The 288,358-nt window shown below is 33.3% G+C and overlaps 1 protein-coding gene and 1 non-coding gene across 2 annotated transcripts; both read right to left on the bottom strand.

The window, feature by feature from the left end:
* Positions 1-142,388: 142,388 nt before the first annotated feature.
* Positions 142,389-142,510, bottom strand: LOC149549854 (small nucleolar RNA snoR83). Its single transcript, XR_016354555.1, has one exon. It is a non-coding gene; the product is annotated as a small nucleolar RNA snoR83 (small nucleolar RNA).
* A 16,099-nt stretch (positions 142,511-158,609) lies between these two features.
* On the bottom strand, positions 158,610-160,109 carry LOC149549855 (uncharacterized). Its single transcript, XM_089794388.1, has 2 exons — positions 160,071-160,109; positions 158,610-159,662 (listed from the first exon to the last, which is right to left on the bottom strand). Exons 1-2 carry the CDS (start codon positions 160,107-160,109, stop codon positions 158,610-158,612), a joined length of 1,092 nt encoding a protein of 363 aa, XP_089650514.1.
* Between the last annotated feature and the right edge of the window lie 128,249 nt (positions 160,110-288,358).

Below are 288,358 nucleotides of genomic sequence, written 5' to 3' on the forward strand. Positions count from 1 at the left end.
TGTTCAATTTTTAGAAGCTCCAAATGAAGTGTTTGATATTGCAATGGTTAATTGATCCTTGGCATTCAAGATTGGATTTGTTGTTTTAATCATGCATTCAAGGAAAATTTGATTTTAATCCATGGCATTCAAGAGTGTGTTTAGCAACATGCATTCAAAGACAAGTGATTAAACATTCAAGTTTTTTCCTTTGAGCATTCAAGATTGAGATTTTGTGTGTTGTTTTAAGAACTTTGAAGTGCTTTGTTTTAACCTTAGATCATTCAAGATTGTTTTGGACTCAAAAGTGAAAATGACTCTTTGGACTTTTGTTTTCATTCAAGATTTTGTGTTCTAGTTTGCATATTTTAAGCTCAAAAATGATATTCCTAGATTGTTTTGATGCATGAAAAACCTAAGAAACATTCAAGATTTTGCAACAAGACATTTGTTTGGAACAAATAACAAAGCTTTTAGGACAATTTTTGGCAACCATTTAGGACTCTTAGTTTTCATGAGATTTTTAAAAGAACTTTAAAATATTTGCAAATGAGGTTCATTTTATTCTTGATTGATGATTTGAGTTTGATTTAGATTTTAGTGTGCACTTAGTGTTGATTTTGAACCTTCTGAAATGGAAACTTGAAGTTCTTTTTAAATTCCAAAAAATGAAGTGTTCCTAACTTTACATGAATGCATCTAAAACCTTGATGTTGCAAGGATGCAAATGATTGGATTGGTTTAGTTTCACTTGTTAAAAGATTTTTTCTTTTTTTGGAAAATTTTTAGTTTTTAATGGATTTAAGTATGATTTGGGGGTTCATTTTAAGAACTAAAAAGAAGTGTGTATGATTTTTCTTCCTTAAAAAAAATGGCCAAGATCTCCCACAAGAAGAAGAAGAAGAAGTAGATGGAATAAGAAGAATATAGACAAGAAGAGGAAGAAGAATTCCAAGTTCTTTGTCCACCTATAAGCTTGAAAAATCTGCAAACACTATGAGATATACTATGAGTTCCTTTCTCTTCTTCATGCTCATGTGGACCTACAAACCCAATTTATACAATCTTACCAATCACAAAAACAAGCAAAATTAGCCAAAATTAGCAAATGACATACAAAACTTGACTAAAAAAGCTAATAAAGATGACCCATGCGGGGTCCCACCGGGCGTGCCAAAATGTATATGAGCAATGTTAGTATGCTAATAGAAACCAAATTTAAATAAAGCTTCTAAAAACTAAACAAAATTCATAAACTTCAAGATAGACTAAGATGAGCTCTCAATTGAGAATATGAGCCATTAATGGGCTCTCTCAATGAGAAGCTCTCTTGTTGAGTAGCTTTGTCTAAATAGATAGGATGTATGCTCAAGCTTATGCTTCAAAAAGGGCTTCAAATGGAGTTGGAATTTGGGTGTGAGTGTATGGTTTTGATGTAAAATGGCTTCTTAAAATGGCATTATGACTTTACTTCATGGATTGTGTTATTTTGCAAAGGGGAAGGATCCAATTTATAGGCAAGAGGCTTGAGGAATTGAGGGCTAAGATGCAAGGATGGGAAAAACCTCATGGAGGGCTTAGATTGCATGAGAGGAGAGCACATGGATTGTGCTTCCTTACAACCAATCAGGGAGTGACACATGTCATAGGGTGAGAGGATGGAGGAAAGGGCAATGATGAGTCAACAAAGGAGGCTCAAGAGATAAAATCTTCATAAAGACCCTTCATAAGTTCTTTGTAAGAACATTTATGACTTTTTGGGTTTTATAAAGTTTTGTGGTTGAAGATATTTGTGAGAGATACCATGAAATTCAAATTTGAGGGTTTAGGGGGGTTTTAAGCTTGCTTAGGGTTGAAAAAATGATTAGAGGAAGGGTTAGAGATGGCTTAGGACTAGGCAAGTGGATGGCAAGTGGATTGCAATTAATGAGGGTGGGTGAAGGAGGAGATATTTGTTAACTTTGGCTTGATTTAGCAAGTCTTAACCCATGTTTAGGGAATGTGACAAGGTTAGGAGGGGATTAGGATTAGGGTTAAAGACATCTTCTAGAAGAGTCTAGGCTTTGGATGAGGATGAAAACTTTCTAGAAGAGTCTAGAACTTCCTAGGATAAGATTTTATGAAATAAATAAAGTTTTATTTATTTCAAGGGTTTGGGTTGAGGAGATATTTATTAAAATATTTTTAATAAACATGAGGATTAATATTTAATCTTGATTAAATATTTTGAGTTGGGATTAGGGGTAGGAAATGATGGGATTAGCCTTTAATTAAAATTAAAGAAGGATTAGAAGATTTTGGAAGAGGTTAGTGGTCTTAAGGAAATTGGCCAAATTTTGGGCAAAAAACAAATTTTTTATTTATTTTGGGTTTTTTGGTCAATTTATTAATTAAATAATTAATAAATAAGGAAATAATGTTTAAATAAGATTTAAACATTTCTGGGAGGGATTCCTTAATTAAATATTTTTAATTAAGATAAAGGGATTTAATGGCATAAAAATTAATTAATTAATTAATTAATAAATGATGATGTCATCAGAGATTTTTTTCAAAAAATAAAAATAATTTATTTTCTAAAGGATTTTTAGGTGTCTACATTAAGCTCTTTGTTCAAAGATCATAAAACATTGACAATTCACTGAGACTAGAGATGAGAATCAGAATGAAACTAATAAAATTCTTTTTCTCTTTGTATTAATTTCCTTTAAACAATACAATCAAATGCATGAAAAAAAAACATGAAATCACCTAATAGATCTAAACTATTTGTATATTCTTTCCTTCTATTGTTCACATGAGAGAATTATACTAAAAAATATGGTGTCACAGTCATGGGAAGACATCAAAAACTAGAACCAAGACCTTGTATCATAGTAGTGAGTGGTTTTTCTCCAAAGACTAGAACCCCTCTAATGAGAAAGAATGAGAAAGATATAGGTTGAAGGAATTCCCAGATTGAATCCACAATCTACATGTGTCCCTTTAGAATTCTCCCTCAAGAAGATGAAAAAACCTTTTTCTACCCTCTCTCTTCAACTGAATATCAAAATCCCATCTCTTGGCCTTAGAGGTATAAAATATCTCAAAACATAATGATGAAAGGATGCAACTAATTTATGATGTTAAAATGAATTCACAAGGTAAAAGTAACAAATCAGTTTGAAATGTGATTTCTAGAATGCAAGAAAACTACTTAAAGATGATTTTCTTCACATTCAGATCCCAACAATCATTTAAAATTGTCCTCTAACCCATTTTGATGTTCCATGATCAAATCTGCCTATTCTGTTGTCAATGCCCCAAATTTCACAAAATGACCTATACCATGAACTGGTGAGTACCTATGCAAAAGCAAGCTCCAAAAATGGATAGCTCATCTTTTTATGATTCCAATAGTATATTGGAGTTTATGTTTTGAGTACCGAAAACCCCCAGAATCAGAGTTTGAAAAATAGTCGCCCCCTTCTATAAAACCTTAAGCCTACACTTTTAAGATTTTAAAAATTCAAAATTTTAATTTAATCTAAAGTATGACCTTTAGATAAAACTCCTTTTTCAAATTTAAAATTCTTGCACGTACATCCTTATTCTAACAAAACATTTTTAAAAAAGACATTTTAAAAATATTTTATTTTACCCTCACCCTTCAATTTTGGGGTCAACTATCCTTTGACTAGGTGGTACGTGGTGGCCTCTGATTGGTCAACCTCTAACACCACATCATCATAGGCTTGACCCACTACCACGTGGCACTTCCCCGCTTGCTCGCATTATTTAACTAGTGAGAACCTTGGAAATGCAGGCATGCGCTATTTGTTGGATCATGACACATGTCATGATCCTATTCTTTCACCTCTAATATTCTCTTACCTACCATCTCATCACACATGGGATGCTCTTACCATGTGTCAAATTTCAGAAATCCCACATTATTTAACCTTCAGGCACTTTGGTTTTGTGGGCATGTGCCCACCGTCGGATCATGACACTTGGTGCAATCTCAATGCACCTGGGTCTAAACTTGCCAAATCAGCATGCTCATTGGTTTGTCTAAAATTTGTTTGGGCAACCTGCCAAGTGGCCTACCATGGCCCCACCTTGCACTTTCTTTCCTTTCAAAATATTGTGCCTTTGAAGACATCTTATTGTAGGAGTGTTGTTCTATTTAAACAACTAAAAACCTCCTTACCCACCTAATGTGGGATAAAGGCTATCTCATTTTTTAGCCCCTTTGCACAAGAGATCTAAAACAACACCAATGAGCTCTATGCCCTTAGTATTGTGGCCCTTGGCCTAGTTGTTTCTAGCACTAGACTGGCCATAGAAAAAGATATCAAGGTTGATTCTCTCTAGCTAAAGATCATATGAAACATTGTAATGGCCACTTGGCTCGATCTCATGCTCCTCACACACCATTTCCCAGAACTTGGAACCAATCAGGTTGCCACATTGGCCTCCCTAGATGTGAAGACTCTCCCTCATCCCTGGCATGGTTTCTCAAAGGCATTGGCCTTTATTTATATGCTATGAATTCTCCAAACTATGGCTTCATCCTATGTGAGTCGAGCTCCTTCTCTTACCTAGTGTAGACATCTGGTGCTTTGTTTTCTATGGCAGCTTCTTTCACATGCTAAACACCTCTACATTAGGTGTAAATGCCATGCACTCCTCTTCTAAAAAAGGCTCTGGTGTTTGAAGATTTTCATTCCCTTTCTTGGTGACTGTAGGTTCTCCTTGTTATCATTTATGCAAACTACCAGTTTAGTGGTCACAAAGACACAAGTATCTAGAGAGACATCCCAAGCTGGTGAAGTTTGTTGATCCTGTTGCTTTATTTCATGCTTAGCCATGGACTTTGTTCTCTTCATTGGCGGCTTCATGTACATACGTGGTTGACCTGGATGTGGGGATCTTTTTTCTAATGCAATGGCTTGGTTCATCCTCAAGCCATGGAGTGTCTGCCTATGACTGCATGTTGTATCTTCTATCTCCATCTGTAGGTTCCTCAACACACATCTTCTCATCCCCATGTGGTGTGAGCTCTATTTTATTTTTTACTATGATTTTTGGTGATTTGCGTGGGATTTTTGATGGCGTCGACCTCTTATAGTTGCCTATCACATGCTTCAATGTGTTCTTTATTCCCTTTTTTGCAGTGTGGAGTCTTATGGAAACTAAGCAGAGATAATAAACAAATTGTAATTTAGTCCAATTATACAATGAATAGTTATGGTTATAACTATTGCATGCATGGTGGGTCTTTTTATAGTTGCATGTTCCTTATAATGGCCATCATTGGCAAGGCACAATTTTGGTTGAATTAGAAGTATTTGTTTTAGGCAAAAGACCTAACAATTGTACCAAACCCTTAGGCATTCCCTTAGGAATTCCTAAAATATCCCTTAGGCATTCCTATGCATGATTGGTTATGTCCAGCCTCAAATAATGGTCTTCACAACCATAACCAATAATTTCAAGCTTCGAACTGACTCTGAGCGTTGCTCCTTCAGATTTGGCTTTTAGAATAGATTTCTTAATATGCTATAAATTAGATTCAAAATCCATTCCCATTGATATAAATTACATGTGGCCACCTTCAAAATCCTCATTTCAAAAAACTCTTAACTATATCTTTTCCAAACGAAGAGCTATCATTCCAATAATACAAAACTTCAAATAGGTCCCAAAATCTTTATGAAGCCTTTTGCAAGTCAATTCAATTCTCGAAAACTATCGACGTTCATTTTTTCTTTTTCATCAGAAGGCAATATCACTTCACTTTCTATTTCAACTTTAATGTTATAACTAGACAATTTAACTCCCATGTCACTTTATCAACTTAATGGAAATAGTCAGACCCCAAAGTGGGTTCAGCTAAAAAAATTTCATTTTCGGACACATGAACTTCTGAAGTGATCTATTGAACTTTTGAAAATAACTGGAATCAAAATCAAGCACTGAATCATCCTTAAAAACTCACTTTATCACTTGACTGCAAATTGTGAATTTAAGGTTAGGAGGTCCGTTGACTGGCCTTAAAAATTGACCCAGATATCTGACCAGGCTTTGAAATCTGGCACACCAAATTTTTGTTCTACATTCTAGCACCTCATTGAATCTTGTGTCATGAAAAATTTGAGGTCAAAATATATTTTTTGTTGAAGTTGACCTCTCAAAACTACCTACAAGAAAACATGTCAGAAAACACTAAATTGCATTTGGAATTGGCTTCAAAAATTGGCTAAACTGACACTTGGGGAAACAAGAACTTGGGTGTTGATTCTTTGTCATGAGGAAATTATGAATCTATTATTGGGGCTCATGATGAATGATAGGGCGCAAATGGTCATCAGTCAAAGTGGGCTACTCAGAATTGCTAACTGGAAAGAATGACAAAAATATATATTTTTCAAATGGAATGGACTTGGAAAAGTGTGCAATTGATTCATCAAGGCTTGCAAATTGGCACACTTAAATTATTTTTAGAGTAAAAAATAGTGGTACAATCCATTCAACCTCAACTTTCATGGATCTGGAATTATGACATGCCAAAAAGGGGTACGAATCAGTCTAGATACCTTAGCCGTAACAAAACAATGCAAAATGGATTTTTAATCATGTTAGCAAATTAATCAAAAGGATTCATCATGACCTCAAAACTTGAACATATGAAGTATCTAACCCCTAGAACATAATGCAAAAGGAATTTCTTCATTTGAGTCAACTAGTCAAAAGTTATAGCATGTCAAACAAGGCTTCCCAGAATTATGAACTAATTGAACAAAAGCATAAAATAGTAACTGACCAACTTTGAGGGATTCAAAGCCTAGTCAAACAGACTCAAAATGACTCAAAATATGAAACATAGGTTCTTGAATACAGACACTAGACACTCCCAAAGTGGTGAATCACAAAACATTTCTAGGTGCAACATATTCAATGACAAACACTGCCTCCTATCACTATTTGACATAGGGTAAAATTGCAGATTTGATAATTTCTTAAAACGAGACTTCACGAAATGGCTTGGAATCTCAATTTAACTTCATGGAACAAGTGAACGCACTAAATGGAAGGTGCTAGAAGCATTAAAAATCTTTTGGGGCTCAAAGGTACAGCTGGGTACATGTGCACAAAAAAGCGTTTATAGGGCTCAATTTCTCAAAATTGCTCAAAATTCGGGCTACAATTTTGAGTGCCAATAGAGACAATAGAGGAAACAAAGATAGAAGAGAATACAAGGACAAATGTAAGAAATATTTCTATATTGATGAAGAAGATGGTTCTAAAAGTGATTTATATGATCATGACAAAGAAGTTGTTTATGTCGCAATGAAAGATGATTCTAATGAAGATGAGAAAATTGTATTGATTTCACATGTGAGTAAAAATGATAGATGGATAATTGATAGTGGTTAATCACATCATATGACTAGTGATACAAGTAAGTTTGAGAAGCTAGATAATTATAATGGAAGTAGTATTAAGTTTGGTAATGATGTACCATTTTATGTAAAAGGTAAAAGATCAATTAAACTAAATGGTAGGATTAAACATGACAATGCATGTTAAGTTGAAGTTTTGGAATTTAATTTATTGATTTTTGCAGAGTTGATAAGTTCAAGCTACAAAGTTGATTTTTAGAGAAACAAAGAAAAGATCTATGATTCTATTGGTGAACTAGTTGGAAGTGGATAGGAAATAAGAGGTAACTTGTTCTATCTAGACCTATATGAAGATACTTATCTATTTGCACAGTGCAAAGATGTTTGGTTATGGAATAAGTGTTGGCAATATGGATGGGTAGGATAAATTAGGGTTTTCATTTATGGAAACATATATTTTACAATATAATGTCAAAATATAATGTTGTATATTTCATAGTAAGAGATAGAAAATTATCTAAGTTTTAGACAATTTCACTAGCATTGCACATATTGTTTTTGGTATAGCGAAGGTTACAAAGTTATTTGGCATGTGTGAAGTTAAGGGTGGATATATTAGAGTGTCATGATGAGGAACCTAAGTGTGCAAGAAAGTATAGATAATATAGACAAAGTAATAGGCTAAATACTAGTAAAGGCAATGTGGACAACAAAATAGAGTACAACATGAAAATAGACTTGTATAAAGGTTTAAGGAATTATTTCAGTCACAAAATAATTACTTAAGATTATAGGGGTGATATCCTATATGTTTAACCTAAGTTAGTGTAATGTGTCTTTGCATCAACTTGACAACACAAAGTTTTTTGAAGAAGATAACTAAAAGATCATTTTATGGGAAGTAATGTAGAAGTGTGAAATATGTTGGAATTAACAAGTGGGAAGATTTACTTCTGAGAGGGGGGCAGGGGGGGTGGGGGTGGGTGGGGGCGGGTTGGGTTGGGGGGGGGGGGGGGTGGGTGGTGGGTTGAATCATAAGTAACTAACTCAAACCTTTTCAAATCATTTTAACTGAAACCATTCACATGTATCTAATTTATCTAATAAACTTGAAAGTAAAGACATGCATGAAAATAGACAACACACAAATTTCGTAACCTAGAAACCCTCCAAAATGAGAAGGTAAAACTGGGGTGGAGATGACCCTAAAAATATCACTGCAACAATGTGTAACTATTCAAGTTTACAATGTTTGACCACTTCCAATGGTCTTCCCTATGAAAGGCCTATCCAGTTAAGGACTTTACACTTTGTTAGAAATAACCTGGTTAAAGGACTTTTTTACATTCACTTGTAATGCTACCTTGTTAAAGGATTTTATAAATGGCTGCTAGGGTAACCTAAGTCCATAGGATTTTCGTACCTAATACAATCTCTAGATAGTATTAGAAAGTCTTTGATCTAATAGCTTTGCAATCTTCAATTGTTGATTCTAGATCCTTGTTCTACTCTTACTAATTTGATCTTTGCTTGATCTGATATGTTGGTCTTGCAAGATTCTGATACTCTATTCTTCAACAACTAGATTTTGCTATTCTTCATTGTTCTCCACTAAGTCTTCTTCCTTTCTACACTTTGTTATATTTCACCCATATATATCCTCTCTTGCACACATAATGGGGTTTCATTCTCCTTTTAAAGATTTCAAAGACTTAGGGTCAGGTATGAATCTATGATCAATATTAAATCTTCATTTCCTTTTCATTTCTTGCACTTTTCCTATGGTTGCATGCCTTGTACATTTTTCTTATTGGCTACATGTTGATTACATAGGTGATGTAAGAGATTCATCTTATCTTCGAGATCCTTCAAGACTCATCTCATGTCAACTCCAAAAATGGTTTACATCTGAGTTTGTGAAGGCACAAACTCATATATTGATTCTGTGTTACTTGGTACATACTAGTTACTAATGCTTAGCACATATAGGAAAATTGGCTCACTTGGCTCCTATAGCAATTTTGTTTCACTCGGCATCTATAGTGACTCAGCATCTATACTTTTCTTGGCACTTGAACTTTGCTTGGCACCTAAAGATTGCTCAGCACTTGTTGAATTCTGTCACTCGGCATACACTGTGGCTTGGCTTCTATATTATACTTGGCATTAACTTGAGAATTGGTTAAGTGTGTTGACACTCAAATGTCAAAACCAATCTGAGACTAACAATCTCCCCATTTGACATGAGTGGCAAAAAAACTTAACTAAACATTATAAATCTGATCTCTATGAGTATACTACACATTCTTTTTGTCATATGTACAAGACTTCAAAAACATATTCAAAATTTTGTATACCTCAAAATCTTGTAACTCCCCCAAAGCTGATGTGTCATTACCATTGTTGTAACCAAAATTCTTGTGTTGAATATGTCTCATGTTGATATATTTGATACTCTTTGCCTTATTTTCCTTTATTTGTATCTGTGTACCCTATTTCTACTTCTTGTACTCTGTATCTATTCCCTGTCACATCTTCTTGCAGTTTTGCATCCTTTTTTGGCTTTATTATTTCCTTAAAATATGAATTGTAAATATCTCCCCCTTTGGATATTCTTTATTACTTTTGTCAAAGAATGTATTATGTAACCATTCTTATTTACAGTTCTCACAAAACATGATATCTCCCATGAATATATTCCTCCTTTTATTTATACACTACTATATCCAAAACATTATGTCTCCCCCTTTTTAAAACTTATGTCAGAGAATCTTGTGGATAAATAAAATACTTTTTCAAAAATGTTTTTTTTCCCTCCATAATCATCTTGAGAGAAGCATCCCAACTATCTAAAGCTATCTCTAATGACTTGTGTTAGATGGTTGTCTCTACTACAAGATGAACAAGGCCTTCTAAACTAGAAATTTTAGGATCTTTCTCTAGAATATTTTCTGCATAGGCCTACTCCTTATGGAGTACTTCCAAATTTGGGGTTAGGGAAGATTGAATCTACATCAATTTGGCCTTAATATTGGCCTCTTCAGCTGTCAACACAACTAATTCTTTCTATGTGTGAAGCGTAGTTGAAAAATGCTTCTCACTCTAAGATGGATCTTTGGGTAGTTGAATGATGAAAATATTTAGATTTTGCTCCAAGATCAGTATCCTTTGGCTTGTTTCCTATTTTAAATATGATGAATCACACAACTTATTGTACAATGAGGATAAATTCTCAAGTACTTTCTTCACTTTTTCAATCTTCTTTGCCAATTCAACTTGTGAAAGTGCTATTTCACTTGATATTTTCTCATTTAATTTCATTTGAAACTTCTTTTCTGACCATTCTAATAATTTGACATTAGTTTCTAGGTCCTCATTCTATACTTGATACACAATGTTGGATAGTTGCTCCAATATGGGCTAGGTTTCATCAAGTACTTTCAAGTTAAATGCATCGAGAAATATGTCCTTGATTTCCACCAATGCTTGCTTTTGCATAAACTCATTTCTGAGTATTTTTTGTTTCTTCCTCCTCTCTAGTGCCTCTTGCTCTTCATTTATCTATTTTAGGTTCATGTTTCTTGAGTCATAACTAGATATGACTATTTATTCATCAAGTACGGGGTCTCCATAGTGAAGTACCCTTGCAACCTTTGTAGTGCTTAAGCCTGGTGCTAAAATCTACAATGGTACTACATCAGTGCTCAGTTTCTTATTAGTTTTCCCCAAGGTATTCAAGTTCACCAATGTTTGTATTGCCTCCTACTCCTTAGGGGTTTTCTCTTCTCCTTTCTCCTCTTCTCTACTACCTTGATCAACAATGATAATTTTTGGAGGTATACCTTGACTTTGTGTAGTAGAAACATGTTGCCCTATTTGATCCTTTGCTTGCTCCTTGGCAGTTGTCACTTTTATTTTAGAATCAACCTTAGCAATTTTGTCTTATTCTTCTTGCTCTTTGGGTTGATTTACTATAGTTGTGGGAGGTTGTAAAATTTTTTCTAGTGTCCTTTCTTTCTCCCTTGTTATTTCTACTACATCTTTCTATAAATCATCAACACACACCAAAATTGGATTTGTACAAAGTTGTGCTTGCAATGTAGATTGGTGAGGGATCTTTTTGAGATCTTCTATAGTTAAAGGATTGATGTTCTGACCTAAGGTGTTAGGAACATCCTTAACAATTACCTTATTTGTAGGTGTTTAATGTGGAGGACTTAGTAGTGGTAGTTGGGTGTCTTGGACACTTTATTCAATATGCTACTCTTCAGCTATTGCCTCTTCACTATGTGTTTTCTCCACTCTCTCCTTTTCTCCTTCATCTTTTTCTTTCTCTCTTTCTTCCTCGTTCTCATTCTCTTCTTCTTCTTCTTCATTCCTACCCTCAAATGGGTCTCCCTACCCTTGTTTCACAATTTTCAAACCATTTATTAGTTTCCACATTTGTGTGGAATTTTGGACAACATCCTCTATTTGGTTCTGCAAAATTTTGAAGGCTCTATATTTTGGTGCAAATTTTCTCCCATGCTTCTTACTAGCCTTTTTTATCTGACCTTTAGTAAGGTTTGTCATTACATGAGCCAATGTAGATTCTCTTATTTCCTTCTCAATTTTGAGATAGTAATGCCACTTATTCTTAACTAATGAGCTTCGTGGCTTAGGAATTGAATATCTAGTTCAAGTGGGGTAGTCTTGAACTTAGCCATCATAGTGTAGATGGATTTTCCACTATGTTTTGTTGTTCCTTTGATAAATTATTGAAATCTCTATTATCTCTAATATTATTGCAAATATTTTCCAATTTAGATGTGGCAAAATGGCTTACTAATCTAAATTGATCTTCGTTAGACTCTGTCCTTTCCTCATTTGATTCTGGAGTCGCAACATACTTTCTTCTCTTTTTCTACTTTATAAGTCCTTCTTGTTCTATTGCATTCTATTTGTAGACTTCTTCTTTCCCTTGGGCTATGTAGCTAGCTTCTTCTGAGCTTTTCTTTTCTTTTTCTTAGCATTGGGTGCTTCTTGCTCAAAACCTTCCTCTTCATCTATATCTTCTCCCATAAATTGGGTTAAGGCATGTGACCCTTGATCTTGTTTTTCTTCTGTAGTGCCTTCCCCAAATTTAGCTTTTAGCTTCTTAACTAGATTATCTTTCTTTCCCAAAGTGCAGGTAGTCCTCAACTCCATGTCCACTTTTGATCTCACCACATCATAAGTTCCAAAATGTGGTGCATCCTTGTCAATTTCCTCTGCCAATAATGCAGTTATTATTGTTGATACTTCATCTATGTTTATTTAATACCCAAGAGGTCTTAACCATCCCACTCTTGGTATGGTAACTTGTATATATGTATAGTCTATTTGTACAAGAAAATATACATCATTTACATGTTTTTCTACTAAGGGAACTGGAATTTTGAGCATTTGCTTCATTGTTTTCTTAAAATCCTCAAAATAGCTAGTCATCAAGGTCTTAAAATCAGCTCCCATCTATTCTATGTATTCATTGACTTGAGCTATGATGGACCTATCATTTTTCCATGAAACTTTACCAAAAGAAGGAAATTCATTATGAACATTAAAAAAAAACATATCAAAGTAGCACCAAATTTGCACTAGGCTCCGTTTATTCTTCTAATTGCTGCTAGATTTTCATTGATCTATTGTAGTTGTAGCTCTGCAAGATCATATGTATGATCCTTCTTTACTAGTTTGTATCCTACATCTACTACAATACAAGGCACATTGTTGAGTCTATTAGACTAGTAGAATTTGTGTGCAATGACCCTAGCAACAAAGTTAACTAGAGGGTCTTGGATAGTATCAATTGTCATCCCTCTCTTATTCCATTTTGTACCTATGTTCTTCTTAATTGCCTCCTTAGAATCACTCGTAAGGGTCTTCAGCCAATCTAGGGTTGGGTACCATGTCACTCTATGTAAAATTCTCTTTGTGATTTTTATAGGGCCATCCTCCAAACATAAGCCACCATCATGGATTCTTCTCAACACTAGTCTAGTCCATTTAGTCTTGAACACTATAGGGAAATCTAGGACATGCATTAAACCCTTCCTTTCAATAATTTTGTATTCTTCCTTCAACACTCCATTTTCATACAATTTCTCATATGCCTCCCTCATTTCCATGTCACCTGTAGCTCCAATTTTGTAGTTATAGCATTTCCTTACATCTTGAACCATTACAACCTTAGGGAGTATGATGGATAGGGCTCCACCTGGGTCATTTTTGTATGCAACCTCTAGGATTGGATGAAATTTGGGTTATTTGACCTCTTTGGACACTAATTGGACTTCAAATGATTCCTTCTCTTGAGTTTTTCTAGAACTAGAAGGCATTTTACATAATCTAGGGTTTTAATATGAATAAAACATGAAACTGCATAGCTCGGCATAGTCATGGATACCTTGAAATTGATGGAATTGTGCTTGGAATGTTATTGAAATCTTCTTATATGTTCGACTCTCTACTTGGGATTTTCTCTGTGTTCTTTCTCATCTTTTCTCTTTGTTGTTGATAAAGAAAAATAATTGAAAATATGATAATATACCCTATTTTCAATGCATTTGAAGCTTAGTACATTTACAATTGTCCACTCAGTTGCTAAAGGATTCTACATTACTTGGCTTCCACTAGAGCATTACTCACTCAACCTCAATTGAGATTTCTTCTTCACTTAGCTTGCTCTATCAACTTAGCTCCTACTAATCATTCAACTCCTATAGTCTTTGATAATCAAATTGTCTTGTACTAGATTTTTACTTGGCATTTGAAAACAACTCGACAATACTTGTGAAATCTTGAATTTTCAACTTTGCATCTTTGTTCATGCTGATCTATTTTTTAGTACTTTCTTTTCTAGGAACTAATGTATGATAAAACTCTATAAATTAGTCCTTTATGGCTTCTCTTGCTTAGTTTTATGAAGTGTGACTGCTTGACCTATTAGGTGAAGTGATCCCTTCATCTGATGTGCTACTCCCATATTTCTTCTTCCATGTCTTGTTCATTTCTCCTTTGACATGTTCAACATCTATCTTCTCCTTTCCTTTGTCATTCTTTGAGTTGGATGCCTTTGACCTAGTTGGGAAATTCCTACTGATATGACCATTCCTCAAGCAACTAAAACATGTGATTTGGCTCAACCATCTACTGTAGTTCGCTCTTAAATGTGTCCTTATGCATTTTTTAGGAATGTATCCATATTCATAATAGTAATCATAGCTATACTTGGTGTTATAGTCCCAATTGTAGTGATGACCATGGTTACCTTTCCTTGCTAGTTGATTTGATGTCCACATAGGCTTTGATCTACACTCAAAAGCTCCATGTCCATACTTCTTGCAATTGTAGTAGTGACCTTCAATTTTTCATGTTCTGATAGCCCTAGTTCTGCACTTATGTGCTTGATGTCCTTTCTTTTTGCACTTATGAAAATAACTTGCATTCTTAGGCTTGTCATGCTAATGGGCATTCTTGCTCTTGCATACATTAGATTTATGCCCATTTTCACCATAGAAATGACAAGTAGGTTTAGTGTTCTTACCTTTGTTACTCCTTTCTTCTACAGTCTTGAAAGAATCTCCTTGTTTAGTGATGGTGTAACCAAGTTCTAAAGTATCATTGCTAGCCCTAGGTGATTTTAGGAGTTGCTCAAATTACTTGATGGCCTCATTAGGTTTGTTGAATCTTTCTACAACCTCCTTCTCTCTTTTCAAGTCATTTTGCAATTGTTCATTTTGCATCTTCAATGTAGAGATCTCAATGTCTTTGACATTCAATCTATGGTGTGCATTCATCATCTGACTTGGGGTGTCTATCTACATGATTGAGATTCTTGCAAGTTCAATTGACTTTTTGTCCAATCTATTCACAAGGTTTCTCTTGTCTTCTTCTAGCATAGCCTTGTCTTCAATGGCTCTTTTCTTCTATTCAATTACTTCACAAAGCATCATACCTTGTGATTCTTGTTCAAGCTTAAGTGTTTTGATTTCTTCTATTTGAACTTTATTCTTCTCCATTAGGTCTACTATTTCTACATCAAATTCTTTGGAATCTCTATTTGAAAACATATTTGAGGTGTCAATCTCCTTGTACTGTGTGTCATTCTCAGCTATGGCAATCTCTCTTCTTCTTTTTAAGGATTTCTTCAGATCTCCTCTAGCTTCTTCCAAAGCATGTAAAGAAAGTTGTATGTCAATTTTCTGATTCTCTATTATCTTCCCATGTTTGTAGACTTCCATTTTCAAATCTTTTCTCCAAGCTGTAAGGCTTCTCCTTGTGAGAGCTAGGCTTTGATAGCAATTGTTGGAATTAATAAGTGGGAATATTTACTTCTAAGGATGGGGGTGAATCAAAAGTAACTAACTCTAACCTTTTCAAATCCTTTTAACTAAAACCATTCACATACATCTAATTTTTCTAATAAACTTGAAAGTAAAGAAATACATGAAAATAGACAACACACAAATTTGGTAACACAAAAACCCTCCAAAATGAGAAGGTAAAACTGGGGTGGGGATGACACCCACAAAATATCACTATAGCAATGTGTAACTATTCAAGGTTACAATGTTTGACCACTTCTAATGGTCTACCTTATGAAAGGCCTATCTTGTTAAAGACTTTACACTTTATTAGAAGTGACCTAGTTAAAGGATTTCACTACCCTTCTAAAAGTAGTCCTGGTCAAAGGAATTTTGTACATTCACTTGGAATTCCATCCTATTAAAGGATTTACAAATGGATACTAGGCCAACCTAAGTACATAGGATTTCCATATCTAATACAATTGCTAGAGAGTATTAGAAAGTATTTGACCTGATAGCTTTGTAATCTTCAATCTTTGATTCTAAATTCGTGTTCTACTCTTACTAATTTGACCCTTCCTTGATCTGATATGTCACTCTTGCAAAATTTTGATACTCTGTTCTTCAACAACTGGATTCTGTTATTCTACTCTATTCTCCACTAAGTCTTTTTCCTTTCTACACTTCGCTATATTTCACCCATAAATATCCTCTCCTATGCACATAATGGGGTTTTGTTCTCCTTTTAAATATTTCAAAGACTTAGGGTTAGGTATGAATCTACAATCAATATTAAATCTTCATTTCCTACTCATTTCTTGCACTTTTTCTATTGGTTGTATGCCTTCTGCATTTTTCTTATTGGCTACATATTGATTACATAGGTAATGCAAGAGTTTTGATCTTATCTTCAATATCTTTCAAGATTCATACCATGTCAACTAAAAAAATGGTTTACATCTGAGTTTGTGAAGGCACAAACTCATATGTTGATTCTATGTAACTTGACACATACTAGTTACTAATGCTTGATACATATAGGAAAATTGGCTCACTTGGCTCCTATAGAAATTCTATTTCACTCGACATCTATACTTTTCTTGGCACATGAAGTTCACTCGACACCTATTGAATTATTTGGCTTGGCTTACACTATGGCTTGGCTTTTGTATTATGCTTGGTATTAACTTGAGAATTGGTTAAGTGTGTTGACACTCAAATGTCAAAACCAATTTGAGACTAACAATATATGCATTCATGAAAAGTATATGATGAAGATGCAAACTATGTGCATGAAATATGAACTTATATAAGAGATTTTATATTCTAATTCTGATGTTAGGTTAGGCTATGCAATGTACAATAGTTAGTAGGAAAAAGGTTTTTGTATATATCTTTTTTGTATAAAGTTATTGTATTGTATAATTACATGTTAGGTAAGTTGGCTCTTCTTGCATATAGTTTTAATTCGAATACCAACTCCTCACAAGGTTGAAGAAACTCCTAATAGGGTCAATATCCTTAACATGATTCTTTTGTTTAGTGGATCATTTTGTGGTCACCATCCCCACTAGGGTTTTTCCTTAGCTAGGGTTTTTCTAATTAAAAAATAATGGTGTTACGAGTTCTCTTTGTGTCTAGTTTTATTTACTATTTAGTATTATTGGTTTACTTTATTATACATGTTGTAAAGTAATTAATAATATCCTATTGTGGGCAAAAGTTTATAGAATACTAATTTACCCCCCTCTCAGTATTATCTATTTCTAACAATTGGTATCAAAGCTTAGTTACTTATAAGAGGCTTAATAGCTTGAGTAAGATCCCTATGGATATGGAATAATTAAAGGAGAATCTTGAAGAAGCACTTGAGAAAATTGATCTTCTTACAAAAGAGAGAGACAACCTAAAAGAAAGGTATAAGATGCAAAATATTTCACTGGTAAATTGAAAGAGAAGATTCATTGTATAAAATATAGAAAAGAATCGAAGAAGTAGACTAATGACAATGATGAAATAGCAACTCTTAAGAAAAAAATGAGATCTTGAAAAATAAGTTGAAAATTATTGAACTTAAGTTGAGTCTTAAGAAGGATGATATTAAGATTCAAGTAGATCTAAAATTTGAAAATAAAAACCTAAGATCCCATATGACTCAAGTAACATCTGAATTAGATTCTATTAGAACAAATTTTGTAGAACTGGAAAACTACAATTCCATTGTGAAAGGATAATTAGCTTAGGCTAAGAAACAATTAGAAAAAAATTATTACAGTAGTGAGAAAATTGATGAACATCTATTTGTCCAGAGATCTTCTTATGATAAGACAGGTCTTGGATATCTTATTGGAGAGAAATCAACCAAGAAAAATGAAGTTGGGAATGAACCAAGCATATCATCAGAAGTATCTAAATTAGTTGAACAATATAATCAATCTAAGAAATGTGATGAACGAAATAAAAAAGAGAAAGTTTAATCACCTAAGTAGGCTAGGCATGAATTCAAAGGTAGATGTTTTATATATAATGAAGTTGGTCATATGAAGAGAGATTTCATAGGTAAGTCTTTTAAACCTATCACTAATTTCTATTATTGTAATTGTCATGGTTTTGGACATAAAGCAATAGATTGTAAGAAACTTACATTTGATAGTAATAGTGGAAAAAATAGAATTTTTAGGGATACTAACCTTGTAGGTAATGAAAGAAGGAGATCACAAAGTATATCTAATGATGGAGAAAGATCTAATGAAGGAGGGAACTAGATTATATGTTACAAATGTAACAACCTTGGACAAATTACAAGGAATTGAATAACAATAGATAATTGGAATGTAACCAATTAAAGAAGGAATGCATCTATGTGTCAATTATGTAATAAATTTAGAGACACAATGAGATTTTGTAGAATGGATAGAAGAAATTTCAACAGGAATCCTAACTACATAAGGAAAAATAAAAGAAATGATAATGATAGCACTAAAAACAAAAAAAAAGTACTCAAAGAGCACATTGAAGAACTCAAGGAAGTATTTTTGAGAGAAAACAATCCACAAAGTTTACACATTGTTCTATAACAACAATTTCTCAATGCACTTGAAGGAAGGATGAAATCAACCAGTGTGTGATTCATATTATTTGAATTAAAAACATTTTCTCAAAGATTGAGCATTAGGAAGATGGATTAGAAGTAAGAAGTCGAGTTTACAGTTGCAAAGTTAAGAGAAAGTAGGAAAGGTACTAAGGAAGCTCTAGTTAAGAGCACAAGTCATTTTCTGATCAAATGAATGAGAACAATGTCAAACAAGTTAATGGTTAAAAGAACAAAAATTTCATGAATTTTGGTAGATGTGCAATAAATGTGAATTTTAATTTGAAATATTTAAGAGATATGAACAATATTTTTGAGTATCATTCAATCGTACAAATAGTTAAGGAGAAATTCAGAGCAAGTTGAAAATGATTAAAGGCAAATTTGAAAGCTTTCATTGTGCAAAGTTGAAAGTGCCCTAGTTTCACAAAATTTGGGTATTTTATGAAGTTTCCTAAGAATTTAAATCATTTAAAATGATTAATCCTACTATTTTTTATGTAAGTGTGAGAATAAGATATGTATTCAAGAAGCATCCATTCATTTCCCAAGTGGATGATTGCTTAGGATCATTTTCACAAGTTCTAGAAAATGTTCTTCATCTAGAGGATATTATGTCATATATCCATTGTAAATTTGAGAGCACTGGAGACACTGATATACATAAGGACCTTGACCTAGTTTGCGAGGGTGATTTATCATTGAAACAAGAGTTCACACACTTAAAAGAACTCAATATTGTTAACCATGCATTTTTTTATAGAATTGGACAACCATGAATGGAACAAAATTATTCTAAGTCACATTAATTAAGGAATATTTTTGGGTTGGATAGGTACCTATCATGATAGAAGATGATTTGATTCATAGGTTAACTAGTTTATGCAATTAGGGTGGAAACCCAATTAATGAAAAGAATGTAAAGAAATTGGTAGAAATAAATTTGAAGACAAAATCAAATGGCACAAAGATGAGGATCAACCTTATGAAATAGGCATATGTGAGAGTGATAAAAAATATCATAGGCTACAAGATGAATAACAGTTTGAGATTGAACTTTCTACCTAATGGGTTCATACATGGAACCTATATGATGACAGATGAGAATGAGAAGTTGAATATGTGTAATATTTTGAGGCACCAATTGATGGATAACTTTGAGAAACACAAGAAGACTAGAAGTGCAGTATTTAGGATTGAGTCATTATTGATTCACCTATTCTTCCTAATAATGAGACAATTTCTTGGTATGCTTGATAGGGAATGTGATAACATGAATTAGAGCACTATAAGCATGGTGACACACCATTATAGAAGATAATCAAAGGAAAATATTATGGAAGATATTATAAAAATAATGAAAGAATTTTAATCTATGATTATGTAGAGCTATAAAATACCACCCTCATTGGTAGAAAAGTATAAGGAGGTCATATGTCTCATGGATGAAATAGATGTCACTTGCATGGAGGTAGTTGTGCCAAGATTTAATTTCATAGACCCCATGGGTTATGAATTGAATGAGGAAATCATTGAAGGTTATGTGAAGAACATACTTGAGTCTGAGGAAGATAAGGATACTCTTGGATAAGGTATTTGTGCTAATAAAATGAAAGATGTCGAGAGAAATCTCTATAGCAAAGAGATCAAGAAGAATGTTGAGAAGAAGATAGAATATATTCTCAAAGAATCAACAATGAAAAAGTAAGAATTCAATGAGATTAAGGGTATAACCTTAGAGATGAAGGCTAGCAGAAAACCTAAGGTATTGATGGCTACTCATGTTTCTATAGGAACACCTTTAGAGGGAGTGACATTCAACTCAGGTAGTGACATTTGCATGATTCAAGAGAATCACTTCTCCAACCCTAGTTGTCTAATGTAGGAGCATCCTAGGTTTCCTCATAATCCTACACTTTGGTTCATTCAAGTAGTTGTTGTCAAGTTTTAGTTGTTTCTAAGTGTCAATTTGTAGTTATTGTTGAGTGCAAGTTTCTAGTTGTTGTCAAGTTCTAGTTACTACTAAGTGCTAGTTGTTGTTGAGTTCTAGATATTGCTAAGTGCTAATTTCCAATTTCTATTGAGTTATCTAGTGTGTACCAAGTGAGCTTGTTATTGTGGATGCTTGGTTCCTTCTCTAGCTGAGTTGTTTGTATTTTGGTTCTTAGTGGGAGCTGAGTTGCATATTTAATTTTGATCATGAATTTAATGAAAAGATCTTGTTCATGGATGAGTGTTGACCATTTTGAGGTCAGCCTTTCTATTATGTAATATTCTAGAATCTTTTGTAAGCACTTTTGGAAAGTATAAATAGAGTTCTTAGGCTTAGGTTAAGTGACATAACATAGATGGTTTTATTAGGAGAATGCATGTGTTCTTGGAAATGCAAATTTAAAGTTGGATTGAGGATTTGGAAGTTGTATTTTTTATCTGGTCATAACTAAGAAGGCCTTACAACTATGCATATATACTGATTACTTCATCAATCAATATAATATTTTTCTCTATCTCTTTTTGGTGTTATTCTCTATGGATTGCTTCTATGGTGTTTTCTCTACAAGGTGATTGGGATAGTTGGGTGTGCCCTTGGCCCTAGTTATTTCTTTTTCCTCCTTGCATCAAATAAGTATAACTACAAGGGGAGTAAACAAGGAGTGTCTAGTAAAATTTATACCTCAGGAAATTTGAGAAGTATTTTCATTGGTTCCTACCTCACAATATCATGAGGTCATTAATTTTAAGGGTTTAGAGAAGGAGTATATGTCCCAGAAAGATCAAATTATTAAGGAAGAATTAAGAGGACATCTAACTACTATTGAAAAATTGACATTAGTCACAACCTCTAGCTAGGGCCCTTTTAAGAAGAAATTCTTGTGTGTGTGTGTAGTATTTTTGGTGAGGGAGAATAGGATTATATGCTAATAAAATTCATGTATGTGATGATACAAATTTTTATCTTTTTGTGTTAGTATTATTTTTGATTTTGTACCATTCTTGGCCAAAGAAATCCATATGGGATTAATTGGGATTGCCAAGCAAAAGATTTAGAAAATATTTGTTCTCTATTCTATGTTAATGCACATGTTTCTTTTTAAAGGAGTTTAGTAAATTTTGAGAAAGGGATAGAATTAATGAGGGAACACGAGGGAGAGGCTCTACTAGTCCAATTGTGGTGTGCATAAATGACTTGGGATGTAGGAGAAGAAAGTTTGGTAAGCTTGACAAGTATTTTGCATCTAGGTTGAGAATTTTTGTATGAAATGATAATCTAAGGAGTCCTATGTTTCTTTTGGATTTTATTAGGCCTTTAGACTCACCCAATAGTTTGAAAGTCTCCCATTATTGGGTAGATATCATTCTATATCCAATGTCCATTTTTTTTTGGGTATATGGATTTCAAGAGACCCCACATGTGTTGCCTTACCAAATACCTTTTAAGGTAGGTTTAGAAAATATTTTATGGTAGATAGGTGGGTTAGAAGAAATAGAATTCGTTGGTAGGTCAAGGGGTTCCATTTTCTTAACTTGTACTATTGCACATTAATTTGTGATTATGAAGGGTGGTTGAATTTTTCTATATAAAATTTTGAACCCTTACAAAATGGCCATTTTTCATGCTAGGTTCAATAATATCAAAGGATTATTTTAATTTTTTAGACAAAGCTCCAAGATCAAAGCTCACAAACATGACTTATATTAGCTAGAAGACATTATAATAAATGAATTTTCCTTGCAAGAGTAATAGATAAAAAAGAAGTGGAGAGTTTATTCTAGGGTGGTAGAATTTACTAACTTTTTTGAAAAGGAATATAGTACACTAAAAGATGCCAAGAGATTAGCTGAAAAAGTAGACAAGCTAATGATTGTTTTTGTAGAAATTATGGACACTGTGAATGAGAGGAAAGATCTCCTCATTAGTACTTATCCTAACAAAACAAGGGAGGTTATAATTAGTTATATTTTACTCCTACTATAAGTTCAGGTCAATTTCTCATTGAGAACAAGAATGGCTATAATATAGTCATGACTGAGGAACAAGATGGTGTTAAGAGGAAAGAAAATGTTGGATCAAGCACTAGTGTTCTAATAGGAAGACCTCATCTTGGAGAAAGGTCATTATAGCCAATGCTCAAGAGGCAAAAAAATAGAAGGAAAATAGGTGTCTCATGAAGAGATTTATAAAATATCTTTGTCTTCCCTACATGTGGGAGAAGAAAAAATTGCTAGGGATCAAATTCAACAACTTGGATCCCATGGAGTATTCATCACCACAGTAGAGCTAGAATAAGGAACTCTTAAAGAACTTGCTATGCCTAGCATGGAATTGACTGTGGCTAATTTTAAAGGGAAAGTGATAGAGCCTGTAATTTAATAGGATAGAAATGAATAATTGGGAAACTTTATAAAATAAAGAGCTTTCATCTATTGGGACTCAAAATTGAAGCCTCAATTTTGAGTACCATTGAGAAAATTAAACCCCATAAGCACTTTTAATGCATGTGTACCTAGCTATCCATTTGAGGCCCAAGAGATGTTTAATATTTCTAACACCTTGTATTCAGTGTGTCTACATGTTCTATGAAGATAAATTTCCATTCCTAGCTATTCCATGAAGTCTTGTTTTGAGCAATATATAATTCTACATTTTCACCTAAGTGTCAAATAGTGACAGGAGGTTATGTTTGCCATTTAATATCTTGTACCCAGTAATGTGTCATGACTCTCTGCTTTGGGAGTTCTTAGTATCCATATTGAAGAACCTATTTTTTAGATTTTGAGTCATTTGGAATCAATTTGACTAGATTTTGAATCCCTCAAATTTGGTCATTTATTGTTGTCATGTTGATGTGAAATATTTAGAATTCTACGAAGCCCTATTTGACTTCCTATAACTTTGACCCAATTGACTAAAATTATAAATTTCCTTTTGCATTGTATTTTTCAAGATCAGAGGCTTTCTATGCTTCAATTTTGAGCTTATGAAAAATTTGTTTGATCAATTTTCAAACATGATTCCTAACGCAATTTCTAAATTTTTAATAGTGTCAAGGAAGGCAGATTAATCAATACCCCTATTCATGATGTCATATCTCAAAATCTATGATAGGTGAAATCAAATGGATTATACCACTATGTTCTCCTCTTAAAATACTTTAAGTGTGCCAATTTTTGAATCTTGACAAATCTGTTTGCACACTTTTCCAGGTCTATTCCATTTGCAAAAACCTCTTTTTTGTCAGTGTTTCAAGTATGCAAATTTCAGTAACTCACTTTGACCACTTGCCAAATGCTCCTAGTTATTCATAATGAGCCCAAATTGTAGATTTATAGTCTCTTCATGATATTGACCAAATGCCCTAGTTCTTATTTTCCCAAGTGTCAGTTTGTCTAATTTTCAAAGCCAAATTCAAACGAAATCTATGGTTTTATGAAATGTTTTCTTGTAGGCAATTTTAAAAGGGTAACTTCGAAAGTCACTATCTTTTGACTAAAATTTTTTCATGAGATGAGATTTGATGGGGTAAAAGTGTGCAGAATAGAGAATCAATGTGATTGATTTCAAAGCTCAGCCAGTTGTTTGTGTTAATTTTTGCTAGTCAGAGGACCTCTTGGCATTAAGTTAGCAGTTGGTAGTAAAGGGTAAAAATGAGTTTTGAGAGTTGATTCAATGTCTCAAGATGTTTTCAATTTGCAACAAGAATCTAGTGGATCAATGTGACATTTCAATTGTTTGAGAACAATTTTTTTTTTTAGCTAGATGCACTTGGGGTTGACTAATTTAAGCATTTTGTTATGGTATCCGGATTATTTCAAATATGGATTAGTTTTAAATGGCATTTTTAGGGTTATATGAAGTGTTTTATTGTTGTCTTATAGATATGTATAATTTGTATAGCCCAAGAATAATACTTGTATTGATCCATCTTCTCGTGATAATCACAAATTTGTAAAATAGGGACATAATTCTTTGCTAGAAATGATCCTCTTTTTAAATGCAAATTCTCAAGATAAATCTATGCCACCTACATGGAGATGTGCTTTGTCAATGTGATCGGGTCTTTGGATGCTTTTCAGTTCTAGAGGAATAAGGAATTCCATTAAGAAGTTGAGAAGAACATTGAACAACTTTGTAGGAGGACTATGACATATGCATTTGCATTTTTGAAAAGAGCTACTAGCTTTATAGATTTTCCATTGGTAGAGAATATTCTTCATATGATTGATTGAACCAATGCTAAACTAAAAGAGAATGGTGGATGAAATAACATTTGTACTAAAGCTTTTCTCCAATAGATCTAGTGGCCACATAGCTTGTCAGGGTTTTAATTTTGAATGCAACTTTGAGCAAAATTGTATGAGAGCCATACTTTTTAGCTCATTTCTTTTAAAAATTGTCGAGTGGTAACTCTTAGGTGTCAACTAGAAAACTTTGAAGGTAATTCCTTGGTTGCAAGAGGTTGGGGGACTTGTTTTCTATGCCAAGGAGAAGCTAGTCCACAGTTTGGAGGTTGCTAGAGTCAATAAGTCTTGTTAACAAGTCCACAAAAACTGATCATTATGAAAGGTGAGATGCAATTAGAGAAAAGGATATTTTGAAAAGCAATGACTCAAATAGGATGTAATGTGATTTTTCATTTTAAGTACTCTACACTCTAAACTCTCATGTGTCCAATACAATCTTAAACTCTCATTGACCTCCAGGGTGAGTTTATTTAGGTGACCATAGTATTGTTAGGAATAACATGTCTCAACCTTGTATAATTCCTATTCTTATTATTTTTTTTGTAAAATGTATTTCTTGCAAATAATGTTGATGTGTCGACATCTTGAATTGTGTGTAAGGAGATCATGACTAAAATGGTTATGATAGATTCCTATGACATGTAAGAGCTATGTTAGGAAGATTCAATGACAGGTGAAGACATGTGGCAACTAAGATATTTGAGTACTATACACTCTACCCCAATAGTGAGGTTCTTTGGGGTTCCTATTTTCTCAAAGAATGGTAAAACCCTAATACGGTTTACCTTTGGGAGTAGCCCTAAAGTGAAGCACATGTTATAAACATTTTTAGGGTTACAAAGAGATGTGATGCAAAAATGGTGTATTGTTGGTACTGCGAGTAGCTACTAGAGTCTTTTGTTGTTGATGTTAAACTTGTATTGCAAGTGTATTGTAACCTTGTGTTTAAGATAATACATTGTGTAGGTTCTGAAGGGGTGGGGTTGTTTTACTGAAAGCTTTTTCCCCACCGGAAAATCCTTGTGTTATGTGTTCCTTTCTCTGTCTATTTTTCGGTATGCATGTTTGGCTGCAATATTGTTGTTTACATGATATTAAATCTGTAAGTGTAGAAGATTTTAATAGGATTTTCATCATACTTTCCTTATGAGATTAGTGTAGGAAGTTGTTTCCACACTTGAGTTTCCTTACAAGTATGAGGTATTAAAAAAAGATGCACTGGAGGTAGTATCAAATTTAGAGGAAATATCAAGAAAATTGCACAAGGGGCATGACAAAAATCAAATAGGGGCTGAAGCTAAATGGCTACTCATGCCAAGTAGAGGAAGCTACATAGGGGAGCCCACGGTTTATGCATGAGAAGGAGGAACCATATTTTAGAAAAGATAGCACCCAGAGGAAAATTACATCTCAAAAATAGAAGCTGCAGTGTTAAAGTGAAGACACCCAAAGTTAGAGAGTAAAATGGGAGAAACAACAGCATTAAAAAGTTTTGTTCCACTGATGATCCTTTGATTAGAAACCTTTTGAATGAGGACAAGGCTACTATTTGCACCTTGATTAGTGTATCCATGGGATATTGTAGTCCAAAGAGTGGGGATTAAGATTTTCTTTTTGAAAAGAGAGATGGGTCTCAATTGGATTTGTTGTCTATAAATGAAACCTCAGAGGAGCCTCTACCGAAAGCTAAAGATGATATAAATTCTACTCATTCTCTAAGTGTGGAGGCAAAAATTTGAAGTAAGAAAAAGATTGGGGAAGTTGGTTCTCTTCATTTGATCCTTGACTTGTAATCATGCTCCTTTGCAATGAGAAGAACAAATGTTTCAAGGTAGCCATTAGTGGCATGGTTGGCATGAGAAGAGTTCTTATATTTTCTTAGTCCCACATTGGGGAGGAACAAGATTTTTCATGCATTTAAATAGTATTCAACTCAACATGCTTAGTGTCTATAAGGTAGGCCCTTTTTTAAAGTCGTAGCCTTGCAGGGGGGTCCCACCTGACGTGGATAGCCAGTTGGTGTAAATAATTTTTTTTTGAAAAGCTACATTGATAGAAAAATTCACCAAAAAATTTGAAAAATCTAGTGGTTTCTATGTCGCCACTGCAAAATAGGAGGACCTCATCAAGTAGTGACATGGCGACCTCCTAAAAAAGTGTAAAATCTAGTGAAGTGTAAAATTTGATGAGAAATTGTAAAGTTGTGGGTCCTTGATGGTGATGTGGTAGAGTCAATGAACCAAAATTCAACAAGTGGTAGCATGTGGTGAGTAGACTATGAATAAAGTGCTAACATGGTGGATTGAGATCAGAAGTCACAAGATTGTGACACGTGGTGGATCCAATGGTGGTCATTGTGTCGCCAAAGCAAAGTTACTTAACATTTAACATAGTGACATGGTAACTTAATCAAAAATTGACATGTGACAATGAGCTAGCAGTGAGGTGGAAAAGTAAGAAACTAACATGTGGTAGATGCTTTAGACATAGCACACTTCTTGAGGTGATGGCATGGCAGAAAAATGACATGTATCACAAAGTCATTACATCATTGATGATGTGGCAGAATGCTAACTAGGATAGTGACATAGGGACCAATGACATGGCATGGCTATGTGATGTGATGATGTGGCAAAGTAGGCAACCAATAGAATGATGCCATGTGACATCTAGGTGGTAAGGGTTAGATGACAAAATAGTAGTCAGCCAATCACATGTCGACATTTGGCAAGGGTTGGTCAATAGGTTTGGCTTGGAGGAGAATGATGGGAAATTTTGAAAAGTAAAAATTTTAATATTTTATTATATCTTCCCTGAATCATATGTATGTTCCTTTTAAATAATGTTTGATTTACCCTATAGTTTAAACTTTATAAAGAGGTCATTTTTTTGCAATATTGCTCTGCAAGACTATAGAAGGAGCCTAGATTTTAAAAATGGCTACCACAAGAGTGATTCTTGTGTGAAATAGGTACTCCAATATACCATTCTAACTAGGAGGAATGAACTTTCTGAATATGAAGTTAGATTTTGCACAAATATTCAACAATTCACTCTATAAGAAAATTTGTAATTTATGGGGCATTCTCAGTAGAATTAGAAAATTTTTCCATTGAGCATCAATATTGGTTAGGAGGTACATATAAAGGTTTATTGAAGTCTGAGTGTGGATAAAATTGATCCTAAAAGGTTTTTTTGACTTCTTAAGGTCATTTAACTGATTTTCAAATGCTTTTGCCTTTAGTTTCAAATCTGAATCACATTATGCTTTTTGGGAGGCAAAATGGCTAAGGATTTGAAATGCAATTGTAGAGAGATATTAGAGAGATTGCCTTCACTTTTAAGATTTTTTCCCAAGTGGCCACATGTCAGATGCACAATAGATCCTAGAATTCACTCTCCTCTATATCATTCTTTGCAAAGGGAGGGAATTTTGGCAGTTCCAGTTTTGGAGAAAAAAAGTGACTCATTGTTGTGATACCATGTGTGTTCCAATCTATAGTATACTCAGATCTATGAAACCATGGTTCCAATATTGATGTGTTTGCATCATTGTGACACCAATTTCCTTCAGCATATTTCTCTTGTATGATAGTAGTAGTGAAACTAATATAGATAGTTTGGATTTGTTAGGTATTTTTATGGCTTAATTTCATGCATCTAAAAGTATAGTTTCAAATAAATAAATAAAAATATGCAAAATATCTTTAGTTTCATTCTAATTATCATATCCTATCTCAGTAATATATAGTCTTATGTGGTCTAGGAACAAAGAACTAGGACTCATTTGCATCCCTTTAACTTTTTACGTCAGATATGTTTTGTTGTTGGAACAAAGGGCCAAGTAAATGCTTGATGTGTTTGATAGGATTGTTGATTATCTTGAGAAGGATACTTCAAAAGAATGAGATCTTTATAAATACTGATGTCTGATTCATGAAGTGATAGGATAGATCTAATGTCTAGATGTATGAAATATGTCCTAGATATGAAAAATGCATATATTGAATTCATGAAATTTCCCAATAGATAAGACAATGATCAATTACAAGATCACTTGTTTATACTGCTACATTTTTGGGGTTATGTTGATATTCAACATCATTAATCAATTGTACTTCCCTTTTATGTTGAAGAATTGAAAAGTATGCCCTCACTCAACTTGTGAATTCCATAGAGTTACAACTTGCTACTACATATCTTTAATATTACATAAGTATAGGAGAATAAGGGTTAAATTTTCTATTAATAGATTCAAGAATATTTTTTAGCATTGGTACCATATTAATTAAATCTAAGGTCCACCCACCTAGGTTTTGCAGAGCCTGAAGTAGAAGAAGGGTCAGCCCTTATAGTTGGCCTAGTGTCTGGAAGGATATGTTAATGATGGGAGTTAGCTGCCCCTAGATGTATTTTTTCTGATTGGAGTAATTTAAAACTTGTATTGTTTCAAAACACCAAAAAAATGGTGACTTTTCTAGGGAGATCAGATGGAAATACACCTTGTTAAAAGGACAAGAATCTCTAATGTTAACTGAATATTTCAATCCTATTTTTAGTGTGGTTTTGCCAATTTGAGTCACCAACAAAATGGTGAATCTGTTGGGAAGTTGCATATAGAAGGAGCTTAAATCTCTAGCATGAAACAAATTGGATATAGCATATTTATATCAAGATGTGTTTCTTATTTCCTTACTGAAGTTTAATGTTCCCCAGTATCCTTATTCATTAATAGTAGTAGTTTGACTGAATTGAATAAATTGTAATATCAAAGTCACTTGGCATTTTGATAAGTTTTTGTTAGAATTCAAATTTAATGTCAAGTTATTTCACTTTGTTAAGAGTGTGAAATTTCTAAGTGTTGTATAAAGTTCTCAAATACCTATTTTGCTTGTTATGTTTTGCAAGTTTGGTAAATCTTTTCACACTAAGTTAGTGGCAACTCAAAGTCATATCCCTATACTAGTACATTGTGAATGTGAGCATATTTTGATGGAAACAATAGTTCAAATGAAAATTTGAAGAATTTATCTCAAGTTCTTGACAATGGGTGAAAGAGTTAGGTGAGATGTGATGCAAAAGTTACTAAATCTAGACAAGATTTGAATCTATTGTTATTTGCAGCATTGAAGTGGTTGAAGGCATCAGTATTGAAAGGTATTTTCCACTTTCAAGTGACTTCATTTACATGAAAGTAAGTTTTACAAAAGTTTCTTTGTCAAGTGGTAATTTTAGCACTAAATAGGAGGTTAGTTTGAATTATCTCAACATACTTTGTGGAAAGTAGATTCAGCAAAAGTGTTTATACATTTTGAAGCATTTTTAAAGATTTGAATTAGTAGAAAGAATTCCAGATCCACTTCAATTAATGAATTCTAAAAGTATTTATGATGAATGAGTTTTAAGCTTGAAGAATATCAAGTTTCTTTTCATGAAGTATGCAGCTGGTTATTGAGAATTATAGATCTATTTCCACCAAGACATATATGCCATTAGTTTTCAATGGCATTCATGGCTTTCCAAACTCTATTCCATATAATCTTAGAAAATATTTGCCTTAGTTTATTGGGAACCATGAAAATTCAGCCATTCATCATGTTCAGTTGTTTAGTGATTTGATTGATGATTTTGAAATTCCTCATAAAGACATGCATATGAAGTTGTTCATTTAGACTATAGAAGGTGATACTAGGGATTCATTTTCCTTTCTATGAGCATGTTCAATTTCATCTTGGGATAAATTATTTTCAGCCTTCATGAAGAAGTTTGGGGAAAGAGTAAGCATCTCTGATTATTTTGATAAGTTCTTGAAGATCCAAATTAGGAATGATGAGTTAGTTCCTAAATTTAATATTAGATTTCCAAAGGTTGTAAATGATATTCCTGAGAGTTATAAACAAAATGATCAAGTTTGTTTAGTAGTATACCTAGATGCATTTGACAAGAAGATGAGTTATCTATTGATAGATAAAGAACCCAAGACTTTGCATCAAGCATTCATGATGGTGATAGAGATTGAAAATAACATAAAATATGAATTGACTAGGAGTCACTTCTCTAGGAATGTTTGTTGGTAGGATGAGGTGCAAAGGAAAAATCAATGTCCAAAGGAGTGCTTAATTTCATATTAGCAAATAGGTACCCATATTGTTGTAAATAATCTAGTTGAAAATTCAGCAATAAAAACATATGAACATGAAGTCTCTTTATTGCAAAAAGGAGCTAAATCCATTCTTGTTGAATTGGATGCACATTTTTGTGATATCATAATAATAGATGATAGAGTTAGTTCACTTGATCAATTAGATATGCATGATATAAATTCATTGGTTTCTTTTCCTATTGATGATTTGCATTATGTTGAAAATATAACGAATCATGAATTTGAAAGTTATTAATCTTAGTATGAGGGTAAAGAAGCTAAAAGTTATGCATCAAGTGATGAAGGTGATGTTGCTGATTTAATGTATTATGAAGAAGCCTCATGTGAATACAATGAGGAGATTTATTTCTCGAGTCAAGAAGAGGAAAATAATAGTACATGTTCATCCTCATGTGAATCTAATGCAAATTGGGAAGAAGAAAGAAATGATGGAAGTGAATACTCTTTCAAAAGTAAAGGTATGAGTTATTTTTCTAAATCTAAAAGTGAAGTTCCATTTTAGAGTTATACAAGTCAACTTGAGGTTGATAGTTGTGAAGAAGAATATTCTACACAATATGAAGAAAAAGAGATTATCTATAAGGACAGATTACTTAGTTGTGTGGATGAATGTCTTGAAGATATATGTATAGTAGTAACCAGAAATATACAAGTGATTCTGAGGTTAATGCATCAACACCTAAAGATAATTGGTTTGCAAGACATTTGAATCACCTTCATGAAGACAATGCGACTAATATTGATCTATTTCCTACATGCTTCATTGATGGAGTAGAAAGTGAGTCTTTATATAGTTCTATTTTTTCTTTACATGTTGAAAGTCTCCATGAAGATGAAATGGGTGGTGAGTTTAAAGTATATACTAATGCTTTATATAATGAAGATCCTAATGATGATCAACCTATATTTTGTCAAGATGTTCAAAAATGATCATTACATATAGTTATCAATCCATTGTTTGAAGAAGACATGGAATATCAAGATTTAGTTGAGGATGAATTTAATGATGATGCATTATCCTACTATGATAAGAGGTCATATTTTTCTTCTTCTAGATGTAATAGTGATTGTGATGATGATGTTGCATCTCATGATGTGGATAACAAGGTGTTTGATGAAGTTATTAATGAAAATCAGCATGCACCTTGTAATGAGTTTTATGATGGATATTCTAATATGATGGATAATCCATTTTTTGATTTTAAAAAACCATTGGAGGATCTTGGATTAGTTTTAGATTATGACATTGATGATATTTGTGAGTAAAAATCTGATTTCTCATTTGAATACCATCTAGTTGTGCATAATGATACACAATTTCAAGGTATGTGTGATCCCTTTGCCCAAGTTGAGTATGAAGCTTTCATATTCAAGAATAAAAGCATGCATGATTCATTTGATGAGCAAGAATTTAAGTTTGAGTTTGATATTTGTGAGCATGTTGATCAGAACTTTCATAATGAGCCAGTGGTTGAAAGTGAATCTAGTTCTTTTATGCATTATGGAAGTGAAGATGTAGATTCAGTTTGGACAAATGAGTTGATTCATAATGCTAACCTAATTGGTGAGACTGATAGAAGAAATATTTCCATCTCACCTCATGAGAATGTAGATGAAAATCAGATTTATGATATAGGTAAGAAGTTTTGTTGAAGTTCGGTGGCTGAGGGTCATTGATTGTACATAGTAGGATTAGTTGTTTTCTTGCTTTCAATAAAGCTGTGCAAGAGAAGTTTTTTTTGTCAAGTGTGTGGTATGCTTCTCCTAGAGATTTGAATGCTTTCAATCCCTACAAGGGACATGCATTCCCAGATAGAACCACTATTGGGACTCAAAATTGAAGCCCCAATTTTGAGTACCATTGAGAAAATTAAGCTCCATAAGTGCTTTTAATGCATGTGTACCTGACTATCCATTTGAGGCCCAAGAGATGTTTAATGATTCTAACACCTTGAATTTAGTGTGTCTATGTGTTCCATGAAAATAAATTTCCATTCTGAGCTATTCCATGAAGTCTTGTTTTGAGCAATTTACAATTCTACATTTTTACCTAAATGTCAAATAATGACATGAGCATGTGTTTTCCATTGAATATCTTGCACCAAGTAATGTTTCATGACTCACCACTTTGGGAGTGTTTAGTGTCCATACTAGAGAACCTATGTTTCATATTTTGAGTTGTTTCAAATCCGTTTGACTAGGTTTTGAATCCCTCAAGGTTGGTCATTTATTGTTGTCATACTGATGTGAAATGTTCAAAATTATTTGAAGCCCTATTTGACTTGCTATAACGTTGACACAATTGACTAAAATGATAAATTTCCTTTTACATTACATTTTAGATTTGAGACAAGTTTGAGCTTATGACGAATCCATTTGATCGGTTTTCAAACACGATTCTAAATGCAATTTCTAATTTTTTGCTAGCATTAAGGAAGAATGATCAGTACCCTTATTCATGATGTCATATCTTGAAATCTATGATAGGTGAAATCAAATGGATTATACCACTATGTTCTCCTCTTAAAATACTTTAACTGTGCCAATTTTCAAATATCAAGGAATCCATCTACATACTTTTCCAAGTCCATTCCATTTGCAAAACCCTTTTTTTTGTCAGTGTTTCTAGCCTACAAATTCGAGTACCTCACTTTGGTTGCTCACCAAATGCAGCTAGTTATTCATCATCAACCCAAATTGAAAATTTTTACTACTTCATGACAGTGAAAAAGAATCCCAGTTTTTGTTTTCCTAAGTGTTAGTTTGCCCAATTTTCAAAGCCAAATCTGAACTCAATTTATGGTTTTCTGACATGTTTTCTTGTAGGTAATTTTAAAATGGTAACTTCGACAATCACTATCTTTTGACTAAGAATTCATCATGAGATGAGATTCAACAAGGTAACAGTATGTGGAATATAGAATCAGTGTGATTGATTTTAGGGCTTGGTCAGGTGTTTGTGTCAATTTTTAAAGCTAGTCAAAGGACCTCCTGGCATTCAGTTAATAGTTGGCAGTAGAGGGTAAAAATGAGTTTTGAGAGTTGATTAAATGTCTCAAGCTTTTTTCAATTTGAAATGAGAATCCAATGGATCAATGTGACATTTCAATTGTTTAAGAACAATTTTTTTTTTAAGCCAAACCAAATTGGGGTCGACTAATTTCACCATTTTGTTATGGCATCCAAATTATTTCAAATATGGATTAGTTTTAAGTGGCATTTGTAGGTTTATATGAAGTGTTTCATTGTTGTCTTATGGAGACATATAATTTCTACATTACAAGAATAATACTATGTATTGATCCATCTTCTCATGACAATCATGAATTTGTAAAATAGGTAAATAGTTCTTTGCTAGAAATGATCCTATTTTTAAATGTAGATCCTTGGGATAAATCTTTGCCATCAGCATGGGAGATGTGCTTTGTCAATTTGAGGGGGTCTTCAAATGATTTTAAATTCTAGAGGAATTAGGAATTCTATTAAGAAGCTAAGAAGAACATTGAATGACTTTGTAGGAGGATTAGGAAATATGCATTTGCATTTTTGAAAAGAGCTACTAGCTTTATGGATTTTCCATTGGCAGAGAATATTCTTCATAGGATTGACTAAACCAATGCTAAACTAAAAGAGAATTGTGGATGAAATAAAATTTGTACTAAAAGATTTTCTCCAATAGATCTAGTGCCATGTAGCTTGTTAGCATTTTAATTTTGGATGTAACTTTGAGAAATATTGTATGAGAGCCACAATTTTCAGCTCATTGCTTTTAAAACTTGCTAAATGGTAATTCTCAGGTGTCAACCAAAAAATATTGAAGGTAATATCTTGGTTGCAAGAGGTCGGGTGTCTCATTTTCTATGCAAAGGAGAAGCTAGTTCATGGTTTGGGGGCTGCTAGAGTCAATAAGTTTTGTTAACAAGTCTACAACAACTAATCATTATGAAAGGCAAGATGCAATTAGAGCAAAGGATATTTTGAGAAGTAACGACACAAACAAGATGCAATGTGATTTTTCATTTCAAGAACTCCACACTCTAAATTCTCATGTGTCCTATATAATCTTAAAATCCCTTTGACCTTCAAGGTGAGTTTATTTGGGATGTCATAGTATGAGGTGTTAAAAAAAGATGCATTGGAGGTAGCATTAAATTTAGAGGTGGTATCAAGAAAATCACACATGAGAGGCTAGAGCTAAATGGCCACTCATGCCAAGTGGAGGAAGTCACACAAGGGAGCCCATGGTTTATGCATGAAAGGAAGGAACTATAGTTTAGAAAAGGTAACACCCATAGTGAAATTGTATCTCAAAAATGGAAGTCGTAGTGTTAAAGTGAAGACATCGAAAGTTAGAGAGTAAAATGGGGGAAGCAGCACTGTTAAAAAGTTTTGTTCCACTAATAATCCTATGATCAAATACCTTTTAAGTGAGGAAAATTCTATTTTTTGCACCTTGATTAGTGTATCCATGGGATATTGTAGTCTAGAGAGTGGGGATTAAGCTTATCTTTTTGAAAAGAGAGATAGGTTTCAATTGGATTTGTTGTCTATAAATGAAACCTCATAGGAGCCTTTACAAGAAGCTAAAGATGATATAAATTCTACCCATTCTCTAAGTTTAGAGGTAGTAGTTTTAAGTAAGAGAAAGATTGGGAAGTTGGTTCTCTTCATCTGATCCTTAACTGGTAATTATACTCCTTTGCAATGAGAAGAATGAATGTTTCAAGGTAGCCATCAGTGGTGCAGTTGGCATGATAAGATGAGTTCTTATATTTTATTAGTCCCACATTGGAGAGGAATGATATTTTTCATGCATCTAAATAGTATTCAATTCAACATGCTTAGTTTCTATAAGACAACCCTTTTTGAAAGTCGCAACCTTGCAGGGAGGGCCCCACCTGACGTGGACAACCAGTTGGTGTGAATAACAATTTTTGAAAAGTTACATTGATGAAAAAATCCACTAAAAAATTTGAAGAATTGGATGGTTGCTATATCACCATCAAAAAATGGGAGGACCTCACTAGTAGCAACATGGCGACCTCACAGAAAAAGTGTAAAGTTCGATGAGAGATTGAAAAGTTGTGGGTACTTAATGGTGACGTGGTAGAGTCAATAAAATAGAAATTGACAAGTGGTAGCATGTGGTGAGTAGCCCATGAATAAAGTGCTAATGTGGTAGATTAATATTAGAGGTCACCATATTGTGACATGTGGTAGATCCAACGGTGGTCACTATGTCACTAAAGTGAAGTTTCTTGACCCTTAACATAGTGACATGGTGACTCAATCAAAAACTGACATGTGGCAATGAGTTGGTGGTAAGGTGGATGAGTCAGAAATTGACACATGGCGGAGGCTTTAGACATAGTATGCTTCCCAAGGTGCTAATGTGGTGAAAAATGACACATGTTTCAAGGTCATTATGTCATTGATGATGTGGCAAAATGTTGACTAGGATAGCAACATAGTGACCAATGACATGGCATGGTTGTGCAATGTGATGATGTGGAAAAGTAGGCAACCAATAGAATGATGCCATGTGCATCCAGGTGTCGAGGGTTAGATGACAAAGCAGCAATCAACCAATCACATGTCGATAAGTGGTGAGGGCTTGTCAACAAGTTTGACTCATAGGAGAATGGTAAAAAATTTTGAAAAGTAAATATTTTAATATTTTATTATATTTTCCCTAAATCACATCCAGGTTCTTTTTAAATAAAGTTTGATTTACCCTATAGTTTAAATTTTATAAAGAGATCATTTTTTTGCAATAGTGCTTTGCAAGACTATAGAAGGAGCCTGGATTTTCAAATGGTCAACATAGGGGAAATTCTTGTCTAAAATAGGCACTCCAATATATTGTTGGAACTAGGAGGAAATGAGTTTTCCAAATATGAAGTTAGACTTTGCACAGATATTCATTGATTCACTTTATAAGTAGATTTGTAATTTCTGGGGCATTCTCAACAGAATGGGCAAATTTCACCATTGAGCATCAAAATTGGTTATGAGGCAGATATAAAAGCTTGTTAAAGTCTGAGTGTGGAGAAAATCAATTCTAAAATGTTTTCTTGACTTCTTAAGGTCATTTAACTAATTTTTGTTTTTACCTTTAGTTTCAATTCTGAATCACTTTATGCTTTTAGGAGGGAAAATGGTTAAGGATTTGAAGTGCAGGTGTAGAGAGAGATTAGAGAAACTCTTTTCAATTTTAGGATTTTTTTCTAAGTGGACACATGTCATATGCATAATAGATCTAGGAATTCACTCACTTTTATATCATTCTCATTCTCATTCATTGCAGAGGGAGGGAGTTTTTGGGGGGTTCCAATTTTGGAGAAAAAAATGACTCATTGTTGTGATACCATGTATGTTCCATCTATAGTTTATTTAGATATTTGAAACCATGGTTCTAGTCTTGATGTGTTCTCATCACTATGACACCAATTTCCTTCAACATATTTTCTCTTGTATGATAGTAGTAGTGAAGATAATATAGATAGTTTAGATCTATTAGGCATTTTTATGGCTTAATCTCATGCATCTGAATGTATATTTCCAAAGAAATAAATACAAATGAGTAGAATCTCTTTAGCTTCATTCTAATTCTCATATCCTATCTCAATAATCTATAGTCTTATGTGGTCTAGGAACAAAGAACTAAGACTCATTTGCATCCCTTTAATGTTTTATGTCAGATATGTTTTGATGTGGGAACAAAGGGCCAAGTAAATGCTTGATGTGTTTGACAGGATTACTAATTATTTTGAGAAGGATACTTCATAAGAATGAGGTCTTTATGAACACTAATGTATAATTCATAAAGTGATAGGATAGATTTGATGTCTGGATGTATGAAATATGTCTTGGATATGATAGATGTATGTATTGAATTCATGAAATTTCCCAATAGATTAGGCACTGATCGGTTACACAATCACTTGTTTATATTGTTGCATATTTGGGGTTGTGCTGATATTCAACATTATTAATCAATTGTATTTCCCTTTTCTATTGAAGATCTAAAAAGGATGCCCTCGCTCAACTTGTGAATTCCATAGAGTTGCAACTTGCTACTGCATATCTTTTTTATTTCATAAGTATAGGAGAATAAGGGATAAATTTTCTATTAATAGATTCGAGAATATGTTTTAGCACTAGTACCATATTAATTGAATCTGAGGTCTACCTACCTAGGTTTTGCAAAGCCAAAAGTAGAAGAAGGGTCTAGCCTTATAGTTGGTCCAATGTCCGAAAGGATATATTAATGATGGTAGTTAGCTACCCCTAGATGTATCTTGTTCTCATTAGGGTAATTTGAAACCTGTAGCATTTCAAAACACCAAAACTGTCAATTTGCATGGAGAATGAATATTAAAATTTTTGATGAAAGATGTAATAAAATGAAGAGAAAATAATTATATGGATAGGAATGTCCACAATGATTTATTAGAATTACTCCCAGAATCTACTGTATAGCCTGCACAAGTTAAAAAGTTATTTTCCTTAAACCCGAGGCTTAAAATTGGTGATGGCCTATATGACAAGGGAAACTGGGTTAGGGATGCAACAACTACTCAAACTAGCCTTATCTTATTTAAAAAGTGGTTTTCAAAAAGAAAGTTGTTTGCCCCGCATGCTAATGTCTGGAATTTTGATTTGGGAAAGTTAGTAGTCCCAAGTGTTTTCATGGATTACAATTTTCTTGAAGCCATTGCTAAGAATTATGACCAAGCCAAGGAAGGACACTTTTATTTATGTGATCTCCATTCCTATTTGATTCAATGAAAACTTTTAGTGCATGATTAGATTCAAGAATGTCAGTACAAATTTTAGCAATTTGTTCTCTATCACGCCTTCCATCCAACATTTTCCATAGTGTCTTTGTTACATTATTTCCAATATGCATAGCATCAAACAAATGCACGATTGGCAGATCCTTGTAGTATGGTAACCTACTAAATTGAGTAGGATAACTTTTCATTCCTCTAGGAGGTTGGTCATTGATGCCTTGACAACCTTCACAAGCATCAGTTACAGCATTAGTAAATATAAGACAATATTGAAATACAAATTGTAAACTTTGGACGACAAATTGGACATTACCTCGACAATTTAGTCGATCGTATTCCAACTTCCATAAATGAGGTGTTATTCTTCGTGGCCTTGATGATGTCTCTTCTTTCCCATTGAAAAGATGTTTTTCGACAATTTGACATCTATGATTATTGTGGAGAAAGTGTCTAAACTCATCAAACACCTGCTTTCCTAAACTTCTTGAATGACGACATTTCATCTTCGGACCACAAACTGGACATGCAAAATTTTCCTTTGTCTGAAGACCTAAAAGATCATGTATAATTGGATCATGTACAATTATCATGTGCAACTTAAGCATTTGATAGTAATGTGTAAGCACTATAATAGACCAAAAATATGTGATCTTAACACTATAACATACCGCAAAAATGAGTTAGCCCAGGGGCATCATGTATTATCCATACAAGCATTGCATGGAATTGAAATTGTTGATTTCCTATCGGTCTAGAGATGTCATACATAGTGATGCCATTCCATAACTTCAACAACTCGTCAATTAGGGGCTCAATATACACGTTCATATCTTTAACTTGGTATTTACCTAGCAATTGAATGAACATAAACATTACGTAATTATTATAACCATTTTCATGCACTATTTATAAATTAATTTAGATAACTATAAAAAAAAAATACCTGGCACAATCATTGACAACATTATGTGCTCCCTCTTTATGGACATCCAAGGAGGAATGTTATTGTTAATAACAAAAATAGGCCATACTAAGTAAACAGATCTCATATCTCCATATGGATTGACACCATCTGCCACTAATGAAAGTTTTAGATTATGAGGTTCTTCTTTAAAGTGTGACCATGTTTCTTCTATCTCTTTAAATGCAGAACCATCAGCAAGCATTTGCATAATGTCATCCTGACTTCTATTGCGTGCATGGTAATCCATAAATTGTGCCAAGATAGCACACTTGAATAACTGTTCCAGACATGGAATAATGAGAATGCACTGAAGAACCTTGTGAGACACTTTTTTTGTTATTTGATCTGACCGATATCTACTAACATGACAATCAGGACATTCTGTTGCAAATTCATGTTGTTTATGATATAGAATGTGATCATTGGGAGATGCATGTATTGTTTGATACTTCATTCCAATCTAATCCATAATGTTAGATAATTCTTGGTATGAACGAGGCAAAATTTTTGATGGTGGTAAAAAAACTCACTAATCAACCTACAACAACAAATATGCATTGTTAATATAATGAATAGTAATTGTATGCTAACCTTGAAGATGACAAAAATGAGATACCTTAGCATACGTGACATTGCTACATTGGATATTTTATTCATAACCTTTAAGTTCACCAACAACACTATAGCTGATAGTAGAGTTGTTTGGGAGCTTGGGTATAATGGCTCATGTGCCTTCTCAAGTAAAGGTATATCAAGACCATCTTCATCATTATTATCAAATTTTCTAGTACCATCATTGTGAGCCTCTTCATCACTTGCCTCAATACCATCTTCTTCAATCATGTCCTTTGGCACATTATTATCTTCTTCCATGGGAGCATTATCCTCAACTTGGATATTCACACCTCCATGTTCCTCTAGTAGGAAATCCACATTCAGCAATGGACGAAAATTGTGGCCCCCTTCAACATGACCATATTGCCTACAATGACTCTAGGCTTTTGTGATTAGAATTCTTCAATTCTTTAAACCCTTACACTTTTTGCAAGGACAATAACATTTATCAGGTTTTCTTCATAGTTGAGCCCACAATGCAGCCATTATCTCATTATTTTCTTCTAGATTCGTATTGTTAGGCATGGTATTTCTTCACAGGAAAATATACCTACAAATAAATTGGACATGTGATTAATTTTTATATCTACACATATGGTTTTTGTTAATTAATGTTTTCAAATGTAACTAAAATGATTACAAACATATCAAAAAGGACCTTCACATGGTCTTATTACATCAACTATTCTAACATGGTCATGTTGGTTATCTTGAGACCTTAATGCCTTCTCATGCCTTCAACCTTGACCTTGATGCTCCTACATCATTCTCCCAAGGATCAAGGAAAGTTGGATCATCATGGAATTGAGTAGGCAGACCTTCTAGGAAGTTGCAATACTTCAACCTTGTAAGTGTCACATCAATGCAATGGGTACTAAATAAACAATTTAAGTTGATGAGAAATGGTTGTTATGAATTCAAATTGTAAGCGTCACCTCAATGCATTGGGTATTAAACAAACAATTCAAGCTGATGATTATGGGCTTTTATGAACCACAACTCATGAAATATGCATTAAGTCCATACCTGCTATTTACAATGAGTATGGGTTTTTTTCTAAGAACATACATGTTGTTTATAGCCAGTAAGTTTCTATATCCTCTAAAAAATTTGAAGCAATGAGCCAAAGTTACACGGTTGAAGATGATCATTGTCCCCTCAAAGCGCCATCATTTGATAAATTGCTGCATTGAAATATGATCTAGAAAGGGCCTTTCCACATAGTATGTTGGCACTATTTGGCAATCATTGATCATGTGGTCATTGCAAAGAGGCTAAGGACCAAACATGGAATCATGGAGATAGTGCACGGATGTACAAGGAAAATTTGTTGCTCTTTAGCTACTAATCTTTCTTTGTGCTTGTCAATTAAAACATTATTTTAAAACTTGATCTTAATACTTTTTATAATCAATGGCTTTCTTTTCAATGTCTATCTCTCAACTCAACACATTTTTTCATTTTTCTTTCCTTCTTGCTTCATCATAAATACTTGGTTCACAAGCACTTATGGTGTTCTTCTTGCTAAGATTATGAAGTGGACAATGACTTTCAATCTAGATAATCAAATGTTTGGGTCAACTTTTTTGGGTAAGTGTGATGATATGTAGTGCACTACAAATTTTATCTTCAATGAAAGGATTAGCACCTCTAATTTTCAAATGGTGATCAACCAGAACTAGCTGACAATCTAACCTAAAAAATAAATTTTATGCCAAATTCCAATCACAGTTAAAGACATTTAGCTATTGGAAAATTCCAAGATTATGTCTTATTTTAGATATGCAGTAAAATGGGCTAGAAATGTGGAAGAACGTTAAGTTTTTATCCACCAAAACATGAGTAAAATTTTATAAACTGAATGTATTTTTAAAAATAATGTCAATTCCCTTCAAAAGAAATATTTTGCATGCAACTTACTTGCTGAAGATATTTCAAGTTTAGCAACTCTTTAATCACAAGATCCACAATAGTTGGAAGCTTTGACCTGTCTGTCAGCTATGGCTTGGCCTGCAGCAACAAAAAATTCTTAGTATATGCATCTCAACATTTAAAAAATACATCAAGCAATTCAGGTCAGTTACAGTCTATAAATTAACTGGCATTTGTTTCTTCTTTAACATATTCGACAATCAAGTACAATTAATAGGAATACAAGAGAAAAACTTGGAATTCTACTAATGTCATCAATGTTAATCTTGGGTACTAGTACAAAGCCAGTAAGAAATCTGTAGTTTTACCAACCAAGATATTTACAAGACTTGATCACAAAAGGTTCATTTAGCACAAAACAACTTCAAAAATATTGTATATATACACTCTTTGACACTATCAAAGGGAACAATTATTTTAATAATGTTTTACATAAGAATTGCTAGAGAAAATGGTAAGCATGAAATATATTCAAGTTTTGACACTAAGGAATTGAAACATCCACACTCGGGAATTGCTTGGAGTATTTAAAGAGTGTGTATCCCACAAATGAAATTGGTATAAATGTTACAACCACAAAATTTGGAGGGCATGGAAATTCAGTCGTCACTATCCTATGTAGTACACTTAATTTCATATGTTGGAATCATTTTGTGACTTGTACACATTATAGTCCAATAGTTTTTAATTTCATCTTCATCACAATTTTCTATGATAGTCTACTAGTTGCAGGTGGCATCTTTATCACAATTTTTCTATGATACTTTTGTTGGTTTGAATTTTTGCATAATAGAATTCCTTTGTCCAAGGTATAGAAGAATTCAGATTGGGATCCACCTATGGTGAATAGGGTTTCTAGCTAAGTCATATTTTGTAGGTCTTTGAAGAAATTTTTTGTCAAAACCCTAGGTCTTGTTTTCTTTTAAATTTTTTGAGCGTGAAACTAAAAATATGTGAAGATTCCTATCCTTTTCAAACTTTTCACGCCTTGAGTCACATATTTTCTTTTGTGTTTCTGACCGCCCGATCCCTAAAAGATCTATGGCAATCACTATCTCGCTATGAAAAGATACAAGTATTTTACCCTTAGTGACATAGCAACCACTGCTAAGTTGAAAAGCGGTACTGTCAAGTGGAAATACAGTGACCAAAGATTGTATTGTTTCAAAGATATTTCATCACGTTTACAACAGACATGTCAAAACTTGAAAAGGAATTACAACATTGAGGTACAAAAGGCATCAACAAAAATCTTAGCTTTTTCGATTAGTCGCTTTGTCACTATCGAAGAAATTGGGCACTTTTCCGTTAGTGACATGATGCCTTCACCAAAAATAATGGCTGGCAGTTACTTTAAAATTTTTTGATGATCGTAAGTTTTTTCAAGCTACGTGGTGCACGTGCTATTTTATTATGTGTCAGATGCATTAACAAGGGTAGTTATGACTTCACTCACCTTTATCTTTCCGACCCTGAATTTTGATGAGTCACCAGAAATTGCTATGTCACTATCAGAGAATTGGCGTCTCTCGCCATTAGCGACATAGCACCTAGATGGAAAGTAGTATTGCGGCAACTTTTTAGAGTAAGTGGGTCCCAAAAAGTACTCCATCAGATATCAATTATAAAGCTTTGGAACACGTTAGCGTATAATGGGCTACACGTATACACTAGGAAAAGCAAAGACACTGGGATTTGCTATGTCACTATCGAGAACTTTTTCTTCTCATTGTTAGTGACATAGCACTCGGCTGAGAAATAAACAAATATGGGCCCCAAGCAGCAGGTAATATAGCCAAGATTTCATCATGTCATTAATGATTTGACCCACACCCTATTCACAAAATATATGAAAGACTGATCATGAGATCTATCTCAGATCCATGATCGTCGCTATCTCGCTATGGCGAGTTGCATGAAGGTTATGAATAGCGACATGGTGATAAGGGGCCCACCATATTTCTTTTGAGAAATGCATCAAATGTCATCCACATGATCAAATCAAGATCAATGATGGGCATTATCTCGCAATTGAAAGGTGCTCACTCTTTATGTATAGCAAGATAGCGCCTAAGTGATACGTGTCCTCAGATTTTTGTGGGTCTAGTTTAGAGGTGCCAACAATGAAAGAAAGGTACACATGGAAAATTTTCATTGGGTTGACTACCAGTTTGTTAAGAGGAACATGAGTCATCTTTGCTTGCATCCCTGGATCATAGGATTTTTTGTAAATCCACAGTGTAAATTTGAATATAGAAGGTGATGTCACCCTGTGCATTTATGAGAGATGAAAGCTTCACCTGTGAAGAAAAATAGAGTATAAAATAGAAGAATTGAACTTAATTCCACCATACTCAAACAAAGATTTAGAGCATTTCTAAGCAGAAATAGTTGTTGAGAAGACCATGCTAGATCCGGTAAGATTGTGAAGCAGTTTGTTTGCAAAAAGATTGCAATAACACTGAGAAGAACTAGAGAAAAATTCAAAGTAAGTACTTGCATTATAATCCTACTATTGTTTCAATTCCTTTGAGAGTTAATTAAAATGGCTCCAAAATAGAAAGCATTTTTTGGTCAAGAGAACTATTTGGATAGGAATGTCCACGATGATTTTCTTGAATTTTTCCCTTCTTCCACTATTGAAACTATAGAAGTTAAGAGGCTAACTTCATTAAAACCTAGGCTAAAAATAGAAAATGGGTTGTATGATAAAGGAAACTAAGTTTGGGATGCAACAACTTCATAGACTAGTCTTGTTTTATTCAAAAAATGGTTTTTAGAGAGGAACCTTTTTGCCCCACATGCCAACATCTGGAATTTTGTCTAGGGAAAATGGTGTTTCCTAGTATTTTCATGGATTATGATCTTTTGAAAGCTATAGCTAAGAATTATGACCAAGCCCTTAGGGTAGTGAAGAGAACTGATGGTGAAATCTTGATTACAATCAGTGCAGAGGAGAATAGGGAAGTTTTTAGTTTAGGGCCTGTCACTAATTATCATGTGCCCATTAATTTCAAAGGGTTAGAAAATGAGTATATGTTTGAGAGAGATGCAATTAGGCAAGGAGCGTTGAGCACACACATAGGTAGAATTGGAACACTACCAGCAATAACAACATCCTCCAAGGAGCCTTTCAAAAGGGCATACTTCAATTCTAGGGCTATAGAAATATATAGATCCTTGTGTAAAGTTTTTGGGAGAGATGAAGAAGAGTTCATGCATGTGGATTTTATGTATATGATTACTCAGATTTCCTCTTTTGGTGTGGATATAATTTTTGATTTTGCTTCTTACTTAGTTGCGGAGATTCACATTGGACTGATTGGAATTGCTAAGGGTAAGGTGTAAAAAACTTTTGGCCATTATTCTCTGTTAATGCACATTTTCTTGTTCAAGGGAGTAACATATTTTAGTAAAGAAATGGAATTAGATAGAGAAGAGAGTGGGGAAGCATTACCAATTCAATTTTGGAGTGCAGATATGACTTGGGATGCAGAGAATGCCAGTTTTGTCAGGTTTGATAGGTATTTCACTTCAAAGCTGAGATGCTTCCTATTAAGGGACAATCCTAGAATCCCCAAAGCATTAATGAATCTCATTAGGCCTATGGACAACCCAAGTGATTTGAAAGTTTCACATAATTGGGGAGATGTCATTCCATATTCTATTTCTATTGTATTTAGAATATATGGTTTTAAAGGAAGCCCTCACGTACTACCCTACCAAGTGCCTTTGAAGGTAGGAGTTGCTGAGATATTGTGGTAGCTTGGAGGAGTGGAGGAAGCCCTTCTATTGAAAAGACAAAAGGGGTCAATTTTTCCTACTTGCACAGTGGCTCATCATTTTGTAATCACAAAAGGAGGTTGGCTTTCTCTACGCAAGATTTTGAATCCTTATAAGATGGCCACTTCCCATCCTTCTTTTTGTGATTCTGAAGGATTTTATCATTTGGCTTTGAGGTAGAGAATTAAGCTTGGTAAAATTGAGCATGAATTTTACTTTCCTGAAGACTTAATAAGGAATGAGTACTCCTTGCAGGAGCAAGAGATTAGGAAAGAAAAGTGGAAAGTCTTTTCTAAAATTTTGGATTTCGTTCATTGTTTTGATCCAAATTACAGTCCTTTGGATGATGTAGTTACAAATGTAGATAAGATGAGAAAACTTATGAATAATATTCCTAAAATAATAGAGGCAATGAATGAAAAGAAGAAATTCTTTATTAGGTTCTCCCCGGATAAGGCCAGGGAAGTAATGGGAAGATTGGGTTTTACTCCCAATATAAGGGCAGGTCAATTAACTATCCAAAAAAGGCTTGGATATACTATTGTTCAAAATAAAAAGAATATAGTGGAAAAAGGCAAATAAATAATTGAGTCACCTAGTAGGGTTTTGGAAGAGAGGCCTACTGAGCCCTCCCCTTAGAGGAGGAAAATAATAAGAGAGGAGGATTCTCATGTTGAGGAGTATTCACCTTCACAAACCCCTTTGAGAACCGGGGAGGAGCAGCTCACTATTGAGAAAATTGAACAAATTGGATCACAAGGGGGAGTTTTTGTCACTCAAGAAGAGATTGATGAAGGGAACCCCCAGGAATCTCCTGTGCCAAGCCTCGAGCTGACTGTAGCTGATTTTAAGGGAAGGGAATTGGACCTTGTTTTGGAACAAGCTAGCCAACAATTTTTGTTAGATGACAATTTTGTAAGGTCTAGGGCTTTCCATCAATTTTCTTGGAGGGCAAACATCCACAATTTTGAGGAAAGATGTAAGAACATGAAAACAAAGCATCCAAAAATGGATGAAGCCTCCATCCAAAACCAAATAAAGGAGCAAATGATGCAAGAATTCCAAAACATTACCCCTAAGGAGGGAAGACAAATGGTAAGAAATTTTAACATACTATTGTTGCCTAATTGGTATATTGCAGATGCATTAATTTTCAACTCTGTTTCTAATAGACTAGAGTTACAAGACCCAAATAAAAAGGAATTTGCAAGGACTGCATTTAGTGATGATCAAGCTACTCTTGTTATGTGGTCACTAAGAAGAGGATCCAAGATTGTATCAGCACAACCTGATGGTTCAAGACTGATAGGGAATATTATTGTGAGGAGAGTTTTTGATACCTCACACATACAGGTAGCCCACATGAATGTGGATTATTCTTAGTTTGCCTTGGCTACTGCTAAAAGGGAGGAAAAGGAAATGTTTCAATTACAAAGTAAATATGAGGCAGTTATGGATGCCTACAATAAAGAGGTAAAAAGGAGAGTTGAGCTTGAGAACAAGCTACTAGGAAAATCCACCAGGCCTAAAATAACATACCCTCACCCCCCTGTTGAACCTTTCAAATCTACCCCCCTCATTGAAATACCAGACACACCCCAAGGGCCACAGTATTACACTACTGAGGATTTTGAAGAAGAAAAGAGTAAACTATGGGCCTTACATGTAGAGCTGGAATCTAAATATGAAGATAAACTAAGAACAACTCTTACATATCTAGGAGACAAGGTTGAATGGCCACTAATCCATGATCAATTGGCCAGGGTGATTAACATTTGGGAGGAGTTAAAAGAAGATGATGAGGCTATAAAGCCTATTGTGAACAAATGGGTGAGAAGGGAGAAAGCAATAACCTTATTGTGTCTTTCTGTTATAAATAATTCTCGTGATCAGATTGATAAAACCTTTGACATTGTTTTTGATCTTGCTGATTTTGATAGCAAAAGGATACATTTACAGAAGATAATAATAGGTTACTTAGATAAATATAAGAGCCAAAAATTTAATTTATTTCCTCATGCCCTAGATAAGAAAATTAGTTTGAAAAGAAAAGAGGAATGGGCAAAGGAACTTGATGATTTATTCTTTTTAAGAATGAATCAAGTCATAAATGAAACAGGGCATGCACGGTGGCCCACCACAACAGAAGAAATGGTGAAAGCCAAAATATTCTTTGATTCTTTAAAATAGGAATTTGTTGATATTGATAATGAGGCTAATTATATAATAAAGAAACAGAAGGATATTTTGCAATTCAATTGGCCAGATGACACATTATTTGACAGGTGGATGGCAGAAATGCCTTCTAGTGAATAGTTTGATGTAGATGAAACTAACAGTGATGAGGTGCAGGGTGAGGAAGTCTAAACCATTGATACCATCACTACTTAAACCCAATCAGAAGAAGAAGACAAGAAAAACCTATCACTTTCAGTTGCAGAACCGAGACCACAAGATGCCAATACAATTAAAGAAAAGGAAAAGGTAGAAGTTGTCCTTACCATGCAGAATGAAGGTGGTGGAAGCCTGCAGGTGGAGGTTAATGTGCCCTCGTCAGCACAAGCTTAATCATTGGCTAATTTAGCAGTTACATATGAAGATGAATTAGATCAATAGCCAACTTAGCAACATCAGAACATGTAACAGAAGCTAACCGACCGAAAAGAATGATTTGATTTCGATATCTTCTGCTACCCATAGTTTTGTCATTTTGTGATAGGTGTATGTAGATATTCCTTGTAAAAGACACCTGTCAATTTCTCTTAGCCTAAAGCTTGTTGCATTTCACACTATATAAGTGAAATTCCAGGGCAAGAGAAAAGGTCAAAATTCTATTTGCTAAGTGATACACTTAGTCTATTTTTGGTCCACCATTTTTGAGCAAAAATTTGTGGTGTATTTTCTTTGTCAGATCTTGAGAATACATGAATATAGAATGATCTGTGTTTCTTTCTAAAGGTCATTTTGAGTCTATTGTAAGTTGTATACAATTTTTAAGGAAAATGAATACAAATTATGAACTATCCCCATATTAGTTCTTTCTAAACTTTGTCTCCTTTTGATTACTTGGTTATCTTGATGTTGTATAAGTAAAGGCTTGTGCAATTGAATTCAGTTCAATTAGGTTGTATATCTATTTATCATGGTTGTTAATTCAATGGATTAAGTAAAAGCTTTGATGAATTTGATAAGGTTGCTGCAGTAGTGGAAAGGATTTTGAATGACGATTTCCGATAAGAATTGTTGATAAAATTTGTTCTAAGGCAACAAATTAGATCTAGAGATTTGTAGTAGACTCTAAACCCCAATGGATTAGGCACTAATCAAATTTAATCTAGCTGAAAGAGAAATGTGTGACACATGATTGTCAAAATGCAGAATTATAATCAACTTTACTTTTATTTCCTGTAGATCTTCAAAATTGGCCTCTACTTGTTTGCATGGAATGTTTTAGCTTTAGTTAGCCATTATTGCTAAGAACATCTACAAACCTATAGAAGATTTTTGGCCATGTCTGTTATATGGGATGTGTTTATTAAAGTATCAAGAATTGTACATGTATTGGAGAATTGAGATGAGAATCAGAATGAAACTAAGATAATTCTCATATAGTTTTCCCAGTCTTGTATCATCCTTGGGTATACCCACCCTGGTTTTGCAGAGCCAAAAGAGTAGAAAACCACCCTTGGTTTTGTAGATGTTTGGCCCAAATGGTGTGCACATACAATTGATAATAAGAATTAGCTAGTCTTTAGACTATGTGAGTATTGTCATCTTGGTATTAAGCATTTTGTTGCCTAGTAGTTTTAAAACACCAACAAGTTTTTTATTCATCCAAATGGAAAACCTTGTAGGAAGACCTAATTGCAATGCAACAATTAAATGTAATGTTGAAATATAGGAGAGAGATTCTTTTGGTTAAACTAGAAGATAAATCATCTTCTAAGAAAATGATTGAGACTTTCGGTGAAGGATCCAAAGTACATCAATTCAATTATAGTCTAGTAAATTTAGGTGCGATCTTCATCATAAGGTTTTGAAGATAGTCTAGTATTTGTAGGTGTCATCTTCATCAAAAAATTTCCATGATAGTCTATTAGTTTGAGAAGTCATCTCCATCACAAGTTTTCCATGGCATACTTGTAGTTAGAGGTGCATTGAAGACCTTTTATCACTACATGAGCTAGTAGTAGATGGTGATTATTCATTATCATCATCATCATCTAACATAGAATCACATAAATATCATGTTTTATAGCCCACATGGGCTAGGTATTGAGGGTACAACTCCAAGCACTAAACACACCAGATTTCAAATTATTATCTTTATGTGTTGATGTTTAAGTTGAATGTTCTAGAGTTGAAGAGAGAAACACACTCAATTTTTTTTTCCTTTTGTTCTTTTTTTGAATATGAAACTGTTGTCTAAATGATACAATATAATTATGTATTATTAAAACAAAAATGAAAGAAAAATATGATACCAACACAACTATATTGATAAAACAAAAAAAAATTCATTATTATTTCTTCTAAGCTTTTACAACTACAGCTTCTGCATATACATTTCCTTTCTTTTCTTTCATTACTATAACAAAAAGTATAATAGTTGTTACAATAGACCAACATTCCAAATGATAAATCTGCATCTACACACTTTCAATAAAATGAAACAACAAGCATATTACATTCTTTCTGCAACTAGACTCTTTTTAACACTTATCATCAAAACATCACTGAGAAAAAACACTTGAGCGGAGATTCTCCCATTTATATTACACAACAATGGTTTAACTTTGGCATAAAAAATAATAATGATAGTAATAGTATTCACTTCCATCTTCAATATTATCATAAAAACCTACAAAAAAAATACACATGTAGCTATGGAAATATGCTCGAAGAGAAATCCCTCTCCTCCACCACTGGAGATGTAGGTGTGAGTGGAGGTCATAAATGGAACAACTTTTGAAGTCAAGCACATCAGGAAGAATGAAAGAAAGACAATATCGAGAGTTTCAAACTACTATTCTGCCCCCCCTATATTGATGCAAATGTAGGTCCCCCTTTCATATTATTCCCAGGGCTAGCACGTGTCATTAATCAAGTGGGCAGAGAAAACTTGAAATGAAACTGGGCTCAGAGAAAACCATGCAAAAATGTAGAGATAACCATGTGAAAATGCTCCAAACACATCAAATGAAACCGGGCACAAAAAACATAATTGGAAAAAAAAATTTGAACTTTGCTGATGTATAAGCCCTGTGTTGGTTGAAATTTTGACCAACATGGGTCTTATATGTAAAAAAATGAAAATTTTTTCCTTTACATTTCGACCACCCTAAATTTATTTAGTTGATGGTCAAAAATTTTGGTCAAAAAATGATGTTAAATGTAGTAGTGACCCAAAAATCTTTTATCTTTTTGAGGGGAGGTAGACCTTGACCCTATTGGAGGGCTAAAATATTACCTTGGGGCATAATTCTACCTTGAAAAGTCAACCTTGAGCTCCATTACTCTAATGAAATTTTTGTTTACAAATCTCACAAGTTTGACAAAAAGGACATCTAAATTTTCTCTCTAATTTGCTATTTCACACCTATATTTGTAAGAAAAATGGTTTTGTTTGTTGGATTGTAGGTTTTCCTCAGTCAAACCCTAGTTTGGAATTAACCTTGAAATATAATTGAAGAAATATATAAATAAACAAATTAAATGGAACTATTCACCTTGCATATGTAGAAATCCTTGTGAAGGATTTGAATCCTTTAATCCATAAGTATGGGTGCTCCAAATGTATGCAAAATGTATGTACAATGTCTACAATAAATGTCATTAGATCTTCAAAACCAATCTTGAATATATCTTTACATAGAAGAAGGCTTGGATGAATGTGGATATAGAAATATTCAACAAGAGGGCTCCATAGATATTGAATCCTTCAATGGATAACAATGGTCCACCTTGATGAATTGGATGCATGAACACTTGAATGCTTTATAGAACTTCACTTCATGTAGGTGGTGTTGGTCTTGTTTTTTCCTCATGTTTTTATAAGCATGTCATTCTCTAAATATTTTCTAGTTTTTAATAGCAAATTAGGGTTTGATTCCTTTTAAAATTCTTAACACTAAGAAAAACCCTAACTGGTATCTTGCCTGTTGTGCCTTAAGTAAGCCCTTTTAGGTTGTATGCCTTGATTTTGGAGATTGAATAGGAATTTTTTTTTTGAAATATTATATATTTCCCAGGTGCTTTTTAAAATATTTTTCATTTTGTTTCACTTTTCCCCAAAAAATTCCTCATCATCATATCTTTTTGAGATCTATGATCCAATGGTCACTATGGAAACCCACAATCACTTTATCTCATGCAACATAGAAACCTCTTGCAAAAGGAAAAGATAGCAAGCCAAAAGCGAATACAGAGCCACAATTTCTACTTGTCATTAATGAACCATGTTAACACAACAGTCTATCAGATGCATCAAAATAGTAGTAAATATAGTCATAAGAAAACCATGTGTTATCTTCACTATGCCAGATTTTTTCAAGAATTACTGTGGAAGCTATGTCTCCACTGGAATGTGTAAGAGTTTCACCAATAGCGATGTGGCAAACTCCCAAGAAAATGAAGCACAATAGGGTCAACATTGAAGATGGGTTCCATAAAATTTCTTTCTCATATACTAAGTGTTGTCATCATTATGGAGCATTAGAAGACATTTAAAAAGATATCCTAATGAGAATGTGCTTATTGCTCAATGCTAGATTTGTTTAGAAAAAATGGTGGTCACTATGCTACCACCATAAATTATAAGTTTTTCATTGGTAGTAACATGGTGACTTCCCTTGAATTAAAACATAGTGGGACCTAATTTCAAAAGAGGAGTGGTAAAAGAGGTAACTATTATAAATGACTATGCCAGTGTGTTAATGTGGTCTGATGTCACATGCTATGTAGATCTATACTCATAAAAGGATACATGTTGATTAAAGCCATCAGATTGAAGATGCATCAATGGTAGGAACCATGTCACTATGAAAACCTACATAATTTTTAGTGCATGTGACATGGTGACCAAAGGTAAAATAGAAGGACCCAACATAGTTGCATAAAAACCCTCATGAAAAACACATCGTCAAATCAAAAATGAATCAATGACGGTTTTTATCTCACATGAAAATGTTGCTCGATGTTTATGCATAGCAACATAGTGAGAGTATGACATGTGTTAGTGAGTGCCAGTGGTCCAGAATAAGTTGCCAATAATGGAAGGAAAAGCTTATGTGGAGAAACTTGATTGGGTTGATTGCCAACTGGGAAAATTGAAAATGAATCACTCATGTTTTTACTCCTAGATCATTGGATTTTTTTAGAATTAATAGTGTATTTTTAAAATTAGAAGCTGGTGCCACCCTATTTCTGCTTATAGTTCATTTATGAAAATTGAGGGCTCCCCATGCAAACTAGAACTAGAGATATATTGCAAGATTTCACCATTTTTCTATATGCAAAAAAATTTCAAGATTATTGAGAGCAAAGGGCCAGCTAAAGAATTGTGCCTCACATGTTTGAAATTACAAAAGAGTTTTAGTATCTACCATTTATTGTAGAATTTCAAGAAGGATAACTAAAGACCCAAGTAAGTATCTGACTCTGTTACAAAGTGAAGAGTTCTGGTATTTCTATGTGACATGCCTTCAAAGAATTTTTTCTTAGGAAAGATTGATTATGTGAGTAGAATTATTCATGATGACCTTATTGAATTATTGCTTGAGTCTACAAATAAGTCTGCCTAGATGAAAAAGCTAATTTCTATAAACCCTAGGCTCAAGATTGTGGATGACTTATATGATAAAGGGAATTGGGTTAGGGATGCCACCACTACTAAAACATGGCTCCATCTTTTTAAGAAGTCATTATTAGAAAAAAAATTGTTTGCTCCCCATGGAAACATTTGGAATTTTAATTTGTAAAAACTTGTGGTCCTTGGTGTTTTTATGGATTTTGACCTACTCATGATCATTGTTAAAAATTATGACCTAGCTACCAAGATAGTGAGAAGAATGGACGGGGAATGCTTGTTAAGAATAAATCCTTAAGAAATTTGAAATTTTTTTTGTCAAGAACCATTTTTAGATTATCATGTAGTCATTGACCTACTAGGACTAGAGAAGAAATACTTATCTAAGAAGGGTGGGATCAGGCATCATGCACTGAGGGCATACATAGGTTCAATTGAAAATTTTCTAGTAGTCATAGCATCTACTAAAGAGCTCTTCAAAAAGGAATCCTTCACTTCTAGGGCCATAGAAATATATATGACACTATGTAGGGCTTTTGGTGAGGACGAGGAAAATTTTGTGCCAATAATGTTTTTCTATATGTTAATTCATATTTCCTCTTTTGGTGTTGGTATTATTTTTTATTTTTCATCCTATATAGTGTAGGAAATGCATATAGGGTTAGTTGGAATTCTGAAGAGCAAGGTGGAATTTTTTTTCGGCCATTATTCACTATTGATGCATGTGTTTCTATTTAAAGGGGCTACCTATTTTGAAAAGGAGATGGTTTTAAACCAAAAGTATAAAGAAGAAGATCTACCAATCCATTTATGGAGTGTATACATGAGCTAGGATGTAGGGGGGGTTAGCTTTTTCAATTTTGATAGGTACTTTACATCTAGGTTAAGATGCCTCATATTAAGGGACAATACCAAAATCCCCAAAGTACTCATGGATTTTATCAGACCCATGAAAAATCCTTCTAATTCAAGAAAGTATCTCATAATTGGGTAGATATCATACCATACCCTATTTCAACCATTTTTAAGTCTCATGGTTTCCAAGGGACTCCCCATGTACTACCTTGCTAGGTGCCTTTGAAGGTAGGGATAGCTAAGATGTTGTGGTAGCTAGGAGGATTGGAGGAAGCACATTTGACTAGAAGAAATAGAGGCTGAATTTTCCCAACTTGTATAATGGCCCAGCATTTCATTATCACAAATTGTGGTTGGTTATTCTTGTATAAATTCCTGGACCAGTACAAGATGGCTGAGTCTTATCCCCATTTTTGTGATACTAAAGGATTTCTTGACGTGTTTAGAAAAAAGGGCTAAGGTGGGTGTAAAAGACCACAAATTCTACTTCCCTGAAGACATAATAAGGAATGAATTCTCTCTCCAAGAGTAGGATATCAAAAAGAGAAAATGGAGGGTGTATTCTAGGGTTTTAGAATTCATTCATTGTTTTGATAATAATCATAGGCCTCTAAAAGATGTCAAAACAAAGTAGACAGATTCAATAAACTCATGACTACTTTTTCTAAAATCATGGAAGTCATGAATGAGAGGAATTTATTCCTTCTTCCTTTTTTCCCAAGAAGGCCAAAGAGGTCACAAGGAGGTTATCTTTTACTCCTACTATAGTGTCACAATAGTTAGTTGTTCAAAGAAAAGCTGGATACAATATAATTCAAAATAAAAGGGCCACTATAGATAAAGGAAAACAAATTATGGGATCAACTAATGTATTTATTGAAGAGAACTTGATGAACCATCACCCAAGAGGAAAAAGATAATAAAGGAACAAGAACCTTAAATTGAGGAATATTCACTTACTCAATCCCCACTACAAATAATAGATGAACAACTCACTAGGGAGAAAGTTGAACAATTAGGATCCTAAGGGGGAGAAGAGGGAAATCTATAGGAATCTCCAATGCCAAGCCTTGAATTAACAACGATAGACTACAGAGGAAGAGAGTTGGACCCTATAATGGAACAAGCCAGACACCAAAAATGGAGGAGGTAGATGTTCAAAATCAAATAAATAAATAAATGGTGTAAGAATTCAAGAGCTTGAACCTTGAAGAAGGGAGACAATTTGTAAAAGAATCTGGTGTTTTGCTACTACCCAATAGGGATATTGCAAATGTTTTGGTTTTTAACTCTATTATAGATAAAATGAGTGTAGAGGATCAAGGGAAGAAAGAAATGAAAGGTGCCAAATTTAGTGAGGATCAGGCCACATTGGTCATTTGGTCAGTAAGGAAAGGATCTAGGACTAGCTCTTTCCAGACTAATGATACCAGGTTGATAGGCAACCTAATTGTGAAAAGAGTTGAAGAAACTACTATTATAGAAGCTACACATCTAGGTGTTGGATCAATCTATTTTACCTTAGCCAACACTCTAAGAGATGAAAGAGAATGGTTGGAGTTACAAGATAGGTGTGAGAAGGTTTTGGATGCATACAAGAAAGAAGTTCAAAAAAGGATTGAACTTCAGACTAAGGTAATAGGGTAATCCACTAGGCCAAGAATCACCTACCCTCGCTCACCAGTGGAGCCTTTTAAATCCAATCCCCTCATTGAGATCCCAAACACACCAAAAAGGCCATAGTATTATACCACAAAAGATTTTGAAGAAGAAAATAGAAAATTGTGGGCATTACATGTGGAGCCGAATGTACAATATTAAAATAAGCTAAGAAAGGCCCTCATTTATTTAGTTGATAAAATTGATTATCCCTCATTTCATGAGCAACTAGCAAAGACAATAAATATATGGGATGAAATAAAGGTAAATGATATAGCCTTGAAACCAATTGTCAACAAATGGAGTAAGAGGAGAAAAGAGGTCACCGTTTTACATTTTTCTGTCATTAATTTATCACATGATCATATAGAAAATACTTATGACGCTGTTAATGATCTTTTAGAATTTGATGATAAAAGAGTTGAGATAAAAAGGAGAATTGTTAGTTATCTAGACAAGTAGAAGAGTGTTAAATTTGATTTGTTCATACATGCTTTAGATAAAAAGAATAAATTAAAAAAATAAGGATGAATGGGCCCAATAATTAAATAACATGTTCTGTCTAAGGATGAATAGAGTCATAAATGAAAAAGGAAATTCATGTTGGACATCTACTATGGAACAAATTGTAAAAGTTTAGTTATTATTTGTTTCTTTATACATGATTTTGTTGAAATTAAAAAAATTGTTGAATATGTGATTAAGAAACAACATGATATTCTACAATTTAATTGGCCAAATGACACAATTTTTGACAAGGGGATGGTAGATATTGTTCATGGTGAGTAGTTAGAAGATGCTAAGACTAATGATGATGAGAAAATGGAACAAGATGAGGTATAGATAATTGGTTGTAGTTGCTAGCATAGAAATCTAGACTGATGACTTGGTAGAAGAGAAAATATATATAACTATTGTCTTATCAATCCATGATGATATAAATGGAGATCCTTGAGTTAAAGTGAGTTTGCATGAATTAAAGCTAGAAACATCACTATCAATTCCATTAACCACATCTTCTAAGAAGCTACAACAACAATAAATCCAATCATCATCTTTTTCATCAACATGAAAATACAACAAAAGAATACAATAGAAAATGGTCCCACCAAAAGAATGTTTATGATGTAAAGTTTTTCTATGGCACAAATTTTTGTCTTTTATGACAGTAACAAAATGTAAATTTTTTTTTTTCTTCAGGACAATTGTTAGTAACTCTATGCCTAAAGCTTGTTGCATCTCACATTATATAAGTGAGATTCTAAGGCTAGAGGTGGGGGTCCAAGTCATTTACAATTTTAGCATTATTCGATATTGTTCGGTCCAATTTCTTGATGCAAGTGTTATGATTTTTTCTCTATAAATATTTGAGAATACATTGATGTTATAGGATTTAATGTCTTATATTGAGTCATTTTTGAGTTCTGTCACAATTGTTATATAATTTTCAAAGGAATTTAATACAAAGATGAACTATCCCCACATATGTTCTTCCTAAATCTTGTCTCCATCTTCATTAGCTAATTATCTTGAAATTGTATGAGCAGAGCTTGTTCAATTGAGTGAAATCAAATGAAATTGTATGTCATTTCACTATTGCTTTTAGTTCAATGAATTAAGTAAATGCTTTAGTGAAGTTTAAGATTTCCATGGTAATAGGAAGGATGTGTATAAGAATAATTTTTAGCAAGAATTGATGATGAGATTGATTTTAATGTAGTCAATTAGGTCTAAAAATTGGATAAATTTTGAATCCCAATGGATGAGGCACATATCTATTAGCTCAATCTATAGATGGAGAAATCATTAATAAGCATCAAGCTTAAAATCAAATCAAATCATTTTTACTTTCATGTTTGAAGAGTGTCAAAGTTGGTCACTAATTGTTTACATTTAACCTCTGAATCTAAGTTAGCTATTATTTCTTAGAATTACTTGTAGATCTAAGAAGAATCATGACCAATCTATTGTAAGGTGTGCGAATTATTATAGAATATCATGGAAAGAGTGAAATATATGTGTAGTATTATGTTATAAATCTTTCATCCCCCAGGTACACCCACCTTGGTTTTGTAGAACATAAAGAGTAGAAAATCTCTCTGATTTTGTTGAAATTAGGTCCAAATCTGAAGCCCAGATAACTATTTATGGGAATTAGCTAATCCTTAGGTTGTTGTGATATTTTTATCTTGGTATTAATTTTTTTTTTCTTAATAGAATAAACGCATCAACAAAATGGAAACTCTACTAAGGACTCTATTGAATCTAAATGGTAGACAAACCTTAAGAATTTGAAAAAAGGAGATTCAATACAACAAGAGAAGTGCATGAAAAAGTTGTAGTAGTAAGTTGTTTGATGTGTTTTCCAATTTTCTTACTCAAAATATCATACACCCTAGTGATGCTCTTTTCATGGACAATAGCATGTTTCAAGATTGAATGTCAATTGTGTTTTGTAACTAAAGTTAATCTTCAATTAGGTCAGTTTTGCATGTGTTGTTGAGAAAGTTTCAAAGTCACGATTTGGTTTATGAAGTTTATTCTCTTTTCAAGATGTTGATTATCTAAAAGGTTTTCATATTGAAAGTCTAGTTTAGAATTTATTTGTGGTAAATTATTTCAAATCATTTCTCACAAAGTGTGAGTGGCGACTCTAGTCCAAATCTCTATACTAGTATATGGTTTATTTTAATATCAGAGGCTTTCAATATTTATAGGTTTGATTTCAAAAGGTGAATCACTATTGTGATTTCATTTTCCTCTTCAAGAAAATGGCATCTCTCCAAAGATTTTATCTATAATGTGAAGGATTTCATGTTTACACAATGCCAATTAGCAAATCAGAGGTTTTATATAGCAACACATAAAAGTATTTTTAATTCTCATGTATTTTTCTTTCATGGAAGTTGAATGAAAAAAATGGTTGCCTCCATATAGTTTTTTCAACACTAAGAAAAAAAAGGTAAAAGTTTAAAATTTTAAAAGATGCATTCAAAGTCTAGGTCTGAAGGTGATGTGCCAACTCTTGAAAGTGTTCACAAAAATATTGCTAGGTTGAAAAGAAAAATTCATAATAAGACCATCATTTGCATAAGAAATACAATTGGTAATATTAAGGGTCTTAGTGGATTTCAAATTTACATGAAGTTTAAATCAGTAATTATGAATCATGATGGGTCTTTTAGACCTAAGAAGTCTTCATGGCCAATGGTACTCTTAGAATTTGTTATGCCACATTCAATTGATTGGTCAGTAGAGTCAAGGTTAGAAAATATTAATGAATTCCAAGATTTTATCATGGAGATTGAAAGTATTTTGAATGCTAATGAATCTAATGATAATAAAAATGAATATGTTGCAAATGATAATGAATGCAATGAATCCATTGAAAATGATATTGAGGATGAAGAGTCTCAACTTTATGAATTAGAGGACAATAATCAATAATTTGATGATAGGAATAATGTGGATTCATCTTATTATGATAATTATTGTAAAGAAGAGGAAAAGTGTAATAGTAGTAAGAGTATTTCTTCTAGTGATGAATGTGAATGTGATAAGATACCAGTTGTTAAGGTATTGTCTAAAGAAGAAGATGTATGTGATTATTAGAGTTATGGTTTTTCTAGAATGTATTACTATTGAGTCTACTATTGTAAGTGTGTCAAGCTATCTAGATAGTAATCATAGGCAAGGAGAAGAAACTAGTGATGAAGTCTTGTTAAATGTTGATGAGGTTTCAGATTTGTTGGCTCGTGACTTTGAAAAATATTCAAATCTATCCAAGGATGTTTGTGATTTGCCACATTTTTCCTTTTCATAAGGTGAAATAATTTCCCCTAAATTTGATGTTTAAGAAGATATAGTTTCAGAATATGCTATGTAAAGTTTTGGAGGTGTATGTGATGGCAGTTCATACGTCAATACATGTGATGACTTCTATGTTGAGAAGGAAAATGTGGAGATAAGGTCTATTGCTGGTTCATTTTCTTCTTGTTTTCATGAGGCTAAGATACATTTTGATTGTTCATATGACAAGGAAACTAATAGTAATAAAGTAGTTCATTTTGATGAGTTATTTGAGGAAAATATTGATTTAGATCAACATATTGTGAAAATACAATTTCATAATGATTCTTCTGATTTGGTTCCTAATCATTTGTTGGAGTATGAGGAAATTACTACATATGTTTAGTTTGATTGATGGAGTACTAATATTACAAATGAGGAGAAATCAGATTTTACGTTCTCTTCATTTCCAGATGCACTAGGTGAGTTACAAATTGATTCATGTAACCTGTTGAATGAAGTAGAATACCAAACTTTTGTGTTTCCAATTGAAGGTGTCAATGAGTTAGTGAATGGTGATAAATTTCAGTTTGATATCAGTAGTTATGATCATGCTGATTCATATTTTTATAGTGAGCATGATGTAGGAGCTAATGCTAATTTTTATATGTACTATGAAAGTGATGATGATAGTTTTGTTTTGCCTAATGAAGTGATTAAAATTGCTAATGTGTTAGGTGAAAAAAAGGAGAATGAGAATTTTGGTTTACCTCATGAAATTGTAGATGAAAATCAAATATATGATAGAGGTAAGAAGTTTTGAAAAGTTTGGTGGCTTGGGGCCATTACTTGTACATAGTTGGAGTAGTCATTTTTGGTTGCAATAAAGTTGTTCAAGAAGCTTTTGCTGTCAAGTATGTGTGGTCTGCTTCATCTAAAGATCTTAATCCTTTCCATGCCAACAAGGGACATGCATCCCTAGATAGAAGCACTGTTGGGACTCAAAATTGAAGCATTGATTTTGAGTACCATTGAAAAAATCAAGCCCTATAAGAGATTTTTGATGCATGTGTACTTGGCTATCCATTCGAGACCTAAGAGGTGTTCAATAATTCTAACACCTTGCATTCAATATATCCATTCATCCTATGAAGATAAATTGTCATTTTGAGTCATTATGTGAAGTTCCATTTTGAGTAATGTCTGAATCTACATTTTTTCCCAAGTGTCAAACAATGATAGGAGGTCATTTTTGCATTTGAATATCTCATATACATTATTTTTCATGGCTTTCCACTTTGGGAGTGTTTAATTTCCATACAAAAGAACCTATGTTTTAGATTTTGAGTCATTTTTATATGTTTTGACTAAGTTTTGAACCTCTCAAAGATGTTCATTTATAGTTGTCATGTTGATGCAAATTATTCAAAATTATAGGAGACCTTGTTTGACTTTTTATAACTTTGACCCAATTGACCAAAATGGGAAAAATAATTTTGCATTGTATTATAGAGGTTAGAGAGTTGCTATGTTTCAATTTTGAGCTTATGAAAAATCTGTTTGATAAGTTTTTGATTGTGATTCCAAATGCAATTATAAAGTTCTACTGCTGTCATAAAATGTATATTGGTCAATACCTTTGTTTGTGATTTTATATCTTTGAATCTATGATAGTTTAGGTTAAATAGATTTTTACCATTGTGTTATATTCAAAAAATTCTTTAAGTGTGCCAATTTTCAAATCTTGATGAATCTATTTGCACACTTTCCCAGGTCCATTCCATTTCCAAAAATTTCCTTTTTTCCAGTGTTACTATTGTGGTTCCACAATAGATGAGGAAATGGGGACCCCCTATTTCTTGTTTTCATCTTTTCAGAGTCCTAAATTTAGAATCTAAGCCATTTTGAGGATTTCCCCCCTAGTTTACATCCAGGTCTTATTGAAAGTTGGGGAAAAGAAATTAAAATTTGGGATTATGGCACACTAGGTGCACTAGTATGCCCAAAATGGTTTCTACAGTATACTTCCATAGCTACAAATTTGTGCAGCTGTAAAGTTGCATAGCTACGTAGCTGCACAACTACTCCAAAGGCCGAAGTCTATATAAGGAAGGGAGGTGGTCCTTTACCCCTCACCTTTCTTTTTTTTAACTTTATAGTCATTGAGCTCCCTTTTCATCATAGCTCCTTCCTTTACAAGCTTGGAAGACCCCTCACATTTGCCAAAGTCCACACACTAAAGAGGTGCATAGTTGCACAAATAATCTAGTGTGCTACTACTCATCCCCCCCTTCATGAACCACAAAAAAATCAAATGTAAAACACACAACTATACATCCCCCCAAAAGGACATATAAACCCCAAAATATTAGGTGCTCACTCATGCACCCATATAGGTGCACTAGTGTGCACCTCTACACATGAAAAGAAATGTTAACAACAAAAAAACAAAACCCAATGGGTGTGCAGTTTGTGCACCTAGTCTGGTGTGCAAATGCACACCCATAACTAAAGAAAAATGCCAAAAAAGGTGTGCACTTGCACACCTAATCAAGTACACACCTTATATAAACAATTGTTTCAAGAAAAGGAGGATATAGGGTCTTTCCATGCATTTAACTTTTTAGACTTTACCGTAACCTTGTCATTCTTGAACTAATGGACATTTTTTTTGTCGTACAGATATAATGCCATCTTCATTAGGTAAGAAAATGACACTGAAGCCCATTGTGTTCAAATTCCAAGGTGTGCCATCAAAATCAAGATTTTAGGATAACTATTCTAAGATTAAGGACACTAATTTGGGAGAGTTCTTAAGAATTTTTGATAAACCAACTAAAACATTTTCTATGGTTTCTACTTTGATTCAATCAGGATTGGTAAATGCAGCTTCACACCCAACATTAGTGCACTCCTCAAAACTCATAATGACACTTGCATAACACTTAACGCATAAGGAAAGGGTAGCAAAGAGTGTGACTAGAGAAGTTTTCCTTGACCTCTGACTTGATAACATTGAAAGGGTATTCCATCTCCCTAGGGTGGATCAATTCATTAGATTAACCGATGAGGTAGTATAGAGGTGGTATAGAGAACATCTAAAAGAGGCTTTTGAAATCATCCAATCCTCTTATTTAATAGAGAAGACTCCTCTAGGGAAGGTAATAGGGAAGGTGGATATGATGAGAGGATTTATGAAGGATGACATCAGATACTCAATCATACTTCTGAGTAGGGTGATGGGTCTACCAGTAACTAGGCACCTAAATGTCTTCATGGTGCATTTTATTAAGACTCTTAGAATGGCAAGGATACCACTTGATTGGGCCATGACTTTGAGTGAAAATGTATGTGAGCAATTGGGAGGAGTAAAAGACAAACAAAATTTCTATATGACTTTGTATTTGGTTTATCTGTTGGTTGCAAGGGTGACAAATTATCCGAGTTTGTATAGAAGAGGTAGCATGCATGATCTGAATGCTTGGCCATGTATTTTTTATCCCTAGTTGGTAAGGAAGAAGCTTTTGGTCCAAAGTAAGGAATATAGAATCCTGAATGATGCATTCATATTTTCCGTCATCTAATTCATAGAGGGTGGTTTTCCAAAAGATTATCTGATGATGCACTGGTACAAATAACAACACTTGGGGCCTATTTCATTCAATTAAAAATATTTACATATCTAAAGGTAGTTGATGCCACTGTCAACCCAAAGAAGCTCCCAGGATATCCCAGTGATAGACTTGTTCTATTGGAGATTGCTTGACAAATTGAGTCAGCATATGATAGGGTGAGGAAATAGTCTAGACCATGTTGGACATGGCCCCTAGTCATAGGACCATATCAAGTTAAGGAAAAGTAGTATATTCATTCCTTTGAATGGGAATGGGATCAATATCCCCTTAAGGAGTACAATTCTCCTAGGTTGTGCTTTGACAACATTGGGAAAGAAAAAAGTCTAGCAAGTAAGGAATTTTAGCATGAAGAAGCCATTGAAGATCATTAGATGAATGCTACAAATGACTATGATGTCCATCCTATAGATTATTGTAGGATGACTTTGTATTTGGCTGAGAAGGCTCTAAATATAAACATTCCCAAGGAGATATTATAGCAAGACTTAGGAGAGTTTCTTGACCCTCTATTTAACATAGATAATATTGGAGAAAGACCTATCATGAATGCTAAGGTTGACAAGGAGGAGAATGATGATATTAATCATTGGGTGAGGCATGTTATCAAGTTGACATATAATTTGATCATGAAACTATTTAGACTTGACATTGGTATCCAATACCTAACATTGTAATTTTTCATGTGCAAGCCTGCCCGACCAAAGGTAGAGGGAAGAAAGTTACTATTCCTAAGGCTAGAAATAATATACCAACTAGATAGAGCAGTTGGATACTATCACACTCTAGAGAAAAAAGGAAAGGAAAAAAGAAGGAGGATTTCTCCTCAAAGAGCCGAAACAGAGGAGGGTGAAATTCTAGCACCTGTGTAACAAAAAGAAAATGTACAAGGATTGGAGGATACTAGGGCACAATAGGAAGACCCACTATTTCCACCAGTTGCTCCTAGTCAAACAAATGGTGAAACCCAAAAATTCTCTCCTCCTTTGCAGGCCAAACAAGCATCCCCTTGTTCCTCTAAGAAATAGAAAAGGATAAAGAAACCCATGAAGAAGAGGCAAAGGGTGATTAGAAGGATGGTTCCTTTCCCATCTGTTCAAGAACCTATTCTTGAGGGAGAAGAAGAAGAAGAGGAAGATGTGCCTTTACCAAGAAGAACACAACTAGCAAGAGCCACCAAATAGGAAAGGAGAAGAAGTTGCATTGTGACATTGCCATTAGCCCCAGAAGAATCTTTGGAAATAACTACTTCAAAAGATGTAGTACAATAATGGGTTGATGAGTAGGGTGAAGAGGGTGATGATGTATTCAAAATGTCAGATTTTGATTTTATGCCTATGGGAATAGAGTTGACTAGTAATAACATCAGCGATACCATGATAGGCGAGCCCCAATAGAATGACTAGACTCAAATACTCCCAAAATCATAGGGTCTTGATATTACTCCCCCACCCCTTGTCCTAGACATAGTTTTTGACAAAGGCTCTGCTACTCCTCCACCTTTGAGTGCTAAAGAAGAATAGGTAGAAAAGGAGCCATTATAGGATGAAGAGCCACAACAAATTATGATTGATTAAGTGTCTAAAGAAGGGAAAATGGTTGAATATCAAAAAAAAAACTTCCCAAGACACTAAGGTTCAAACTATAGGCTCCACAGAAATAAATACCACTAAGAGGGAACCATCATAGAAAGAAAGGACCCCAGAGAGGAGTGACAAGGGGAAAGTAGTAGCTGAACACACTCCTTCATCTTCAAGAGGAGAGCCTTTAGTAGAGAGAGTTCCAAGGTGGTTGAGGAAGGAAATGATCAGAAATAGGAAGCCACAATTCTGTGTTGATGAAGAGGATACGATTGAGTTGGCCAAGGTTCTGAATAAACTGGAGTCCTCATCAAAGGAAGCAAGAGCCTTGGCATTCATCAATAGTACTTGGAATGAAGATTTATTTGTTCAAGTGGTTATCCCTCCTCAGGATATAGATGTACAAGACTTGGGTCCATAGGACTATCAAATTTGAGAGGTTATTCTTGAGAAGCATACATTGGATACTACCAAGTTAATGGTGACAATGGGAATAAAGGAAGTCCTTAGAAGCTTAGAGGAAGAGGGGGTAAAACTTAAAACACTTCATAGGAAAAATGAAATCCTACAAGGATATTTAGCCAAAGTTGTTGGTCCCCTAGATCCCAATCACCCTGAGGAGACTCTAAACACTATAATTAGAGAGGGGGGAGGTGTACATCTAGATCCATTTTTGAAAGCGTGTCAGCAATGCTGGGAAAGTTTTGAGGAAAAAGGTGTTTTAATCATTCAAGGGAATATAAAGTTATTGTATGCTACACAAGAAAATTTAAATAAGATGGTTGCAGTTTTGAAGTATAATTTCAGTATAAGGGATGAAGTATGGGCTTGGAGTAATGATTTATAGGTATTATAAGCTATTAAAGGGTAGAGGTATAGGATTTTGGTAGATGTATATATAGAAGAAGAGTTACATTTAATCGATGATTGGATTGAGAAGATAGTACATAGAAATAAAGTAATGGGAAAATTACATGCAAAAATCCATCGACTCATGGACCAAGCCTAAGAGTAAATTTTTGAGGCAAAGAGGCACTATAGTGAAGCATGTCTAGAAATTTTTGAGGATGATGAACTAGAGAAATTAATACCCATAGATGTAGTGGTAGAGAAGCTCAGGAATATTTTTGAAAAGGCTTCTACTAATGATGAAATTCGTAGGCATTTAGAATAGAAGGAGCATTGCTAGAGTTGGATACAAAACTTAGGGATTTTGCTGATACCTAAATTGAAGTAGGAAACTATAGATAGAAGGTCAAAGATAAGTATGATGCTTTAGGTATTTTTGGATGTAGCTAGGATTATTAAGATCATTAAGAAATTCAAAGGAAAACATCCAGACATAGCTCTGGTATGAAAGGTAACAAAACCTAGTAGCCAAAATTTTAGTTTTAACACTAAGTAAAATTTTGAGATTTTGGATCTTTTGAGGGGTGTAGATATGTAGGTGTTTAGGTACATAGGTCTGTAGGTACACATGTGAGCTAGTGCACTTTTTAGAGTTGAATTGATAGTTAACTACTAGTTCCAAAAATAGAGCTTTCAATGCATCAGAAATGCATTCTAATAGCAGTTTAACTTTGAGAAATGCCTAATGAAGGATCAGCTTCTATTTTTGACACTAATAGGCACTTCTACTTTGATTGAAAGCTTTCTTATTCTCTTTCTCTCATAAATTATTTTTCCTAGGACATGTAAAGGTTCATGCATCCAATTAATGAATATAAAATTGATGGAGTCCTACTAAGCACTAGTTAGATTCTTAGTTTGTATATAATTAGTTTGTTTTATTAAATTAAATGCATATTATTGCATGAAGATATCTCTCACTATCAACACAAATTGAGGAGATAATTTCTTTTAAATACTCTATTGTACCATGTAATTGAGGCTGCAATTATTTTGTAGTAAAATTATGCTTTTCGTGCTCGCATTTGGAGTGTAGTGATTCTTGCCCAAATGTGTCATTGGTTTGTGAATTTTTTGTTCATGGAATTTTGATTGAGCCAAAAATTTCTTGCATTATTTTTGGTTTTGTGATCTCTTTAGTTCTGGTGTTTTCTATGGTTTTAATGAATTTTGTTGATGTATCTAGCTTGAGAAGAAATCATCGAATTATGTCTACATAACTCTTTGTCTTGCATGAGCATGCTTTCTGTGGCCTTGTGATTTGATGTAGAGCTAAATATAATATGATTATTAAAGTTCTCCATCTATGATTGCATCAATGGAATTGGAGAAGCACTGCTCCTATTTTTATTGGTTACCTAAGGATTTGTTTGAAAGCTTAATTCATAGATGTGTTGCTTTCATAATTTATGTCTATTAGGATTTTTTTATACATTATTTACTTTAAAGTTCTCACTATTTTATTTACTAAGCCCCCTATTATATTAGGAATTCATATTAGTTGCATCATTAGATTTTATTCATTGGAAAACATAAAAAATACAAAAACATATTTCTTTTTGCATGTTTTATTTTGAAATAGAAAACAAGTTCTACATCTCATCTGAAATCAAATGAACTAGAAAAGACCTCCTCATGAACAATCATATTTATCTTCAACTAAGTAGATTTTAGTAGGCCATGAAATCGCCTGGAACCTTGGAGTTGATTTACAAGAACTACTTTTCAAGAGAGGAGTTTGAAATATTTCTTGCCATTTAGCATCATGCATAATGATAGCTCAATAGAAGTGGGGCTAGAAGGATGGCCGATATTTTGATTTTTAGAATAAAAGAAAAATCAGCCAAAGTTTCAAAGTTATATGTTTTTTTGTAAGTTTGTAAATTTTCTTTATGAGTTTTCTAGAAATTCAGGTGTGCTGCTCTGCAGGTGTGTAGGTCTGTAGGTCTTCAATTCTGTAGATCTGCAGGTCTGTAGGTGCACAAAATTCTATGACACATTTCATTTTGTGAGAAAGTGTACTTCTATAGAGGTGCACTTGAGTTGATGCAAACTAGAGGGTTTTGATCCAAAATCCCCATTTCAATGAGTGTTAAGATCTTTAGTAAGTGTACATGAGTTTCTTCAGCTTACCCACTTTTGTAAACCATGCAGTGATAAAGGAATACCCCAAATTCAACCACTTTCATTCAACTTTCATCATCTTCTTCAACTCCACATCCACACCAACCACCTGGTGGACCACAACATATCCCAATAGTTGCACCTCAACAACCACCTTTAGTACTACCAAATCCTCTTATGGCCTTCTTTGCAAATACTATAGACTCACCAATAAACTTGAGAGGTGCACTCCATGACTTTCCCAAAAATCTTAAAATGTTTTTCCCAAGGTTCATTTATGGAGAAACACAAATTGTTGAAGACCATATTAAAGTATTCAAAGAAATTTGAAACCTTAAATAGATTACAAACAAGGATTTTGTCCTTTGTTTATTCCCCTTCTCTTTGGGGGAAGTTTCTTACAATTGGTACATCAATTTGCCACCTAGATGTATTGGAGATTGGGACACTTACGAAAAATTATTCTTAGAATAATTTAAAACTTTTTTCAACCCAACAGTGATACATCAATAGTTCATATCATTTGAAAGGGATCAACTAAGACAGTTTTTCACTTCAATCATCGCTTTCATATGGTGTATCATAGGTTGGAAACAACATATACTATACCAGTTGAAGTGGCTATTCAGATTTATCTAAATGCTATGGACCCTCTTATTGCTATCTTTCTAAGAAGACTTCCTACAATAAATATCGATACATTGGAAAAGATTTTCAAAGAAGCAATAACCATTACTAAGAAATCCAATCCTAATAGAGGAGGATTGATGCTTCAAGCCCAAGCTATCACAAAAATGCCAACATATCCTATCAGAGTACCCACCATGCCTAGTCAATTCATACCTATGAATCTAGTTCCATTATAATGGGCACTTTCTCCACAAAACCCTACTCTAACATATCAAGGTTATCAACCTCTAAAGCCCAACTTCTTTGAGAAAAAGGCAATACTCCTTGCTGAAGCAAAAAATAGCTTTATTTCTAAATTTGGTCATATGAAAAAGACTATGTCACAGATGAACAAGGAGCTAACTCGTCTAAGGTTGTCACAGGGATAGAATAATAGTTTTCAAAGGAACAATGTTGGCTCGTACATCAACAATTATGGTGAAAATTATAACATGAACTTCAGTGGGAACAACAATACAAAAAATAATAGTGGAGGGAGTAACTTCAATCCTCCCGATCGCAATAATGGCTTCCAAAGATAGAACTGATAGTGAAATAACATCTGAATAATGGAAGCATTTCTACTAATAATAACAACAATAATTTTCAGTACATAGATATCAATCAATATAACAATGGCTGAAACACATCAAACAATGATGGTTTATACTATGATGGAAATCAATAAATGACTCAAAATTTGTAGGTAAACAACAATGCTTTTTATGTGCAATTTAACGCTATGCTATTAGAATCCTATGACTCCATGCAAAATGCATAGGTAGAACAATCAGTTAATGAAGAGTTCTCATTTCTATTTAACCAAGAATCTAACCTTCAGCATGAAGAGATGCTCACTTTCCACAATGACAATAAAAATACATACAACTTGAGAAGTAGAAAGGAACCTTTGACAGATGGAATTCCTCCAACACTACAACCAACTCCTCTTGATCCAAGGGCAAGCAATAACCCAAGAATAGTTAAACCACCATGTGGAGGAAAAAAAAATTAGAACCAAGTGAATGTACCAACAATATTGAAAAATCCTACTTGGTCTACTAAAAAATATAGTGCAATGGAGGACTTAAAATGAACAAAGGCCAATATGTCCACATTTGACATGTTAAAAAATTGTCCACAATAATGTGAGGCACTCATGAAGACCCTGGATCATACAAATACTTCCCACAATGAGAATACTACTCCTCAAAAGATGGTATGGCAACAAGTTAATGATGAGGAGGAATTGGCCACATTTTTCAAAGCTAGGGTAGAGGTGCCCCCATTTTTACTCAACATCAAAATTTATAGGAAGAATCTTCATAGCTTCTTTATTAATTTAGGAGCTTCATGCAATGTCATGGCATTGTCCAGAGCACAAAACTTAGGAGTAAGCACTCAACCTACCAACCAAATAGTGATACAATTGGACAAAAATAGAAGCAAATGTCATCGACGTACTAAAGGATGTGTAGATACAATTAATAGTTGATCCATGAATTCAAGACATCATTGATATACATGTGGTTGATACCCCAGAGATGAATGGATTACTCCTTAGTAAAGAATGGATGAAGTGTCTAAGGGGATTTTTTCCATAGATTTCACTCAGCTTTGGTTACCATGGAAAGGTCTAAACAATCAAATCAAAATAGAGGTGGAGCCAAAGTCAAAAAAGATGATCATAGATTACAATGCTCCTAATGAGATAGCCTTCTTACAAACAAATTTAGGCTCCTACAACATGATGGTTTTTGATACAACTTCGACCAGAAAACTAGATGATCAAGATATGGATCCCATAATTTCAACCCCAAAAGTTGAGGTCATAACACAATTCATAGACCATATGATGGATAATTTACAATGTCTAGGGGAAGAAGCTAATCCCAATATCCCCCTCCTAAGATTTTGTTGACTACATAAAGTTAGCCATTTGGAGTTTGAATGTTCATCATGTCAAGAAGTAGTTGCTAGGGTGTTAACACAAATGGTCAGAGTAAAGAAAGTCAATAACCCACAAAATGAACCTATAGAAAACTAAATTCTTACAAACACATCCAGTGTTGGCCAAGAGATTGAAGGGGAAACTAAATATCTAAATGCATTGTATAGCGACGCCTCTTCATACAAGGGAGGTCTTTCTTCTCCTCCACCTAGAATAATCAAAGTACAAAGAATTAGATGGTACATAAAAGGCAAAGGATGGACTTTGATAGTCCTCCATCCTAAACCCAAAGTGGACAAAATCAAAGAATTGATAGATGAAATTCAAGACAAACAAGGAAAACATATGCTCCCACTTTTGAAGAATGACCATCGAAAATTAGTATGCCCACCCAATGAAAGATTGCAATGGGTACCCAAGAGACAATCCTTCCAAGCTAAGGTAAAGGAAAAATTAAGTAAAAATAAACATAAGGTTAAAAAACCCAAGGAAAACCCAATTTGGATGCTTCATTTTGATGGTTCCAAATGCAAATTAGGAGCTAGTGCAAGTATCAAGTTAAGCAGTCTAAAAAGTAAGTCTTTCTATGCCACATATTGATTACAATTTAGCTATACTAAAAATTTCACAAAATATAAAGCATTGATTCAAGGTCTTCTTTTTGCACTTAAGAAAGGAGTTACAACTCTCATAGTTGAAGGATATTCTTAGTTGGTTATTCAAAAAGTGAAATCACTATATTCCTACAATGATAAGAGGTTACTAGCTTATAGAAAAAGGGTATGGGATTTACTAGATGATTTCGAAGCATTAAACATAAACTCTATTCCAAGAAGGAAGAACATGGTAGCAGACGCCCTTGCTATTTTAGCAAGTGCATTATAACTAGTTGAAGGAACATAGTTAAAACAATTCTTAGTTGAATTGGTTGTTGCTCCGTCTATCCCTAACAATATCACAAACTTCCAACTTTTTCAGGATGATCAACATATTCTAGTATTTATTATGTGTAGTAGCCACTTTAAGGGAAAATAAATTGATGACACCCTAGACAACACACCTGAGGATAATGCAACTCAAGATAAAGATGGAATCTTGAATTTGAAAACTAATACTACTCCCAATGGGATGATCAAGATGCAATGCATCTTTGATTATGATGAATCTACATTTAATAAAAGGGCATTTGAAGAAAAAGGTACCAAGGAATGTGATTCATACAATTTAGGAATTGAGGATAATCCCAATGGTAAGGATTAGGAAAACGTGAAGTTTACAAGAAAGGGAAGACATGCTCAAATTGTTCACAAAATAAAAGGATGTTATCACTTGGAGCTATGAAGAACTAAAGACATATGATCCTTGGATTATCACATATGATATCCCACTCAAACCTGATGCCAAACCTTTCTAACAAAGGAAAAGACCCATGAACCCCATCCTCAAGCCTCTAATAATAAAGGAAGTTAAGAAGTTTTTGGATGAAAAAATTATTTTCCCTATGCATCACTCTACATAGGTGGCTAATTTAGTTCTTGTATAGAAGAAGACCAGAGAGATTCAACTTTGTGTAGATTTTTGCAATTTGAATCTAGCATCTTAGAAGGACAATTACCCATTGCCCTCACTAGATGAGGTCTTACAAATTGTGAATGGTTCCAAAATGATGTCTTTCTTGGATGGATATTTAGGTTATAATCATGTAATGGTAGAAGAAGAAGATAGACTAAAGACTTCCTTTACAACCAAATGGGGAACCTTCACCTATAGGAGAATGCCATTTGGATTGATTAATGCATGGGCTACATTTTAGAAAGCCATGGATGAAGCTTTTAAGGGATTGATTAATATATGTATAGTTATAAATATGGATGAATTGACTATCTTTTCAAAGGATCAAACTACTTACATTGCCAATCTAAGACAGGTGTTCAATAGGTGTCATAAATATGGCATATCTCTCAATCCCAAGAAGTGTTCATTGGGGTCACTAAGGGGAAACTCTTGGGTCATATCATTTCCAAACCTAGCATCTCCATTGATCTTGACAGAGTTGAAGCCTTTTTGAAGTTATGACCCCCCAATAGTCAAAATGAACTCAAGTCTTTCTTTGGGAAGATAAATTTTGTGTGAAAATTCATAAGTGGATTTGCATAGATTGTGTGTCCTAATGATTTAATCAAAATGGGAGATAAAAATGAATGGGTTCTTGAGGTAAAGAAATCGTTTGAGGATATTAAGCTAGCTATTTCCACAACTCTAGTATTGGTAATTCCTAATTACAACCTTCCCTTTAGATATATTCCTTCACTTTGGAACATTTGTGTACAGGGATCTTGACCTAGAAAAAGGAGAAGGAATATGAAAGACCTATTGCTTTTATGAGTTGCCTATTGAGAAATGCTAAGTTGAATTATTCTAACCTTGATAAATATTCTTTTTCCTTGGTTAAAGAAGTAAAGAAGTTTTTCCATTACATACTAAGGAGTAAGTTGTATGCTATCATACTTGACCAAGTACTAAAGACATTGTTGATGCAAAATGAACTTGGTGAAAGGCGAGGAAAGTAGATGGCAATATTTCAAGAGTTTGACCTAGAGATCCAACCTATGAAATTAGTTAGAGGTCAAGGATTGCCAAGAATGATAGTTGATAACCAGATTGGCAATGAAAAGAAATTTAAGTTTGAGAAATAAATAGATACAAAGGATTGGAAGAAAATGATAGTATCTCAAGTTGACATTGGTCAAGGTGCAGTAAAAGATGTTTGGTACGAAGATATCACTTACTATATCCTATAGAATCGATCACCTAGTTGGATGAATAGTTCATAATGTAGAGGACTTAAAATCAAGTGTGAGTCCTATAAGCTTCAAGACAACAAGTTTTACAAAAGGAACTATGAAGGGATCTACTTAAAATGGTTAGGATATGAAGAAGTGAAGGAAGTCTTAGAATAATTTCACGATAAGTATGGTACAGGACATGGTTTAGTAGAAGTGACTACTCATATGATTTTAAGATCAGGTTATTTTTGGGCCACTTTATTCAAGGAGAATTTTCAGCATGTTCTTTTTTGTCATGTTTTCTAAACTAGTGCTAACAGAGAAAGACACCCAACAATTCCACTACAACCCATATACAAGGTACATCCCTTCATGAAGTGGGGGTTGGATTTCATTGGTCCAGTCAATCCACCATCATCAACTGGACACACCTACATTCTTAAAACCACTTATTATTGTACAAGATGGAAAAAAAGAAAAAAATTTCAAAAATTGTACTACTAAGGTAGTAACAGACTTCTTGGAGGAACTTATTATTACTAGATTTGAAATGCCATTTGCCCTTGTGTGCAATAATAGATCTACTTTCGCATCATTTTTCTTGGCTCAATGGGCATTTGAAAATTAGGTTATCATCAATTTTTCTTTAAATTACTAACCAAAAGGGGATGGGGTAGGTGAATCTACAAATAAAAACTTGATCACAATAATAAGATGGTTATTTAAGGAGAATCTTAAAGATTGGCATACACAATTCAAATATGCCTTATGTACAGATTGAGTAAGGGTCAAGAATGCTTTGGGGACTTCTTTATATTTTCTTGTCTATAGATAGGAACTAGTATTGCCACTCAACTTTAGGATTTCTATTTTGAAATTCATGAGAAAATATGCAAAAGACGTTGATAAAGTACAAATCAAGTTGATAAATCTTTTAGAAATGAATGTTAAATGAATAGCTACATTGGAGCACATGGCTAAACATCAAGTTTTCATGATGAGGTGGTTCAACAAGAGGGCCAAAATAAAATCATGTAGAATTTTTTACCTTGTTCTACTTTGGGATAAGGTGAAAGAAAAGCTGGGTAGCCACACCAAGTTTCAATGCTTGTGGAATGGTGCATATTAGATTGCAAAAATTCTAGGAGAAACCACTTTTAGGTTCAGTTCCTTATAGGGGGAATTAGTCCCATTGCTAGTTAATGGGAAATTTTTGAGACATTATTTTGAAGCCTAAGAGTTTTCAAAAAAAAAAAAAAATAGTTAGACTTTATTTCTGCAAGTGTGTTTATTTTTTGTAAGTGTGTTTGCTTTCACTTGCGTGTTTTCTTTTGAAGCTATATCAGTCCTTGGGGGTGAGGTGCACTTGAGATTCTAACTTGATATATTTTACTAAATACTCTTTTGGTTTCAATTTTAGGAAGAATTATTCCTTTGTCAAAACATTTGGATGATTGTGTGTCTTATACCAACTAAGGAATGGATGTTACTTGCAGTAATAAGGGGACTCTTAGTCTTGAATTCATGACTCTACACCAACAAGTTCTCAACACTTTACGAACTTAAAAATTGATTTTCTTAGATGTTGTCCAATTAAGGTTGAAGATAGAAAGGGATGATCCAAACCCCAATTGATTCAAATAGAAGGGGTCTTCTTGAAGGATTGTTAAGATCATTGTTTGGCATGAAAGTTTCTTAAAAGTTCTAAAATAGGAACACAAGGGATGTTCACAAAAGATAAAATCTAAGAAATGAAACTAATGCCCTAGCTACATAGTCAAGCATAGTCAAGATATAGAATATATATAAGAAAAAATAAGGGAAAGAGAAAAGGGAAAAAATGGTGTTAAGACTGAAGGATTCTAAAAGATTTGAAATGGCAAAAAGATACACTTTCAAAATAAAGTATCTTGTACCATAACATTGCTTCATCAAATAAATGATATTATGAATTATGTCGAGAAATCATTGAAAAGACTCACTAGAAAATTTACAATAAAAGTGACATCCCACTAAGAGCCCTTGAACTGATTTTCTCATTTGGTCAAGAAAAGGATTGACAAGCGACCTCCGTGGAGATTCTTGATGGATGTCTCAAGAAAGGGTGGAAGATCATTACCATGTTGTTTGAAGATTTCACTTAGCTGCATCCTGATATGTCGAAGAAAATGAATACACTCGACACACACTGAACTTGAAAGTTTTGAATTCTAAAGCTTTGACCGTGAAGTCACTCAAAATTTACTTGGATTATTCTAGAATTTAGTTAGTGCTTGACACACATTGAAAGAATGTTTGCTGATGAAGAAATGCCTTTCTCACTTCTTCCTTTTGTTAGGGCTATTTTTTTTGGTTCCACAAGACACACTCCATTTCCTTATGTAAATGGGGACTCCCTATTTCTTGTTTTCACCTTTTCAGAGTCCTAAATCTAGAATCTTAGCCATTTTGAGGATTTTCCACCCTAGTTCACATCTAGGTCCTGTCAAAAGTTGGGGAAAATAAATTAAAATTAGGGATTATGGTGCACTAGGCACACTTGGTTTGGTGCACTATAATGCCCAAAAGGTTTTTGCATTATATTTGTACAGTTGCAAAGTTGTGCAGCTATAAAGTTACGTAGTTGTGTACCTACATAGTTGCTCCAAAGGCCCAAGTCTATATAAGGTTGGGAGGTGGTCCTTTACCCCTCACCTTGCTTTTCTTTAACTTCATACTCACTAAGATCCCTTTGCATTGCAACTCCTTCCTTCACAAGCTTCACAAACCCCTCATATTCAATGAAGTTGACACACTAAAGAGGTGCACTCACTTGAACATAAATAGGGGTGAGGTGTGCAATCACTCACTTAATATGGTGTGCTACTGCTCACCTCCTCCTTCACAAAGAATGACAAAATCAAACATAAATCACACAACTGAGCACCTCCCAAAAGGAAATATAAACCTCAAAAGATGAGGTGTGCACTCATGCACCCATATAGGTGTGCTAGTGTGCACCTCTACACCTAAAAAGAAGTGTGAAAAATAAAAAACCAAACCCAATGGGTGCACACTTTGTGAACCTAATCTAGTGCACAAGTGTGCACCCATAACCAAATTAAAATGCCAAAAAATGTGGACACTTACACACCTAATTAGGTGCACATGAGTGTACCATATATTTAAGATTTGTTTCAAGAAAAGGAGGATATAGAGTCATTTCATGCATTTAAATTTTTAGGTTTTACTATAACCTTGTCATTCTTTACCTAATAAACATATTTTCTATCATACAAATATATTGGCATCTTCATTAGTCAAGAAAAATAGCACCAAAGCTTGTCGTGTTCAAATTCCAAGGCATGCCATCAAAATCAAGATTTCAAGATGACTATTCAGAGTTTAAGGACATAGATTTGGGACACACTTATTTGGGAGAGTTCTTAAGGATTTTCAATAAACCAATTGAGATATTTGCTATGGTTTTTTCTTTAATTAGATCATGATTGGTGAACACAACTTTGCACCCAACATCAGTGCAATCATCAAAACTCATACTGACACTTCCACAACACTTTTTTCCCAAGGAAATGGTAGTGAAGAGTGTGACTAGAAAAAAGTTATCCTTGAGCTCTGACTCTATAGCATTGAAAGGGTATTCCATCACCCTAGGGTGGATCAATTTATTAGATTAACCTATGAGGCAACAAAGAGGTAGTATAGAGAACATTTGAAAGAGGCTTCTGAAATCATCTTGTCATCTTATTTAATAGAGAAGAATCATCTAGGGAAGGTAACTAGAAAGCTGGATATGACAAGAGGATATATGAAGGATAATATAGGATACTAAATCATATTTTTGAGTAGGGTGATGGGTTTATCGGTAGCTAGGCACCTAAATGTCTTCATGGCGCATTTCATTGAGACTATCAAAATAGCAAGGATACCACTTGATTGGGCCACAACTTTGAGAAAAAATCTATGTGAGCAGTTGGAAGTAGTAAAAGAAAAAAAGAAGTTCTATATAACTTTGCATTTGGTTTGTCTATTGGTTGCAAGGGTGACAAATTATCTTAGTTTGTATAGAATAGCCAGCATGTAGGATCTGAATGCTTGGCCATATATTATTTATCCCAAGTTGGTAAGGAATAAGGTTTTGGGACAAAGCAAGGAATATAGAATCATGAATGATGCATTCATATTTAAAATCATCTAATTCATAGAGGGTGACTATGCCAAAAGATTATCTAATGATGCAGTGGCACAGATAACAGCACATGGCGCCTATTTCATTTAGTTTAAAACATTTACATATCTAAGGGTAGCTGGTGTCACTATCAACCCAAAGAAGCTCCCAAGATATCCTAGTGATAGACTTGTTTTGTTGGAGATTGCTTGACAAATTGAGTCAGCATATGATAGGGTGAGGAAACAACATAGACCATGTTGGAAATGGACCCTAGTCATAGGACTGTATCAAGTAAAGTGGAAGAAAAATATTCTTTCCTTTGAATGGGAATGGGATAAATATCCCCTTGATGAGTACAATTCTGCTAGATCCTACTTTGACAAGATTGGGAAAGTGTAGAGTCTAGCAGGTAAGGAATTTCAGCATGAAGAAGCCATTGAAGATCATTGGATGAATGTTACAAATGACTACAATGTCCATATAATGGATTATTGTAGGATCATTTTGTATTTGGTTGAGAAGGCTCTAAATATAAACATTCTCGAGGGGATATTGTAGCAAGACTCAAGAGAGCTGCTTGACCCTCCATTCAACATAGATAAGATTTGAGAAAGACCCATCATGAATGTTGAGGTTGACAGGGAGGAGAATGATGATATTTATCATTGGGCAAGGCATGATATCAAGTTGACATAGGATTGGATCAAGAAACTTTTTAGACTTGATCTAATACTTGACACAGTAATTTTTCATGTGCAAGCCCATCTAGCCAAAGGTAGAGGGAAGAAATTTACTATTGCTACCTTTGCAACCTAGTCACCAATAAGGCTAAAAATAGTATACCAACTAGATAGACCAGTTGGATACTATCACCCTCTAGAGAAAAAAGAAAAGGGAAAAAGAAAGAGGAGTTCTCCTCAAAGAACCAAAATAGAGGAGGTTGAAATTTTGATGCCTATGCAACAACAAGAAATTGTGCAAAGACCGGAGGATACTAGGGCACAAAAGGAAGACCCACTACTACCACTAGTTGCTCAAAGTCAGATAGAGGGTGAAACCAAACAAGTATCTCCTTGTACCTCTAAGAAATAGAAAAGGATAAAGAACCCCATGAAGAAGAGGCAAAGGGTGATTAGAAGGATGGTTCCTTTTGCATATGTCCTAGAACCTATTCTTGAGGAAAAAGAAAAAGAAGAGGAAGATGAGGAGGAAGATGTGCCTTTACTAAGAAGAACATGGCTAAAAAGAGCCACCAAATAGGAAAGGAGAAGAATTTCTATTGTGACACTACCATTAGCCCTAGAAGAACCTTTGTAAATAACTACTTTAGAAGATGATGTATAACAATGGGTTGATGAGTAGGGTGAAGAGGGTGATGATGTATTCAAAATGTCAGATTTTTAATTTATAGACACAAGAATGGAGTTGATTTGGGATAAGATCAAGGATAGCCTAATAGGTGAGCCCCAATAGGAAGATTGGACATAAATGCTGCTAGACTCACAGGGTCTTTATCTTAGTACCCCACCCTTTTTCCTAGTCACAGTTGTTGACTAAGGCTCTGCTACTCCTCCACCTCTAAGTGATAAAGAAGAACAACTAGAAAAAGGAGCAATCATAGGAGGAAGAGCCACAAAAAATTATGACCAATAAAGTGTCTAAAGAAGAGAAAATGGTTGAATATCAGCAACAAACTTCCAAGGATATTGAGGTTCAAAGTAGAGGCTCCATGGAAGAAGAGACCACTGAGAGGTAGCCATCATAGAAAGAAAGAACCCCAGAGAGGAGTGACAAGGGGAAACTAGTAGCTAAACACACTCCTTCATCCTCAAGACGTGGCCCTTTAGTAGAAAGAGTTCCAAGGAGGTTGAGGAAGGAAATGATGAGAAATAGCAAGCCACAATTCCATGTTGATGAAGAGGATATATCAAGATAGTTGAGGTTCCAAATAAACCAAAGTCTCCATTAGAGGAAGCAAGAGCTTTGGCTTTCATCAATAGTGATCAGAACCAAGATTTATTTGCTCAAGTTACTATCCCTCCTTAGGATATAGATGTAGAAGACTTGGGTCCATAAGACTATCAAATCTAAGAGGTCATGCTTGGTAAACCTACATTGGATACCACCAAATTAATGGTGACTATGTGAATAAAGGATGTCTTTAGAAGATTAGAGGAAGAGGGGGCCAAAATCAGAACACTTCATAGGAAAAATGAAATCCTACAAGGATATTTGGCCAAAGTTGTTGGTCCCCTAAATCTCAAATGTTGTACTCGGAGAAGGGGCAGGTATACATCTAGATCCATTTTTGAAAGACTATCAGTAATGGTGGGAAAGTTTTGAGGAAAAAGGTGGTTTAATCAACTGAGGGAATCTGGAGTTACTACATGCTACAAAAGAAAATGTAAATAAGATGGTGGCAATTTTTAAGTAGGATTTCAGTATAATGGATGAAGTACAGGCCTAAAGTAAGGATTTATAGGTATTAAAAGCTATTAAAGGGAAAAGGTATAGGATTTTGGTAGATGTATATATAACAAAAGAGTTAGATTTAATTGATGATTAGATTAAAAAGATAGCAAATAGTAATAAAGTAATGGATGCATTACATGTGGAAATTCATCAGCTCAACAAACAAGCCCAAGAGTAATTTTTGAAGGTAGAGAGGCACTATAGTGATGCATGCCTAAATTTTTTTGAGGATGATGAATGGGAGAAATTAATACTCATAGAGTTATTGGTAGAGTAGTTCTAAAAGATTTTTAAAAAGGCTTCTATCGATGATGACATTCGGCAGGCATTTAGAATAGAAGAAGCCTTGCTAGAGTTGGATACAAAACTCAGTGATTTTGTTGATACCCAAATTTTAGCAGACAACTATAGGTAGAAGGTCAAAGATAAGTATGATGCTTTAGATATTTCGAATGTGGCTAATATGATTAAGATTATTAAGAAATTCAAAGGAAAACATCTAGACATAGCTCTGGTATGAAGGGCGACAAAACCTAGAAGCCAAAATTTCAGTTTTGACACTCAGTAAAATTTTGAGATTTTGGACATATTGAGGTGTGTAGGTACATAGGTGTGTAGGTATGTAGATGCATAGGTACACAGGTGAGCTAGTGCACTTTTTAGAGGTGTGCCAACAGTTAACTACTGATTCCAAAAATAGAGCTTTCCATGCATCAGAAATGCATTCTAATGGTAGTTTAACTTCAACAAATGCCCAGTGAAGGATCAACTTCCATTTTTGACACTTCCAGACACTTCTACTTTGACTAAAGGGTTTCTTATTCTTTCTCTCTCATAAATTATTTGTCCTACAACATGTAAAGGCTTGTGCATCCAATTAATGAATATAAAATGAATGGAGTCCTACTAAGTACTAGTTAGATTCTTAGTTTGTATATAATTAGTTTTTTAAATTAAATTAAAAGCATATTATTACATGAAGATATCTCTCACTCTCAACACAAATTGAGGAGATAATTTCTTTTAAATACTACATTGTAATATGTAATTGGGGCTAACATTATTTTGCAATAAAATTATGCTTTTGGTTCTTGCATTTGGAGTGCAATGATTCTTTCCTAAATGTTTCATTGCTTTGCGATTTTTTTGTTCTTGGAATTGTGATTGAGCCAAAAGTTTATTTTTTAATTTCTTGTTGTGTGATCTCTTTAGTTCTAATGTTTGCTATAGTTTTAATGAATTTTTCTAAAGTATCTAGCTTGAGAAGAAATCATTGAATTGTGTCTTCATAACACTTTGTCTCGCATGAGCGCATTTTTTGTGGCCTTGCGATTTGATGAAGAGTGAAATATGATATGATTATTAAAGTTTCCTATCAATGATTTCATTAGTGGAATCGAGTAAGCACTACTCCTATTTTCATTGGTTACCTACTGATTTATGTTAAAGCTTAATTTGTAGATGTGTTGTTTTCATAGTTTATGTCTACTAGGATTTTTCTTTTACGTTATTTGCTTTAAATTTATTGTTATTTTCTTTACTAACCCACATGTTACATTGGGAATTCATATTAGTTACATCATTAGATTGCATTCATTAGAAAACATAAAAAATACAAAAACATAGCTCTTTTTGCATGTTTTATTTTGAAATAGTGAATAAGTTCTACATCTCATCTGAAATCAAATGAACCAGAAAAGGCCTCCTCATAAAAAATAATATTTATTTTTAATTGTATGGATTTTAGTAGGTCATGAGATCACCTAAAACCTTGGAGTTGATTCACAATATCAAATTTTCAAGAGAGGAGTTCGAAATAATTCCTGCCATTTAGCATCGTGCATAATGACAACTCAATAGTTTCTAGTCTGCAAATTTGAGTAGCCTACTTTGACCATTCTCCAAATTTTCCCCATTATTCTTCATCATCCATAATCCTAGATTTATACTCTCCTCATGATAGTAAACCAATACTCCAGTTTTCATGTCCCCAAGTGTCAATTTTCCTTGGTTTTTAAGGCAAATCCAAACATGTTTTATGATTTTCTGACATGTTTTATTGCAAGCAGTACTAAAAGGGAAACTTCGATGGTCAATATCTTTTTACTAAGAATTCTTCATGAGATGAGATTTGATAGTATACAAATATGTAGAATAAAGAATTAGTATTTTTGATGTTAGAGCCCGATCAGGTGTTTTTGTTAATTTTTAAAGTTGATCAAGGAGCCCTTGGCAAGAAATTGATAAGTTAGCAAAAAGAAGTAAAAATGAGTTTTAATGTATGGTTTAGTGATGCAATTTTTTTTTAGTCAATGTTAGATGTACATTAGATCAGTTTGTAATATCTATTGTTTGAAAAAAAAAAAATTCTTTTAGCTAGACCCATTTTGGGACCTAAATAAATTCATCAAATTATTAAAGGGGATGAAATCTTATTGGTCAAAAGGATTTCATCAAAATATACACTTATGATCAAGTATTTTTTCACAAGATGCTTTGATTTTCTTTAAAGTTATGGAAGGAATGATGAAACCAAGTGCTCTCATAAAATTTCATTGAAAGGTCAGATTGATGGATTAGAATGTAAATAAGTTCCTTGATGTTTCCTTTTGCACAAGCCTACAATGTGTACCTGATTGGATAGGAGAGATCAAATATATTTAATATTTCAATATAGGAAAAATCTTGAAATTTGAAACAATATTTTATATTCATTGAGCTCTAAGTGAGTCTAGAGCTAGGTCATGGGTAGTTACATGGATGTAATTATCAAGTGAGAGAGTGTTATGGGTGTGATTTGATGTGCATTTTTGTTTCTCATATTGCTCACCAAGAAGCCACTCTTCAAACATGCCATCTCCAATGTCATCAACACCACATTTCAAGGAAAACTAAAGATTAATCATGATATAGGGAAGTCGATCTAAAGTGAGATCAATGGAAGGCAACAACCTAAGTCAAGTGCAAGGGGATACATGTAAATGAGCATTTTGAAAGGTAGATCCCTCGTTTCTCATTTTATACCCACTAATGGCAAGAAGACTTGACACAAATATATGGTGAGTGTGTAGACCAACTTATATTTCAAGAAGAGATGCATTGGAATAAAAAAAGGAAACAATAGGGAAAATGCATTCTTTTTTTGAAACATTTTCCATCCCTCCTTTCCCCTTAATCTACAAAGTTCTTAAGAGGGAAATGATAGTTGTGAGAGTTACTAAATGCAAAGGAATGTACTGATAATGGAAGGAGATTCCATCGTGGATAGAGCCCCATTGAGGGCAGAACACCCATGCCTTAGTTGGAAGAAGGTAGAGTATACATGTGATTGGGGAAAGATAGTTTTGAAGGAGCTCCCATCTCCAAGTTAAAGTTTAAAGTGAAGGCATGAGGGAATTCATGGCTAGTCACAATACAGAGCACCACAATAGTCCAAAGATTTTGAAATTTTCATTTATCCCACATGCACCAGGTTTGGAAATATTATAATATTCAAATACTTTTCATTACAATATTCTTAATATCTTTAAGACATGTACTTTTAGAAGCTATAGGCTGCGTGGTGGAGCTTACCTAATGAAGTCAATGGTTTTTACTTGTAAAGAACACTCACCAAATTTCTTTGAATATTTTGATGGTTGCTATATTGCCACTAGCAAATGTGAGAGTTTCACTAGTGGTGACATGGAAACCTCCCAAAAAATTAGAAACCTGGTGGGAGTTATGGGACCTCCTAGTGATCAAGGGGGCCAATCATCCTTTGACATGTGTCATACATTTGGCACCCGAGTGGATAAGAGTTGGAGCCTAGAGCTTTGAGTGACTACCAAGGGGCATTTTTTTCCTAAAATATAGACTCCAATATACTGTTGGAATTGGTCAAAGATGAACTTTCTAATTTTGGAATTATTTTTTGCATAGGTGTTCATTGGGGCACGCTACAAGGGGATTTTTTATTCTTATGAATCCATGGTTTTTGGTAGATGTTTCAGTTGCAAATATCAGTAGTGGTGACATTCGGCATGTGTGATTGCTCTAGAGTGTGATATTTTGATTCTAGTTGCAGTATTTGGCTTTCAATTAACAATTTTATGCATATCTGGCAAAAAATTTGGTAATTATTGATTCTTGCCAAATCAATTATGTTTTCCATCTAGTGTTCAAGATATTTTCAACTTTGGAGCCAAAATGAGTGAGCATTTGATTTTCTAGTTGTTGAGAGAGATTAGAGAGATGTTTTTAACTTAGTGGGGAAGTTTTTCAAGTGGACACATGGAAGTTGTAGAGCAGATCCAAGAATTCATTCCTTCTATATCTTTCTTTCTCTCATTCATTGTGGGTTGTTGGCAGTTTTCACTATGAGACCATAGGTTCCAATTTTCGATATGTTTCAAGATTGTGATACCACATTCTTTAGTAGATTCCTCTTAATTAATAGTAGTAATGAAGATAATATAGCTAGTTCTAATTTCTTAGGCATTTCTATGTTTTATTTTCATGCATCTGAATGCTTTGTTTCAAGGAAATGAATGCAAATAAGCAAGAATCTCTTTAGTTTCATTTTGATTCTCATCTCCTATCTCTATAATCTAGAATCTTATGCGGTTTAAGGAAAAAGAACTGAGACCCATTTGCATCCCCTTAAAGTTTTATTTTTTATATATTTTGCTGCTGGAACATAGGGCCAAGTAAATGCTTGATGTGTTTGACAAGGTTGCTAGTTATGTGAGAAGGATACTTTGTAAGAATGAGGTCTTTATGAACACCGATATCTAATTCACAAAGTGATAAGATAGATCCGATATCTGGGTGTATGGAATACGTCACTAATATTATAGATGTATGTGTTTAATTTGTGGAATTTCCCAATAGATAAGGCATTGATTAGCTAAAGGATTAACTTGTTCTTACTATTGCATATTTAGGGTTTTTCTAAAATCAACATCATTAATCAAATATCTTTCCCTTTAATGTTGAAAGAACTAAAAAGGATACTCTCACTTAGCTTATCAATCTCTTAGGTCATGTTATTAGCTATTCCATGTCTGAGATATGTGCATAAGTGTTAGAAGATATAGGTTTTTTATTTTCTTTGTCAAGATTCAAGAATATGTTTTAGCACTTGTACCATATAAGTGAATCTAACATATGTCCACCTAGATTCTGTAGAGCCTAAAGTAGAAGAAGGGTCTAGTTTATAGTTGGCCTAGTGTCTAAAAGGATATGTTAAAGATGGGAGTTAGCTAACCATTGATTTATCTTGTTCTCATCGAGGTAATTTGAAACCATTTTATTTCAAAACACTAACATACGTAAAGGAAAACCACATAGACAAATCACATAAACAAGGTGCATCAATAAGAAGATCTATAAATAAACAAGATAAGTCTTATAAGATAACTAAAGTTACTCTAGAAAAGAGAAAGGAAAGATTAGTTGCTAGACAATTATTTTAATTATTAATGCATAGTATGTGAATAGAACTAATAGGTACAAAGAAAACATTGTTGTAATGTAGAAGAGATATTAGTAAATGAGAGATTAGTTGGATAAATAGGAAGTATAATCTTTCTAGAAAAGGATGCATTTGATCTAGAAGATTGCAAAATCGAAGGAAATGTGTTAAGTAGCCATTCAAAATGATTTATGGATATAGAAGAAAATATTTGAATATTGAATTCAAGGAAGAACTAGCCAATGGAAACAAAGCTTATCATAGAAGATAAAGAAAGCAATTAAGGATAAAATCCCCAACTCAGAATGGTTGATGAAAGATTTAACAATGATTTTGGTGAAAGCATAATTAAGGAATGGAGAAAATTCTATGGAAGTGTTAAGAATATAAGAATTAAAAAAGAGAGGCAAGTGTTTAGTAATAATGGAGAAGTGCATCAAAAAGAAAAAGTTATAGGTTACCAAAAAGAGCAGGGAATTGAGAAATTGTTGAAAAAATAAGGAGAAGAAAAGAAAGAAATTATAAGCCAAATTTCTAGTTATTTTAGTCTTAGTAGTTTGGAAAGAAGATTGTGAAATCCCTTAATTGTATACTCTTTAACTAGACTTAGGAGTTCTAGTTTGGAAAATATTGTAAATCCCTTAACTAGGTGAACACTATATAAGTGGGACAAAATATCTTAACAAATTAGTCTTTATGAGAATTTATACACTTTTAATAGGGTATCAACCACTCCTAATAGGGTGAAGTCATTTAGAAAATGACATTTATGTAAATTCTTATTCAAACACTTGATTGATGTACTTATGAATTGTGGATATTATCCCCACTACAACTTTTCCATCTTACCAAGGGTTTTCTATGAGAAAAAAATATTTTGTTATGAGTTATGTGGGTGAATTTTTATATTTCATGTGAAAGTGTTAGATTTTAGTAATACGTATCAAATTCTACTATATATTGGCAACTAAATGGTAATATAGTGGATATTGATAAAAGAAAAATATAGCATATTGGTTTATGGTTAGAAAGCTTAATAAGTGTGAAAATGATGAGGTTCTAATTCATTCCTTCCCCCCTCTCCCTTATTAATAACCTAACTAAATAATGCCAACATCACTTTCCCACTAATTTGGAAAAAAAAGGAATCTTATTCCTATGTTGAAAATATTGATTTATAAATTAAATAGTTAATTTAGAAATGATTTTGAACTAGTTTTGAAATGCGAGAAATGATTTTTTTTTACATGAGGTACTAGCAACTAGGTTCTAATGCAACTACACACATGGTGGTCGACTCATAGAGAGACTTTGTTGACTCTCATTTTGCCCAACATTTGATGTGGCATGTCACATTACCATGATCTATAGAATTTTAAAATTCATAAATTAAAAACCTATTTTCTCTATTTTAAAACAATATTTAATAAAATTTAAAATACCTTTTTTTAGGACTCAAAAACATGAATTTAGACATATAATTTTTATAGTATTTTGATTAGAAAAACTATGTTTAATTTATTAAATAATGAAAGTAGCTATATTAAGTTTTAAGAAGAGGATGATTAAAAACAATAGCAAATCAATTTTACAAAAAAGGCTAAAAATTGTATGTTATATTAGTGGAGAAGTCTTCAAGAATCTATAATTTTGTTTTTGTTTAGTATAATTTTGAAAAGGGGAAAGAGATGGGAGATGAAAACAATAGATTTTATGTAGGTTCAAATATGAATAGTTGTAACTAACAACATATAGATAGGAAAATATCATTAACTTTTCATGAGATACTTTTACATGGCATTTAACACTTATTTTGGTCCTAGATGAAAAAAAGATTGTTTACATATACTTTTTTGGTGGAGAGTAGATCCCTTGATTTTTAACATTTTTTAGCAATTTAAAATCATCTTTAAATTTTATTAAAGCATATCAATTCTTGTTCAATTTTTGAAATAAAATTATAACCATAAAGTTCATCTAGTTTTACACATTTCATTGGTTTATGTCATTTTAAATTTCTTAATATAAATATTAGTTTTATTTGTTGAATTTGAATAGTTTTAGTGTTGTAAATATTTTCTTTATAAAAGTATAATAGTTGATTGTGATTTTACCCAATATTATCATATTTTGTATAGGTGTTTAGTGATCCTTCCATAAGGTGTTCCTAAAAGTAGTAAAGTATTGGTGTTCCTTGGAATGGCCATTCCTAAAATTCTAAGGGCTAGTGCTCCAAATATCATTGATCTAAACTTTTATTAAGGATGACCCTAATTTATCCTATGTGATGCATCATATTCTAGTGAAGAATAATAGAATAAATCATAAATAATATTTTTACCCTTATGGGTATTAAATTATAAAACATTGTGCAAGTGTCTAGATGTGCTCATATGTTTTGGTTTTGTATGATATATTATATCTAGTTGACATACATCTAATGTTATTTATGATATCATACAAATTTCTCTATTCTAATGGTTTAAAGCTGAAACATTGAATAATTAAATATCATCCTATATTATAAATCACTAATTCATTGTCTCTCAATGATCCTAGTATTCATAGAAAGTTGTTTCTCTTATTATTGTAATCTCATGTTCAAACCTATAGATAAATCTTGGTATTGTTCAGTTTCAGTCTAAGAATTTTGATCCAATTTTTCAAAGTTCAATATTTTCCACAATCGAAATTGTTTGTAAAATAGATTTTACCTTGTTCTAAATAACATGTATAGAAGAATTTTTTCACTAGATCACTTATAGATGTATTTAGTTTCATATGTGAAATCTCATTTATAGTTATCGATTTTGTAACTTATAATTTATTTTGATCCATTCTTTCAATTGTATCAATTTTTTATTTCACTAATCTAAAATTCCTATTTCTTTCACTAGATCAATGTAATATTCATTATACCTTTTATACTTTTGTTAAAATTTATTTTATCTTATCAATAGATATTAATGAAATTTTAATGGAAAAAAATGTCAAATCTTGAATCTATTCCTTTAATTCCCACATCATCAACTATCAAAATATCCCCCTTCTAATTTTTTTTTAGGAGAATTAAAGATCTAAAGACACAATTTTGTGCTAATATAGAAGTTCCAAATTGAAATATTTATACATCACCATAGATACAAAGTTCCAAAATACCCAAGTTGTCAAAGTTGTACTAAGGAAAATTCAAGCTTATCAAAGTTTTTGATTAAAGGGTAAAAATAGGTTTTAGAGGGACTAGATATCCCATAAAAAAAGGATAAAACATTAAAGTTCAACGTACCATCTATATTGGCCCAAGGAGAAACCTAAAAAAAAGAAAACAAAACTCAATCCTAAAACAACTAAAGATAAGAAGCAAAAACTAAAAACAACTAAAATAGGAAAACCCCGAACAAAAAACAAAGGAATTCAAACTCCCTCCATAGAGGATGGAACTAATTCCTCTTTAAGGTCATACTTCCTCACCACCACCTACTTCAACTCATCAAAATAAAGAGGAGTGTTAACAACCTATCTTTTCATCAAAGTTGACCTAGTACACCTTTTTGAACTAGTAGCTTGACTGGTAGATTCACCAATCTCAAGGTCCAACACTTGTAAAGTACTAGAATTTGAATCAAATTTCCCCACTAGCCTACTTAGACAATCAATAGATGCAAAAAAAATATTCTTGCAACTATTGATCAATCCCCTTAATAAAGGCCTCCATTTTGTTCACATTTCCCTATAATTCTTCCAAGTTATTGTATAAATTTCCCTTTTTTCCATCAACCCCATTGTTATCATAATTTTTTATTTTACCATTTATCTCATCCAATTTAGTGTTGAGGGAGGTATAGTTGGCAGCGAGGGTTTTAATATAATGGAATGTCCACTTATCCATCTAAAAGGAGTAAAGAGATATGAATTTAGTGTTGGAAATGTAGTATAGATTAGGTGAGTAAGAGGGGAAAGGGTGAATCAAGAACTAGTGCTTTAATTCACAAATTAAAACTTTACAATATAATCTAATCCAATTGCATGCATGAAACACTAAAAGCAATAAAAAATTCATAACACTTGACATAATATTTGGTAACCTAGAAACCTTCCAAATAGAAAGTAAAATTGGGGTGGGAATGATACCCACAACCCTTATTGTTGGAGTTTAAAGTTGGCCTATTAAAGCTTACAATTGATCACTTCTTGTGATCTACCTTGTTAGGAGAAATAAGGACTATATTAGGTCCACCTTTTGAAAATATTTGCAACATAAAATTAAGTATGCACTCTTTTGGGAGATTTGGAAAAGACTATTAAGTCCACCTTATTAGAGGATTTGAATGATGCATCTATTACATTGAATTAGTGGCCAATCTCTAATATGCAACTTGGTTTGTTGAATAAGATTCCTTTGAAATACGATGATCAATTAATTGTGATAGATATGACTATACTTTTCCTATACTTCTTGTAGCCTTCTTAATTCATACTCTTACTACTTCTTGCTTGATTCACTACAATTGTGCATTGGATGTGATAAGATGTATAACATATATAACAATCCAATAAATTACCTTCTAGAGTCGACTACAACACCTAGTTTTAAAAACCTTCACTAAGTCAGCTTACTACTGTAACTAGGGTTCAAAAGACAACCTAGGATGTAATATGATATTTGGTTGACACTGATGCCCGGTCCACATTGATCTATCTAATGTAGTAAGAAATCAATTAGCATTGAATGACTCAATGAATATAGAACAACTTGGTAGACTTGGTTGACACTAAAGCTCGATCAACACTACCTTCATTCTCCTTTGTTAACATGTTGTATCTCGATAGATATTGATAGAATTAGTAGACACACTAAAGCTTAGTTAACACTAAAACCTATATTGATTACACTCATGAACTCAATAGCAACTAATATCTATTTGGTAGCAACTGATATCTTCTTCTGGAGCTTGGTAGACTCTACTACACTCTAGAGACTCTTCCTTATTCATATAGAGCTTAGTAGCATCTATCAACAACTGACTAAGTGTGCAGTCAATAATTGAAAAATGATTTGACCATAAGGTCAAAATCTCCCCCTTTGGCATTAGTGAAAAAAACACTTATCATACCAAAGATTTGATTAGTCAAAATACAAGTCAAAACTCCCCTATCAACATGTTTGTGTTTGTAATTTGGTTTTGACTATTGTTGTCTGCTGCTACCTGGTAACCTCTAACTCTATTTTTTTTTTGTTTCTTAATTTTTTTTAAAGAAACATATTCTTGTCTATGTATATACATCTCTCTTATTACACATATATTTCCTCCTTTTATATATACATTCCCCTTTATTTATGCATGATCTACATTATACATTCCTCCTTTGTTACACAAATGCCAAATATACATTACTACAAGGTAATGCCAAAATGTGAAAGGAAATCACTATGTACCTTCAAAAGTATGGACATTATCTTTTCCCAATTCTCTGGAAAAAATTTTGAACTATGCAAAGCTATATGTGCCTACTAATAGTGTCATCATGTCATCATGTATAAAGAGACTGTTGTCATGGATCAATATTTTTGCATGTGCAATATATTTTTGCATTGCATCCATGTTAGGAAGTATCATGCCATGTATTTCTACTAGTGTGTTCCTTATACTGGCTTCTCCCCTCAACAATTTTGCCCAAAGATATGCCAGATATTTGATTTTCACAAAATGTGTAGAACTATTATTAGGATCAAGTGACAATTGATGTGCACTTGCCTTCATAGAAGCATCTAGCTTAGATAACTTATCTTTTATTTATTTAGCAAAATTTGATATATCACTTAACTTTACAAATAAAGTGACAACATTATTTACAAAATCTTTAAGTGTAGTAAGAATGATAGATAATTATACTTGATCAATGGCTATTTTTCGAGCCACTTTCTCCAAAAATTTATTTTCAAATTTCCTTTTTATCCTTTATAAAACTTTGTCTTGTCCATTCAATTCCTCATTATATTTGTGAACAATGTCAACAATTTGATCTAGAATTGGTTGTTTTTCATCAAACTCAATTTTTAGTGCATCAATAAACATACCCTTGATATCATCAAGATGTTGATTTTTCTTTCTTCTCTTCTTTAAGATTTTTTTGGCTAGCTGTTTTCTTCCATAACTCACCTAGGGTGTCTATTTGATCAAGGGCTAGATTGGAAAGATGCTAATCTTGTATTATAATATCTTTCTCTAGATCAATTTCCTCATTAGAGGATTCTATCCCTTTACCCTTTTATTTATGCACAATAGAAGGAATAATTTCCTTTCCTTTTCTCAAGACTCTAGTGCTTGGTTGAGGCTTAACCTCAACTATCATTGCACTTTCAATAGTAGAAATAATATAAATTGCAATAGAAACAATAATAATAGTAGTACTTGTAGTGCTTTGCTAAGACTTGGCTTTTCATGTTGCTAAGATGAATGGAGTTTGTTTCTCAGTAGATGAATCAATAACACTCATCATTTACTTAGTAGAGTTGCACAAATAGTCAATTGGATATTTTGTAAAATAGTATTTACCTCAATTGACTTGGTAGTGGCCTTCTCTAAGCTAGATTGCACTAAGGATTTCCTCGTAGAGAGTGGAAGGGAGGCCATTACCTTTGCTACTACCTTCTCTAGATTAGAGCCTTCAATACTCTAAATTTTAGGAAGATCTCCTCCTGTAGTCTAATCCTCTTCATCCTCGTCATCCACATTATCAATTTCATTAATTTTGTCATCATTTTTCTCCATGTAATCTTTCTCAATGTCATCTATTTGCACAACCTCTTCAATAGGTTTATGCAATCCATAGATGTTCTCCCATGTAATTGTGTTAGACTTCACAACTGATACAATGTCTTTTGATAGGATAAAGAATGTATTCTCCTTCAATGATTCCTTCACTTTCTTGTCAGAAAGATTTGGCATAAGTTGTCTCAAGGTTTCTTCTCTAGCATCCCTAAAAATATTTAATGCATTCTCTAGATGATGTGTTACTGTCTAAAGTAGGATTCTAGGAGCTTTCTTTATTAGTTTTTATGGGGAATACTAGTAGGATTTGGTCAAAACAAATCCACAAAGCCTTCGAATCCCTACATGCAAAAACTTGTCACAGAAGAAAAAGAAGAGAAGAGGCAAGGGTTTTCCTCTGAAAAATGGAGATAGAAGAAAAGTTTCTCTCAAATGTGAAAAATTCATAAGAGATAATGAGAAAAGGACAAGGCTCAACCTTATAAAGGTGAGATAGAAACCCTAAACTAAAAAAACTAGGTTGTGCATTATTAATTATTAATTAATTAATACTGCACCTAAATGAAGCTTAAGTAACTAGAGTAATATAAGCTTATATAATTAAATCAATATGATTTAAATAATAAGCATAAGCAAAAAATACTCTAATACCCCCCCTTAAGCTAAAAGTAGGGAGAAAGCTTACCTAGAAAAGCTATGAAAGCAAAAAAGGTGGATCCTAGAAATAAAGTCTGATTAGGTTCCTAATACAAAGAAATCTCTATAAACCAAAGTAAAGGAGAAAATCCAGTGGGAAAAAAACTTCTCTCCAAAAAGAGATGTAAAAGTAAGCAAAGACAAAAAATAATGACTTCAAGAGACTCTCTCAAAGTCATAAGTACAATGCATGTTGCCAACCCCCCAATGAGAGAGGGTCAAGGCTCCAAAGCCCCCCCAAAATGAAAGAACCCCTAGATCAATGAACAAACCACTATGAATCCAATGAAAAGAAGTGAAAGTTAGTGAAACTATATAAGAAACCTCAAAAGCTAAGGTGTCACTAGAAGGCCGAGCTGATGCTCAAAGAAGTAGACACAAGGATCTTGAAAGAGAATCCCCAATGTAAGTGGTATGAAAGGTGTGCTAACATTGTCATCAAGGAGGAGATGAATTTCCTCTATATAATCCTCAATAGATACACCTGGTGGCTCAACAAATGGAGCTAGAGGATGAGGTAGTGCTAAAGAAGACTTCTCCTAAATAGAAAAGAGCTCAAGAGGAGGTAGAAAGGTAGTCACAATAGTAGTCTAAGGAACCATACAGAGGTTCAAGAAACTTGATTGTACCACATGATGCTCTCTCAAAGGAGGAGAGTCGTTCTTTGGAAAAGGTGGACCAAAGTGTGAAAAGGAGTAGAGATGGGTGGAAAGATCAACTATCCCTATAGATATAATACCTCTTGTCATACTATCCCAGATGAAAACTAAATCTAGAGTGAACTCAACTGTCTTCCTGGACCCACTGTGAGAAATCTGATAAACCAAGAGAAGGTTTGCAGATAGAGATGGAACATACAAGACATCATTGAATGTGCCATCCTGAATACATATAGTGCCTTTCCCACAGACTATCATAATAGTTTTATTCCCAATGATAATATGGGGAAGAGAAGATCTCTTGAGAAGATGCCATATGGTGAGAAGCACCTAAATCCAGTATCCAAGGGGCCTATGAAAGGAATGTGAAAGAAGCCCATAATGCATGACCCTTTGCAAGATCTTGTCTAGCTGTAGGATTGATAGAAGAAAACTGATAAGAAAACCCCTGTGAGCCAAAAGAGGATGGAGAGGAAAGATTTCTTTACTAAAGAAGAGCTTGCAAATCTGCTATCTATTTTTCATAACCATCAAACTTCTTCTGATAGAAAAGTGACTCATAATGTGTTCCATTCTAACAATAGGAACATGTAGGTCTCTCAGTCTTATGTTTCTCCTTCTTAGAAGAAGATGGTGGACCAATAGAGTGCTGAGAAGAGGAATTTGATATTTTCTTTGGCTTGTATGTACTCTAATGTGACTTGGCAAGCAATGCTTGTGATTGTGAACCTATAAGAGAATTCATCTGAGTGAGCTTTGATTGCTCACGAGTCAACCAGTCATAAAAGTTCTCAAAAGAGGGCATAACATGTCGTGCACCTAGAGCATCCATAGTGGAGTAGAAGGTAGAAGTAAAAATATGATAAGGTCCTCAAAGCTTGGACAATATCAGGAAGATACACTCATCATAAGACTTTATCTTTCTAGTAACCTATAACATAGATCGAAGAGACTTCAATTTCATTAAGAAATCCTCAATACTAGTGAAGGATTCAGGAATCAAGGAGGTAAACTCTACATCTATCTATAGAATCTTGAACCGATTCATTGTTCCAAATAAGGTTGAAAACTTGTCCCACATACCCCTAGGTGTATTCAAACCATCCAGGTGAAATAGTAACCCATCTGAAATATTCATTGCAATGAGGCCCATTGCCTCATCCATCTTATTTCACTACATAAGAAGCTCATAAGGCCTCTATAGAACTGGTTGAGCCACATCGAGACATGACCATAACCCCTTTGCCATAAGAAATCTAGTCATCTGTCCTTTCCAAGTATGGTAGTTTTGAGGTGTAAGATAGGAAACATAAGAGCCTAACATTGAGAGAATAAGATGGAAGTAGAAGGGTCAATTCTAAAGTAAAAGATAGAAAGGAAAAAAAACACCCCTCCATAATGTAATAAATTGATCCCCAACTTACAAATAGCTATGTAAATGAGATAAGAGAAAAAAAGCTTCAAATATGAATCAAAAATACTTGGTACCAAATACTGTTGAAAAGACTAGAAATTTGGAAAGATCCCGTAAAGAGTTTTTCAACACTTTTTCTGGATTGAAAAATGAAGCTATAATGAAGAAGTTATGCCCTCCGAAAGATAGAACTCATTAATAGACTTCAAACACCAAAATAGGTATCAATCTAGAAAAAAAAGCCAAAAATTCCTTCTCCATCATCTTCATCTTGGAATCAAATTTTTGAGACTATTTTACAGATCTGAAAAAGACCCCCGTATGCAAGAGTTATCACAAAAAAAGAAACAAGGCCCCTGGAAGCTTGAAAAATATATATATATATTTTTAAATAATAATAAAAAATAATATCTCCGCTAGAAGAGCAGTGCTCTGGTTGAGCCGCCAATGGTGGTGGTCATTCTGAGTGGAGAAGGGTGGCAGAGAAGGTGTTGCCACCTGAACGGAGGTAGGGCAGAGCTTTGGTTGAGCTGCCGTCGGTGGTGGTGGATCGAAGCGCAGGTGGTGGCACCTATAAAATGAAAACCTGACACCATTTGGAAAGACCGACCGATGAGTTGGGGTGCTAGAACGACAACAGAAAGGTATTTTCCAACATTGATAATGCTTTGCAAGCTAGAAAATCCTTTTTTTGGATTTTATTTTTATTTTTTAAAATAAAAATACCTCGTAATGTGTGGAGAGGTCGTACTACCCTACTGGGCAAAAAGAAATTTGCCTCCTGAATCAACGTTGTCCAAATTGGACAAATTTTATATGGAAATAGGGGTTTTGATACCTTTTTGATCCATCCGTCACATCCGTTTGGCCTCAACCTACTCCAAAAATCAATGACCCCCCTATTTTTAAAAAAAAAACCCAAAAAATTCTAGATCTGTTCTACCAAACCCTCGTTCTCTATTTTCTCCAAATGACAAACAAGCTGTAGCAGATCTGGATCATATACCATGTAGGATTTGATCAAAAGAAATCCACAAAGCCTTCGAATCCTTGCATGTAAAAACTTGTCACAGAAGAAAAAGATGAGAAGAGGCAAGGGTTTTGCTCTAAAAATGGAGATAGAAGAAAAGTTTCTCTCAAATGTGAAAAATGCATAGGAGATAATGAGAAAAGTACAAAGCTCAACCTTATAAATGTGAGATAGAAACCCTAAACTAAAAAACTAAGTTGCACATTATGAATTAATAATTCACCTAAATGAAGCTTAAATAACTAGAGTAATATAAGCTTATATAATTAAATCGATATGATTTAATTAATAAGAATAAGAAAAAAATACTCTAATAATACTTCCACTTTTCCATTTTAGCCACTAAGGTTTCTTAAACTAGTTTCTCCTCTTCCCTTTTTCCTTGTTTCATATTTCAAAAATTGAAATTAGAAATACCTCCACCATCTTGAATTATTTTCAATATTTGTTCAATGGTTAGGGTTGATCTCTTGAATGTCGCTTTTTGATCTTCTTCATCATCATCATCATCACCTAGTTTGAATTTCTTCTTAGATTTTGTAGATATTCGAGTGAATAATATAGTAGATGATTTCACTAGCCTAGTTATTATAGCCTTCCCTTTCTTATTGGAAGGCTCGTCATCTTTAGATTCTTCCACCTTTGCATGCTCTTCTTCTCCTTCCTCTTCCTTAATGTCATCTCCATTTCCTTCTATTAGCAATAGATTAGAGCTGGATGATTTTATGTCCTTTAGAATTTTCTCCACTTTGTTTCTTCCTCTTTTCATAGCTTTAGGGAGCTTGATTTCCAAAGAAGTCATAGCCTTGCTCTCTTCATAGTTACCAAAATATGTTGCCTTGGGGTCTACTAGCTCATTCATAAGAGCCTCAATTATATCCCTTGCATCATCAATGTTAGCCTTATATCCTAGAGCCTAAACCCATGCCACTCTTGGCCTTACTACTTGAATATGTACTTTGTCATAATCAACAAGAAAATATATATCTTGTTCATAATATTCCATTGGCTTCTTGTGAATTTTGTATCTAGTTTGTATTTTCTCCTTAAAAGTCTCAAATTATGCATCTATAATTATTTCAAAATTATCACCCATCTCAGCTATGAGTTCACTAATTTGATGCACAACTAGTGTATCCTTCTTCTATTCAATAATTCCTTTGGAAGGGAAAAAACTCTTGAGCATAAAAGAATAAGCAGGTCATAAGAGATTCAAACTTACATGGATTATTCTTTGATGACTAAATGCTCTCCATATTTTTGCTTAGTTGATTGAGTTGCAGCTCAGAAAGGTTGAGAGACAAGTTGTTATTGACAACTTTGTAAGCTAGGTCAACAACTTCACTTGGAATATTGTTCAGATAACTCGAGTTATTGATCTTGTGGGCAATAACATGGATGTTGAGTTTGATCTGCATGTCAATAACTCTCTTCAAATTCATGCCTTTGTCATCCTATTTAGCAAGAGTCTTCTTCACAAGTTTGACCCAACCTAGGGTTTTAGTGGTTTTTTCCTTGTTAAGCATAGGTAACCATGTGATTCTATGAATCATCATCTTGGTGATCTAAATTGGTTGATCCAATGATAAATACATGTCATGAACTTGACTTAGAATAAACTTAACTCACTTTCCTTGAAAATCTCTTGGCATGTGTAGGATATGCATTTAACCTTTCATTTCCAAATGCTTGTGCTCTTGTTTCAAATTTGCATTCACACATAGCTCATTATACACATAGTTCATTTCTAGGGTTCCTAATTCTTGGATAGAAATGTGATATTATGACTAAATATCATGAATTAGAAGTACCTTAGGAGAAATCTATGATTCAGCTCCAATTGGGTAAAGTTCTTCCACAATCGTTGGCCTCAATTTGAATACTAGGGGTTTAGAGTTGATACCTTAGACCAACATTTTTGAACCTTTCTTCACTTTTCTACTAGAAGATGTCATACTGCTCATTAATACTTCAAATGCAGGAATAAAATTCAATGAAGTTTCTCTAAATCACTTGAGACTCTTCACTCTTAGCTTTGAAATTTTGTGGTTAAAAAATATCCTTTGATTTCTCCATTTAACAAAATTCAATCTTAAAATTTCCATTGATGTGTTGTAAAATAGTTAGCTTGGTGACTGGCTATCCAACTTAGCAAAGTCTTCATAACTCAAAAGATACCTTCAACTCGGTATGGTCTCTAAGCTTGAAAGAAACTTCAAGATGGTAAGAACATTGAACTCTTCATCTAAGGTTGGTTAGGTCTAGCAACCTAACCATGCTTAGTAAGATCTAACACATCACTTTAGCTATCATCAAACTTTGTGATCTCAATGCATCTAAAATGTTGATATGGACCTTTTTCTTGTCTTCATAAATAACTAGTTTGAAATGACCGAGTCACCCAACTCATTGACTTGGGTGTCAACACTTTCATTGCTCTAGCTTACATTCTCTGGAGACTTATTTACCTATTGCTACCTCTTTTGTCTTCCAATATTGTCATCCTTTTCTTTCTTTTCATCTTCAAATCTTCCTCAGTTTATATAATTCTTGGCAAGATGTCCAATTTATGTACATAGAAAACATCTCTTTTGTAGCATCTCTCTTCCTTGTGTGATGATTTATACAATTTTTTCCAATGTTCCCATACTCACCACAATAGTGACATCTATACCATGTGTTGTAATCCCAACTAAATATGGCTTTGACAATTTTTTCTACTAGGTTCAATTTCTTGGTCTTGCATTCTAAAGATATGTGCCCTTGTTTTTTGTGATTGAAACATTTTCCTTCAAACTTAGTTTTCTCTGTGCATTCACTTGCTCTATGTCCTAGATTGTTACAATTATAGCACTTCCACTGAACTTTTATTTACCATTGCTCCAAAACTTATTTTATGTATGTCCTATCTTTCAACAATGATTACAAGAAGGTCTTTTTTTCTTTTGAGCTCCTTGCTAAGATGATTCACATTATTCTGTATATCCTAATCCAAATTTTCTTTTGTGTCTAAAGTTTTCTCCTTTAATTGATTCATGCTTTCTTGAGATTTCATCATCTTTTCATTGGTTTGCTTCTCTATGCTGAGATCATTCTACAATCTTTCATTCCATGTCCTCAAGTTGAGAAGCTCTTGATTTGCACCATTGAGTTGATTAATTAAATATGTTTGTTGGATAGATAGTTGATGGATTTCATTTTCCTTTTCTTCCATTTCTTATTTTTCTTTTCCCTTTTCTACCATGACTTCACACCTTCTAACTGATTGAATTTCTTGTTCACTTTTCAGCCTTATAACTTCTTCATGCAGAGTGAGATTCTTTTTGAGTAGATCTATGATTGTTGCATAAACTTCATCTAAACTTCTTTCCTGACAAATGTCTTCAATTCTTTCTTTGATGTAGAGATTTCTATTCATCTATGTTGCAAGGTATTTTCTTCTTTTTGAGGATTGAGAGAGTTTCTCCTTCATTTTCTTACATTGTTCCATGGCCAATTGTAGATCCAACTTTTCATTTTCAATATATTTCTCCAGTTTATGTAATTCCATTGCATTGATATTTTCTCAAGCCACCAAACTTCTAATGTGAGAACCAATGCTTTGATACCAATTGTTGGAAATGTGGTGTAAACTAGGTGACTGAGAGGGGCAAGGGGTGAATCAGGAACCAATAAAATGTGTAGTTGAACTCAATAATTAAACCTTCATAATAAAATCTAATCTAATTGTATGCATGAAACACTAAAAGTAATAAAACATTCATAACACTTGACACAATATTTGGTAACCCAGAAAACTTCCAAATAGAAAGTAAAAATAGGGTGGGGATGATTCCCACAATCTTTATTACTATATTATAAAGTTATTCCTATAAAGCTTAAAATCGATTAGTTCTAGTGATTTTCCCCATTAGGAGCATTAATGACTATTAGGTCCATCTTGTGAAAGGATTTACAACATATAATGAAGTATGCACTCTGTTAGGAGATTTAGAAAAGACTATTAAGTCCACCTTGTTAGAGGATTTGACTGATGCACTTTTTATGATGAATTAGTGGTTGATCTTTGATTTGCAACTCTATTTGCTGAATGAGATTCCTTTGAAATACAATGATCTCCTGACTATTATAGATATGACTCTTCTTTTCCTTATACTTCTTGTAGCCTTCTTAATTCACACTCATACTTCTTCTTTCTTGATTAACTATGATAGTGCATTGAATATGATAATATGTATTACATATATACCAATCCAAAAAATTACCTTCTGGAGTTAGCTACAACACCTAATTCAAACAATCTTCACAAATTTAGCTTATTGTTGTAACTCAGGTTCTAAAGAGAACTCGAGTGATATTTTGACACTTGGCAACATTGTGAAATTTTTAAATTCTAGCATTAGTTTGGCACTAGGTGCCCAATCAAAATTGATCACTAAGGAGTAGAAGGAACTCGATTAGCACTGGGTGACTTGGTGAATACTAAAGAACTCAACAAACTTGGTTGACACTAAAGCTTAGTCAACACTACTTTCATTTTTCTTTGTTAATGAACTATAGCTCAGTAGACATTGATAGACTTGGTAGAAACACTAGAGCTTGGTTAACACTCAAACCTTTATCTAGTACACTAATAAACTCAATAGAAATTATGAACAACTAATTAAGTGTTAAGTCACTAATTGATAAATGATTTTAACATAAGGTCAATATTTAGTTTTTTGGAGCACTACAAAGGATAGGTCAACCCTTATATCATTTAGATCATCCCCTAGCATCTTGATATTCACTTCATCCATATTAATCTAGTATTTAAAAGAGGGATACCCTTATCTTTTCTAATCTCCTCAAATCAGTGCTCAATATCTTGGTGATTTATTCTCTTTATCTCATTCTTAGTCACATGCTTAGGAGAAATGTAATGTCATGATCAATAAAATACACATAGTTGACTAGTACTAAAGCTTCTTATGATTCCTCGCCAACTTCCACAATATCAATATTGACATTTTAATTTTCATTATGTCTCAATGGGAGGGAAATATCATCCTATGGGAGGTGGGTAAAAGGCTATTTAGGAGTAGAAGGGCTAGGAAAAAAAACATTTTCTCCATCCACCCATATGACTCTACACACACACCCTCATTCTCTAATTCCATATTATACTTGTATTGAGAAGCATAGTCTATGTGCATTAATTACTCAATAACTCAATCTCCATTTCAATGTCATCCATGTTGGGTTTAAACTTCTTGATAAAATTAGTTTAGTCAATTTCCAATTCACCCAAAATTATGTTCCACTTACTCTTACCACTACTTGGCCAAGTAGATGAGTGTTTTTCATGAGACATCCTAGGTTGTACTAAATCTCCCACATTCTTTTTAATCTCGTTTTATATAAGAAAAATTGAACATTTATGCAAAATCTTTTTTCTAGTTTTATTTTTTGGAAGGCTTCAATCCTATGGGTGAGGGAACACATTAGGTGAGAGTTGAGATAAACCCTCCTCTCGTGCCTAAAGTAATTATTTTAGGTCCTATCAAAGTAGTCATCCAGGGTTATCTATTTCATCATAACAACCAAAACCTTCATCAAAATATTTTATAGAGAATCTACAACAAAAACCCCACTAGAATGTTGTACAATTGTTTCATTTTCCACCTTATTTTTGGGAAAAGTTTTTACTACATCCTCAAAAAAATTCTTATATCAAATTTAATGCATACCTTTTTGATTGAGCCCAATGATTTCCTTTATGATTTCCCCATTAAAATGTAAATTTCTTCTCACTAGAGTAACATTACCATCCTTGCAACCTTCAACAGACCACTTTGTAACCTTCGGTTTATACCCCCTTCAGCTTCTACATGTAAGGAACAATTCCACCCTTAGATAATTTCTCCCAGGAATTGTTATCATTTTTCCATTTGTCACAAATATTTGGTGCTTGTTTCAACAAATTACCTCCCATTTTTTCAAAAATAGAGTATCAACAACATAATTTAATAGAGGATCTCATATTCAAGGTGATGAAAGTGGAAGAAAGAAAGGAGATAAATGGGAAACTGATGAAGGGTACTCCCCTTAATACAAAAAATACTCAATATAAACTAAGGAATAAAAAATAATTTGAGACATCAAAATAAGGGCTTCCTATTATCTTAAAAAAGTGTGGAATTACATAATTTAGAATTACAATACACAAACCTACATGGGCGCATTCCTTACAATAGTCTACAAGACAAAGCTACGACTATCACCCAGAACTACCTTAGACAACCTATGTGCCTTCCTTATATATAAAATTTTCACTATCCTAGAAGGTTATAGACAGTAATCCCTAAGCCTTGATGCTGACCAACCTCATATTATATTATTTTATTACACTTTATTAAACATAACTAGCACAAAAATATACAACTAAAATTTTTAGATGGCCCACTTTTGGAGACCATAACAAACAAAACGTTTGCGTATAAGGCTATTATAACCACATTCCAAAATCTTTAGCTAAAGTTCAAAATCAACTAATTGTGCAAGCATCCATTGGTCAAGGTTTAACCTTATTTTAGAGCTATTTAGGGATTCATCCCTGAGCCTAAAGTCTAAATATCCAAAATCATATAAAAAAATTTGCAATCATTGCCCTAATACATATGATATGGAAATGGAACTCATTTGGTAGGGTAATATGTCTAAGATGGATCTATACATATGAGATTAGAAAAATTTGACCACATAAGACCAACATAATAAAATTAGAAACCTTCCATAAATAGAAACTTTGATAGAAATAGCCCTTATTGGAACACAAAACTATGAAAAGAAATATTTTTGGTGGATGCAAGATTTCCCTTGTACCAAGAGTGCTCTTGCATCATACATCCATGGTAATTTGAGAAGTGACCCTTTCATGTATTATGTAGTTAGAGGAAAACCAATATGCTCAACCTTCTCCATTGCTAGCCATAATGAATTTTCCATTGACTTCTCTTTCCACCTAACTAGATATTCTTCATGTGTTGTACTCCTTATGCTCCTTCCAACATGACTATCTAATATCTCCTCAATCTTCTCTATTGATGAAGTAGTTGTTGGAATATACTATAGCATGTCTGGAAACTCATCTTCATCACCACCTTCATAATACTTTGTAAGATCTAAAATGTTAACATTGGTGAAATATTCAGTTCAAGAGGAAACTCTACTTTATTGGAATTTATAGAATCATTCCTTTTTAGTGGGTAAAAGTATAAAGTTTTGTCACCTTTCAGGCTGACTTATCAAAATGACTAAATTTGATTATTTCTATCAAAAACTCATTCTTTTCGAACATATGATCTTGATAAATTTATTCTAGCTAAGTTATGTATGGTCTAACACTTTTCCAATTGGAAATGTCTATTAAATGCATGTTTCATACTAGTTAGAATCCAATTACTAAAGAAATACAATTGTTTTAGAAAATTAATGTTTCAATAACTCTTACTATTTTTTATGATCTTTTTCTAATACCATATAAACACCATTTTTATAGAGCTCAAAGTCAAGAATATTCACATATAGAGTTCATAGTGTTTTCATTAGATATGGCATTTTATAACTAAAAAATTCTATGAGTACACATTTTAACACTTAGAAGGATGTAAATTTTGAGAAAGAAAAAATATTAAATCAAATCAATAAAAATTAAAAAGTATATGACATTATAGAGGAGAGAGTCCTCTTTTAGAATCTATAAGTTTTCTTTTGGTTGGAATATAATAATTTTGAAAAGTGTGGTGGGAGATGAACACTATCAATTTGAGTAAGTTGAATTTTGAATCATTATAAAAGAGAATATTATGATATCAAAGGGAAATAAGTTTATTTCCATGTAGTTTTGTGGTGGGAACTAGACCCCTAATTTCTAGTGTTTTTCAACAACTAAAAATTTCTCATTAAAAAATAGGAAAATATATCATTTCTTATTCCAAATAATTATTAAAATTTATAATCCTAATGTTCATCCATTTCTACACATTTCATTAGTTTAGTTCATTTTCAAATTCTAAATAATAATACCAGTTTTATGTTATTGAAGGTGAACAATTATACTTTTGTTAGCCTTTTCCTTTGTAAAAGGGTGACATAGGTTTGTGTTTCTACCCTTGTATCTTGCATGGTCCAAACTTCTTCATTTTTAGCTTATTATATGTACCTATTGGAAATATCTCCTTCCTAAAATCAATCATGACTTCATGTATAATCTAAAAATTCTTATATCTCATTTTCCACCTTAGATGTGTACTTTGTATTCATTCTTGTAATGTGCTTGTCCACCTCCTCATGGATTTTCTTTAGATGTTTAACAAGATCCTCTTCTTCAGCACTACTTACCTCTCCTTTCTCCAAATACCTTAATTTTTAAGAATGTCCAAGACTACTCATATATATAATCTGGAATGGTGATTCACTGGTACTTTTATTGTTAGAGTTATTGCATGTGAATTCTCCCTATGGTAAAATTAGATCTCACCCTTTTGGTTTGTCTCAAACCAAACATCTCAATAATTTCTATAAAATTTGATTCACAACTTATGCTTGTTCATTAGTTAGTGGATGATGGGATTAATTGAACTTCAAATATGTCTTCAAATTCTTCCATAATGTACACCATAAATACCCATCAAACTTGGTATCTCGATAACAAACTATGCTCTTTGGAAGACCATGTATTCTTATCCATTCTTTGAAAAAAAAGTCTTTTACATGAACAACATCACTAGTCTTTTTGTATGGAATTAAATATGTCGTCCTTGAAAACTTTTCAACCACCACAAGTATAAAAGCATGTCCTCATTGTGTCATTGGTAAACTAAGACCAAAATACATGTTGACATCCTTGCATCAATTCTGTGGTAAAAGTAATGGTTGATACAACCTCATATTCTACCTCATTCCTTTTTCCATCTAACATACTATACAAATCTTTACAAACTTTTTAAGATATTTGTACAACAATGGCCAGTAATAATTCTTAGCAATCAAAGAAATACTTTTCTCTCTACCAAAATACCTAGCCAATCCTCCACAATACTTTGATGAAATTATCTCTCTTAGAACTTCTTGGAATGCACAATTAATTTCCTTTAATTATCACATCATATTGGATTATAAAATCCATCCACTCTATCTTGTCAAGTGTAATAGGTTATTTACAAGCTTTCCAAGCTTCACCAAAATTTGGATCCTCTAGATACAAATTCTTCAATTCCTTGAACCCAACCACCTCAATATGGATCTCTATTAGAAAATTTTTCTACTAAAATGTCTATGACTTTATTATACTTCTCACTCTTTTATTTGAACACAAATATCTAACTTTGAAAATACTCAATCTATTTCAAATGCCTCTAGTTCAATTTTCCTTGGTTATTCCAATATTGTAAAGATTGATGATTAGTATACAAAACAAACACCTTACATAGAACAAAGCATCTCTACTTCTTGGCTCAAAAAAACTCATATTGTATTACCACTAGCATCATTTTCTACTTAAAAAATCTTATTAAAACCTAGAAATGCTAAGATGGTTGTTCTATAACTTTCTATTTCAACAAATTGAAACTCGTATATGCTTCTATAGTACACTTAAAATCTTTCCTATCCCCTCTCATTGTTGTAGTCAAGGGTCCTTAAATACTACTAAAACATTTGATAAACTTTCTATTTAAACTAGCATATCCATAGAAATATCTTACCTCTCGAGCACTCCTTGGAGTAGGACATTAAAGGATAGCTTTCACTTTCTTAGGGTCCATATTTAAACCATCTGCTAGAACTAAAAATCCTACATACACCGAATCCTTCAGAAAATTATACTTGTCAAGATTTATCAACAACTTTTCTTCCCTTAAATTTTGAAACACCCTACAAATATACATGATATGCTCTTCCAATATCTTATTAAAGATCAAATTATATATCATGTAGATGAATAATGACAAAATTATTGGGAGATTCTTTCAGTTCCTAATTCATGAGACCTAAGAAAGTTCTTGGTGTATTGGTTAGCACAAAAGGAATGGCTAACTACTTTTATAATCCTTCCCTTGTCTTGAAGGAAATCTTTCATTCATTTCCTTCTCTTATCCTGATCTGATAGTACTCGTTCTTCAAATATATCTTTGTGAAATACATAGGTCCAATCAAACAGTCCATAATATCATCTGTCCACAAAAACATAAATCTCTACTTGATCATGATCTTGGTGATAGCTCATGAATCTGTGCAAATCCTACATTCAGAATTCTTCTTTGGCATTAATGCTACTAGTACCACACATTGAATTAGACTCCCAAATCAACCCCTTCTGCAATGACTCATGCATTTTTATGTTTAAGTCTTCATTTTTTGGTAGTGTCATTCTGCGTGCTCCCTTATATGGAAAATTGGCTCCTAGAATTAGGCACATTTCATGATTAATCTTCCTTAGTGGCGGTAATCCATCAAGTGCATGACTAGAAACAATATCAAGAAACTCTTCCAACAAATCTACAAGTTTTACAAGTACCTCTTCTACTTCCTTTTTACCATCTTTTTGAATTACAATAAAACACATATACTCACATCCCATATCCTCTAGGAAGTTCCTTTCTTCAAGAAAATATACTCTAGCAACACTAAATACCTTTTCATATGTATCCTTCAATAGATTCAACTTATGTTTCACTCCATTCTTTGTCAGAGTGTAGGTATTTGGGCACCATCATGTACAACATGCCCATAAAATTGTTGCAACCCACCCAACAACATATGATATATGTCCATATGTATGATATCAGAAAGTACCTCATCTTGGTAGCTTCCAATCTTGAACTTCACTAGGCACTACTTCTTGACCATGACCTTATGGTAATCCTACACCCAATTAATATGGTATGGGTACATATGTTTCTACCTCTTGAGATTTAACTTCATGACCATATTTTTAGGCACTATATTGTTAGTACTTCCACCATCAATGATCACATTACCACACTTATCTTCAAATTTTCACATTGTATAAAAAAGTGTTTCACTTTGATCATGTTCATTCTCACTACTCATCAAGGCACTTCTATTTACCAGACGCTTCATAAAGTGATGATTTGACATCTTCATCTACATGCACAACTTTAGCCTAGCCTTCAATTCTACTATGTGTGCTTTCTTTGCACCAGGCACATTCAAAGGCCTTATGTTCTTCTCCATAGTGAACACAAGTTCCACAAAATATCCCTCTTCTAGATTCATTCCCTCTTCTTTCTCCTCGTTGATCTCTATTATTCTAATCATGAAAATAATTAGAATTATTTTCCTTTAGTTATCATTTCTAAGTTTCTAACCTCATCCTCCAACTTTTGATCTTCATTTTGACCTCCATAAGATTTTGAACTAGACCTTCATCCATGACCTCCACCGCTGTTCTTTTTTTCGTTCATCTTCTCCTAAACTCTTAGGAAAAAATCATATGCCTCTTCAATAGTTTTCATTTATACTAGACTCAATTACTCAACAATAATTGGCCTCAACTCATTAAGATAACATGAAAATATTTTATTGTCCGCTTCTACATGGCTCATTTTGATGAGAACTTGATAGATCTATTTTTTATAGATCTTGTATCTTGCTTCAGCCCTTGCATTTTCTTCAATAGATCAAGCTCACAATCCATGAGAACGAATTATCACTAAAATTTAGCTATCATCTAATCTCATTTGGTGGTTTTATCCTTTTCTCTTCTATTTCTCTCTAATTGAATCTCTTTTGACCACATCTTTGTGTGACCCTTTAGTTTGGCCTTCACAAACTTAATCCTATTAGAATCTTCAATATCTTCAAACTCAAAGTTTTCTAACTCATTGATCCAATCATCAATTCCTCTTATTGAAGATTCATAAAAAAATATGGGAACCTCAAACTTAAGTCTTTTCCAATCTTGGAAAATTCTATAAAAGATTTTTCTTCTTCTAGGTTCAAAAATTACTCTTCTTCTTGATCAATGTGTCATTATCATTCTCTTTTTCCTCACTCTCATCTCTTATAGAAAGATTCATCCCTCTAGACTTTTTTTCTTTAAATGCTTTCCTTTTTCATATGAGGTCTCTAAAACCCTAAGGTGTAACACCTTAGAAACTATGCTCTCTTAATGGAGGCATTGTCAAAATTTTGATAAGGCACTAATAAAAAATACCTCACTATTAGCATTTTGTCTACATGTTCACCACAACCATGGTCCTAACAAAAACTACCTCACATTCGGTGATATATTTACATACTCAAGAACTTCTAGTTTGATACCACTTGATGAATGGTACTAATTAATAGAAACTAAGGAACACCAAAAATTTGAGATAAATTTTTTTGGTTCCTTATTATCTTTACAAATGTGAAATTGCATAATTATGCTTCACAATATAAAAACTCATATGGATGCCTTCCTTACAATAGTCAAAAAGGTAGAGGAAACTATCACAAAGATCTTCCCTAGATAACCTGTGAGCCATTTTTATATAGGTATTTTTCACTACTTAGGAAGGTTCTAGACTCTAAGCCCTAACCATTGAGGTTGACCAACCTCATATTATATTATTTAATTACACTTTATTACAAAGAATCAGCTCAAAATAATTTACAAATTATATTTTCTGACGACCCACTTTTGGAGACCATAAAAAAAACCATTAACATGTTGGGCTACTATGACCTCATTTTGCAGTCATTTAGGCCTTCATCAGTGAGCCTAAAGTTTTGATAGCCAAAATCCACACTGAAGATCACCAATATCTACACTACTACATATGATATGACAATGAAAATCATTTAGAAGCTTGATACATCTAACATCCTCCATATATGAGATTAGAACAATCTGAGCACATGAGACCAACTTACTAAAATTAGCAAGCTTCCATATATAGCAACTATGAATAGGAACTTCCCTTATTGAAAATGTAAAACTAGAAATATAAATATACATGAGTGATGCAAGATTAACCTTACACCCAAGATGCTCTTGCATCACAAAGTGACCCAGAAGGTGTGTCATAGTTTTCAAGTATTGTGAGTGTCATAGCTTCTAAGTACCTATTGGAAATATTCAAGACTATGCTAAGTTACTAAGAGGGGAGGGGTGAATCAATAACTTCTAAAACTTTAAAAATTTCAATTCTTAATCCAAAAAGTCAATTAGCACTTAATTCATCACATCTGATCTAATTGCTTGCATGAGAAATTGAAAACATGAAAGCATCTATAAAATTTTGACACAAAGATTTGGTGAACCAAAAACCTTCCAAATAGAAACTAAAACTAGGGTGGGGATGATACCCACAAATGTACTATAGCATAAAGTTGGTCTGTTGAGGCTTACATTGATCATTTCTAATGACTTTCCTTATTTAGAGCAATTAGGACTACTAGGTCCTCCTTGTTTGAGGATTTACAGACATACAATTAAGTACGCACTTGATAAAGGGGTTTATAAAAGACTATTAGGTCTAACTTGTTAAAGGATTTGGACTAGTTCACTTGTTAGGATGAAGCAGTAGTAGATCTCTGATTTGCAACTAGATTTGTTGAAAGAGATTCTTTTGTGTACTAATCACATTTCTATGATAGATATGTCTCTACTACTCCTTATGTTGTTGTGGCCTTTACAATTCACTTTTTTTCTATTGCATTTATAACTTGAACTTTTGCATTCACATTCACATTACATCCATGCATATTCACATTCAAAATGATATGGTATAATACATTACATATATATACCAATCCAAATTGCATAATTACAAACTAGGCCATGATACAAGTTAGCACAAATATTTCAAAGTTGGCCCACATGAAGACACTTGGGTTCTAAAGATTGACTTAGTGAGGTTCTGATACTTAACATCCACTATCAATGCTCAACATCATCATGCACTTGGTAGATGTAGAAGATTAGTTAATACTGATCACTTTCAATTAGTCTTGAACTAGGTCTACAATGGTGACTTGGAAAATATTGTGCAACTTGAAAAACACTAAATTACTTGGTTAGCATAGAGTAGCTCGGTTAACATTGGCTTTGCATCTCATGAACTATGAACTTGGTAGACATTGCAATGTCTGATAACCACTGATAAACTTGGTGTATAATGAAATGCATGGTTTGAACTATTGGACTTCACACTACCTAAATGTACTTGGTAGCTGTAATGCCCCGCCAAAGGATCTAAAGAACTAACCTAGAATTTCACTAAGTTTGGAAACATTTTTTTTTTACATGAAAGTAAATACCATACATAACTTATTCACAATAACAGAAGCAATAGCAATGTCCATCTAAAAAGTAAACATAACATACATAACAGATTACATTCATTAAGATCCCTTAACGTTGAATTACATACATGAATCCATCTAGTACAACAACCACATGAAATAATAATGATAAGTCCAGTGTTCATACATTACATTTCCAAATGCTCAATCATCCACTGTACATGTCACAGGGTATGAAAGCTTAAAACAATATACATATGTGAAATAAGGTACATCATCCTATTCTAATCCATGATACATCAAAGACAATCACATGATACTCATGATACATCATCATAGAATACATATACATCCATCATAAGATCAAACATAATTAACTAAGTTCACGGTTCCTCCCAACTCTTAATAGCATCATTAGACCATCGTGGGCCCTAGCCATCCCTCTGTTAGTGTAGCTTTTTATTTTTTCTATTTTGCTAGGTTTTCCCTACACTTTTAATAATCTCGCTTAGGTTAATAAAGCATGTCTTATTAGGTGAATGGTTGTGAGGTGTCACCTTCCTACATGTGAGCATCAATTAACTATCTTGGGAAGATACTTTGCTATCTTTAGTCTGATAGATGGTTGCTCCTCATTGGTTGGTGTTGCCACCTCCTCCCTCTTCCTAGCCTATATAAGCATGCTACCTGGCTTGTATTTGTATCTCTTATTTTTGCATCCTCTTAATGCTATTTTGCTTCTAGCATTTGCATTACTCTCTTGGAGACTAACTCTATGATGCTATTTTGATTTTGTATCATTTGCATTCATAGTTTAGATATTTACTCTTTGCACTAGTTTTCTGGGTTATTAATCTTTTCAGATTCTAACATGGTATTAGAGCTTTTCTATGTGCAAGAGTAGATTTTAGTTTCCTTATTTGAGAGATTCAGGGGGGGGGGGGGCAAATAAACTTTATTGTAGTTTTTGGAAAAACGAAGTATGCTCTTCTCTTGCATCTTTGGATGATCCTGAGAATCAGAAAAGTTTTGACAAAAACAGTTTTTCTCTGGGGTTTCAATCTCAAATCTGACAACCAACTTGCATATTTGGAGTTTTCAATCAGTTTTGCAGGTTCCAGCATGCCATTGATGGACTTGAGAAGCTGATCTAGCATTTGCATGTCATATTTTGGTTGCTGGGGTCATTTTTTGATTTTTGGAGCCGTTTTTTACTGTTAAAGGCGTCTGATTTACACTACAGCAACATCTTCTGTTCATCAACAAGAAAAATGCTTTCTGGGTTTTGTTCGCAGCCCTGAAAAACCATCTGGGTATCTTTTAGATTTTGCATGCAAGCTGTATATTTTTCAGAATCGAGCATTCAAAGCTACAACCATACCCCTCTCCGTTGGCAGCCGCAGATTTGAATGCAGTTTTCAAATGTCTCGTTCTTTCTCATACGGACTCCGATTTTGATGATTCTTGTTATGAACTTGGCTATTTTTTTGTGCTCTATCCACTATTGGAGTTATTTTTTGATTTTCAAGCATGAATTCTTCAGAAATTGTAGATTCTCAGCAGCGACTGTGCACAGTTCTTGTTTTGGAAACTTCGGAGGATCATAACTTTCTCATACGACCTCATATCGAGGTGATTCTTTTTTTGAAAGTGCATGATTTTTTGAGTAGATCGCAGTGGTGCTATTCGTTTCCTTAATTATTGTGCCCAAGTTTCACTTTTAACATATGCTCTTCATGAGGGTTTGTAATGCATTGAAATCAAGACCTACTTGTGGTTTTTTGGCCATAACTTTTGCATATGGAGGTATTTTTTCGATCCGAAAGAAGCATCAAAAAGCTGGTTCTGAGACAGAGATACTGGTATAGGTTTTTTTTGAGTTTTGATATAGTTTGGTTGCCTGTTATGGCAATCAAAGTCAGATGTTCTATTTTGCACTCCGAGAGGTGTATCTTGAGCTTTCGATCTCTGTTTTTGGACTTCTTTATATCGCTGGAAAGCTCTTTCTATGCTCTTTCTAGTGATGTTGGTTGTTGTTCCAGATTCTGTTCCAGACACATCTTATTCAGTCTTTTGCATTTTAGCATTCTGGTGGATATTTTGTTTATTTCAGGTCCAGAGATCGATTTTGTTGCTTCAGTTGCTTCGTTTTTGGCTTTACCTTCTTTTGTTTCAGCCTTATATTTTTTCTGATCATTGTTGATATTCACTGTAAGCATCTTTATGCAACACACTGAGATAAAGTGCCACTCTTGCGATTTGGGATCCTTTTCATCATTGTGATTCGTTGTACTCGCACTATTATATAAAGTGCCATGGGGGGGATAGTTGTTTGCCGATTATAGGCCCTCTTTCTCTAATTCCTCATGCAGTGTCGACGACACATGCCTTTATTTGTGTTTGTACCTCACTCTCGATGTGTTTGGCTCCTGTGTTGTAGGAGATTTTTGGCCCATCTTTTCAGCTGCTTGTCACCTCACCTACCTTAAGGGGAGGTTATATTGTTGTTTTATGCTTCTTTGGTTGATGGTTTGTGCCTTCTATTTCCATGGAGGTTCCTTTGGTTGATGGTTCGTGCCTTCTATTTCTATGGGGGTTCTACAGATCAGCATTTTGACAGAGTTTTGCGGTTCTTCATGCTTCAGTGATGCTGCTTCTTCATGATCACTCCTTCTTCCTGTTTTAGGGGACAATTTCCCTAGTGGGAGACTTCTTCAGTTCTTCACTAGGTTCTTACCTCTTTTGGGGGGAGGGTTTTTCCCTTGTGGTTTTCTCTCTTTTCCCACTTTCAGAGGTTGCATCTTCTTGTATTGTACTTGGGTACCTAACATGGCCTCTTTGTCGGGACCCATTTCTACATCCACCTAAGCTTCGCTTATGGGGGGGTGTTAGTGTAGCTTTTTATTTTTTCTATTTTGCTAGGTTTTTCCTACACTTTTAATAATCTCGCTTAGGTTAATAAAGCATGTCTTATTAGGTGAATGGTTGTGAGGTGTCACCTTCCTACATGTGAGCATCAATTAACTATCTTGGGAAGATACTTTGCTATCTTTAGTCCGATAGATGGTTGCTCCTCATTGGTTGGTGTTGCCACCTCCTCCCTCTTCCTAGCCTATATAAGCATGCTACCTGGCTTGTATTTGTATCTCTTATTTTTGCATCCTCTTAATGCTATTTTGCTTCTAGCATTTGCATTACTCTCTTGGAGACTAACTCTATGATGCTATTTTGATTTTGTATCATTTGCATTCATAGTTTAGATATTTACTCTTTGCACTAGTTTTCTGGGTTATTAATCTTTTCAGATTCTAACACCCTCTGTGCGTAACATTCCAAATTACCGAAGAGATCATCGGTATTAACATAGTAGGAATGTCACTCCTAACATATACAACATCATATGTAGAAAGTAATCTAACATGCAAATATAAGCATAGGATAACATTATCTAACATATGCTAATCATCAATGAAAGGATACATATCCACCATCACGAAGGATGCATTAGCCACGATGTCTCAATGAATCTCAAATGATAAGAGTGGAAAATACACTACCACCCAACCGCGTGGTACCTAAGTGGTCCACTCCCACCGTGCTAAGGAGATAATCTCAAGTCCCAAACATGCTATCCATAACACATAGCACAAATCTCTATAGTCAAAGAATCCTAAAAGTAAACTAACTCAAAGGTTCCAATCAAAAAAATGACATCTAATCCTAGAGGCACACAATGACATGTAGGAAACTACTATGCAAGCGGGAAAATGTCATCACAATTATCACGTACAAGTTACCTTGGTAGTTAGCTAAACTCCATAGGTCCATACTGATTTCATGCAGCCACTAGTACCCTCTCATACTGACGAGGCATACTACGGAATGCAAGGTCGCAACAATGCATCTCACTACTCCCATCTTAGCCTGTACAAGCACTCAAGACATGGGTGAAAACAAAACACTTATCTTTTTAGGCTCATTTTGTTAGTATTAGGTGTGAATGTTATCACTTATTAATCCAACTTACAATGAGTTACCCTGGCAGCCTCTTAGGGCCCCAGCCCCCATTGCAAGCCACTTCCCATCACTACATGCAGATATCCTACCCTAATGCTCATGGACTCATAAATATCAAAATCACAAAAGATAATCCATAAAATCATCAAATATGCATAAAAGCATCAAATCTCGATGAGAAAACATCCATAGAAAATCATGAACACAACAGCTCTCTATTGGCAACTGAAGTATCACTGGTAATCAAAGTATCTAGTAGTTCTCAATAACCAAAAAATATATATCTCAATCATACTGATCAAAGACTCCAAAAATGGTTGAGTCAAACATGTCACAACATGACATCATCAAGAATAAATCCACATCTCAGTCCCATCATGGCGACTAGAAAATAATCAAGGATAACTGATCGATAACTCAAAAATGATTAGCTCAAGTGTCTCATACACATACATCTCAGCTTCACACATGAAGGCTGATGAACAAATACAAACAGTAAATACAAACATTTCATAGAGCATATGATCACATTGCCATGGTTGGGCTTATAAAGATCGAGACCAAATAAGATCAACATGCCAACACATCTCATAACCCCCGAGCCTCTGGTAATGACCTAGGACTAGTCAACACTAGTTAACCCAAAACCCAAAAGAAGAAGCATATAGAATACACGATGCAAACATATGTTTTGATTTTGCTAAGTTTTTAAATATGAATTTAAAAGTCTTAGTTTACATATTATCAAATTATATTAAGTGGAGAAATTTCATGTTTTTCCTAGCCCATGTATTTGTTTGATATATAAAAGTTTCTCTTCAAAACTATTAGACTCCATTTGCTAATTGTACTAATAATATTTTGTCTATATAAACGTTGTTGGAAAAAGATCCCTATCACAAACCAATAAGACTCATTGTAGATTTTAACATGAATAATCTTCAAATTCTTAACATTATTATCTTCATTAAATAACTCTAAAATTGTTTAATATATATTAAATAGTATTCAATATACATTATAAAAATTCCAATATATAAACTATCTTAAAATTTCTTTTCTTTTAATTTTCTCTCATTTTAAAAATCCATTTACTTAGATTGACTAATAATTAATTAAACTTCTTCTAATCTTAATTAAATTTGATTTAATTAGATTAGATAATAAAAACTAATGCATATTAATAAGATTCTAATAAGGGAAGATTGCAATAATATCTTTAATCCATTCCATGCTTTGGTATATTATTTTTTTGTAAAGTTTTAGCATAAAGAACTCTTGGTTATGGGAAATGGAGAAATATCTGTCTTTGAATAAAACAGCCTTAGTACGACGGCCATATCTCCCTAATGAACCGTTGGATTGGGCTGAAATTGAAATATGTTGAAGAGGGCCAAGTTGCGCCAATTTTGATTGGAGCGATCGAATAAATTAGATCACAATAAAAAGTTATGAATGACTGAGTTCGGGTCTATCCAAGGGGCAGGGACAGGGAAGTTTGTGATGAATTAAAAATTTCCTCTTAAAATAATTGTTCTCTAAATTTAACCATAAAAGGGTTTATTCATACGCATCCAAAAATATAATTAATAGAAAGATTACATCTAATCATTCAAATTTTCACCATAAAATTTCTATTTTAATTCCAAATCTTGTCTTTCTAATTTAATATAAATTCGAACCCAAATTCGATTCATATCTAATTATTTCTCCTTAATTGGATCTAGGGTTTTTCTATTGTTTTCTTCTCAACAAAATAACATATCTAGATTCTAATTTCAAATTACAGATTCAATCATAGAGAAGTTTCAGACACAGACACAATGAAGACAGGAATACATGATGCGGAAATAGCATTAGTAAAATCACAAGAATCTACCCGAATTCTGATGCTAATTCACTCTTCCTCAAAAAACCCGCAGAGCAAGCTCCTTTCTTCCAAGTTCTTGAGTCCTCCCATGCTCCAATTGCTCTCCACGCTATCTCTAAGCTTCTATGAATGCCTAAATACAAAGAGCTCTCATAAAACCTTTGGAATGCTTCTTGAAATAGCTGGAAGGTGTCACCAATTAAGCATGGGTCTTTTCCAACCTTTTTGATGAGTCATAGAGTTGTAAACACCTTGTGCTTAATTGATGCACTAACCCTCATGTTGTTGACACATGTTAATTCTCATGTAAGCTTATAACTCCAATTTACTTTTTAAAGAATTTCTATTTAAATTTTATAACTTTTATTATTATTATTTTATTTATTACTTTATTATTATTTTATAATTATTATTAGTTTTAATTTTTAGTTTTTTTTATTTAATTCCTTTCCTCAATAATTCACATTTAATTAATTACAATCAAAATATCAAAGATCATGATATTTTATTAATTTTCTCAAATAAATAATTTATTAATTAAATCTATTTGTTAAGACTTAATTAATAAAAAATTCACCATAGACCTCCAAGATAAAATATGAAAACTCATCATAGAACAAATCATACAAAATAAATCTAAAGGGTTAAAAATTATGAATTATGTCATCCGACACATTCGGTGGGTATTCAACTTTGATACTTGTCCTAACTCACTAGGACAAATGGTTTTTAGGTTTGGAATTTGAACATGAGAATTTATCTCGCTTCTCTTATCATTGAGATAGTATAATAGGGTACGCTCATCCTGGCAATTCAGGATAGTCGATACCCAGTACTTGCAACCTGTAGAAAAACTATGCATGTACATATGATATATAATGCTAAGCTAAACAGACAATGGCAGGAAGTGGTGCATCGTGTAGATCCTGACTAAGCAGGTGACTATGACTGCCTTTCTTAACCACATCAGAAATGCCATACAATAAGAAAACACGCACACCATACATATGCAAGTATGGGGTAAGTAACCATAATAAAACACATGAGATAATAAACCATCTAACTAATCATCATACATACATGAAATGTAAAGTCTAAATGATCTCATCATATATCAACTGAATCCCTATCATAATATCTAATAGTGTCAAAACAACACCACTAAACCATCAACATAAAACTAGTCTACATAGTCTGATAATAATAGCAACAATAAGTTTAGAAAAGATGTGAACGAGGGTAGCCACTACATCCACCCCCCCTTGAATTAGGCTTACTCCTGGAAGCCTACAAACAAATAGGGATATAACTCCCTCAATCTAGCTGCATCCTCCCAAGTAGCTGAAGAATCATTAGTAGGATCCCATTGGACCTGTACCTGCTCGATGGTTTGACCCTTGAGGGTAAACTCCCGCTGCTCCAGAATACGAACCGGCTCTAAAGCTAGCTGTCCGTCCTCTACCTGCAACGCATTCCAATCAGCAACATGCACAATATCAAGAATATACTGCCTAAGCACTGAAACATGGAAAACATCATGAATGCGAGCTAGGCTAGGTGGTAGAGCAAGACGGTAAGTAACCGGGCCAATCCTCTCCAAAATCTTGAATGGTCCCACAAAGTGAGGTGCTAGCTTAGAACCCTTTTCGTACCGGATCGGACTCTTTCGCAGTCGCACTCTCAAGAAAACCTTATCACCCACAACAAAGTGCTTATCAGTCCTATGAGCATCGGCATACTTCTTCTACCTATCCTGTGCCATAGTCAAATGCTCATGGATACGCACTACCTGTTGCTCCATATCACGAAGCATCTTAGGACCCAATAGAATGCGATCCTCAAGGCTGTCCCAACTCAATGGTGTATGACAAGGACATCCATGTAATGCCATAAAAGGTGTCGTGCCAATAGAACTATGATACCCATTATTGTAAGCAAACTCCCTAGGTAGAGATAGTCCTCCCAATGTGTCTGCCTATCCATCACATACATTCGTAACATATCCTCCAAAACTTGGTTCACCCTCTCTGTCTGACCATCAGTCTCTGGATGATATGTCGAACTGAAGTTTAGCTGCGCTCCAAGCTCATGCTGCAATGATGTCCAAAATGCAGATGTGAATATAGGATCCCTGTCAGAAATGATCTTCCTAGAAATACCATGTAATCTCACAATGTCACGCATGAAGACATTCGCTACAGAAGCTGCTATGTAGGAAGACCTGATCGGTGAAAAATGTGCCACCTTAGTCAACTGATCAATGGTAACCATGATAGCATCATGACATTGAACTCTCATAGGTAATCCTACTATAAAATCCATGGAGATGATATCCCATTTCCAAGAAGGAATGAGATTAGGCTGCAAAAGTCCAGCCGGGTGCTGGTGTTCTGCCTTAACTCTCTGACACTCAAGACACCTAGCCACAAAATCAGCAATATCTTGCTTCATCCCGGACCAAAAGAACAAACGTCTCAAATCAGCATGCATCTTCTTGACACCTGGATGTGCTGAGTAAGGTGTACAATGGGCTTCTGCCAGAATCAATGTGTGAAGCTCATCCAGTAATGGCACATAAATCCTCCCTAAATGTCTCAAAAGACCATTTGATTCTCGAACGTAACCTACAAATTTACCTTCCAAGGATCTCGCTGAATCTATCTCTCTACACACTTCCTAATACCAGGAATCCATAGGAAGTGTCTGAAGAATCTGACTCCTCAAATCCACACTAAGAGTCATCGATGTTACCACATGTCTCCTGCAACTCAAAGCATCTGCCACCACATTCTCGTTACCCTGAATGTACTTAACCTCAAAATCATACTCGAATGAAAATTCCATCCATCGTCTCTGGTGAGCATTCAAATTAGGCCGAGTAAAAATGTACTAAAGACTACAATGATCACTATGTAGCTCAAATCTGTGCCCCAGCAAGAAATGTCTCCACCTTGTCAAAGCATGAACTACTACTACCAACTCAAGATCATGTGTAGGGTAATTTAACTCATGATCCTTGAGCTTGCATGATTCATACGCAATCACCCCTCCATTCTATATCTACACTACTCCAATTCCTTCAAGAGAAGCATCTGTACACACCATGAAATCACCTTCTGAATCAGGTACAGCTAAAATCGGTGCACTAGTCAAAAGCTCCTTGAGCCTCTGAAATAATTCCTCACATTTCTCTGTCCACACAAACTTCTTACATTTCCTCCAAAGAGAAGTGATAGGATGTGCTATTCTAGAGAAGTTTTGGACAAATCTACGATAATAACCAGCTAAACCCATAAAACTACGAATCTCTGACACATTAGTTAGGGTAGGCCAATCTATTATCACCTAAATCTTTGCAAGATCCACTGAACTACCATCACCTGAGATAACATGCCCTAAATACTGAATCTCTGATTTGAAGAACTTACACTTAGCGGCATTGGCATAAAGCTGATTGCCTCTCAAACACTGCTATACCAACCGCAGGTGTTCCTCATGCTCCTTCTGAGTCTTAAAAAATATCAATATGTCATCAAGAAACATGAGAACAAACTTATCAAGATATGATCGAAAAATACCATTCATCAAACTCATGAACACTGATGGAGCATTAGTCAACCTGAAAGGTACCACTGTGAACTCATAATGCTCATAGCACATTTGAAAAGTCGTCTTGTGAATATCTGCTTCCTTAATACGAAGCTAGTTGTATCCTGACTTAAGGTCAATCTTGGAGAATATTGTAGCTCCCTTGATCTAATCAAATAAGTCATCAATCCTAGGCAAAGGATACCTGTTCTTAATATTCACCTTGTTCAACTGTCTGTAGTCAATACAAAAGGCATAAAGAACCATCTTTCTTCTTCACAAAGAGCAATAGAGCTCCCCATGGTGATACACTAGGTTGAATGCTCCCTTTGGCCAAAAGTTCCTCTAGCTAAAGACATAGCTCACCCAGTTCCTGAGTAGTCATACGATAAGGAGCTTTAGAGATAGGCTCCGCTCCAGGAATTAGATCAATGCTAAAATCAATGTCCCTCTTTGGAGGCATGCTTGGAATCTCACTTGGGAAGACATCTGTGTAATCCTGTAAAATCGGGTGATCTAAAGTCTTCTTCACAAGATCTTCCTCATCAAGATCATTTACCATAACAGAAAATATTTGACATCCCTTACAGAAACTTCGCTTCAATTGCATAGCAGAAATCATCCGTAGAGATATAGGCCTCAGTATCCCAACTATCCTCACATCATTCCCTTGGTCATCTTGGCACAAAATAATCTTCTTCCTACAATCTATACTGGCTCTATGAGATCCAAGCCAATCCATGCCTAGAACCACATCATAGGAACCAAGGGGTATGACTTGAAGATCCACTACCGTATCAAAGTTCCCTAAGCTAAGCCCACACTTATGAACTATAGAATCTGTGGAGGCCTTAATCCCTGAGGCTCGTTCCACTTGCCAAGCATGATCTTGCTTCACCATATCTAGCTTACACTTAGAAACTATAGATGGTGAAATAAATGAATCTGTAGCTCTTGAATCAAATAACACTGAAAGTGATATACCTCGAATAGCACCTGTGGTCTCAATCATTGTTCCCTGATGATCTGCCTGATGCTGGTCAACTGCTGCAAAAACTCTATGAGCTCTCCTTGCATCACCAACTGTGGGTTCTAAAGCTGTAGGCCTAGGTCCTGAAAACTGAGGTGCTCACTATGGACACTGAGCTGCATAATGTCCAATCTAACCACATGAAAAACATTCTATATTCTTGCCAGATCCTCTTCCCATAGGTTGTACATTAGATTGCTGGTGACTGTTCCCGCTTACAAAAGACTGGCTAATTTGAGCTGGTTGATTGGACTAATTCTATTTATTGCATTGAGCATTGTGGTTGTTCTTAAACTTAGAACCTTTTCCACCACCTTGAGCCTGATAATTTGATCACTTCTACTGCTGCGTCTGCTAAGACTGTTGTTGATACTGTTTTCCCTTAGAAAAGAAAGGCTTCTTGTTACCACCTAAATCGAAGTTGCCTTTAGATCCTGATGCTACTGGTGCTCCTACAAAACCACCTTGACCAAGGTTGACACTTTTCTCAACAAGGATTGCTCGATGTACCGCATCTTTGAGAGTTTTTGGCTCAAATACCTTGACACCCCCAATTATACGGTTATTCAAACCCTTGACTGCCAAAGTGTACTTCTTGAGATTATGAAACTCATCTGCCCTTTGTAGTTTCCATTCCTCTGGTAGGAATCGTTCATGGAAACTCTCTAAGAATAGTTCCCACGTGACACTGCTCATATCAATTCCCAGCTTCTTCTCCTCAATCATCCACCAAGTGGCCCCAAAATTCTCTAAATTAGTGATTGCAAATCTTGCCTTAACATTGCTATCAAAATCCTGCATGGCAAAAATCCTGTCGAGGGAAATCAGCCACTACTCAGCCACATAACTAGAACCTTGCCCATTGAAAGGCTTGACCTTGGATCTTGAAAGATCCTTCATCTGAGTGGATACAATGGACCTCTGACGATCCTTTCGAGGACTTCTAGATCTGGGTCTATGCTCTTGTTCTATCTGGTGCACTTTAGGTTGTTCTTGAACAGGAGGTAGACGTTCTAAAATAGTATGCATCATCTTTCTCAAACCAACCTCTTCAAACTCAGCCTAGTCCTCTCTATGACTCTCTTCCTGCTGCCTATTAGAGTGCTCTTCCCTGCTCTCTACATGAGCTGATCCTCATGGGCAAACTCATGGGCACTGACAGCTCTGCCATGACCATGGCCTCTTCCTCAGCCTCTACCATGGCCTCTAACAGAAGACCCAGTCCCAGACACCATCTTACAACAGAACAAGGTACTGCTACAATCAAAAGACACATGTTTGCAATAAAATAAGTTCAATTCTATGTTTAGGTTTAAGTAAAATCTCCTATTTTGAAAACTAAGTGTTGAAGTATGAAAAATATTCAAGTAATAGTTCAGGTTCTATTTCAGTTCACCTAGTTTCAAGTTGAAGAGATACACTTAATAGTTCACAGTTCTAGTTGTTTCAAAATACCCAGAGCTCCCAATGTAGAAACTCAGGCTCTGATACCAAATGTAATGCCCCACCAAAGGATCTAAAGAATTAACCTAGAATTTCACTAAGTTTGGTAACATTTTTTTTTACATGAAAGTAAATAGCATAAATAACTTATTCACAATAATGGAAGCAATAGCAATGTCCATCTGAAAAGTAAACATAACATACATAATAGATTACATTCATTAAGATCCCTTAACGTTGAATTACATACATGAATCCATCTAGTACAACAACCACATAAAATAATAATGATAAGTCCAATGTTCATAAATTACATTTCCAAATGCGCAATCATCCACTGTACATGTTACAGGGTATGAAGGCTTAAAAGAATATACATATGTGAAATAAGGTACATCATCCTATTCTAATCCATGATACATCAAAGACAATCATATGATACTCATGATACATCATCATAGAATACATGTACATCCATCATAAGATCAAACATAATTAACTAAGTGCATGGTTCCTCCCAATCGTTAATGGCACCATTAGACCATCGTGGGCCCTAGCCATCCCTCCGTGCATAACATCACAAATCACCGAAGAGATCATCAGTATTAACATAATAGGAATGTCACTCCTAACATATACAACATCATATGTAGAAAGTAATCTAACATGCAAATGTAAGCATAAGATAACATCATCTAACATATGCTAATCATCAATGAAAGGATACATATCCACCATCACGAAGGACACATCAGCCACGATGTCTCAATGAATCTCAAATGATAAGAGTAGAAAATATACTACCACCCAACCGCATGGTACCTAAGTGGTCCACTCCCATCGTGCTGAGGAGATAATCTCATGTCCCAAATAGGCAATCCATAATACATAGCACAAATCTCTATAGTCCAAGAATCCTAAAAGTACACTAACTCAAAGGTTCCAATCACAAAACTGACATCTAATCCCAGAGGCACACAATGACATGTAGGAACCGACTATGCAAGCGGGAAAGTGTCATCGCAATTATCACGTACAAGTTACCCTGGTTGTTAGCTAAACTCCACGGGTCCATACTATTTTCATGCAGCCACTAGTACCCTCTCATACTGACGAGGTATACTACAGAATGCAAGGTCACAACCATGCATCTCACAACTCCCATCCTAGCCTATACAAGCACTCAAGGCATGGGCGAGAACAAAACACTTATCTTTTTAGGTTCATTTTGTTAGTATTAGGTGTGAATGTTATCACTTATTAAGCCAACTTACAATGAGTTACCTTGGCAGCCTCTTAGGGCCCTGGCCCCCATTGCAAGGCACTTCCCGTCACTACATGCAGATATCCTACCCTTGTGCTCATGGACTCATAAATATCAAAATCACAAAAGATAATCCGTAAAATCATTAAATATGCATAAAAGCATCAAATATCCATGAGCAAACATCCATAGAAAATCATGAACACAATAGTTCTCTATTGGCAACTGAAGTATCACTGATAAGCAAAGTATCCAATGGTTCTCAATAACCAAAATATATATCTCAATCATACTGATCGAAGACTCCAAAAATAGTTGAGTCAAACATGTCACAACATGACATCATCAAGAATAAATCCACATCTCAGTCCCATCATGGCGACTAGAAAATAATCAAGGATAACTGATCGATAACTCAAAAATGATTAGCTCAAGTGTCTCATACACATACATCTCAGCTTCACACAGGAAGACTGATGAACAAATACAAACAGTAAATATAAACATTTCATAGAGCATACAATCACATTACCATGGTTGGGCTTATAAAGATCGAGACCAAATAAGATCAACATGTCAACACATCTCAGAACCCCTGAGCCTCTAGTAACAATCTAAGACTGGTCAACACTAGTTAACCCAAAACCCAAAACAAGAAGCATATAGAATACACGATGCAAACACATGTTTTGGTTTTACTAAGTTTTTAAATTTGAATTTAAATGTCTCAGTTTACCTATTCCCAAATTATATTAAGTGAAGAAATTTCACGTTTTTCCTAACCCATGTATTTGTTTGATAGATAAAAGTTTCTCCTCAAAACTATTAGACTCCATTTGCTAATTGTACTAATAATATTTTGTCTATATAAACATTGTTTGAAAAAGATACCTATCACAAACCAATAAGACTCATTGTAGATTTTAACATGAATAATCTCCAAATTCTTAACATTATCATCTTCATTAAGCAACTCTAAAATTGTTTAATATATATTAAATAGTATTCAATATACATTATAAAACTTCCACTATATAAACTATATTAAAATCTCTTTTCTTTTAATTTTCTCTCATTTAAAAATCCATTTACTTAGATTGACTAATAACTAATTACACTTCTTCTAATCTTAATTAAATTTTATTTAATTAGATTAGATAATAAAAACTAATGCATATTAATAAGATTCTAATAAGGGAAGATTGCAATAATATCTTTAATCCATTCCATGCTTTGGTATATTATTTTTTTGTGAAGTTTTAGCATAAAGAACTCTTGGTTATGAAAAATGGAGAAATATCTGTCTTTGAATAAAACAGTCTCAGTACAACGGCCATATCTCCCTAATGAACTGTTGGATTAGGCTGAAATTGAAATATGTTGGAGAGGGCCAAGTTATGCCAATTTTGACTAGAGCGATCGAATAAATTTGATCACAATAAAAAATTATGAATGACTGAGTTTGGGTCTATTCAAGGGACAGCGATAGGGCAGTTTGTGATGAATTAAAAATTTCCTCTTAAAATAATTGTTCTCTAAATTTAACCATAAAAGGGTTTATTCATACGCATCCAACAATATAATTGATAGAAAGATTACATCTAATCATTCGAATTTTCACCATAAAATTTCTATTTTAATTCCAAATCTTGTCTTTCTAATTTAATATAAATTCGAACCCAAATCCGATTCATATCTGATTATTTCTCCTTAATTGGATCTAGGGTTTTTCTATTGTTTTCTTCTCAACCAAATAGCATATCTAGATTCCAATTTCAAATTACAGATTCAATCATAGAGAAGTTTCAAACATAGACACAATGAAGACAGGAATGCATGATGCGGAAATAGCATAAGTAAAATCACAAGAATCTACCTAGATTCTGATGCTAATTGGCCCTTCCTCAGAAAACTCGCAGAGCAAGCTCCCTTCTTCTGAGTTCTTGAGTCCTCCCATGCTCCAATTTCTCTCCACGCTATCTCTAAGCTTTTATGAATGCCTGAATACAAAGAGCTCTCAAGAAACCTTTGGAATGCTTCTTGAAACAGCTGGGAGGTGTCACCAACTAAGCATGGGTCTTTTCCAACCTTTTTGATGAGTCATAGAGTTGTAGACATCTTGTGCTTAATTGACGCACTAACCCCCGTATTGTTGACACATGTTAATTCCCATGCAAGCTTATAACTCCAATTTACTTTTTAAATAATTTCTATTTAAATTTAATAACTTTTATTTTAATTTTTTTATAACTTTTATTATTATTATTTTATTTATTACTTTATGATTATTTTATAATTATTATTAATTTTAATTTCTAGTTTTCTTTTGTTTAATTCCTTTCCTCAATAATTCACATTTAATTAATTACAATCAAAATATCAAAGATCATGATATTTTATTAATTTTCTCAAATAAATAATTTTTTAATTAAATCTATTTGTTAAGACTTAATTAATGGAAAATTCACCATAGACCTCCAAGATAAAATATGAAAACCCATCATAGAACAAATCATACAAAATAAATCTAAAGGGTTAAAAATTATGAAATATGTCATCCGACACATTGGGTGGGTATTCAACTTTGATAATTTTCCTAACTCACTAGGAGAAATGGTTTTTAGGTTTGGGATTTGGACTTGAGAATTTATCTCCCTTCTCTTATCATTGAGATAGTATAATAGGGTATGCTCATCTTGGCAATTCAGGTAAGTCGATACCCGGTACTTGCAACCTGCAAAAAAACCATGCATGTACATACAATATATAATGCTAAGCTAAACAGACAATGGCAGGAAGTGGTGCATCGTGTAGATCTCAACTAAGCAGGTGACTACGACTCCCTTCCTTAACCACATCAGAAACACCATACAATAAGAAAACACGCACACCATACACATGCAAGTATGGGGTAAGTAACCATAATAAAACACATGAGATAATAAACCATCTAACTAATCATCATTAATAACTAAAAACAATGTAATGATCATCATATATACATGAAATTTAAAGTCTAAATGATCTCATCATATATCAACTGAATCCCTATCATAATATCTGATAGTGTCAAAACAAAACCACTAAACCATCAACATAAAACTAGTCTACATAGTCTGATAATAATAGCAACAATAAATCTAGAAAATATGTCAACGAGGGTAGGCACTACAGTAGCCACTAGAATTTTTCCAAAGGACTTGGTAGCAACTGTAGAACTTGATGGCTAGTGAATTACACAAAAAACATTTTAAACTATTCAATGAGCTTGGTAGCTATACACAATCTAAATAAGTGTGTCACTAATAAAAACCTTGACTGATATGTCAACAATCTTCCCCTTTGGCATTAGAGAAAAAAATTCTTATTAGCCGAAACTAAATACGTTGTATTCATCACCATGTGATACTAACTCAGTAGAGTATACTAAATTCTTTTTTATATTTTTCAAATTTGATTTTGTAAGGTATATACAATATACTATACATCTTTTTCTACATACAACATGTCTTATTGATCATTTCACATTTATTACAAGTGCTCTCCCATAGCTTATTGCTCCTCATACTAGGTGTCTTTCTATGTACATGTCTTCCTTCCCCATAACAAATGGCTTTCTCCAATATAATTTTGTCCCCCTTTTTGACAGTAATGCCAAAGATTATTTTCACTTATTTACATAGAAAAACAAAAATGGGGTAAGAATTTAGAATTTACCTTGAGAGTTATTGCCAAGGTTTTATCCCAATTTTCTTGCAAGACCTTGCATTTTTGAAGTGCAATTTGCACCTCTACTGATAGTTCAATCATTGTTGGAATATTCAAATATGGAAAGAATACTTATGAGAGGTGGGGGGGTGAATCAGAAGTATCCCACTTTAACTAATAAAACTTCTGGGTGAAAGTAAATTGCATGCATGTAAATACATCTAGTAAACATGAAACTAAGACATGCATCAACAACTCATAACATTGGAATTTGGTAACCCAAAAACCCTCCAGGAATAAGAAGGTAAAACTGGGGTGGGGATGATACCCACAAAAATGACTGCAGCAATATTGTTCAACCACTTCTGATGGTCTGCATTGTTAAAGGCCTACCCTGTTAAAGGCTTTACACTGTATTAATAGTGACATGGTTAAAGGCTTTACAAACACTTTACATGAAGTGTCACCCTGTTAAAGGATTTAATCACCTAATTAAAGGATCTTTGAAATAGTTGTTAAGCTAACCTATCACCATAGGATTTTCATTCTAATACAATTGCTAAAAAGTATTAGGTATAATGAACCTGATAGATTACAATCCTTGATTGCTGAATGCAGGCACCTGTTCTGCTTTCTCTGATCTTGATCCTTTTGTGATCTGATAACCCTCGCTTCTGAAAATAGATTTTCTTGTGCACCCTTGTATGTCCACTCATATATTTTACAATAAAATTTTGTCTTTCTTATAAAGACATTTGACAATTTAGGGTTAGGTATGGATCTACGATCCATATTCAATCTCCATTTTTTGCTTATTATTTGTATTTCTTCTATTGGTTGCATGCCTTTATCATTTTTCTTATTGGCTGCATGTAGATTGCATAGGAAAGACAAAAGATTTGATCTCATCATTAAATCCTTCGAGATTTACCTTATTTCGACTACAAAAACTATTTGCATCATAGTTTGTGCAATTACAAACACTTATGCTGATATTCTGAGTTACTCAGCTCCTGAAGTATTGCTGATACTCAGCACATGCTGTTTCCTAGATAGCTCGACACCTAAACAAAACTGTATCATTCAGCACCTTATGTTACTTAGCACTTGTTAACACTCGACACCTTATGTTGCTTGGCACTTGTTAACACTCGTCACCTTATGTTGCTCGGCACTTGTTAACACTTGGCACCTAATCTTCACTTGGCATCTGAAAACTACTCGGCACATGAAGATCACTCGACACCTAAAGTCTTTCCTAACTCGGCATTTTTTGTGGCTTAGCATGCATGGTGTACTCGGCTCCAATATAGAGTAGGTAAGTGTTATTGACACTCAAGTGTCAAAAACCATTATGAGCTTAACAAATCATATGATCTACAATAGAGAAGTTATTATCATGGATTAGATTTTTTAAATATACAATATGTTTCTACATTGCACCCATGATTGGAAGGATCTTATTTGTATGTGAATCAATGTTGATTAGATCCTTGCTTCTTCTCTTAGCAATTTAGCTTGCATGTCTAACAAAAATATGATTTTCTTGAAATGTGCAGAGCTTGAACTAGGGAAAAGTTGCAGCTTTTGAGTACTTGCCTTTAGGCCTATATCTATTTTGGACAATTTTTCCTTTATTTCCTTTGTATACTCAGAGACATCACATAGTTTCCCAAAAATTGATGACACATTTGAATAGGATGCCTCAAGATTGACCAAAATTGTAGAAAGCTCTACTTCATAAATGGCTATTTGTTGAGCAATGTGCTCTAGCACTTTATTGTTAAATTTATTTTTAGCATTTTCAACTAGCTTATATTGACCATCGGTGTCCTCATTGAATTTTTGCATTTCTTCTGCTAGCTGATACAAAATAGGTTGAGAAGAATCAACCTCAATTCCTATTGCCTTGATCAAAATGTTATTGGCATCTTCAATTATCTTATATTCCTTATCTCTCTCCTCTCTTAATATTTTTTGCTTAGCCTTTTTCTGGAGGAGTTCACCAAATATGTACATTTGTTCTAGAGTAAGCTTGTAAATATCCAATTTTGGGATTACTATTTCTTCATTTAAATTGATGTCTTCCTCTATCTCCTTTCCTTTTCCCAAAAAATTTTGTGCTTGGCTAAAACTTAGGCTAAACTATCCTAGCACTTATTACTTTTATACCTAGAATGGAAACAATAGTAGACATACTTGGACTTGCACTAGAAACTGATACTATACTAACTGATGGAATACTTATAGAAATATTTGAAGAATCCAAAATTGATGAAGTCAAAATTGTAGTACCCAAAACTAAAGTAGTTAAAAATGGAGAGCTTACCACTGATGTACTCAAAACTGAAGAAATCAAAATTGTAGTAGTCAAAACTAAAGTACTCAACTCAATAAATAAAAAAGGATTTTGCAACTTGGTCGATGAAATGGAAGTCACTTTCATTAGTGATGTGCTGAGCTAAGTTGGGGCAAAGAGTGATTGGACATTTGATGTATCACTAGTAGTCACAATAAAACTTGGTGAAGTTGTCTCCATACTTGATGTAGTCAATGATTTTCTTAGGGAGTGAGGAAGTGAGGCAATGACTACTACAACTATCTTGATTGGGTTAGTCTCCTCATCATCTTTCTTTTCTTCCTTGGTGGCCTCTAGACCTTGATCCTCTTCATCTTCTTCATTATCAAAGTGTGTCACTTCTTCAACATTCTCTTCTTCATCTTTCTCCTTATCTTCTTCTTCATCATCATCCTTTACTTCAACTGGAAATTCACTTGGTTTATGAAGATGATAGTTTTTTTCTAAGTGTTTGTAGTATTCCTAACAACATGCTCAATGTCTTAGATCAAAACCAAACAACTATCAAACTTTAGAGTCAATTTTTCTTCATTTTTCTTTAATGACTCTTTCACCTCAATATTTGATATGCTTAATAATAAATATCTTAGGGTTTATGCATATATGTCTTTGAATGTTTGCATAACAAAACTCCATCTTGGCTTTATCTTCTCTAATAATTCACTAGGGACTTGGGAAGTGAGCTGATCTGGTGAGTATTTCCACTTACCCATTTTATTCAACACCAGGTCTTCAACTTTCTTCTCCTCAACCTTAGTCCTAATCTCATATTTAAATGATTTAAAAAAAATTATCCCTGACCCTTCTTTCAATTTCTTTAGCATGTCCTAGAAGGTGGGTGGAGGTCTACTAAATATAATGTCACGTCCTTCCTTGTCAGCTTTCTTCTGTGACCTCCTTGTGAAGACTGCAGTAGATGACTCTGTTGGCTTTGTGATGATCACCTTTCCCTTTTTCTTCAAAGGCTCTTCTTCTTTCTCAAATTATTCCTCATCCTTTTCTTCTTCACTCTTCTCATTCTCACCTTTTCCCTTGGTTAACAAGAGAGTTTCACTTGATTTTGCCTTTACTATCCTTCTCTTTCCTTTTTTGACTGCCTATGGGAGCTTTATTTCTAGTTCAATTCTAGCCTTGGCTTCATCATATGCTCCAAAATAAGGGGCCTTAGGATCAACTAGTTCATTGACAAGAGCTTCAATGATATCCTTTGTTTCATCAATATTTACCTCATAGCCAAAAGGTTTTACCCATGCAACTCTAGGCTTAACTGCCTAGATATACACTTTGTCACTGTCCACCATGAATCATATATCATCCTTATAATCTTCAACTAACTTCTTCAAAATCCTAAACCTATTGTTCATTTTCTCCTTGAATACATAGAAATAGTTTTCCATGATGTTGGTGTAGTTCTCACCCATCTCTACAATATACTCATTTATTTGGTAGAGCACACACATTTGTTTTCTCCAGACTATAGTGCTTTTAGAAGCGATGAACTTCTATATATAAAAGAATAGTGAGGTTAAAAATGAACCAAACTTGCATGTGTTGTTCTTTGATGTTCATATACTTTCCATGTTTTTTGTTGAACCACCTCAACAATAGATGGGAAAGGTCATAAGATAAGTTGTTCTTAACCACTTTGAATGCCAAATCCACAGCTTTGCATGACACACTATTTAGTTGGCTTGAACTATATATCTTGTGTGCAATAACATGAATTCCAAATTTTAGTTTTGCATCTATGACACTGCTGATTTTCATACCTCTCCCATCCATTCAACTAGGGTTTTCTTTACCAACTCTACCTAACTTAGGGTTTTCATCATTTTGACTTTGGTTAGCATGGCAAGACTAGTGATTTGATGAATCACCTTCTTTCTTATCAAAATTGGTTTCTCTAACCACAACTACCTATTATGCACCTAGCTAAGGATAAACCTAATCCATTTGATTTGAAATTCTCGAGGCATATGGGGGATATGTGTCAACCCTTTGGCTTCTAGATGTCAATGCCTGGGTTTTAGGGTTCCATTTACACATAAATGACCTAGGGCATCATCCATTTCCAGAGTAGCAATTTCTTGAATTGCACATTTGAAATGAGTATGAATGTCATTAACAAGAAGTACCTTAGGAGGGATTTGGGATTGAGCTCTAGTTGGGTCTAGGGCTTTAGCAACTGTAAGAATGAGTTTGAGATCTAGTGCTTTCCATTCAACTCCTTGAATGAACATGTCAGATCCTTTCTTGACCTTCCTACTACTAGATACAATATTTCACAGTAGATTGAGAGAAATTTGAAAAACTTTTGCAGGAAAGTCACTCAAGTTGCTTTAACCACACTGAAAAATTTTCTTCGCAATAGCACTTGAAAATTCACAATAAGAAATGAATTCGATTCCATCCTTTTCATAAAAATTTTCCATTAATGCTCAATACAAAAGTACATATATTGACAGAATGTCATCCACTCCATGGCATTGATTACTTAATGACATCATTATGACTCAGTAACCATAGGTGTCTTTGCTATTCCTAACCTTGCTCAATAGAGTCTATGACCCAACCTTACTTGGTAGAAAAGGTAACTCGGTAATAACTAATACCAATCTCCCTCAGTAATCCCTTTGTATCTTGTATATAGATTTGGATCTTTGTCACCTTTCAACTAGAACTAATTTGGATGTCTTGAGTGACTTGACTATCATTTCTCGGACCAATATCCTCAATAGAATTAGGAATCCATTGTTGTCTCATCTACTTTTGGATGTTATCAACCTTTTCTTTCTTGTCATCTTCAATTCTACTAGGGTAAAAGCACAAACCTGTCACCTATTTTAAAGGAAAAGTGATATCAAAATTTAAAGTCTTCAACTTTAACGACATAAAAGTGGCATTTGTGTTTAGAATTTGAAGATGATGTAAACTAAGGAAATGTGTAAAATTGGATGAAGTTTATGTCTATAATTTATTTTTAAAAAAATTGAGTGAAAATTTTATTTATTTTTGAATTTTTAAAGTCTATTTTTTATTATTTTTAAATGCTAAAAATATAGAGTTTTTTTCTCATCAAACAAATATATGAAAATGTTCATATTTTGGTTTGATTATGGAATATGTTAGATTTGACATGTATACCTAGTGCATAAAAAAGAAAAACTGAAATTTGGCCAATATTTTTCAAGTTATAATTGGTCAAAGTCAAAGTTATTAGAAATTGATAGTTTCTTTCTCCCGTAAAACTTTTTCCATCAAATCTACATTTAAAAAAATAAAAATTACATATTCTTGAAGAAGACTCTATCCTCTAGTGTAGCATTAAAAAATAATAATTTTTTAACATGATTTACTATTTTTCCCTATTTTTGAATAAACATATTCTTGAATCTTAAAATACCTAATTGTAATATTTTCAAGTCATAGCATATTATCCATAATCAAGATAATAAAAAATTTATATGATCATAATCTTGACTCCAAGACCTACAAAAGTATATTTTTAGTTTTTTTAAAAACTTCAATTTAGTAGGTCAAATTGGCCTTCAAAGTGAGATGTTTACAAAAATTCGTATTTTTGGTTGTGTGGCAGCCACCTAGGATGTGACATTGATAGTTATGGCTGAAACACTTTAGCTGTAACCCTTTTGGCTAAAAGGGTTTTGGTTGAAACCCTTGTCAACCCATGAAACCGCTAGCAGTTAATTTTTCTATTTCATATAAAATAAGATTTATGTTTTCTTCTTTCTAATAAATATAGAAAACATGGGAAAATAGAAGAGCATTTTCATAAGACAATGATTTTTGAAGCCATTTTCAGAAACTATTTCACAGATTTAATCAAAATTGCAAAGGATCAAATATTTTTAAGGTGTTTTTTACCCTCTACTTATTTTTATTTTTATTTATTCTATATTGAAGCATTAGCTGGTATTTAGTGAAATCTAAACTTTTTTTTTTTTGTTTCTATAGATTAATGTATTCAATGAGAAGTAAAAGGAAAAGTTCAAGGAAATATGATAGAATAAGAGATGACAAAATGAAAGTTCATGCAAAACATAACCAAAACCAACCTATTAAAACTCCTGAACAGGATGAGATTCATGAAGAGAATGAAAGTAATGAAGATGAAGAAATTGGTAGTTCTACGGATAGAAACAAATTAGAAGGCATAAAAAATTTGATGGATTTGGATGAGGAATTACTTTTTAACCAAATTCCATCTAAAGATGTGATAAATGATAACACTATTAGAAAATATTGTCAGAACATGGGGAATGAATATTTCAAAGATAAAGGTATATTTGGACAAGCACAATTGTTTGTCAAGTTATTTAGGAGAAAAGATATGAGACTTGTTTTGGAGTTGTTGGGTGTTGATAATAGGAAAAACCATGTGCATAATATTAATAAAAAAATAGTTGAAAACTTGCAAAATGATTATGACAAAATTGACAACACAACTCAAGGGGGTGATTTGAGTAATGCACATAGAGAACTGATGACTACTATATCTAGTAGAAAATTGACACATAGAAAATAGGTATGTGCAATTTTTGATGTACTACATATGTCTAGAAGAATTGTTCAGAGATACATCAAGAGGAGAAATATGCTAGATGATAACATTGAGAATAAATGGGTGAATATTTGTAGAGTTCCTCAAAAAGACAAAATTTCTAAAGATGTAAAAATATAAGCTATTGAATTTTGGACCACACATTCTCATGTTTCTTCCAATAGATGTGATAAATTAAAAATTAAGAGATAGGGGCCAAACTTGAACATCTAAAAAATTTCATAGATGTAACTCAAAGTGAATTATTTCAAACATTCAAGCAAGAATTTTCAAATGTCAAAATATGTCAAAGAATGTTTGAGAGTTTGTATCCTTGCTTTGTACACATAAATAAGATGTGTGAAGCTTGTTGTTGTCGAAATCATGTTGAATTTGGTCTACACTTGAAATCATATAAAAAAGTTATAGTAGTACTAGATCCTAATTTGGTTATCCCTAGCAGTACAACACAATTTGTGAAGTCCATATTATGTGATAAATTAGAAGATTCAGATGAGTTCAAAGTTCAATGCATCAAAAATTAGTGTGAAGATTGTGGAGATTTATGCAAATTTTCTTAATGTAAATTGAGAATATTAAAGAATCCACACCAGTTTCATGGATGACATATGAATATGAGACATACCAAAATAAGACAAGAGATGAATCCAAAAAAAATGTATTGAAGGAGAGTGAATTGCATTATGATGAGTTTATGACCAAGTTTTGTCCATTGATATATCCAGATATCCAACATTGTCATAGTGCACGATGCCAAGCTAAATAGTTTCGCGATTCCAAAAAAATGTTTTCCACCTAGTTGTATACTTTTAGTTGTGGATTTTTTTGAGAATTATGCATTTGCACCTCAAATAGAGCTTCAAGAGCAATATTATCATTTTGAACAAGTTGCAATATTTTTGCAAGTGAACTATAGACATGAACAATTTGAGGTGGATGAGATAGAAAGGTTGGATGAAAATAAATGCATCATCATCAAAGAGGTTCATTTCTATATTAGTGATGATAGAGTTCATGATAGGAGTTATGTGGCTCATTGTTTTGGAATGTTCTTTGAAGATCTTAGAAATCATGGAATATATGTTTTAGAGTAGTAGATTTGGTCTGTGGATGTGTAGGTTAGTATACACAAACTTACACATTTATTTAACTTTATTTTAATTTATATTTATTTGTACATGCCTATTTTGATTTGATACATGTACACAAATAATTGTTTCTCCTTATCATGTTTCATGTTCATAGGACAATTCAAATCTACAAAGCATTTAATTGGTTAGCAATGCAACATGCTAGAACCAATGGTAGGCTTTTATGGAATTTCTTTGAAAGTGGACATGGAAAAGGGGAGCATAATGGAGCAAGAGCATGTATAAAGCATGTGCTTCAACAACATGAACTTGCAAGTAAATATGCATTTAATGTGCATGTTTAATACTAGTAACATATATTTTAAATTATATATATGCATGTTGTATTTACATAAAGGGAATAGGATAGAGAGTGCAAATCAAATTGTTGAATGGTGTAAAGTTCATTTTGCTACTCGAGATATTGAATACAATAAGCATTACTTTTGGGAAGTGAAAGGTGAACTAAGTTATATTTATTTTTAATGTAGTTTTAAAATTCTTGAGTTTTTTTATTAAATATTTATTTTGAAATATGACAATTAATTTTTGTATTTGTAATAGATATTAGATCAATCTACTCCTTACAACTATCAAATGATTTCTGGTATTAGGAGTTTACATCAAGTGATGACTATAGGAAACCATAAACCTCCAGTAATTAAAGTAAGAGAGAAAATATGTTTTTGTGATGACTGCATTAAGGACAATCCAATGAGTGTATGTGAAAATATTTTGAATAGATATGTTTCACATTGTAATTTGAAGGAGATAGTTAGAAAGCCTCCTTTTGAAGATGTTGGCATTAAAATTGACATTCATGATCCTATATATTCAACTGATTATGAGCACATTTCTAATTTAGTTATGGTGGGTTTGTGTGCATATATACATATATATATATATAAATTAATATACATGTATATTCATTTTAAGAATAATTTATATGTATCTATTTTATATACATGCAGGAGATATTTTTGCAGTTCAAGCCTTACCAAATAATGTGGAAAATGTGGACTGTTATATTTTTAGATGCACAAAAGAAAAACACAAGTGGCTAGAAGGAACTATAGATGCTGATGGACAGTCATATCCAATTGGATCAGTTGATATTGAAGGAACATGCTCAACAAACAAAGGTAATTGATATTGGTATTGAATTTATTGAATACAAGCATGGAGGAAAAGTTTTACATTATAGTAACCATGTTATAGCAACAAAGTTACAATTTGAAGCAATAAAAAGAAGAGGACATCATGGAAATCAAAAGTGGAAACTATCTATTGAAGAACATGAAAAACTTCTAGAAGTAATAAAAACTAGAGAGGATCCTAACAATACAATGTTTGTGGAGCTCTAGTTTACCTATGTACTTATTCTAGAGCTCTAGTTCAGCTATGTCTATATAGCTAGATTATACTTTCACATTTAATGTTGACATTCTATTTGTTTTATAAATTTGTATACATTGGACCATTTATCAAGTGGATATGTGAAATTAGACATGTTTCATTATTTTTATTTAAATTAGACATGGATATCTCATTTAAGTCAACCCCTTAGGACCTCCCCTTAAGAAAACCTCTTAATACCTCCCCTTAGGAATACCTATTACCTAACCTCCCCTTAAGAAAAACTATTAGGACATCCCCTTAGTACCAACTTTTAGGACTTGTCCTTAAGACAAACCCTTTAGTAAATTTATATGTATTTATATACATTGTTTATGTTTTCTTATTAATTGTTAATGCTCTTATGTATTTATGTATATAATATTTTTGTTCTTATATGATACATGTTCTTTATGTTTGTATATAATCTTTATGTTCTTATATGTATTAACTTTTATTAATTAAATGTTGTAACATGCATTCTTTAGGTCATACTCTTTATATATTCTTATGTACATGTTTATGTTATATTCTTACTTGTGCTTTAATCTACATTCTTATAACATATTTAATTTAGGATCTCCCCTTAAGACATGTCATTAAATATGGTTAATTATACTTAGATTAAGGCATTAAAAACAATAAGATATACATAAACATGAATATTGAAAACATACATGTGTACATTTAACATAAACATATTTAAATACATCTATGAAATAAAATGCACATTCTTTATGTTTGTATATAATCTAAGTTATGTTCTTATATGTATTAACTTTTATTAATCAAATGTTGTAATATGTATTCTCTAGGTCATAGTCTTTATATGTTCTTATGTACATGTATATGTTATATTTTTACCTTTGCATTAATCTACATTCTTATAACATATTAAATTTAGGATATCCCCTTAAGACATGTCATTTAATATAGTTAATTATACTTAGATTAAGGCATTAAAAACAATAACATATACATAAACATGAATATTGAAAACATACATGTACTCTACATTTAACATGAACATATATACATACATCTCTGAAATAAACAATATATTAAATTAATCTACATTTTTATGTATAATTTATGATCTCCCCTTAAGACATGTCATTAAATATAGTTAATTATACTTAGATTAAGGCATTAAGATGAATAACATATACAAAAAGAGTATGCACGGGATCATGGTCAACCAAACTATGCTCTTAAGTGGCAATAAAAAATTAGAAAATCAAGGTTATGTCAACTTGACGTGCAATTTTTTACTTGTTATTAACTTTATATCAAAAAGTTAAGACAAAAGAATCTCTAGAAAATTGAATCTAGTTTCTAAACTACTAGAACTTATCTCAAAAAAAAAAAAAAAATTGATTGGTCAAAAAATTGAATTTTAATGTAATATTACAAAAAATTTAGAACAAAAATAAGAAGTAGATGTGTGTCTGACCACCTTAATTATAATCAAATGATAATATTTTTTGATAATATTCTAGACATAAGTATTAGACTCATGCCTAGATGTGACACATATTTTTAGGTATTTTTATTCTAAATAAATAATAATTAATTAATTTTTAACTTTAGTATTTTTGGAATTAAAAAACTCTCATGTTTGACCACCTTAACTAATTCAAAACTCTGCAAGATTCAATTTTTCATTTTTTCTCCTTATAGTAGAAGAAACATAGAATGTGATGCATCTTTTGGATTTAAAAAATGTTGTACCATTTTAAAGTTATAGTTTTTTTTCAAGTAGTGTCTTAGTCAACACTTTATATGTAACTCCATTAGAAAATAAGTAATAATTACTTACTAAACTCATAATTTGACAAACATTACATTTATGGAAAGATAAGAACATTCTTAAGAAATCCTTTTCATTTCATCAAATTTTGGTGAAAAAAAAGTTGTCAGCTACATGGTTGAATTTAAAATCACATAAAAATAGGCCAAAAGCATATTTTTAGGATGTTTTTAAAGTTGACCATATAGGTTTGGTATCAAAATATATAGTAGACCTTATAAATATATTAATATTTTTTATTTATTATCAAGGTGGGTTGGAAAAAAGTTTGAATAGATTTTGAAATGGTTTGAGATATTTTAGAACTACAAATTTTTCAGATCACCACTTTTTGGCACACCATGATCCTACATATAACCAAAACATGAATAACACATACATAAACATTAAAGATTAAGACATTGAAGATCAATAACATGTACATAAACATTAATAAAAATATGAATATTGAAAACATGCATGCACATTCAACATGAACATATGTACATACACATCTATGAAATAACATCTAAGACATGTACATATATATAATAAAATATATCTAGGGAATAATGTACCCATATCAAATGTATAAAAATGACATGTATCAAATGTCTCCAAATAACATGTATAAAACATCAAAGTCTCCATATAAACATGTATATGGAAATAACATATAAAAGATCAAATTGTCCATATAAATATGTAAATCAAAAATAGTATATCAAATGTCTCCAAAATAGCATGTATAAAATAAAAAGGCCATGATCTAATCAGCTACATCCCCATCTTGATCCTAGATGTCCCCAAAAGGGTCTATCAGTTATGTCTAAACCCTGTGTCAAATGATAGTGTCAAATTATGTAAAAACAAATTATATCATACATATAAATCAAATATATATTTAAATTGTAACATACCTGAGACTCAGGATGGGTAGGATCTATCAGTGTCTATAGATCACCAAAACGTAACATACTATCACTCAAACTCTATAACACACACACATGTACGCATGCATGTATGCACGCACGCATGCACACACACAAACATATAGACATATTTACCATAATTAAAATAAATTCAAACATATAGAAATATTTATCGTAGCATCATGTAATGCTCTACCGATTTGACTGATATCTAAATCATGCAATGATAAAACATTATCAGCATCTAAGTTGATAGTTCCATCTAAAAGCATAGAGGTAAATAGACCAGGCTATCTAGTAGTGAAATCCTAAATAGAGGGGTTGTGTAGGGTCCTGAGTAGCTAGGGCTAATGTTGTAGGGGCCTGTGTAGCAACAGGAGTAGTAGAAGGTGCAAGAATTTCCTCCTGCCTGTATGAACCCTCTGATCTTGTTGTATGTGATAGAATATGACTAATCTAAGAGCTAATGTCACAAAGTAGAATTCTTGTAACTATAGATAATGCTCAATATGAATCCAAAAGAGTAGATACTAAATAGGATCCCATACAATGCAATGCATCCACATCTGAGACTACATAAACCTCTAGTGAAGAAAGTATGTCTACTACCCCATATGCATCATCAACACTTATGCTAGATGATGCAACTACACTAGTACCTTGAGACCATAACATATATCTACCACACCAATAACAAGAAATCTCCTACAACTGTGTGGTGATAGTGGTGATGCTCAAATAAATCTGTGTCTTGATTGTGTCATCAAGAACACTTTGGCCTGCGATAACCATTTGTGGACCTCTTGACATAACCAAAAGTTTTGGACCCAACATTTCCCATTTTTTAACGGGAACAGGAGTGTCCACAGGTCTGAATCTATCTAAAAGTCTCCCCAAACCTTATCCAACATGACATAGATTATCTATGTAATCAACATCATGGTGTAAATGAAATTCTGCAAACAATTGTTTGCAGTAATATTGAGGGAACCCATCCTTCTATGGCCATCTATGATAAGTAGCCAACTAGAAAGGATATATGAATGCTGCAATGAGCTCATCAGTACACTTCATTGTAGAGTAGCCTCTAACTCTAGCTCTATCTATATAAAATGGAAACATTGTCTTCACCATGGTAGTGGAGACCTTAGTGTCAACCTGTTTATACTTCATAGTGCTAGTGACACTATGAGATAGAGAACAATAAAATATATCAATACTAATATCATCAAAATGGTTGTATGATTTAATGGTTTGAATCATACGAAGCAACTTCTCTCGCATTAGTATGATCTTCTCCCTATTAGGGAGGGTGAGAAGAGGAAAGTGAGGAGTCTAGAACCTCTATAGCATAAGATAATCTTGCAAGTGTATCTCTAAATAACCCCTTTCTATCCTCAGTGGAGGATGTCAATTTGTGTGTTGTGCCAAACTTAGCACTTTGACCCCCTCTATGGACACTAACATCCCCTGAGGATGCAGGACCATGATCCCTAGAACCAGATGCCATAGTGTATATATGTATATAATGTATGAAGATATGAGTGTGAAGCTACAAGATTGATAAATATCTAGAGATCTACACACACACACACACACACACACACACACATATATATGTATGTATGTATGTATGTATGTATGTATGTACATATATATATATACATATACATATACATACATATATATGTATATGTGTATATATACATACATATATATACACACATATACATATATATGTATGTATATATGTGTGTGTGTGTGTGTGTGTGGAAACATACACACACACACACACACACACACACACAAACATACAAGTGTATAAATTAAAATAATTAAAAGTTAAATTTAATTTGAAACACACGTACATCTAAATACACAACAATAAATGTATGGTGCTATTCAATCATGTAATGTATGTATTTTAAAACAAATTATCTCAGAGACCATATCTAATGTATTTTAACGTGCTCATGCAAATGTGAAAAATAAATATTTGTACATGTACATGTATATGCAATAATTTAAAAAATAAAATTTCTTGATTAAATTATAACTAAGTGTACACATGTATATGCAATAAAAAAATAAAATTCTTGACTAAATTAGATTTTGATTTAACTATTGGGTTAAACATTTTTTCTAAATTTCATATAAATTCATATAAAGGTACATTTTACCTAATGTTTTTCTACATTTTTACCAAATTCTTTTTTGCATTTTTAACTAATATTTTTTTACATTTTTACCTAATGTTTTTCTACATTTTAAAAAAAAAATATGGCAAGCTACTATCAGAAAACACTCACAAATAACAGAGTGTCATCAGCAAAACTTCCTCGTTTATATATGCCTCCCATGAATCAGATAAGCAGATTAATAAGCTTAACTAGGATTATGAAGGCATAATGTTTTTCTACATTTTTTAACTAATGTTTTTCTACATTTTTTAACTAATGTTTTTCTACATTTTTAACTAATGTTTTTCTACACTTTTACCTAGTGTTCGACTACATTCTTGCTTAAGTTTTAAATAATTTACTAACAAATCTAGAAAACAATTTAAATATATTAAAAACTTGGCAAATCTAAATAATTCACTCATAAAACATGTAAAAAATAATTAATTTGACTACCATTAACATTTACTAATTAAAAAAAACTTTTAAAAAATTTTAAAATGAAGAAAAAGCCACTAACCAGATACCGCCAAAACACCTAGATCGCTCTCCAAGAAATTTGGAACTGCTACAGTAAAAATGGTAGCCACAAAGTATTTTTTAGCAGTTTTATAAAACTAGGGTGTTTCAATTGAAAGTGTTTCGAATGAAACCCTTTTGGCTGAAACAGTATAGACCATGTCAGCATGTGAAATTTCTATGTATGTATGACCAAAACTAATACAATCGAAACTAGTATAGCCATAAGTGTTTTAGCTATAACCCTCTTCGATATCATAGAGGGTGACACAACTTTGAACTTTCACCCACCAGTATTCATACAATTCTTAGCAAGATGACCAAGTTCTGTACAAATGAAACATCTATTTGTAGTATCTCTTTTCCTCATATGATTTTTAACACAATTCATACCAATGTGTCCAAATTCTCTAGAGTAATGATGTCTACATCAAGTATTGTAGTCCCAACCAAATATTGTTTTCACAATTTTCTCTATAGGATTCAATCTCTTTGTTTTGCATTCTGATGCCTTGTGTCCATATTTCTTACATTTATGACAATTGTCTTCAAATCTAAGTTTCTCTTTGAATTAATTAGCCCTATGACAATGTTGATTGCAATTGTAGTATTTTCCATTGAATTTTTCTTTTCCATTGCTCCAACATTTGTTTAATGTATGACCTATCTTACCATAGTGATTGCAAGTAGGTTTTTGATTCTTTTGAGCACCTTGTTTGGAGGATTTTCCTTCTTCTTTGTATCAAATTCCTACTTTTCCTTTTTTCCTATAGAGGTTTTTCTCATTCAATTGATTCATGTCTACTTGAGATTTCATCATTCTCTCATTGATTTGCTTCTCAGAGTTTATATCATTCATTAATCTTTCATTGATTTGTACTTCAAATTTTAGATCATCCTTTTTTATTTCATTGATTTGCCTTCCAGAATTTACGTCATTCCTTATTCTTTCATTTTCAAATCTTAAGCTCATGATTTTCTCATTTGCATTGGAGAGCTGATCAATAAGGTTTTCTTGCTAAAGGGATTGGTTCTTGATTTCATTGTTCCTTCCATCCATCACTTCTTTTATCTTGTTTCTCTATTCCAAGACTTCGCATAACCTTACTAACCGAATCTCTTGCTCTCCTTTTAGCTTTCTTATTTCTTCTTGGAGGGAACCATTCTTCTCTAGGAGTTCTTTGATTGCTTCATTTGCTTCATCTAAGCTGCTTGAAGGGTGAAAGTATTCAATTCTCTCTTCAATGTAGAAATGATCATTCATTTGATTTGCAAGTTCCTTTCTTCTTTTTAGGGATTGGGGAAGTTGCTCCTTAGCTTTCTTGAGTTGGGCAATGGTCATTTCCAAATCCAACTTTTCATTATCAATAGCTTTGTCAAGTTTGAATATCTCCTTATCCTTGATTTTTCTCAAGCTATTAAACTTTCTCCTAAGAACCACAATGCTCTAATACCAAATTTTGGAAATATTCAAGACTATGCTAAGTTATTGAGAGGGGAGGGGTGAATCAGTAACTTTTAAAACTTTAACAATTTTAATTCTTAATCCAATAAATCAATTAGCACTTAATTCATCACATATAGTCTAATTGCATGCATGAGAAACTGAAAACATAAAAGAATCTATAACACTTTGACACAAAGATTTGGTGACCCAGAAACCTTCCAAATAGAAAGTAAAATTGGGGTGGGTATGATACCCACAAACTTTAGTACTGCAACATAAAGTTGGTCTATTAAGGCTTACATTGATCACTTCTGATGATCTTTCCTATTAGGAGCAATTAGGACTACTAGGTCCACCTTGTGAGAGGATTTACAAACATGCAATGAAGTATGCACTCGGTAAAGAGATTTATGAAAGACTATTAGGTCTACCTTGTTACAGGATTTTGATTGGTTCACTTGTTAGGATGAAGCAGTAGTAGATCTTTGATTTGCAACTAGATTTGCTAAAAGAGATTCCTCTGTGTACTGATCACCTTTCTATGATAGACATGTCTTTTTTGCTCCTTATGCTATTATGGCCTTTACGATTCGCTTATTTCTGTTGCATTCATAACTTGAACTTTTGCATTCACAATCACATTACATCCATGCATATTCACATTCACAATGATATGGTACAATACATTACATATATATACCAATCCAAATTACACAATTAAAAAGTCAGCCATGATATAAAGTTAACACAAATATTACAAAGTTGGCCCACATGAAGAGACTAGGTTTCTGAAGACTGACTCGGTGAGGTTCGGATACTTGACATCCATTCTCAATGCTCAGCATCATCATGCACTTGGTGGACATAGAAGCTTGGTTGATACTAATCACTTTCAAGTAGTCTTGAACTCAGTCTACACTGGTGACTTGGTAGATATTGTGCAACTCGGAAAACACTGAATCACTTGGTTAGCATAAAGTAGCTCAGTTAACACCTGCTTCACATCTCATGAACTACAAACTTAGTAGACATTGCAATTCTTGGTAGCCACTGATAAACTTGGTGTATACTGAAATGCATGATTTGAACTACTTGAGTTCACACTAACTGAATCTACTTAGTAGCCACTAGAATTTGTCCAAAGGACTCGGTAGCAACTATAGAAGTCGGTGGCTACTAAATTACATGACAAACATTGTAAACTATTCAATGAGCTCTGTATCTATAGACAATCTAATTAAGTGTGTGTCACTAATAACAAACTTGACTGATATGTGAATAGTACCATTATTATTAATCTTTCCCCCAAAGCATGTTTAATAATAATAGAAATATCTAATATCTTAACACTTGTAATATATTTCTTGTCATAGTGAATGTGAAATCATAGTCAGCACTCAAATTTTCTCCACCTTTCTAACTATTGATTTCATCTAATCTAACTATAAATTTGGCAATGTTGTTGGTAATTTTATTTGCTTCCCTATAAAGATGTGAAATAACTTTTCTATAAAATGTACATGCAATTCTTTTTTCTTCATTAATAATTTTGTTTATGACCCAAAATGGGGTAAGTTTATTCATAAAAAAATTAATAATATTTTATGAATTCCTTTCTATCAGGATAGAAAATATTCCACAACTAGATGCCAACTTGAGACCTTGGATTAATCTCATGGATTTGAGCAACTAATTAGTCTAGTTTTCAAGAGATAAAGTGACAAATTTCAAACTATCACCCTTATCATTTCTAGTTATACTACCACAACCCACAATTCATGCGTTTTCCTTTGCCTGTACCTGTCAAAATACATTTCAATCCATCTAATGGGAGGGAATCTCCATATGGAATTATCCCTTGTGGATTTTATACTAGCTAGATTAGTTAACTTGTAATCAATACCTCTTCTAGCCTCAAGTCCAAATCAAGGTTTATATTTTGTGTTAATTTTTAATGATACAAGTCTTGATTTAATTGTTGGAAATCTGATTGAAAAGATCATTGATGAAGAAGATTGATTGAAAGAGGGAGATTGTTGTTAAAAGAATGTTTTCAATCATTATTTTGTCATTGATGTCAAACCTGCTATTTTTAGGAATGACAATTGCTTATAAGATCCAAATACTGTCACTTAGTTGATTGATGAAGAGGATTTGATCAACGGGATGTAACAAGAGCACCGAAAGGAAAGGTAGAGTTATGGTTTTGTAATGAAGAGAAAGGATCAGTTAACACAATGCTTAAATGATGTATTGATAACATACTTGAAGATATAGAGGCTGGCCACATTTAGAAACATTGGAGGAATAAGTTGTAATAAGGTTAACTACAAAGCTTAAACTAAGTTCATTAGTGGGTGCAAAGCAAGCTAGTGGAAGCCAAGAAAATGTTCAATTGGAGCCAAGCATCATAAAATCTAGTGTTTGCTGAGTGAACATTAGTTGCTGAGTAAACTACAAGCGCCAAGTGAACTTCAAGTGCCAAGCATTAGTAAAACATAGTTGATGCTGAGTAACTCAGTATGTGTCGAGCATCATAATTTTAATAGTGTCAAGCTCCTGCATTATTGAAAAAATTGAAGATTCACCAAATCTAAGCTGAAAGAGTTGTTACCATGAATTTTGTGAACCAGTTGGAGGATAAGGATGATGAGCTAGTGCCATAAAATCTTATGAAAATAATTTTTGAATGAATTCAAGAGGATTCTTCATGATGTTTCTAGAAGAAACAAAATATGAGTTAGATTCAATGTATCCTACCTAATCCATACAAATTAAAATTAAATGAGAGAAGAATCAAGTGGGAAAGGAAGTTCTAGACTTCTATTTAAGGAGTCACAAACCAAGAAGCAAGAGTTGCTGGTGTGCCAAATTGTGAAGTGGTTGAAAGGGTGTTAAGGAGAAGGCATCTAAGAGAAGGAAGAATAGAGTATAGACACTCTACTTGAACAAGTGGTCGAGAAGAGATGACTGCATTGGTACATTGAGCATGGAGGCTCAAGGAGACTAAGCTTGAAAGGAGGGCAAGCTATTAGAGTTGTAGAGACTGAAAGCCAGTCAATTCTATGAGTTGAGAAGTGATTTGAAATCTACAAGTTGAGTTGTATGGTATAATCAGGTCAAAACCCCTTATTGTTACTCTCTAGCAATTGTATCAATTAGAGTAGAAGAAAATATTACAAACTTAGTTTGGTTTAATAGCCATTTGTAAATCCTTTAACAGGGTGGCATTCCAAGTGAATGTTCTAAAGTCCTCTAACTAGGTCCACTTCTAAAATGGTGGTTAAACTCCTTAACTAGGTCACATTTAATAGTGTGTTGTTAGCCTTTAACAAGGCGGGCCTTTCATAGGACATTACTTCAGAACAATGAAAATTGAGTAGCATGTTACTGGTGGATTTTTCCAAATTGGGTTTCCACATAAATCACTGTGTTATGTGTTGAATATTTTCTTGTGTTATGCTTGCATGTTGATTTATAATAACTTGTTGAATATAAATGTGTAAGCCTTAATGAACAGATAGTTAAATGGGCACAATTTACTAACAAAATGTTTGAATAGGACATTTGGACACCCTCCCCCCTCCCCCCCTCTTAGTTATTCTAAATAATTTCTAACATTAATCCACTAGAGTCTTAGAAGGATGGGAAGTATTCCTAAAGACCTTATTATTTCTCTCCTTCAAGATATTCCACATAACATGAGGAGCAGTCAGTACACATAAATTTCTATCAGCATGAGACTTAATTCTATTTTAATTCCACATAAAATCTTGTAACGAAGTAGGCATCATCCAATGCAATATTCTAGTTAAGAAGAATCATGCTCTATACTTCCCAGGAGTAAGGGAAATATTTTATTAAGAAAATTTATGAACATTGGATTCCCAAAGGAATTATCAATTAGGAAGGGCCAGGCTAGTAAGATGGAGATTATCAATAGTAATGATCTCATTCTAGAGGGCTAGCAAATAAAAGATGAACTAATTTAAGGAATAAGGAATTCATTGCAAATATATCCCCAAAAAGGAGGTAGGAAATCTTGTGAAAGGAGAGCACTAGCCTTAGAGGAAAAAAAAAACTTACTTAAAGAATTATAACCTAAAATAATATCATCATGCATAGAATCAATAAAAAGGAATTTTTAAAAAGACCTAAAGGAGCAAGGGAGAGAGATACCACAACCATTTTAATCCAAGAACCACTAGACCAGTAGTCACACACCTTGTCTCCATATCTCTATACACACATTTCTCTAAAAGGACCAACCTTTGTGATAAAATGAATAAGATAATAAAAAATCCATTTGTCCTCCTAGAAACTAATCCTCCTACTATCACCAATATATCTAGCTTTAAGCAAAGAAGTATCCTTAACACTTTGGGTACACCTCCAAATGAACAAATACTATATCCTAAAATTAGACATTAGGAAAAAATCCAACCTCATATGTGAAAGAGATACTAAATATTAATAATACTACTCAATCTTTCACATTCCCAAATACTATCAAAATTTGTTTAACCAAAAGAGAAGAATCCATTATTTATGAATCAAACAAATAATGAGACCTCCCCATTTACTTGGCTTGTAGACCTTGTCCCAAGAAAAAAGATTCATTCTTCATTTATCTTCCACCCTAGTCCATTAGAAATTCTTTTGGATTTTCTCGACAACCTCCACAAACTTCACTGGAATCTTGAGAAGACTAAGACCATAGATTGGTAGGTCTTGCAAGGTCACCTTCAATAGTTGAAGCTTCAGACCAACGTGGATTGGAAGGGAACTGTTACATTAAAAAATTATATTGAATCTATCAACTAGTGAGGACCAAAAGGTTTTGGGAATGTTTAGACCAAGAAGGATCCCAAGATAAGAGGCATGGAATTGATTGATAGAATATTCTATTATTTTAGCAATCTTAAATTGTTCATCTTCTAGAGTATTGAAAACATACAAGGATGTTTATCCAAATTGATGGGATGACCCATAAAATTAGTGGACAATGATAAAGAAATCCTTACAATTATTGGCTTCTCTTATAGAAGATTGCACCATAATAAAAGGAACTTTTGGAAATATAGATGAAGTAACTAAGAGGGGAGGGGTGAATCAGTTACCACAAAAATCAATTCCAAAATAAATCCCTTAGATGTCTTTACATACTATTGATACTCAGTAAACAGTGCATGAATACTATAACTTGGTAGATTAATTAATTACTGATTATCTAGCATTCATAGTCATTAATATGCTTGCAAAGATTAAAATAAATGAACACAAGAGACACTAGATTTAACATGGAAACCCAATATGGGAAAAACCACCAAGTAACTAGTCACCAATTTTCACTCTTCTTAAGTGAGCCCTATTAGGAGCCAAGCCTGTTAAAGGTTACAAAACACACCTTTAGGTGTGACCTTGTTAGAGGATTTAATCACCCTGTTAGGAGTGACTTGGTTAGAGGTCTTGAGAACAATTCAACTGAACTGCCACCTTGTTAGAGGATTTACAAAATGGCTGTTAAACCAACTCTGTTAAGAGATTCTAGATTCACTATTACTATGATTAGAAAGCAACAATGAGATGACCTAAATGATATGCAACTTATCTTTTGCTGATTATAGATCTCTGTTCTACTTTTACTAGATCCTAGTTGATCGAATACAACTTTGCATCTCCTCCAAGATATCTAATCCTTCATCAGAATTCGCTCATTTTTCTTATTCCATCCTTATCCATATATTCATATTCACACTTTAATTCACAACTTGAACATCTAAATATATACCTTTCAGATTATCAAGTCGGCTCAAATATAAGTTACAACAACTAAAAGAATCATTACATCAGTCCGCTGCATGGAACAATTGAACTTAATATTAAAACAATAAAATCCTTCGCTGGCTAACCTAGCTCGGTAACCACTGCTCCAGCATGGTTTTCTATTGTTAACCAAGTGAAGCTTGGTAAACACTGCAAACCCTGCAAAAATCCTTTGGAGAGTGAGTGAACTCAGTTAGCACTGATCTTCCTTTGCTGACCTTTGGAGCTCGGTAAAAGCTAACTCTCTGCCACTTTTCCTTTGATAACCGAGTGAGCTCGGTAAACATTAGATTTTCTTTGTTAACCTTGGGAGCTCAGTAGAAGCTAACTCTCTGCCACTTTTCCTTTGATAACCAAGTGAGCTCAGTAAACATTAGCTTTTCTTTGTTAACCTTGGGAGCTCAGTAGATGCTAACTCTCTACCACTTTTCCTTTGATAACTGAGTGAGCTCGGTAAACATTAGCTTTTCTTTGTTAACCTTGGGAGCTCGGTAGAAGCTAACTCTCTGCCACTTTTCCTTTGATAACTGAGTGAGCTCGGTAAACATTAGCTTTTCTTTGTTAACCTTGGGAGCTTGGTAGAAGCTAACTCTCTACCACTTTTCCTTTGATAACCGAGTGAGCTCGATAAAAATTAGCTTTTCTTTGTTATGTTCAAGAACGTTCGGTAGACACTGTAAATTTCTTTGCAGATCATCTGAGCTCGATAGACTCTATCTAATGACTGATATGACATTTGTGTAACATCAAAGACAATATACAATTAGCAATTGTATCCAACAGGAACATCAAAAAATTGCTCATGAAAGCACACCAAATTTGCAGATGAAGGTCTTATTTCTATCAATCTACCATTCAACTCTTTGGAATTGAATAGCCTCCCTAATTCTTCATCTATTATGATGAAAATAATAGGAGAGATATGATATCTATAGTAAAGACCCCAAGATAGTTCTAAAAAGTGGGAAGTGGAACCTTTGACAAGAACCACCAAAGAGGAAGTACAAAAATGTTTGCTAATAAGGTGGATGAATATTTCACAAAATCCAAAAGCATTGAAAATATTAAAGAGAAATTTGTAACTTGTCCAATCATAGACTTTTGATAAATGTAACTTAAGAAGAAAAACCTGATTGTTAAAACTCTAATAGGGTGAATCACTTCATGCAATTTGATGATAAAGTCTAGGATCTATCTTCCTAGAAAAAAAAGCATTCTCCCAAGGAGAGATAATCTTAGGGATAATATCCAACAGTCACAACACAAGGATTTTAGAAAAGATTTAATAGATGGATTCATAGAAATTGATAGATTTGAAAGCATGCATTGTATCAGCCCCTAGATTCTCATGGATAAGGGAAATAAAATTAGCATTGACCTCTTTTAGTATGAACCTTGATCTAAAGAAGTCCATGAAAGTAGCACATACATAAGGTCCAACCACCTCCCAAAACACTTGAAAAAGGAATATCAAGAAATTGTATGGGCTAAGAAATTTCTCATGTTCAAAGGAGAAAGTAGCTTTTCAAATTTTATCTTAATTTAGAATTATTACTGACCAATTGTTTTTGTCAAAGCTCAACAAGGAGTCCAAAAATTTCCTAGGAGAAAATAACAGGAATCAATATTCAAATTCTTACCAATAGTCAATATTGAAGAGAAGAAGACCAAAAACTAATTTGAGACATCGTTGTCAACATGTAATCTTCTGCTTTCCAAAAAAATACTAGAAATCATTTTCTCTTCTCTATGCTTGGAGGTGTAAAAGTACTTGGTATTCCTATCGCCTAACTTAATCCATAGGGATTGAGATGTCTACTTGCAATATAATTCCTCTTTGGTAAGTATATCATGATACTTAACCAAAATTCTTTTTTTAGTATTATTACTATTGAGAACTTCCACATCTTTTTGATTAACCATCTTGATATCCTTAAAGTTTGATCTAATATTTTTCTTGTACTAAAAGACATGCATGAAGACATCTTTATTATAGATCTTGACCTTTTCCTTAACAAATTGAAGTTTTTTGAACATTATAAACACCACTCTATCATCTATATCAACCTGCCACCACTCTTTTACTTTATTTTGAAATTGCAAATGTTCTATCCATATACACTCCAATCTAAAAGGAAAACTTATTTTGATTTCAAGATGATAACCAATTAAAGAGATAAGAAAATGGCCATAACCACTTTAGGAATCTAGAACAAGGAGTAGAAGAAATGATTTAACTATTCACATGAGATCAATACTATAGAAAGTCTCACTTGAATAAGATATTGTCCAACCCTCTAATTAAACTAGGTGAAGTTAACCCTCTGAAGATCCACATCCACTAGATAATTTTGATTGATAAAATCCATAACGTTTAACCTGTCATCTAGCTTAGATTTAGAACCAATCCCATTAGACTTATCATTATCCATTAGAGAATTAATGTCACCCATTATTGACAAAGGATCATTTAGGAAAGTATATCCACAAAAGCCTAGCTAATTCTAAAAATTGAATTTCTCAAGTCCGCATTAAGAGAATAGATATTTGTTAGCATCCATGAAAAATCATCCCTAACACATTTTAATCTTAAATAGCTAGCATTCTTCTCATAGGTCATAATATTGCCTTGCATAGGATGTTGATTCACAAGATAATCATGCCTCAAAAAGCCCCTTAGGAACTATAACCAATCATTCTACCATTATGAAAGAGGAAAATCCTCTTTAGCTTTTCTTTTGTAATATTTGTTTCTTGAATCAAAATAATACCCTTGATTTGTCATTCCGAATAACATTTCTAATGGTATCCTTCTTACAAGGGCCATTCAAATAGATAATGTTCCAAGATATGATTTTCATATTTTTCTTAGTTAGAAAACCCCTTGGATGGTTAGTTGCTTCACATGTGCAATGTCTTGTTTCCTAACAAGCTCTCAAAAGTCTATATTGGACTTCCAATTCAGACCATACTTTTTACCACCAACATCATCCTTCAAGGATCTGCAAAGAGAAAAGGTCTTAAATGATGGCATATCAAACCATTTTCCCTCCTCTTGTTCACCACAAATCACTCATTCAAATCCACTTGTTGAGAAAATAAATCATCCATGACCTTTCTTCTTTCATTCTCATTGATGAGACCATAGAAACCTATTCCCTAGGGTAAAAGAAATCTCATCATCCAGTGATTGATGAGTAGGAAGAGACAATTTTAAAGGACTCTTTCAAAATATTATAGGGTTGAGCTTGTTCCATTGAGTCCCCTTCATGTAAACCTAGTATGAAGACATGAATAGATCTCAATATCTTAAGGATTACATATTGCATCCATGCTCCAAAAACTAGAAATATTGTAGTTAACTTCAAAAATGTTCAATGCTTCATCCCCATGCTTAACTAGACTATATATCTCTCCTTCCTCCAAAGTTTCCATAGTTGAATGAAATCCTTTCAACAACATTCACTCCCTTCTAAGGAATACCTTTATGGTTGGAGGAAGAATCCAAAGAGTTGACCACAACCTTGTTTGAACTTCTCTATGGGATAGCCTTATCCATTTTACTCTTATCAAACCCCAAAATTTGTTGGGAACCCTTGAGAGATCCCTCAGAGACTAACAAAGAAACCCCACCATCTTTCAAAATAGCATCCTTTCCGTGACAACCTTTCATTTGCATCTTTAGACTCATAGAATCATTTATCAGATTATGCTCCATTTTGTCATGTCCATTGTTCTAATCCTACTTCTTAATCTAATCTTGCATCTTAGAAGAGTTGGCAGCAATTCACCTCCCATAGCCTTTCTTGTGCAATTCTTTGCCTAGTAACCTATCTTGTCCCAAATAAAACAAGAAAATAGAAGAGATTCTTACTCGATCTCTTATGACCATTTCCCCAACTTAGAATTTATAAAATTTACAAAAGGGAGATTATCAAATCTGCAATGTTAATGCAAATCCTAACAAAGACAAGTCAAGATGTTATAGAATCCATTATAGGATCTCTAGATAGGAGCTCTCCAAAGTATGATGCAACACCCTCGAAAAAATTCATTTCTTCCAAAACTCCAAGGGAAGGCTCATGAGACACACCCAAACAAGAATCAATCCAAACGAATTATCATTCAAATCCCATCTTAGCAACCACTTTCAGAAAGAAACAACCATTTTACCAAAACCCCATGGACTACTACATAGAAAAAAGTTACATTCCACCTTGTTGCAAGAAAGAAAAAAGAGAAAACCCTTAGGAAGGGCTACAAATACCAAAATGAATTCACAAAATTCCTAACAACCTCAATAGTAGCCAGGAATTTACCAATGAGGGAAAACTTTAGAGATGAAATCACATGATCAATAAGGGGGTTACAGACAAAAATAAAAAACTTATCATTTTCACATCTAGCCCTAACAGCCACCCATGACATGGTGATTTAGCATTGGGTTTGATCCAAAAAAAGCTTAGACCATTTTCTTGAATATTCCCCACATACCACAACCTCAATATTTGTCCTTGCTCCCAATAAATTACCAATAAGGGAAAACTCTAGAGATGAAATCACATGATCATTAAGGGGGTCAAGGATAAAAATAGAAAACTCATCGTTTTCACATCCATCCTCGACAACCACCCCAAGACATGGTGATTTACCATGGGGTTTGATCCACAAAAGATTAGAACATTTTCTCGAATCCTCCCTAGATACCTTAGGTTTGGACTAGGCTCATGGGATGAGGGATTCACCTAGGCTCACACAAATAGAGGGGCCCCTGCTCATGGGTCCTGAAAATGACATCCACCATCCACCACATCCATGCTCACATAACAATTACCTAACCCCTTCTCAAGCCCTTGACATGAGAACCCATTCCCAGAAGCTAAGCATCCACCATTACTAATCTTCCTTCCAAGAGCCACCATTTGAATTCCTTCCACCATTTCCTTGCAAAGTTATTTAAGTGAGATAAATCCAAATCTAAATTATTATTCAAAGTCAAAGCTATTTATTTCAAATCCATCATATTCTAAATGTACCAATTATTTAAATCAACACTTATATTCTCTTCTTCCGTACTTTGAGGCTCTACAATTAAGGTGCACTTTTATTCTCGATTTCATTATTCTTGTGTATTCTTTTCTTGCATAGCATTATGATGATCTTTCACTTTTCTCTGTTTGCTATTAGCTTTTAAAATTAGATCAAATGCATGCTTCAGATCAATCTAATTTTCAATTTGTAATTATGGATGTAGGATAGATTTGTTTACAATCCTTGCCTCCATACCACAAGTTTTGACAACTACGCTTACATCAAATGGTGTTGTACCCTTATTCATTTACTCAGGTGCACTGGATTTGATAGGCATCCGTCCCTAGTCATCCCCAACTTTCGGAAGTAATTATGCATTTCCTTTGTGGTACGGCAATCTCCCCATGTTAGGATAATCAACAATCCGTCTTCCTATTCATTATTGAAGATGCTTCGAGTTTGAAATAAATACAATGTGTGAAATCGGGTATATTCTTATTGCCTCAATGTCTAAAATGACTGATGTACGAGATCCTTTATATGCACTCGAAGCTTGAGGAATGAATTCACACGTTACACTCTCCACTTATTAGAGATCCACAAATTGGAAGACAGAGCCATTTCCAACTTCACTGATTATTATTGGCATGCTCAAAGTTTTTCCGGTCAAAAGGGTATTATGAACAATTTTAGTGACCTTCAAATTGTACAGGTTTCATTGCAGATATATGGAGAATGATGAAAGCCATAAGTTTTTTACCTCAACGAGATTTGCTACAAAACCACTAGTGTAACTATTTCAAAGTTCAAATCATTTACGACAGGCTAAGGTCGTGAACAGTAATAGCATTAAGTACAATTTTTTTTCACGAAATCAATGGTAACAGCTGAATTTGTTTCCCAGGGTTTTCACTCATTCGTCAGCTAAAAGATAAACTCCAGAGAAATTCCCCTGAAAAACGTTATAAACATATTGAATTATGTACAAGAAAGTAAAGTAAGATGCTCAGAGTAAACCTAATTGTGAATGTTCATTGGTTGTAATGTCTATAGGGGGTACTGCGTAGTCGGTGGCATGTCATAAAATTGTCGCAAGAACGCATACGCATATAAGTTTGTTTTGACAAGATGGATATCGGATAAGAGAGACCACCTTGAAAGTGCCTGCTTATCATCTGTAACATTGTTCATCAATGGAAATAAAATAAAATAAAATGGAAACAATATTGATATGGCTGGTTTCCCCTCCACCTCGTATCAACTTTAGTTAATGCAATTTTAAGTGGATGACAGAAATACGGACAAAATGCAGACAGAACCAACAGAGCATGGCATAAGGTCATGTATATCCAATAAAAAATTTGATATGGAGAGATTGGATTGAGGGAATATAAGATAAGCTTTCTCAAGTGGGAAAGATGTTAGTCGAATGGACAACAATGGAACAATCAATTTGATAGCAATAATAGAAGAAAGATGTCCTATTCGTGCACGTCTCAGCCACTTCATTCATTCTTTGTTGAATCAGAAACAGCTAGACAACGCATGCATTGGAGGCAACTCTTACTGCATTTCAAATATTGATGCTGATATTATCTTGATTTTAAATGGGTGCCCACAATTTTACAATATAACTGTTCACAATGTACTCTACTTTTAACTGATTGATTCATTAGATTAATTATGGTTAGCCCTTCCTCCAGAACTATTTCTGTTCCTCACAAAATATATAATCTGGGGTTGTCCGTTAGGATTTCTTCAGAGGAATTCAGATCTTGTAAATTTAGGGGGACCATTTTGCACTGACAGAGTGATGAGACAAGAAAGCGAAATGAAATAGGGTTTGATTGACACTAGTTGATTGAATAGAAAGATATAAAGCGCAAGAATAATCATGTTTTCTTCGTTTTTGAAACTTGAAAAAAGTTAGAGCAGATCTGAGGGTACATGTTGTGTTTTACTTTATAATTATAGCAAAGGGTTTATTGTTGTTATGTGTCCTTAAACGCGGGACAGGAACAGTAAAAAGTGTGCAAAATTGGGGTATAGAGCTTATTACCTCAGAGATACAGCCAATGGTCGGCAAATATTCATTTAGTTATGTTCAACCGTGGTGGGGACTTGAGATATTTAAGTGTTAACACTGTTGAAACATACCATGGAATTCACTATCCATACTTTGGTCTATGACATCAGCTGCTGACCTATTTGTTACATATTCTACTTGGTATTGAAACAAAATTTCGAGATAACTAAGCATGTGCACCAGTACAAACGAAAAAGCGTCCAATTCAATCTCCAATTTTCAGGAGCACCTTAAGAAAAACTCAACGAACCTTTCTATTTTCATCTTGGTTTGATATTCATAGTGTTAATTTATTCCAACTTATGAATTGTTTTGGAAAACGAAGATGAATTAGTCAGTGCATAGAGCCAGTTATCCATTACAAAAAAGATTAGGTTGGAAGAAAGCTTAAAGAAATCGGCTCAGGTGTCAAAGCCAAATGAATATGTTTTAGGGTTAGAGCTCAAGAACTCGTGTGAATGCGTAGAACCTGTTATCCATCATGTAAATTAGGGTTAGAAACAAGCATAAAAGAAATTAGCCCCGGTATCAAAACCAAATGAGTATGTCTTAGGGTTAGTGCTCAAGAACTTAATCAATGCGTAAAGCCAGTTATCCATTCTGTAAATTAGGTTAGAAAAGGGCATAAATGAAATTAACTCGGGCGTCAAGGCCAAATATATATGTTTTATGGTTAGTGCGCCTCAAGAACACACTCAACGCGTAGAACCAGTGATCCATTATGAAAATTAGGTTAGACAAGAGAATAAAAAGAATCGACTCTGGCTTCAAAGCAAAATGAATATGTTTTAGGCTTATTGGCCAAGAACTGAATCAGTGCATAGAACTAGCGATCCATTATGAAAATTAGGTTAGAAAAGAGCATGAAAGAAATCTGCTCAGTTGTCAAAGCCAAATGATTTTATCTAAAGTTACCCAGTCTCAACACCTCTATCATACATAGTGCCATATTTCCATCACAAAAATTAGGTGAGAAAAAAGCATACAACAAATTCCCACAGGGTATCAAACCCAATTCATGAATATTTCAATGGCGTAGTCATTTCGTTCCATTGATTCCACAACATAATGCGATATAGAACAACAGTTTGATGAAAATACCTAATCACGACTTTGACCGGCCGTAAGACGAAGGGGAGTTGATCACAAATAAAGCAAACCGAACCGAGCCCACTACAAAATACGGAGCCGTATCAACACTAGGCCTCTTAAACATAACTTCAGCGCTCTTCCCATGCCAAACAAAACTATAAAAACGCCATGAAACTCTAATCAACCGCAACAACATTTTTTGTGTTGCAGCGAAACCAGCAATGTTCAAAACCAACAAAAGAGCATAATGGCACAAGAGTCGTAAACCGACAGAAAAGTACAAGCTGAAGCAAAAGTGAAAATTAAAACATGAATCAAGGATCGAAAATGAAATCATTGTCCCAGAGATTGCCATTATCAGACTGATCCATATTCCCCATCGAGTGGGAGCTACTCACCATGCTGTTGTCATAGAAAATATCCGGAGCGCCCACCCACATCAACGCAGGCGAAGGAGGAACGCTATGCTTGAAATCGCCATACTCCGCAGGAATGGAAACCGACACCTGGTCCAACACATCTTTCGGCGCACCTGTATTGGCACAATGCATAAAACTCTCAGGAATGCTCTGATCACCGGTACACCGGCTCATCCCGTTCCTATAAACTTCACAATCTCCACCATTCTCTTGCGAAAGGGACAGCAACTCATTTTGGCTCATACACAGATCAAGCACGGGCTGTGTATAACAATCCATCTGATCTTCCTTACCATTCTTCTCAGCAGCCATTTCTTCCACATCTTTTGAGCTCTGATTATTGGGGTCTCCGGATCGGGACAAAACATGGGGGCCCTGCGGATAAACAACATACGGCGGTGCAACGGAGGCCTCCGGGAGAAAAACGGAGGAATTGAAGTGGGGAAAACCGGCATAAACAAAACGAGGGGCCATGTTTGGCGGGCGAGGGAGAAGCGGGCGGAGAGTGGAAGAACTCCTGGCGGACACCGGCGGGTGAAGAGGCTGCTGCAAATTAAACTGCGCGCGCGGTCCGTACATGAGAGCCGCCGCGCGGTCGTATGCCCTTGCAGCTTCTTCAGCGGAAGAGAAAGTGCCGAGCCATTTTCGAGTCCTCTTCCTTGGCTCTCTAATCTCAGCTACCCATTTTCCCCAACTGCGCTGCCTGACGCCACGGAATCGATACTTGTTGTTGTCTGGTCCGCCTTTGCCTTTGCATTTCCGCCGCCCGGACTTCGCCTCCGATTGTGCCTCTTGTCCGGTTTGGACACCGCTCTCTTCACCTACCATAGTGAAGAAGAAGGAAGGAGAAGTATTTTTCTCTACAAACGCAGTGGTTTGGTCTTCTCCAAGACCTCGTGGATGCTGCACCTGCACCAGGGCCTTGTTGCTTGACACGACGCCACTCTTCTGCACCAGCCGAATGAGGGACTCAGTAGGAACGCACACGTTATATGCTACGCAGATCTTTATAATTTGGCGGCTCGGGAGCTTTTAAGGGTGCTTTCTTCGTCCGAGGGAAAGGGTGTAAACTGCCCTTAATTCATTGATTGCACTCTTTCTTAACACCACCGTTAATTCTCTAATACACTACTACGTTAGGAATTTGTCCCTTTTTCCTCCCCCTCACAGCACGCGGTATTCATTTTCAAGGCTCATTGACATGCATAAGACAGAGTGTTGGAAATTGAAGCGTCCAACTCATGCGATCCTACACAGACCATTCTTTTTAACGACCCCAAATTTTATATTCAATTTTTTTCTCTCTTTTAATTCTCCTTCACTCTCTTAACTTCTTTCGGGACTCGTAGACGCCACCTGACCATAAAAGCCAACGTTGCTTCCTTTATTCCTCATTGTGTTCTTGCTCACTCAGTATTCTCATTTATACAGGTCCCTCTGATTGAATTTGCTTTCGCTTTGGCCAGCCTTAGTGCCATTTCAGTGTATAACAATGGGTGGCTGTTGGGCTTTTCTGAAAGGAGATATTAGATTGTACAGTTTATTGTTGGTGTCAAATCTGGTATTGCTCTTTTATAACCTAATGGGGGGGTTTTCTTACGTCACTTGACATGAAGATTCTGCCACCTTTGAGTATGTTCCAATATCTGAGGTTCCATTACATGGAACAGCAACATATGAAATGCAAAGTGCGATTTCAATATCCAGTACAAAAATCTACCCCACCTCCACAACTAAATCCTAACTGTACACAAGATGTGATCTCTTCTCGTCCTTCGTCCCTAATGTTTTTCATACAAGATTTGGCACAAACATATTTAATTCTGTGGGGAATATGAGAAATGGACAACATCAAAACATTAAAAGGAAACCGCTTTTAGAAGCCATAGGTTATCATATCGAATATCCGTGGAAGAGTGTGCATAATGGATGTTTTAATGTTATAATTTTAAAAAGTGTTTGGTAAATAAGGGTAATCCATGGTTATATTTAATAAGGAAATTGGTAATATCTTAAATTATTTGGAAATGTAATATTTTATTTTAAATTGTGCTTTCTGATTGATAATATTTGGATTTTTGAATAGCATATATATACATATATATAATTATTGAGTTTGTGAGATTATTAAATTATTGTACAATATACAATTGAAGTTTTATAAAAAGAAAGATGATGTCAAATATTAAGGGCACTACAATGTTACAGTAATAAATAGAAGCAAATTTAAAGTAGAAGTGTAATGATACTTGAAAACTTCAATGTTGGAGAAATTAAAATATCAAGTTATAAGTAAGAGAAAACTTAATGTTCAAGTGTGTAGCACTATAAACTTTTCAATGTTAAAGAAATTCAAATGTCAACTTAAAAGCTTATTTTATTGTACAAAGAAAACTAAGTTACATTTCTAAGAAAAGTTACCATAGAATTGTATAGAATTAGGAACACTCTAATGGTAAAGAAATAAAAATCACACCTCAAAGTTGTTCTTTGTAAAATTTAGAGAAAACTATCAAACATGTGAAGGAAAAGTTAGTGTAGAAGAGTGTAGCACTACAAATACTCCAATGTTAATTGAAGTTCAAATGTTACTTAAAAGTTTATATTTTTATAGTATATAAGAAAAAAATCAAGATATACATGAAAGAAAACTTAGTGTGAAACTATCTAGCATTGGGAACACTCAGATATTAAATGTCACATATTAAATCTCACATGAAGTTGATGTTTATAGAGCCTACGAGAAAACTAATTTATATGTAAAATGAATGATAATTCAGAAGCATGTGAAATTAAATAAATTCAAATATTACTCAAATTTTGAGTGTAGGATAAATTTAAGTTATGTGTGCAAAAAACACTAATGTAAGGGATTGTTTGGTTTTTAGAATAGAAATATGGGAATTGGAATAGTTATTTTGGGATATAAAATAGGGATACATGTTCCTATTCTTATTTGGTTAGTTAGAATTTGATTGGGAATTCATGGACTTAGAAGTTTATGTTTTCTAAAATAAATAAAACTAGAATCGGAATATGTATTCCAACAACATCTATTTAGCTTGAATAGCAAATTGTCATTTTTCAACTAAAATTGGAATATGTAGTCCTATTCACAATTCCAATTTGATGCACCCAAATGAGCCCTAACTGTAAATGAAAATGTCACTTGGAAGTCTCTTATGTGGAATAATTTAATGTTAAAAGTGTTGGAATGTGTAATTTCAACTCAAATGAATTGTAAAACAATAATAGAGGATTCTAGAAATTTTAAGAGGATTATGAATAGGGTTAGGTAAAGTTTTGGAAGTCGTATAGGGTTAGGTAAAGTTCTGGAAGTCGTAGATAGTTCTAGAAAAGTTTATTTGTCCTATGTCGGCTAATGTAGATGTTTCCAGAAATCATCTAAGACCTCTATAAATAGAGGCATTATGTAATGTAAATACAATGTACACAATGGTGGAATGAAATATAACATAGTTTATATTGTTTTGTGCATTTATTTCTTGTCCTCTGCTTATCCGTCAGATTGGTATCAGAGCTATACTATGTTTCTTCAATTGGTATCAGAGTCCAAAGTCATAGATAGTTCTAGGAAAGTTTATTTGTCCTATGTCGGCTAATGTAGATGTTTCTAGAAATCATCTAAGACCTCTATAAATAGACGCATTATGTAATGTAATTGACATGGACAAAACGGTGGAATGAAATATAACATAGTTTATTGTGAGGCAGCAAATTGTATTGTTCTGTGTTACATCTTTCGGATTGGCATTAGATCTATTGTGTGTTCCATCAAACAGGTATTAGAGCTATACTATGTTTCTTCAATTGGTATTAGAGCCTAGTTGGACAAAATTGTTGATTAAAGAGGAAGCAATGTTTTGGTGCTGCTGAAACTATGGAGGATTAATTTGTGTAATAGAAAAGACAATTGTTTTGAAAATAGGAAGTGTTGAGCTATAGAAAATCTGGGCATTGTTTTTGTGAGCAGATATCATCGTAGGTAAAGGGAAAATGAGAGCAAAGCTGAAGATATAAGGAAGAGAAAGGATTTGGCAAATAGGTATGGTACAAATTTTTATTTAATTTCAGTTGAGAAATTTCCCTATTGCTGTTAAAAGGAAAGAAGAGAAAAGTGCATTAAATTCTTGTGTTTCAATGGGAAAAGCTAGTAGAGCTCAGAAAGAGAAGAAAAATAACTTAGAAGAAGAATTAATGAAGGTGAAGAAAGAAAATGTAAAATTATTGTGTGGAAATGATGTTTTGCAAGGAGAATTGACAAAACTAAGAAATGAACTAAGTGTAGAAAGGCAGAATTTTCTATATCAGATGAGTGTTTATATAAATGCAAATGAAGAACTAGAACAAAAAAAAAGTTTTTTGATAATATTAGGATTAGAAATAAAGATTTAGAAGAACAATTAAAAGTGTTTGATGATGTTGAAAAAAAGAACAAAGCTTTAGAAGAAAAGGTGAAGAAATTGGAAGAGGAAAATAGTATGCTAAAGATTGAATTGTTTAATCTAAAACAAGAGAGTAGAAATTTAAAGTTTAATCCATCTTTCTATGATATATCTTGTGACACAAATGATTTAAGTGATTATGGGATTGAGAACTATGATTTTTATGAAGCTAAAAGTGTTCATGATGAAAGGAAGTTTGCAAATCTTGTTTGTTATGATAATAATAGTATTGGCTTGAAGATTATGGAAAGAATGGGTTTCAAAGGTAAAGGTTCAGGAAAGAATGAACAAGGTATCATAGAACCTATTGAGCCAATCATGAGGCCAAAGTATGAAGGACTAGGATATATGATAGATGAAAGAAATGATGTCATTGGTTCAAAAAAATTTCTTAAAAGTAAAAAATATAAAGGGCACACGGAAGACAAATGTTGGGATCTACATCCATGTAATATTTGTGGCTTAAAGAGCCATAATGAAAAGATGTGTTGGAATAGGGAGTGTAAAAATATTTGTATGGACAAATGCAAGAAGGATTTTATGACAAGTTGTGTCAAATTGGATTGTGGATGGAACCATGGATCGAGTTGGCCGAAGATTAAAAGTGTGATCAAAAGTTTATTTAAGTATAAATGTTCAAGAGTAAGAAGAAATACAATAGCATTTGGAAATGGATTAGAGCAAGTCATCAAAGAAGAAACAAGTTTTCAGCATGGCATCAAAGCAGAAAAAGGTTTTCAGCATGGCATCGAAGAAGAAAAAAGATTTTTGGCATTTGTGGTAGACGAGGCAAGTGATAGGGACGCATTAACAAAGGCATTATTATTGGAAAATGGCATTTTGGCATTTGGCAAAAGAAAGCATTTTGGCATTTGTATGTAATAACATTTGAGGTTGAAATTAAGGGGGAGTGTTGTAATGTGTAATTTCAACTCAAATGAATTGTAAAACAATAATAGAGGATTCTAGAAATTTCAAGAGGATTACGAATAGGGTTAGGTAAAGTTTTGGAAGTCGTATAGGGTTAGGTAAAGTTTTGGAAGTCATAGATAGTTCTAGAAAAGTTTATTTTTCCTATGTCGGCTAATGTAGATGTTTCCAAAAATAATCTAAGACCTCTATAAATAGAGGCATTATGTAATGTAAATACAATGGACACAACGGTGGAATGAAATATAACATAGTTTATATTGTTATGTGCGTTTATTTTTTGTCCTCTGCCTATCCATCAAAAAGGAGTTAAAATATCATTTGATTTATTAAATAGGATGTGTAGTAATGAAGAACTCTAATATTATATATGTTCAACTGCAACCTTAAATTTTAAATATAGTAATGTTATTAAATATCATTTACAAAGTTAATATAAATGTGTGTAGTATGAAAATTGCAATGTTAAAAAATTTTAAAGGTGGCATAAAATGTTAGCATAGAATTGTGTAGCACTTGGAGTGCTACAATTTTATTAAAAAAAAAAAAAATTCACATTAGTGAAGCATCAAGAGTAGTGTTATGTTAAATTTAAACAAAAAGACATCTTTTAAGAGTGTGCATAAAGATAAACAAGTACCATTTATTTGTGGTAACTTAAACTGCTTTAATTAAGCAATTATAAGATAATAAATTAAATTAATGGTAATGATAATATTTGATAATCTCTCTCTCTCTCTCTCTCTCTCTCTCTCTCTCTCTCTCTCTCTCTCTCTCTCTCTCTCAATATGTGTGTGTGTGTGTGTGTGTGTGTGTGTGTGTGTGTGTGTGCGCGCGTGCCAACTTATAAGTAAGAGAAAAGTTAATGTTCAAGTGTGTATATAAAATTATCACTTGCAACACTCTAATGGAGGATAATTTAAGTTTAAAATAATTTAAAATATCATTTGATTCATTAAATAGGGTGTCTATTAAGGGAGCATTCTAATGTTATTGATGTTTAGATGCAGCCTAAGAAGTTAAATGTAGAAATCTCACCTTAAAAGTTAATGTAAAAGTGTGTGGCACATGACCATTGTAATGTTAAAAATTTAACTGTGACATAGAAAGTTAGCATATAATTGTACAGTGCTTGGAGTGGTACAACATTTTAAAAAATCAAATTTTAACTAAGTGTGGCATCGAGAGTAATGTTATGTTAAAAAAGCTCAAATATAAAGATTTATGTGAAAGAAAAGTTAATGTATAAGTTTGTAGCCCCAATAATGTTATTTAAATTTAAAAAAATGATGCAGTGAGAATCTGAGGGAACCCCTACTGGAGGTATTTTGGGTCAGTCCAAATAACCACACAACAAAATCACAACAACAATACAAGATGTGATACAATGCAACTATTTATTCATAAAAATATAATTGTTTACATGCAATGTGTTTGGTTGTGAGGCATTCTAAGTTAGGGACAAATACAATATCAATTACAAAATTAATTCTGTAAGATCCCTCAAGATCCAACTCAAATCCTAGATATTCTAGGGCCACACTTTGGTAGAAACCTCCAAGCAAGATTGAAACTTGTGCTCACAAGCCCACCAATAAATCTCCTTATTTCCCAAACCTTAGCTACTAGCCCTTCTCAAAATTGCAACTCCACAAAAATCCTATTGTAAACTACCTCACATTTGGTGCTATATCAAAAAACTCAAGAAAACTCACCCTTCAAGTATTCTCTAGTTCCTACTCTGAACTGAATGCATAAATGCTCCACAAAAACCCCCTTACTCAAACCCAACTAAGCCACAAGTTAGTTAAAAATTAAAATAGGCCCTTACATTAAATGCCCATGCAAGCCACAAGTTAGTTGTAACACAAATTAAATATATACAACATAAATTAAATTCCAAGGTCGGCTCACCAATAACTCAGTTAACATAGAACCAAGACCAAATTGAGCATCACATAACTAGTTCCAAACATCAACAACTCCACCAAGCATAACTGAGCTCCTTCATTGACCTGGCCACTCGGTCAAAACAACAACTAAACCAACCAAGATCCCTAGTATATGTTGAGTTCCTCCTTCACAAATCAAGTCCCTTCAATGACTGAGCAACTCAGGTGACACTATAGTTGAGTTCCCAGTGTAAACTGAGCCTTAGTATATGTTGAGTGCCCAAAGCGTCTCTGAATACCTTCATTAATCGAGTCAATCAGTTAACACAATAGCCACCAACCACCTAGTAATGATTGAGTGCCATATTTTCACTTATTGAGCAACTCAAGAAATAATGCAACTAAGCTTCACTGAGCTCCCAATGTGTGTCAAGTTCTCACAAGCAATGTTGAGTGCCTTCGATGACCAAGCACCTCTTCTTCAACTGAGTAATAGTCTAAGAACCCTCCAAGGAAACTATCAAGAGTCCTCCCATGAACTCCAAAAAAGACACCAATAAAACCCAAGATACTCCTATATCAGACTCTCTAGGTAAATAGAAAAGTGTGTCCCACACTTTGATGCCCAAAGAAAGATCAACAAACATCTTCAAGGTTTCCACTCCATTAGGGACAAAAAAATCAACATGTAAATTGTCCACATCTGCATCCATATGTTAAACACTAGAATCTCAATCACCCAATCAATAAGGTCACACCCAAGAAAAAACTAAACATAATGCTTCATCAACAAATCCTCAACCACATCAGCAACTAATGAATTCACACTGGCAAAAAAAAATTCCATATTAATAGCAATACATAGATCTCCATCAACAAATACTAAACTCTCAACACCAACAGTCTTGTTGCTCACAACAAGATGCTCTACAATTTCCATGTCAGACTCAACCGACTGATCATGAAAACCAATCTCCATTCTAGCATCAACAAGGTAAGGAATATCTCAACAACAACCTCAAGTTGCTCTACGGGCTATCCATCAAACTCCTCAAACTAATCAACAAAACCAACCTCTTCCACCTTGACCTTGCTATGTCATCTTCTCTCTCGAATAAGTCTTAATCAACTAGACAACTCTCTTCTAGATAGGTAGTTCAAGTCTACAAACATCTATGGAATTCCCTCCCCATCCAATCCTTAACTCAATCAACCAAACTAGCTTTAAACTGCATAGACACCTTAGAAAGCCTCTTCTCCACCACATCATAGAGATTCACAATCATGCTAGGGTCCAATCTTCTTGGAAACTTCTTCCAAGATCTTTGGAAACCCTCTGCAATAAATCACAAATAGATCAATTTTCCCTTAAAAGATGAAACTTCCATCTTTGCATCTATCGACCTATCTACAAGTCCTTTACAAGTGTAATTCAAAATCACTATCTACGACCTCATAGCCAAGATATCTAGGACTCTAGAAAGAAAAATCCACCACCAAATCAAAGTCTTCACAATTCAACTCCTCTCAACCCAAGGTCTTTGTGCAACTACCTCAACTTTGATGATATGCCTACACACTCTGGAACAACTAATCTGTGATACAATATGATACAGTGAGAATCCAAGGAACCCCAACTAGAGGTAATCAAAATCCTTGCAATTAAGCACATAGTAGAAACATAACAACAATGCAAGATCTGTTACCAAATGCAACTCTTTACATAAAATGTGACAGGCTATAAGGCCTTCTGGGTTAGGGCCAAATATAATAACAATTACAAAAATAATTTTTCCAGATCCCCCAAGATCCAGCTCACATCCTAGCTAGTCTGGATACATGCTCCACTAGAAAGCTCCAAGGAAGATCTAACACCAAGAAATCTTGTTATTTCCCAAGCCTTAGCTACTAGCCCTTCTAAAACTCATAACTCCGCCACAATCTTGCTATAAACTACCTCACATTCGATGCTCTATCCACAAACTTAGGAAAACTCACCCTTTAGCAACTCTCTAGTTCTTATTCTACACTGAATTCCTAAAGACTCCACAAAACTCCCCCTTACTTATACCCAACTAAGTGACAAGTCATCCTAGCAATTACAAATTAAAATAAACCCTTACATTAAATGCTCATGCAAGTCATAAGTTAGCTACAAAAAAAATTTAAATACATAAAACCCAAACTAAATTCCAAGTTTGGTCCACCAACAACTTAGTTAATACATAACCAAGACCAAATTGAGCATCATAGAACTATTTCCGAACATCAGCAACTCCACCAAGCATAACCAGACTCCTTCATTGACTGAGCCACTTGGTCAACACATCAACGAAACTAGTTGAGCTCCCTAGTATATATTGAGTTCCTCCTTCATAGAACAAGTCCCTCCTTGACAAACCGAGTCCCTTCAATGGGTAAGCAACTTAAAAAGCACTACTATCAAGTTCTAAGTGTAAACTAAGCCACAATATATGCTAATTCCTAAGCATCCTAGACTGCCCTCATTAATAGTGTCACTTAGTTAACACAACAACCACCAACCACCTAGTAATGACCAATTGCAATCTCTTCACTAACCAAGAAAATAGGGCAACACTGCAATCAAGCTTCGCTGAGCTCCCATTGTGTGTCGAGTTCTTGCAAGCAATGCTAAGTGTCTTCGATGACTGAGAACCTCTTCTTAAACCAAGTAATAGTCCAAGCACCCTCCAAAGAAACTATTGACTGTACAAGAAAGATAAATAATATGTGAAATAGAAATTAAAGTAGAAGTGGAAACAATAATTTTAAATAAACCAAAATGTTAATAGTTGATATTTGTAATGTCTTTAAAAAAATAAAATTATGGGAAAAATAAAATTAATTAATATAATCAATTAATAATGTCATATTATGATATATTTTAAGGCCCTATGAATTTCTCTTAAAAATAAATAAATATGATGATATATAATTTAATTCACAATATATTAAAAATATTCAAAAACAAAAAATTAATGATGGTTGGGAGGTAAGAAATGATAGTGGTTCTTGATTTCAAAAAGTCAAGGGAATTTTGAAGAAAAGTAAGGTAGATGATGGTGTGGAGGACAATATATCACTAGCCCTTCTCATGGCCAATGTATTCTAGGTATTTGACTTCCTTGCATGGACTTCAATTTTAGGAGGAAGCATTGTCTTTTCTTCCTTGATCCTATGGATGATGTCCTTTTTCTTTCATACGTTATATTCCAACTCGATCTTCAATGGTCTCTATGTCAGTCTCTCTATGCCTCACTCTTTGTAAAGATTTTTCTCAACACAAAAGAGCAAGGCCAATATAATTATTAATAAAAGAAAGAAACATAGGGAGTACATGAATAAGAACCCAAAAAATGGATAGAGAAAGAATGGGCATATGTACAAAATCTTAGAAAACCAAAGATAAACTAGAGACCTTGAAGACTACAAATGAAGGTTATTTGATAGAAACTGACTACCAAGAGGAAAAAAGACCAAAAGAAGAAGCACTAGGCAATATGAGATAAAGATCTAGCTAGACATAGAACTATTCAAAATCCAAAAGAACACCATTTAATATTTTGAAGGATCCATCATATGCTCCAAAAAAAAATGATGTAACATATGCTAAAATTTAATATCATGCCCCCCACAGACATGATCATTTGGGAATTGGATCCCAAAAGATGAAGATGGAGGAAATTAATAAAGGCAACCCACACAAGAGTCTACAACAATCTCATTTAATGGAAGTAAATTAGAAGGAGGATGAATATGATTACCATCATGTTGGAAAAGTAGAGGAAAAATGGAACCATCTTGAGCCCTCAATTGGTTGTAAACTCCTTATGGAAATGAATATATGTTTCTCAAAAATGAATCTTGAGTAAAGAGAAAATCCCTGGTCTTAAAAACCAATTTTGTATTAATAAAAGAGGAAATGTATGTTGATTTATCTAGAAGAATATAATGCTTAAGTATACCTCCAAAAAAACCATCACCATTCCACATACTATACTACATCAAGGTCTTTTAAGAAAAATCTTTAGGAAAAAAACTCAATAGAAATCATATTTCACATATAGAAACCATAAGCATAGGAGATTGAGTAAGATCACAGAAGTTGGAAACAAAGATAGAATCTACATCCCATGGATGAATAACATTATGCAAAATATGTGAAAGGATGTTTTCACCAATATGTTGATCTCGGATTGGTTTTGACAATTGATTGTCTACACACTTAAGTCATTTACTTAGTTCATACCGAACAAGTAGTACATGTTGAGCGCAACATGTATATTATAGAGCATGCTAAGTCAATAGTGAGTACCAAGCCACTCATGTGCTAAGTCACTCAAGTGCCAATTAGATAGTGTATGCTAAGTGATTCAGGAGCCATGAAAGTAGTGCATGTTAGGTAATACAGATGTTGAGTCACAATATAGAAGATAATATATGCCGAGCATCAAAGAATTTAGATCCTAAGTGACACAATTTTGACATACTTGTTTATTAAGTCACAAACAACTATGTAAAACCCTTTTTAAGCTAACCTTAAGATTGAATTATGATATTTTAGAGATAATGAAAAATCTTAAGTTGGATTCCCAATGCATTACATGTAGCCAATTAGGAAATGAGAAGGATTAAGAAAAATAATGGATGAATCATGCCATTGATTCATACCTAACCCTAAGTCACTAAAGTCTTCTTAAGGAGGAAAAACCCTAAACTCTCTAGAGTGGGAAGAAGGAGTAAGAGATAAGTTTGCATGTGTAAACAAAGCATTCATGGTGCCTAAGGAGTTATGATTTGAGATTGCATTGAAGAATTGGTTAGAGTAGAATAGAGGATTGAGAAGAGTATACAAAAAAGAGAGATATGATCAAGAAGGATCTAGAAGACAACAAATTATAGGTGATTTGTCATCAAGAAACCAAGTACTAATTGTCTAGTATCATTGCTAAATCATTCTAGTAGGTGAATTAGTTAAATCTCGTAACAAAGTAGTCCTAATAGGCTCTATTGAAATCCTCTAACAAGGTGCTTACTTAATTGTGACTTAAAGTCCTTTAGCAAGACACACATCTAACAAGATGTTGAAATCCTTTAACAAGGTGAGACCTAACAGTCTTTGTAAGACTTTAATATCATAGATCTTTTATACGGTAGATCATGTTTCATGGTCAAAACATTATAACCTTCATTAGATACACTTTATTACTATAGTAGTGAAGATTTGTGGGTGCACTAGTAAATTTAGACCCAATTTTTTACCAATGTTGGTCCAAATTTTGACCTAGGTTCATTGCTATTTTTCTCGTCAAAATTTTGACCAAATTTCAGGTTGGTAAAAAATTTAACAAATACATTTTTTGAAATTCTTTTGGTTTTCTTGCAATTTGGTGAAAATTTTGACGAGAAAAATAGCAACAAACCTGGGTCAAAAATTGGGTCCAAATTTACTAGTGGTGTCATCCCCACCCAAGTTTTACCTTCTCATTGGAGGGTTTTTGGATAATCATAGATGGTGTTATATGTGTCTGCATGTTTACTTGGTTACATGTTTTAGATGCACATGCTTTACCTAATATTTTAGTTTACGTAGTAAATGTATGAGATGGATGTGTGGTGAAATTTTTTATGGGCCCAAGTTTAAACTATTGATTCACACCCCCCCCCCCCCCCCCCCCCCCCCCGTGCCCCCCACAAGTTTACCTTTCCTATTCTAATTACAAAAATTGGTATCAAAGCTTTGTTTTCTAAAAGAGAAGTTTGTCAGCTTTGAGGAAAAATCTTGGAAATGGAAGTCTACAAGATGGAAAAGATTATTGAGAATCGGGGAATTGAAATACAACTCATTCTATAGCAATTGGATGAAGAAAGAGAAGAACTAAAGAAATCTTTGAAGAGAAGGAAAGAAAATGTTATTATGGAGAATGACACACAATACAAAGAGATGGAGACTACTAAGTTACTTGGTAATGGAGAGTCTAATGAATTTGATGCAACAGTTGCAAATCTAATGGAAAAGAATAGAGCTTAAGCAGAAGAAATTAGAAGTCTCAAATTAGAGCAAGAATTACAAGCCATATTGTTATGTGAGGTGATTGAACATAGGAAGAAAGCTATGGAATAAATAGCCATGATTAAAGGAGATAAAATAATTTTAGCCAATAGTTTGGAAGAGAAATCAATAGCGCTAACCGAGATTTCCAACATGCAATTGGATACTTTGAGTCAAATGATGAATGCAAACTATGAATTGAATGTCAAGGACATTGAGATAACAACATTGAAGTTTCAGAATGAACAACTGCAAAATGACCTAAAGAGGGAAAAGCAATTTGCTAAAAGTTCCAACAAACCAAGTAAAGCCATCAAAAACTTTTATCAATGACTAAGATCCCCTAGGTCCAATAATGATACATATGGACTGGAGCATACAAGTACTAAAGATGGAGAGTCATCCAAAAAAATTGAAGAGAGGAACAACAAAGGTAAGAATTCCAAACCTACTTGTCATAATTGTGGCAAGAAAGGACATACTACTAATGTGAGTAGCAAGATTATAAATTATAATATCAAGTAGAAAAGCATGGTTCATTATCATAAGTGCAACAAGTAAGGTCATCAGGCACATGAATGCAGAACCAAGACCATGCATGCACAAAGATTTGAAGGATATTGTTACAACTATCAAAAGTATGGACATAGAGCTTTTGAATGCATCTCCAAATCCACATGGTCATCAAACAAGAAAAAAAAGGTTAAAAAGATTGGAAACTCTTATGACTAGGATTATAATACTATTTATAGTTGTCGTTACTACCAAGAATATGGACATGTTCCTAAAAATTGTATTAGGACACACTTCAAAAGTGACTAAAATAGGTGGTTGAGTCAAATCACATGTTTTAGTTTTTTTAAGACTAGTCACATCAATAGATATTGCCCAAGAAGGTCAAAGACACCAAATTGTGAATTTGATAAAGGCAAAGGCAAGGCAGATGCTGAAGATGTCAAAAATGAAATGAACAAGACATGGAAGAAGAAATATGATTACAACACATCAAATGGAGAAGGGATCACTCCACCCAACGGGTCAGGTGATCACACCTCATCAAACTAAGCAATCAAGAGGTATTGGGGACTAATATTTATAAGTTATATTATACATTAGTTCCAAAGGATTTAGTACTAAAAAGATTACATTAGCATGAACAAAGATGCAAGATTTTTTTAGGAATTCAAGGAAAATCTTTAATTTTTTCATGTTATTGTTGAGCATGAAATTATTTTGATGTGTGCTGAGTAAAATGCTACAAGATGCCAGACTAATAGATTAGCTAGTTGATGCCAAGCTTGTAATGGATGCCAAGTAAATGATATGTTAATGGATGCTAAGTGAGCCCAAAATTGGTTAATGTTGAGCTTACAACTATGTGAGCACTCAACATTAATTACAGAGTTTCAAAGGGTATTTGATCAAATTTTGACTCATTTTTCATAATTTCAAAATCAAGAAAGAACAAGGAGAGTAGAAGGCAATTTAGAAATCCATTCAAAGTAGTTGCAGAAGGTTTGAGCACTGATTCACCACCAATTTTTCAGATCTTATAAGATATTTATCTATAGCCAAGCTATGTAGTTTATATTTTTGTAAACCCTAGTTTTGCACTGTGGCATCTAGTTCAAATAGTGTAGAGGGTAAGGAAGTTTAAAACACTCAACTAGTTAGTAATGAAGTCAAGCAATCCATATTCAAATCTATTCATGATATTTCTTACAAGAAAAACCCCTTTGGTGCATTATCCATGATACTGCCAAATGTTTTAATAGTGAAAGATGTTAGGAAATGCTATAACTATAAAATTGGTAGCATTGGGGATATAAAGATTAGGAAAGCATAGGATAGATTATGTGAGAATGGTGTCTTGAAGGAAGAATTCAAAATTGTAGAAAAGAAAGGGTTAACATGAACCCTAGATTTCCTGAATGTCTTTAAAACTAAATGGATAAGAACAGTATTAAGTAGGATACATGATATTTCATTATGGCTAGATAATGGACCTATCAAAATAACCAAGAGGACAATCCATAGGGTTATAGGGTATCCAACCCTAGATCAGCCTAAGACATTGAGCTGTGTGGAACAAGAGAGGCATGACTATTGACACAATTACTAATCCTTTGATAGAATTTGTAGTAAGGATTATTTCACACAAGTTTTACCAATCTAGCATATTGAACAATGTGCCCTGTATAGAAGTGGATGTGGGGTATAAAATTGTCAAGAAAGATCATACATATGATCTAGTAGATTTCCAACTACAACAACTAGTTGAGAATTTAGGAGCTATCAGAAAGAAAATGATTATGCACGATGTAAATTTTGTTCTATTTTAATATGCATATTCTTTTATGTTCAAAACACTTTTCCTACATTTGGCACAGTTTCATGGAAAAGAAAAAAATCAGTAGTAGTATAGATTGGTGAGTATATTGAGCAATTGGGTGAGAATTTTGAATCTATGATGACAAGCTATTATGAAGACTTCAAGAAATTAATGAAGAAAGGATTGAGAAAAGCACTATGATGATGTATTTTTTGTAGTAGTTGTTGACTACACATTTTTCAAATCAGGAGCCAACAAGGTGCTTGACACTAGGATAATCTTTGGTTTTACTCTACCTCTTTCTATTAACACCATCTATCAACTCTAAAGAGTTTAGTGAGTGAATAAGAGAATTGAGTAAAACATCCCCTTTTTCATTAAATCTTATATTCATATAGACTTTATAAACACAAATACCAAGTTCTATAGTGATTTAGACTTGAAACACCAACATTTACTTAAGTTGATATTACTAGCAATGATTCTAAATATTAAGCTCTAGATGGATCTTTCTTGGTCATTTTTTCCATTTCCATCATGAATGGTGGAATTACTATGCTCAAGTAGAAACAGGCTCCAAGAGGCTCCCTCATGAACAAATCCTTTTTTCGAAATCTTCTTCTAACTGTGCCTAGATTACTCTACCTTTCACAAACTCCCTCTTCTATAGAAATATGGAAAACTTAGGTTAAATCTTGAATAATCTATTGAGATACATGAAAACAAAAAGTAGACATGTTAATGGATGAAGACATGAAACATACACGATGTATACACATTGATGCATAATGACACAAAGTATACATGAAGCACCGAGATATTACTAGATTCATTTTTATTTCAATACAATATTTATTTTCTCAATATCTCGCAAGAGATAAGAAAAAAGACTACAAATATATTTTAATCTCTGAATAAAAAATACAAAAAATCTACAATTCTTATTATCTATCTATCAAATCTATAAGATAATTTTTCATAACATATTTATTTTCATACATATTATCCAAATCTATATAATATCTCCTTAATAGAAATAATTAATAGTAAAAAGAAACATTATATTATACAATTTCATATTCATTATATAATAAGATAAATTATTTCATATAAGACTATTTCATTCTTAGTCATAAAAATATTAGAAATATCTATAAATAAATAAAATGGAGTTACTTACTTACCTTTATTTATTTTCTATTTTCATCCCTTAAATACAAATTATTATTCTAATTTAATTCTCTAACCCGACATAAGAATGCTTTTCTTTCATGTTTCTATGTATGATGTCTTAGTTTTTTTATTCTTTAATCTATTTCTTCCATTAACATTGGTATCTATATTTAAATTTATGCCCCTCTCATATTAATATCATGCTCATCTCCTTTTCCATATGAGTCATGAGTTTAGATATTAACGTCATGACCATTTGTAATTTTGATAATAATATTGTATATGTATTTTATTTTGATTAATTGGATATATATATTGAATTTTTATTTAATTGATATTAATTATATTTAATTATTGAGTAATAGGTCACAATAGTATTATTATTAAAATATTGATGGTGTCTTATGTATTATTGATTAATATTTTGAATTAATTATACTTATTAATTTCTACTATTAATTTGTACATTTCATCAAATTGTGTATTCATATATTCATATATTTCTTATATCTCATTTTATTATATTAATTAATATAATCACCAATAATTTTATTTATATAAATTTAAACATGTATAAGATTATTTGTATATAAGCTTGTGATATATCAAGAATTTTATTTATTTATTTATTTTTTGTATTGTAATTTCATATTTATATATCCTTAATATATTATTATTAGTCATGTATTAAATAAGGCTAGATGATATTTGTCTATATCCTTTAGTATTATCTATTATCTATCATTATTAGGGCTCATGACAATATGCAACAATTTTTTATTACCCCTTTGATAACTAGGCTATGCATTGAATTCATCATAAGTTTTAGTTGCTACTCAAAATTATCACCCCATAACTACATGTCCCTCTTGCCAACGTTTATACAAATGGGATTATCCATCTTAAAGGAAGAATATTAAAAGGAAATTAAGTGAGGAGCTACTTAAAGGCCACAAAAAATACCCATAATCTTTCTGAAACCCAAGGTAATAATGGTCAATGAAGAGTATAGGTGATCTGATGAATGGATCTAGACTATTTGCAGTAATGAATGCTTAATAAAATCAAATTAAATAAATCACAACTTAGCGGAAGTCTTAATTCATTTAATATCAATGAAATCAAAACTTAAGATGAGAAACATAATTGAGAGAGAAGATAAGAAGATGCAAACAGAGTTTGATTTTGGAGTTCGCCACAAACGTGACTACGTCTCTGGGTCGGCTCGAATAGAGTATGACCGATCCGATTAATCTCCAAAATAAATTACAAATGCACCAAGATTATTCCCTTAAACACATCAGCATAGTGTGCCCTCGACGTGCAGAATAGTCTTCAAAAATCTCTTAAACATTCTCCTGTTCTCACCACTTGAATGCCCTTTTCAAAAGGCCTAATACCCCCTTTTTATACATTAAAATTAGCCTAAAATAGGCCTAAACTATAAAATATAAAAATAGGGTCTTTTAACAATCACCCCTCGAAAATACCCTTTAGCCATTTTTGAAGATTTGGCTTCATGTTAATTTTAGGATAACAAATTAACAAATTAACCTTATTTAGATATAAGGTTGGCGGTAGTTTAAAAGATAAATACATATAGGTGGAAAACAATTCTCAAGTGCTAAAATAGCACAACGGCCCAAAATTTTTTATGGTAGCTGCCAGTCGGGGGTTCCAACCCGGTCGGCGGCGTCCTTTGTTTAAAATTGGCCGCTAGCCAATGTTTAAATAAAAGTTGCTGCCCATTTATCTTAAAACACATGCTTGGTCAAGTGGTTAGGTAATTAGTTTTGGAGGCAATGGGTCAAGAGTTCAAATCTCATTAGAACTTTTTTTTTTTTTTTTTTTTTTGGTCTTTAAACTGCCCCATGACATCATGATGACATCATCAAGATTCAAATGACACTTTTACCTCCAAAATTCAAACTACCATAACTTTCACATATGAAGTCCGTTTTCGATGAAACCAACGCCGTTGGGAAGCCATTGTTGACCACTTTCAAGATGGTCCAATTTTGCCCCTTATCTAGCCCTCTGGTCTACCTATTGACCAAAACTTTGACTGAGCGTAACTTCTTCATCCGAACTCCGTTTTTGTCCATTCAAGTTGCATTAGAATCAGGACACCGAGATCTTTCTGATGGTGCAAATTCTGGAGAGAAATAAAACACTTCAATTTTCACTAAAAATATCCACCGGATCAATAGGCACCTCCAAATAATTTAAGAAAACAACCCCCAGAAATGAGGAGAGGATATCAAAAAATGATAGCAAATTAAAGTGAGAAGGAAACTCTTTAAAGGACAAATATTTCAAAAATTATCTATAGACACCACCTTAATGTGCATAACATAAAATAGACTATCCCATGTATCAAATTTAGTAGATAGAGTATCCTACCAAAATATCCAAGATGGGGACCATCAGGAGTCCTTGGGAAACAAAAAAAGATAAAGAAGTTGAAGGGAGGTTAAAGGTGGCATGGGTGTCATGAACACCCATGTTTTTCAAAATTGACCTACATCTTGGTTATATATATATATATATATATTATAAAAATAGTGAAGAAGACCTAGAGTCCTTGCTAATCTTTAATTAAGATTCCAATTAAGGTCAATGTTTATTTGCTAATAATAGGTACCTAAAAAGTAAGATTAAGGTCATTAGTATCTTAATAATATAGATGATAAATAATGATTAATTAATTTATAATATATGTACTAACTACTTATATGGATGTCTTAAGGGTATAGTTTTTATCTTCAATAACAATTGAACTAGTTGGATATGCATGGTTATCCTCATCTGCTGTTACTTTTGGAAACTTGTATTTCAATTTAGTGCATATTTATAGATAGTAATATAAACCTTCCACATAATCAAGATCCATAATCATATGAAAAATATCACCTACATGTACAAAAAATTGCATAAATAGTAATTGAGGGTAAAAGCACAAACTTTTCTCACCTTTTATTATAAAAAAGGATCTAAAAACATAGACTATTCAACTTTAACGACATAAAAATGGTATTTGTATTTATAATTTGAAGATGATGTAAACTAATGAAATATGTATAATTAGATGAATTTTATGTATATAATTTTTATTTGGAAATTGAGTAATAATTTATTCATTTAAAAAAAATTAAGTCCTTTTCTTAACTTCAACAAATATAGGGTATAGTTCTCGTCAAACAAGTGTATGCAAATCATATTTTTTCTTTGATTTGAAGATATGTTATATATGACATGTATAGCTAGTCAACAAAAAAAAATTGGTTTATAATGTATATTTTCTTTGTTATAAGTACTCAAGGTTGACCTTATTAGAAACTAATAGTTTTTTCCTCCTGTCAAAACTTCACTATCAAATCAACATATTTTTATAAATAAATTGCATATTATTGAAGATTACTCTCTCCTCTATGGATTAGTATAAATTTTAGATTTTTTTGATAAGATTTATTAATTTTTATCCTTTTTTAGGGAGGATCTTCTCAAATGTTAAAGTATCTACTTATAATATTTTGAAATTATAACATATTATAAGTAATCAAAACACTATGAAATGTACATAATGGTGATATTGACTCAAAGATCTATAAAAGTATATTGTTAGTTTTTTTTTAAAAACTTGAACTTTTATAGAGAAATGAGATTTGACCAAAACAGGTTTAGAGGTCCTAAAAGGTGACACAACACCATGTTTTTATCATGGAAAATATTTAATAATTTGAACATCACTTATCATTTCAACTATAAATTTGAAAATAATAAAATATGTTTGTACAAATTATGTGTAACAACTAAATCCAAAATAGGTTTACAATTATTTGAATATATAGGATTATAAATTTCTATGTCATTGTGATCATCTTCATAGGGAGGAATTATAAAAATCTCTCATAGACCATTATGAACATAATCATTTACAAAAATTCATGCATTGACTCATTGCATTATTTAAAATAGAGGCAATACAAAAGCATGATTGTTATTTTACTGTAATTATTAGAGGTTGTGTTGTCCTATATTCACCACTTGATGTACATTTCTAATACCAACAATTGATTCAAAAGTGTAAGGATTAGATCAAACAATATCTCTAATATTCAATACATGTAAAGTTAAAAAAAATCTATGTCAAGGATTATAAAATATGATAAAATAAAAATAAATAATATTTAATTTATTTTAAAAAATTAATCAAGTCAATTTTTTTTCACCTTTCACTTCCTAGAAACAACATTTATTATATGTTGTGTCCCAACTAGGAAAATGAGTTTAGCACCACACCACAACTTCCTTTAAATTCTCCATGTTGTTACATGTACTTGAAATAATTTTTTATGAGTTTAAAATAAATTTATAACTTGATTGAAAAATGTACTTTTCATTAGTTTTATGGTGACCACTAATTTTACACTTGCAAGGTCATGTTAGAAGAGTGCATGCTTCACACATGTGCCTGCTAATTCATGCTCTCATTTTCTATATCCACTTTTAGAGAAGTTTCAAATAAACATAAAATTGCATCTAATATGTTTCTTGGATAGCCAATTAAATATTTTTTCAAAATTAAATTTCCCTAAGATAATTTATCAAATGTATAAATAATAAAAAATTGTAAATTGTTTATTTAACTATACATACAACTTATAAGTGACTTGAATGTACCTACTTGCACAACCATTATAGTGAATCTATTTTTAATAAGAATTTATTCCACAATTTGCAATATCTTAAAAAATATTATAGAAAAATGAGCTACATAGCTCCTTTCATGAACTATATAATTGTCAATAAAAAAATAAACCTCCTTGATGATAATGCATTCATCTGGACCAATACTTTCTTCACCCATCCAAATAAAATTATGCATTTCTTGGTAGTGGGCTAGCATCCCTCACAAGATTTGTGACATGGCTTAACTATCTCCTATGGTTCTATATGACTATTGGTTGTATTGGGTGTTGGCAGGTCAATATTTTGGTGCAATGAAAACTCTAGCCTTTTTAACAATTGGTATTAGAGCTTGGTCACATGTTTGCATCTTCTAGGCCACTACAAATAATTCTTTGAGGGAAATCATTGGAATTGGGCCAATGTCCCTTGCATGATTTTCTACATGCCTTAACTACCTCTTGTGGTTCTCTAACACTATTGGTTTTATTGTGTAATTCCCACCCATAGTTTTCTTTATATTATATATGTTGAACTCTTTTAGGCATATTTCATACATGTGTTAGTTTTAGAGATATATGGTATGATGCTATTTCAATACTTTAAAATAGCATTTATGATTACATAGTCAATTATATTTCACGTGTTTTATAATGATTATGATTTCTTATGTGTTAATGTTGCTCTAATGATTCTTAGTTAGTAAATATGATTGCTTTCATAATGGTATCCGATGATCTATCTTTAATGATGTTTGTTTTACATTCATAGTAATGCATTACTATATCTGAGCATTGGATGAGTTGACTCGTGATTCATAATTGTACTTACCCTATACTTGCATGTGTATGGTGTGCGTGTCTATTTTACTTTTCTATCTAACATGTTTGATGTGGTTAAGGGAGGGAATTTTAGTCACCTACTAGTCGAGATCTAGACAATGTACCACTCCCTTTTGTTTCTTGTCTAGTTTAGTTATATATATACATATGTACATGCTCATCTCATATGCAAGTTATAGGTATTGGGCATCAACTTCCTTGAATTTCTAGCATGAGCATGCCCTATCACAATAACTCAATGGTAAGAATGGGAAGATACTAATTAGGTCCAATCCCAGCCATAGCCTAAACACCTATCCTACAAGGAGGGCTTGTATTTAACTCTCAACCCCTTTTTAAACTTGCAAGTTTGTCATGGTGTGTGTTGTTTGAGTTTGGGTTTTGAATGGTTTTGCTTATGTGGATTTGACTATGTTATTTGTTTCGTAGAAGGTTTAATTCCAATATTTAGATCAATCACATAATATTAGAATTATTAAATATTATTTAAATTAAATGAAGAATTATAATATCAAGATATTTACTTACTTGGGAAATTAAATTAATTAAATATTTGTTTATTTATTTACTTAAAAGACTTGATTTAAAAAGTCTAAATGTGAAATTTGGAAAAGGAATAAATTAAAATATTAAAGACTACATATTGGTTTATCATAAACATTTAATCTATGACAATAAAATTAGAGTTGTGCATAACTAGTGGACTTTAATTATTATTAATAATTAAACTATTTATATGCAATTTAATTGCACATTAATTAATAAAATTAAAATTAGATTTTTGAGTTGACAATAAATTATTTAATTTAAAAGAAAGGATATTTATTTATTTTATTATGAAAAGATAAATCTATTTTGTGAAAAGAAAGTAATAGATAAAGAATATTTAATATTAAAAGAAAGAGAAAAAAGTAGAAATTATGTATTTCGTTTCTTAAAAAATAAATAAATTGTAACACAATCTACCCAGAAAACACAGCTAAGAATTCTAATGGATTGTGGAAAACTACTATCTACAAAGTGATTTTATTTATTTTTTAAAAATATAAGAAAACAAAGAAAAATTATTATTTTATTTTAGTTGAGTTACTTTCTTTTGTAAGATTACTTACTTTGGAAACTTTAGTTTTTTTAAGTTTTATTTATTTATTTTTCTTTATTAAGAGATCATTTTGGTTATTTTGGGTGAGAATATTTTTGGAGAAAAACTAGATAATTTGGAACAAAGATTTTAGAAAACAAGTTACAGGTTATGCATTCAAAGCAAAAGATTTTGTTCAAAGCTTCGTTCAAATAAAGTCTACAATTATGTTTTATTCTTCTTCTTAAAAAATCAGCTTGGTCTTTGAAGGTAAGGCTTTTAAGATATCTTTTTGATTTCTATTGGAAATATTTTCTTCTCTGTGTTTTCCAAATTATGAATAAATTTGTTTGCAATTACTTGTGTGCCAGTTTGAGGGTTTGAAACATGTGATTTTTCTATACCTTTTATTTAGTAAATTTTTTCAAAAATGTAAACATACTTATAGACACCCATTTGGATTTTATTTAACATATATAAAAATCATATATGATTGTTTTGGATAGACATGATGAAATATTGACTATCATGCTAAAACTAGGCCTATTCAAGCTTGATTCTTCAACTAGAGACACATGAACAATCACTTATAACTTTTGTAAAATATATAGTTATGAAAATATCTTATTTTTTATTTTAAATAATTATATTATGAATATCATTCTTGATTTTCATTAAGATCCAATAGTTCAAACAAAAGATATGTTCAATCTTCTAAACTAGTAACTTTCGAATTTGAATATGGCTACTAAAAAATTTTATATTTTACACCATTTAAATGAAATTTTCTTTAGCACTGGTAATAATCAAAAACATGTGAAGCTAAATTATCTTTCTATCGATATAGGTTGGAGCTCTATATCATTCCATATGAGATTATAACATTTGAATTACCAAATGTTTTACATAGAGAAAATGCATAACAACTCAATCTTATGAACTTTGAAAATATTTTATCTTTATTGTTGAATATTATTGATTTAGCATATAATAATTAACTCTAAACTTATTAGATAATTAACATACTGAATTTTTCTACACTTATGTAACATCTATATAATCAAACAAAACTTTTGAAAACAATATAATCCAAATCATTCATTGAAACCTTGTATTATTTGATGTGTGTTTATTTGAGGTTTTGTGGTATTTATTTTGTGATGAGTGTTGAAATTTTTTAACATGGTATTTTATTTTGTGATGGATTTTATGTGAACTATTTAGCTATCCAAACTAGGATGTGCACTAGAGGTGTCTTTTAAGATTTCTTTTATGATAGTTATTTGACTAGATGTTAGGATGTACTTTATGATGCCTCTTAAGCACTATAAAACCAATCACAGGTGTTCCTCATGCTCCTTCTAAGTCTTAGAATCTATCAATATATCATCAAGAAACACAAGTACAAACCTATCAAGATAAGATCAAAACACCCCATTCATCAAGCTCATAAAAATTGATGGAGCATTAGTCAACCCAAAAGGGACTATTGTGAACTCATAATGCCCATAGTGAGTTCGAAAGGCGGTCTTGATAATGTCAGCTTCCTTAATGCGAAGCTAGTGGTATCCTGACTTAACATCAATCTTGGAGAATATCATAGCTCCCTTGATCTGATCAAATAAGTCATTAATCCTAGGTAAAGGATACCTATTCTTTATCGTCACCTTATTCAACTATCTGTAGTCAATACAAAGGCGTAAAGAACCGTCTTTCTTTTTCATAAAGAGCACTGGAGCTCCCCATGGTGATACACTAGGTCAAATACTCCCTTTTGCCAAAAGTTCCTCTAGCTGAAGATGTAACTAACCCAATTCTTGTGTAGTCATATGATAAGGAGCTTTACAGATAGGCTTCGCTCCTGGAATTAGGTCAATGCTAAAGTTGATGTCCCTTTTCGAAGGCATGCCTTAAATCTCTCCTGCAAAAACATCTGCGTGCTCTTGTAAAATTGGGTGATCTAAAGTCTTCCTCATAGGATCTTCCTGATCAAGATCATTTACCATGATAGCAAATATCTGACATCCTTTTCGGAAAATCCACTTCAATTGCATAGTAGAAATCATCCGTAAAGATATAGGCCTTGGTATCCCAACAATCTTCACATCATTTCCTTGGTCATCCTGACATGAGATAATCTTCTTCCCGCAATCTATACTAGCTCTATGAGAGCCAAGCCAATCCATTCCTAAAACCACATTGTAGGAACCAAGAGCTATAACCTGAAGGTCAACTATAGTATCAAATCCTCCTATGCTAAGCCCACATTTATGAACTACAGAATAGATCTGTGATCTTGTTTCAATGCATGACAGCTATAGATGGAGAAATAAATGAATTTTTAGCTCCTAAATCAAACAACACTGAAAGAGATGTACCTCAAATAGCTCCTGTGGTTTCAACCACTATTCCCTAATGATATGATTGATGGTGATCTACTACTGCAAACACTCTATGAGCTCTTCTTGCATCTCCTACTATAGGCTTAGATGTTGTTGGCCTAGGGCTTGGAAACTAAGGTGCTCGTTGTGGACAGTGAGCTGTAAAATGTCCAACTTACCCACATGTAAAACATCCTGCATTTCTGCCAGATCCTCTTCCCATAGGTGGTGCATTTGACTGTTGATGGCTATTCCTACCAAAAAAAGACTAACTACTTTGAGCTAGTTGATTAGGATGATTATGTTTATTGTGCTAGCATTGCAATTGTTCTTGGAGCTAGAACCTCCACCACCACCTTGAGCTTGAGAATTTGATCCCTTCTACTGCTGTGTCTGCTAAGATTGCTATTGATATTATTTCCCCTTAGAAAAAGGAGGCTTCCTGTTACCACCTGAGTTGTAGTTTCCTTTAGATCCTGATGCTATAGGTGCTCCCACAAAATCTCCCTAACCAAGGTTGATACTTTGTTCAACAAGGATGGCTGATCGTACCATATCGTTAAGGGTTTTTGGCTCAAATACCTTGACACCCCCAATTATACGGTTGTTCAAACCCCTAATAAAGTGTTGTGTCAACTATTCTGAGTTGTCACTGAATCTTGAAAAGGACATGAGCTTGTAGAATTTGCACTCATACTATATCATAGTCATAGAATATTGCTTGAGATTATGGAACTCATCTACCCTTTGCTACTTCCATTCCTCTGGTATGAATCATTCGCAAAAACTCTCTAAGAATAGCTCCTAAGTGACACTACTCATATAAATACCTAGCTTCTTTTACTCAATTGTCCACCAAGTAGCCCCAAAATTCTCCAAATTGGTAATCACAAATCTTGCCTTAACATTACTATCAAAATCCTACATGGAAAAAATCCTATCAAGGGCAAAAAGCTACTATTTTGCCACATATCTAGAACCTTGCCCATTAAAGGGATTGACCTTGGATCTCGAAAGGTCCTTCATCTGAGTAGATACAGTAGATCTTTGTTGATCCATCCGAGGACTCCTAGACTTGGGTCTATGCTCTTGTTTTGTCTAATATACTCTATGTTCATCTTGAATAGGAGCTAGACAATCAAGAATGGTCTACATCATCTGTCTCAAGTTAAACTCCTCAGACTCACCTTGTTTCTCTCTACGAATCTCTTCCTGCTGCTTACTAGCATGCTCTCCTCTGCTCTCTTCATGAGTAGATCCACCATGGATAGACTCATGGACACTAATAGCTCTACCATGACCACAACCTCTTCCACGACCTCTAACAAAAGACCTAGACCTAGATACCATCCTACAGCAATACCCAAGATACAAGTACTATTACAAAAAAAAGACACATGTTTGCAATAGACTAAGTTCAATTTCAGTTTTTCCTATGTTTAGGTTTAAATAAAATTTTTAGTTTGAGAACTAAGTGTTGCATATGCAAGTAACAATTTAAGTTCTATTTTAGTTCACCTAGTTTTCAAGTTTGAAAAAGATACACATAATAGTTCAAAGTCCTAGTTTTGTTCCAAAATACCTAGAGCTCCCAATGTAGAAACTTGGGCTTTGATACCAAATGTAACACCCCACTAAGGGATCCAAAGAATTAACCTAAAGTTTTACTAATTTTGGTACCATTTTTATTTATTTTTAAACATGAAAGTAAAGCCATACATAACATAGTAGCGAAAGCAATAACATTTATCAACTGAAATTAAACATAAACATACACAAACAACAAGTTTTATTCTTAATGGATACCTTAACATTGAATTACATCTAAATTAACTATTCATCTAACATCACATCCTCATGAAATAATATTGATACATCCAATGTACTTGAACAATATACAAGCATCCTTTAAGTAATTACATTTAAGATTGCTCAATCATCCACTGTACATGTCTCAAGGTATGAAATGCTTAAAAGAATATACATATGTGAAATAAAGTACATCATCCTATTCTAATCCATCATGCAACAAAGTAAAGATAATCACATGTCATACATGATACATCATCATAAAAGATAACCATAGATCATCAAACATAATTAACTAAGTGCATGCTTTGGCCCAACCATAAATAGCATCATTAGACTATCATGGATCCTAGCCATCCCTGTGTGCATAACATTCCAAAATTACAAAGAGATAATCAGTATTAACAAAGTACAAACGTCACTCCTAAACATACTACATCATATGCAGAAAGTAATATAACATGCTACAGCATATACATAAGAAATCCCATCATATAAAGTAGAGCATAAGATAAGTAAACAACATCATCTATCATATACTAATCATCAATAAAAGGATACATATCCACCATCATAAACCAAGAATGCATTAGCTACGATGTCTGAAATGGATCTCAAATGATAAGAGTGGAAAAACACTACCACCCGACTGCATGGAACCTAAGTGGTCCACTCCCACCATGCTAAGGAGATAGGCTCAAGTCCCAAATAGGTTAACAAAATCACATAGCATAAATACTTTCTAAGTCCCAAAATCCTAAAAGCATACTAACTCAAAGGTTCCAATCACAAACTGACATCTAATCCTAGAGGCATAACAAAGACATGTAGGAAACCTACTATGCAAGGAGAAAAGTGTCATTGCATGGATCACACTAGAGTTACCCTGGTAGTCTCCCAATAGACCTTGACCCCCTAGTGATCCCTGTGTGGCCACTAGTATCCTCTTACATAGGTGAGGCATACTATGGAATGCACGATTGCAACCAAGCATTCTCTCTACTCCCATCCTAGTCTGTATTAGCACTTGAGGCATGGGCGAGAACAAAACAATTATCTTTTTAGGTTCATTAAGTTAGTATTAGGTGTGAATGTTTTCACTTATTAAGACAACTTACAATGAGTTACTTTGGCAACCTCTTAGGGCCTCAGCCCCCATTGCAAGCCACTTCTTGACACTACAAGTAGATAACCTACCCTAAGCTCATGATATCATAAATCTCAAAATCACAAAAGATAATCTACAATATAAACATCAAATCTCCACGAGTCAACTGAAAAGCATCCGTAGATAATTATGAAAACAACAGTTCTCTATTGGAAAGTAAAGGTATCATTGATAATCACAATAATCATTGGTTCTTAACAAGCAACCAAAAAACATCTCAAAATAATACTGATCAAAGACTCCAAAATGGTTGAGTCAAAACATGACATCGTCAAGATCAGATAAATAATTTCAATTCCATCAAATGATTGGAAAATAACTCAAGTATAATTGATTGATGACTCAAAATGGTTAAGTCAAGTGTCTCATACATATGAATCTGAGCTTTACACAAGAAGACTGGAAAGCAATAACAATTAGTAAATACAAACATCTCTAAGAGCATACCATCACATATCCATGGTTGGGTTTATAACAATCATAATTAAAAGACATCATCATGACATCACAATCATAACCTCCCGAGCCTCTAGTAGATGTCCTACAATTGGTCAACACTAGTCAACCCAAAAAAATCCAAAATAGAAGCATAGAGAAAACACAAATACAAGCACATGTTTGGGTTTTGTTTAAAATTGCATAATTGAATTAAGTGTGGAGGTCTCATTTTTCATTTTCAAGTTTAGATATTAAATGGATAAATATTTTTTACATTTTTCCTAACCCATGTGTTGTTTTAAAGAATAAAAGTTTTCCCCTCTAGCACTTAGAATTCAATATATGTTATACTTATTTTGATAATGAGTTATCGTTTTGCAATAACTCAATTTACGATTTTGAGAAGGACTAAATATTTGATAACTTAAATATTATAACTTTTAATTAACCTTAATTAGATTAAATTCTAATTAAGTAAATTGATTAATTTAAAACTACATTATTTATTTAAAATCTTAAATATTTAATATTTCATTAACATTATATACATACATACATACATACATACATACATACATACATACATACATACATATACTAATAATTAATATATAACAATTATTAATACACACACACACACACACACACAGATATATTTAATCATATTAATAATGTTATTATTATTAAAACATTTGCAAAATATAAAAATTGATACCAATACTGTCATGGGTACACTACTTAAGCAGGTACACTGCGACCCATTATTATGCACTGACATCAAAGTCAATGGAGAACATGGTACGATTCATATAACATGTACCCATGGTACTAATAGTGGTCGTAGGCTTATATTTATATATGTGTCATGAGTTATAAAGAAAGGAAGGCCATGCATCCCACGGGTTGCAGGTACCCTACAAACATGCATGTACTCTATGACTCGTGCAAGTACACTACCGACAATTGGGGTATGGGGGTCCCTTCCCAAAAATGTTTATATATATATATATTTTTAAATTGCTTTTCCTCAAATGGAAATCATGATTTTTTTTTAAATTTTTTTTTTGACTACGATCTAATAAATAAATAAATATATGTATGTATGTATGTATGTATTTATGTATGTATGTATGTATATGCAGATTATTATTAAGTATTACAACATATGTGTGTGTGTGTGTGTGTGTGTGTGTGTGTGTGTGTGTGTGTGTGTGTGTGTGTGTGTGTGTGTGTGTGTGTGTGTGTATGCAAATTTGCATGACTTTTGAAAGAGAACAAATACAAAGTTTTTAAGACAAAGAGGGCTTTTTAGATCTTAAGAATTTCCTTTTAAAATAATTGTTCTCCCAATTTTACCCATTAATCTTTCTAATAGGTTTTGACTATAAATCTTTAACCCTAGTCCATAGAATTCTCAGATCTACACATCTGTGGTTTTCTCACATAAAGAATTAAATATCCATGACAAGATTAAAACAACTAGAACATTCACATGTAGAATCCTCATAAAGCATTCAAAAGACATGAAGAAGACAGGAAGTGAGAGAACAAAAATAATACAAGCCAAAATCACAAGTGTCTACCTAGAAACTGATGCTAAATCCCTTCTCCTTAGAATCCGCAAAGTAAGCTCCTTCCTTCTCCCTCGTTCTTGGTCCTCCAAAAATGCTCCCTAAGCTTCTAAGAGTGCCTGAATATAAAGAACTCTCAGGAAGCACCTAGAATGTCTCTAGAAACAACCAAAAGGTGTTGACAACTAAGCATGAGATTTTTCCAACCTTCTAGATGAGTCATAAGGTTGTAGACACCATGAGCTTAATTTGTGTGCTAACTCCTATGTTGTTGACATATGTGCAATCAAAAGGTGCATTTACTCCTAGGCAAGCTTAAAACTTCTATTTTAATTCTTTTATTACTTTTATTATTATTATTAATTTATTACTTTATTATTAGTTTTCTTTATTATTATTATTATTAATTTTAATTTCTTTTCTCAATTAATGCCCCATTTAATTAACTAAAATCAAAATATCAAAAGATCATGATATTATTTTAATTCTTCCCAAATAATTAATTTATTCATTAAATCTATTTATTTAGGACTTAATTAATAGAAAATTCACCATAGACCTCCAAGATAAAATATGAAAACCCATCATAGAACAATCAATACAAAATCAGTCTAAAGGGTTAAAAATGAGAAATTATGTCATCTGACACATTCGAAAGGTAGAGTATGTTAGATACTTGTCCTACCTCACTAGGACAAATGGTTTAAGGGTTTAGGATTTGGACTTGAGAATTTATCTCCCCTCTCTTACCATTGAGATAGTGTAATAGGGTACGTTCATCTTGACAATTCAGAGAAGTCGATACCCAGTACCTACAAACTGCATAAAAACCATGCATGTACATATATATATATATGTATGTATGTATATATATGTATATATACATATATATATATATACATATGTATATACATACATATATATGTACATATATATGTATATGTATGTATATAAATATATATATGTATATATACATATATATATACATATATATATATACATATATATATACATATATATATATATACATATATATATATATATACATATATATATGCATATATATACATATACATATATATATGTATACATATATATGTATATATATATGTATATATATATGTATATATATATATATATGTATATATATATATATATATATATATATATATATGCTAAGCTAAATAGGCAATGGCAGGAAGTGGTGCATCATGTAGATCCTAACTAGCAGGTGACTATGACTCCCTTCTTTAACTACATAAAAAATGCCATATATAAGAACAAACATGCACACCATACACATGCAAGTATGGGGTAAGTATCCATAATAAAACACACATGATAACAAACCATCTAACTAATCATCATCAATAACTAAAAATAATATAACAATCATCATGCATATATGAAATGTGAAGTCTAAGTAATCTCATCATATATCAACTAGATCCATAGCATAATATCTAACAATCTCAAAACAATGCTACTAACCATCAACATAAAACTAGTCTAACATAGTTTGACAATAATAACAACAATGTGTCCAAAAAGATGTGAATGAGGGCAGGCACTACATCCGCCCCCCATAGGATTAGGCTTTCTCCCAAAAGCCTACAAACAAGTAGGGATATAACTCCTATAATCTAGCTACATCCTCCCATGTAGCTAAATAATCATCAGTAGGGTCCCATTGGACCCTTACCTACTCGATGGTTTGACCCCTAAGGGTGAACTCCCACTGCTCCAGAATACAAACCAGCTCCAAAGCTAGCTGTTTGTCCTCTACTTACAATGAATTTCAATCAAGGACATGTACAACATTAGGGATATACTATCTACGTACTGAGAAATGGAAAACATCATGAATGCAAACTTGGCTGGGCTATAGAGCAAGGTGGTAAGTAACTGGGCCAATCCTCTCAAGAATCTCGAATGGTCCCACAAAGCGAGGTGCTAGCTTTGAACCCTTTCCATACTAGATTAGAATATTTCGTGGATGCACTCTCAAGAAAACCTTGTCTCCCATCGCAAACTGCTTATCTATCCTATGTGTATCAGCATACGTTTTCTACCTATCCTATGTCGTAGTCAAGTGCTCGCAGATATGCACTACTTGTTGTTCCATATCATGAAGCATCTCAGGACCCAACAAGATGCAATCCTTAAGACTATTCCAACTCAAAGGTGTACAACAAGGATGTCTATATAAAGCCTAAAATGGTGCCATGCCAATAGAACTGTGATAATCATTGTTGTAAGAAAACTCCACTAGGTAGAGATAATCCTCCCAATGTGTTTTCCTATCCATCACATAAATCCTTAGCATATCTTCCAAAACCTGATTCACCCTCTCTATCTATCCAATTGTCTCTGGGTGATATGCCAAACTGAAATTCAATTGTACTCCAAGCTCATGCTGCAGCGATGTCTAGAATGTAGATGGGAAAACAAGATCCCTATCAGAAATGATCTTCCTAGGAATACCATGTAGTCTCACAATGTTATGCATGAAGACATTCACTATAGAAGATGCCATGCAGGAAGACCTAATTGGTGAAAAATTTCCCACCTTAGTCAAACAATCAATAGTGACCATGATAGCATCATGATGATGAACAGTCATAGGTAATCGTACTATGAAGTCTATAAAGATGATGTCCCACTTCCATTAAGGAATGAGATTTGGTTGCAAGAGTCCCACTGATGCTGGTGTTCTACCTTGACTCTTTGACACTCAAGAGACCTAGCCACATAATCAGTAATGTGTCACTTCATCCTGGACCAATAGAATAAATGTCGCAAATCAGCATGCATCTTCTTGACACTTGGATGTATCGAATAAGGTGTATGATGGGCCTCTACTAGAATCAAGGTGCAAAGTTCATCCAGAAATGGCATGTAAATCCTTCCTGAAAGTCTCAAAAGACCATCTCACTCTTGGACGTAGCCTGCAAACTTACCCTCCAAAGGTCTTCTTGAATCTATCTCTCTACACACTTCTTGGTACCAAGAATCTGTAAGAAGTACTTGAAGAATTTGACTCCTCAAATCAACATTAAGAGTCATAGATGATAACACATGTCTCCTATGACTCAAAACATCTACCACCACATTCTCCTTTCCATGAATGTACTTTACCTCAAAATCATACTCACATAAAAATTCCATCCATCGTGTCTGGCGAGCATTCAAATTAGGCTGAGTGAAAATGTACTAAAGACTGCAATGATCACTATGTAGCCTGAATCTGTGCCCCAACAAGAAATATCTCCAACTTGTCAAAGCATGAACTACTACTGCTAACTCAAGATCATGCATAGGATAATTTAGCTTGTGATCCTTGAGCTTGCATGATTCATATGCAATCACCCATCCATCCTATATCAAAACAGTTCCAATCCCTTCTAGGGAAGCATCTGTACACACCATGAAATCTCCTTTTGAATCAGGTACTGCTAAGATCGGTGCACTGGTCAAAAGCTCCTTGAGCCTTCAAAATGCTTCCTCACATTTCTCTATCCATATAAACTTCTTTCCTTACCTCTAAAGGGAAGTGATAGGATGCGCTATTCTAGAGAAGTTTTGGACAAATCTGCGATAATATCTAGCTAGACCTGTAAAACTATGAATCTCTAACACATTAGCCGATGTAGGCCAATCTACTATTGCTTAGATCTTTGCAGGGTCTACTAAAATACCATTTCCTAAAATAACATGCCCAAGATACTGAATCTCTAATTTGAAGAATTCACACTTAGCCACATTGGCATAAAGATGATTGTCTCTTAAGCATTGTAAAACCAATCACAGGTGTTCCTCATGCTCCTTCTGAGTCTTAGAATCTATCAATATATCATCAAGAAACACAAGTACAAACCTATCAAGATAAGATCAAAACACCCCATTCATCAAGCTCAGAAAAATTGATGGAGCATTAGTCAACCCAAAAGGGACCACTGTGAACTCATAATGCCCATAGCGAGTTCGAAAGTTGGTCTTGTGAATGTCGGCTTCCTTAATGCAAAGCTGGTGGTATCTTGACTTAAGGTCAATCTTAGAGAATATTGTAGCTCCCTTGATCTAATCAAATAAGCCATCAATCCTAGGTAAAGGATACCTATTCTTTATCGTCACCTTATTCAACTATCTGTAGTCAATACAAAGGCCCAAGGAATCATCTTTCTTTTTCACAAAGAGCACTGGAGCTCCCCATGGTGATACACTAGGTTGAATGCTCCCTTTTGCCAAAATTTCCTCTAGCTGAAGACGTAACTCACCCAATTCTTGTGTAGTCAAATGATAAGGAGCTTTAGAGATAGGCTCTGCTCTTGGAATCATGTCAATGCTAAAGTCGATATCCCTTTTCGAAGGCATGCCTGGAATCTCTCCTGGAAAAACATCTGTGTACTCCTATAAAATTGGGTGATCTAAAGTCTTCCTCATAGGATCTTCCTCATCAAGATCATTTACCATGATAGCAAATATCTGACATCCTTTCCAGAAACTTCGCTTCAATTGCATAGCAAAAATCAACCATAAAGATATAGGCCTTGGTATCCCAACAATCTTCACATCATTCCCTTGGTCATCCTGACATGATATAACCTTCTTCTTGCAATCTATACTAGCTCTATGAGAGCCAAGCAAATCCATTCCTAAAACCATATCGTAGAAACCAAGAGGTATCACCCGAAGGTCAAGTTTAGTATCAAATCCTCCTATGCTAAGACCACACTTGTGAACTATAGAATCTGTGGAGACCTTAATGCCTAAGGCTAGTTCCACTTGCCAACCATGATCTTGCTTCACCGCATCGCAACTATAGATGGAGAAATAAATGAATCTGTAGATCCTGAATCAAACAACACTGAAAGAGATGTACCTTGAATAGCTCCTGTGGTTTCAACCACTATTCCTTGATGATCTGCCTGATGGTGATCTACTGTTGCAAACACTCTATGAGCTCTTCCTACATCTCCTACTATAGGCTTAGATGTTGTTGGCCTAGGGCCTTAAAACTGAGGTGCTCATTGTGGATAGTGAGCTGTAAAATGTCCAACTTGTCCACATGTAAAACATCCTACATTTCTTGCAGATCCTCTTCCCATAGGTGGTGCATTTGATTATTGACGACTATTCTTGCTAACAAAAGACTAACTACTCTTTGCTAGTTGATTAGGTTGATTCCATTTATTGTGCTAAGCATTGCAATTGTTCTTGGAGCTAGAACCTCCACAACCACCTTGAGCCTAAGAATTTGATCCCTTCTACTATTGTGTCTGCTGAGTTTTTTGCTGATACTATTTCCCCTTAGAAAAAGGAGGCTTCCTATTACCACCTGAGTTGTAGTTGCCTTTAGATCCTGATGTTGTATGTGCTCCCACAAAACCTCCCTAACCAAGGTTGACCCTTTTTTCAACAAGGATGGCTCGTCGTACTGCATCCTTGAGGATTTTTGGCTCAAATACCTTGACACCCCCAATTATACGGTTGTTCAACCCCCTAATAAAGTGTTGTGTCAACTATTTTGAGTTGTCACTAAATCTTGAAAAGGACATGAGCTTGTAGAATTTGCACTCATACTCTGTCACAGTCATAGAATATTGCCTAAGATTATGGAACTCATCTACCCTTTGCTACTTCTATTCCTCTGGTAGGAATCGTTCACAAAAACTCTCTAATAATAGCTCCCAAGGGACACTACTTATATCAATACCCAACTTCTTTTCCTCAATTGTCCACCAAGTGGCCTCAAAATTCTCCAGATTGGTAATCAAAAATCTCACCTTAACATTATTGTCAAAATCCTGGATGGAAAAAATTCTATCAAGGGAAATAAGCCACTGTTCAGACACATATCCAAAACCTTGCCCGTTAAAGGGCTTGACCTTGGATCTCGAAAGGTCCTTCATCTGAGTAGATACAATAGATCTTTGTCAATCCTTCCAAGGACTCCTAGACTTGGGTCTATGCTCTTGTTCTATTTAATATACTTTATGTTGATCTTGAGTAGCAGGTAGATGGTCAAGAATGGTTTGCATCATCTATCCCAAGTTAACCTCCTTAGACTCAACTTGTTCCTCTCTATGACTCTCTTCCTACTACCTACTAGCATGCTCTCGTCTGCTCTCTTCATGAGTAGATCCACCGCAGATAGACTCATGGACACTGATAGCTCTGCCACGACAACAGCCTCTTCCACAACCTCTAATAGAAGACCCAGACCCAGATACCATCCTACAACAATATCCAAGATACAAGTACTATTACAACAAAAAGATACATGTTTGCAATAGACTAAGTTCAATTTCAGATTTTCCTAAGTTTAGGTTTAAATAAAAATTTTAGTTTTAAAACTAAGTGTTGCATATGCAAGTAACAATTTAAGTTCTATTTTAGTTCACCTAGTTTTCAAGTTTGAAAGAGATACACATAATAGTTCAAAGTCCTAGTTTTGTTCCAAAATACACAGAGCTCCCAATGTAGAAACTCAGGCTCTAATACCAAATGTAACACCTTGCCAAGGGATCGAAATAATTAACCTAAATTTTCACTAAGTTTGGTAGCATTTTTTATTTATTTAAAAACATGAAAGTAAAGCCATACATAACATAGTAGCGAAAGCAATAACATTTATCAACTGAAAGTAAACATAAACACACACACACACACACAACAAGTTTCATTCTTAATGGATCCCTTAACATTGAATTACATCTAAATTAACTATTCATCTAACATCACATCCTCATGAAATAATATTGATACATCCAACGTACTTAAACAATATACAAGTGTCCTTTAAATAATTACATTTTAGATTGCTCAATCATCCAATGTACATATCTCAAGGTATGAAAGGCTTAAAAGAATATACATATGTGAAATAAAGTAAATGATCCTATTCTAATCCATGATGCAACAAAGTAAAGATAATCACATTTCATACATGATACATCATCATAAAAGATAACCATATATCATCAAATGTAATTAACTAAGTGCATGGTTCCTCCCAACCGTAAATAGCATCATTAGACCATCGTGGATCCTACCCATCCCTCCATGCATAACATTCCAAAATTACCAAAGAGATCATCGATATTAACAAAGTAAGAATGTCACTCCTAAACATACTACATTATATGTAGAAAGTAATATAACATGCTACAACATATACATAAGAAATCCCATCATATAAAGTAGAGCATAAGATAAGTAAACAACATCATCTATCATATGCTAATCATCAATAAAAGGATACATATCCACCATCATAATCCAAGAATGCATTAGCTATAGTGTCTCAAACAGATCTCAAATGATAAGAGTGGAAAAGCACTACCACCCAATTGCATGGAACCTAAGTGGTCCACTCACACCGCACTGAGGAGATAGTCTCAAGTCCCAAACATGTTAACAAAATCACATAGCATAAATACTTTATAAGTCCCAAAATCCTAAAAGTATACTAACTCAAAGGTTTCAATCACAAATCGACATCTAATCCCAGAGGCACAACAACATGTAGGAAACCTACTATGCAAGCGGGAAAGTGTCATTGCACGGATCACACTAGAGTTACCCTGGTAGTCTCCCAATAGATCTTGACCCCTCAGTGATTCCTGTGTGGCCACTAGTATCCTCTCATATAGATGAGGCATACTACAGAATGCAAGGTTTCAACCAAGCATTCTCTCTACTCTGATCCTAGTCTTTACTAGCACTTGAGGCATGGGCGAGAACAAAACAATTATCTTTTTAGGTTCATTAAGTTAGTATTAGGTGTGAATGTTTTCACTTATTAAAAAAACTTATAATGAGTTACCTTGGCAGCCTATTAGGGCCCTGTCCCCCATTGTAAGCCACTTCCTAACACTACAAGTAGATAACCTACCCTAAGCTCATGAAATTATAAATCTCAAAATTACAAAAGGTAATCCACAATTAAACATCAAATCTCCATGAGTCAACTAAAAAGCATCCATAGATAATCATGACCACAATAGTTCTCTATTGGCTACTAAAGGTATTGCTGATAATCACAATAATCATTGGTTCTTAATAAGCAACCAAAAAACATCTCAAAATAATACTGATCAAAGACTTCAAAATGGTTGAGTCAAAACAATTCAAGATCAGATAAACAATTTCAATTCCATCAAATGACTGGAAAATAACCCAAGCATAATTGATTGATGACTCAAAATGGTTAAGTCAAGTGTCTCATGCATATGAATCTGAATATGAATCAGTAAATATAAACATCTCATAGAGCATACCATCACATAACCATGGTTGGGTTTATAAAGATCAGAATTAAAAGACATCATCATAACATCACAATCATAACCCCCCGAGCCTCTGGTAGATGTCCTACAACTGGTCAACACTAGTCATCCCAAAAAAACCCAAAACAAAAGCATAGAGAAAACACAAATACAAGCACATGTTTGGGTTTTGTTTAAAATTGCATAATTGAATTAAGTATGGAGGTCTCACTTTTCATTTTCAAGTTTAGATATTGAATGGAGAAATATTTTGTATGTTTTTCCTAACCCATGTGTTGTTTTAAAGAATAAAAGTTTTCCCCTCTAGCACTTAGAATTCAATATACGTTATACTTATTTTGATAATGAGTTATTGTTTTGCAATACCTCAATTTATAATTTTGAGAAGGACTAAATATTTGATAACTTATATATTACTACTTTTAATTAACCTTAATTAGATTAAATTCTAATTAAGTAAATTGATTAATTTAAAACTACATTATTTATTTAAAATCTTAAATATTTAAAATTTTATTAGCATTATACACACACACACACACACACACACACACATACTAATAATTAATCTATAACAATTATTAATATTGTATTAATTTCTGAGAAAGATTGTGTAAGAGTTTTTCATCAACGTTTCAGATCATACTATATGATCCATCATCAGGATGCCAAAGACTCAATGAGAGAAAAAATATTTTTTCTCTCATTGACGAAAAGTTGATGAAAAAACTCTTACATAATCTTTCCCAAAAGTTAATACAATATCCATGGATTGTGGAAATCTAATTGCTTTCAATTATTAATGTATATATATATATATATATATATATATATATATATATATATATATATATATATATATATATATATATATATATATATATATATATATATATATATATATATATATATATATATATACATACACACACGCACACGCACACACGCACGCGTGCACACACACACACGAACACACATATAACAATATTAATAAAGTTATTGTTATTAAAACGTTTGCAAAATATAAAAATTGATACCAATACTGTCGTGGGTACACTGCTTACGCAGGTACCCTGCAATCCATTATTATGCATTGACATCAAATTTAATGGAGAGCATGGTACGATTCATATAATATGTACCCACGATACTAATAGTGGTCGTAGGCTTATATTTATATATGTGCCACAAGTTATAAAGAAAGGAAGGCCATGCGGCCCACGGGTTGCAGGTACCTTGCGAACACACGGTTACTGTACGACTCATGCAGATACACCGCCGGCAATTGGGCTACGGGGGTCCCTTCCCCAAAACTTATATATATATATTTAAATCGCTGTTCCTCAAATGAAAATTGCGATTTAATTTTTTTATAATTTCAACTATGATCTAATATGTGTGTGTGTGTGTGTGTGTGTATCTATATATATCTCTATGTGTGTATATATGTATATATATATATGCATATATATATGCAGATTATTATTAACTATTACAACATATATATGTATATATACATATACATATATGTATATGTATGTGTATATATACATATACATATGTGTATATACATATATATATATATATGTATACACATATATATGTATATATATATCTATATACACATATGTATATGTATATGTACATATACATATATATATGTACATATATATATACATATATACATGTATATATACATACATATGTATATATACATATATATGTATATATGTATATATCCATACATATGTACATATACATATATATGTATATATCCATTCATATGTACATATATATATATATACATGTACATGTATATATATATCCATATATATGTATATGTACATGTACATACATGTGCATATATATGTACATGTACATATATACATGTACATGTACATATATATATGTACATATATATGTACATGTACATATATATATATATATATATATGTACGTATATATATATATTTACATATATATATACATACACACACACACACACACACACACACACACACACACACACATATATATATGTACATGTACATATACATATATATATATATATATATATACATGTACATATACATATATATATATATACATGTACATATACATATATATATATATATATATATATATATATATATATATATATATATATATATATATATATATATATATATATATATATATATATATATATATATATATATATATGTACATGTACATGTACATATATATATGTATATGTACATGTACATGTACATATATATATGCAGATTTGCTTGATTTTTGAAAGAGAACAAATACAAAGTTTTTAAGACGAAAAGGGCTTTTTAGATCTTAAGAATTTCTTTTTAAAATAATTGTTCTCCCAATTATATCCATTAATCCTTATAATAGGTTTTGACTATAATCTTTAACCCTAGTCCATAGAATTCTCAGATCTACGCATGTAGGGTTTTCTCACATAAAGAATTAAATATCCATGACAAGACTAAAACAAGTGGAACATTCACACATAGAATTCTCATAAAACATTCAGAAGACACGGAGAAGACAGCAAGTGTGAGAACAAAAACAATATATAGGCCAAAATCACAAGTGTCTACTTAGACACTGATGCTAAATCCCTTCTCCTCAGAATTCGCAGAGCAAGCTCCTTCCTTCACCCTTGTTCCTGATCCTCCAAAAATGCTCCCTAAGCTTCTAGGAGTGCCTGAATATAAAGAACTCTCAAGAAGCACCTAGAATGTCTCTAGAAACAACCAAAAGGTGTTGACAACTAAGCACGAGCTTTTTCCAAACTTCTAGATTAGTGATAAGGTTGTAGACACCATGTGCTTAATTTGTGTGCTAAGTCCTGTGTTGTTGACATATGTGCAATCAAAAGGTGCGTTTACTCCTAGGCAAGCTTATAACTTTTATTTTAATTGTTTTATTACTTTTATTATTATTATTTATTTATTACTTTATTAATATTTTTCTTTATTATTATTATTATTAATAATTTTAATTTTCTTTCTCAATTAATTCCCCATTAATTAATAAAAATCAAAATATCAAAACATCATGATATTATTTTAATTCTTCCCAAATAATTAATTTATTAATTAAATCTATTTATTTAGGAATTAATTAATAGAAAATTCACCATAGACCTCCAAGATAAAATATGAAAACCCATCATAGAACAATCAATCCAAAATCAGTCTAAAGGGTTTAAAATCATGAATTATGTCATCTGACACATTCGAAAGGTAGAGTATGTCAGATACTTTTGATACCTCTCCAGGACAAATGGTTTAAGGGTTTAGGATTTGGACTTGAGAATTTATCTCCCCTCTCTTACCATTGAGATAGTGTAATAGGGTACGCTCATCCTGGCAGTTTAGGGAAGTTGATACTCGATACCTGCAACCTGCATAAAAACCATGCATGTACATACAATATATATTGCTAAGCTCAATAGGCAATTGCAGGAAGTGGTGCATTGTGTAGATCTCAACTAGCAGGTGACTACAACTCCCTTCCTTAACAACATCAGAAATGCCATACATAAGAACAAAAACACACACACCATACACACGCAAGTATGCGGTAAGTATCCATAATAAAACACATGTGATAACAAACCATCTAACTAATCATCATCAATAATTGAAAATAATGTAACAATAATCATGCATATATGAAATGTAAAGTCTAAGTAATCTCATCATATATCAACTGAATCCATAGCATAATATCTGATAGTCTGAAAATAATGCTACTAACCATCAACATAAAACTAGTCTAACATAGTCTGACAATAATAACAACAATGTGTCCAAAAAGATGTGAATGAGAGTAGGCACTACATCTCCATAAAAAGATAAGTTAGAGATGTGCCTCGCTCGTTCCTTCATCCATGCCTTGAGTACTTGCACAAGCTAAGGATGAGAATGGGATGATACCTAGTGAGAGGTATGACTAGTTTTCCTCATCTTCATGATAGGTTATTCTAGTTCTACATGTGTCACATTGAGGGTCTGGGGTCCAGAGTGACTAGTCTATGTTAATGCTTGAGGATTTGAGGTCTAATGAGAGACCAATCTAGGGTAAATCAAGTAGTTTGACCATGTGATGACACTCCCTAGTACATAGACTAAGTCTCCTCCATAGATTTTGTATTTGCCTCTAGTGGTGTAGTTATTTGTGTTGTACTTATTATTGGTGTTTTCTTTCATTGACGGTGATTGTACTTTTGACATGTGCCTTTTGACTTGATGTGGATATCTTTTGTGGACTTTATTCATGATTTTGGTACTCGATATATACTTGGTATATGTATGTTGACTTGGTATGTGGTGTTGGTATTGGATGCGTGTTCTTTTATCTTTGGTTATCTTTTCTTCTTGAGTAGTTTGTGTTACCCTTGAGGTAGATTTGGCTATTAGGATTCCTTTCCTAAGAATATTTTATGGTTTAATTTTCCATAGGTGGATCATTCATTATCTTCCCCACATGGTGGGAAGGGAAGCCTAACTAGGTAACTACGTAGTCGAGAGGCAGTGACTTCTTACCATTTAGGTCCCCCTCAAATTTACAGATGTTGGATGGTCAATCATGTAGTTGTACCTTAATCATTCTTATCCCTATCTTAGAAACATTTATTTAGTTGATGTATTTATATGTTATCATGTATGTTGTATCTTATATTTTTATGTACTTGTATCTATTCTTCCATATCCCGTGACATGTGTAGTGGATGGTATCCATTAGATGTATTTCATTGTATCAGTTGTATTCATAGCATTTTCTTATGAGATTTTATATTTTTATGACTATGGACATTGTACTTAAGACTTAACAAATTATTTTAAAAATCTAAATGTGTCTCAATGTGAAGGAACCCTTGAGGAATGAAATCTATGGTGCATTTTCATGTGTAAATGTTGTGTTTTTGTATATTGTTTCTGCATTGTTACTTTGATGTTGTATAATTTTTTTTTAAAAATAGTTTAGTAACCTTTGTAACATATTACGTTTACTTCTTTTGGGTTTTTGAGTGGGGCATTACATATCAGGCATTGAAAGATCCATCTTTTGGTGTAATGAAAACTTGGGCCATTCTAACATCATTCTATAGGTAACTTGTAAAATATTTTATTTTATCGATAAGAGACCAAGCCAAGACCAATTATTATTATGTGTTGTGTTTATTATTATTTATTTAGCTCAAATAGATTCAAATCTAGACCTCCCACATAAGAAGCTCACAATTTAACCATTGTGTTGTAGGCTCTTGCATGTAAATTGTACAAATATTGCAACATGGTTAGAATGATAACAATTATCTTCAACTTCTTACTACGGGGAAAATGTATAGTTTTTAGAAAATCTAAAAATGACAAAATAAATCTAGGTGAAAAAACTAATTTTGATTCTCAAAATAATTTAGCTTTCCATCTTACATCATGACAATGTTGGATATGTTGATAAATAATAATGCAAACATTTTTTATAAACTCAACATGCAAATCACTCTCCTACAATGCAATATTTTGAGATTCATCAGTATTTTTTGCTCGATATGTTTCATCCTCAAATATCTTCCACAAGACTAGTGTTGAAATAACAATATTAACCATTTGATATGAAAATTTGTGAAAATCTCAATAATCAATGTATGCTCTTTTTTATGTATTTTATATTGAATTCATCTAAATCTTCTAATATATCACTAAAAGCAGACTTTACAAATTGTGTCATACTTCCAATAGTGCCAATATCTAGCTTAAGTGTTGTCATATTTTTTTTTTTATGATTGCAAAAATATATGAAACTCGACATGATTATGATAACAAAAGGTATCATACACCTTATTTATGCACATAAAAAAAGGGCACAACCTCTCAAACATCTCTAGAAAACTTTCACATCTGAAAATTCTTGTTTGAAAGCTTTAAACCATTCACTTTGTGTTGTATTTGTAAAGTGCTTGGATGTGCAATGTTCATACCAATATCTTCATCTTTCATCTATTTAATGTCCCTTCTATTGGAATAAAAATGCGAGTGGGTTGTCTAATATCGAACAAGTTATCTTCTTACATCTTCACTATTTTTATCTTTTTGAGAAAGCCTACAAATATCAACCCAGTTCTTTTTGAATTTCTCATCTAGAAAATTCCTCCTCTTGATATATTTTTAAACATTTCTTCTAGATACATTGATTAATTTAGAAATTTCTTGAACTTTCTTTCTCTATGACAAGTCCTTTTTAGTAATCATATTTGTCAATGTTCTATATGCATCACTTAAATAAGCTACGGGACTTGTGTTATCAATAGTGAGGTATGTGCAGGATCATGGTGTGCCAAAAAGTGGTGATATGAAAAATATGTGGTTTTGAAATATCTCAAAGCATTTCAAAATCTATTCCAACTTTTTTTCCACCCACCTTGATACTAAATGAAAACAATTAATTTTTTTATAAGGTCTACTACATCTTTTGATACCAACCCTATATGCTCAACTTTAAAAACATCCTAAAAATGTGTTTTTGGCCTTATTTTATGTGATTTTTACTTCAAACATGTAGCTGACGATTTTGTTGTCACCAAAATTTGATGAAATGGAAAGGGTTTGTTAAGAACGTTCTTATATTTTCATAAATGTAAAGTTTGTCAAATTATGATTTTAGTAAGTAATTATTACTTATTTTCTAATGGATTAATGTATAAAGTGCTGACTAACACACTACTTGAAAAATAATTATAACTTTCAAATGGTACAACATTTTTAAATCCAAAAGATGCATCACATTCTATGTTTCTACTACTATGAGGAAAAAATAATGGAAAATTAAATTTTGCAGAGTTTGAATTAGTTAGGGTCATCAAACACGAGAGTTTTTTATTTTCAAAAATACTAAATCAAAAATTAATTATTAATTATTTATGTAGAATAAAAATACCCAAAAATATGTGTCACATCCAAGCATAAGTCTACTACTTATATCTAGAATATTATTAAAAAATATTATAATTTGATTTTGATTAAGGTGGCCAGACATACATCTACTTCTTATTTTTGTTCTAAATTTTTTGTAACATTGCATTAAAATTCAAAATTTTGACCAATCAATTTTTATTTTTTTGAGATAAGTCCTAGTAGTTTAGAAACTAGATTCAATTTTCTACAGTTTCTTTTCTCTCAACTTTTTAATATAAAGTTAATAACAAGTAGAAAATTGCACATCAAGTTGACATAACCCTAATTTTCTAAATTTTTATTGCCACTTAAGAGCATAGTTTGGTTGACCATGATCCTACACATACCCATTGATTGATGCATATATCAAATTTTGAGTTATTATTTATTTTAAATGTCTTCATAATTTGTTCTTATTATTAGTACCCAAAAAAATCCAAAATAGGATTTATTTCTCTATTCTTGAATAACCTAAAAAATAATTGTGCTTTTCCAAAAAGAGATTTTTTAAAAAATATTCCTCCCCAATGTTTTTAAGATGCGGTTTAATCATACTTTTAGATAACATGTTTTAATTTTAAATTTTACTAAAATATGTTCTTTGTCCATTGCCATCAAATTTTCCAAGTCAAATGTAGTATTTTATGATTGCCTAATACTTTCTCAAACTTGAACACGGTCTTCTTCAACTTCATTCAATGGTTAATCAATTAGTGGATCTATAGTACATTTTATCCATCCTCTCTTCTTCTCATCTCTTTTTTGATCATACAGTTCTGATCTCTTTCTTTGACTCCCCCTTGCACAAAAACTTGAAATTGAGAGCTTTAAGTGACACGCATATAGAATAATTTAATTTACCTACATAAAAAATAGTAGATATAATAATAATAAAAATCATATAGTATATAATGAGTTTAGTTTTATTTAAATTAAGTAATTGATTTAAATATCTTAAACAAAATTAAATAATAAAACACACTTTAAATAAAAAATAGTTTAATTATAATTAGAAAAGTAAATTGAAATTCTTAATTGAAAAATATTTTAAAATGCATAACATAAGCGCATGGTCACCCATGGGATCAACTCAAGCTAGTTGTGATTTGATTGAACATGGTTAGGCTAGAATATGTCCAACTAAAGCTATCTATGTGGCTACCAATTCAACAAAATTTATATAAATGCAACACTAAAAACTCTTGTGACATATTTCAACATAGAAAAATAGGTTTTTCAGAAAAAACAAAACTAAATTTTTGTAGAGCTCAGAGTTAGAATTATGCTCATATAAATTTTATCAACTTTTGAAAAAATAGTATATTATAATTACAATATATAACAAGTTATTAAGTATTTCAACAATAGATAAAATGCTCATTCGAAAAAAAAAAAAAAAAAATACTAGGAGATAGAAAAATAAATAGAAAGATTATATATTGCATGAGAGGATCAAGTCCTCATTGAGATTTTTTTAATTTTTTTTGCTAATTGACATAGATTTGATAGGAGAAATAAGGTGGGACCAAAAAAGCATTAATTTATGGACAATACAACTACAAATAGCTATAATAAACAAACTACCTATCAAAACCCAATATTTCTTTTGATCACAATAATTACTTATTCCATCTAAAATATATTCTCAAATTAAATTAAAAATATTTATTTTACATATATTTTGTATCCAAGACTAGAACCCTTGATATGTAGTGTTTTTTAGCAACTAAAAAAATGGGCATTGAAAATTAGACAAACATTTCATTTTTTCAAAAGAAAAATTAAAACAAATAAACATAATTTACATTATTCATTTATATGCATTTCATTAGTTTACACCATCTTCAAATTCCAAGCACAAATATAACTTTTATGTCATCAAAGTTTAACAATTTTTATGTTGTTAGCATTTTCCTTTGTAAAAGGTTGATAAAGGTTAGTACCTTTACCCAGTATCTACTAACTACTTGACTAGCTACGCCCTAAAACATTGAAAGGTTCACTTCTAAAATAAAGGCTTTATGTTAGAATAGAAATTGGACTAATTCAAAATCTAGTGTCATGCCTCTAAACAATCTTGCTTTTACTTCCCTAATTAACTTTACCAAGCATTTTACAATTTCATTAAAAATTTACCAAGACATTCACTCAAATATGCATCAAACATCTAGGCTCAATGCAAACTTGCATTCCCAATAAATATCATTTATTAACACTATTCCACACTTTTTTTGACTACTTGAATACAAAGAATTCTTCCATACAAATATTGGTATCCAACATTACCTGTGTCATCCACCAATAATAAAATGTGTCAAATCTCCAATGTATTGATTCTATTGATATATTTAGCTATAAGAATTAGATCTAAATCAAAAAATTTATCACCACATAATGATACTACAAAAATAAGTCACACATAAGATAACTCAAATGCTAATACTACAAGAGCACCACAACCAAGTCCAAAAGATGGAAACCAAAAGATTATTGGATAAACCAATGACCATAAGTAACACATTGATAAAACTAGGGAGTAATAATAGTTATGCCAACCAAAAGGAAGCACCAATTTGAACATGAGTTCTGAATCATAAAATAAGGAACTACTAAGTGTACTGATAAGAAGATCAAGAAAAATTGAGTACATGACTCAAACAACAAAAAGGCAGGATGTACAAGGATGACTCACTAAATTGTATCCAAAACCTATACAAGGAGAACTAATGCAAAAGTTGAATATGCAAAAAGTAGTCTACATGGAAGATTTGTGAAGTCTTCTTTCTGAGAAATTATTCTACCAAGATGACTATACCATCACCAATAAGAGTGACATACACAAAAAAATGACACAACAACTAATACCAATAGAGTGTTGATATGCATGTTGACATCAATGACAATTGATAACACCAATATGCCATATCTAACATGGAAGTTTCCTTGGAGCTTGAGATTTGATTTTTTTCTACTTCTCTCGCTCTAGATTTCATTTCTAATTAAAATATCTATGGTCGTACACTCTACATGAAGTTTTATTTTTTGGAGTTATTATTTGAATTTAGGTCTTTGTTTGGTAGGGATTGTTTGGTTTGCATTACGGGTGGAAATTTAAACTATGTAGAGTCAAATACTTGTGAGGAGTACATAAGAATGATTTAAAGGTTTGGAAATTTACCTAGGAAGGGCCATGCTGATATTATGTTGATCTGGCATGTTCCTTTTCATAATTCCAACATACTAGAGAGTTTGGTTGAGTCTTGGGTGGATAGAAAGTGTATTGGGTTTGTCTCATTTTTTATTTTAGTGGAAATGATTACTCTTGTGATAATTCTTATCATGAAAGCACAATCAACTGTCACACAATTTATGCAATCAATTGTTACATTTTTATAAAGGAAAACATTAAATAATGATAAAATTGAGAAACTTCAATTACCAAAATGTCATATTTCTGTGGAATTTGAAGATGATGCAAACTAATGAAATGTGTAAAATAGGATGAAGATTTCTTTATTATCAAGAAATGACTTGTTTTTATAAAAAGTATGAAAAATCCTAAAAATTAGGGTTTTACTTCATGTAAAAAGACTATATGCAAAAAAAAAATTGGTCTAAATTTAAAATATATATTAGAAGACATGTATAGATTATATATTATTAATGACTAGTGTCTCCTCTAGTGTAGTATATAAATTTTCTATTTTATGGGTACAATTAAGTATTTTTCTTTTATTTTTTAATCTAGCTCTTTCAAAAATTTAATATATCTAATTTTATTATTTAATAAATAAAACATTATTTTTGACTCATGTATGTGGGAAATGTGGGTCTCAATCTTCACATACACTTCAACATGATCATTATATATAGAATCATCCCTAAATGAATATTGGGTTGTTCATCTGAAACAATTTGGCAAGCTGATCTATTGCCTTCTAACTAGAATGATTATCTTATTGCTCTCAAACTAAGAAGCTAGCAACCAAACATCTAGAATGAAAGATTTATTTAAGCTAGATGATATGATAATTTAAAGCTAAATGTATGTGGGTAAAAGCACAAACCCATGTCACCCTTTTGTAAAGGAAAAGGCTAACAAAAGTATAATTGTTCACATTCAATGACATAAAATTGGTATTATTATTTTCAATAGTAATGAAGTAAACTAATGAAAAGTGTAGAAATGGATGGAGTTTAGGATTATAATTTTTATTAATTATTTGGGATAAGAATTGATATATTTTCCTAATTCTTATAGATATTTTTTTTGGTTCTGAAAAATGTTGAAAACTAGGGGTCTAGTTCCCACCAAAAAACTATATGGAAATAAAATTATTTCCCTTTGATCTCAAACTATGTTATAGATAACACATATATCTAGAACAATCAAAGATAACAATCAGCTTTAGACCTATATTTTCTCTTTTACGAGGATTGAAATTTCAACTCACCTTAAATCGATAGTTTTCATCTCCCACCACATTTTTCAAAACAAATCTATTCTAACCAAGAGAAAAATTATACATTCTAGAAGATGACTCTCTCCTCTAGAATGTCATATAATTTTTAGATTTTTTTGATATGATCTAATTTTTTTCTTTCTCAGAACCGACATCTTTTCAAGTGTTAAAATACATGGTTGTAGAATTTTTTTAATTACATTATACTATATCTAATTAAAACACTATAAAATCTATATGACAATATTGTTAACTTTAAGCACTATAAAATGGTTTTATATGTTTAAAAAATATATTTTTGGATAGAAATACTCAAATTTAGTTGTTTTGATAAGTCAACTTGAAAGGTGACACAACTTTATACTTTTACCAATGCAATTAATCTAGAAATAAAGAGAACAATTTATACTAAATGAATGCATTTTAAGATAAATGAGATTAAAGTGAAAGAACATGAAAAGCTATGAATATAAATTCTTGAGTGGTTAATTCAACATAACTTTGATACTATTAATTATTAACCTCTATAATAAGAAATTGAAAGCTTCTTAAATAGAATCCCAGAACTTGATCAACGACCAAGATCAATTTGAATGAATAGTCGAGATTGGAAATGAGATTTAGTTAGAGTGGAAACTTCCTTGTGCAAATGAAGTTAACTAATTGACTTCTAAGTGTGAGAAAGAATTAACTGAGTTAATTCCATTTCCTATTCTAGTTCACTCAAAGTTTCCATTTTCGAATTGAAGAGGGAGTTTTGAGAGTATGTTTAATTTAATAAAATTGAATATGAACTCATTAATGCATAATCAATATTAATTGAATAATTAAATTAGATAAATTAAAATGAGGAATATGTCTTATTAAATCAAATACATTCAATTCCCTTTTACATTAGCTAAAAAGGTAATTTTAATTTAATTAAAGTATGAAGACTTATAATTAAATTAAATTAAATTAATAGGTTTAATGTAGATAATTTGAGTCAATACTTAGGAATTAAATAAAGAGTGTAATTAATATAGATTAGAGATTTACTGCATTTGACACTTAGGTCAAATAGCGATTATTATAATCAAAATTACCTACTAAAATAGGAATTAGGATTGATTGAATAGACTAGAATTGGTTTAGCATGGTAATATGCCAATTTTGGGCTGTTGCATTTTTCTCTCTTTGAATGAATGTGTGAGCAACATGCTTGATTCGAAGAAATAAAAAATATGAAGCATAGATCGAGAAATGAGATTAGTTAACACCTAGATACTGAAATTGATAAGCTTTTAAAGATTATCTCCAAAATGAAGCTTACCTTAGGGAATCTAGATAGAACACCTAGATACTAATATGAAAGAATGATGCTTATCAAACTTCACATAATTGTTTAGCCCAGAACAAGACTTAGTTCTCAAGAGTCAGGGTAAGACTTTCCCAATACCTATCCATTAGAAGATGACTAGATTAATCATGATTCATAGAATTATCCCTAGAACAAGGCTTAATCCTCAGGAGTTAGGTTAAGACTATCCCAATACCTATCTATTGTATAATGATTAAAAGAAAGAGCTTAGAATTATCTCTAAAACAAAGCTTAATTCTTAGCAAGGGCTAGGATTATCTCTAGAATGAAGATTAACCCTTAGCAAGAGTTTATAATTATCTCTAGAATGGAGCTTAATCCTCCAAAGTCTAGATAGAACATCTAAATACTAGTCCATGGAAGAGATAATGATACCTATGATGAATCATAGAATCATCTCCAGAATGAGGCTTGATCCTCAAAATTCAAGGTTAGATTGTCTTAATACATGTCCATCAAACTTTGTTAAGGATTGCTATAAGATGTGATCAACTAATCAAAAGATGAGATAGATGATGTATGATTCCATATAGAGGGAACAAAGATTCCCTAAATGATTAGATGTCCCTAGAAATTGGGATATGAGGTTTAGATTGAGTTAAAGTCAATTTTGAAAGATTCAATGATGTAATCATCCTGCCCCCTCGGGAGTGAAATCAAATGATGACACACTAGAACAGTGATGCAAAGTAGTATATTGAGAGATACTAAATAAATCTAAGATTTAGAAGGATGTAGAATAGATCAGAAGAGTTAGAAGAAAATTTGGAGTCAATTTGAAGTGATTTTGAGGGACCTAAAGACCAAGTTTGACCAAAGTTAACAAGGGTTAACTTTTTCCAAAAATTTTGGAAAATTTGAAGAAAGTGTGATTTAAAAAGATTCAAAGATTCACAAAGTATTAGAAAAGTGGACTGCACAAGCATTCAATCAAGTCAATTTGAAATCTTTAATATGCAATTTTGAGTTGTTTAAGTGTGTCAAATTTTGAATTTGATCTCGAAAATGGATTCAAAGCAACCAAATTAGCTAGAGGGGTGATTTTCATACCAATTGAAGAACTTTAAAAAATTAGGTCATAACCTGTGTAAGGGCCCAAAGGGTCATTTTCAATTAATTTGTCCTTTTTTCTTTTATGAAGAAGAGAGCTCTTGTGAGGCCTCACCCCAACCCATTGTAGCATACTTGATACATTATTATTTTGATACTCATGACTCAATATGTTCAGACACTATCAAATACATTGAGCATTATTATATTATCTTATGTTGTGTGATGTTTTACTTTCAGATATTTGATTTCATCATTTAATGCTTTATGAACATGTATACCAATGAAGTAAGTGAATGGAGAATTAACACTTTGATTATGCAATTTTAATGATTGAGAATGTGAGTAGAACAAGATAAACAATTGATTATTTGAAAGATGGATGTTTTGATTGTTGGAAATGATTGAAATAATTATAAGAAAAGTTGAGAGAGATTGTTGGAATAAGATATGGAACTAGTAAAGAATGTCCTCAATCATTGTTTTGTCATTGATGTCAAACTTGCTACTTGCATGGATGACAATTGCTTTAGTGATCCAAATACTATCAATTAGTTGATTGTCAAGGTGGACGCAATTAATAAGATGTAACTAAAATACCTAGAGAAAGGTTGAAGTTATGATGTTGGAATGAAGTACAAGGATCAGCTAAGCCATTGATGAAAGAATGTATTTGATGACATACTACAAAGAATGGGCACACTGAAACATATCAAAGATTTAAGGTTTTAACTAAGTCTTTTATAAAGCTCAAACTAAGTTCATTAGAGAGAAGGAGCTGGGCAAGCTAGTAAGAGCTGAGCAAGTTCTAGTTAATGCTGAGTAAACTTCAGATGCCAAGTGGTGCCAAGTAGAATCAAGTGCTGAGCAAGTTCAAGTGCCGAGTAAGTTCAAGTGCCGAGTAAGTTCAAGTGCTGAGTAAGTTCAAGTGTTGAGCAAGTTCAAGTGTCGAGCTGGTATAGGTGCCGAGTAACACAGAGGTGCAGAGCACGAGTAACTCAATAATGCTGAGGTGCTAGATTATTTAGAAAATCGAAGATTTGCCAGATCTAAGCTGACAAGGTTGTTATCTAGAAATATGTGAATTAAAAGGAAGATAAGAATGATGAGTTGGTGGCACAGAACACCACGTAGAACATTTTTAAGATACAACTGGCAAAGTTTCAAGAAGAAAACAAGATATGGGGTAGATACATTGTATCCTACCTAATCAATTTTGAAACGCAAAAAAATTGAAGAGGGAGGATTGAGAGGTAAAGGAAAATCAGACTTCTATATAAAAAGACATAAGTTAATAAGAAAAAAAAGAGAGTGAGAGGGGATAGAAGGAAAGGAGACAGTGGTCAAGCATAAAAGCATGAAATGATAAAGAATGTGCCTAGGAGAAGATAGCATAGAAATTCTATTTGTATAGATGACCACAAAGGTGATTGCATTGACAGAATTAGTTAGAAGACTCAAGGAGACGAAGCTTGAGAGGAAGACAAGCAGTCAGAGCTAAAGAGATTAAAGCCAAGCATAAGGTTTGAACTGAAAGTGTGATTTAAAATCTGCAAAGTATGTTGTAAGTTATATCAGATCAAAAGACCATTATTGTTACTTTCTAGCAATTGTAACTGTAAGTCTAAATGCTATGGACTTAGGTTGCTTTAACAACCATTTGAAAAATCCTTTAACAGGGTGACATTCCAAGTGAATGTTCTAAAGACCTTTAACCAGGCCCATTCTTAACAGTTTGGTGAAATCCTCTAACAAGGTCACATTTAACAGTGTGTTGTAAGCCTTTAATAGGGTAGGCTTTTAATAGGGCATCACTTCAGAAGAGTGAGAATCAAGTAGCATGTTACTGGTGGTTTTTCCCAAATTGGGTTTCCACGTAAATCATTGTGTCATGTGTTGATCTTGAGTGTTTTATCTTTGCATGCAGATTTACTGTAACTTGCTTATATGATTGATTTAAGTATGGATTCATTAAAAGTAGTAAAAAGATATTAATAGGGCATTTGGACCTTGAATAACTGATTCACGCCCCCTGCTCTCAGTTATTCTAAAGAATTCTAACAATTGGTATCAGAGCCTGACTGTTGATTCAGTTTAAATGGACTACTAGCAAAAAAGATCAAAATGACAAAAAGAGAAGTTCCCAAGCTCAACAAAGACAACTTTGTTGCATGGAAAAGTTTGATGAAGCTACATCTTGGATCCATAGGAGATTATGCCCAAAATTCAATTGTCACTGAACATGTAGATCCAACAGATGCTCCTACTGCAGAAGACATGAAAAACAAACAAGAACACAATCAGACAATGCTAGAAATTGCATCTGCACTCACCTATGCTGAATTTGATGATATCAAAGGATGTGACACTGCATTCAAAATGTGGAAAGCACTATCAGACATCTATGGAGGAGATCAGAATGTACAAAGAGCAAAAAGAGAAATTCTTAGAGGAAAGTTTGACGACATGAAAATGGAAGAAAATGAGAATGCTTCTCAGTATGGTGCAAGAATAAAGGAAGTGGTAAGTGCAATAAGATGCTTGAATGGTCAACTAGATGAGGATACTGTTAATAGTAAGTTCTTAAGAACCTTGCTCCCTATCTATGCTATTAGAGTATCAACAATACAAGAACTAAGATGCATACCAAGAAATAATCTAAGCTTTGAAGGTATAATAGGTAGACTCACAACATTTGAGTTATCTAACTTTGACAACTACAAACCTAGAAATTTTGAATCTATTTTTAAGGCAAAGTTATCACTGAAAGATGCCGAATAGGTAAAATCAAAGAAAGGAATAAAAATGAAGTATGTATCTAGTGACAGTAGCACTGATGAGGAAGATATGGAACAATTGGAAGCATTGCTCGCTAGAAGATTTCACCAGGGCAAAGTAAAATTCAATGGTAAGATGCCTATCATCTATTTCAATTGTAATGAAGTAGGTCATTTTGCTGCAAGATGTCCACAGAAAAAGGATTCCAAGGAAAGCAATAAATACAAGAACAAAAGAGATGATGATAAAAAAGATTACAAAGAAAAAGGTAAGAAGTGTTATATTGTTGAAGAAAATTCTGATGACAATGATGATGAAGTTGTTTATGTAGCCATGAAGGACCAATCTGATGAAGAAGAAGCCATAGCACTGGTGACTTGTATAAACAAGAATGACAGATGGATCATAGATAGTGGATGCTCACATCACATGAGAGGAGACAAAAGTAAGTTTTTCAACTTTACTCAGTATGATGGAAATAGTGTTAGATTTGGTAATGATGATCCATGTCAAATCAAAGGAAAAGGTTCCATTAAGCTCACAGAACAGATTTCATGTGATAATGCATACTATGTTGAAGGATTAAACTACAATTTACTGAGTGTCTCACAATTAGGCAATATAGGTTGCAAAGTGGAATTTGGAAACAAAACTGCAAAAATCTATGATACTGATGGTAAACTAATAGGAAAAGGAGATCAAACAAAGAGTAATTTGTTTTACCTTGATATGGATGATGCTTCTTGTCTATTTGCAAAATTTGATGATGAATGGTTATGGCATAGAAGATTATGTCATGTCAATTTTGATAATCTAGTCAACATTAGTAAAATGAAGAAAGTCAGAGGTCTACCAAAACTGAAAAAGCCTGATAATATCATGTGCAAACAATGTTAGCTAGGAAAGATGACAAAATCAAGTTTCAAAAGCAAGAAATATACATCTAAAGAGATACTTGAGTTAGTTCACACTGACTTATGTGGCCCAATGGAAATACAAAGCTATAGAGGAGATAAATACATAATGCTATTTGTTGATGACTATTCCAGGATGATGACTATTATGTTCTTAAAACAAAAATCTAATGCTTTTCAAATGTTTAAATGGTATGTGGCCAGAGTTGAAAAGGAAACTGGAAAAAGCCTGAAATGCCTAAGATCAAATAGAGGTGGTGAATTTACATCAAAAGAATTTGAGATATTTTGTAATGACAATGGAATCAAAAGACAAATGTCAGCTCCTAGAACTCCCCCACAGAATGGAATTGCTAAGAGAAGAAATAGATCTATGATTGACTATGCCAAAACATTAATGATCGAAAAGAATGTTGCTCTAAAATACTGGAGAGAAGCTGTAAGTGTAGCTGTTCATACACTGAACTGAGTACAAGTCAAGAAAGGTACAAATACAACACCTTTTGAATTATGGTATGGTTACTCACCCAATGTAAAACATTTCAAAGTGTTTGGTTGCAAATGTTTTATCCTGAAGGATACTAAAAATGGAAAATTTGATGCAAAAAGTGATGAAGGTATATTTCTTGGTTACTCCACTAGAAGTAAGGCATATAAGTGTTTGAATGTTAACACTAACAAAATTGTGGAAAGTGCAAATGTAAATTTTGATGAGCACACAGAAGTCCAAGCTGAAGAACCAAATAAAATGGAAGAATACAGAACCTTTGTATATTCTTATGAAGGAATGACTGTTGATGAGGATGATGACAATCAAATTGAAAATCAACAACAAGTGTCAGTTTCAGCCGATTCACAACCAGTGAATGCATACAAAATGAAGAAAATGCACAATCTGATTCTGAAGATAGTACACATAATGAAGAACAACCTGACAATGAAGTGCATAGTGATCCCGAATCCGAAAGATCAAACTTGGAAACAAGAACAGAGCCAAGATTATCCAAATATGTAAAAAGACATCACCCTGCTAAACAGATAATTGGTGACAAAGATGCAAGACCAATGACAAGGAATAGACTAAGACATGAATCATGTCTGATCAGCAAATCTGAACCCAAGACAGTATATGGTGCATTACAGGATGATGACTGGTATAAAGCTATGGAAGAAGAAATTAATCAAATAAGGAAAAACAAAACCTGGAGTTTGGTTCCCAGACCAACTAACAAGAATGTGATTAGTACCAAATGGGTATTCAGAAACAAACTAGATGAGAATGGTGAGATTACCAAAAATAAATCCAGATTAGTATGCAAGGGTTATGCTCAAGAAAAAGGAATAGCTTATGGAGAAACATTCGCTCCTGTTGCTAGAATGGAAGGAGTAAGAAGTTTACTTGCATATGCTACCTACAAAGATTTCAAAGTCTATCAGATGGATGTAAAATCTGCCTTCTTAAATGGTATACTAGAAGAAGAAGTCTACATTGAACAACTAGAAGGATTTGTTGATGAGAACAACATGGATATGGTGTGTAAGCTACATAAAGCACTCTATGGTTTGAAACAAGCACCTAGAACATGGTATGAGATACTTCACAAGTATCTAGTGCAAATTGGATTTGAAAGAACTGATGATAACAACAACATGTACATCAAAGCTGAAGAAGGTAAAGACATTATTGTATCTGAAATTTTTGTGGATGACATAGTATTTGGTGGTAAGGAAGTACTTTGCAAAGGCTTTGCTAACAAAATGAAACATGAATTTGAAATGTCTATGTTTGGAGAAATCAAATTTTTTGTTGGATTGCAAGTACACCAACTTAAACATGGAATATTTGTTACACAATCAAAGTACATCAAAGAAATTCTTAAAACATTTGGATTGGAGGAATCCAAACCAGTAAGCACACCAATGGCCACAGGAAATAAGCTGTCCAAAAATGATGAGTCAACTGAAGTCAATCAAACAATGTACAGATCCATGATTGGAAAACTACAATATGTTGTGCATAGTAGACCAGACATAGCATTAGCAGTTGGAATAGTGGCTAGGTTTTCTGCTAATCCTAAAGAAAATTATCTCATAGCAGTAAAAAGTATAATGAGATATCTCAAAGGGACTAATGATTTTGGTCTATACTACAAAAAGAATGGAAAATTTGAACTCAATACATATACAGATGCAGACTGGGGAGGAAATATTGATGACAGAAAAAGCACAAGTGGAGGTGCATTATTTCTAGGCAAAAGGCTGGTTACCTGGACTAGCAAGAAACAAACATGTATATCCCAATCCACTACAGAATCAGAATATGTGGTAGCAATAGTAAATTGTACAAAAATTGTATGGCTCACACATCTATTGAATGGAATGAAAGAAGAAGTAACAAAACTAGTGATATTGTATTATGATAATACAAGTGCTATAAACATATTCAAAAATCCCGTGATGCATGCAAAAACTAAGCATATCGCAATCAAGTATCATTATGTTAGAGAATTGGTAGAAGACAAACAAGTAAAGCTGGAATACATTCACACAAAGGAACAAACTGCAGATATCTTCAACAAACCATTGCCCAAGGATGCCTATGAATATCTTAGAGGAAAATTGGGGGTCATACCCCTAACCCAAGCAGTTTAAGGCAACAAGGAAGCTGCCTTGCATCAACAGGAATAAATCATTGAAATATTAATATGTTGATGCAAAGGATGATAGCAGGTACAAAAAATCCAAATTAGTCACAAGCATGGTGATAGAGGGAGAAAAACAACAAGAAGCCAAAGCTTATATTTTGCATGATAAAAATGCTACATCTTTGGCATTTATGTCAAAAAGGGAGAAATATGCAGGGAAACTGATCAATGCAAAGAAAGAGGGAGATATATATATATGAAAGAAGGAGATATATGAGATCAGTAGTGAAATACAACAAGACAACATATACAATCTTGGTGGTAACTGAATTGATTACTTGATCAGTTTGGTTTGCCATCAATGCCAAAGAGGGAGATTGTTGGAAATGATTGAAATAATTATAAGAAAAGTTGAGGGAGATTGTTGGAATAAGATATGGAACTAGTAAAGAATGTCCTCAATCATTTGTTTGCCATTGATGTCAAACTTGCTACTTGCAGGGATGAAAATTGCTTTACTGATCCAAATACTATCAATTAGTTGATTGTCAAGGTGGAGGCAATTAATAAGATGTAACTAAAATACCTAGAGAAAGGTTGAAGTTATGATGTTGGAATGAAGTATAAGGATCAACTAAGCCATTGATGAAAGAATGTATTTGATGACATAATACAAAGAATGGGCACACTGAAACATATCAAAGATTTAAGGTTTTAACTAAGTCTTTTGTAAAGCTCAAACTAAGTTCATTAGAGAGGAGGAGCTAGACAAGCTAGTAAGAGCCGAGCAAGTTCTAGTTAATGCCGAGTAAACTTCAAATGCCGAGTGGTGTCGAGTAGAATCATGTGCTGAGCAAGTTTAAGTGCCGAGTAAGTTCAAGTGCCAAGTAAGTTCAAGAGCCGAGCAAGTTCAAGTGTCGAGTAACACAGAGGTGTAGAGCACTAGTAACTCAATAATGCCGAGTTGCTGCATTATTTAGGAAATCAAAGATTTTCCAAATCTAAGTGGACAAGGTTGTTATCTAGAAATTTGTGAATTAAAAGGAAGATAAGAATGATGAGTTGGTGGCATAGAACATCATGTAGAACATTTTTAAGATACAACTGGCGAAGTTTCAAGAAGAAAACAAGATATGGGGTAGATACATTGTATCCTACCTAATCAATTTTGAAACCCAAAAAAATTGAAGAGGGAGAATTGAGCAGTAAAGGAAAATTAGACTTCTATATAAGAAGATGTAAGTTAATAAGAAAAAAAAGAGAGCGAGAGGGGATAGAAGGAAAGGAGACAGTGGTCAAGCATAAGAGCATGAAATGCTGAAGAATGTGCCTAGGAGAAGATAGCGCAGACATTCTATTTGTATAGACGACCACAAAGGTGATTACATTGCCAAAATGAGTTAGAAGACTCAATGAGACGAAGCTTGAGAGGAAGACAAGCAGTCAGGGCTAAAGAGATTAAAGCCAAGCATAAGGTTTGAACTAAAAGTGTGATCTGAAATCTACAAAGTATGTTGTAAATTATATCAGATCAAAAGACCATTATTGTTACTTTCTAGCAATTGTAATTGTAATTCTAAATCCTATGGACTTATGTTGGTTTAATAGCCATTTGAAAAATCCTTTAACAGGGTGACATTCCAAGTGAATGTTCTAAAGACATTTAACCAGGCCCATTCCTAACAATTTGGTGAAATCCTCTAACAAGGTCACATTTAACAATGTGTTGTAAGCATTTAACAGAGCAGGCTTTTAACAGGGCATCACTTTAGAAGAGTGAGAATCAAGTAGCATGTTACTGGTGGTTTTGCCCAAATTGGGTTTCCACGTAAATCATTGTGTCATGTGTTGATCTTGAGTGTTTTATCTTTGCATGTTGATTTACTGTAACTTGCTTAATTGATTGATTTAAGTATGGATTCATTAAAAGTAGTAAAAAGGTATTAATAGGGCATTTGGACCTTGAATAATTGATTCACCCCCCCCCCCCCCCCCCCCTCAGTTATTCTAAAGAATTCTAACATTGATTTATGTGATTTCTTAATACATTATATACATATATGCATGTGATTTTCTGTAGCTATTGATGTGTACAATGCTAATGGAGAAACAAAACTAAACCCTATGTACTAATTGTGAAAACTAGGGTTGAATCTAACAAAATATCCAAACCCTGTTGTCCATATTTTATTTGTATCATGAGATGTATGAATGTATCATTCTGTAATTAGTAAAGTGTTAATGTTTTGTAATAGTGATTTTCAGTGTCGTTTGACACTCTTGAATTGTATATGCATTCCAACATGATAGTTAGGGTTAACTGAGTAACCTAAAGATCTATGTCGGACTAAGTTAGTGACCTTTTTGCTAATTAGTTTATAATCAAGATTAATTAAGCCTAATTTAGATTAATGTTTAATCTGCATTTTGAAGGTTGTTAGTAAGTCCTAAAATTCCCTAGCTTTTGATAGGTCCCTAATTAATCCTAAAGGCCAAAAATCATGAAACCTAAGTACTCAAGGGGTATGGGTATGGGTTGGGGGAATTCTCCACCACCCTAGCCCCTTTTTTTAATCTTTTATGGTGACTCAAAAACCCAATTTTTGCTTTATTGCGAAAATTGAATGATTTCATCATAGGTTGGATAACTTTAACTCCACCTTGAGGTTAGCCTATGTCTATTTGATTTAGAACACTCTAGAACTTTTAGGCAAGTGGGGGAGTTATTTCATCTTAGAGTGGTTGAGTTTAGGATCTTACTTAGAGGCACTTTTTAGAGGGTTTGAGTGTTCACCCAACCTCTAGTTTTAGAGTGAAATTCAGAATTGAAGGGGAAGGAGAGGAAATCAAGCTCATCTCAAATTTGTTCATTTTCCATAACCCAATTTTGAAGGTAGGAATCCCTCAGCTCATGTTATTCATGTTTTGTTCATGCTTAAGTTATTGTGTTTGCATTAGTATGTTCATATATGTGTTGAGTATGTTTGTGAGGGATTGAAATAGGTTTTCTTAAAGGTTTTCCTTTTTATTTTGCTTTGAATTTTGAAGGGATTATAGGGGTGTATTAGCATTACTCACCCTTGGATAGGGAAAAAGTGACCATGTATGGGGGAAGGTCTTTAGTTGGACTCTGACAGTGTAGAGTCTCTTCTCAAGACAAGAAGAGGGAGAGACAGTAGGGTGTTATGGGACCCTACTCATGAAAAAAAACCACATATGAGTTTGGGGAATGTAAGAATGAAGAATGAAAGTTCTTGAGTTTATAGCCCCGAAAGGGCACCTATTATGGTGTTGTGTCTGACATCTCCAATTGGAAAAATCCACCTTCTCCCTAGTCTGGTTCAATGTCAAACCTATTGTGCAAACTGTGATGGAAGTGAATGTTTGATTTTGTCTACATGTTATGATTGGTTCTCTCATGCTTAGTTTTTGTTCTCTCCATGATCACCATGATGTATTGCAGAATTCATAACGGATCCCTTATTAAGCGCGAGGAAGGAAATTTAGAATTGTATTGGATTTCAATTATGTTGGGATTTTTTCCCTCAGGACAATATCATGTGTAAAAATGTTACATTTAAACTTATTGTTGAAGTGGCAATGATGTCAGGTTTTCTTACTAGTTCTTTCCTAGTGGAGCCTTTGAATTAGGTGGCTTAATAGAAAAAGAGATTGAGTAATATTCTTGCATTTGAGTCTTATAGTATTTTAGTTTATGCATGTGTGTATTGAAAAATATATAAAATGGTGACACGCAATTTATGCAATTTTTGAGTTCAATTATGTTAAGGAAAAACTTGTGTTATGGTTGGAACTTTGATTTAAATTTCGTGATTAGTAGGAGATAAAATAACCTTATATTAAGGTTTAAATAGATTAGTAAACTTGATGATTAAAATTAACGTAAAGAGAAAATGATAAAATAAATAAATACATACATACATACATACATATATATATATACATACATATATATAATCTCCCCTTAATATGAAATATAGTTGGTAATCGAAATCTATACTTAGAAAAATATACACCTCTTGTTATAAAAATAAATTGCATTAAAAAAATTGGACACTTAGAAAAAATATGGCTTTGAAAAATAGTTACACTTCTAAGAGCAAAAAGGCCTCTAGATTTTGTATGGGCAAAATGATTTATTTCCCATGTAGTAATAGAGAATATTCTTTGTGGATACTTTGTTTTTAAATTTAAATTTAAAAAATTAAGTAAGAAAATATATAAAAATATTTTAAATATCCTAAATTCTCTAATATCCTATCCACTAAACTTTAACATAACTACCTTTAGCATAAGTCTTAACTACACCCCACTTTTCCTAGGTGTCAGATTTGGACAGAGGGATAGGTTGGAGTTTTAAATCATAGTCAATGCTTTTATGGTGAGATAACCCCCTATACCTCCCACCAATTTCACAGCCCAAGTGTACCCATGTGGACTAACAAGACAGGGGCAAGTTGAATGTAGGCATTTAAGACAATGCAAAGGAAATGGGCTTTAAACTATTTTACCTCCACCTTATTAAGTGCCTACCTTGGTGTTGGTTTCCATACATGTGAAGGGGGGTCATCTTGCCTGGGTTAGTGTGCAACTTTCTTTGAAAATATTGTGTAGGAACTTTAAGCGCTTAGTGTTAGGTGAGGGAGGTGATGTGGGTAGTTAGGAGGGATGCTAAGATAGTTAGAATGTTAATATGTTAGTATATTTTATTTATTATTTTGTTTAGTTTAGCTTGTTTTTTTTTTTATAAATTTATTTTAGTATGTTGTTTTTTAATAGTGTATGTTAAATATTAAAATTTGTTTTAAGTGTAGTTAGTAACTTTTTTTAATATATTAATAAATGTTAGTTTTTAATAAATATTCAATTTTAAATTAATGTTAGTAAAAGTTTTATTAATGTAAATTTAGTTTTATTTGATAAATAAAGTAAATTATTATGTTTTAAATATAAATTATCTTAGTATAATTTAGTTTATTGAATTTTAGCTATATTACTATTACTATTACTATTATTATTATTATTATTATTTTACAATATATCATAAATTTAAATGGGTTAAGTAGATATGAGAGATTAGTGAATGTTAAGGGAAAAAGTTGACAAAGATAGTCTATGTTATTTTAGATTTTTATTTTTATTCATTAAATAATGAAAATTAATATACTTTAAAGTTAGATAGTTAGTGTACTTTATTTTAAGTAATTTGAAATTAGTAATAGAATATGAGAGTAATAAGTGTAAAGTTGATATTAAGTTGTTGTGAAAGGTTATAAAGATTATGTTAGTCAGTTTATTTAATCTTAAGATAATTAGATTTGTATTTACTTACATTGTTATCTGAATGATTTAAATGTAGTATTCATTAATATTTTAAAAGTAAATAAAGTGAGAATACATTAGATCTTTTAATTAATTGAAATTGAAATGTTTAATTTAATTGATTGATTCTATAATGACAGTTTAAATTTAAAAAAAAATTCCTACTCATCAGTATCAACCCAAATGGAATGTCAAGGTTTTGTTTTAGGAACCTGTTTCAGTCTACCTTGTACCTACACTAATACATTTGGTACCAAATTGTAACGACAACGCCATTTTAGTTTTCCTGTCACAACTTTTTTGTCGTTGCAATTGTGATGGTCTACTATTGTAATTGCGACGACAACAAGGTTGTGATGAAAAAACTACAACAGCACTACTGTTGCAACTTGGTACCAAATGTATTAGTGCTACCACTTTAACTTATAAAAATAAGCATATCGACTTAGTGGAATTAATCTTTCTTTTAAAAAAAAAAAAATTGCATGTGTTTTTGCCCCTTATATTTTGGGCATGACAAATCTAAGGAGAAAATAGTGGTCCCCATGTGTACACATCAATTTGGGCACTCTATGTAACACAACCAGCTGGTAGACTATGGACTCCAATGAGTCATTGATAATCTCACTATTTTTTTCAAATTTCACACATTTTGAGTCATATTTAGCATGGTTTTAGGAGTTTTTCAATTTGTCTTATTAGTTTTCACACAAGAATGTTAGTGTAGTTTTTTATTTTTCCTATTTTGCTAGGTTTTTCCTACACTTTTAATAATCTTGCTTAGGTCAATAAAGCATGTCTTATTAGGTGAATGGTCGTGAGGTGTCACCTTCCTACATGTGAGAATCCATTAGCTATCTTGGGAAGATACTTTTCTATCTTTAGTCCGATAGATGGTTGCTCCTCATTGGTTGGGGTTGCCATCTCCTCCCTCTTCCTAGCTTATATAAGCATGCTACCTAGCTTGTATTTGCATCTCTTGTTTTTGCATCCTCTTAATGCTATTTTGATTCCAGCATTTGCATTACTCTCTTGGAGACTAACTCTATGATGCTATTTTGATTTTGTATCATTTGCATTCATAGTTTAGATATTTATTCTTTGCACTAGTTTTCTGGTTTATTAATCTTATCAGATTCTAACATGGTATCAGAGCTTTTCTATGTGCAAGAGTAGATTTTAGTTTCCTTATTTGAGAGATTCGGGGAGGGAAACTAAACTTTATTGTAGTTTTTTGAAAAATGAAGTATGCTCTTCTCTTGCATCTTTGGATGATCCTAAGAATCAAAAAAGTTTTGACAAAAGCGGTTTTTCTCTGGGGTTTCAATCTCAAATCTGACAACCAACTTGCATATTTGGAGTTTTCAATCAGTTTTGTAGGTTCCAGCATGCCATTGATGGACTTAGGAAGCTAATATAGCATTTTCATGTCATATTCTAGTTGTTCGGGTCATTTTTAAATTTTTGAAGCCATTTTTTACTGTTAAAGGCGTCTGATTTACACTACAGCAACATCTTCTGTACATCAACAAGAAAAATGCTTTCTAGGTTTTGTTCTCAGCCCCGAAAAACCATCTAGGTATCTTTTAGATTTTGCATGCAAGTTGTATATTTTGCAGAATTGAGCATGAAAAGCTACAGCCATACCCCTCTCCATTGGCAGTCGTAGATTTGAACACAATTTTAAAATGTCTCATACTTGCTCATACGAACTCCAATTTTGATGATTCTTATTATGAACTTGGCTATTCTTTTGTTCTTTATCCACTAGTGGAGTTGTTTTTTGATTTTCATGCATGAATTCTTCAGAAATTGTAGATTCTTAGCCATGACTATGCACAGTTCTCATTTTGGAAACTTCGGAGGATCATAACTTTCTCATACGACCTCACATCGAGGCAATTCTGTTTTAGAAAGTGCATATTTTTTGAGTAGATCGTAGTGGTGCTATTTGTTTCCTTGATTATTGTGCCCGAGTTTCACTTTTAGCATATGTTCTTCATGAGGAGGCCCTTGTCGATTTTTCTTCCATAACTTGAGCATACAGACATATTTTTTTAATCCAAAAAATGCGTTGAAAAGTTGGTTCTGAGACGGCGATGATGGTACAAGTTTTTTTTATTTTTTCTATAGTCTAGTTGCCTATTTTGGCAGTCAAAGCTAGATGTTCTATTTTGCCTTTCAGGAGCCATATCTCACTCATTTGGACTCTTTTTTGGGCTCGCCAGATATCATTGGAAAGCTGGTTCTGTGAGTTATTTAGTTGCAGAGGTCTTTTATCTAGATTTTTCTCCAGGTTCTTTCTCCTTTGATTTTTTCACTTTCGCACTCTGGCGGATTACTTGGATTCTACAGGTCCTAGAATCTCTTCTTCTATTCTTTGGCTCACTCTTCTTTCTAACTTCTGAGAATTGTATGCTTCTATTTTGTTGCATTCCTTTATCTGTAAATGCACTGAGATAAAGTGCCTACTTTTGCATATCTGGGAACTTGTACACCTTGTGTTTGTTTGTACTCACACTCAATTATAAAGTGCCATGGGTGGTCATGATGTTTTGCCATTTTGTGCTCATCCACCTTTGTCAAGTGAATTTTTCTTCCATGACATTAGCCCATGTAGTATGTCAATGACACTACCCTTTATCCTGTGCTTGTACTTCTATTGCACTGTTGGTGTTCCTGATTCTTCTTCTTGCAGATGTTTTTGGCATTGCATTTCAGTGTTCCTATCACCCCTCTCCTTGTTCAGCATTATGGCGGGGTTCACTTGTTGGCTCTATTGCTTCCTTGGTTCGGTTGAGTGATCTACATATTCAATTTTTGTTCCTATGTACTAGGAAAATGTAGTGGCTAGGCACCTATGCATTTCGGTGAGATGGTTCATCTACTATATAGAGACTCATTCATTCCTACCTTTGAAGGTCACCTCTTTGATTGATCAGCTCTTTAGACTTTGTCTTCTCTACCTGGTCATGCACTATTTCAGAGGGGGTTCTAGTAGTTTCTTCTAACAGTGTTTGCAACTTCATGCTTCAGAGATGCTTCATGCTCTTTTTTGTTCCTCTCTTTGGGACATTTCCTATATTGGAGGCTTAGTTTCCTTCATCTAGTTCTTTTTCTTGTATTGGGTACCTGATCAGGCTTTGTTGTCAGGACCCATTTTTACATCCACCTAAGCTTCGCTTATGGGGGGGTGTTATTGTAGCTTTTTATTTTTCCTATTTTGCTAGGTTTTTCCTACACTTTTAATAATCTCGCTTAGGTCAATAAAGCATGTCTTATTAGGTGAATGGTTGTGAGGTGTCACCTTCTTACATGTGAGCATCCATTAGCTATCTTGGGAAGATACTTTGCTATCTTTAGTCCGATAGATGGTTGCTCCTCATTGGTTGGTGTTGCCACCTCCTCCCTCTTCCTAGCCTATATAAGCATGCTACCTGGCTTGCATTTGCGTCTCTTGTTTTTGCATCCTCTTAATGCTATTTTTCTTCCAGCATTTGCATTACTCTCTTGGAGACTAACTCTATGATGCTATTTTGATTTTGTATCATTTGCATTCATAGTTTAGATATTTATTCTTTGCACTAGTTTTTTGGATTATTAATCTTATCATATTCTAACAAAGAATGTCATTCCTCATGTGGCTCCAATTGCCTTTCACATGAAGTACCAAGCCAATACTTCTTCAACAAGTATTGTGGATTTCCTCGCATGGAAGATACTCATCTCTCATGCGAGAAACCCTATACTGGGTTGTTTGTTCACTGAATCTTTTGAACTTTCTCTCGTGAGAATTTATTTCCTTACATGAAAAAGTACAAGCTCACATGAGAAGATGAGATCTCACATGAAAATCTAGTGTAATTTTCAATATTAACTATTGGAAGTTTGTTTTCTCATTAATATTTTGCACTTTCATTCATCATTTTTGCTTATCTAATATTGATCATTTGCTTATTGTTTTTGTGTGTGTCAGTGATCTTTCTTGATGTCAGATTTAAGTTATGTTATCTACCTTACAAAGCCTTGTTGTAATAGCTAGATGATGTTAAAATGACCCATATTAACACCCTTGGATTGTCATATTTTTTTCTAGATTCTCCCATTGTTGGTAAATCATGACCTATTGACTACACTGGTTGAGCATTTCTATTTGGAGAGGAACACCTTCCATCTACCTAAGGAGAGACAACAATCACTTCAGAGGACATTTACAAGATTCTATACATCCCATTCCATGGGTCACAAGTACAAAGGCACTGAGGGCCATTTTTCATGAAGATCTTATGATGGATAGAGCCATCACCTAGGATGAGCTAGTGCATACCTATAGTCCCACCCATAGGTTAGCAGTAGTATTTGCCATATTTATTAGCTACTTTATAATGCCTTACAGAGGCTAGCACAAACTTGAGTGCAAATGGGGATGGATTTTTTAGTTGATGCTAGAGGTACCTGAGTGATACAGATGGGGTCAGTGCATACTCATCCATATGTTCCATGAGATGCACAAGATCATTTATCATGAGAAGAAGAGCATGGGCACTGGGGTCTATGTTCTTTAGGTATGGGCATGGGAGAATTTTCCCATTATGAGACCCATTTTTTGAGATATGTAGATATTGAGGACAATTAACCTAGATAGCTCTATGGAAGACTGAGTAGTGGAGAGGTCGACTAGATAACCTAGTAGCAATAGTTTGGATACCATGAAGGGAGACAAAGGCCTAGGATGATGCACACATAGAGCTAGGGTACATGTTTGCATCTTGACCACTAATTGGTCAATCTATACAGGTCATAGAGAGATTCCAACTAAAATGAGTTTGGAAACAATATTGTCAGCCATAGTATGTCTCACAGGAGTATTGCTCATATGTTTGGCTAGCTACAAATCTAGACCGTGGGTGGTTAGTGAGTTTAGACCATGGCCATTCAATGATTGATGTGCATACCCTAGTGCAAACCTAATGGGACCACATGCTATCTATAGCAGATAGGGGGATGATGTCAGCATATAAGGCATACTTTGCTAGTTATCCTTTCCCTCAATCTACAAAACCAATGGGGATGATCATATCCATATAGCTAGTGTAAGCACCATAGCCACCATTATAATAGCTACAATAGGAGAGAACTAGGTAGAGGACCTACCAGATTCTTATCCCTCCATGGTATGTGGGGTTAGATCCAGATGCTGGTGGTAGTGGGATAGGACATAGATGTCCTTACAGTGAGATGGGATCTCTCAAAGTTATTAGGGAGGATACCTAGAGATCATGCATAGAGGCCAAGCAGCTAACTAAGTAGCCAGAGAAAGGGATGCGAAAGGAGGAGATGTAAGATTAGCTTTCTACTGAGCCATAGGGTAGAGATATCCTAGCATAGACCTATGATGCCCTTAGGAGATCTAGAGATCAAGTGAGGATAGCACAATAGTAGTTGAGGGAGATGCATATATAGCTTACTGTAGGAGATATTAGTATGTCAAAGTGGGATTGAGTGATATACCACTTACGATAGTAGCTGGAGCAAGAGGCTCATAGGTTAGAGCAGTAGTAGAATGAGATTTGGCTATAGTTAGCAAAAGAAGAGTACTATTATGTGGCATATATTATGGTAATGTCAGATGAGACAGAGAAAGCGCCCCAATTTTCCCAGTATGCTAGAGAGTTTGGAGGTGCACGACCCCCAGTGAGACTAGATATGCCTCCTCCTCCTCTACTAGTTGGAGGTGAGGGGGAAGGAGAGAGTTAGCTTTTTCTCTTCTAGTTTTTCTCTGTCTATGTATCAATTGGTGTTTTAGCACCATTTTTTTTATCATATTGAGATTGATAGCGCTCGAGTAGCATGTAGTTTTGTAGTGATGTACATAGTTTGACTTCACACATAAATTAGATTTTTTATTCAAGTATCTTCACATGTGTCATCTTTCTTTCTTTATAGTTTTTTGTACGTGAAATTTTTATGCCATGAGTAGGAATGCAAATTTGATACGATGTGTGAATGTAGTATAGATGAGATGAATCATGAAATTATGTATGTGAAATGGAAAATGTGAATGAACTAACATCTTATGCAATGTTCCATTTTGTTGATAGTGACAAGCATCCCATGAAGATCAAGAGAACAAACCAAAGGATCGAATGCTTGCATAGTCATGAAAAATGTGATACTTTGAAGAAACCATCAATCCCTCATTTCAAAGGATGCAAGTAAGTAAGTGATTGAACCATGTGCTTATGCAGTGCTGCCCTATGCTAGATGACACCCTAGGTCTAGTTACCAAGCTTCAAAAATTATCAGCACTAAGCATTTAGCTAAATTCAACATGTCATATGATTCTCACTGACATTTCAATAATTAGAATATGAATATGACATATGCTCTAGTTTTGTCAGGATTAAATGTAAGCAAGGTAGAAGAAGCCAGAATGACTAGAACATTTGTCCCTTTTAATTTAGCAAGCGAACATTAGCATTAGAGCATAAATGCTAGGATGACTAGAATGTTTCTTATGTGAAGACACACCAGACACACAAGAGATCCTTTCTTATGCTAAGTAATCAGTAAGTATTCTATTTGCAATGATCCTTGTGTTCATGACCTAAGATAGAAGTGCATAAGGTATACTCATAGTGACTCATATGTTCACTTAGGAGGATACATACTAATAGTTACTATAGCATAAAGAATTCACTCCAAAAAGCAAGGAGAAAAACCAACCTCAATGAAGAGTCCATATAAAATGAATTAAAGTGCACACAACCATCCAATATGAGATAGAGGCTCTTATAGTGGACACCCCTTTTATATGGATGCTTCAAATGATTAGAAGTAAACCATCAAATAGAAAGAAAAGAAAAGATCATGCCCCCAATCCTCACTTCTCTAGTTGAAAGTGACATCATTGAGTTGGTGAAAGAGACATGATAAAGAGAAAGAAAAATAAACAAAGATAAGATCAGCATATCTCAAACAAATTCATCATTTTGAGATCATTTTATATGTTATAGGATTGATATCAAGTGTCAATGTTTAGAACATATGTGAAAAAATCTCTTTAGTAGGGTGATGATGGTAGATAGACATAGTTTAAAAAAATGGTGAATAAAGTCAAAGAGGAATCTTTAGTAAGAAGAACCTTAGTAGGAAAATGAGTGATAGTAGATAGACATAGTTAGAACAACTAGTGACTAACATGAAAGAGATCTTCTATGAGAGGAATCTCAAAAGTGATACTAGTGATAGTAGGTAGATGTAGTTAGAACAAATGGTGATTGATGCAAGAGATCTTTTGTGAGAGGAATCTCAAAAGTGACATTAGAAATAGTAGGCAAATGCAATTAGAACAACTAGTGACTTTCATGAAAGATACTTTCCATGAGATGAATCTCTAATGTGACACAAGCAATAGTAGGTAGACACAGTTAGAATAACTAGTGACTAATGTGAGAGAGATTCCTATGACACTATAGGGTGTTTCCCCTAAATTATGAAAAGGTCCAATCCATGGATGCATGGAAGAGAACAATAAACTAAAGTAGGAAAGAAATTGTACAAGAAGCTAGAAGATGCTATGTAAGATGTAGCATTTGAAACAAGAGGTGCCTATTTACCAAGTTTTCACCTTCTTAGAAGAGATTTAGTTATTGCTACCATGATGCTTGTTTGCTAGGTTTTCATCAATGGCACTTTTTTTCTTTTTGAAAGTTTTTCTTTTTCTTCCTTTTTTTTAAATTTATTTTATATTATTCTCTTTTTTGATTTTTTTTGTATTTTAGTATTTTTTGTATTTTTTTATATTTTTGATTTTTTGTATTTTTGAATTTTTAAATGTTTTTGGTATTACAAAGGTGCCTATTGGTAGGTTTTCACCAAGATAATGATTTTTTGAAATTAGATCAGTTGTAGAACTGTTCTAGATAGAGAGTGTTGATGGGTTCCTTGACCAGATCTCCCTTAGTTGTAGAAAGTTGGTAAGAACTAGATCCAAACATTGTAGTAACTATATATGGACCAAGCCAATTGGGCTCAAACTTTCCCTTCTATACCCATTGTTGCTAATTCACAAAGCTTTCTCTTAGAATGAGATCACCTAGTTGGAAGTCACATGGCTTAACTTTCTTATTGTAGCTTATAGACATGGACTATTGATAAGCTCAAAGATGATCACACACCACTCTTTGGCATTCATCTAACAATTCTAGATCTTGAAGCCACAATATTATATAGTCTTCATTAATAATGAGGCCCTTCATGGAGATTCTCAAAGTAGGAATCTCAACCTCAATTGGAAGCATAACATCCACTCCATACACCAAAGAAAAGGGTGTTGTACCCATTGGAGTTCTGATACTTGTTTTGTAAGCCCATAAAGCTAGATTAATCTAAAGATGTTCATCCCTTCCAAATTTGTTAATTGTGTGGTGCAAGATTTTAAGGATTGCCTTGTAGATGCCTTTCGTTGACCATTACCCTAGTGGTAATAAATAGAAGACCAATGTTGTGTGATTCTGAATGTTTTGCACAATTCTTAAATATCCTTATTTTTAAATTATCCTCCATTGTCAGTAATGTTGGAGGAAGGTGCATCATACCTGCATATGATGTAATTCATAATGAATAGAGCTACAATTTTTCCATTTTCTATAGAGAGAGGAGCTACCTCTACCCACTTAGTGAAGTAGTCTATAGCTATAATGATGAACTTGTGTCCATTTGAAGAAGACGGGTGAATTTGACGCACAAGTTCAAAGGCCCATTGTTGGAATGGCCACATCATAATAGATGGAATTAGCTCCCTGGCTAGAGTGTGAATCAAATTTCCATGGAGCTAGCATTATTTCCAAGACTTGGTGTATTTGATTGCCTCTTGCTCCAGTTTTAGCCAATAGTAACAAGTTCTAATAAGTTTACAACTGGTGTCAAGATGTTAGAGTGAGTTCCACAATTTCCCTTATGTACATCAATTAATGCATATTTAGACTCATCGAGTTATAGACACATAAGGAGTGTTCCATCAAGAACTATCCTAAATAAGTCTTTAGCAATACTGACATACTATGAAGCATTATGAATAAGGTGAAATTTTTCTTTTTGGGTTGATTATTCACAATTGCTTGATCATGCAGATAAGAGTATATATGGTGGTAGTGAGATGAATCATGTCCTACAATAGAATAGATCATCTAAGATTCAAGGGAATTATAGGCAGGTTAGAGTAATCTTTGCACCAAGAACTCGTATCGAAGATCATTCTCTAGCATTTATAACATAGAAGCAAGAGTAGCAATTGTATCAGCTAGTTTGTTGTTTGCCCAAGGAGTTTGTTGAAAGTGATATGAGAAAACTATTTCCTTAGGTCATCCACCATGCAATTATAAGGTATCAATTTCTCGTCATTCATCTAGTACACATCATTGACCTAGTTGAATATGAGCTCTAGATCACCAAAGATATTTAATTCATTCACTCTCCATTCAATTGCAATCTTCAAGCCATTAATTAGCACTCCATATTTTGTAACATTATTTGTACAAGGAAACAAAATATTGTATGCCTTAAGTAGTGAATATCTCTAAAGTATTATGAATAAGAGCCTAGCACCAGATTCTTATTTTTTAAATGATCTATCAAAGAAAATCACCCAAGTTTGGTGCATTAGCATTAATATTGATTCATCAAGGAAGTCAATGTTTAGTGGAAGAAGACTCTACATTGGTGCTTTTGCTAATTGATCAACAATTTCTTGTCCTTTTATAGCCTTTCTCTCAACATATTGAATGTCAAAATTACTAAAGATCATGAACCACTTAGCTAAACTTCCTGTCAGAGTTCACTTGTTGAGTAAGTGCTTTAGTGGATCAATTTTAGCAACCAACCACATATTATGAGTGATCATGTAGTGTCTCAACTATTGGGAAGCAAAGATGACTATCAACCAAGCCTTCTGAATGATACTGTAATTCATTCCATAAGAAATCAATGTGCAACTTAGATAGTAGAGAGCTCTTTCATTGTTATCATTATCTTCTTGAGCTAGCAAGATACTAGAGATGGCTTTTTGTCTGATATGTACAAAATATGAGGCTTCCAATAGATAGGAGGCATCAAGATCAGTGGATTAGCAAGGTATTCCTTTATCTGTGTTAGACTCTAATCGTAATCTTGACTCCAATTATATTTCAAACATTTATGCATAGTCTTGGTAAAAGGTTGTGACCTATCTACTAGTTGTGAGATGAATATTTGAATTGATTGAAATCTTCCTTGTAAGACACTCTTCTAACTAATATTACAAGGTGGAGGCATGTCCATGATTTCTTGAACATTCTTTCGACCTCAATTCCTTTTGTAGACATAATGAAGCCAAGTAATTTCCTAGATGTTACACCAAATACACATTTCATGGGGTTAAGTCTCAAACTAAATTCCTCCATATGATCTAGGATGGGTCCCAAATCTTGAAGGTGAGTATTGCATTTTGTGCTCTTAACCAAAGTATCATCGGCATAGTCCTCCATTATCTTACACATCATATCATGGAAAATTGTAATAATTAGCCTCTAATACATGGCTCTAGTATTTTTTTAGACCAAATGACATCACATTCCAATAAAAGGTTCCCCATGCACAAGTAAAAGTAGTCTTTTCTTGATCTTCTAGTGCAATTTTAATCTAATTATAACTAGAAAATCCATCCACAAGTGAGTACATTTCATATCCTTTTGTCATATCCACTATCATATCAATGTTGGGGATCAGAAAATCATTTTTTGGACATGCTAAGTTTGAATCTTAGAAGTGTGTACAAACTCTAATAGATTTTTCATGCTTGGAGATTGGAACAAAGGTTGTTATGCATTCAACGCAATCAATAGAAAAGATGAAACCAGCTTTTAGAACATTTTTTAGTTAAGCTTTGAGAAGTAATGGAAGATGAGTATGAATTTTTCTAAGTTAATTTTTGACTAGCTTAAATCTTCGCACAATAGATAAATGATGCATTATGAGATCAGGATCCAAGCCTAGCATGTCTAAGTATGTCCACACAAAATTTATCTTTTTATCTTAGATGAAGGAAATGAATTCCACTTGTTCTTTTGGAGATAATGATTGTGAAAAATGTATCATTTGAGGTTGTTCCTCTATTCCCAAGTTGATCAACTATGTCAGTTCTATGAACATTGATGATCTTTCCTAAAAATGACTAGGAAGTGCATCAAATATCTCATTCATAGGCACCTTAGAGAGGTTTTCACCTTTGGATATGTCTTTTGCTTTTACTATTTTAGGTTCCAATACTAGCACAATGTAGTTTTCACCATCAAACCTTCTATTTCATTTATTTTTGGGTGTGTGAATAAGATATTTGATTTTAGCTTCAGTTATGTTGATGCTTTGTTTTCTGGTGGAAGACATTGTAGATTTGACAACATTTAAGTAGCAAGAAAGAGAAAAGTCTTTCTAAAATGTATGGACTTCACTAGATGCATTGGAATTCTAGTCTATGAACTTGACATAGGTGAGTGTTGTGGTTGATTTGATAGCATTCATAGTATAATCATCAAATGCTTGGAAAAGTAATTCAAGGCCTAGAGAAAATTCATCCACAAGTGTGTTCAAATACCTTTGATTTCTACCATCATTCATTAGAGACTTGATTACACTAGTTGGATAAGACTCATCTAACCTTACCCTAGAATATTTGCTTACTTCAAGCTAATTTTCATAGACATGCATTTGATCTATATCTTTGTCTATAGTTGCTTCTAAGAGAGAGCCAAATTCATACTCTCGAGAATCTATGCTACATGGGGACAAACTATAGAATTCACCAATGGTGACAGGGAAAAATTCTCCTTCATCATCTAGATTTTTACAAAGTTGTTAAATGACTAAAGCATGACTAGACTCTCTATGTTCTTTTTGAATACAAGGAGAATTAGCAATTTTGTCAAAAGAACCATTGTTAGTATCTATACTGCTGAAATATGGTACAAAATCATGTCGTTGTACAAAGAATTTAGCTAGATCAATAGGAATTGGATAAGGATAAGGATCCTCATCATCAACTTCATCCTTATGTTGAGCTAACTCAGCTTGTGACTCATGGTTAGAAGAAATATTAGGTTCTAGTATAAATTTGTTAATCCCTAGATGAAAGGGAATCTTCTTGAAGCCTAAACTAGATGTGTGTTGAGACCTTCTAGCTATTGCTTTGATAGGATCAATTAGACCATTTTTGTTGCATCCAATTAGAACATTCACCTTGTATCCAAAGAATTTCATGAGTGTAAGAATTGGACCATACTTTTTAGGAGTAATTTCATGAGACTATTTTGTGAGGTTAACTAGATTTTCCTCGGTGTATATTTATGCATCAATGGCTCTGTTTTCATCTTCCTCCTCAAGAGGTATAGTAGCATTAATAAAGGTACCATTGTACTTAATTTGAGGTGTCCACATAAAAGATCTCTTCACTTCATATGGTCTCCCATAATGACAGGGAGACTCAGAAAGAGATGTCAAAGATAGAATTGGTTCTATGTGATATTCACCCATCCCAGATTCTTTCAGCTTGAATGACTACTTGATTTGTTTTAGCTTACTATCATGATGATCTATAGACTCACTATTAGTAGGTATGAATATTTTATAATATTTTAGCATGTTACAAGTATAGCTAGTATTTGTAGGTATGGTGACTTCAAAGCTATGAAATGGAAACTTTACGCATTGATGGTAAGTTGAGGGCACAACTTGCATTTCATGTATGCATGGTCTCCCTAGCAGTATATTGTAAGCTAGGGGAATGTTGAGGACTTTACAAGTGACATCCCTTTCTATAGGACCAACTCAGAGAGGCAACACAACAAGACCTACAGATTCAAACTCAACTTTTTCATATGTCTTGATGGTTATCTTGTGATATGGGTCAATGGACTCTTCAGAATAACCTAATTGTCTAAGCAAAGTAGCATAAATAATGTTTAGACTAGCTCCATTGTCAATGATCACACAACAGACCCATATTTTGTGTATCATGACTTCAATGTGTAGCAATTAGTCATGTAGATGACTTAGTGAGTTTTCATCCTCCTTAGAGAAGGACATATAGTAAGGTGAGGTCAAATGACCTACCATAGATTGGAACCTATCAAGATTAAGATCTTGAGGTACATTTTCCTTAGTGAGAGCTTTGTTAAGAATCTTGCTATGAGTAGGTGAGATTTTAAGCAATTCAAAGATCATGATTTGAGCATTTGTTTGTTGTAATTTATCAAGGATACTATAACCAATAGCCTCATAAAATGTTGTAACTTTTGTACCTTTTCTAGATGGACCAGCAAGAGGTTTTTATTTGTGTCAATCTAAATCAAGAGTAGAAGGTGCATGACTATTGAGTACTATCTTGGCATGGGAATGTGTCACAACATTGGCACAAAATTGTGATGGTTCATTGTCACATGTATTAGATGTAGAGCCCCTTAGGAAAAATGTTTCTTAAATTTAATGTTGTCCTATTTTCCCCTGATGGTGATAATGTCACAATACTCAAAATCCTCTAGTTCAACAATGTGAACTATCTCATCATCATTAGAGTACATATAGTTGACCTTGTTATGAGGTTTTTGTTTTAAGTTTTCTCCATTTTCATAGTATGGGAATGGCTCCTTGAAAGCCTTATGATCTATGTTCTTGTTATGTCCATCCACAACAATGTCACCTTTTTCAATTAGGTCTTGAACTTCGTGACACAAATTGATGCAATTACTAGTTTTGTGACCTTTGTTCTGGTGGTATTCATAGAATGCAATTTCATTCCACCATGGGGATCATAAGGATGAGAGTTATCCAATGGAGAAATGAGCTTGTTTTGTAGCAAGGTTTTATAAACCACATCCTAAGGTTCATCAAGAGGCATATATTCTCACTTTTGGTATCTAACCCAAGATGAGTTCTTTGGTTTGTTTCCAAATGTCTTATTGTTAGGAGGAGGTTTGTCAACATTTTTAGATGTTTTGGGGTTTTTTGTAAGATTGAAAGTTGCTTTAGCAGGCTTAGGAGTAATGTTGTCAACAACCCCATCATGTACCACCTCTTTGTTCTTGTTCACATACTTAGATTTCTCCTTATTAGAGGTTAATCCTTGTTTGGTGTCCTTTTGAAGGGTTATTTTTCCCTTTTTGACCATGAATTCCTCTATCTGAATAGCTTATGTGACCATGTCTTCAAAGGTGCATGGACCTTAAATTTGAACTTTATACCAAAAGTTAGGTAAAAGATTTTCAGTGAAGATGTCTAGTTTTTTCATTTTAAGAATCTTTCATGAATATTTGGTGTAAAGTTGTCTCCATCTCTGAAGGAATGTGAGGAAAGGTTCCCCAACTTTCTATTTAATGTTACAAAAGTTCCATATTTTAATTAGATGTTGTATGTTGTGGGATCACAATTAAACAAAAAAGCTAGAAATCTTATCAAATGTTTTGATACTAGTTGGCAACCATGAAAATCATTGCATGGCTTGACCACATAGACTTTATGGGAATAGATGCATGAGATATGTTTGATTATACATATATTCCATAAAAAAGCTACTAAATTCTCATAAATGATCTTGGGAATTAGAAGTTCTGAAGTATTTATCGTACTTGGATAACTCAACTCCTCTTGGAAAAGGAGGCATGCCTGTACTCTTGTCAAAAGGAAATGGAAAAAGAATGTCTAAGGTGTATGATTTTGTAGGTTTTTCCTTATCATGCATCATTTGGGCTAATTGTTCTTTCATATCTTTAGTTTCCTCTTTAGGTGTAATAATTGTTTCAACATTAAAGTGATGAGGTAACTTGGCTCCCTCTTGGGTGAGTTTGAGAAAGTATTTCTCTTTCTATTCATTAAGAAATATTTCCATGACTTTCCAAAAGTGTTTATCCTTATGAAATCTTTTGACATGTTCAAGAAGTATCTCTTAATTTTCCTCATTCTCATCAGTAAAAGGTTCTTTACATCTTTCATTCATTTGGTGATCTTTTTCTTCACTATGTTCTGCATTTTTTGGGTCTTAATTAGTCATTTTTAAAATGTGATAAGCTTTAGTGTATGTTGGTTGAAAAGGTCTCCTAAATAAGAATTCAAAAGTGTTGTTTAGAGACTTATGGCCTTTTCTAGTTCCCAGTTTGTTCTAAGTTTATGGAAAATGTTCTCTGGACATGAGGTGATCTAATAGGTGAAAGAGATCCTAAAGATTCCTCCCTAGATGTATTCGATACAGATTGTGTATAAGATAAGAAGTAGCCTCTGTTGTGATTATAACCCTAGCTATATCTCATCTAAGTCCCTGGGGATGAAACACATTTCTACTCCTTGTTGCCACAATCATAGATAATGACAAAGAGAAAAAGCCTAGACAAGGAACACACTAGAACATAGCCTCAAAAAGTGAGATAAGAGTGTTGTATACTTAGGTATGAGCCATCTGAGTAATGGCTAGAATATCCAAGGATTATGACTATCCTAATACAAAGTATGACAAACAAAAATGGACAAGATAAGATAACTAAGTGAGGAGAAAAGTTCATATGTAGATTGCAAGTTGTCAGCTAAGAAAGAAGTCACTGTTTGACACTATTTACATATAGAGAAGTGATCAAATGTTGTAGACACAAATTAAATTTGGAGCATAGATAACTTTGACATAAAAATTTGGTAGTTTGAAGGCAAGATCCCATGTGATGATTTATAGGGAGTTGCACAAGAAAGCATAGTGAACCAGGAAAAGTTTCAAAGCAACAAATTTGAACCAATTTTATCATACAAGGACTTGCACAGAGCTACGTGAGGATTTGGCAATTTGACAAAAAGAATTTTTTTTGACATTAATATATAGTGTTTGGAAAAATCTCATGCAAAGATTCATAGATAGTCATATGAGGAATTGCAAAGAACCATGCAAGGAAGTGTTGAAAGGGAGTTTTCTCATGCAATTTTTTTGAAGAAATGGGCACAAGAAAAGGGACAAACTAACTATTTTTTACTTAACTTGAAGGGATTTTCAATGGTTTTGATAATTTTGAATAGAAGGTTTATTATGTTTACAAGTTTCAAGTAGATATTAGCATAGTTTCATGTTTTGGACATCATTTTGGTTTTCAAATAGAATAGTTGTTTTTAGCATGAGAAACAAGCAGTAGTCGTAAACAATCCAATTGTAGATAAAGAAACTAAGAGGGATGGGGGAGTCTTGACCTTTTTTTTGTTTGATAGATTTGGACAAATTTAAAGACTCAAAAAAGACTCACTTTATCCCTATAACCAAAAATGGTAGAGGAAGCAAGATCTTTGTCTCACAACTTTTGTGCACGCATTCACCTCACACAAACATGTCACCCCACTAGAGGGCACTTGTGTTTTTGGTGTATTCCAAGGACTCAATAACATATACATTGAATAAGCACCCTTTTGGTAGGGGTCAAGCATGTATACCACCTTCCAACATCCAAGTAAATGCCTATGGTGAGTATCTACATGAGAGATTCTTCCCCCTCCTTGCACAAATATTATGCCCCCTTTTGGAGGTGAATTAGGTAGAAACTAACTAAGAGGATTTTACTTGGCTTACATTCATATTAACCCCTAGTGGCTTCATGAATGAAGTTGAGACCAATAGCCCACACATGCATATGTAAGTGCACATAGTTGACTAGCAAGACTAGGGTTGATGTCAACCTGTGTAGTATGTAAAACCTCTTCTTGATATGTGATATCATAATGAAGAAGAGGAAATTAAAATTTCTTTGGATTATTTTTCTCAAAAAAGCTTCTTTATTATAGTGAGTTGGAATCTCCAACAAAAGGAGTGTGCTTACTTGGGTTGTTCTTGGAGGCTAGATAACTCCAGAAGTCCCTCTAAAGGTTGACTTGGACTGGTGATTAAGATCTAAGGGTCCAAGTTTTTGATTTCTTGCAAGAGGAAGAGCATACTCATCTACCTTGTCACCTTACCCAGACATGTACAACATTTTCATTACCAAGTTAGCTTATCAATCCCAACTTGTCTTTTCTCAAGATTTTGATTTCCTAAAAGAAAGTCATCATCCCTTCATAAAAGAGACTCATACATGAGAACCACTAACTTTTTTACCTCCCTCAAGCACCATCTTTCAAAGGCATCTAGGTTTTTGATTTACTCTTGGGAATCACTTCCAAGTAGTAAAGAGCATACTCCCTTATTCCTTTGCCTAGAACCCTATAAATTTCACAATCCCTATTAAACTATGTACAAGAAAGAAGTAAAGAAAACATAAATTTTTAGTGCATTTGAACATATTCTCTGACATGTGTATCTTCAACAAACATCCTACAATCAAATGGTCAGTACTATTTCAAGGGTTTATAATAAGGTTTCTTTGACAAGAATCCTGCAAACCATTTTTAAGCCATTGAAAGTTAGAAATCAAAATGAAAATGTTTCAGAAATAATTGTTAGCTAAATCATCATGTTAAAAAAGAATCTGAAAGATACATTTTTAAATTACTAATGTTGAATTTTGTGTGAAATTCTACATAAACCTGCACAAAAAAATGGTGTGTACCGCATGAGAAATCAAGTAATTATAGACTTTGTCACATGAGGAAGTGTGATAAAGGAAGAAAAATATTAGTTTCTTCGAATGAAAATGAGATTTTTCATGTTAGAAACTAGAGTATTGTATGTAAAATAGTGACAAAATATTAAAATATGTAGAAAAAAGGATTAGATGAGGCCAAAAATTTAGTTTCTCAGCCTTGTAATGGGTGCCAGAAAGGCATGCAAGACCTCAATTTTCACATAGTCTTCAACATGATCATTATATGTAGAGTCTTCTTGGAATGAACATTGGGTTGTTCATCTAAAAAAATTTGGCAAGATAATCTATTGCCTTCTAACTAGAATGATTATGCTATTGAGCTCTGAGACTAAGAAGCTAGGAACCAAACATCTATAATGAAGGATTTATTTTAGCTAGATGATATGCAAATTTAAAGCCAAATTATGTAATTAATCTAGAAATAAAGAGAACAATTTATACTAAATGTATGCATTTTAAGCTAAATGAGATTAAAGTGCAACAACAAGAAAAACTATGAATATAAATGCTTGAGTGATTAATTCAGCATAAATTTGATACTAGCAATCATTAATGTCTATAATGAGGAATTGAAGGCTTCTTAAATAGAATCCCAGAGCTTGATCAACAACCAAGATCAATTTGAATGAATAGTTGAGATTGGGGATGAGATTCAGTTAGAGTGAAAACTTTCTTGTGCAAATGAAGTTAACTGATTCACTTCTAAGTGTAAGAAAGAGTTAACTAAGTTAATTCCATTTCTAATTCTAGTTCACTCAGAATTCCCATTTTTGAACTGAAGAGAGAATTTGGAGAGTATATTTAATTTAATAAAATTGAATATGACTTCATAAATGCATAATCTTATTTAATTAAATAATTAAATTTAATAAATTAAAATGAGGATATATCTTATTGAATCAAATATAGTTAATTCCCTTTTACATTAGCTAAAAAGGTAATTTTGATTTAATTAAAGTATGAAGACTTATAATTAAATTAAACTTAATTAATAGGTTTTATGTAGCTAATTTGAGTTGATACTTATGAATTAAATAAAGAGTATAATTAATACAGATTAGGGTTTTTTTGCATTTGACACTTAGGTCAAGTAGAAATGATCAAAATTAGAATTGCCTAGTAAAAAAGGACTTAGGATTGATTGAATATACTAGAATTGGTTTAGCATGGAAATGTGCCAATTTTGGAGTATTACAACTGCAAATTCTATAAAAATTATATGCTCATTTTTTTGATTCAGAGATCTATGAAAATGTATTTTGTTTTTTCATGTTTTTCAAATTTTCATGGGAAAATCATGCCTTAAAATTTCTAATTTAAATGCAATATATATTTGGTAGATGTGACTGCTGCATGAAAATCCACATCAGGGTACTCAATCAATTCCCACTTAGTTGAGAATCTGTCAACCAAGTACCCATCAACTGAGCCAATGTATCAATCAGCCTAGCCCTGATAAGTCACATGGGTGCTAGTGGATCATATAAAGGAGAGATGAAAATATTAATTTTGAAAGAAAGAGAATCAAGTAATTCTATTCCACTTATTTTTTGGTTACTCAGTTGGTTCTTTGGGACAAGATAGTGGAAAATCAATGTTTTCATTGAGGAGTATTGAAGTAATTTATTTCAAAATTTCAAGCATAATGGGAGGTCAAGGAAAAAGAGAAAAGAAATGTGATTGAATGAGGGATGACAAAATGAAAAGAAATACCAAAGATGCTCAAGAATTTGTTGAAGACAAAGAGGTACCTATTAATGTTGATAAGAAAACAAGATTGGGAAGATGTTGCAAGTAACAGTAATTGAAATAGTTTTTCTAGCATGGAACATTTGACAAAATTGAATAGAATTCTCTTTTTAATCAAGTTTCATCCAAACAAATAGTACTTGATAGTATAACGAAAGCATCTTATAAAATTTTGGGAATAATATTTTGAGAATAAATCTTTGATAGGAAAAGTATAATTAGTTATTAGATTATTCAAGAAAAGAGAAATGATACTAGTTCTAAAGTTGTTGTGTGTCAACAACAAGAAAGCCCTGGGAGGTCAAGTAAAAGAAATAGTACTTAATAATTTTCTTGATGCTTTGAATGCTATCAAGAGTAAACATCAAGGAGTCAATTCAACTAATGTACATAGAGCATTGATGACTATGATTTCAAGCAAGGGGTTGACTCATAAAAGACAAGTTTGATAAATTGCTAGTTTTTTTATTGTTGTGAGAAATTGTTCAATGGTATATTTGAAGGAGAAACATGTTAGATGAAAATATTGAAAATAACTAGGTCGGTATTTGTAGACTTCCTCAAAAACATAATTTTTTTGAAGATGTAAGAAGATATTTCATTGAATATTGGACCAACCACTCTAATGTTTCATCTAATGGAAGGGGAATTATACAAAAAATATGGGTAGAAATATTTCACATCCAAAACATTTTATTGATAGAACACAAAGTGAGTTGTTCAATGCATTCAAACAAGAATTTCCAAATGTGAAAATAGATCAAAGAAAGTTTGAGATGTTGAACCCTTCCTTCATACTCATAAATAAGGTTCCTGAAACTTTTTCTTTTGTTGAAATAATGTTGAGTTTAATCTATATATGAAATCATATAAAAATTTCATAGAAGAAATTAATAAAGATTTAGTTGTTCCTAGAAGTACAACATAATTTGTGTAGTCCATTTTATGTGATAAATTGGATGATATAGATGAGTTCAATGTCTAGAGTACAAAAGGTGAATGCATTCATTCTAAAAATTTACCAAAATTTCCATTTCAAATTCATAATATTGATCTTACATAGTTAGTTATGGTGAAGACATGTGAATACGAGACATATGAAACAAAGACTGGTGATAAATTTTTAAAAAATTATTGAAGGAGAGTGGATTGCCCTACCTTGACTTTATGACTAGATTTTACACTATGATTTATCCAAATATTTAAAACTTTCATTGTGCATGATGGAAAGCCAAAAAAATTCATGAATCTAACAATTCTTTTCCACCTCATCATATTCTTTCAATTGTAATTTTTTTTGAGAAACAGACACATTTTCCCTTTAATTGCAACTTCAAGCACAATATTTTCATCCTAATAAAGATTCAATATTTGTACAACTAACTTATAGACATGCACAATTTTATTTGGATGGGGTTGAAAGAACACCAAATGCATGCATTATAATAAAGGAGGTGCATCTCTATATTAGTAATGATAAGGTATAGGATAAAAGCTATGTGGCTCACCATTTTGGAATGTTTTTGGATGATCTTGCACAATGCATGATAACTATTTCAAAAAAATTGATTTGTTTCAAGTTGTGAGTAAGTTATAGATGTATTAGATCTCTAGCTTTTCAAAGTTAATTTTAAAAATTGTATGTTATTTAAATTTAGGATTTATGTATCAGTCTATACATATACATGTACATATCATATTAACAAATTTGTAAATCATAGGCCAATTTAAATATGAAAAAGAGTTTAACTAGTTAGCAATACAACACAGTACTAGTCACAATGTTAAGTTCATCTATAACTTTTTTGAAAGTGGACATGAAAAAGGAGACCAAAATAGAGTGAGAACATGAACTTCAAGGTAGAAACCATTGGTTTTCATTTTTTAAATACTTCATGTAGTTCATTTTTGTTTTTCTTGTAAGTAACATGATAGAAAATTCAAATTAAATTATTGAATGACATCAATCTCATTTTTCTAGTTAGGACACAAATTGTTAATCTCATATTGGTTTTGACAAGGTAGTGAGAAAACCCTTAGTCATAATCTAGCAAAATTACAGTGCAAGTTAAGCACATAGTGTATGTTGAGTGATTAGAGTGAGCTAAGAAATCAGTGCACACTGAGTGATCAAGGCATGTCAAGCATATGTTGTTAGCCAATACATGTTAATAAATATGGATAGTTAGTGAAAAATCACTCAAGTGCCAAGAAAAATATACATGTTGAGGGATTTAGGTGCCAAGTAAATAAAGAGTGTCGAGCTATTTAGAAGCCACATTACAACATTAGGAGCATAGTGAAGGCTGAGCATCAAAATCTTTGGATACCGAGTGAAATTTTTTTTGGCATAACTATTTGTAATAGCACAAAATTATATATAAACTATTTTGGAGAAAATAGAATCATATTTTATGATTATGAGAGATACATATGGAGGTATATTATGAATCTCTATGTAGTACATGCAACTAATCAGAAGAAAGGAGGCTTAAGGTAGCAATATAGATCAACCATAGTCCTTGATTCTTACCTAATCCATCCCCACCAATGCTTAATTAACAAGGAAAACCCTAAAGATTTTGTAGGTGTGTGTGGAGAGATGAATGCTAAGTGCAAAGAGAGCATTCATGGTGGTTGAGATGGCTATGATAGAGCTATGTATTGAATAATTAGTTTAAGAAGAACATAGTATAGAAGTGAAAGGATAAAGATGACATATCTAACCAAGAGGATCAAGATTTAATTAGTAAGGAGAAGATGTCACATCACGTAGAAAGGTGCTAACCAAAGGATCATGGTGTTGAATAATTCTAAGAAGTGATATAGGCTTTTGTAAATATCTAAAATAAGTGCTTTCTTTATTGCAAGTTCAAATCCTCTAACAAGGTGAGACCTAAAAATCTTTGTAAGCCTTTAACATGGTAGATCTTTCACATGATAGATCATAGATTAGATCAAAAACATTGTAGCCATAATAGGTCACACTTTACAACTGCAGTAGTGAAGATTTGTGGGTGTCATTCCCACCCAGTTCTACCTTCTCATTGGAGGGTTTTTGGGTAACCAATTTAATGTGTTATGTGTCATTTACTTTATGTTATAGATATGAAGCATTTTTTTAATTTAAGTTTACATTTTAAGTTATTATATGGATGTTGCTGATATGTCCTAGAGGAAAAAATTTTACATGTTGATTCACCCCACCCCTCCTCTCAGAACATATTTTCCTATTGTTATTTCCAGCACATATTACAAAAAACATTATATTTTAGAAGTGAGAGGTAAAACCTGTTGAATTCATTTAGATTTTTAAAACTAAAATTTCTATTTTTTAATGAATTTTAACTTGTGTGTGTGTGTGTGTGTGTGTGTGTGTGTGTGTATTTAAATTATTCTTCTTTTTTGTTGATAGATAATTTAATATCATATTTGTATGTACATTCTTGACAAATATTGATTGATCTAATCTATATAATTTTCAACCCATTGTTCTAATAAGAAGTATGCATCAAGTAATGACTACAACGAAAGACTCCATTGATTCAAGGGATGAATCATGTCTTTGTGATGACTGTGTTGGAAATAATCCAACAAGTGAATGCAAGAACATTGCAAATGGATATGTTTTCGGATGAGATGTGAAAGAGTTAGTTAAAAATATTCATTTTGAAGAAGATGATGAAAACCTAGATATTCATGATCCTCTATATTCCTCTGATTACAAATGTGTCTCTAATTTATTTATTAAAGGTGTTTTTTTTTCACACACATAAACATGTACATATATATTGTTAGAATATATAGTCCATTGATATAACTAAGAGTGGGGGGGAGGGGAGTGAATCATTTATACAACTATTATCACAATTATCAACCTTAAATAAACTTAACCATATGATAAATATAAATTGAAATCACAACAAGATAATCATACACAATAACACCGAGATAATAGAATTATACTATACTATTTCTTCCTCTTTTTGTATCCTATCAATTCGAATTCTACTTCTTTTGATATTGTAACTAGATTACATATCTCACATCCAATAATCCCTTGTATCACTTATACACATTTAGTAAGCACTCTAGTCCTCTTTGCACTCTACACTTCATACAATGATCACACTAGTGTACTTCATGGCAAAAACAATGAAAACATCTCTCCTTTATACCATATCTATATAATAATTCCTTGATTCGATCTTAAGGCTTTCCCAATTAATTATAATAAGATAATTAATTAATTACAATTAAAATAGAACTATTGTCTCAAAGTCTATAAAAAACTTCACATTTGTGATACCAGAGCTTGTGCACTTGCTGATGTCATTTCCTAAATTTCCTTTGTCACTATGTCACTATGCATCTTCTCATTTCATCTCAGCTATAAGATAACAAAAAAACATCATGAACTATTGTCCCAATACTCTATCTTTGAATTGGTCTATGTAAATTAGGTACATCTACATGTCTTTGACTCAGACTCTATACACTTAACCACATCATCAGGATAATGTTTTGAACATGTCCATAACTATGCATTACTAGACAATCAAACCATTGTCTATTCCATTAAGATATATGTCTTCAACTCAACCAATTTTTAAAAAAAACATACTAAGTTGACATCAATGATAAACATAGTCATGAATGCAACATGCCAATAATCTCCAATGCTTAGGATACTCTCCTAATGTAGTATCATCAACATTCATTCTAACAATCTCCCTATTTGACATTGATGGCAACATATATGAAAAAAACCATCTAAGTTCCAAGAATACCAAAAAATGTTTTATTGTTGCTCTTGACAAGCATCAGTTGGCCACATGCTAAAAAGAATCTTAATACAATTTTAGACATTAATTATTTACTTCATACTAAACAATTTTCAATACATTAGATGCATATTCCTACTTGCTTTCATGAATCTTTCTAAATCCCTCTAAAGAGATATCTCTACCCCATACTTCGGAATTCTTCTCTCTCCCATGCTTAGGAGATGTGTTCCTTTCATGCATATTCTCCCTCATGCCTTAGGAGATGTTTTCTTCATGCATACTCTACCCCATTGACATTAATGTCAATGACCTCAATCTCAATGTTACTATATACCAATTGATAAATACCATTTTCTAATCTACTACACCAAGTCCTCAACCAACTCAAGTGTCCAAAGACACTATTCAATACCAAATACCAAGAGTCCTTAATGACTCAGATCATCACAAATACTCCCCCATATATGAAGCATTAGCATTCAGTCTAGGACAACAATAGTACTATATACTACTAGACTAATGCACTCTATACATCATCTACTTAGAAGTAGGTAGGGGCATAACCCCAAGAATACCTCTCAAGTACTCAAATGTATCTTTAGGAAAATGCTTTGTAAAGATATCCACAATCTAATCTTTAGTACTCACATACTCCAATCTAATGTCCTTTTTTTTTGCTTTCTCTCTCAACACATGATACTTAATAGATATATTTTTAGTCTTAGAATGTAATATATGATTCTTAAACATACTCACTGTACTTGTGTTATCATAGAAAATGATAATAGGTTCTTTAAACTCAATTTTGATATCCTTCAACATCTTCTCTATCCAAACAACTTGATTATAGTTATTTGTTGCTGCAACATACTCTACCTTAGCAATAATCTAGTGAATATAATCTTGCTTCTTTTTTAACCAAGAAAACCATCTTCCATTAAGAAAGAACATTCCACCACTGGTGCTCTTTCTACCAGCCATACAACCTACCCAATTTGCATCAGTATATGCAAATAGATTGAAATTACTCGATCTATCATACCAAATTCCATAGTTTGATGTTCTTTTCAAATATATAAATATTCTCTACACTACTTTAAAATTATACTCCTTAGGATTAGCCCTAAATCTAACTACAACCCCAACTATATTTTTTATATTTGGTTTGGTGTGAGTCAGATACTTCAAACCTCTAATTATGGATATGTACTTCTTATGCTCTATTGTAGGTGTCTCATCTTTGATAGATAACTTGTGACTAGTTATCATAGGTGTACTGACATGTTTACAAATTTTTAAACCGAGCTTTTTCCACAAGTCATTCAAGTAATTAGCTTGTGAAATAAAAATACCATCACTATTCTATACAATCTACAATCCTAGGAAATTTTTTATTTCACCTATCTTACTCATTTCAAAATCATTCTTCATTTCTTTAGTGAACTTATCAATTGCTTCATCATTACCTCCAAAAATGATGTCACCAAAAAATATTACAATAATCAACAAACCATTCTCAACTTCTCTCAAATGCAAGTTACTATCTGCCATAACTTTATCAAATCCAAGCTTTGCAAAGTAATTGTCCAACCTTTCATACCAGGTTCTAGGAGCTTGCTTCATACTATATAGAGCTTTTTCAGTTTCCATATCATGTCTTTATCATCTGATAAAGGAAAAACTTTAGGCTTCCCAATATATACATCTTATTCAAGTTCTCCATCTAGAAAGGATGCTTTAACATCCATCTAATAAACATTAAACTTCTTATTTAATACATAAGACAAGAACATCCTTACAACTTCCATTCTGGCTATAGGTGCATATGTCTCCTCATATTCTATGCCTTCTTTCTATGAATATCCCTTACATACAAGTCTAGATTTGTTCCTTACAACTTTGTCTTGCTCATTCATCTTATTTCTAAGTAACCATTTGGTTCCTATCACATTCTTGTCTTTAAGTCTAGGAACTAACTCCCACGTATCATTCTTCACAATCTAATCTTATTCTTCCTTCATTACTTAAATCCAATGATCATATTTACATGATTCATCCACACTCTTAGGCTCAACTTGAGATATCAAACATATCTCCTCATTTACTATGTTCCTTGTCATCGCACCTTTGTCTTTTCTTCCAATTATCTTATTAAGAGGGTGATTATTTGTCATATTCTTGTTAGACGTAGGAGTTGACATCTCAACTCTTATCTCATCTCTAGGTTTAGATATCTACTCTTAAATATTATTCCCATTCTATAAATATTTTTTTCTCTCAATGATAACTTCCACATTTTCATGGTTGGCCTTTGGATCATCAATACTTACCAAAGCTATCTCTTGTACTAATTCATTTTTCTTAACCAATTCAGGCTCATTATCTTTATCATCACAATCATTCAAGAATCTTTCCATACTCTCTTTATATTCTTCATCTTCAATAGAAAGTAAAATCTTTCAAGATTTTCTAATCTCTTAGGACATCTAACCAAAAAATGACCAAAATCTTTACATGTCCAACATACAAAAAAATTCCATACTTTGTGGCTCTTTCTTCATGCATCAATCAGTACCTTCTTTGATATTTTTATCTTCTTTGGGTCTAAATATATCATTCCTCATGCTTCTATTATTTTATATGCAACAAAAGGATTCTGGATTTGGAAACTCAATGCTCTCCTTTTTACACAAATCTGATAACTCACCAAAAAGCTCAATCTTCTCAATGTCAAAATTTCCTCTATCTAACTTAGGATTATTTTTTCTAAAACATCTTGCCACTGATATCCCAAAGCTATTAAGATTTCTCTTAAAGGACTTGATGCTCTAATACAAATTGTTAGTATATAGCGTCCACTCATTGAACTGAGAAGTTGGGGGGGGGATTGAATTAGTTATACAACTATTATCACAATCATCAACCTTAAACAAACTTAACCATATGAGAAATATAAAATAAAATCACAACAAGATACTCATACACAATAACACTAGATATGTTAACTAGGGGAACCCTTGGTCAAAGAGAAACCCCTGGTGGGGATGGTACCCACAAGTTGATGTACTAATATTTAGAGGATGGACCTTGTTAGTAGTATATGAATACATTTAGTACATATGAGTCCCTATTAGGGGACATTGAATCCCTATTAGGATATTTCAAACCTATTGGGAGTTGTGCCAACCTTGCTAGGACTTGTGGAAGTCAGCTTGACCCACTAGCCAAGCATCTTCAAGGGCAAGACCAATGAACCCATTGTCCAAATGATCTTTTTATTATTTCTTGTAGAATAATAGAACTGTGTTGTATTATTCCTTCCTCTTTCTCTCTCTTGTTAATCATACTTATGCTTCTTCTGATCTTGTAACTAGATCACAAATCTCACATCCAATAATCCCTTGGATCTCTTACATGCATTCAATTAAGTACTCTTCTCATTTTCACACTTCACCATTCATAAAATGATCACAACAATATAGTTCATGTTAGAAATAAGGAAAAAATATTTCCTTTATACTATATCTTCATAATAATCCCTTGAGTCAGCCTTAAGGCTTTCCTAATTAATTATAACAAGATAATTACTTAATTACAATTACAATAGCACTCTTGTCTCGTAGTCTATACATAACTTCACATGTGTAATACTAGGGCTTGTGCACTTGCTAATGTCACCACCTGACTATCCTCGGTCACTACCTAATTGTACATCTTCTCATTGCATCTCAAATGTAAAAATAGAAAACAAACATCAAGAACTACTTTCCCAATACTCTATCTCTAAACTACTCTATAAATTAGGTACATCTTTTGTATATCATTGACTCAGAGTCTATACACTTAACCATGTCATCATGACACTATGCCAAACATGTCCATAGCTGTGTATTACCAAACAATCAAACCAGTGTGTAGACCATTAGAATCTTTTTCTTCTACTCAGTTAGTTTTTACAAAAACCATTCTAAGTTGACATCAATGACAAGCATAGTCATGAATGAAACATGTCAATATTCTCTAGTGCTTATGATACTTCCTCAATGTAGTATCATCAACATTAATGCTAACAATGTACATACATACATTCATATATATACATGTATATACAGGTATAGACATATATGTATACACATGCACACCCACACCCACACGCACATGTGTGTGTGTGTGTGTGTGTGTGTATTCATATACATGCACTTGTAAATGTATTGGAATTTTCTACTAAAATATAAAGTGATTTATTGTTTACAATAATGAAGTTGAATTAATTTATATATATCTAATCTAGATTCATGTGTGCATGTAAAGATGATATTTTTGTTGTGATTTCTAAACTTGAGAATATAAGGTGTGGACTACTATCTTCTTAGATGCACTAAAAAAAAAATATGAATTGCCAAAACCAACCATAGATGATGGCATACAATATTATCCAAATAGTTTAGCTGTTATCAAAGGAACATATTATAATGAATAAAATATTGAAAAAAATGGAGTTTAATTTATTGAATAAATGTGCATGGCAAAAGGGTTCTATGATATAATCACTTGATCATGGCAACAAAACTATAGTTTAGTATAGTGCTAAGAAGAGGATGTGGCAAGAAAAAGTGGAAGTTTCCTGTTAAACAACATGAACTAATTTTGGAGATCATAAAAGATAGGAAGGATCCATACTACATATATGAATAAATTTAGACTATCTAGATTCAATTCTGTAGATCTCTAGAGTACATGACATGAGTGAGTTCACCTAGCTTTGATGATTTAATGAGTATATTATTTGTTATCAAGAGTTTTTTTCTTTTTTGAAATGAGTTTACATTATTTTCAAACTTTTTTTTTGTTTTGAAATGAGTTAATATTATTTTGAAATGTATATTTATCTCTAGGTATATTATACATACATGTAAATTAGTGAATATGTTGATTAGGAATTGGTAGGTCCATTGAAGACAAACATGTATCCCAATTTCCCTATGTATACCTAGAAGTGTACCATAAGGGGTCCCTATGTAGAAAAACCTAATGTAAGATTCATAGTTATCTTATCAAGCCTATTATAACCTATTAAGACCTATTAGGATAGATAAAGTAAGCTATAACACACATAATGACCTAGTAATTCACAAGGTCCCCTTAAGTCAAGCATGTATCCTACTTACCCCATGTGTACCTCAAACTATACCATAAGGAGTCCCTATGTGGAGAAATCTAATATAAAACTCATAGTTATTACCTAATGAAACTTGTTAGGCCCTATTTAGATTAATTATGACTCATTATGTAATCTATTGCACACATAGTGCCCTAGTAGACTCACTATCTCCCCTTAAATCAAACATGTATCCTAATTACCTAAATGAGTATCAAAAGGGGTCTCTCATGCAAGAACATATTGGGTGTAAGAGAAATTTTGCATCAATGTATTGACATTAAGGTCAATTTTTCTATTACTAACTTAACATTTAGTTAATCAGTTACATTTCTATCAAGCTTATCTTTCATCTAGTAGTGTTAACCAAGTGTTTCAATTGCAATTAAGATAAGTAGTTAGAATTTAATTCATGTCAGGCTTCATAGTGTCTACCATGCATCTAAGATAGTTTATAGTATAGCCCAAGCATAGTAGAGTCTACCAAGTTATCTAGTAGAAGTGATGAATATCTTAGTTTTAACCAAGCTCTGTAGTGTTAACCAAGTTCTATAGTGTCTACTAGATCATAGTGTTAACAAAGTAAATCTAGTGTGGAGCGATTCATATAGTGTCAACTGAGTGATTTAGTATATACTAGGTTTCTCAGTGTTCACCAAGTCATACATTTTTGACTAAGTTCATGCTACTCAAAGTGATTAGTATGGACTAAGCCTCAACTTCAACTAAGTGGTAGAGTTTTTTGAGCATTGATAATGTTTTTTGAGTGTTAGAGCATCGGTGAGTTTGTCTTATGAAGTTGAGTTATAGCAATGGACCAAATTTTTGATTTATGATGAATTTGGTATTGTAGTTGACTCCAGAAAGTAATTAATTGGATTGATATATGTGTAATGTATTGTATCATATCCAAATGTAATGAAGTAAGAATGTAGTGAGTAAGAAGAAAATGAGTATGAATTGAAGAAAGATACACATAGTATATTATAGAGTAGAGACTTACCTATCACAGTCAAGTGATTATTGTAATTCAAGGAATCCCATTAAAAAAATAAAAGTTATAGATCAAATATCAACCACTTATTCATTCTAATAGGTGCATTGATCAAATCATTTAACTAGGTGGACTTAATAATACTTTTCTAGATCTCCTAATAGAGTGCATACTTTACTGTATGTTTGTAAATCCTTTTACATGGTAGATGTAATAGTCCTTATTGCTAATAATATGCCAGATCTTTAGAAGTGGTCAATTGTAAGCCTTAACAAGCCAACCTTATACTACAATACTAATTCTCATGGGTATCATCCTCACCCAAGTTTTAATTTTTAATTGGAAGGTTTTTGGGTCACCATATCTTGTGTCAAAATGTTATGAATGTTTTATTGCTTTCATTCTTTCATGCATGCAATTAGATCAAAATAATATATGAAAGATTAATTGGTAAAGTGAGGAAATGTTTTATTCATTCCTAATTCACCCCTCCCCTCTTAGTAATCTAGCCTACCTTATATTTCCAAAAATTGGCATCAGAGCAATTTTTTCTCACATTAGAAGTTTAATAGCTTGAGATAAGATCATAGTCAATGGAGGTATATAGACTAGATAAGACTATTGAGAATGAAAAGATGGATCTTGACTTAGTTATTGGACAACTTAAGAAAGAAAAGGAACACATATCTTAATCATTGCAAAGCAACAAAGATCTTGTAGCACAAATGGATGAGAATCTCTACATTGAAGAAATAATTGAAGACTTGTGGCCATAAATAAATTTAGATGAAGCTAATGCAGAAATAAAAGACCTACTTGAAAAAAATTCAAATCTTCAAGAAGAAGTCAAAAAGATGAAAAGAGAGAAAGAAATCATATTAGTTAGATTATATTAAGTCATGGAAGAAAAAGACAAAGCCAAAGAAAATATAGAAAAAAAGGACAATGAAATTCAACAATTATCACTTTAGTAAATATAATTTACTAATTAACTCAATGATATAAATCAAGAGCTTACCTATTTGAGGAAAAAGAATGAAAGACTACAAAATGATATAATTATTGAAAAATAAACCAATGAGAGAATGATGAAATATTTGGAAAGCATGAATTAGTTGAATGAGAAATCTGAATAAAGATACAAAGGCAAAGCTAGATTAGGATATATAGATGAAGGTGAGTCATCTCAACAAGGAGCTCAAAAGAAAAAAATACCTAATTTTAGTCATTATGGTAAGATAGTTCATACATAAAATAAGTGTTGTAGAAATGGGCAAGAAAAATTCAATGTAAAGTGTTACAATTGCAATAAGCATGGTCATAGACAAAGTCAATGCATGGAGAAACCTAAGTTTGAAGGAAAGTGTCACAATTGCAACAAACAAGGACACAAATCTTTAGATTGTAAGACAAAGAAATGGAGCCTCACAGAGAAAATTGCAAAAGAAATATTTGGTTGGGATTACAATACATGGTGTAGATGTCACTATTGTGGTGAGTTTGGGCACATTGGAGCAAACTATGTGAACCATCACATGAGAAAAATAGACACTACAAAGAGATGTTTTGTTTGTACAAATCTTGGACATCTTTCCAATGAACTATATAAATATAGGTAGAGTAGAAGATGAAAAGAATGACAAAGCTAACAATATCCAAAAAAAAATGAGGCAAAAATGAGTGTAGAAATATTCAGAGAATGCAAGCCAAAGTCTTGAAATTTTTGACACCAAAGTCAATGAGTTGGGTAGTATAATCACCTTGACTTAGTTCCCTATGGAGATTACTAGAAATATCACTTAGAAGAAATAATCTAACATCATGTCTAGCTAGAAAGCACAAAGACCCATATCAACATTTAAGATGCACAAGGATCACCAAGTGATGATCAAAGTTATAGACCTTGCCAAGAAAGGTTAAGTTGCAAGACCTTAGTGAGCAAGGTTAGGCTGCATATCTATTTTAGCATGTAGAGGAAGAAAAACCTAAGGAAGAGGAGCCTCTAAAGAAGAAAGTGAAGGTTATAATAACCAAACCTACCAAGTCTTCCCATCTTGTGTTTACAAGAAGATTTTCCAAATCCAAGAGGAAACTAAGTTTGGTGAATAGGATGAAGCTAAAAATATTATCTTTTAGACGTTTGTCCCTACCTTTCAAGAAATATTAAATAAAATGGAACAATGAATAGGTATGACATGTTTTAAGTTTCTTAAGTATGAGACTAGGAGTGAAGAGGAGAAAATGACAAATGTGGATACCCTTGTGACAAAATTAGGTAAGTGGAAACATTCGCCTGATGAGCTAACACAAAAGGTTCCTGATGAACTTTTGAAAGTAGTTAGACCTCACTGAGATAATGCAATGAAAGTTTCTAAAGACATCAAAGAATGAAACTCGAGACAACTTATGTTGAGTCTCAATGAGAAAGAGGTCTAGGGAGTATTGAAAGAAAATGAGAAGAATCTCACACCCAAATTCAATACATGTCTAATATTACTAAATGACATTGAATTTATGGTGAAGTCTACCACTACCAAATGAAAAAACATCTATGAGGTGCATAAGCATAGTGACTTTGTTGTGCATGTTGATAAAAAAGATGGTGAAGGTGATGATGCGAAAGAAGAAGTGGAAATAAAAGATGATGAAATAGACAATTTTGATCTTGATGATGAGGAAGAAGAGAAAGAAGCAACTTGAGGAAGTATTTCAAAAATATAGAGCATTGAGGAAATAGATGCAAAAAAGATTGCAGAAAAAGTTATCAGTTCCTTTCCTCACTCTCTGAGAAAAGCCTTAGTGCAATCTGACTTAGAGAAAGCTTCTACCAAGTTGGTTGAGGTCAAAACTACAACATAAAACACACAACCAATCTTTGGAATTGCTCTGCCAAGTATTTCAATGATTGAAGTGCCTAACACTTCATCTATCAAGCCACAAGTCTTCCCAATATTAGGCTTGACTAAGCAATAACAAGGCGTTCCTATTGTTAATGTTATTTTTGTTGTTATTACCATTGGTGCTATTCCTAATTTTTCAACTATTATTTCCACCATGGTTAGTACATTGATAATTGAGACCTAGTCTCAACTAGGCACTAAAGTTCTGACTAAAGGTAAAGAAGAGGAAGAAATTGATTTGGATGAGGATATTGTTATTCAGAATTATGATACCTCAAACCTCACTTTGAAAGATATTGATACCATTGGAGATATTTGGAAGAAAAGGGCTAAGAAAATGAAGCTTAGAGAAGAGAGCAATAAAACTAATCAAGTCCTTGGGGACATAAGGAGCACAATTTTTTATGCCCTAACTATTGAGGTTGATAGGAAACAATCTATTCTAGACCAGTTAGTTGAAAATGTTCACAAGTACAATGAATAATTGGATGGACAAGTAAGACTATTTTAGAGAGCTAAGAGAAAATTTGAAAATAAATTTTTGAAACATGTAGCACAAATAATTGCTATTGATCAAGTAGAGTTGTTTACTATTCTTGCTACTAGAAACATCTATCAATAATGTTGTTTCTTTATTTGTCAAGTTGAGTGACACATTTATCTTCACAAAGGAGATAAAGGATAAATTGTCCAAGATAGATGAGGATATGAAGACAAATGCACATCATCTATCACTTGATCCTAGCTATAGTTCTACACACTTTACAAAGATTAGATATTTGATGAATCTCTAAGCATACTTGTTGAGGAAAGAAGCCAAAATTAGGACCACACTTACAAAAATTCAGAGCATGATTTTTCCAAACATGGATTCACTACAAAAGAACATTGCACATGAAAAGACACTCATCCCTAACAAAAAATTCTCCATAGCTAACCACATGATGGAACCATTAGGAGAGGTACAGATAGACTTGCATATAAGGTATCACAAAAGATTTGGGACAAGACTATGTCAATCATTTTGAAGATACACACTAATTTCTTGTCACATTTTGGTATTGTCTTATAGATATTATACACCTTTGGTATTTATGTGAAAAGGGGGAGAAGAATATTTTTCTATAGAGTATGGGAGAAGATATGTTTATAGGGAGAGAAGAAGATTATGTGTACAAAAAAGATTATCATACTTTAGATATATGTATATAGGAGAGATATATGTATGCGGGAGTAGTAATATGTAGATATATGTACATCTAAGAAGTAAAAATGTTTACAAAAGCAATTTTGAAAAATTAGAAAAACAAAGTAATTGACCAAGCTATAGCAGAAGTAATTCAAAACTAAGTTGAAGAGATAGAATGTTGATAAAAAAAGTTTTTGAATTGTAATTTTGAGAATTCAAATTTTTGGTACGACAAGTGTTTTTGTCACTAATGCCTAAGGGGGAGATTTTTTACATTCAAGTCAATTTTTCTATTGGTGACATAACACTTAGTCAATTGATTATATTTCTACTAAGCTTTACAAATTCCACCAAGCTTATCATTCATCTAGTAGTGTTAACAATGTGTTTTAGTTGCAACTAAGCTAAGTAGTCAGAATGTAGTTCATGTCAAGCTTCAGACTATCTACTATGCATCTGAGATAGTTTATAGTATATCCTAAGTGTAGTAGATTCTACTAACCTATCTAGTAGAAGTGGTGAAGATCTTAGCATTAACTGAGCTCTATAGTGTTAACCAAGTTCTACATTGTCTACTAAGCTCATAGTGTTAGTAAAATAAATCTAGTGTTGACTAAGTTATGCAATGTCAACTGAGTGATTTAGTATCTACCAAGTTTCTCAATGTTCACTAAGTCATATAGTGCTAACTAAGTTCATGCTACTCAAACTAACTATTATGGACTGAGCTTCAACTTTAACCAACTACTAAATTTTTTAGATTGTTGATAGTGTTTGCTAAGTGTTAGAACATCATTGAGTTTTTCTTTTGAACCCAAGTTAGAGCAATGGGCCAACTTTGTGAATTATGATGAATTTGGTATTGTACCTAACTCTAGTAGGTAATTAATTGGATTGATATATATGTAACATATTTTATCATATCTAGATGTAATGAATTAAAAAAGTAAAGACTAACAAGCAGATGAGTGTGAATTAAGAAGGCTACAAGCAATATATGGTAAAGTAGAGACTTATCTATCACAATCAAGTGATCATTCCAATTCAAGGAATTTCATTTAGTATTTAAAATTTGTAGATCAGAGATCGGCCACTAATTCATTCTAAGAGGTACGCTAGTCAAATCCTTTAGCTAGGTGGACTTAATAGTATTTTCATAAATCACCTAATAGAGTGCATATTTCACTGTATGTTTGTAAGTCCTTTTACAAGGTGGACTTAATAGTCATTATTGCTCCTAATAGGAAAGATCACCAGACGTGGTCAATTATAAGCATTGATAGGCCAAATTTGTACTATAGTACTAAAGCTTGTGGGTATCATCCCTACCCTAGTTTTACTTTCTAATTGGAAGGTTTCTGGGTTAGCATGTCTTGTGTCAAAGTGTTATGAATATTTTATTGCTATCATTCTTTCATACATGCAATTAGATCAAAATAATAAATGAAGGATTAATTGGTGAAGTGCATTAAATTTTCATTGATTCCTAATTCATCTCTCCCATCTCAATAACCTAACCTACCTTATATTTTTGACACAACCAAAAAAAATTTTTTTAGTTGTTTGAATAAGGGTTCTCTTAATGAAGAGTTATTATTTGTGGACTCTTGCTACTTATTTAGTCAGTCATAGAAGCTTGGAATGTCCTAATTTAAGAGGTGGTTATTCATCTTGGATACATCATCCTACCAGCTGAGGCTCAGTGCCATATCGTGACTATTCATGGATTTATTGTAGATTTTTCATGTAAAATTATGGTATAAAAATTTAGGACCATCATTGAATCCTAAATGTGCCTAGATATTTCCAAAAAAGTAGATACATGGATGCTTGCACCACTAAGATTGTAGATCAAAAAATGAGGATTGCAAAAAGTGGTTATAATAGCCAATCAAGGCAATAGTTCAAAATTTATGACCTTCTAAAGTTGGGTTAACCAAAACTTCCAAAATAAACATTAAAAGTGTATTTGGTTGACTATATATATGTATTGTTATGATCTATTTATCCTAGGTATTAAGTTTGAGTGTCTAGAACCTTCTTGAGTGACATAAAATTATTATTTTAAAAAGTGCCCTAAAATTGTCTAGGATAGCTCTAGGTGATAGTTTGCAACTTTGTCTTGTAGATTATTATAATGAAGGTGCCCATGTGGGTTAGCATATTATAATTCTTTATTTTCAGCAATGATAAGAAGCCCATATTTTGTTCTTGCAAATTTTTGTTATTTATTTATTTATTTAGGTGTTTACAGTATTAAAGGGAACACCCTTCATCAAGTGGTATCATAGAAGGAGTTCCTGAGTATGTAACCAGATTATTGACTGTGTGGTAGTGATACTAGGACCATGGTTTGTTTTGAGCATTTAGATAGATTGATGACTGTGAGGTAGCTTACACTAGGGTTTCAATGAAAGTGCAAAAATGACTCCATTATGAGAGCATGGCAAAAGATATGTAGGTGTTACACCTGAGGGATTTAGATCCCTCCAAAGATAGATGCAAGAATTGGAAGAGAAAATGTGTAGAGGAATATTTTTTTTGTAAAAGATAAAAGCGAGCATGCAGATGAAGAAGAAGAAAATGTTGAAGTAGAGGTAGTTCTAAACCCAAAGGAGGAGATGATTTTTAATGTTTTCTCCAAGATTGGAAAAATACCTAAGTTTGAGGTTTCCACATTTTTAGGAAATATTAACCCAAAGGATTTTATTTATTAGATAAATAAATTAGAGGAATACCTTAAGTATGAAAATATTGACAATCCTAATAGGGTCAACTTTGTGAAGGTGAAACTGAAGGGAGATGCAAAGATGTGGTGATAAGAGATTTAGTTGGAGTGAAATAGAAGAGTAAAGGAAAAATTCACCAAATGGGACTATATGATAGATAAATTGAAGAGACAATTCATTCCCATGTATTATGAATTGGATTTATTAAATAATATACAAGGGTTGAAGCAAGTAGGAAGATCGGTTCAACAATATACTGAAGATTTTTGCCAAGTTCTCATTAGAATGGGCCATGTAGAAGCTGATAAGGAGAATCTTTCTTGTTATCTTAATGGGTTAAGGGAAATCATTCAAGAGGAGTTGAGTCTTGTTAGAATGACTACTATTGAAGAGCTATATCAATTTTCCCTAATATTTGAGGAGAAACTTAGCCAAAAGTTTGATAACAAGAATAGTGGAAGAGGTAGTGGTGGAAGATCTAAAAATGGTTCTTATGGAGATTGAAATGATGATTAAAAAACAAGGATGAGGAAACAAATAGTAGTTAGAATTAGATAAGGCACAATTCTAATCATTTCCATGATTAAAAAAAAAAGGGTAGAGAGGAAGAGGAAGAGGGCAAGGATCTAGAAGAGGAGGTTTCCATGGAAAATGCTCCCACTATAGAAAAGAAGGGTACAGAGCATTTGGATGTTCCCAACACTAAGGATAGAGCAAAGAACAAAATGTCAGCCTAGAGTTGCACATCTTGATGAAGATGTCAAATCGCCTCATTCAAAAGATGTTGAAAGAGGAGAAGTCCTATTTAATAGGAGAGTCTTGCTAAGTGGAGAGAATGAACCTAATCAAAGGAGAACTTTTTTCACATCAAATAGAAATGGGAAGATAAGTATTGTGATGTGATCATTGATGGTGGATGCACTAAAAATCTAGTGTTAGAAAAGATGGTTAGAAAGTTGAAGCTAAATAGGTAGAAACACCCACATCCATACCATATTTCCTAGATGTAAGATGACCACAAGATCATGGTCACTAAGAAATGCTCAGTGAAGTTCAAGATTGGAAGCTACCAAGATGACATGATTTTTGATATCATACCTACAATCTAACAAAGGATAGAGTGAAACATAATTTGAAATTGTTGAAGGAGACAGAAGAAAAGGTATATAGCGTTGCTAGAATATGTTTTTTTGATAGAAAGGAGTTTCTCCAAGGTATGAAGCATGAGCATATCTATTTTTTTGTAATCCCAAAAGATGGTAATGACAAGGTATAGGATTACCTTAATTGACAAAGATTAGTTACCACATGGATTTGATTCCAGGAGCCAATTTTCCAAACAAGGCAGTGCACACAATGACACCAACAAAAAGTGAAGAGTTGAATAAGAAAGTTCAAGAGTTGTTGTAGAAGGCATTGATTTGAGAGACTCTAAGTTCATGTGTTATACCAAAATTATTAGCACCAAAGAAGAATGTAGGTTGTGCATAGATTCATGGGCTATCAAAAAGATCACAATCAAGTACATATTTCTACTACCAAGGATGGATGATATTATGGACTATTTGAGTGGAGCTTTGTATTTAAAAAAGTTATATATTAAGAGTGGATACCATTAGATTCACATCAAATAAGGTGATGAGTGAAATACTACCTTCAAGACAAGGAAAGGATTGTACGAGTGGTTAGACATGCCTTTTGGGCTAACTAATGCACCGAGCACTTTCATAAGGCTCATGAATGAGGTATTGAAAAAGTTTCTAGGTAATTTTTTCATTGTTTACCTAGATAATATATTGATCTTTAGTAAGACATTGGACAAGCATTTGATGCATATTTCAAAGGTGTTTGATAAGTTGAGGGAAGAAAAGTTGTTAATAAACTTGAAGAAGTGTAGTTTTGTGAAGAAGGAATTGGTGTACCTAGGATTTTTAATTTCAATAGAAGGTCTAAAAATGGATTGCAGAAGGTGAATTATATCCTCGAATGCCCTACTCCAAAGAGTGCTACAAAAGTAAGATCTTTTCATGGACTAGCTAGTTTTTATAGAAAGTTCATAAGAGGTTTTAGAAGTATTTGTGGACCCTTGACTGAAACAATGAGAGGGGATAGGAAAGACTTTAAGTGGATTGTAGGAGTAGATAAGAGTTTTAATCTATTGAAATAGGAAGTTATAGAGAAACCTATTTTAGAACTTCTAGATTTTAACAAGGTGATTCAAGTAGATTGTGATGCTAGTGGTATTACAATATGAGCTATTTTGAGCCAAGAAGGTAGACTTGTTTCTTATTTTAGTGAGAAGCTAAATGATGCCAAAAGAAAATATTTTTTATATGATCAAGAATTACATGCTATAGTTCAAGCATGGAATAAGTGGAGAAACTATCATCTTCCTAAGGATTTTGTTTTGTATACTAATCATCAATATTTGGAATATTTGATTAGTCAAGGTAAATTGAACCAAAGACATTTGAGGTGGGTTGAGTTTTTGCAGAGTTATACATTTATTTTGAAACATAGGAGTGGGAAGTATAATAGAGTTGCAGATGCTATTAGTAGAAGAATTTTTTTTGATAGAAATACAAAATGAGATGGTTGGGTTCAAGGAACTCAGAAATTTGTATCTAGACAATTTTGATTTTAGTGAAGCATAAGAGGCTTGTATGAAACCTATTACACTTGACAGGAAAAAGTGGTTGGATTTCATAATCCAAGAAGGTATGATGTTCAAATGAAGCTAGTTGTGCATTCTTAGAAGTTCTATGAGAAAAAATCTCATCAAGGAGAAGCATAGTGGAAGATTGGTTGGACACTTTGGTAGAGATAAAACCATTTCTTTCATTGTTTAGAACTATTATTGGGCACAGTTGTAGCAAGATGTCAAGAAGTTTGTACAGAGCTAGAGAGTATGCTAGATGGTGAAAGAAGTTAAGTAGAATATCGTGTTGTATTAGACATTACCTATACTAGAGAAGTTTTGGGAGGATGTGAGCATGGATTTTGTTCTTGGATTACCAAGGAATCAGCAAGGGCATGATTCTATTATTGTGGTGGTTGACAAGTTTTGAAAGATGACATTTTTCAATACCAGAAGAAGAGTAGTGATGTTGTTCATGTGGAAGAGTGATTTTTCAGAGAAGTGGTGATACTACATGTTCTACCAAAGAGTATAGTTTCAGATTGAGCTACCAAATTTTTTGGGTACTTTTGGCATACATTGTTGACAAAATTAAAGATAGATTTGAAGTCTAGTTCATCACATCATCCAAAAACTAATGGATAGATAGAATTTGTGAATCACAGTTTGGGAAACTTGTTAAGATGCTTGGTTGGAGATACACCAAAAGAACGGGATCTAATTTTACCACATATAGAGTTTTTGTATAATAATTCTATCAAAAGGAGTATTGGTAAATAACCATTCTAGATTGTATATGGGAGTAGTCCAAGAAATTATTTTGAACTAAGGGAGTTGCATAAAGGAGAGATAACTAGTGCTGAAGTAAAAGAATTTGCTGAAAATTTGAAGAATATCCATGAAGAGGTGTGGAAGCACATTACAAAGATGAATAAATAGTACAAGGTTAAGGAAAATGTGAAAAGGAGGTATAAGGAATTTTAGATTAGAGATGAAGTCATGGCTCATTTGAGAAAGGATAATTTTCTAGTGGGAACATATAATAAGCTAAAAATGAAGAAGTTTGGACTACAAGATAGTAAAAAGGCATGATTCTAGAAATGGCTATGAAGTGGGGTTGCCTGCCAAATTGAATATTTCACTAGTCTTTAATATTTTAGATTTGACAAAGTATTATGAAGGAGGTGATGGAGATGAAGTTGCAGAAGCATGATGGATTACTCAAGTAGCTAGTTTAGCTACAAAAGAGATTGAAGAGATATTTGATAATCATGTTGGAAAAAGTACAAGGAACAAAATTTATGAAGAATACCTAGTCAAATAGAAAGAGATGGCAACAAAAGATTCATCATGGCTAGAAAGGGAGGAGGTTAACCATCCCAATTTTCCTCTAAATACCTGAGATATTATGGGGTCATTTCTAAAATGAAATATAAAATATTTCATTTTTGTTGTTTGAATAAGGATTGTCTTAATGTAGCATTGTTGTCTATGGAGGCTTTATACATACTAAGTAATGGGGAGATTCTTTACTTCAAAAATTTATTTCTCATCCAAGGCTACTCTTAGCCTACTTAGGGTTTTTATCCCAAGTCCCAACCTAGAGGAATCCTTCCCAATCCCTTTTCACAAAGAAACTCTCCCAACAATTCAAATTTCCATCCTCTACCTTCAATTCACCAACTATGCACCATTTTCCCTAGAGTGCCACAACTTCAGCCAATATTCCTAAAGGGAAAAAATTAATTTTGAATCACCCTTATGTGGTTCTTGATATATTTCCTACAATTCTACATTATTCTTTTGAGTTTCACACACCTAGAACTCCAAATTACCTTGTTCAGCCTTGTATCCTTTAGAGCCCCTATTAGCCCTCCTAGAAAAAGGAACAAGCCACAACTCCCAAAAAATATTAACAAGACCACTTGGTGTAATCAAAACATTGATTTCCTATGACTTAAACTTAAAATTTTTCTAGGTCTTAGGCCCCTGGGATGTCTCTACAATACAACTTTATAAAACCCTCATTTTAAGGGTTTCAAAGGAAATACCATTGATTCCTTCACCAATGGTTTCAAAATCGACTTCCAAAATCCTCCTCTAACTTATGAAACTTTAACAGTCTAATCCTTCATTTTCTAGTCTAGATTGGCATGTGTCAATCCACTATTCTCATCAAAACTTCACTTGAAATTTTCATTGCACCTTGCCAGGCCTACACTAATTTTCTATGGTTGACTTGAAAAATTAGCTATTTTGTTTGAAAAAACCTTAAACTCACTATATAAACTATTTAAAAAGGCTATTTCTTGATCTTTGGAGGCCATGTTGTTTAGACCAAGAAATTTCAAGCCATAGCTATTTGAATCCTAGAAATAAAAAACTTTATAGCAAGAAGGTAAAACTTAATTAATTTTCAAAACCTTGAATAATGAATTCTTGGAACAAAAAAAAGTATGCATATATTTAGATTATAGTCCCAAGACTCTACTCTACAAAACTATAGGTTATTCAACCCACTTTCTCTATTCAACCCTTCAAAGTCTCATTTGTGATCACAAAATTCCTCCACTACAAGTGTTGTCCATATAGGTGACTATCCAACCCTTGAAAATGAGTTGAAGAAGGTTTAAATAGACTCCCTACTCAATTCTAACCTTTGGTTTGAGACATAACTATCCAAGTAGTTCATTCCTCAAAACTGTGTAGAAAGTTGCTATGTAATTTTTGCAAAAATTGCAAAGTTGTCCATGCAACTTTTTGCCAACATTTACAATTTTGCACATTGAACCTTCAAACTTGGCCAATCTATTTCCAAACCTTCTAAAATGATCATAATACACCTAAGGAGCACTCTTACACACATCTTTCCCCCTTTTAAGTTATTTTCCACATTTTCCTCCTTGAGCAATTTCTAAGTAATTTTGCCTATGATAACCTAATAGATCAAATTTGACTCACATTCCAAATCATACCTATCCAAACCTCCTAAACCTACCTTGGGACTTTATTCCTAGTCCTTATTACCTCAATGGTTGGTTATATCATTTACAAATAAAAATGCATTAGGGTTTCACCTTTACCCATAGGTGCTCCTACACCATTCTCCCCGTGCAAGAAAAGACTAAGGTACTACTAGAGAGAGGAATTCCTTGTTGATGCCATTCTTCTTGAAATCACTCTTAGCAATCCAAGTGGCCTAATCTTCTAGTGTATCCAACCACTTTAGTAGATGTTCCTTGTAGATCTTTTTTCTTGTAGTATTCTACACTCTATAATCCAATATTCTCTCCACTTGTGGTTGCTTCTTTTTAGGCACTTGAAAGTCTGAGACATCCTTACACAATTCTTCCTGATACTCTACTTCATCCATTTTAGGAACCCTATAAGGTGTTAGGTCTTTAACATTAAATATTGGAGAGAGAGCCCTTTCCTAGGGTAAGTCTACCTTGTAGGCATTAGGTCCATACTTCTCAAGTACCTTGCATGGCCCTATCTTCTTCATCTGCAACTTACTTGGGATCCCCTTTTGCAACTTCACTTTGTTCAGATAAACCATTACCAAGTGTCCCACTTGAAACTAAAATTCTCTTCTCCCCTCATCTAGTTTCTCCTTCAATTTCTGATTTTCTTCCATCAATGTTTGCTTAACTTTCTCATGCACTTCTTTCATGGATTGAAATAAGTCATCAACATGCTCATTGATGTTGGCTTGGATTAGTAAGTCCACTAGCTCCATGGTGTCCCTTTCATGAGTCTCATACACTATTTGGAAATGGCTTAACCTTATTTTTATTTTCTTACTATCATTGTAGGAAAATTTAGCTTAAGGGGAGACTTGTTTCCAACTTTGCACATATTCCTTGCTAAGACAACTTAATAGGTTTCCTAGGACCATATTAATGACTTTTCTGCCCATCTATTTTAGGATGGTAGGAAGAACTATTAGTAGATTTGTTTCAAGCATCTTCAATAGGGTTTTCCAAAAGATTGCTATAAATTTGACATCTATGTAAACAACTATTCTCCTTGGTAAGCCATGTATTCTAACCACCTCCTTTAAGAATAGTTTGGCAATATTTCTTACATCATGTGTTGTCTTGCATGGGATGAAATGGCCCATCTTGCTGAACTTATCTACCACCACAAACACACTATCTAACCCTATCCTATTCCTTGGAAATCCCTCTATGAATTTCATGATGATGCATTCCCAAGGCCTATTAGGAATTGTTAGAGTTTGGGAGAGTTAAATTTGATGAAGTTTCATTTTCCTTCTAACATATGCCACACTATTTCACATAGCTTGTTACATCCCTTTGCATCTTAGGATAGTAATAGAACCCCTCCCCAAGGTCCAAAGTCTTGTTAAGACCAAAGTTCCCACTCATTTTCCCATTGTGCTTCTATTGTATGATATTTTTCCCCATACATCCCCTTGGGATGCACAACCATTTTCCTTTCAATAATAAGCCATTCTCCAAAGTGTATTCAACAAAGTCTCTATGAAAATTATTAGAAAAATTAGTACATACCTTTTTAGGGTTCTAAAAAGTTAGTGTCCTCCACATTTAGATCCTTGAATCCATCCAATCCTATGCTTTGTAACTTGACATATTCTACTATTAGAAACCTCCTATTCAAAGAATATTTTGTGTTTTTATTCACACCCTTCTCTTTTTTTATTGTGAAAGCGTAGGAGTGCAAGAACTCCATCCATTTGATATGTTTTAGACTTAGCTTCTCCTCTGAGTTGATAAAGCTTAGTGCCTGGTTATTTGTGAAGAACACAAAATCTTTGGGAAATAAGTAATTCATCCACTTCTTGAGGGCCTGGAAAAGTACATAGATCTCTAATTCATATGTTGAATACGTTGTCTTAGCTTCATTAAGCCTCTCACTAAAAAATGCTACTAGTCTTCCCTCTTGGCTCAAAAATTCCCCAAGTGCTATGTTGCTAGCATCACACTCTACCACAAATGGCTTCTTGTACTATGAAAAACCAATATTTGTTGTGTTGCCACTTCTTTCTTCAATCTCTCAAAACTTTCATCTACTACCCTGGTCCATGTAAACTTGCTCTGCATGCCTCCTTTGATGGTGTAATTCTTTGGGGCACAAATTTCACTAAAACTCCTCACAAATTTCCTATAGAACTATGCTAGACTAGGGAAGCTTTTGACCAAATTAGGCCAACTCAAGATTTCCTCTACCTTTCCCATTTCCATCTTCAAATTCCCTTGGGATACTAAAATCCCCAAATACACTACCTCCTCCTTCATGAACTTACTCTTCTCTATGTTTACTATCAACTTTTGCTCTTGGAGTTTCCTCAAAACCAATTTTAGGTGCTTTGTATGTTCTTCCTTTTTCTTAAAGATGAGGATGTCATCTAAGTATACAACAACAAATACTCCTATGTAGTATTTGAAAACCTCATTCATGACTCTCATGAAGGTACTTAGTGCTTTGGTAAGACCAAATGGCATTATCAACCACTCATAGAGACCCTCAATAGTCTTAAATGAAGACTTTTACTCATCACGCTCCTTCATCCTATTCTAGTAATTATTCAAAATAAAAATGGAAAATTTATACTTCTAAGAGGAGGAGGTGGGGGGTGAATCAGAAGTACTAATCTCTAACCAATAAAACTTTTAACTTTAAAACAATGCATGCATAAACATATTGAAATACAATTTAAAGTACATGCATCCAGTTAAACACTTGACACCAGATATGATTACCTAAAAACCCTCCAATTAGACAAAAAAAATATGGTGCCAATGGCACCCACAATTCTTCACTACTATAGCAATAAAGTTCACATGATAAGGTTACATAATTTAATCATTCTCATGATTTTCCCTGTGAAAGGCTTGTCTTGTTAAAGGGTTACAAAGGATTGTTAGATCCCACCCTGGTAAAGTATTTTAACACCTTGTGAAAAGTGTGCCTGGCTAAAGGAATTTAGAACACTCACTTGTAATGTCACCCTCTTAAAGGATTTCATAATGACTGTTAACTCAGCCCTAATATAAAAAATTTCATCCCACTGATATAGTTGTTAGAAATTATAGTAGGATATTTGATCTAATAATAGTATTTCTGATTTCATATCTCAATTCAGTTCGTCTTGATCCTTTTTGATTTGATATGAAATTGTTGCATCCTTGATCCTCTATTCTGCTAACTAGTTCTATAATTTTTTCCTTCTTCTATGTCACCTTGAATGTATAATGATTAATTTTCCCCCTTTTACTTCATTCAAATCTTTGCTAGTATCACTTCCTTGCATGCATTCTCTAATGCTCTCTCTCACACATACTGAATTATGGGGCTTCATCTCCCTTTTAAAAGACTTTGGTGGCTTAGAGTTATATGAAACTATGATAAAGATTCATCTATTTTTCCTACTCAATTCCCTCCATTTTACTAATTGGTTGCATGTTGATCACATAGGGAATCCAAATAGATTTGATCTTATCTTCAAAGCTTCAAGATCTATCTATATCTCTACTCAAAAATGGTTTACATAGCTTTTTGTGCCATCACAAAAAACTAGGTCAATTTTGTGTTACTCAACACTTGTCAATATTGATGCTTGACACATACTACAGTTCTATCTGGCTTGCCACTTGAACTTCTTGGCATCTACTATTCACTTGGCACTTGAAACTTTCCTAGCTCTATCTATGTGTTCAACACTTGCTATTTACTTGGCACATGAGTTGCTCAACACTCATTGTAACTCAACATCTGTACACATTATACTTGGCATATGTTACTTGCTCAACATGAACTTGGTAAAAGGCTTAATTGTGTTGACACTCAATTGTCCAAACCAATTTGAGATCAATAATCTACCCTTTTGACATGAGTGGAAAAAACACTTAACTATATATAATGAATCTAATCTCCTTGAGTATAATATACATCTAGTTTGGCATATATAGAAAACTTCAAAATTGTTCAAAATTTTGTAATAAACCATATACCTCAAAATTTTGTGATTCCCCCTAACTTTTTTTGTCTTTTCTATATCCAAAATCTCTCTGAGTAGATTTGCCTCTACTATGACTCTTTTTCTTCAATCATTTTAACACTCTTTATCTGATATGTTTTGATATACCCTATTTCTACTTTCTTGTTGTTTACTCCACCTTTCTTCTCTCTATTTGTTTTGTAACTCCCCCTTTCACGTCTTCCCCTTGAAAATATCTTCCCCTTAATATTTTTCCCCCATTTTGACACTAATGTCAAAGGGTCTATACACTAAGTGTATATTTATCCAAGAAGTTCTTATTCACTTCGATTACAATCTTGAGAGCAACATCCCAGTTGTCTATTACATTATCTGATGATTTGATTTGGATGGATGTCTCTATTGCATGGTGAACTAAGCCATCCAGTGATAAAAGATTAGGATATTTCTTGAGTACTATTTCAGCATAGGCTAGTTCTTTTTGGAGTATTTCCATGTGAGGGGTTAGGGAGGCTTGAATCTTAACTAGCTTGGCTCTTGTGTTAGCCTCTTCTATTGTTAATAAAGGTATTTCCTTTTCTATGTGAAGTGTGGAATGAAAGTGTTTCTCACTTTGAGTTGGGTTTTGTAGTAATTGCATACTAGATATTTTCAAGTTTCTTTCTAGAATCATAATCCTTTGGCTCATTTCTTGTCTAAAGAGTGTGGGGTCACACAATTTGGTGTACATTGTGAATATATTCTCAAGTACCTTCTTCAATTTTTCAATCCTTGTAGCCAATTCCACTAGATATCTTCTCATTTACCTTTCCTTGAAACTTGTTTTTAGACCATTCCATGAGTTTTGCATTGGTTTCCTAGTCTTCATTTGTCACCTATTCAACAATTTTTGAAAATCGTTCCAATATTGGCTTGGTTTCATTAGATGCTTGCAAGTTGAATGCATCTAAAAAGATGTCTTTTATCTCATGAAGTTCTTATCTTTTCTTATACTCTTTTTTGAGTATTTCTTGGTTATTCTTCCTTTACAATGCCTCTTTCATCTCAGTGATCTATTCAAGGTTCATGGTTGCATAGTGATAGTTTGGTATGACAATTTCCTCATCTGATGTTAAGTCTCCATAGTGAAGTACACTTTGCAACCTTTTTTGAGCTCGAGCTTGCTGTTGAAATTTGAAGTGGCATTGCATCAGTGCTCAACTTCTGAAGGACTTTGGTAGGAGCATCAATTGTTGGTAAATTAACCAATGTCTAGATGGCTTCCTACTCCTTGTCCTTTGGAGTGTCCTTTTATTTTTCTAATCCTACTTGATTAATCAAAACTATCTATGGTGCACCTTGTGTTTGTGTAGTAGGTATAGAAGCATCTATCTATCTTGTTTTTTCCTTTGTGGGATCCATAGTAGTATTAGTTTGTTGTTTAGTCATAAAAAATTTTTTTGTGGTATCAACCTTAGCTGATGTATCTTCAGATGCTTTCTCTAGAGGTTGACCACTAGCAGTTATAGGGGTGGTAGAAGGTGCTTCTTGTATTTTCACCTTATCCCTAGTTATGTTAGCTACTACTTTCTACAACACATCCACACTAACCAATATTGGATTATCACACAATTTAGACTATAATGTTGATTGGTCAAGGATCTTGTTTTGATCCTTTGCAATTAGTGGATTAATGTTTTGAGTTGAGCTATCAGGATCATATTTTACTTTTATTGTCTTTGCAGGTGTGTTTGTGTCATGTGGAGGGCTTAATGGTGACAATTGTCTTTCTAGCACACTTTGATTTGTTTGCTACTCCCCAGTTTTTGCCATTTCATCTCCCTTTTGTGGTACCTCCTCCATTGTTTTATCTACTTTTTCTTTCTCAACATCTCCGTCCTTGTCATTATCTTCCTCTTCTCCATTGTTCCTTCCCTCAAAGTGATCTTCTTCTCCTTCCTTAATAGTAGTTATCCCATATATCAGATTCCACATTTGAGTGGACTTCTTTACAACATCTTTAATCTTGTTTTGAAGTATGTTGAATGCCCTATACTTGGGTGCAAACTTGCTAGTATGTTTCTTGTTTGCTTTTATTATTTTCTATTTTGACAATTCTAGCATCACTTGTGTCAATGTTGATTCTCTTATTTCCTTCTCCATGTTTAGGTGATAATGCCATTTATTATCAAAAATAGAATACAAATCTTTGGGCATTGTAGTGTCAAATTCAAGAGGAGTATTCTTGGATTTTTCTATCATGGCATACATTGATTCCTCAACCTTATTTTTGATCTTCTCTACTTAATTTATTAAAATAAATATTTTTCAAACCAGTTAAGTTTGCATTGTCTCTAATTTTAGAACATATGTTTCAATATTAGACTTGGGTGCATGACTTACCACTTTGAACTGGATTGTGTCCTCTAATTCGGTCCTCTCTTCATCAAATTCAGGTTTCGCAACATATTTTATCCTTAATTTCTTTTGCACAGGACCTTGTTTTTTAGTAGCCTTTTTCTTCTCTTTTATTTTCTCCTTATCCTTTGAGTGGTGGCCCTTGTAGTTTCTCCTATGGTTGGAGCAGTAGGCTTTGCAGAGCTTGGTTTTGCAATTTTATTTTTCTTTGGCTGAGTTGTAGCCTATGGCTTAGCCTTCCTCTTCTTTCATTCTTATTTTGTTGGTTCTTCCTTGGCTTGTTCCTCCTTAGCATCTTCTTCTTCATCTTCACAGATGCTTTGGGTTAGGGCAAGATATTCTTGGCCCTACTCTTGATATTCCTCTTCTTCTTCTTCATCATCATCTTCATTATCACCTTCAGCCCCCTCACCAAATTTGGCTTTAAGCTTCTTTACCAATTTATCCTTCTTCATTAGAGTTGAGGTTTTTTTTAGCTCCATTTCAACTTTGGATTTTACAACATCATAATTACCAAAGATTTTTTCTATCTTGTCAACTTCCTCTACAAATAGTGTAGTGATGCTAGCTAATGCCTTATCTATGTTGATTTCATATCTAAAAGGCCTTAGCCATCTCACTATGGGTATTGCAGCCTTGATAAAAGTGTAATCAATGTATACCAAGAAACATATGTCATTGTAGAACTTCTCCATTAGAGAAACTAGAATTTTGAGTCTCTATTTCATGGATTGCTTGAAATCCTCAAAATAACTAGTCATCACAGACTCAAAATTGTCTCCCATTTTCTCTATGTACTCATTTATTTGTATAGTCACAAACCTATTGGTCTTCCATCCTACCTTACCAAGAGAGAGAAACTCATTATGAACATAAAAGAATATACATATCAATATGGAACCAAATTTATATTGAGCACTTTTAGATCTCCTTATTGCTCCTAGGTTCTCATTGATCTGCTACAACTATAGCTCTACACTTGATCATAAGTATGATCTTTCTTCACAATGTTATAGCCTACATCAACTACAATACATGGCATAATATTTAGTTAGCTTGATTGATGGAATTTTTTAGATATGATCCTCACTACAAATTCAAGAAGTGGATCCTTGATAGTATCTATTTTCAATCCTCTCTTGTTCCACTTTGCCTCTTTATTTTTCTTAGTTGCTTCTTTAGAGTCGCTCCTTAGGGTTTTGGGTCATTCTAGGGTTGGATATCCTATAACCCTATGCACAATCTTCTTTGAAAATTTGATAGGTCCTCCTTCCAGCCATAGCATCCATCATGGATTCTACTCAAGACAATTTTTATCTATTTCATTTTGAAGATAGTAGGGGAATCTAGGGCACGAGTCAAGCCCTTCCTTTCTATGATTTGAAATTCTTCTTCCAATACTCCATTCTCACATAATTTATCATATTCTTGATAAATGTCCATGTATCCACTTCCTCCAACCTTGCAATTATAACACTTTCTTATATCCTAAACCATTATGACCTTAGGTGGAATAATAGATAATGCTCTTGTTGGGTCATTTTTGTATGCATCCTCAAGAATAGCCCTAAAGTCTAGTTGTTTTACCTCATTTGTAACTAAATGGACTTCAAATGGTTCCTTATCCTTAGGATTCCTAGGGCTAGAGGCCATTTTGCAAATTAGGATTTCAACGAATATAAATTTTTTTAAGTATGTAACTCAGCTTGTAAAGAATACCATTAGATCGATGGAATAATGCTTAATCTGTTAGGATAAACCACGGACAGAAATAAAAACTACATGCAAATATAACCAATAACAAAAAATAATAGAACACACAGAAATGAACACAAGGCACCAAGATTTAACGTGGTTCACCCAATCCCTAGGCTACGTCCACCAAACAGCAAGTTCGATCTTATTACAATCCAGTGATTACAACCTGATTACAATTCGTAATCCCTTACAGCTCAATACTGCCGCAAGAACCAATTTCGTATCACCACATATCAAAAAATACCCAACCCTAAGCCCTTTTTATACAAGTATTGAACCGCTTTAGGGTTATAACATGTCGGCCATATGTCGGCCATAATATGTCAGCTACCATGTCGGCTACCATGTACAGTACTTTCCTGATCAGTCACCACAATCTAACAATCTCCCACTTGGAGACTGATCCTGTAGCAATACAACTACCGCATGGGGCTCCCACTGGATCAAACCACCCTGGACTCTGCTGTTCTTTTATTCACATTTAGTCTAAAAGACCAACTGAAGCTGAAGAGGAGTTCAGCTTCTCCCTTGTGACAACCTTTGTCAACATATCTACTGGATTTTCATTGGTATGTATCTTCTCCAGCTTTAACTGTCCATCCTCCAAAACTGACCGAATGAAATGGTACCGCAACTGTATGTGTTTGGTCTTAGAATGCAGAGCTGAATTCTTAGCAAGATGAATGGCACTCTGACTATCTGTGAACAAAAAATTATCCTTCTGAGGATGTCCCAATTCTTCCAAGAAGAACTGAAGCCATATCATCTCTTTGGCGGCCTCTGTAGCAGCAACATACTCTGCCTCTGTAGTGGAGAGAGCATTAATCTTCTGTAGCCTAGAAACCCAGCTCACGGCTGCCCCACCAACAGTAAAGACATAACCTATAGTACTCCGCCTGGTATCAATATCCCCAACCAAATCTGAGTCAACATAGCCCTGTAAATCAGTAGTAGAGCCCACTATTTATGAAGTATGTACAGTACTTTCCTGATCAGTCACCACAATCTAACATAATCTTTGCTGGAATTCATGTAAAAGCTTCAATCTCTACTTTTTAATCACTTCTTTTCTCTGCTTGCTTTTTCTTTGTATTCATAATGATGATAAATAAGAAAAATTCTTCCTTATACCATTTCAAAATATCACATTTAATGCATGGTGCATGTACAATTGTAAACTCAACTTCTATACAATTTCTATTTCACTTAGAATCCATTAATTTTCTCATCACTTGACAACTATTAGAATTACCCTTACTTGGCTCCAATAGGAATTTCTTTTACTTGGCAACTACTACTGCCTTGGCTTCAATTGGCTTTGGATGACAACTTGGCACACACTAGAATTTTACTCGATAATTGAAAAGAAGTTTTCACACTTGCTAGTAAGATGAAAACTTAAAGATTTGACCTTGGTTTTTCCTTGTTGACTTACATCCTTATTTATCTTAATTTGTCCTTTTCAGCACTAATTTATCTTGGAATTGATGTATGATGAAGCATTTGCATCCATCTTTCTTCTTCCATGTTTTGTTCATCTCTTCTTTGATGTGCTCAACATCTACCTTGCCTTTTCGCTTGTTGAGCTTTGAGTTAGGTTCCTTTTTCCTTGTTGGCAGTGCTTACTAATATGACTATTCTTCAAACAACTAAAGTGTTGGAGCTTGAAACTACTAAATAACAAAATGCTCAACACCAAAGTGATAATATTCACATAATCTTAGGGCTAGCTACTCCCTATTAACAACTATATGTGTAAACTAGTTGGAACCAACTTTGACAAAACCAAGACTAGATTTCTACTCTTTAGGCTCTACAAAACCAAGGTGGGTATACCTAAGGGATAATTCAAATGCATACTATTGTATGGGAATTATACTAGTCTCATTCTAATTATCATATTTTATCTTTAGACACATACTCAACTTATTCATTTCTTGACATTCTCTAATTCATATACATCCCTCGTAAGTAGATTCGGTCACAATTCTCCATGAGTTTATAAATATTTCTAGAAATAGCAGCTACGTAAGACTCAAAAATAAATGAGCATTGACCATCATTTATAACCTTGAATGAAATAGAATGAAAATGATTTTGATTTTAGACTTGATGCTTATTCATGATCTACCTATTTGTAGACTAGATTAATTAGATTAGTGCCTATTCCATTGGGATTCAGAGTCTACTCTAATTTATAGATCTGATTAGTTGCATTACAACAAATATTATCTACAATTCTTACTAGAATTCATTCTTACAAAAATCCTTTCTATTACCATAGAAATTCCATCAAATTCACTAAAGCATATACTTAATTCATTAAATTAATAGCAATAATGAATTGAAATACAACCTAAGTGAATTGCATTCAATTGGACAAGCTTTACTTACACAATATTAGAATAACCATGTAATAACAAAGGAGACAAAATTCAACAAGAATAGATATGGAGACAAGTCAATTTTGTATTAATTTTCCTTGAAAATTGTATACAATTGTAGTAAGACTCAAAATGACTCTAAAAAGACACAAAGATCATATGATATCAATGTATTCTCAGAGAAATATATAGAGAAGATACATCATGAAGTTTGCTATCATAACTAGACCAAAACATACTTAGTGTAAAACTAAAATTGTATTAGAAATTGAATTCCGTTCTAGCCTTGGAATCTCACTTATATAATGTGAGATGCAACATGCTTTAGGCATAGAGAACTAACAAGTGTCATTTTAAAAAAGGTATTTACATACAACTATCATAATAATACAAAATTGTTTGTAACAGAAAGATTTATACATCGTAATATTCTTTTGGTAGGCCCCTCTTCTATTACTGTTGGCATAAAGTTATTTGCCATTATTGAAAACACTCATCTCTTAGTTCAAACCAAGTAACACAGTTCAAACTGAGCACTGGCAACACAGTTCAAATCGAGCACTGGCAACACAGTTCAAACCGAGCACTGGCAACACAATTCAAACCGAGCATCAAAGACACAGTGTCAACCAAGTGAAGTTGTACTTAGTGTTAACCGAGTGAGGTTGCACTTAGTGTTAACCGAGTGAGGAAGCACTTAGTGTTGACCGAGTAAGGAAGCAGTCAGTGATAACCGAGCTCAGGAGGTTATCAAAGAAGTTTTTCTACCAAGTGACACTTTATCTACCGAGTCACCAATGGTTACCAAGTTCCAAGAAACATTGTATGACTAGTATGAACCGAGCCCCTACCTCTACCAAGTGCACGACGATGCTGAGTAATGTAGTGGATGCTGAGTATCAGAAGGTCATCAAGTCTATCTGAAGAACCCGAGTTTATTTTACCATTTGGCCGACTCAGTTATATTTTTTTTTACTTGTGTTTGGCCGACCTTGCATGAATAATTATTGGAATGGTATATATACAATTGACACATTCAAAAAGAAATATAGAGAATATTGCGTAAAAAAAGTGACAGATATTTCAAGAAGACATACAAGATATCTGGATGATAGTGCGAATTCATCAGCAGAAAAGAATACTCAGCAAGGTCCATCAGGAGCAGAAATGATTTCATCAATCACAAAAGGTGATCTACAAAAAGAACTCAGTCAAGTTGTAAGTTAATTTGTTGGTTCATCCTAACAGGTGAATCATTTTTGTAAATCCTTTAACAGGGTATACTTAACCATCTTTATACAAATATCCTAACAGAGTACATACTTATAAAGTATGTTTTTAAATCCTCTAACAAGGTGGATCTAGCAATCCTCTGTGCTCCTAATAGGGCAGATCACCAGAAGTGATCATTGTATGCCTTAACCTGCCAACTTCATACTGTAGTAATGAAGCTTTGTGGGTATCATCCCCACCCCAGTTTTACTTTCTATTTTGGAAGGTTTCTGGGTCAACAAATCTCTGTGCATATATGGTTTTAATATTTAATAGTTTTTATGTAGCAGGATAGATGAGTAAATGTTGTGAATGGTTGACTTAAAATTTAATTGTTACTGATTCACCCCTCCCCTCTCAGTAACCTATTATATCTTGAATATTTCCAACAATTACACCTTTATGAAAACTATAAACTCCATGATTTGACCCTTCATTAATTTGATTCCTTGGAGTAGGTGGCTATTAGGCTTAAAAGTGATGTGTTTTGTTCTATTTCCTGCAAGATCACTTTAACTCAGGGGTTCTCACTATCCTCATCATGAACTATTAAAGTAATAGTTACATCTGCATCTTCCTCTACCTTGTTATCTTCTACCATTTTTTCTATAGACAAAAATTATTCCTTCCACTAATTGAAAGTGGTGTTACCAGGCCAATAAAAATTTAGGATTTCCCTTTGTACTGCTATAATAAAATTTCCAACTACTTCTATCTCAATGAGGTTCTTTCTGATGGCTTTATAGAATGACTACACTTTAACCAATTCTTCATTCATCATTGGCCATAGTAAATGCCTAGTTTCATTTACAACATTATTCATTCTTTGGAAAATTATCTCATCCAATTCCTTTTACATTCTTCTTTTCCCTTTATTTTATCAACGTTTTGCAGAGCACTAGGAAAAAGGTCAAATTTCTTAGCTATGTACCTAGAGAAACAATTTGTCATTCTTTTATGAATAAAATCCTACTTGTCATCAAAACCCTCTAGCTTAGTTAGCAAATCAAAAATCTTTTCTATTTGGTGACATGGTAGCTAGATAATAGATATGCACATAGTAGTAATATCGTTATTTCTTTTAGTCCATTTATGTAATACTTACTAGTTTACCTTCATCTCTTTTTATTTCATCACTAATGGCTGCAATTCTTGCCAACTGATCATAAAATGTTGGCCATTGAATTCTATCTATTAAATGTATTATAGATTGTCTTATTTTCTCTTCATATTGATTATTTAATTCTACATGTATTGCATATAATTTATTCTTTTCTTCTTCAAATTCTTTTGTAGTGTAGAACTCAGGTCTCTGTGGGGTGTCTAGTATCTCAATAATGGAAGTGGATTTGAATGGTTCAATTAGTGGCTGAGGATATACAATTTTTGGTTTGCTAAATTCTCCCATCTTTCTCTTCCTCGATTGTTTGTCCATTTGAGCTACCTAATTTTCTAGCAATTGTATTTTTTTGCTCCTTTCCTTATATGCCTTCAACATCTCTTCAAATTTAGCATTGAGTTCCAATAACTTGTCCTATTCTTGTCCAGACACCACATTCCCAAATTTTACCCTTTCTAAAGCCATTCCAAAAAATTTATTACTACTCACCTCACTAGCCCTATAAATTGTAAGAGAACCCGTATGTTCTACACTAGAGATTTCCTGCATTCTAATTTTATCTCTCTACTTAATTGACTAGATTACTAGGGCTTGGTGGTCATCACTAATTTTAATTCCCCTATGTTCCTATAGTATATCTTCCTTAGTTTTTTATTGTGCATTCTTCACCTTCCTAATTGAGTAAAAAATCATAGCATTATCTATATCCCACTTTGGCAAAAATAGGACCCCTGACTCCTTAACTATTTGCCTCCCACTCAAAAATTTAGATTTTACCTCTTTCTTAAGAAAAAATTTCTTTTTTCATCTTTCTTTGCTTTTATTTTCTCACATATCTTCTCAAAATTTCCTATATTTTTTCTCCACAAGAATTGTGTGAATGCCCTAGATTTAACAAAAATTTTATCATCAATAAATTTCTATGAAGCTTGAGATATAATTGGGTCTATCTCCTTAACTTGATTATCAGCCATTTGTAAGGTCTAAGGAGGGTATAGGAGGCTCTCGAGGCACTCCTTTTTGTGTGTCTGTAGTGGTAATAATTACATCCTCTTCTCCACCAATCTATCTTAGTTGTTCCCTTAAGGATGCTTCATCATCTATTTTGATTGAGGTCTGGCTTAGGGAGTATTCTTTTATATGAGAAGAGGATCTTTCTTCCAACTATTTAGAATAAATGAGAGGGGGGGTGAATTAGTTATTCAAGGTCCAATAATGTCCAATCCAATCTTTCTAATAAAATAAAGGTGAATCAGAAGTACTATCCTTATTACTTTCTTATCATGCATGCAATTAAACATTAAATAATCAAGAAAATTAAACATGCATCATCACATAACACAAAGGATTTTGGTGACCCAAAAACCCTCTAGGAATAAGAAGGTATAATTGGGGTGGGGATGATACCCACAAAATAACTAGACAATTGATTTCAACCACTTCTAATGGTTTTCCCTATTAAAGGCCTACCTAATTAAAGGCTTTACACACTGTAAAATGTGACCCTGTTAAAGGATTTCTAAACCCTGTTAGGAGCGTGCCCTATTAGAGGACTTAAGAAAATTCAACTTAGAATGCCTCCCTATTAAAGAATTTACATAGAGCTATTACGCCCACCCGAGTCCATGGGATTTATAGTCACCTTCTCAAATGAATCTTTTATCCCTCTCTAAGGATCTCCTATCCTTCTCCTAAGGATCTCTTATCCTTCTCTTGAGGATCTCTTATCCTTCTCCTGGGGATATACTATCCTTTTCTTGAGGTTTATCCACCTAGCTGTTAAGGTAAGCTAGCAATGTAGGATTTCAATGTCTAAAACAATGGCAAGAAATTATTTGAAAGGTTTTGAATTGATAAAGATTACAACTCTAACCTTGCAGATTTTAGATCACTCTTGAGTTCTTTTCTTTGCTTGACTTTTCTTCCTTAAAGTGCTAACAAAATTTTCACCCTTCAAGATCTATCTCCTTGATTTCTTCCACTCATTATGCCAATTCACTCTATGGTCACTTGATCAACTAAGAGTCTTGATGCTCTATGCTTACTCCTCATTGTGTCCTCTTCTTGACACTTCATACTAGCCTTCTCTTGGCTTCTTTACATGACCACTCTTATGACAAACTCCCTCTCATAAAAACTCTTGATCTTTGACCTGTAACTCCTTATAAATAAGTTCTATTCTTCATTTCCTACTCATCAATTTGATTTAATCTTGAGAAAATGATATTATTTTCCCTCCAAATTTTTTCTTCCAAAAACTTCATGATAAATCCATCAGCATTCGCCTTCAATTGGTTTGCATGGTTTACATAAAATTTTGTGATATCTACTCATCATCCTTATCATCCAACTAATTCACAAAATTCAATGTAACAAACTTATCATTACTGATTTGGCAAATCTTTTGTCTTAACAAATAATGTAGCAACTCGACATCATTGGTTTATTGATGCTCGACACTTGAATTCTTTTCCTAAGTTACTTAGCACTTAAACAATTACTCGACACCTAAAAAATTACTCAACACCTAAACAATTACTTGATACCTAAACATTCCTATGTTACTTGGCACATGAAGTATTTCTTGGCACACACTGAAGTTGAACTTGCTCAACTTCAACTAAGAATTTGCTTGGCTCTAACTAGCTTGCTCAACTTTCTGTAATGAACTTAGTTAGGCTTTACAAATGACTTAATTAAACCTTACATCTTTGATGTGTCTCAGTGTGTCCATCCTCTTAGAGTATGTCATCAATACACTATTTCATCAATGGCTTAGTTGATCCTTATACTTCATTACAACATCATAACTTCAACCTTTCTCTAGGTGCACTAGTTACATCTTATTGATTTCCTCCTCCTTGTCAATCAACCAATTGATAGTATTTGGATCAGTTAAGCAATTTTCATTCTTGCAAGTAGAAAGTTTGACATTAATGACAAAACAATATTTGAAAACATTCTTTACCAGTTTCATTATTCTTCATTAATGATCTTTTCAATCATTTCCAACACCAACTTCTACTTCTTTGGGGCACTAATTGTAGGTGGGCTCTTTGGCCTTGGTCTTCCATGAGGGGGAACTTGTTGTATGTGTTGAACCATCACATATCCTACCCTTTCTTGCAATGTATACTGACTAGGAGCAACTATATTTCTATTGTCTTTTCTTCTTTGTGCTTCTATAGCTCTGTCTAGATAGGCTTTGACATATGTGGCCTTTTTCTCATTCATAGTTTTCATTATTGAAAAAAATTTATTCATCAACACATGCATTTTGGCTCCCCAATATTTTTTATCTTTCAAAGGATCATAGGCAGATTCAAAAGCATGATGAATTCAAAAACTTTGCTGAATACTATCCATTTTTCTTTCCTAACCTCCTACTCCTATAAAGAGAAAATATTCTTGATAACATTGTCAAGAAAACACACCTACTATGTCATATGAGTAGCTTTTGTCCTTTCTCTCAGAAGATCAAAGAATCCCTCTAGATCAATAAATCTTGTGTGTGACTCTATCATGTTGTATTTATCCAAAAATATATTGAGGTGTCTCCACCCTTTTCTTACAAAAAATAATCAAGTGCCAAGGTAACAATGGGGAAGAAAGTTCCTTTATTCTAACCAATCATGCCTCTCTCCTCAATGGTTCCAATCTTCCACAAAAATTCTACTATTCCTACCTTCAATGGCACATGGAAAGGTAGAACATGAGGCTTCCCTAGAAAACCATATACTCTAATCACTATAGAAACATTATATGGGATTATATCTCCCCAGTTGTGACTAACCGAAAGCCCCTTTGCATGGTTCTTGGTTCTTACCAATTCTAACAGTGGTTGTGGAATTCTAGGGCTATCCCCTCTCAAAAGAAATCTAAGCTTACATGCAAAATACCTATCAAATCTCACAAAACTAGCATTTCTAGCCTCCAAAGTCATCAATGCTCCATAATTGGACTAGATTCTTTTCTCCATCCCTTGTCAATTCTAGTTCCATAACTTTAGAGAAAAATGTAACTCCTTTGAAAAGACATACATGCATGAGCAAGGAGTACCAAAAAAAAGGTTTGTTTACCTCCCCTCTTGATATTCCTACAAATATGTTGTGAATTTCTTCTTCTAAGAGAGAGGAAAAATCTAAAATATTGCTCATTCCAAACTGTAGTGTTTGAGCCATGATAAGGACAATAGAGCTTGGGATGTGTTTCCCTTTATCCATCCCAAAGATTTGGTAGAGGGAAAAATATAAAGCTTGAGCCCTAGGACTAAAGTATTTCCTCATCAGTGCCTCTAGGGTACTGGGTGTAACAAAAGATAATGTACCAATCTTGGTGAAATGTTGTTTTAGAGGTCCCACTCTCAAGTACACCCTTTATGCATCATACCTTTCTTGAAGGTCATCCATGTCCATGATCTCACGCACAATATGTTTAGAGTTGAGGTTAAAAACCTCCTTCATCAAGTCAGGAGAAACCTTGAAAAGATTATCTCCAACATACTTCTTCACAAATATGGTAATGTGATCATACTTCTTGGCTAGGTCAACCAATAGATCATACTACTAACTTTCCAATATCAAATTCCCAGACATTGCTTAATGGGGTGTGTAGTTTTCTTTCTAAAAATCATTTTAAAAAAAACTCTAACCCCCCCATGGAAATCTTGACATCTCTCAAATTATTTTCTTTATCATAAAAACCTTCTACATCTATTAACCTAGAGTTCTTAGGAATGAAATCTCTACTAGTTGTTGGGACTGAAAATTGGATGGTCAATTTTGAGTACCATTGAGTGAATTGAGGCCTATAAATGGTTTTTGATGAGATTGTACCTGGCTATACCTTTGAGCCATGTGAAGTGTTTAATGTTTCTAATACCTTTCATTTAGTGAATCCATGTGTTTCATGAAGTTAAATTTCCATTCTGAGCCATTTTGTGAAGTCCTGTTTTGATAAAATGTCAAATCTGCATTTTTCACCCAAGTGTCAAATAGTGATAGGAGGTCATGTTTGCATGTGAATATCTCGCACCTAGAATTGTGTCATGACTTTCCACTTTGGTATAATCTAATATCCATACTTGAGAACCTATGTTCCATATTTTGAGTCATTTTGAATCTGTTTGACTAGGTTTTGAATCCCTTAAAGATGGTTAGTTACTATTTTCATGTTGATGGACTTAGTTCATAATTCTAAGAAGCCCTATTTGATGAGTTATAACTTTTGACCAGTTGACCAAAATTTTAAAATTTCTTTTGTGTTGCATCGTAGACATGAGAGACTTGTTATGTTTCAAGTTTTAGCTTATGAAAAATCCATTTGATCAGTTTTCAAATGCGATACCAAATGCAATTTCTATCTTTTTGCTGGTGCTAGCAAATACAGATTGTTTGGTACCCCTATTCAGGACATCATAACTTGAGATCCATGATTGGTAAGTGTTAAGCATTTTTTTTTCATGAGGTCAATGGCAAGAATCCATAGTGTAATTCCTCTCTTGAAAAGAAAATCTTTTTAAGGATCCACTCCAAGGTTCAGTGTTTTTCTTGTGACATACCAAAATCCACTTAGTAGAAGATAAATGTGAATATTCACAAGGAGGCCTTTGCTAGTTCTAAAACTCTCTTATCTTGGAATTGAAGCAAAATTTGTTTGCTGTCTCAAAATATCACACCAAAAGAACAATATTTTTCTACTTTTCTATTTTTCAATGAATGCAATTCTAACAATGCAGCTACTATGAGTTCCTATTCTAATAAGGGTTTAGCAAAGAAAATAATGAAACTGAAAGAAAATAACATGAAATCAAATAACTTGAAATTGAAATTCCTAAACAGACATAAGCTATAGAATGCAACATGCTGTGAGTTAAACCTTTGAAGCAATCAGTAGGAAACAAATGAAAATAGGAGCAACACTTCCTATAATCCACTAATGCAATCGTTGGTGAGAATCTTTAACAAATTGAATGATGTTTCACTCTTCATCAAATTGTAAGGCCACGAAAAGTGCACTCATGTGAGACAAAAAACTATGTAGACACAAATCAGGCGATATCTTCTCAATCTCGTTACCTTAATGGAATTCATATATCTATAGCAAACACCATAACTAAAATATTGCACAACCAAAAATAACGCAATAAAAATTTGGCTCAATCACAATCTCATGAATAAAATCCACAACATAATGACACATTCACAAAAGAATAAATACACTCTAAATGCTAGCACCAAAAGAATAACTATATTGCATAGTAACGGTGGCCCTTGTTACATTTTGCAATGGGGTATTTATAAGAAATTGTCTCCTCAATTTGTGTTGAGAGTGAGAAATATCTTAATGCAATAAAATAGTTTTAAAACATTTAAACAAACTAAATATATACAAACTGATAATCTAACTAGTGCTTAGAGGGACTTCATCCATATTTTGTTCATTAATTGGATGCATGAGCCCTTTACATGTCAAGAGCAATGAAAGCATGAGAGAGAAAGTAGGAAGAAGCCATCAGTCGAAGTAGAAGTACATGGAGACACCAAAAATGGAAGCTGCCCCTTCACAAGGCATGTGTCAGAGTTAAACTATCATCAAAATGTGTTCTTGATGCATGGAAAGTGCTATTTTTGGAAATGGAAATCAACTATTGGTGCACCTCTCAATTGTGGATCTACGGACTTCGATTGGGTCAAAAATCTCAAAATTTTACTAAGTGTCAAAATTGAAATTTTGGCATCTGGGTTTTGCTTATCTTTACCCTTAAGATATGTTTGGATGTTTGCCCTTGAATTTCTCTATAATCTTAGTAATATTAGCAGCATTTAGAAGATCCAAAGCCTCATACTTGTCTTTCAACTTCTATTTGTAGTTGTCCACCTCAATTTGAGTTTTTGCAAAATCTCTGAGTTTGGTGTCCAACTCTAACAGTGTTTCCTCTATCTTGAAGGCTTGTTTGATGTCTTCATCACTGGATGCTTCCTCTAAAGTCTTTCTAAAATTCTCGAGAACTACCTCAATTGGTTAAAGCTTCTCTTGTTCTTCATCTTCAAAAATATCCAAGCATGCATCACTATACAACTTTTCTACTTCCAAAATTTTCTCTTAGGCTTAGTCCTTGAGCCTATGTATCTCATCATGCAATATTTGCATCACTTTATTTCCATCTGCAATCTTTTCTATCCAATCATCTATCATGTCTAACTCTTCTTTGGTATATACATCAATTAGAATGCAGTACCTTTACCCTTTTATGGCCTGTAGATTTTGTAAATCCTTGCTCCATACCCATACCTCATCCATAACACTAAATTCCTACCTCAAAATTGCCATGGTCTTGTCAACATTCTCCTATGTAACATGCAATAAGTTCAGACTTCCTATGATTATAGTAAGACGCTTATCCTCAAGGCTATCTTTCCAATCCTAAGAAGCTCTCAAAAATGGATTGAGCTGTACACCTTTCCCTTCTCTAAGAATGGTATTCAGAGTTTGCTTACGACATTCAGAATCAAGAGGACCAATAACTTCAGCTAAATATCATTTTAAGATCACAACTTGCCTTTGGAGTGTTCTAATATGAATCTCATCTTGTTCCATATGGCTAAGAACATCCTTGACTCCCAAAGTTATCATCTATTAGGAAGTATCTTGTGTAGGCTTTCCTAACATAATATCTTTCACTTCATAGTCCTGAAGGTTAACAATTTCTTCATCTGTACCTTTCAGAGGGTGAGCCACTGGTGCAAATAAGTCCTAGTTCTAGGTGGCCGTAATGAATGCAACTGGCATTGCATCATGTAATGGAGAGTCAGGCTTGTTCAAAATATCTGCAATGTCAAAAATATCATCCTCTGAAGTAAGGAATTGATGCTTGGAAATCCTCATTATCTCTTTTTGAAACCATTTTGGCATATGTCTTTCTATAAGCTTGGATCTAGATGACAAAGGGATGTGTTCAACTACCTCCTTCCCTCTACCGCTCTTGCTTGGAGTCTCCTATTGTGAGGGTTCTTCTTTTGTAGTTTCATTTTTTGTAGATCTCAAAGTTTGATCCTCAACTTTTGGAGAAGGTTTTTGTATACATTCTACTACCTGTGCCTCTTTTGATGGCTCATCAATAACCCTTGGTTCTGGTTCTCCCTGTAATGAAAATTTCTTCTAAACATGTTCTTCTGAACTTAGAGGTCGAGGTGTCACTAAAACCTTATCTACCATCATAACTTGAGGTGAAGATGGGGTAGTGAGATGAGGACATTACATCTCGAGTGTCACCTACATCCATTCTTACTATTGAAGTTCACTTGTAGGAATATCTCTAATCTTATATCCAACCACTTCTATACCCATTGGCATGAAATCAAAATTTGGGATGGAGAGAACATCATCAGCTAGCTCAATTTGCTCATTCACCCATCACTATACTTCATCTTTTGAAGAAGAGAGTTCTACCATTTTAGATTGGGAGGGTGGTGGAGTATTTGTGACACTCTTCCTTCTTTCCAAATTTGTAGCTTTGGCTAGTTGAGTTCTCCTTTTTAGGGGCAATTTTTCCTCCTCTTCATCTGACTCTATTTCCCCTTCATTTGATTCTTCCTCAGGAATGGTTTCAATAATAGAGGGATTAGGCACTAATCTTTCACAAACTCTTTGCCTCTTTTTCATTCTAACCTTGATCCTCTTTAGCTTCTTTGGAGCCATAGGAGAAATAGGCTCTTCATGCACCAGATGAATGGATGTCTCTAGAATTTCTCCCTCTTCTTGTTGACTTGACAAAATAGGAAACAATGGAAAATCAACTAGGATATGAGAAATTCCAAAGTCTTGGGACTCCTGGGGAGTAGATTCCTATTGCTGCGAAGGGGCTTGTTCTTCAACATGCTCTACTTGAATCCTTTGAGGAGAGACTCTCTTCCTCTTTTCCTTTTTATTCTCTAAAGGATGGTAGTATCCCTCTAGACGATCAAGCTGGTAGATAATTTTTGGCCTGATAGGAGAGTAGAGTGCAAAGATAGGAACTGTGACTTTCTTCCCCTTTACCTTTTCTCAGCCAGCATGTGCATGGAATATCATTGTATTCAAAATTGGATCAAGTGGAAAGGGTTTCTTGATCCAACTCTTTGTCATTCTAATGACATGTCTCACTCTATGATTAATATCATCACCTTCCTCTCTATCAATTTTTTCATTTAGGATGGGCCTCTCACCAACTTTATCTATATTGAATAAGGGATCTAGTAGGTCCTATGATTCTTGTAGCCTTATCTCATCTAGGATGGT

Source organism: Cupressus sempervirens, chromosome 7, assembly GCF_028749045.1.
Source record: "Cupressus sempervirens isolate cs-2001-9-10 chromosome 7, ASM2874904v1, whole genome shotgun sequence".
In the NCBI taxonomy this organism is placed as follows: Eukaryota; Viridiplantae; Streptophyta; class Pinopsida; order Cupressales; family Cupressaceae; genus Cupressus; species Cupressus sempervirens.

Bases quoted from the DNA above. Each gene is read 5' to 3' on its own strand.
- LOC149549855 (XM_089794388.1), bottom strand. From the start codon at position 160,109: ATGAGGAATAAAGGAAGCAACGTTGGCTTTTATGGTCAG. The intron at 159,663-160,070 runs GTGGCGTCTACG...CGGCTGGTGCAG, and splicing joins ACGTTGGCTTTTATGGTCAG to AAGAGTGGCGTCGTGTCAAG.